Genomic DNA, 288,358 nt, shown 5'->3' with positions numbered 1-288,358 from the left:
GTGACACCAAGTTCTGCTATCGAAAACATTAAATGTTTGGTCACAAAGAATAATGCGTCTGGCATAGAGTTGTACTGCTTTGTGAAATATTTTAATTTGAAAAGGATGAGTCAAAGGCTTGATTTAGTCACTTGTCACAAATTCAACACTGACTTACAATTTTAAATTGCTGAGCTGCCTTTTTTTTTTTTTTTTTTTTCATATCTCGAAGCCCTCTGCTATTTGATTTTCCTGGAATACATTATCAATTGTTTTCTTACTATCACAATGCCTTTGTGGTTTGTGTAACCCTTTTAGCCTCTCATTAATGGATGCTCTGGAAAGCCCCACGGGGTCCCAAATCAGAGGATGGGAGGAAAAATTACATTAGGAGGATGAATTCTCTTAATACAAATAATCAAAGCTCTGTTGACATAGAATCTTCAGGCCTAGATAGTTCCGCCATTGAGTTCAACAGTTAGGTAGTGACAGTGTTATCAGGATCCTAAACAATACTTGGAATTATTACTTCCGTTGGCTCTGAATTGCAATATACTCAACCACACAGACAGAGTTTAAGTCCAGAAATGATGGTGATGTCATTCTTAAGTTGTGTAAACATAAAAGTAACAGTAATATGATCACAGAAGTCTATAATCCAACTAAAAAGTATTGGTTCTTATAAAACAGTAAACACAGTGCAGTTGGCAATTAGATTTATATTTTATAGAACATGGCTGCCCAGAGTGTGTACCAGCTTTTAACCTGGGAATGATAGTGACCTGGCCTGGTGTGTTCTTGTTCCATATATCCAGGCATCTCAGAAAGCTCTTTCCTGGCCCTGCCTGTTTAGGAATCAAGTCTGGACAAAGGAGATGGGTCAGAAAGGAGAAAAAAGGGGAAGACTAACACAGCAGGACTGACCTAGGTGGGTCTATGTACCCACTCTTGGACCAAGTGACATTGTTGTGTTGGGAAAATCCAACGGCAGTGCCTAGCATGTGAACTCTGGACAAAAATAAATAATTGAGATACAAAACAGAAAAAAGGCCTGGAAAACATCTTCTGGATCATGTGGTTTATCAAGCTCATTCTCAATTTCTCATTGGATTGCCACACTTTGTAATGCAGAATTTTTGTTGTCCTTTTTTGGGAAGTAAGGAAACTGAGATTTGGTTTAAAATGCAGATCATTTGATTCCACATTTCAGGAAGCTTTAGTTTGTTAGACAGGAAGTGAAACCATGTTTTATAGGTGAATGATGAGGGGCAGAGGACCCTCATTTAATATGTGTGAACCACTAAGATTAGGAGTTATGAGAGTCTTACAACATGGGCCTTGTGGCCTGAGCACACAGTTTTTCATTCAGGGAGTGATGGTATCCCTGTGACTCTACACACTACTCTTGGTGAGGCCCATCTAATGCAGAGTGAGCTATATCATCTTGTATAGCATGACACATATTTTGTGGAAGAATTTTAACACATTGCTTACCAGATAACAATTGGGAAGCACTCTGTCATAGCTAAATTAAGAAAACCTAAGCATTAGTGGATTGAGAGCATCATCTGTGAGACCCAATGTCCACCATGTAGCAGGTGGACAGAGGAACCAGCCACATAAGCAAGAATGGAAATGTGGTGAACTTGAGTCAGACAGCCCAGAAGTATGCAAGAAAGTTGCATGGGTACAGTGACCAAGAGAGGACTTTCAGAGACACAGCACTTTTCAAATGAGTTTGCAATACTTGATTGGAACAATCATCTTCAAAATTCCTTCCCAGCTATAAGAAGGTGGGAAGGCTAACTCTACATGTTCCAAGCCAGACCTATAACAAACACCACAGGGACCACTGTTAGTCAGCTTAGAGTAGAAACTTGAACTACAATCTGGGTGAAGAGAGGCTCTTTCAATGACCCATTGCAGGAGTTTTAACATTTTGTTGTTTTTGTTCTACAAACAGAGAACTACAGAGCCGTATAAAAATCCAAAAACTATTGCCAAGGATAACTCACCTGAAATCAGGTTAGCAATACCTATTGTTAGATTCTATTGCAAGCTCTTTGGAGGCTCTATGTTTCTTTGTGTGTAGCCCTTGACATGCAAGTGACTGGTGATTGTTGAGAGATGCATTAGGGGCTTTATGCATCATTGCAAATGTTCTATAGCTGACTAGCAACCTGGTACTAGTGTGGGTAAATAAGTAAGAGACTCAATCTTTTACCATACTACTGGTTAAACCTTCTGAGGTATCTTCTATAGGTATGCATGGTGCAGCTCCAAACGTAGGTAGAACAGATCAAGATATCACCATTCAGGAATCATCAGAAACGTTCAGTGGCACACTAAGCTGTTCAGGCTGCCATAACAAAATACCGTAACCTGAGTGGCTTAAACAACAGACACTTATTCTTCAGTACTGCAGGCTGAAAGTCCAAGATTAAGGTGTTGGCAGGTTTGGTTTCTCCTGAGGTCTCTCAGCTTGCAGATGTCTGCCTTCTTGTTGTGTCCTCATGTGGCCTTTTCTCGTGCACATAAATTTCTATTGCTTTTCATTCTTCTTTTACAAGGACACCAGTAATATTGGATGAGGGCCCCACCCTTATGATCTCATCTAACTGTAATCACCTCTTTAAAAAACCTGTCTCTGAATACAGTCCCACTGGGGGTTAAGACTTCAATGAATAAATTTAGGGAGGACATGATTAGGTTCATAACAAGGGGCAAGGTCTCTAGTAGCTGATTTTTTTTTTTTTTTTTTCTGGACCTGTACACATAGAAAAGCATTCTTTGGAGAACATTGGCATGTTTTTGTTTTTTTTTTTCCCTGAGAATTGGCATCAGGATTGACCATGGCTTAAATTTAAGGGGGACACATTTTCTTGTCTTTATGGCCAAAACATGAAACACTGCCTTGAGAAAGAATTCCTTGAGTGCATGTGCCTGTGGCTGATACAGGAAAGACCCTTCTCATCAGTGCAGTCAAGTCTACTTCCTCTCATTTCAAAGGTAAGTTTGGGATATTTTTTAAAAATTGTGTGGATTTCACCACTTCTATAACATATTTCTATTAGTTATTTCCCTGAATTTATTATTCTATAAACCTAGCAAGTGATGACAATTTCTATTAATAAAAATGGCAAGGCTTTTTAGTGTACTTCTAGTTCCTTCCTGCCAAATTAAGGTAACAATAACTTTCTTTGCAACTGCACACTTTCAATTTATGCAGCTGGAAGCTGCTGTATAAGAGGGAACATGAATAGACTGGTGTGTACAGTAAGTAAAATCTCTCAAAGGGTCTGAAACCCAGCACACATTAGCAATCATTGGAACAACTGTGGAAGCTGAGCCTGCCAATGTAAAGATGCTGGGTGATGTCACATTGCTTCCTATACTGAATGCATCTCTTACATCAATCTCAGATAAACATACCAAAAAAAAAAAAAAAAAAAACAGCAACCATATAAAGAATGAGGCCAACCCCCAGGAAGGTTCCCTTTTAGAAAGCCCTGAGTTACCTAGATAGCTGACCATCTGAGTGACCTCGTCTGTCCTTTATCATACCCTAGTTCTCACTTTTATGTTCTTAAATGTATCAATAAAAAGTGAATCCAGGAACCTTAAGTCCCTATCTTTGACTCCATAAGGGCAGAGCCCAGGTTCTTGCTTTATCTATCTATCTATCTATCTATCTATCTATCTATCTGTCTATCTATCTATCTATCTATCCATCATCTATCTTTCTCTCCCCACAACCTTTCTCTGTGGCCTCAGGTATTGAATGTACCCTCCAGGATCTGTGAGTAATAAATCTTACTCTTCGAAGTTCCCGGATGTTTTTTGCTGAAGTCATAAGAACCACAGGGAAAACCCAGCACAGTATTGGCTCTGATTGGGAAAATGCCTGTGGGGCTTTGCTAAAAGTAATTCAGGTCTGGGTGAGTGCCCCAGAAGTTCCAAGCCAAGAACATCACTATTAATAGGCTGAGACTAAAACAACACCTCATCCAAATTCATATGCTGAAGCTACAGCTCCCAATGTGATGATGTTTGGAAACAGTGCCCTTGGGAGGTGATTAGGGCTAGATGAGGCCGTGAGGGTCGCCCACCAGAGAGCTTGACCTCCCTCTTCCCGCGCTCACACTCAGGAGAATGGACATATGAGCATACAACAAGAAGACAGATATCTATAAGTCAGGAGCACGACTATCAGAGAACCCAACCTGATCTTGGATTGCCAGCCTCCAACACTATGAGAAATAAATTTCTGTTATAGCTGCCAGTCTGCATATTTTGTTACGGAAGCTTCAGCAAGCAAAGACACTCACTCATAGTATTGAATATTTCCTCTCTTATTGCTCTTTTTTTCCATAGTCTACAAAACAGGAAAAACACATTATTTGTAGCTATAATTATTTTATTATATATTTATATATTAAGAAATGTCACCCACAACATCTCCAAGGGAGTGAAAGGGATATATCAATGGTGACATTCTTGACAGAAATGAGATCACCACCATCTTCTAGTTGACAGTATGCTTCAAGATGATAAATGTGGAAGACATGGACTTGCTAAGCAAGAAAAAAATGTCAAGTTTGACTTTCGTTATAACAATTGGTCTAAGTATTTTAGTATTCGATGAAATGAAAAAATGCATAAATGGGGAAGAGTTTAAGGACTTCCAAAAGACCTTTGGCATCCTAAACTGATATAAGAAAATAATCCAGAATTTTTGCTGATCCCAGAATTCTTGGGACTGTTTTTGCTACATCTGGGGCACATTCTAAACAGCTTATAGAAATAAAGTTATTCTCCCAAAGACCTAGGTGGCCTCATTCAAATGAAAACCATTAACTGAACATGAGAGACTTCTAAACAATGCAGTGACTGAAATCATTGGTGATACATGTTTCTAAAATGTCTTTGAATCCCTGCCTTAATTACAATGTATATCTAAACTTTGTTTTCTGTGTTTAAGAACCATTAAAGACTCCTTTGGACTTGAAGACTTATTAAGGTGACAAACTTGCCCTTTACTTTGTGATGTTTTAATCTTAACTATTTTGGTGACCAGACAATGTTTGATCACTTCACCTCCACTAAATTTTAATAATTTTTTTAAAATTTGGTGCAAATTTCCATCATTTCCTGAAATGATGTCAAAGTAATGCAGTTTACTTGATGTGAACAAGTATGATATTAAAAAGAGAAAACATTTTCACATGCATTCTTTGGTCAAAAATGTTTGGGAAACACTAAGTTAAGTAAAGTTCTCTTTCCCCTTTTTGTTCAAGTCCAGAATTTCTAGAACCTATTGGTATGGTGATATTTCTTGTGCATCTGCAGAGAATAAGGAGTTTAATATTACTCCAGCATCCTCTCAGCCGTGGGTTGGGCAATAACTGTGATTAGAAGCTGCAGGTGAACTCTTCCTGACCTTGGGCTTCATGAATAACAGAAGCATAAGGCACTCAACTACATGTTATAACTCACTTGGAAGGTGAAATAATGCTACACCTGCAATAATGGCAGAAAAAGTCAAGGTTCTTTGGATTAGAGATTTAAAAATAAATGTATTAGGGACAAGCAAGCAAAGATAGGAGTTTTAATTTAAAAAAAGAAAAACTTGAACAGTGAATTTCATGTATAAATATTACCCTTAGGATTAATGATGCAAAAAACATCGACAATTTATAAATCAAATGATTCAAAAGATGCAGAGCCAAGAAAAGAAAAATGCTAGTTGGCACATTGAGGTGACTGACAATAATAGTGCTGGTACTAATTAGAAGAACTTCCTGTTAAATAATTTTATATACCAGCAGTGTTAGTCAAAATAAAATTTCACATTTCAAAGGTCAGAAAACAAGAAAAGAAGGTTTATACTTCAATGAGGTGTTCATAGGAATTTCTGGAAAACTCTTCTATTTTATTACATTCTACTTGATAGTGAATATACAAATATATAGTCATTTTATTATCTACTTAAAGGGCTTTTAAATGGTTTTTAATATTAAAATAAAGTAAGGGTTTGTTTTCAGATTTTCTTATTCATCTATCTTATAACCATTAATGTAATTATAAATCCAATGTATGTCTAATACTCATATTTTGTCACAGCAACACAATACTTGAAAATACATTTTTGTGAGTGATTTTTTTTTGGTCCCATTTTATGTCACAGACACCATGATAACTTCTGAACTCAGAATTTACACAAAACAGCATCCTTCCAAACATACAAACACTGAAGACAGATAGAACCAGAAAGATTTCTAAATCATGTGCTTGGTTGTCATTGTCATTGTGTGTTGAATTTAAGTTTTTACCAATGGATGCAGCTATTCTTGAGGAGAGAAAACAGGGCTATTCTGTTTATGCCACAGGTATGATGGGTGCTGGGCCCTGAAGACCCATTCTGAGTAATGAAGTTAACTATACACGTCAATCCCCTCTAGCAGGGTATTCAGTCAGTTCCTCCACACCTTTCTATGCTGTCTATGTGTGCAAATAGAACTGTGCCCAGATTTTATATATATGCGATTCTACTTTGGAAAGACATCCACGGAGTATGTATAACTACTACTCAAATTCAGATGTCATTTTAATTAGAAATCACATTATTGTTAAAATGCTTCCTTAGATATAGGCTTAAAGAACAAAATGTACAAAATGAGTCATAAAATTGGGGTCAGTCTAAATCCTAAAAACAAATTCTCAAGTGAAAAACAAAATAAATCAGTACCAGAATTTTAAAATGTCTTGGACAAGTATTTCTCTTTTCAAATTTAATGGACTTCTATTCAGAGAGAGAGAGAAGGAGAGAGAGAAAGCAGGAAAATGGATGGCACTAACCCATGCACTAATATGAATATGTGTGTTATCATGGGGAGAATGGTACTCTCCTGGAGACATGAACTGCCTATTCAGATGGAGGCATTTGCTTTTAGTTTTTAAAATTATTCCAAAACTCATCTGCAATTCCTCAGCACTTTAAGAGTAAAACACTGATACACTAATAGCCCTGATGGGTCCATTTTATTTGATTAATCAAGCTGCTTGATATGATTCAAATTGTTTGGATTCACAAGGGAGATTGGATTGCATGATGCACTATCTTTCATGCTGATTCCTCTAATTACCAAACTTTAATACAGTTTTTGGTCAAAAATCACAAATGTATTTATTTAACAAATTCTTCTTTCACCACAAAGCCCTGGAGGTATGCTTTTAGAGGTGGAGATGATTTTCTTCTTTGGCATTACCTAATCTGATAAAGTATAGCCAGATGATTCAAAGTGAAAATCCAGATGCAGAAAAGTGCTTAAAAGTTTCAGAGCACTTTGTAAAATTCCTACTGACTATCCTATCAGGTTGTATCATGGCAAGTTATCCATATGCAATTTAACACAAATGGATAATAGGGTTAATAGAATTAATGTAGGTAGCTCCAATGTCCAAGGGTGAAAGTTTTATTTGCTGAAAATACAGGGCATTTAAAAACAGAATTTGCTTAACAGCATATCTTGAAACACAGATGTAATTGTGCTGTGTGAATAGTACATTATGGAGACAAAATCTTTTGGGAACCAGGTGAAAGGAGGTGCCCAAGGAAAATCCTGAATTAGCTCTTAGGGAAGAATACACACATGGAAACATTAGTAGAAAGAGAAGGTGACTCAGAGATGTTCATAAGCAAGTGGAGTTTCCTATCTTTCTCAGGGGTTCAGGATTGATGACCTTGAGCACCAGAAGTGACCTCAAAGAATGTGGGGTCCCAAAAGAAACAAAGAAATCTCTTCTTTGTGAGCAAACCAAGGAATCTTTTTATCCATGCTCTGGGTATAGAGAGGTATCTTCTTCAGTAAAAATGACTCTGTCATGGAGTTGAGAGGCAGAGAAAGCCTGTATGAACTATTGTTCCCTGAAAACATAGGCATTTGGACACAACTATGGTGAAAACTGAGTCCTTTTATGTCAACTAAGTCAAGAAGGCCTCCATGGATGAAACTGTTTCTCACTATGTATAATCGTATCCTCATGCAGCCTACATACTTAACAGTTGATTATGTGTGGACTCCATCATTTTTGTTAGTTACACTTTTTCCTATATCTCTGCAGTAACATCACTGACCTGATATATCTAGAAAAGGAGAATGCAATGGAGTTAGAGATCTTTCAAAGCAAAAATTGTACTGGACAAAGTTAAACAGGCAAAGAAGACTATATTTAAGGCTTTTGTGAAGGAGGGCAGAGACCAAAACTCAATGTTAACTCAACTGTGCCGAAGTATAGGATGATAGGGGTTTATTTAATCAGTTGAAGTGAACCAGTGGAAAAGTACTGAAGGATGTCAGGGAAGAGGCTGACCAATGGGGTGTGTCCAGCACACTGAGTTACTTCTGCTTCTGAAAATGTTTCTGTCTGTGATTAGGACATTCATGTGAGCTAATTTTTCAAAGTTAGGCTCCCACCCTCCCAGATATGGGCCCTATCTTCCTTCATGATCATATTTTAAAGAAATGGCTCCCAGGTTCTTGAGAAAGACATTGCTGGGTTGAAAAAGTGGTAAGAGGTTCTTAGAAAGAAAAGAGAGTTGCACATATACCAAAGGTGCAGAAAATATTTGCAGTTTCAAGTTTTCTAAAGAAAATGCTCAAATAAAGGGGAGATCAGGCCCAAAAAAGACAGAAATATGCCTAAAGTGTAATCAAGATGAAGAAATATTGAGGCCTTTTTGAACAAGTCTATGAACTAGATATTTGAGCAATTATTTAAAATTGCATGAAAAATAGTTTATTTAAAATACATGTTTTACAAAAAGAGAGAAAACAAAACCACCATCACATTAAATAAAGTAGGATTCAGGGCATGACAAATCAGCTCCTCCTGAAAAATTCCTCATGGAAAAGTCTGACACAGCTCCACAAGTTCACCTGCAAGCTATGGATGAGCTCCTTGGATCATCAGGTTCCATAAGAGCTTATTGCTGATCCTGCTTATTTATTTTCCCACTGTCAATATTATAAGGTGAACTCTTCAGTTAAGATCAACAGCTAGCTTGAAGGGCTTCTCAGCTGAAACAGGTTAAGTTTTCATGTAAGCCAGGTAGCTAGGCAGGTTACCTATAGTTACCCACTTGGGATACCTCTAACACAGATCTCTTGCACAGATTGTTAGGTGCAGCATGCCCACTCTTTAGTAAGGATGTCTTCAAAGGTGGCAGCCATGGTTTACCAAGCCACTCCAGGGACCTCCACCCGTGAATCTCTGGCAGAATAGACTTGAGATTCAGAGAATTAGACTAGAGGAAAATAGAAAAAAGAAAAAATAGACTCTGTAAAGGGTTTACTTCACAAAGTGCTACCCCAAGCTCAGTTAGGGTCTGATGATCTGAATAAACATCCTTTTCTCTCCAGTAGGGGACTTGGAGAGCACTAACTGTCCACGATGGAGTGTTTTTTCAAACAATATCCATCCTGGAAGTAGCCTAGCAGAGAAGTCCATCATCCAATTAGGTACATAAATTTAGAGATTAGAAGAGCATCTGAATACATATAAAGAAAAATGAATGAAGAAGAGTGAAGGAAAATGAGACTAGATGTGGTATCTCAATAAACACAGGTCAGATTGTCCAGGAAAAGGCTGAGACATGAGAAGAGAGTCAAGGGGCTAAAAGACAATCAGGACTTGAGGGGTGGTATAAATAACTGTTCAAAGAGGATTGAAAAGGAGACAGTAGAGAAGCAGCAAGAACCTGGAGAAACACACATTTTAAAAAATAAAGAAATGAAGGCTGAAGGGTATAGCTAGGTCAATAATGTGAAATTTGTGATGCTACCAGCAAAGATGAAATGGGCCCATTTGATCAGTTCACTGTTTGCACACTGTAACCCTGCTGAGAAGACTTTTAGTAGTGTGGAGCACAAGACAGACTACCATGCCTAGAGGTGCATTGAATCAAAGGTGAAGCAGCAGGAACAAGAAGTATAGGCCTGCATTTGTAGAAAGAAGTACAACCATGAAAAACAGAAGAATTTTCAGGCAGCATTTGAAAAAGTAACCTAAAATTAAGAGAAGGTTTGGGATGTTTATATGTTGTTAGTTGTTTATAATGTAGGTTTGTGTCTCTATGGAGGAGAAAGCAATGGAGAAGTGCCATTTGAAGAAAAGAGAAAGGGAGTCAACATGATGGACATGAAAATAGCAGGAGTCTGTAGAACAGCCTCTGAGAGTGAGAGGAGAGAAAGCAGTGGGAAGAGCACAGAGTAATCAGTTGCTGGAAGGGGAGAGTGACTCCGGGCTTTGGCCCTGGGTGACTTTGCCTTCTCCATAGAGATGGAAGGTCCTATCTGGGGGACATCGGAAGCTAACAAACTAGTAAATATTGATAATGTTTATTAGAGCAATGGGAGAAGGCACATGGAGGATACACGTTGAAGAAGTTAATGATTAGTTTTGAGGATATAACAGGCTAGATACAGAAAGATGCACCAGCCCGAAGGTTGCAAATGTGTACTATTTCTCCAAAGACATCACTACTTTGTGTGAGTGTGTGGCCAAGCCAGATGGCCAAAATGTTAACTGTTAAGTTGTTTTCACCCTTGCCATGAGGAATGGGCCACAAAGAAGGCTACTGATTTTCTGCTATCAGGGGGCTTGTTGAACATTTGTGTCATGAAGTCTTATCTGGAGCATGAGAGATGGACAGCACAACAAGGAAAAACAGGATGTTGGAATTAGCAGGGAGACAGTTGTCACCTGTTCCGCATCTCCTCCAGTGCACATGCTCCAGTACCAAGAAGAATATTTCCAGTCCCTGATGGCCAGCTCTCACTCGCTCACTTTTTTCCAAAAAGAGACTTAGCTGTTAGGTAAAGATCACTGGGATGAAGCTGAACTTGGAATCCCTTGGCTTGCAGCACCCTTTCCAGGATTTGCTTATCCTCAAGGAAGCCCTTCCCCTCTCTGCTTCCTCCTCCAGGCAGTCAGTAGAGCGACGAAGGGCTTTCTGTCTCACTCAGCATCCCTCCATGAGAGGCCAGCATAGCATTCTGACCAAGGAAGTTGGGTTCAGAGTAGAACACTCAGACTTCAATACAAACACTCTTCTCCAAGGCACTGGTACTATTGAAAAGCTGCCGTTTTAATCTTCTTTTGTGATAATCAGTACTTCACGTGCTACTCCACTGGCTCATAATTCTGAAGGGCAGCAGAATAAGGGATGACGTTGATGCCAAGGTCTGCTAGCACTTCCAAAACTGGCAAAAGTCTTCTCAGAAATACCAATAAGTAAGCACTTGACTAAATAACCAGCAGATGGGAATCTTGGAAGGAAATCTTTAGAATTCTTTCTACCACACCCAAAATGCTCTCTTTCTTAAAGCAGACATCAACATAACAATTCTAAATGGTATGGCCCTAGCATCAGTTTGCAAAAATGTGTGAGATAAAACTTGATGGTACAAGTAGGAGAAATAAACAAACAGATTATAGTAGTTGCAGATTTAAAAACCCTCTGTCAATAACTGTGAAATTAAGCAGGCATAAGAAGATAGTTGACCTAAGCAGCTCTATCAATCATCTTCATCTAATAGACTTTTTTATTCCATCCACTAACAGAAGAATACACATTCTCCTTAAGCTCACATGGGACATTCAGCAAGATAGATCACCCTTTTTACTATAAAGTGTACCTTAAATTTAAAAAGTCAAAATTATGCAAAGTATCTTCTCAGACAACAATAGTGTTGAAGTAGAAATCGATAACTGAAAGATAGCTAGAAATTTACCTAATATGTTTAGTTTGAAAACTAAACAATACCCTTCTGAAATAATACATAGGTCAAAGATAAAGTCCTAGATAAATTTTAAAAATATTTTGAACTAAATGGCAATAAAAATAAAACACCAAAAATTTCAGGACATAACAAAATCAGTGCTTAGAATGACATTTATAGCATCAAATGCACATATTGGGGGGGGGGAAGATATGAAGTCAAGATTATAAGTTTCCACCTTAGAAAACTAGACAAGAAAGATCATTTTAAGCCTAAACAGAAAATATAAGAAATAAAAACTAGAGCAGAAAACAATAAAAATGAAATTATATAAACAAGAGAAAAATATCAATAAAACCAAATTTTAGATAAAATGACAAAAAATAGATGACAGAAATGAAATTCATTTATTACTAATCCTATAAAAAGTAAATGGGTAATTAAAGTATGATAACAACTCTATGTCCAGAAATTTTATACTTTAGCTAAAATAAATAACTTGAAAGACAAAAACATTAAAAAATCAATAACAATTGGTTGCTAAGGGTGCACACTAACAGGAATTTTTATTTATTGCTGGCAGGAATGCAAAATGGCACGGCCACTGTGAAAAACAACATGGCAATTACTTATAAGACTAAACATTTTCTTTATCATACAAATCAGAAATCATATTCATAGGTACTTATTCAATTGATTTAAAAACTTACACTCACAGAAATACTTATACATAAATGCTTAGAGCAACTTTATTCATTATTATCCCAAACTGGAAACAGCCAATATGTCCTTTAATAGATGAATGAATAAACAAAATGTAGTACATCCTTACAACGGCTGTCAGGGGATCCCCAGATAGATGCATATCATGACAGAACAATCTAACTCAATTGCAAAAATATCAAACAATCTTACTAAACTGAATTAGGGAGAAAGTTTTGTCCTAAACAACTTTAGTTATTAGTGGAATTGGTAAAAATAAAGGCAAAAGTACCAAAGTTTATAAAGTTATTTTGCATGGGAGTACATATTAACAACTATGCTGTTGTTCTACATGTGTTCTGAAATTGAATGATTAGGTAAATGGATGGCAGATAGTGAAAGGCAATTTTCTCATTTAAGTGGAAAGATATATAAGCAAGGGGAGGATACTAGAATGATCCATAAGATAATGGATTTGAATCTAAAATATTTGTATAAATTCACATTTAGTATAATATGGAAACAGTTATATAGAGAAATAGTTATAGATATTTATACACACAAGGGTAAAAATATATACATACTTTTTGTCGCTCTATCAGCTGAGAAGGTTGAGAAGTAACAATACTCTAGTAGCAATAATTCTGGCTTCTAGATTTTTAGTTCCTAAATTCACTCTCTGACAAAAAAAATCAGGGCTTCTTGGAAAATGACTGTTTTTAGACTCTGACTAACAATATAAAATGTGCTTTTAGAGCATTTTATAGCACCAGAAAGTAAGAAGTTGCTCAAAACAAACCAAAATTGTATGTCAAAGGAATTCAGAGCCAACTGAAAGTGTTCCCTATAGCCAAAGCTTGAAGAATCTACACAACAAATTAAATACAGTAGCATTGGATTATGATTTGAAATATAAAATAAATATCCATGAGTCCATATTTACAAAAATATGTATGATTAAATAAATGGAGAAGAGACAAATCTCCTATGCAGATAAACTCAATATCACTTGGGTAGATACTTGCTATAGAATGAATGTTTAGGTTCCTCTAAAATTCATGTTGAAACCTAACTTTCAATGCAATGATATCAGGAGGTGGGGCCTTTGAGCAGTGATTAGGTCACAAGATTGGAGTGTTCAGAATGGTATCAATGCCCTGTTAAGAGACCCAAGAGAGCTCCCTTCACCCTTTTGCCATGTAAAGTTACAGCAAGAAGATGGCCATTTATGAACCAGAAAGCAGGATCTCAACAAACATTGAATGTGCCAATGCCTTGATCTCAGATTCCCAGTCTTCAGAACTGTGAGAAGTAAAGTTCTATTGTTTATAAACCATGTAGTCTGTGATATTTTGTTGTAGCAGACTGAACAGACTAAGACAATAATCCACTCTTAAAGCATAACACCTTACTCTGTGTATGTTTTACATAGTGACTTCCTTCCAAAAAGAACAGCAAATTTACAGTGAAAAAATCTGACAAACATTCCCTCACCATGAAAATCAAGGTTAACACCAACAGTGATTAGTCAGTCATATTGATAGTATGTACCTTGATATGATGGAATGAAAATGACACTTCATCTCCAGGACCTTGCTCCCAAAATCCTGTAATTTTAGACTGATCATGAGAAAAATGTCAGGCGAATCCCACTTACTGGACATTCTAAAAGTGCTTGACCAAAATACCTCAAAACTGCCATCAAAGACAAGGAAAGTTTTTGAAACTGTCACAGTAAAAAGGAAGTCAAGGAGACATGACTATTAAATACAATGTGGTATCTAAAATGGGATCCTTGAATATAAAATGGACATTGGGTAAAAGCTAAAACAATCTGACTGCAGAATGCACTTTAGTTAATAATACATCAATATTGGTTTATTCAATGTAACAAAAATATCGTAGTGACATAAGTTGGTTCTTGATGAGAGGGGAAATTAGGTGTCAGGTATGTGGGAACTCTCTGTAGTGCCTTCATATTTTTTTCTGTAAATCTGGAACTGGTATAAAATAAAATACGTATTTAAAAAAATAAAGAGAATACCTTTGAAAGACAGGACAATTACCCCAAAGAGACTGAGGTAACATAAAAGATTTCTCTAGACAGGACGAAAATACTGTTACTTTGAATATTTAATCCTCTGAGTAGAAAGAGACTCATGGAAAATTTGGGTTTAATCATTAGAAATAAAGTTTTATATTTGTATGACTGAATCATAGCATTTAGCTTTTAACCAAACTAAAGTAAGTTAAATTTATAAAATATTTTCTTCCAATATGAAGTAACAAGAGAAAGATATATTTTATATTTCTTAGTTTATCCCAACCCTTTAAATATATGCAGTTCTCTATATTGAAGTAAATAAATCATAGTTAAATAATAACTATTAATTTATAATAGCCTTTACCCTTTGTGTTAATTCTGGTGAACTATAATCAATGGATCTGTTTGTTAAGGGTTTTCTACCTAATCTAATTATTACCATCAACTCCGTCTTCACCATCATCATCACCATCATCATCATCATCATCATCATCATCACTACCATGATCAGAGCAAACACTTCTATGATGTTTCCATGGGCCAGGCATTGCTGTCAGTGTTTATGTGATTAATTCCATTAATCTCTTCAAACAGAATTCCTTCAAACACCTTAAGAGGTATATTCCATGTGGAAACTGAGACACAGATGGGCTGGATGACTTTTCAGGAAGAATAATTAGTGGTGGAGCCAGGATTCCTCTTCAGCTCTTGTGTTTCAGAGTACGTACTTATATCCACCATGCAATCCCTCCTTTTATGAATAGCCTGACCCAAATAACAGGATGTTCACCCTTAGAAAAGCAAAGTATCTGTCACTAGGTAGTTACATTATGGGCCAGTCTAGAAAGGGCACCGTTTACTTCTGTGCTGTAGTAAATAACTGGGATTTATTGAACTGGATCAATAACTAGAGCATAGGAGGACTTTTGTTACATATGGGCAGTGTCAGAGCATAATCTCATCTACTTAGCACTAAAGTGTTGGGCATGGAAATGGTAGAAAATCGTGCTGGGTCTGCTCCTCCCAATGACTCCCTCACCCGAAAAACATGTGTTTGGCAGCTGGGGAAATGTGTCAGTTCAAAGGAAATAATAAAAGTCAGAGAAAAAGAAGGCAAATATGCATTCTTCATTTATTTACTAATAACATATGTAAAATAGTTGTGATCTGCTTGTTTTCATGTTTTGTTACTAGGAACTTATATGTTATCTCCAAAGAACAGAAGACAGCCAAGTCACAACATGTATTGCCTCTTTCTAAATAAGTCATTTATGAGCAGCCTGTGTAATGCTGACTCTTACTGTATTAGCAGCAAATCCTGGCTACTTAAAAACTGAGAAAATAGCTTCCAGACAGTTAATAACTAGCAGACTGGTTCTATTTGAAATGACTTTGTAAGCAATACCTGTTACTCAGCTTGTCAGGGCATTGCAATGTGGACAGACCATCCTCCTGGATTGATGATTAGACACTCCGAACAAGGTTTATCTCCTCATTCAATTTTTGAAAGGCTGTTTGCCAATATTTTTTTAAAAAACAATCTCTACATCAACCCGAGGAGGCAGTCAAAAAATGCACTTATGTTCCTCTTAAAGTTAGGACAGTACAAGGGAAAGGTTTTGGACTTTGAAGTAAAGATGTGACTGTAAACACTTGCTGAGTGACCGGGGACTAATCATTTCATCTTCATGAGTCTCAACAATCTCATCTAAAAAATTAGTATTATAAACTACAGTCCAGGAGTGAATTGAGATGGAAAATAAACAAGTGTTGAAATATTTAGCCATGATAATAAACATTAATTTTATTTATTTATTTTGCTCTCTACACTATACCCTCACATGATTACGATGGAATTAGATCTAGTTGAATCTTAACAGTAAGTTGACCTCACAGTACTACTTAGAAAGAACAGTTGTGGAAGAAGAGTTGCTGGCATGTGACAGAGAAATAAGTGAATGCATTAACCAGTTTGAGATCTTTCATACTCTAATAGATGCACAACTTCATGCCTGTTGGTTGAAATCCAAAAAGAAGCAAGTAGATAGGCAGGAATAGCTATGGAGAGAGGGAATACAGTTTGTTGAACTAGTCAGTAAAAAAAGTGTCCAAGATAATTGTCCAAGATAATTCAGAGCCAGACTAAAGAGTGTCTTAAATGTATATTATTCTATGTAAAGTGGATGATAGTGTCAGAACCAGTCTATTACCTACTCTCAGGGGGTAGTTCATTCTTTGCTTGCTTTCTCACATAAAATCTCACAACTATGCAACCATGGTTTCTACTTGGTAGATGAGTAAACTAGAGAAAAATAAAATAAACCACCTGTCTAAGTTCATACATCAGTGGAGATGACAGCCCTGTCCTTCCAGAGCAAATTCTGAACTCCTAACCAAGGTGGCCTCTGCCACCAGTATTCCCTAGGCTCTGAGCATTGTGAGGACAGTACAAATGGCTTATTCAGACTTTCTTTGTTGTAGCCCAGCAGCCCAGGCTGCCAAATCATAAATATTTGTTAGATGAACGCTGTCTAGGTTATAACTATTTAACTCAGGCAATGTCATGATGAAATGGGTGCTCGGGGAACATTAGTCTGACAGACTGCAGGTTGGTTGGACCAAAATGTGGGAGTGGAGATGAAAACCAGAAAGATGTCTTAGGAGACTATTGCTGTAGATGAGTATTATGACATCTGGGGCAGCCAGAGAGCTTAGCTATCCTTTTTCTTTTTCATATAACACAGCTTGAGGAAGTCACAGAGCCTACTGTATGAGACCAGTTTGTATAACCTTCACCCATTTTCCACACCTTATTGTTTTTCTCTGTGAAGTTGGAGACCCTTCCACCTCAATATCAGGCTCCTCAGTGGTGGTCTTTTATTCTAGCTGCTCTGCAAAATGTCATAGGAAGATGCCACTATTGACTAAAGAGCACCACATTCATGTGACATATCCTAAAACTTAAATATATATCTAAGTTAGTTATGAGGTTAGTTCTTATATAGTTGTGTATGTGTTTTTTCTTTTTTATGGTTTTGCACATCTGATTACTTACATTGTGTTTCAGAATCCACAAAATGTCTTCACTCTAATAGTTCTTTGCACTTGAGGCTTTAAAAAATACATACTCATTAATTTATTTAACATATATTTGTTGTGTGCCTACTACTATATGCTTGCATTATCTTTGATTCCAGGAGCAAAACAAGGTACCTGCTCTTCAGAAACCTACATTTTAGAGGGTTAAACAAACCAGAAAAGAGCAATCCACTCATGTCTCTCCTCGTATTAAATCTCCCAGTCATTTGTCATTTTGCTTAGAAGTAAATCAGACTATTCAACACAGCCTGAAGTTTTCAGCAATATCTCTCTTGTCCCCCTCTGCAGCCTTCTCTTTGTTTGAATTTTATTTTCAAGTCATCTTGAAAGATGCATATTCTAAGGATTTTTTATTCTTTTCTAAAATTTTCTGTGCTTCTGCCTGCTTCTAGACCTCTTTTTTATTGTTTGCCAGCTGCTCATCTTTTTAATTCTCAGTTTAGATGACAAATGCTCACCGAGGAAGTCTTTCTTGAAGTCCCCAAACCCATCCCTAATGGATAGTTCCCTTTTATGCTGACAGTGTTTTATCAAAACCTCCTTTGAGGATGAGGATTTTACTGTATAAGTTTGTAAATTCAGTGACTGAAATATAGTGATATGTGCTCAGTATATGTCTGAAAAGGAAAGATGGAATAAAGGAAGGAAGGAAAAAGAAGGAAGAGAACCAAGAAAGAAGGAAGAGAAAGAGAAAGGAGCGGGGAAAGATAAAGGGAGTAAGTTAGGTCTTACATCCATCTTTTGCCACTAATTTTCACTCTATCAAATTCTCCTCTTCCCTGAAGGTCAGTTTGTCCTTATTTCAATGACAGCCAGATATGAGGTGGTGAGTGCCTGACCTAGAGTGATTGTATCAGAAAGAGAGAAATATGGAAGAAATTAAAGGAAGAATCAATGGTTGGTGACAAGTCCAACTATGAAGTAAAAGGAAAAGAGTTTCTCTTGTCTTACAAATAAAAAAAGGTTACTTTTAAAATAACATTTAAGCCATATATTTTCACAGATAATTATTATTCTCCACTGGGTGAATGTTGGTTACTGGAGTTTTCTTATTTAAATCAACATATTCATAAGAAAATAAAATATGCATTAACATTGAGCCAAGCATGAAAGTCTTAACATAAACACAGAAGTAATCACTGCACTAAATTTATTTATAAATGTATAAGCTATACAAAATATTTCCTACCAAGTTTTCACCCAGCAAGCAGTGAATACGGATCATATCTTGTCCACATGGTCAGCTCCTTGTCTGCAACTCTTCTTCTCTCAGCAGAGACCCCTTGAGACACATCTTCATATTTTCTCCAGTTCAAAGTCTGTATTTTCTTTTGAAGCACTTACAAGGGCTTGAGCAATCCATAAAATTGTGATAAGATTAAAAATGAAACCAGAGGAAACAAATATGCAATGAACAAATCACTAAGCATTTAGCTGACTGAGTGATCTGTTCTGTGAGAACCAGTACAGGGTTGATAAAGCTGGAATGATTAATGTCTAAAGGTATAAAATAAGAGCCACAGAAGACCTGAAACTTTGGTGGGTGGCAGGCTTATTGAAAATTTCCTTGAGGAAAAAGCTAGCAGCCAATCAAGAAGCAATCTTCAGAGAAACTGCAACACCCATTTCTTTCCAAGGAACTAGACACCAAGGTAGTGACTGCTTAAGAAAAAGTGAGAAATTTCACAAGGAGCAAAACTGCACACCTGGGAGCCTTGGAAGATCACTCTGAGGTGAATTTTCTTTTAGATTTGGATTTTGATAATTGCCAAAAGTAGGGGACTTATAGACAGAATAATTCTAGGATTCAATCAAGATTTTAATTTTGAAAAACTCTGTTCAAAATTCAGTCCCCAGAACACTCCAAAGGGCTTCCTGAGAAGGGAGAATGGAACTCTATCCAAAAATTCTCCTCTGTATGAGGCAATAATTCTTATTAACTTCTACCACCTATATATACCTACAATATCCCCACCAACCCCCATTCAGTCAGCATATATTTCCAACACTTACATTGATTTGAAATTGGTGCCTTAACTAGAAAAATTTCAGAGAGTCTCAGAACCTCCCTCCTTTTACCATTTTTTTCTGGACTAGTTGTATTTTCTTCCACTATTTGTAATAATTTGTATTATTTGTGTGATCTTGAATTTACAATACTTTCAAATACATATCTTATCTAGCATAAGGACCTGACATAGATATTAGGCATAAGTAACCATCTGGGGAGGTCTAATTTACAAGTTTATCACTAATTCAAGAACAAAGAGAGATGAAGCAGCTACGGTAGGCTGGTCACTACAACGAGTATGGTATGACCTGGGGAAAGTGGAAGAAGAAAAAAACAACATCATGATAACATGAACTGAAAGAAATTTCAAGTTGGAGGAAAAAAACAAGTATCTATGAATAATCAAGTCTTAAAAAAAATAGTAATGTTTTCTGAAAGTCTGTCTTTAACTATTATCTGTTGTTTTCCTACACATTCTATCCAGTAAGCTGGCTAATCTTTTCCTCTCATTTCCAGCTTCAACTTTAAAATAATGGCATTGACATTTTATAGCTCATCTCTCTCGAAGACTAACAAAACCTCCTTCCTGAATGTCCTTCTGGTTCTTCAAACTCAGCCTGTCAAATTGTAGATTAATTATTTTTCTCCAGACCTATCCCTTATTCTAGATTCTCTTTCTAGGTACTGGTTCTCAGTTAATTGCCAGAAACCATTTATTCCTCCCACTTCTTTTTTTTAACTAATCATCAAATCCTTTTGGTTTAATTTTGAAATATGTTTCATATCATTTCTGTTTCTGTTAAACCAGTACTTGATGTATACTTGAGAGAGTATAGAACTTATTACATCAATTAGTTGTTACTTGTTTATATGTTCCTTGTTCATGTAATAGTGTGAACTCATAAGCTCACGAGAGTTGCGCTTTATGGTCAGGATGTGGTCAGTATGTGGAAGATAATCAGTAAATATGTGCTAAATAAAAGAACTGATGAGTCTGCAAATTATGTGGGCATTTTTCTTTCTGTGGTAGGCAGAATTCTGACACATCCCCTAAAATTTCATTCCCTGACATTTGCACACCTTTATCCAGTCATTAAAACACAAATATGAGTACTGCTGTAGGAAAACTTTTATGCAATTAAGTTCCTAAATAAGTTGACTTTAAAGAAAAGATTACTTTTGTTGAGATGGACATTATCAGGTAAACATTTAAAAGGAACTGAACTCTTCCTGGTAGGAGAGACTTCAAGGAATGAAAGGTCTTCCAATTTTGTCTTTAAGCTGGATGAGGCCATGTGGTGAGAAGTGGGAATAGCTTCTAGGAACAGAGAATGGGTCTGAAGTGACAGCCAAAAAGGAAATAGAAACCTCAGTACTACAACCATATTGAACAAAATTCTGCTAACAATCTGAGCAAGCTTGGACATGAATTCTTCCCCAGAGATTCCATAAAGGAACATGGTGCAGTTACTTCCTCAACTTCAGCCACATAGAACCCCGAAGAGAGAATCAGCCACACCATGCCCAGACTGCTGCCCTAGACAATTCTGAGCTGATAAATGGCAGTTTTTTAAGATATTACGTTTCTGATCATTTGTTATGGAGAAACAAAGTGAACATGGTTTTCTTCTAATTGTGCCATGCTTCATAAAGATAATGTATGTCCTTGAAAACTCAAGGCATGCCATAGAATTAAAGGTAGTTTGTAGATACCCAATCTTCCACTTCCTCAGGAAGGACGCCTGAAATGATTGCAAGAAATGGTTTGAGTTACCAAAAATTCATGTTATTAAGAACAGTTGAAGAATGTTAAAATGTATATGGTCAAAAGTTATGACATTCTACCCAATTCTACTAAAAAGGATATGTAATGTTCCATTAGAAGCTTTAAACTGGATATTTGGGAATTTGGGTTTTTGCCACCCATATAGCCGCATAAAGTAATAATTTTCCATTCTGACTACAAGGTTATTGACAGCTCTTCCATCAATGTCGGCTTTAAAAATCTGTCAACCTCAGCCAATTTTTTTTCATTATAGAAACTGCATTTGCATCAAGAGTTATAGGCCAGAGAAAAACATGTCTTTAGCCTTTTTATTCTAGAAATCACCTAAAATTCATGACTCCACTTTAAGGTTATTTCAACTTCGTCATATTAAACTACTTTAGTAAGACTGTTTATTTAACCCATAGTTGCCATAAATTGCTAGTAAATATTAAAAAGAAAACAACAATAAGAGATACCCAGGAAAAAGAAGTTGTAAAATGTCAGGAAAATATCCCAGTAAACAGCAACTAAATTAGAGGTGTATTTTTAATTTTTATCCTCTCAGAGTCTATAGTTTACTTTAAGGACTAAAGTTTAACTGCTTTTTGAAGTGTGCCTTATATACTAATGAGGGGAATTATATCTAGGCATTGAGCTTGTATCACTTGCATGGGAAATTGTTCCTGCCTTCATATTAAATGACAAGATTTTCTTGTCATCCTAAGTTCCCAATCAAAAGTGACCCCCTGATTTGTGATGCCACTAGAATAAAACCAATGGGTCTCACTAGAGTGCTTTATTGTGGATACTCTGCTTATGAAGCTGTGAACTGAGGCAAGCATTTCAACTCTCTGAGAATACTTCAGATGAGCTTGCTACCTATATCTATGCCTAAACCTAAAGCTATACTTATATGTATAGCTATCCCAATGCCCATGCCTATGCTATACCCACACCTATTCCTATGTCTTTAACTACATCTATCTCAAAGGGTTGTTTTGGAGATGAAATGGGAAGTAATCTCATGTGTATGGCACCAGACACCTAGTAGTATGTCCAAAAATGTTGTTCCTGAAAAGGTTCCCTGCTCAAATTACAGTAGATGCATTTCATCCCCTGTGGGGTGATTGTTGTTGGCCTTTGTGGAGAATGGGCCAACAAAGTGGAATTTGCAATGATTGTTTCCTGGTCCCAAACTATCTGAGTTTTTAAAAACCAAATATTTGATTATTTGGCTTTATTTTGGTTAACTGAACATATGACCCTGAGATCAGATAACCTTGTTTACTCCTATCTCAGCACACCCTTGTCAAGAACAACAGCCATTTCTTCTCCCAGTCCATGGCTCACCTCTAGTGGCCTGGATGAAGAGCAACACAATCCCATGGAAAAGGGGCATGGCTAGAAGCCTTATGTCCAAAAAGGACCATTCCCGGCACAGCAGCCAGGACACACCTAAAAACTGCTAAGCTAGGTAGAAAATAGTCTAACCTTTGAACATTTCATTCTCTTCAGGGAGATATACAAGATATCCCTATAACATCAGCCATAGGGAGAAGGCCAGATAAAACTTGTCCCTCAACACCCAGAGACATAGCTTCTGCTTACATTTAGACACATTTCAACTCCACTCTGTATATTGTAGGGTTTATTCACATGAGGTTATTCCAACAAGTACATTCTGAAGAACTTCAGTTACTTAATTGCTTATAATTATCATTCCTGAACAAATTTCTTATTTGGAATTAAGAAATGGTGCAGTCAAAAAAAGTTTTTTTAAGCTGCACATAAAATTTATGAGATTAATGAAGTACAGTTGAAGGCTTAATAACTTCTCCTGCTTTGCACCAAAAGAAGTAGAGATTTCTTCTTCTGAACCAATCTGATATTGACAAGAGCAATTACAGGTATTTTTTTTATAAGATCTCTTATTTATATATACAGATCCCCAATAATCCCAGTTTTATCTTCAGTCCAGGTCTTTCACATAAATGAATTAATCAAAATGTGTTCACCTCTACTTCTTTTTATTGTTTTATGCACTAGTTCAAATGAGGTTTGAATAAACAGCACATTTCTAATACTAAGGATTAAATGTTTCCATTTTCTTAAATGTCCTTGGCTTGGACTCATTCTGCACAACTGCACTTGGTTCAGAACTTAGTTATGCTCCCTTAGTACCAATAAACCTGAGTAAAAAATATCAGTCTAATTGGAACCTTCTTTAGGATTTAAGAGTGTATAGTTTCCATACCAAATAGAGAACAGGCTGTTCAATGTACCACAGCATGTTCCTCATCCACGGAAAGCAAGGCCCAGTTTCCCCTCTGCCATAGCTCTCTAAACACAGTCTATAATGTTTAAGGCAAACTGGAGGATGTATGCGGTGGTGTTCCTCACAACAGGACTCATAAGGGTTTCAGCGGCTTGCCCATGTCCTGATGATGAGACCACCATCTTGTTAATATGTTTGAAGGACTGGTCTTGTCACTTAAACTCTTTGAATGCTCTTCTGTGAGGCTTAAAGATCAACAGTCCCAGAATGTGTGGACTATCATCTGTACCATTAAAACTAGAAAAGCAAACAAGAAGAAATGCACATCAAAAGAGACATATAAAGAAATGATGAGTGGATTCATGAATGGTTGGATGAATGAAGGAATAAATAATTCAGGCAAGGTAACTGCCTGAGTTTGGACCAGGCCACATCCTGGAATTCTAAGTAGATGAGCTATTTGTTCTCTCTCATCATTTTTCCTTTTCATAAAGGAGTAAACATAGACTAAGAATTCTGGTGTAGCTTGCAAGCTAATTCCTCAGAGGTAAAATATGGGATGATGATTGTGTTTATTATCATCAGCTACTAAATTATACCAAGTTTAATAAAATAATGTTATCATTACTACTTCATATTTTTCAAAATGTTTTACAAGTGTTACCTCACTTTATAAAGAGAGAGGAAGAAAGTTTCATGTCTTCTTGAAATAATCTTTAAGTTTTCATATATTACATTTCCCTTCTATTACAGTTTTTGTGTTATCCAGAAAATACTGCCGTTTATTTTTTTGTGGAAGCAATTTAAAAACCACAAATGATAATATAAACTTTCTTTGTTAATTGTCCATAGACATTTTCATCAAGTTTTCAGAACCCATCCTAATTCAGAAGCTGGATGTGGAACAAGCATTACTTCAGCATCCGAAGTGCTGCCATAGGAAACAAATCAAAGCAAGAAGAGAAAGGCATAATGAAACCAAAGTTTCATTAAAACCTGACAGTAAGCTCATTATCACCACCTAGCTCTTCCTGCACTGGCAGCAAATGTGAATGGAAAACACCACAGACAAGATGCTGTGTTGCTGGATGGTCTCTGGAAAGAGTTAGACTTTGGGTACAAAACTCACAGAAACAGACTTGACACTGGACTTGGGCATCTCTCATTTCCTCCAAGTTAGACTCTGCTGAGTAGAATAGCGAGTGTGTGTGTGTGTGTGTGTGTGTGTGTGTGTGTGTGTGTGTGTGTGTTGGGGAGACCCTGGAGCACCTGCCCAGCGTGGCTTCCCACTCATCCTCCTGTCCTTCATTGCAAGCATTCCCTGAGGGCACAGAGGTCAGAAGCCACGCTGCTCTACTGTCCTCGGAAGTCAAAACACTAACAATTCTATAAATGTACTCAGATTCTGTGAGCTTTAATCTGGAACAGATACAAAATGTGATTGCTGGCAAGTTTGTGAACAACTACCCATAAATTCTAGAAGCTTCTAAATTTACATTGTCCAGATACATTTCATTCTGCTTTCTTGGTTCCAGTTCCCTTGTTTTGAATAATTCTGAAGCTCAATTCTGTCTTCTGCTATATCAACTATCCCTCCCAGGTTAATGTCATGTGAAAATCCTACATGCAAGCTTGTGTGTGTGCGCCTTGATCCAAACCACTGAATAGAAGTCAACACATGATGAAGCACAGGACACAATTGTATGTGTTTTAAGGATTTCTCTTTTGATTGAAACAGATTAATTAGAAGCTGTCTTTGAGTAGTTTGTTAAGGCAGTTCTGACTTCCTGAATTATAGTTTCATCAAGTGCAAAAGGATATCAAAAGGAAAGCCATGTGTGGAACTAAAGTAGGAAGTTCAAATCCTAAGACATTTTCTGATGCACTGATGGAATGGCTCCTTAGGTTTAAGTATCGTTCTTTGCTAGTCTTTATGGAACCCATACCCAGCAAGGCAAATTTACTAAACACAAAGGGAAAACATGCTATTTCTTTGGAAACTAATTGAGCCAGACCTTATTACTGCTGCTCCTTTTTAAGTACTCATCAGCCTGTTAATAATTACTTATTTAATGTTGTCCCTAATCAATATTGAACTGATAGGCCCATTGTCTCTGGAGTTCTTTCTTTTTCCAGTTTTGAAACTGGAAAAATATTTGCCTCTTCCACTAATCTGGGTCTTCTCCTACAATCCAGTATTTTTTCATAGAAGAATAGTTTCTCTATCATATATTTACCTACTCTGCACACACTCTGGAACACTGAGTTGTAATTTTTGTGGAGTTGAAGTCTTGTACTTTCCAAGAGCATCCAGTCACTTTCTTTCCTGCTATCTATCTTGGGGTACAAAGCCTTTTTTGCTGATACTTCTGTGCTGTCCAGCCTGAATGCCGTCTTCTTGTCAAAGATGATGAAAATCAAAAAGTGGTCAAGATGCCCTGTGCTCTTGTGGTCCTCTCTTAATAATATTAATTTCCTCAAGAGTAGGTCCATTCTTTATTTTCTCTATTTGACCTGCAGATATCAAGTGATTTTATCTGATGCTTGACAATAAAGTGGAGGGTTTCTCAGAAAATAAAAAGTGGGAAGAACTTTATAAAAAGGTATCTCCCTCACTTTCATTTTCTAAAGAATAAAAGTGAAGAAATAAATACAAAGCACTAAACAGTGTGGGTTTTTCATAACTTGTATAAATAGACCTTGGAACAAGCAATGATGAGTATATAAATTATATCTTCAAAATCCAAATCTATAAAAAGGATCTATAAAAAATTAAATGTCAGATTTGTGTAAATATTTCATTTGCATGAATCACATTATCCAGAACCTATAAAAATAACCAAGTAATTTTAATTATAATAATCATTATTAGTTGAAATGTAAATCATTACTTAAAAGTGAATTGCAATGTTGTAAAAGAAAATATCAAAATATGTAAGAAAAATAATATGTGCAGCCTGGCTGGGTAGTTCAGTTGGTTAGGATGTTGTCCTGAAATGCCAAAGTTGTGAGTTTGATTCCAGTCAGGGCACATACAAGAATCAACCAATGAATGCATAACTAAGTGGAACAACAAACTGATGTCTCTTGTTCTCAAAACAATAAATAAATATTTAAAATAACATGCACATATTCCTTTTTATGTGAACATGAATCTCTCTGAAGAACCTGAGCTAAAATAATTTCCTATGCCAGCTATTTTTTCAACACCCTGACTTGTTTGAAATACTTTTTTGGTAATTGGTTCCTATTCTTCTGGCAAGCCACCTGTAAGCTAACGGCAGAAGCTAAGGAGGGGTGAAATGGGTGGAGCTGATTATGCTGTTTAACATTACTTCATTACATTGCAATGCAGGCTCTGAGCTCCTGAATCCACACATTTTTTAATAGGGTGTGTGGTTGATTTATTAATGCCATTTAGGTCAAGCTATCTCAGTTTTATTTTAATTTAAAATTTGAGATAGAGTCTTTTAAAGAAATCTTAAATTTGGACTATTTATCAGTAATTTCAAATAGCAATACAAGTCAATTTAAAGTTGGCCATATCAGTGAGAGACTTGTTTGGTTAAGGGATATATCAGTGCCCATAGATAAATATTAATTTTGCTTCTATTTTATCAGTGTAATCTAGGTAAAACCCAAAACATTCATTTTATTTTGTTTCAAATGTTTAAATTTAACTAAAAGAAAAAGAATTGTTTTTTATTTTAATGCTTTGGTGCTCTTCAATACCTATTCTATGTTTCTCATTGAAGTATGAGAAAAATATGATGGGAGGTAATCCATGTGGCACACTGGGCTCTGATTATGTGACAGACAATGGAGGGGATAGCCCCTATCAGACCTCACTAGTAACGCAGTTCACAGACAGTGGAAGAAGTTCTACATCAGTGCATCTCAATGGCACTTAAACAGCCTCCATACTGGAGTTTTAGGACCACTGAATTTGGTCACACTCTTAAGTGCAAAGTGGCCTGAACCATTTTTTTCTGGAAGAAACTTAATAAAAGACCAACTCAAAAAACATGTATATGAATATGTTAAGAAAAATAGGAGTAGTGGAATCTGACTTTTATATACCAAGAATAAAGATTAGCTCCAACGCTTTCAATATTTGTTCAAGTCCAGAAGAAAAAAAAATTGTTAAAAACCATAGTTCTGGATTGAAAAGAACTAAGCATAATTGTGGAAGGTTGAGAGTGCATCCAGTGGTTCATGGTCTTTGAGGTGACCATCCATTACAAAGAGCTTCAGACATTTGTCAAGGATGTGTTAGGCTCTTATCTTAGCATCAGTCGACAACTTATTATAGCTAACATTACATTCCAAATGCTTGGAGTAAATAGGAAAGACAGTGCAGTCAGTAAGGGATAATAGACAGGCTTGTGGTTTCTCTAGCACAGTGGAAGGATAAGTTAGTACAGGAGAGATGTGCCCTCTTCACAGCATTCTTGCCTTTCAAATGTCTGTATTCAGACTGGCAATCAGACCTATGAAGCCATTCTCTAAGGTAATAGATAAATGCAGAAATAGTCTATTTTCAAAGTTAGCAATTTTACCAAACCAAAGTATATACCAAATTGCACATGGCCACTTTAGGTCCATGCTGTTCTGTAGGCAACGCGTGTTCTATAAGTTAGAGGGTTTGTCTATATATGCTTTGGGGTATCATCTTCCTTCTACTCTCAAAAGTTTATTAGGGACAATTTGTAATGTAAGGTTCAAGATTACTCAAATTAATTTACAAAATTCCTTTCAAATATTTCAGTGTTCAAGAAATAGACTTTCAGGGAGTAAATGAAGTCAGTGATAGAAAAGAGCCCCCTCAACCCCCAGAAACCTCACATCCTATCTCTAATGTCTTGTCCAAAATAACCCAGGGGGTAACTAGTACCCTGGTCCTTGAACTCTTAAGCTAGTTAACTGTCTTGTTCTTTTGTTTTCCTCTTTCAGAAATTTCTATTGAGAAGGTAGAAGAAAGTAATATTAACATCAATACTGTGATTCCATCAACAATAGTAACAAATGTCTCCTGTGTTCCAACAGCTCTGGGCTGTTCTACAAACTCTCCCACAATGTCTTCTACTTTTCCTTCACAGCATTGTATGATAATGGTAATAATAATTAAGTATTTGTATTCTTATATATCTTTTTCTTCAGATTTCATGGTTTGAAAATCAAAGATCATATATCTTATACTTTATACACTATTGCTCACACTGTGAGTGTATCTGGCATATTGTAGGTACTCTACATATTTCTCCCAAAGTAATGAAAGAATAAGTAATAATGAAGCATATATTAATATTATAGCATATATTACATTGTAGTTCTTCACATTAAGTTTCATGCCTGGATCTTTTCTGGACTGCATCAGATTTTTTTCCTCACCCTCATATCTAGTGCAATGTTTGGTTCCTAGGGGCTATCATACTGTTTGATTTTTTTTAAATAATTTATTTATTTGTTTGTTTATTTATTTTATTTTTAGAGAGAGGTGAAAGGAGAAAAAGAGGGAGAGAAACATCACTGTGTGGTTGCCTCTCACCCGCACCCCCAACTGGGGACCTGCCATGCAACCTAGTCATGTGCCCTGACTGGGAATCGAACCAGCGACACTTGGCTCGCAGGCCAACGCTCAATCCACTGAGCCACAGCAGCCAGGGCATACTGTTTGATTATTAAATCAATAACTCTTATGATCTAGTAATGAGTAAATATGGCTTTTATTTTCACTTTTATTACTGACCAGGGATTTTTAAGTAAAAGATTAGATCTTCCAGTTTTCTTATCCACAACGGACATGATTATATTTGTTTCCCTGGGACACTGTAAAGTCATATGAGAAAAATGCTGATGTAACACAATGACCCTTAAAACCAAAGGTGATATGTAATTCTGTGATAGCACTTGTTATCACTCCAAATTTCTTTTCTCTTTGATCATTGTACTCTGTATCTTTTCACTGTAGTAAATTGCAACTGCCTATAAAAGCTTTTGAGTTCTATGAGTCCTTTTAGTGAATCACAGAGTTTGAGGGACCCCCAACTCAAAGAAGAAGAATTTGCAGATGCAGGAATCAATTTAAGGGAAGAAAACAGAGAGAAAAAGAAGTCATAAAACCCCGGGATAGCAGGAAAGAACAATGGGTTCCCACTGTATGAAAGTTAAGCTTTTTTTTTTTCAAAGTAAAATGATGGGTAACACCTCTACAATTGAAGTAATCTTACGTATTCTGTCTTCATTTTTTGTTTGTGTAGTTTCCCAGTTATCAATTTTAAGTGTTATTTTATATTATCTAATTGAAAGTATTTTGTTAGCTTATTAAATCATTTTTATGAAAAGGTTGGTAATAAGCTGATTAATCAATTTATCAAATAAATATCTCACCAATGGCTCTCTTCACCCAAATAAGATAAATGTGACAACAGAACAGGTGACCGACTTTGTTGTATATGACCACCATGGTCGGCTTCCAGGACTCCAGAAAATTCCACTCTGTTAGGAAGATAGCAACTCAAACTCTCTTCATTATCTCCTTTTCCATTTTGAAAGTGAATTGGAGTTATTTCCCACACAAGTTGATTTACCCACACCATGTTTTCATGACTACATATTCTGTAGCCAGTCTGAAGCATTCTGGTCTATCTCCTAAAATCTAAATGTGAGTAGGTTTGCTGACTCTGGAGGGCACTCTCTCTGATGCACCCAGATATCCTTGATTGAAGGAGGTTTTTTGTGGATCTACAACCTTTCTTTAAATGACAGGCAAATATAGAGCCAGTCACATAAAGATTCAGTAAAACTGATGGTTCTTGAGTGACTTTTTAAAATTTGTGACATATTTAAACATGGTAGTGTTTTATGAATTATTTATTTAAAATCACCTTATTATTTTGTTTCCTTCTTTTATAAATTGGTGACCATACACTGGTATTTGTAATATTTAATAAATCTGTTCTGTCTGTGTTTATTTCCTTTGTTTGTTGAGCACACTGTTTAGTCTGAGGATTCACAAGCACAAACTGTTAAAAAGGTGGAAGATTTCTTATAACCTGGCATGTTGATGGAAAATGCTTCGTAAAGCCTAACTGGTTAACAAAGTCTATAAAAGATAATCAAAAGTTGATAAATGGTGCCTATTTTCACCAACATCCCTTTCACTTTCTAGATACACTAACTCATCGTCGTCGTCGGCAGCCGTCCGTCTCGAGAGACGATGGTGTAGCTTCTTAAGAGTCTATCTGCACCGCCGAGAATGGCTGTGCAGTCCAACTCGGGAGTGACACGGTATCTGTCTCCTCCCGTGTTGAATCGACATCTTGTGATGATGCTGGAGTGTCCTCTCCAGTGAAGCTGAAGCTACAGAGCCTGGGCAGGGTGATATGGAGGGTCTGCTGTTGCCCATGCAGCAGACCCCCCCTCTCTTCGCAGCTGAAGGGTCCAAGGGAAAGACGGAGTCAATACAGCTTGGCTTCAGGTGCGCCGCAGGAGTTGCCGGTGTTGACTACAACGTCAAACCGCCTTAGGGACTCCGGCTCCGGATTTTCTGTCGGGGTTTACTCCCTTAGCCTTTCCCCTGAAGAGGTATGCCGCAAGGCAGCGGAGGTTTTTTGGAGTCAGAGTTTTCCTTCTCTGATGTACCCTGACTGGAAGATCGAACCAGCGACACTTAGCTCGCAGGCCGACGCTCAATCCACTGAGCTAAACCAGCCAGGGCCAATACACTAACTAAAGCTAACATATTATTTCTTATCAGCTGAGCAAAATATTTTGGTTGGTTCCAGGTAAGAAGGCAGCGACTGATTCAGTGTAGGCCCTTATATATCAAAGACAGATCCTCTGAACACATGACTTGTGTGCAAAAGCCCCAGAAAACTGAGGCAGGTATCACAGAAAAAAAATTATTTACAAATACATTGTATAGAAATATGGGCTTGGCTGGCATATATATATGTTTTCAGAATTTCATCAGGTCTCTCAGACATCCATCCAGTCAACAATGTCAAATCAAATACCAAATACAGGACTTGCCATGCAACCCTGTTATAAAAATTAAAATCTTGCTTCACTTTTCTCTCCTTTAATTGCAGAAATCATTTTTTCAAAAATAAATTATGTAAATTTGTCATAATTATTTATGTTTGGGAACCAGCACCCTACATGTCTTTCAGTAATCAGTTATTGAACTTGGTTTATTTAGCACTGAACGTTGGAGTTAAAGGAGACCTAATGAGTGTCAGCCAGCCCATGTCTCTGAATATATAACTAAAGAAAACAAAAACAGACTGAGTGTTTTGCTCAAGATCACACTATTTGTTATGATGAGGGAAGAATGAAGCCAACTGGCAGACAAATTAACTGTTCACTTAATCCATGTCATTTTCTTCCTGAGTACACAGTGGGGTGGCATTTTATAGGGTCCTTAGAAGTTAGATGTGGCTACATAATTGATGTAGTTTAAGCCAATGAAAATGAGTAAATGTGAGGTATAGGACCCAATAATATGTTAAGTCCTAGTCTGCAAGAATCCATACCCAAGACTCTCCAGGCTTTTCCTTCATCCACTCACTTAATGTAGACAGGCATGCTCCCTTGGAGAGGATGAGTCATTCCAAGAGAGGAGAAACAGGTATCCTTGAGTCATTGGTTGGAGAAGAGCTATGCACTTACCAGAAAACTATTTTGGAATTAAATGAGAGAATAAGAAATAAGCTTCTACTTACTGGATTTATGATGCCTTTAACATTATCTTCACTACTGTCAGGTTTCCTGAGTGTGTGTGTGCATGTGTATGTTTGTGTTTGTGTCTCTGTCCTACCAGCCTCTCAAAAAAACAACTGAATCTATATAAATTCCAAAGACAACAACTGTAACCAACAGAATGTAATAAATTAGCTATATAGAAAAAGCAAAACACAAAAAGCAAATATTGGCTATAACTGTTGATTATGCTCGAAAGTTTATTGTGATAGTTTTTGGATCTTAGTCTTAGTTGTTACCTGGAGGGTGGTATTAAAAATTATTGTTTCCATACCTTATGGTCTACAAAAAAGCCAGCTGGATATAATATACAAAAATATATATAGTTTTTCATTCAATAATCCACGTTTCCAACAGTCGTGAGAAGTGGACCTGATATACTTGGAAGCATGAAAACATAACTACAGTTTGCTTTCCAAGGAGCATCTGTATTAAGCACAGTCCTAATAGTTGCTAGAACTGAAGGGCCTTATCAGGAGTTTTTGCAGGCACAGGTGCATCTTTTGGGTAACAGATGTGCCTGCAAAGATGAGCAGTCCCTCTTGTTTTGCAATACTTCTGCAGAAAAGTTGATTCTAAGGTGCCTAAGACCATTTCTTTCAGTAAAAGTTATTATTATTATTATTGTTGTTGTTGTTGTTGTTGTTGTTGTTGTTAAATGCAAAAAATCTTTAAAACAGATTTTCTTAATGCCTGGACCACTCATAAAAATATTTTGCATTTATGATAGCAACAATGCATCCTGATGTTTACGTGGGTCTATCCAGGAGAATGTTCTGTGTGTGTTTGAGAAGAATGTGTATTCTATTTTGGGGGGGAAAGTTCTCTACAAACATTTGTTAGATACAATTACTTTATAATGCTGTTAAAGTCTTTTAATACTGTGTTGCTCTTCTGACTAGTTGTTATTTTCTATTATTTAAGTTATTACTGAACTCTTCAGCTATTGTTAAATTTTCTATTTCTCCATCAGTTATGCAAGATTTTGATCCATGTACTTTTTTCTTAAAAATTTTTACTTATTTACTTTTAGAGAGAGGGCAAGGGAGGGAGGAAGAGAGGAAGAGAAACATCAATGTGAGGGAGAAACATCGATCAGTTGCCTCTCATATATCCCCTGGCCAGAGACCAAACTCACAACTCAGTCATGTGCCCTGACCAGGAATAGAACCAGTGACCTTTTGCTTTGTGGAATGGTGTCCAACCAACTGAGCCACATCAGTCAAGGCTGATCCATGTACTTTTATAATTTGCTTATTGTTATGTTCATAGGTTTAAATTTTTTATATTGTTAAATTGTCCTAATGAATTAATCTTTTTGTTATTTTGAAATACTCCTTTTTGTCTCTGACAAAAATGGAGAGTAATATGCTAAGTAAAATAAGCCAGGTGGTGAAAGAAAAATACCATATGATTCATCTATAAGTGGAATCTAATGAACAAAACAAGCAAACAGTCAAAATAGAACCAGAGACATGGAAATAAGGAACAAATTGACAATGACCAGAGGGGAGGGGGGAAGGGATAATGGGGGAAAGAAAAGAAAGGGTTTAGTCAAGGAACAGACATAAAGGACCTATGGACATGAACAAAAAGGTGGGGAGTGACTGTGGGAGCAGGGTTGGGTAGGGAGCAGGGGAGAGCAACAAGAGAAAACCTGGGACAATACTAATTCATCAACAATAAAATAAAATAATTTTTTAAGTTACAAGAGAAAAACCAAACAAAATTTACAATATTAGTCTAATATTAATATAAATATAAATATATATATATATATACATATTTGCATGGTATATATGTTTCCATCATATTCCTGTCAACTTATTTGTGTCTTTGAATCTAACATGTGTCTTCTGTACATAGCATATATTTCCATCATGTTTAGTTTAGTTTTGTTTTTACTCATTCTTCCAGTCTCTCTCCTTTAATATTTTTATCAGCATATAAGGAAATGATGTCAAATTTAACAGAGAAATTTATTATATATATTTTAAGTATATTTTATTCATTATGATGTTACAGAAATCTCAATTATTTTCCCTTTGCTCCCCTCTACCCAGTATTCCCCTTCCCTCCAACAATCCCACCCCCCTTAGTTAATGTCCATGGGTTGTGCATGTAAGTTCTTTGGCTTCAGCCTTTCTTATATTATTTTTAACTATCTCCTCTCTATTTTGTACCAACCAATTATGCTTCTTAATCCCTGCACCATTTTCCCATTTCTCCCACTTCCCACTTCCAGCTGATAACTCTTTAAATGATCACCATACCTATGATTCTGTTCCTATTCTGATTTACTTAGTTGGGTTTTGTTTTTATTTTTTAGATTCAGTTGTTGATAGTTGTGAGTTTGTTGTCATTTTAATGTTCATAATTTTGATCTTCTATTTCTTAAGTAAGTCCCTTTGACATTTCATATAATAATGGCTTAGTGATGATGAACTCATTTAGCTTTATCTTCTCTGGGAAGCACTTCATCTCCTGTTCCATTCTAAATGATAGCTTTGCTGGATAGAGTAATTTTGGTTGTGGGTCCTTGCTTTTCATCCTATTGAATACTTCTTGCCTGTCCTTTCTTGCTGCAAAATTTCTTTTGAGAAATCAACTGATAGTCTTATAGGCACCGCTCTATAGGTAACTTTCTGCTTTTCTCTTGCTGCTTTTAAGATTCCCTCTTTATGTTTAATCTTTGACATTTTAATTATGATGTGTCTTGGTGTGGTCCTCCTTGGGTCTAGCTTGTTTGGGACTCTCTGTGATTCCTGGACTTGTATGTCTATTTCTTTCACCAAATTTGGGAAGTGTTCCTTCATTATTTTTTCATATAAGCTTTCAATTTGTTGCTCTTCCTCTTCTCCTTCTAGAACCCCTATCATTCGGATGTTGGCATGTTTAAAGTTGTCCAAGAGGTTCCTAAGCCTCTCCTCATTTTTTTTCAATTCCTGTTTCCTCCTCCTGTACTGGTTGACTGTTTTTTTCTTCCTTAGGTTACAAATCATTGATTTGAACCCCAGTTTCCTTCCCTTCACCATTGGTTTTGTGTGGATTTTCCTTTGTTTAATTTAGCATAGCCTTCACTTCTTCCCTTATGCATTTGATGTACTTAAGTATATCTGTCAAGCCTGTGAGCATCTTAATCACCAGTGTTTTGAACTCTGCATCTGTTAGATTGACTATCTCCTCATTTGTGAGGTTGGCTATCTCCTAGTTGCTTAGTTCTCCCACTGGAACCTTGATCTGTTCCCTCTTTTGTGCCATACTTCTCTGTCTCCTCATCTTGGCAGGCTCCTGTGTTTGTTTGCCTCTGTGTCTTAGGTAGAGCTGTCACGCCTATTACATTGTAAGGGGCAGAGTCTTAGGTATTCAGTCAGTAACAGGCAACCTGTTTCACCAAGTTGTGGCACTGTATGTGGGGGAGGGGTCTGAGAGGGAACAATGCCTCTTGCCTAGCACTCACCTTTTTTCCAGGGACTTCTCCCACTTTCGTATGGGACTGCGCCTCTCTAGCTATTGCCCTGGCCATCATTTCCAGAGTAGGTGGGTCTGCAGACATTCTAGGACTTTGGGAGCCCTTTAAAGAAGTGGACTCTACTGAGAGACCAGCAGTTTCTTCCTCCACCCCCACCCCCACTGGTTTTCAAAGTCAGAGACAATGAGGCTTTATTATCCCTGGCGCTGGGACTGTGAGCTTTGCAGTCTGGTCTGGTGCTGGGAGTGCTCCCCAGGTGTCCCTCCGTAGTTTTTAAAATGTGTGACCCTCTTTCTTCTGGCTTGCAGCTGCTGCCACTGCTGCCACCACCACACCAACTCCTCTCCACCCTGACTCCACCCCTCCTACCTGTCTGGATGAGTATTTCTTTATTTCTTTGTTTGTTGAACTTCCATGCAGCTCAGTTTTCTGGACCTTTTGATTGTCTCTAGTTTTGAGGTAGTTGTATTCCTTCTTAGTTGTGGAGGGAGATGCAGTGTGTCTGTCTAGGCCTCCTCCTTGGATGGATGTTCCCATTATATTTTTATGTGGAGTTCTTCTTTTTGGCTAATTTGTACTCCTGGTCTCTCTTTTCTTCCTCCTAACTCTTCCAAATAGACACCATGAATGATGTGATTAGCAATCATAGCAGAGGAAATAAGACCTATTCTGTTTGCCCCTTTGCTCTCTGTCTTGTTTGGAAATTGGTCCAAAATCAGCATTCACTCTCTGACCATCTATGTCACAAGTTTTCAAGAACAGGGGGAGGCTGACATTGGCAGCTCAACAAATAACTGGCTGGGTTTAACTCCAGGCTGCTGAACAGGAGACCCATGTTTGCAGAGATGAGACCTATTCTGTACAAACAGCCTAATTAACATAAAACCAGCTTTTTTATTCTTCATGTTTTCAACCCCTTGCTCTACCTCTTAATCCATGCCAAATGTGAAGATAAGAAAGATGTTTATTAGCTCTTTCTAAACCTTATCATCAATAGACAGCAAGACCTCAATTTACATTTTTACCAGCCCATGTTTAATTCTCCCAGGCCAGACTTCCCACATCCCTTATTGGTAATATCAAACAAATGAGACCTAAATGCTCTAATAATTTCCAAAAGAAAAAAAAATGACCTTTCTTTTTTCTTTTTCTTTTTTGGTCATGTACTTTTCAAACATCTCACAATAATATCAAATTTAAAAGAAATACCTATAGAAGAAAGGCACACTATCATTTTATTCAAATAGGTGTTATTCCCACAACACAAACTGATACTGAGTCATTATCCTGTTCAAGTTTTGAAAGGGAAGGCACAGTGATCCCCCGCATCCACTCTCGGTTCCTAAAGATTGTGTGGTTGGCATCACAGAGTCAAAGTATTCCCCCAATGGCCAGAAGTTTTCACTTTTCTTTTGTATGTTTTTATCTTAGAGAAGAGATGGCTGGGTGAGCCACTGCGCTGGCATAGCTTCTGCTCCAGCTGCTGGAAGCCCATTGGGGGAGGAAGAGGTAAGCTGGGGAAAGGTAAGTGTTTGGATGGTAGTTACTGGTTAAGGACGATTCAGAACCTTGAATAGTATTTTCACTCATTAGTTATCCAGCCCAAATACTTCATAGTTGGAGGAAAAAATATATAGTAAAATGCATAGGATGTTACAGAACATGCTGACCCACCCACGCCTAGGATAAATTGATGCCAGTTCTCACCCTGTCAAATAGGAGATTCTTGCCAGTGCCCAGCTGTTGTATCTAGAAAACAGTACCTAGATCCTGACATTTTAGGTGAGATCATAAATTCACATACAAGTCTCAAAGATAAATCCAATAGTAACAATTCTATTTTACATTGTAAAAATTATCTTGGCATTCTGTGGTTTTCTAAAAGGAAAATTATTAAACTGTGAAAGGCTTTAAAATGTTCCCCTTCCCCATGCTAAAGACACCAGCTCCTAATCCCTGATACTTGTAAATGTTAACCTAAATGGCACCAAAAAAAAAAAAAAAAAAAAAGTTGGGGTGCATTTTTGAAGATGTAATTAAGAAGGTTTCAATGGGAAGATTATTCACGATTATCTGGATGGGTGCTAAATCCAATCATGTGTATCTTTAAGAAGGGCTACTCAAGTCACACAGAGAACAGAAAGCAGTATGACCCTAGAGGCAGAGATTGGACCGATGTGGCCACTAGCTTGAGAATGCAACAGCCACCAGAAGTTAAATGAGGCAAGAAACCAATTCTTCCGAAGCCTACAAAAGGAGCGTGGTCCTTGATTTTGGTCCAGTGAAACTGATTTCAGACTTCTTTCTGGCCTTCAGAATGGTGAGAAAATAAATTTCAGGTTCTTTAAAGCCACCAAGTTTATAGCAATTTATTTCAGCACAATAAGAAACTAATACATAAACCATTGACCCTTACCTGCATTCTGATTGGACATTCAGGACCCAATGAGATGACCCAAGTTGTTAATAAGGCAACTGCATACACAGCCCACACTTATTGCATAGAGTGGATTGTCTAAAATAATGGATTCAACTTGCTTAAAACATGTACTTAAAAAAAAAGAAACTTAATTTTGAGCGACTTTGAAATGTATTACATTCATTAATGTGAGGATGGTAAAAGTTATATTATTTTAAAAACTGCTTCTTATTTCAAAAAAGAAAAACAAACCCTAAATCTTGCAGATCATGATATATTTTCCATGTGTGTTTGAGAGTATGTCGGTCGGCAGCCGTCCGTCTCGAGAGACGATGGTGTAGCTTCTTAAGAGTCTATCTGCACCGCCGAGAATGGCTGTGCAGTCCGACTCGGGAGTGACACGGTATCTGTCTCCTCCCGTGTTGAATCGACATCTTGCGATGACGCTGGAGTGTCCTCTCCAGTGAAGCTGAAGCTACAGAGCCTGGGCAGGGTGATATGGAGGGTCTGCTGTTGCCCATGCAGCAGACCCCCCCTCTCTTCGCATCTGAAGGGCCCAAGGGAAAGACGGAGTCAATACAGCTTGGCTTCAGGTGCGCCGCAGGAGTTGCCGGTGTTGACTACAACGTCAAACCGCCTTAGGGACTCCGACTCCGGATTTTCTGTCGGGGTTTACTCCCTTAGCCTTTCCCCTGAAGAGGTATGCCGCAAGGCAGCGGAGGTTTTTTTGGAGTCAGAGTTTTCCTTCTCTGTATGGCAAAGATAAACCTTTTATTAAAACATAAGCATGCCTGGGGCATGACAACCCATTATGACTTGTCCAGTTAGAAATTTAGGGTCAGCATCACCTGGTGAAGTTACTTTCCATAGAGCGACCCTGCTCCCGCCCCCCACACACTACTACACCTGTTGGTTTTGTTTCGTTTTTTTTTTTTTGTTTGTTTGTTTTTGTTCACAGGACTGAAATCTATCATCACTTACAGAATTTCAAGCAGGACTCAGGTAGCGGAAAACTTGATGTATTTTATTTTGGGGGTGAAACTTGGCATGAGGGTGCTGCTGACCCCCTGTGTGAAGTGCACAGGACTCACGGTGACAGCTGGAGGAGCAGGCCTGGGAAAGAAGAGGAAGAAAAAGGCAGCAGTCAGGTCATGGAGCATTCAACCAGTAGCCCCACCCTGCTATTCTTCTTTTTAGGGCTTCTTAAAATTCCACTCCTTTGTTATTTTGTCTTAGTTTTAGCTCATATTTTTAGGTCGAATTGTGGTTTGTGTAATGCAGTGAAGCCGAGAGTGAAATCCATGGAAGGGAGATGCATGCCAACATTAAAGAGTAATGGGTATCTTTGAGATAGGATGGTTCCTTTCACAACTTGGGGAAAGGGCAGGCAAGGAGAATTTCCAGAATGCCCAGCCAAGAGGACACCCTGCATTTCTCTCCTGGGCCCTGCCAGGCCCCCCCACCCCCCGCCAGAGGAGCCCTTCTGGAGGAGGAGAGAACCCAGATCATGCATTTTCAGAACAGAGTTCTGTTCACTCATACCACAGCTGAGTGGCTTAGACTGCTTAGAAATCCAGCCATTGCTCATTCCGCTTCTCATCCCCTCTTCTCATTCTAGAATGTTCTTCCCACCAACAAAGCAGGAGTGATAGGTATTGATATTTTCTTCCCCCTTACATATGTAAAGACCCTTATTGGATCATAAAACCTACGAGTGGAAATGGTAAATGCCTTTTCTGGTAGAGCCTAACTGACTTGGTGATTATTGTTGTTAATAATAACAGTAAAAATGATAAATGTATTTGCAGGTTGACATATTATCTGGCTTTGGGAGACAGTGCCTTAATCAGTGAAATCAGACAGTGCTTTAATTTTCTTCACCTCCCAATATCCTCACTCAGACCCATGCAAAAATTAGAGATGAAAAGTTTTGTTTGTTCATATTTTTCCCATTTTATTATATTGTGGCATTCTTTTCTATCCATACCTTCTGAAATATTTATTTCAGGTTTAAATACAGTAAAGGGCTTTTCTCAAGGGTTGTGAAAGGTGTTACATCTCTTTTTTTATTGATTTATTACACTTGAAAATGTATGACCTATATAACAAAGCATCAAATTATATACAGAAAAAGCAGTAGAAAAATAATAAGTTACAAAGCTGAAAAGTAGAGAAACTAAAATCAATTAAAAATCACAACTGCTGATCATGTAATTTTGTACTTTGGAAAAAAACTAATGAACAAGAGAATCAACTGAGAACTATTATAATCAATGAAAATATTCAGTGAGGTGAACCCACACAAAATCAATTTTAAAAATATTTTTGTATATCAGTTACAACCAATTAGGAAATTTTTTTTTAATATTATATCACAATATCAACCAAAATATAAATTACAGTGAATTAACTTTGTCAATAAATTTATAAATCTTTCTTCAGAAACTACTATGAAAAGTGAGAATTTCAATTTGCTTAGAAATTTTGGCACTGGTAACATTTTTTAAGCTATAATTTGGTCTGATCCACATGCTTGTCATATAGAAAACAGACAAATGTTTGCTTTCTCATATAGCCTCAGGATATTCCCTGAAATAAAATGTCACTAACTTGTGCAAATCACTGTCTAATGGGTTAAATCATCCTTGTAACTGAGGGGAACATAAGAATTTCTAGTCTTTAAAATGAAAACAAATAGTCTCTCCTTGATTTTTTTCCCTCCAGAAAATGTTAGGTTCTTTTATGGTTTGTGCTGTACAATATTAGTGTTTACATCTCTGGTGATCCTGACCTGAGTCCCTGTTTATCTTTTTAGCATTCAACATAATCCTGTCATTCAGATGTTTGGAGGTTTAAAAGTAACTGCTCCTAGCCTTTTCACTGCATGTAATTTGGCATCCTGCTTCCCATAAATGCCATGTCCGTGTTTTATGGGATTTTAAACAGGTTTAGGGATGGATCTTGGATGGAGGTCAGCCTACTGACTGAAAACAAAGTGGCTGAAGCCAGGAGAAAGTCCAGGAATAATTCATGGTGCATTTGCACCATGTGGAGCTGGCAAGTTGGGGGAGACTGCTCTGTGCTAGCAGACTGGAATGAAATTCTTCGACATTCCTGAGCTGCCAAAAATGGTCATTGCGGAGTTTCCAGAGAAGCCGTGAGTTGCATGTCAGCGTCTCTCCACTAGAGTTTTTGACAGACCACAGAAGGTTTCCTTAGACATATTTTTCTAAATCTACTCTCTTCTCTTTCCTTGACAAAGAAAAGCATTGACTGCAAGGATACTGAGTAAAGACTTCAAGATAAGCAGGATTCCAAGTGGGTAGTTTTACTGGGTTCAGATGGAGATTTACTCCATCTACCAGGTTGATACTGCTGCCCCACATTGTCAGGGAACTCTGCCACCTGTCAGAATTCCTGCATTTCTCTTCTCCTCATTGTCTATTCTGTGTGGACTACTGTCACACTGACCCCTACTCATGATTATTAGTTATGGAAAGTCATATTCCCTGTCCTGCACCTATTTTGTCCTGTAACCATTTCATTTCCAAGCTGAACACCTGCTACTCTACCATACACTGCGACAATCATCCTCAATCCCACTTCATTAACATCAAATCTGTCTATGCCATTAAGATACAAAAAATAAATTCTGTCATATAAGTGTCATTTAAATCTAATGGAAATCAATTTTATACCTTCAGTACTGAGGGAAAGTAGCTAGATTAATCTTGAATCATAGGCAAATCTAGAACTTTCTTTACTTGTCACATACTATATCTCCAGTTTCTTTATTTCATTTTTATTATTTTTAATTCAGTAGCAGAGCACAAACACCAGATACCATTCTAACATTTTTTTTTCAGGATAATTTTAAATCAGTTGATTACCATGAATTTGCATCAATTTAAAAAAAATATATAAGAGGTCTTCAGTAACTAAAACACTTTAAGCACTTCTGACATGTTACAAAAAGGTAGGCATATAAAAACTCAGTTTAAATTTACTTTATAATTCGAAGAAAAGCACCGCCCATGTTAAAGAAAGGGTTGCTGAGAGAAAAAGGACACCTACATGTCCTATTTCTCTTAATCCTCTCAGCACTTGTGTGACAACATTATGTCATTATCCCATTTTGAAGGTGAGTCACCACAGTGTAACAACACTGAGTAAATTTTCCTACATCCCAGAGAGGGGAAAAAAGGTTAGGATATAACTGCAGGGTTTTCCAACTCCTGAACCTCAATCTCTTCTACTATACTCAATAGATGATAGATAGATACATGATAGGTAGGTAAGTGGGTAGAGAGAGAGACAGAGATAGAGAGAGAGAAACTCTAAAATGGAGCCAGAATTGTCATCCCAGAGCACCTGCCTTGCACATCTTATGCCTCAAATCTTTGAAATGTTCAAACAGGACAAAATAGCCTTTGGACTGGGCCTAATGCAGTCTTGTGCCTCAGAGAACTGTTTGTAAGGATAACAGGAAAGTGGATATTTTGACTAACAGACTGGTAACTATTAAACTAAAAATTAATAACATTGTCTAGAATTAACATCACTATGTTAGCTTATCTGCACCAATAGAAATACCTTCTATTGATGTAATTATTCCCCTTCCCTTTCTCATAAATACCTCTTGCCTTTGTCTCCTAATCAGAATTTTATTTGAGCTTCTGCCTGTATCAGTGATCCCCGAACAGCTGTTCTTTTTTTATAACAAATGAATGCTTGTTGCCTCTCACTTTGGTTTTTTATTTTTAGGTTGCCAACACTATAAAAATGTTTAAACTCTCCTGGTAGTCATCAAGACATTTTGTCATCCACTTACACATTTATTAAATAGAGAACTAAATACTTCCCAGGTGCCTGTAACACGAGACACGCTGCTAAGCATTAGAGAAGATCTTGTCACATATCTGTTCATAGAACTCATAGTCAGCAAGCATTGATTATGCACTTCAGTTGTGCCCAGGACTGGAACTGATGCTGAGAATACAGAATTCTTACCCTTAAGTAGCCCGTACTCTGTGGGTGCAGGGGTAGTCAGTAGGAGACATGAAAAACTCAATATAATTATGTCGAGTAGACATAATGTTACCAAAAATAGTGAAGCAGGCTCAGTAAGATGACTGTGAGTGGGAATGAGGGGCCAGAGGTGGCTTGGGCTGTGTGAGAAGCTAACCTGTGAACAGGACAGCATTGGTTTCTACCTATATAGACCAAAACTTCAATTAAAGGAATCAATAGACAAAGTAATCATGAACTGTGAGAAATAATCAGGAGGAAAGTTAGGAGGTTGGGAATAAGGATGATGATGGAAGGGTTGCCCCCAAAAAGGGTGTTGTGTGGGCCTGTGCTGAGTCGGTGACTACAACTCAGTGAGTAGGCAGTGTGCAAAAAGTGGAACAAGAACGGCTAAAGATGGGGCTGAACCCTCCAAACATGAGAAATAAACACCATGTCCTTGTTCTTAGTTTCTCTGAACAGCTGAATGGCTGTCACCGCTTTTACCTTCCCTCTCCCAGCCTATCCCTGGCCACTCATCCTGGCCATGGTTCTCGATTGTGTGTTGTCTGTCTAATACTCACCCAATGAGGCCAGAGGGACCATAAGGAAAGGCCTTCACTCCTTTCTCCCTAGATGCTCAAAGTCTGTGAATCCAACTGAGTGTCCCTGCAGGTGGCACCCAGATTACAATGAGGACTCACCCTGATCCTAGTCAGCTAATCCCTTTTCTCTCCACACATATCTTTGTAAGCCAGGGCTCTGCAACTCTGCTTAGGAGCAGTAGGTTTTAGACCCCAGATCACCTCCTCCATGACTGGATGCTCTGTCTGGCAGCTGACACTGTGACTGCATTCCTGGCACTGTTTTGTTGGTGACAAGAACAGAATGGAAACTCAGCTTTCAGAGCTGGGCCCACAGTTTGAGCCACACTCTGGGTAGACAGTCTCCACTGAACCTGCAGAAGCAGGGTCCTTGCTCAGGAGCTTTGTGAAAAGGGGCTCCAGGCAGGATGCTGAGCATGGCTGTGGGCAAGTTTGAGCAGGAAGAGTGAGATCCTTCTGGTCACTCCTTGAGTGAAGCAGGACTCCACAGGTAGGTTCCGTTGTCTTAGCCCAAATATGCTGAGTTTTAATTACTGGCTGGAAACATCAGAGCTTTATTCTGCAGGACTGGGAAGACATGTACCAAAGGATTAAAGAAGAATTTGGAAGAGTTAACTAGTGGAAAGGTTGAGGATGAACTGAAGATAATTCAATTTAGTTACTTATTTAATTTTAAATCCCAGAAAGTAGTCAATTTTGAGTAACCTTTGAGTTAGGTCATGGGTACAGTGAGAATTATAATTATGATATGTGTTCGGTAAAAAACGAATCACTAGTTTTGTACAATAGCACTTTTGTGTTTTTCTAAAAGAAACATCCAGTTCAAGGAGTGAGTGAAAGAGTTTTGCACAAATATTATTCTTTCTCAACATGAATGGCAGGGAAAAAGGTGAGGTGGCTTTGGTAATATGTGTAGAATGAGCATGATACAGGATGGTAGTAAAATTATGAGAGCATGGTATTTTGTAACAAATGTCATTTTGCTAACTGTTCAATATGTAATATATTCACATGCTTCAAAACCTGTCCCTCTCCTCCCTGGGCCCACCTGATCAATTCCTATCAGCCCCTTTGACCAACAGTTTTTTTGATTCTTCTGAATCTTTCCAGTACTTCTTTGTAGCAAGCGGTCTTGCTGCTGCCTTCTCTGCTGTATTAGTTTTCTAGAGCTTCCAGACTGGGCAGCATAAATATGGAAATGTATTTTGTCATGGTTCTGGAGGCTGGAAGTCCGAGACCAAGTTTTCAGCAGGGCTGGTTTCTGCTGAGGCCTCTCTCAACCTACAGATGGCCATTTCTCCCTGTGTCCTCACATGGTCTTCCCTTTGTGCATTTCTGTGTCCTGATCTCTTCTTGCGAGGACATGGCTCATATTGACTTAGAGCCCCATCCATATAACCTTATTTTACCCCAACCACCCCTTTAAAAACCTTGTCTCCAAATACTGTCACATTCTGAGGTCCTGGGTTTTAGGACTTCAAAATATAAATTTTATGGGGTGGGCATGCAGTGCAGGACACCTGCTCTCAGTTTCTTGAATTCTAGGAAATGAGCCAACTAAATAGGACAGGCTGGAGGCAAACACAGACCAAGGAAGGCACTACAATGTCTTTGCTGGGGAAATGAGTCCATGAGGACAACAGTTACATGTGATCAGTAGTCAGACACACCATCCTTATGCCTGCGTAGTACCTCCAGTTTAAACCGTGTAACTATTACACTGGGGAATACGATTTTCATTGAGTTAGATCTGACACTTGTTTTTGACTAACTTTTGACATCTGAATCCAAAAATGACCTAGTTTTTCTCTTTCACATCAACTTTTTAAAGTAGAGGATACCTTCCCCTTGTCCCAAAAATCATACAAAATGTACATACAAAGGAAAATAAAGAAAAAAATTACCTGAATATACTGCTTATTTAGAGTTATTTTATTCATATAAAGGCTATATATTGTTACTGTAAGTCAAATTGTGTACAAGTAGTAAAATTCTGTTGCCAAACATACATATTAAGGTATTTTATCTTTTCAAACGACAGGCTAAGAAATGCCAAAATGAGATACTTGAAACAGTCTCCTTCAATTGGCAAAGCTTTAACAAATTGCTTCATGAGACCCAGTTTTATGTGCAGAGGTGGGAATGGAATGTTCTTTCTGTCAACAAGTGACTCATGTAGAATGTTTGGATCACTAGGTTTGAGGTCATATCTCAGAGGTCAATTTGACTCCACCCAATGCTTCTCATGAGCTCTGCTGTCCCACATACACAGAAAACAGGGATACTTGATGTATCCGCATTGCTGAACAAGAAGAAAGCAGACCATTTGAAAGTCAACACAGATGATCCAATTGTGCTTGTGATATTGCAACAGATCAATGACTCTATGTCTTCAAATTCTTCATGAAAACAAACTAAATGGCCAACTAGGACTGCACCAAATAAATTGCCATTGTGGAGGAGGACACACTTTAAGCTCAGCTTTCAGCTATCAGTGAACAGTCACCATTCAGTTGTGTTCTATATTGGAATTCCCAATTCCTCCATTAAATCATGTATGTTATGGCAATACATAAAGCCACCGTCACTTTGAAAGTACTGTAGAAAAGTATTTTGAAAGTACTACTTTCTCTTGATCAAAAGTAGGATGCCTTAGCTTCTTTTTCAAGCAAGTTTTTCTTGTACAATCTTGAATCTAGGAGTTCTGAAGCCTTTTTGGATAGTCCCAAATCTCATTCCAAATCATTCAACTCATGCTGATCAAATCCCTTACAAACTGAATAACCTTCGACTTCAAAATCTTCATCATTGCTGTCACTTAGTTCTTCACCATACTTCTGTTTTTCAAAAGAGAGTAGTTCAATGGAAACTGGCACTGGGATTTCAGCTGCATTAGGCACTGGGGATTTAGCTGATGATAGACTAGGATTCTTTATTTTACATTTATTTTTCTTGTTATATCCTGATGTTTTCACTATACAAAAGTAGTTACTTAAATGATCTCTGGGCTCTCACCAAACCATAGATATACCAAACGACAATTTATCACGTATTCCCTTTGTCCACATCCCTAAACTCTCAACACACTGCTTGCACACCTTGTGAGGGGCCCAAGACTTATCTTGATCACCAAGTTTTACTTTAAAATATGCAAAATTGGCTTGCCTGGCAAATGAGCTGACTGGCAATGGCAAAACTGCCACAGAAATAAGAAAATGAATCAGAGTTGTTTAAGCACTTAAGACAAGAAATAGCAGAGGCAGACACAATCTGAAGGAAAGGAAATAAGCACATATGTAAATTTAAAAAGATTCTGCTAACTTCTTGTCGTCGTCGGCAGCCGTCCGTCTCGAGAGACAATGGTGTAGCTTCTTAAGAGTCTATCTGCACCGCCGAGAATGGCTGTGCAGTCTGACTCGGGAGTGACACGGTATCTGTCTCCTCCCGTGTTGAATCGACATCTTGCGATGACGCTGGAGTGTCCTCTCCAGTAAAGCTGAAGCTACAGAGCCTGGGCAGGGTGATATGGAGGGTCTGCTGTTGCCCATGCAGCAGACCCCCCCTCTCTTCGCAGCTGAAGGGTCCAAGGGAAAGACGGAGTCAATACAGCTTGGCTTCAGGTGCGCCGCAGGAGTTGCCGGTGTTGACTACAACGTCAAACCGCCTTAGGGACTCCGGCTCCGGATTTTCTGTCGGGGTTTACTCCCTTAACCTTTCCCCTGAAGAGGTATGCCGCAAGGCAGCGGAGGTTTTTTGGAGTCAGAGTTTTCCTTCTCTGATGTGCCCTGACTGGAAGATCGAACCAGCGACACTTAGCTCGCAGGCCGACGCTCAATCCACTGAACCAAACCAGCCAGGGTCTAACTTCTTGTATACAGACAAGAACTCAGACTACACTTCAGAATACGATTCACTATATAGAGCGGCATACAACCTCTCACCACACTCATGTGTAACTGAATAGCCTAGATGAGTATGAACTTGTCACTGGAATCCAAGGTCATCCCCCACACCTCCTCACTCAAGGGAGGTTTGCTCTCAGCTGATAGGAGAGCACTAGTGCTTCCCTTGATCCAGTCTCAATCCAGCCTAGAGTGGTCTCATTAAGATAAACTGTAGAGAAAAACTTGATGTGATAGAGGAAAACTAACTGCAGTTTTGAAATCAGCATGCCTATTTAAGTCTAAAACAGCTGAAAAATCAAACACAACAGGAATTATGTTACAAATTGTTCCCCTGTGTTATTGTTATATACATAACATTATATTTGAGGTTTACCCCAAGAACTGAGTTCAGTTCTTCTTTAACAGACTTGTCTAACAAAGTTCCAAGATAAAAGAACATGTGTAGAAAGAGTTGGGAGACATGCTTGATACAGATACATCAGACAGATGTTTCTAGAAAACCAGCTTTTGTCTGTCTTATGTAGTGAGGTAGGCAGCAACATTGCAGGGACTTGGATATGTGGATTGGTTATTCCTCATTTGTCGTTTCATGGAGGATACTGACTTTCAGTGTTCCTAGCAAGCTCATTATGTAAGTTTGTGTTGTTTTGTAATTATAAATGGATACCGGCACATTAAATTTAGAAAATAGAAAGATTTTAGGAGTCTATAGGCCCACCAATGTTAGATACAGGGATACTCTCAAAGTAGCACTCCTTATTTTAAAGGATTATTTGAAAAAAATCATTGCAGTTAAGATCTCAACTTAAATATAAAAATATTAGAATCATGGAGTAGCCGAATCTTAGAATGGCAAAGGTGTCATGAAGATAGTATGTGTTCAGAATCGTCAGGCCTGGAGAAGAAAAACTATAACAGTAGAGAGCAGAAGCCAACCCTCCAAAGACATCACCCTGTAAGGTGGATTGGAGACCTTGACAAGGCTGGTCAGAGGGGCCATAGCTGCTGTTTCAAAGCTCTATGGCATGTGCTCACAAACCTATAGGCTTCTTCAGGTTCCTCCTGAAGGGGGACACTAGACAAAATTGAACCAAAGGGCCACAGAAATGCACTTTCCTTGGAACTCTATATCATTTAAAGACCTTCTTGATTACTAATACAACTGCTTTGTTTTGCTAGAGGAAGAGTGAAAGATAACAGAGGCATAAGTATTGCTCAGTGCCCAAGAAAGGACTCAGGATGCCAGGTAGGCTGCATCCAACAGTAGCTTGCAACTCAAGGATGGGGGCAGAGGAGCTCCAGGAGGTGCTAGTTGGCCTTGTCAGCTGCAAGATCACATGCATAACTGCATTGTTCCCTGGGCAAGACCCCAAGGATAGAAAATATGCAGGTTGCAGACATGTACAATTTGTCAAACCATTGCTTATATTAATACTGGATCCAAATGAGCTTTTGAGCATAATGTTTATTTAGTTTGCAAATATTCTATATTTATTATATATACAAAAAAAGCAAAATTTGTATATGCCTACCTTACAAAAGCAATGTTCCTTTTTTCTTTTTTTTTTTTTTTGATATTTTTTGTTTGCTTTTTCATTAAATCATGAAGAAATAAAGTAAGTCACATGTCTGAATTCCCTGCCTTCTTGTTTGGTCACATAATCTCCTAAACCTGGGATCAGGGTACATTCCATTTTATGAGAACAAACTGTTTCCTCCAATGTTTCCAAACTCAAAATATTAATTTGAATTAGCATCTTAAAATGCATCCCCAAGGAAAGATGTTAAAGTATACACTGTTTTATTACATTTTTAATCATCAATTTGTCTGACCTACTCGTTATGGAACTGATAATATATATTTACAATATGATCCTTTCAGTAAAAATACATTTTGCTACTTCTATGATCCTTTCATATAAAAAAAAGAAGTTGTGCTTGTGGGCCTCAGATATTTAAAATACTGAAGTCCTAGATTATTATTCTAACCATGCCATTTATTTAAGCCAAAATTCTATGAAATTCCTCTGACACCCATAAAATGACCACATGTATAAAAGAACTATCTGTTTAAATGTATAAAAATCTTTTCAGATACAGAAAATTTTTGAGTAAATTAAGAATGTAATATATTATTTAGTAAAAGATCAATATGTTAAAAACATTGCTTCCTTTCTAGTAACTATGTAAAATAGGGACAATTTTAATATAAATTACAATAATTTTTAGAAGTACATATAGATTACTTAATAAGTAGTTTTAAAAGTAACTTCAATCTTTTATTAAGGTATGATTGACTTATAATTTTGTGTAAGTTTAAGGTGTACACTGTGCTGATTTAATACATTTATATATTATAATATGATGACCACCATAGCTTAGCTAACACCTCTACCATGTCACGCAATTACAATTTCTGGCTTTTTTGGTGAGAACACTTAAGACATAGTCACTTAGCAACTTTGAAGTCGTCGGCAGCCGTCCGTCTCGAGAGACGATGGTGTAGCTTCTTAAGAGTCCATCTGCACCGCCGAGAATGGCTGTGCAGTCCGACTCGGGAGTGACACGGTATCTGTCTCCCCCCGTGTTGAATCGACATCTTGCGATGACGCTGGAGTGTCCTCTCCAGCGAAGCTGAAGCTACAGAACCTGGGCAGGGTGATATGGAGGGTCTGCTGTTGCCCATGCAGCAGACCCCCCCTCTCTTCGCAGCTGAAGGGTCCAAGGGAAAGACGGAGTCAATACAGCTTGGCTTCAGGTGCGCCGCAGGAGTTGCCGGTGTTGACTACAATGTCAAACCGCCTTAGGGACTCCGGCTCCGGATTTTCTGTCGGGGTTTACTCCCTTAACCTTTCCCCTGAAGAGGTATGCCGCAAGGCAGCGGAGGTTTTTTGGAGTCAGAGTTTTCCTTCTTTGAAGTATAGAATACAATATTGTTGACTATAATAATTATGCTTGGCCCTGGCTGGTTTAGCTCAGTGGATTGAGCGTCGGCCTGCGAGCTAAGTGTCGCTGGTTCGATCTTCCAGTCAGGGTACATCAGAGAAGGAAAACTCTGACTCCAAAAAACCTCCGCTGCCTTGCGGCATACCTCTTCAGGGGAAAGGCTAAGGGAGTAAACCCCGACAGAAAATCCGGAGCCGGAGTCCCTAAGGCGGTTTGACGTTGTAGTCAACACCGGCAACTCCTGCGGCGCACCTGAAGCCAAGCTGTATTGACTCCGTCTTTCCCTTGGACCCTTCAGCTGCGAAGAGAGGGGGGGGTCTGCTGCATGGGCAACAGCAGACCCTCCATATCACCCTGCCCAGGCTCTGTAGCTTCAGCTTCACTGGAGAGGACACTCCAACATCATCACAAGATGTCGATTCAACACGGGAGGAGACAGATACGATGTCACTCCCGAGTCAGACTGCACAGCCATTCTCGGCGGTGCAGATAGACTCGTAAGAAGCTACACCATCGTCTCTCGAGACGGACGGCTGCCGACGAATAATTATGCTGTACATTATATCCTCAGAACTTACCTACCAGTTGCAAGTCTGTGCACTTGAGCGGCCTCTCCTCATTGTCCCTCCCTCACCATATGCCCTGGAAACCACCATTACACCCTCTGCTTCTACAGACTTGTCTCTTCTAACTCCCAGGGAGAGCATACAGTGTTTGTCTTTCTTTGTGTGGCTTATCTCACTAAGCACAATGCCCTCAAAGTCAACCAATATTGTTGCAATAATAATAATAATAACCAACTAGAGAAAAGATAATGTGTTAAAATTTTACCATGACTCTAACTGGTGTAGCTCAATGGATTGAGTGCCAACTGATGAACTGAAAGACCTATACAATATTCCCTCATTTATTGTGGGTATTACATTCTAGACCCCCCCGCGATAGGTGAAAATCCGTGAAGTAGGAACCTTACATTTATTTTAGTATTTATATATATTTTAAGGCTTTATAAACCCTTCCCACACACTTATAAACCATTCCCAGTCCCTTATTAACCGTTCCCACTCTATTATTAACTTTTCCACAGTTTCACAAACACTACTTATGTTCTTAAACATATTCTACACTCTTAAACCTACGTAACTTTAACAACATACGTATACAGTGCCACAAAATCCCATGATATAGCGAAAAATCCGCAATAAATAATTAAATATAACATTTTTTAAAATCCCACGACACAGTGAGGCCGCAATAAGTGAACCGCGATACAGAGAGGGACTACTATATTTACAAGCAAACTATAGTAAGTGAATAATTGATTAAAGGAACAGGTTAGTGAATATTTCTTAGACTACTTTCTTGAAAGAAAATGAGAAAGATATTTAAAGTTTTCTTAAAACTTTAAAATCCAATTTCTGTTTTTGTAGTGGAGAGAAAAAGAAGGTTAAAAGTAAACTACATAAATGTTACCAATTTAATTTCAAGCATACAACTGTACAAGTTTAGACATCTGATCTCAACGGTGTTTAAAAATTATTGGTATACTATGCATTTAGGAGGGTACCAAAGGGTTCAAATTTCATATATAAAGATAGCACAGATAAATAACGTTACCTTATCTTTCATCTTATTTATTATATATTTTTTAACTTTTATGTGTTATTTTTAATTTTTATAAGTGTTATACCTAGTGATTAGTTTAAGGAATCATCATGATTACTCTTAACCATTTGAAAATTGCAGAAAAACATAAGAAAAAATAACAATAACTTATAATGCTGCTCAGTGGTTAATTTCAATATTTTATATTATTCTATTCTATAAAATGTGTACCATGTTATTTTAAAATTGTGTTAAAAAATAATGTGAACATTTTCCATGCAATTAAATATTTTCTAAAAATTATTTTAATGGCTCTGTAGCATCACACTATGTAGATATCATGATTTATTTGTCCAGTTCTTTATTATTGGATACTTGGTTTGTTTTTAAGTTTTAATAATGCTATACCAACCAGGTTTGGGATACAAGAATATAAAATTTATGTTTTCCATTCATTTTCTACCTGCTGACCTTCCCCACCAAAAAATATTTTTGTATGTGTTATGTTTACCTCTAAACTGAGCATTCTTAAAGATTTCCATAGTTTTAATCTTTTCTAATTTGATAAAAAAGATTTTACATTTAAATTTTAATTTAATCAACACTGATATAGAACACATTTCATCTCATGAAATAGCATCACTTATCACCTACCCTCTATTTTTCAGGATGACACCATATCATTGCAGGGAATCTATCATGTGTGGGCTGACACCTCAAATACCTCTTCATGGGCTATCTCATCCTTCTGCACACTGGCAGTTTCTACTGTTGTGCTATGTGATGGGACCAGGGTCATGGTCATATGTACCCTGTCATTACTGTCTTTCCAAGGGCAGGTCACTTGAAAATACTCCTACACAAACATTAATTATTGCTATATTAGTGTGGATACCTAAATATAAGTTGGTCTTTTTTTCAAATTATATCACATTTTTATGTAGTCTTCATAATGCTAATTATCATTTTTTCTTACAGTTTAGCTGTTTGTTTGTTTATTTATTTATTTATTTATGTAGAAAAAAGGAATTTTAATGGGAGGCGAATAGGGTACATAGACAAATTATGGAGGTAACTTGACCCTAAAATGCCCTGATCTTTTTTTTCCCTCATTACCTCTTTTTATTGTCGTTCCATCACAGCTGTCCCATTTCTGCCCACCCACCTCACCCACCCCCACCCTACTGACTATGTCCATGGGTCATTTATATTAGCTCCTTGACTAGACCCCTCCCCTTCTTTCCCCCCTTCTCCCCCACCCTCTTCCCCTCCATTACCTCAGTAAATGAAATCATTCATTAAACCATTTTTTCTAAAATGTATGGGTTTATTTTCACTCAGAAATAAAGAATATGAGCCTGCCAGGACTGCGCCAGAGAATACACTTAAAGAGCCTATTCCGGAGAAGTTAAATTTACCTGATATTATGGGAGAAGTATGCAATTCAGGCATTGTTTAGATGCTCTACTTGTTCCGTGCAGATCTAGTTAGACAATCAGTGACTATGTATCTGAGCTACACCGTTTTAACTCTCCCATTGCTCAGACTAGAAGTCGAATGCTATCTCTAAGTTTCAAGTGATAGATGTTACATGGGGTAAAGCTATGAGAGCTATTATTAAATTTTCAATAAAATTGTGCTGTAAAGATGTTTTGCGAGCCTCAGTTAGTGCACTGGCTAATGTCAGTCTGGAACGGATTGTAAATTTTGAAACTGCATATTCCTGTTACACCAACACCTCCATAAACAGAGTGTAAGCACCCCTCTCAGGTGACAAGGTGACTGACATAGTAAGCTTGGGCCCTGATACAGATTCCCTGGGAGCACCTTTAGATTGTGTGCTCCAACCTGACCTTCCTGAAGGCACTTGCCCACTGGTCTCACTTTCTCTGGACTCCCACCTGTGCGTATTCTTCCCTTGTGGCCTCCCACATGACTGCCATGCCTCTCTCTCTAGGACCTGTGTGTGCAATAAATCTCTTCACTTTTACACGCCTCTCTGTGGTGTTATCCCATGTCTGTGCCTGACAATCATATATATATATGCACATTTTAAGTAACACAATTATTCCTTATTACACAATGTAAAACTTCTATATAAGAATATTCATTTGAAATTTAGGAGTAAGAAAACTCTTTGTGTCACTTAGAAGGTCATATGTTGTCTCTTTTCTCATAGCTAAAATTCTTTACATATTTTTATTTTCCTTCTTACCTAAGGTGTCAGTAGGCTCCTGTGCCCTGTCTAAAATTTATCCACAGAAATTACGTCAACTCTTGTAGCTGCATTATTATATGATTTTTCCTTGCTGTGTTTTATTTTTTAGTTGAATACATAGTTTAGTTTTTTAATAAATATTTGTTAAAAGTGTTCTTTAATATTCTATAGAATGAGGTGTGACATAAATAATTATAAACAAACCAACTTAAGATTTTTCCTCTAACATTAGCTTTTTAGGATATTTAAAATTACTTGTTATCATTGGTAATGCTGTTGAGGTGAGTGGTGTATGAAATCTGAGCAAATAGTTCCATTGTACAAATTCTTAAGAGATTTTTGGAGCAGTTCAAAGTCTTTAGATATCTTTAGAGATTTTCCCATATGTTTCCATACTGATTTCCAAAGGTCATGGATTCATTATGAAGCCCGCAAGAAACAGCTGTCCTTGTTTCTTCTTATATCAGCATGTTTCTAATTTAAATCATATCAAATACTATAAATTATTCATTTTATAAATGACATTTTGATGATTTCTCCTAACTCTAATACAATTTCCTTTATTATCAATAATATTCTCTTATCTACACTAGGTGAAACAAGTGTTTCCAAATCTAATTGGCCATCTCATTTTATTTTACTTCTTGAGATTTGTCTGCTTCTTTTCCTTAAAGTTGGCACAGCTACCATGACTCCTGAGAGCTGTTTTTTATCTTACTTTATTGTTAAATATTTTTCTCTAATACAATTTTAATAGTTAACTTTTTTAATTCATAAATTCTTTGATGTCTGCTTTATTATGTTTTAAGATAATCTCATGCACAATAGACTATTTTCCATGTTTTCCTTTAGTTAACTACTTTAATAAATTTATTATTTTAGTTTTTAGCTGACTCATTCAGCTAAAATCTGAAAATAATTATAACTCTAGTTTCCTCATTCCAGTGTTATTAGAAATAAAAAACATACTTTATATTCACTAAAAAAGTGAAACTTGGCTTATAGAGGCATGTTATATAATCACACAGCCACTAGTAACCTAATTAATTATCAAGGAATTACATTTACAGATTATTAAGAATTAGAGTTTATGTCATAAAACTAACTATACACAAAGAAAAAGTGCTTATTTCTCAATCTTTAACTATTCTCTGTTTGATTCACACCAGTGCTAGAAGAATCAGAGGTGGGAAAATTTTTTAATGTAGGCTAAATCAGTAAAGTGGGGCTAATTTAAGAGATAGACTAGATGATGTCAAACCATGGCCATTGGCACTAATTCAACACTAAAAGAAATCCCCAATTTTGGTGCTGTGAGAAAAGAAACTTTATTCAGTGCAAACAAATCAACTGTGATACAGCGGGGCTATAAGAACAGCATGACTATGGAACGGCTCAGTGGTGTTACAAAGCAGTTATGATGCAGCACAGCTGTAGAACAACATTGGCCGTGAGGAGCCCTAAGGAAAGGCAGCTCTAGAAAGAGATTGCCTTGGAGTGAGGAGGCCCTGGGGTGAGGCACCTCTGCAGCTAGACAGCTCTGCTCTGCTCCACCTGCTTCAGTCTGATCCATTACACTTTACCCTGAAGGGGTGTGCTTCACTTTGCTCCTGTAAGGCCTGTCCAGTGTTTCAGCTAAAGCGGGGGAAACACAGTCCTAGTAGGAAGGGAAGTGCCCTCCCAGAGCCAGAGGGGAGCTGACTTACATAACAAGAAGTCCGTGTCCCTTGTCTCTGATTGGTTCATTCTCATGCAGTTAAGGACTCCAAATGCTTGCAGTTTCATTGCTCTAAAAGGCACTGTCCTGATCAGTCAGAATGGAGACGCTCTGACTGGTCGGTGGAATGCTGATGGAGATATAGTTGCAGAACTCCAATTGGACTGGGAAAGCCTCAGTTCTATTGGTTGAAATATGATTCCAGGAACTCCTTTATAAGGGCTGGCTCAGATGGCAGGAACACAGTGCAGAGAGGCAGGCAGTTCAGCTCAGCCTTCTCGCTCAAGTGTGTTTTGCTTGAGAGGCTCCTGTGAAATGGCTGCTAGGCTCTGTTTTTTTTTTTTTTATTTGAGCCCAATTATCCACCAAGAGCCCTTCTTAGTAAGCATCTTCTTTTTCAGGGTACACCATGTAAACTTTGAAACAAATAAGATAAGAAAGAGGAAAAATGGTTTTCCATTTTGTGGATACTTAATTTTCCTTGTGCGGAATCAACCAGCCCTTCCTCTGCACCACTGGAAGCATGGCTGCATGGAGGGTGGGGCTGGTGCTCGTGATGCAGCAGGAGAGCTGACAGTGCTCAGGGTAGGAGCAGAAGGACCTGAGTTAACCACGCTGCTCTGCGGGAATTTTCAGCTTCATCTGTTATTCCAATAATATGTCAATGATTTCATGGGAATGTGAGGAAAAAATCATTAAAAACTTTGTATTTTTTTACTGTCAAGAAACAAAATTAATCCTAGTGAATCATAAATAATAATATTCAATGAGTATATGCTGAGTAAATTTTAAAAGAGATCTGTAATAGAAGGAAAAGACACTGTGATTTTTTACAACTCCTCCTCCTCCTCCTTCTTTTCATAGTTAAGTCCTTTGGAGTCTGTCTATAAAAATTCCAGGTTCTGCTCATCATACTCCACTGCCATGGAGCTATCATGTCTTCCAATAATGCAGTCATTTTGCCTTCAGCTATTGGTAACCTTCCACCAAATCCTGATCTCTGCCTCCAGACTTATCTTCCAAAACTGTAACTCAACTTATGTCAGACTCTTGCTTAAGAATCTCTTTGACCTTAAGGATAAACTCCTAATTCTTAATCACCATGTAAAAAATAATTTTGTCACAATAAGTATTTTTAGCCTCTTTCTTCCCCTATGCCATCCATGTTTTTACTAAGACCAATGAAATGAGTTTAGCAAATAGAAGATGAGCACTGAAATTACAGCATAGTGTAAGGCGATGCTTTTCAATTTAATGTGATATCTGAAATTTAGTTCTAGCCTAGAATAAATCCTCCTCCTGGAGAAGAGGAAAAAAATGATTATAGGTGTGGAGAGGGAAAAGAACAATTTTTGGAACTCTTCTTTAGCCGTGTTTTGGAAAGAAAAATTATTATACATGTTCCCATGGTCATCATAAATTGTATTAACATTTGTACTGTTTTTTTTCCCTAAGTGAATTTGTGCCCTTGTAAAAATAACCAAAGAAATATATAAGCCAAATTAAATTATAACTTTATTTGTGTTTATTAAACTCTGTTCAAAAATTAATAAACTGTCCTGATAGATCATATTTTAGATCTAATAAAATGGGGCTTTTTTGAAATATGGAGAAATGACACCCATCCTACCCTTCACCCTGACTTTGTCTAGGTCACACATTTTTTCTTGCTTTTTTGTTTCTCTAACTTTGACTAAAAGTATTTGTTTCAAGAACCAAAGAATTTATCCATTTTCTAATAGGTCCCATGATAGTTTTTAACCTTCTTATGAGCAATGAGGAATATGTTTTCTGTTCTTAGGATCTTTGTAGTTCAAATGGAGCTTATGTGGCAAATGTTTCATGAAAATTTTGATTCAATAGTTCGATAGCACACTTTTTCCATACTATTCAGCACTCAGTTTTAACACTCTTCTTTGTATCTCTGGCTTATCAACCACACCAGAATTTAATGGAAAACAAGAGTTTGTTTACTCATCTATGTATCTTTTGACACATCAATGTATCTCAAAGCAGGCATTGATAAATTGTCTTGTATTAATTTGTAATAATTTTAAAGAACATTTAAAATGTTTGCTGTTCATTACTTTATGTTGTGTTTTGATTTATTAGTATTTGTACCCTTTGAAAGATAATATTGAGATTCAAATGCATTATCTCAATTTGTAAAAATGGAATTTAAAGATAAACTTGAAATAATATGGTTCAAATACTTTTGACTTAAATATTATAACTGTATAATTGTCTTCAGGAAATTAGTTCCAGGACCCTGTTCTTGCCTTGCAGATATCAAAATTCATGGCTGCTCATGTCCTTTGAATAAAATGGCACAAATGACACGCATTCTTCCATATATTTTAAAGCATCTCCAGGTTAGTTATAATATTCAATACAATGTAAATGCTATATAAACTAACTACATAGTACACATCAGCAACGACATAGCATTTTTAAAAATATTTTTATGCTGTTGTTGGTTGAATCTGTGGATGTGGAATCCATGGATACAGAGGGCTGACTGTATAAAAAAATGAGCTTTGCATACTAGCAAGTAGCTTATGATGCTTTTTAGAAAAGAATGCTGTCCAACATACAAAGTATTACTGACTTTTTTTTCTTTCTCAGTGCATGTGACTGGAAATTATTATGACTTGTTCACACATCTGCAAGCCTAGACAGCATCTCAGTGCTGACCCCCACCGGTACTGCAGATGAACAGTGTTCTGAATCCATGAAGACACCAGACACTTGCTGAAACAGTGGGCCCTTCTGTTTCCCTTGGCTAAGGTTCTCCACGTTCAATGGACTATGTCAGCAGGGCTCTTAGCTCTGGGGTGGCTCTTAGCCTGAGAGTGGCCTATATGAGGGGGAAAGCCTGCTTCATTCCTTATAAAATGCAGTGGGGAGTGAGGATGGAGCCAGAGATGAGTAGTATTCATACACTTTACACTCAAATATATGAAAAGTTTTCTTTATTGCCTTTTATTTGTGTTCAAAAATACCAGCTCATTTTATGGTTCAGAAGACTTCCACTGTATAGATGCCCTGAACATATTTTTATTTCTTTTTGCTTGTTTTGAGGATGGAGGAAAGGTGCCATGAGTCAAGAGTTACGGTCCAGTTTTAGAAGGTAGAAAAAGCAAGGAAACTAATTCTCCTTTGGAGACTAGAGAATGGAGTCAGACACCTTGATTTTAGTCCAGTGAAACATATCAGACCCACAGAACTATATTATAATAAAATTGTGCTGTTTTAAGCCACTAAATCTGTTATAATTTGTAATGGCAGCAATAGAAAATAAATGTAGCATAGTTTACTTTTCTTGGGTTTTAAAAAATATTCTTATTTCTTTAAAAAAATGTTACTGCCATGATCTTTTTTTCTAAGATTTGCACTGTCTCTTGCTGCTACCCTAGCTGAGTATATAGGAATTGATGGAAACCCACAAAGAGATAGTTTTCAGTGGATAGACCAGTTGGAAGAAAATGTTTAGCATCAGCAAGAGGATTTGAAGTGAGTTGATTGCAGGGCTCTCAACAGGAAGACGTTTGTGTGATGTTTGGGTCTAATATGTGCCTATCTGTCTGAAGTGCTATACCATGGAGGGCAAGAGGCTTGCCTGTCATATTCCTCCAGACACTCAATTCTCAGAGAAATACAGAAATTTTGCCAAAATGCTTAGAGCAGGTCTCAGGATACCTGACTCTCAGGATTAGAATTCTCTGGGTTCAATTTCCAGTTTAGCAGCTTCCTGACTGTGTGACTTTGAGTAAGTTAAAATATGTAGTGTGCCTCAATTTCCTCATCTACAAAATGGGTCTAACAGCAGTGCATTTGCAAAGGATGGTTGGGAGGATTAAATAAGTTAATATAATGGTCATTTATTCAACAATAATGTACATGATAAAATCTACCGTTGTGGGGTGTTGGAGAGTAAGGGTCATGCACTTGATACTAATATTGAATATTAAATTAATTTTCTCACCTCACTTAAAAGCTATGGGAACTTTAAACCCAGAAGTGAGTGATCTCTGAACTGTCTTCATGTATTCTCACTCAGACCTCAGCTGAGTTCACAAACAGAAGCTTGGGAAGTGGATTTCTAAGAAGCTATTATAGAATTCCACTTTGGGGATGGAAAACTGGATAATCCAGAGTTCTCAGCTTCAACTTCAAACATTCTTGAGGAAAGTGGCCAGTCTATAAAAGAATATAATTATAAATTCCCATACTTCAATGGAAACATGCCCACTGGGAAAGTTCAATGAAGACCATTTTGTTTCCTATAATGACCTTAAGTTTACAAATGCATTCTAAATTTGTCTATCACCCAGAGATTCTTGTAACCCAAGATAGCAAAACAGCAGGATGCATCTGCTTTTGAGACAACCGTGATCCCTTCACCCTTCCTTGAAACGCTGCCAAGCAGGGTTTTAGAAGTAGCATTTATGACAAAGGGGCTGGCTCTGAATCCTAGCATGGATTTGTACTGCTTCTGTACATCCCAAGTGCAAAAACTTTATACACACACACACACACACACACACACACACACACACACACACACACACCTGTATGTTTGATAGATATGTATGTAGCTATTGATAACTTTGTGTATGAGATAAATTTTAAAAGAAACATTTTTAACTTAAGATAGTTCAAATAGTGAAGATTAGCTAAGAATTTGAAATATGGTTGATACCTACTTTGCAGTCTGCTAAAAATATATTTATTTTTCAGATGGCAACATTTTATTTTACTATATCAGTGTCTAGAGTACTCTGTAGTTGATTTGTATCTGGCTGCATGCCCCTTGTAAAGTATGAGCAACTTGAGAGATACATAAGAATGTTGTTGGTATATTTTAGTAGCTTCACTATCCTTCCTGAACATAATTCAATGACCCTGTATTCAGGGCTTTATTCTATCAATGGATTTAGAATTTAGATAAATAGGTGCAACATAGTTATAACAAAGTCTTTCATCTCTTAAAGTACATAGAAAAATGCATAACTTACATACTGATATTGCCAAAATTTAAATGAATTTCCAGTTTCATGGTGAGGTTCTATGTACAAAGGAATGATTATGTATAAATTTATCAATCAGTCCTTGACCACCCATCTAAGCAGGTCAAGCTAAGGTGCAAGACTGAAGAATGTGTGTCTATATGATTGTATGTGCATAACACACTTATATACACATATGAGTATATTTTTGTATGTATACATAAATTTGTGTGTGCATACATGTTAGTAGACAAGCATTTCTGTCTTTCACCATCTGTCTTATCACCCACCATTTCTTTTGTCTGAGAATCATAGGATAAAACTATCAAGAACTGCTCAAAATTTTGAGTTATGCACAACCACATAGTTGTTCAACATCAGGAAGATCAACAGGGCCCTGCACCAATGGACCCAGGTCACCTCTGCATGAAGGCCACCAGGGATCACTTTGCTGTGTGACACAGAGCATGGCAGAGATGGCAGGGAATGCAACTAACATTACAGAGCAGCTGCCACTTTCCATGCATGTAGTTTAATCCTCACTAAATCCACAGTTAGAAGGCGAGCTCTAGTATACTCTGAGCCTGGGTTTCCTGTCTATGAACTAGCAGTAGCAATCTTTCTCTTGCAAGAATAAGACAGAGGGTGAACCTGAACTAATAAATGCAGAGGACTTTCTTAGGACTATAATGGATCTGGTGATGCTTGTTATTAATCAATAGTTGCCTACTCTACCTGAAACCCTCTCCTCTTTGCAGTGGTACTTCAGATCTCCTAAGAGTGAGCAGGAGAGGGATCTCTCAGGCTTTGAATCAGAAAAAATCCCCAAGGTATCCTATTGGGATCAGAGGTGACTGCAATCAGGGAACAGAGCTGAGGCTCAGGAGCTAGACAGAGCCTGGGTGGACTCAGGGATCACCAAACACAAGGCTGTGCTGGTCTTTCCCCATTGGAAACCAGGATTGGATGCATCAAACAAACTTAAAGAAACCAAGTCAAGGGGAAGATTTTCCCCCAATAATAATGACACTGGAACCTCACTATGGAGTTCCATGTCCCCTGTCTACACTATCTGTTCTTATGCATCCAGAATGGGGTAAGAATTTCAACCCAGAATGTGGGGGTTCAAGGTTGAGCTGACCCAGTACTGAAAACTTTGCTGTTTGGTCTGAAGACACTCATCCTTCCTTTCAGATATCATGCCCTGACTGAAACTCTATACTTTTCTGTCTTTCAGGGAGTCTAGATTCATATGTGGGGACCTATCAATCTATCCTTAGCTGGTCCCTGCCCTTGGGGTCATGCTATAGAACATTTAGAACAAAAATATCTCAGAAGTTTCTAACAACATGCCTGCTCACTTATTTATCCCCTGCTTTCGTTAAAATCAATTACTTCTTTTTGCTCTTTAAAAAATGACTATAAGCCATATTTTTTTTTAAATCTTTTAATGTGAATATTCTAATGTTACCATTTAGATTCTTTGCTCCCATGCTTATCTTGCTTTCATACACAGAAACATTTTAAGTCTCTAAAACTGGGCATGCAAAGTCATCAGTGAGAGATGACAAATGTAATAGCTGACCTTGAGGGAAGACCTCTTTGCAGATCTGAGTACCACCCTACCTGGACCCAATGTCAACTTTGCTTCTCTACTCTGTCCTTGCCCCTGATATCAGGAGATAAGCCTCTTGAAGCTGAAGGCCACATGTAGATGACACAGGGGTTTTGGTCAAATGCTACAGAAAATTCATGTTATTCAACAATCAAATTTTACCTTGGCTTTAGTCTTGGAGATGCTACATGGCCTCAATCAGTACCATCTGCCTTTATCTTTATCATTTTGGTCTACAGGCAGCTCATGCCTCAGACAGGAACATTCAGGTGATGCTTCTCAGTCAATTGGTTGTAGATAGTGAATCAAGACAGGTTGGACCTTAACAATATTGATGGGCTTGTTCAAGGGCCTTGACCAAAAGAAGTACTTCTGAAGGAACCCAAAACACTAATTTGAAAGAACACAAGCACTCCTATGTTCACTGCAGCTTTATTTACCATCATTAAGATATGGAAGCAGCCCATGCATCTATCAGTAGATGAGTGGATAAAATAGTTATGGGACATTTACACAATGGAATACTGCTCAGCTATAAAAAAGAAGAAAGTCTTACCCTTTGCAACAGTATGGATGGACCTGGAGAACATTATGCTAAGTGAAATAAGCCAGTCTGAAAGGACAAATACCATATTATTTCACTCATATGTAGCATCTAATGAACAAGCTGAACCAATAAGCAAAATAGAGACAGACTCATAGACAGAGAGCAAGATGACAACAAAGTAGAGGAGGAGGATACGGGGTGGAGGGACTGAGCAAAAAGGAAAATGTACTCATTGACATAGACAACAGTGTGGGGATTGCAGGGGGTGGGGAGAGAGAGTGATATAAAGGGACTAAATGGTAATGGAAAAATGCAATTAAAATTTTGAAAAAGAAAAAAATACTTTTAGTGAAGAGCTTTTCTCTCATGCTTAAGGTTGCAAATAGCATTCTCAGAAGCAGTTCTTAGGTCAGTTTTGGAAGTAATGATGAGCCAGCTGCTCGTAATTTTTAGGACAAGAAGTCAGCTTCATAGGACAATTGAGCTCCAGCCATGAGCTAGGTACTGCCTACATTGCTCAGCTAGCTGCAGTCATTGTCAGTTCCTACTCCAAATTTTAGTTTAAAAGATTACCCTGAATGAAACGTGAACTGCCTATATTTTAATGAGTTTTTTTCTCATTCCTGACTAAGGGATAAGTAGGTAATTTTCCTATGATTTTTACATGGGAGCTGTAACAACGAAGGGTCATTTGTTTGGGTTTCAGGTGTGGAGAAGAGCTGAGAACTACTAACCTGGGTATATATTCTTGGTATAATTGTGTCTTGCTTTATTTTTTTGAAATACACTCTTTTTATTTTACTGAAAAGCTATCTTTTCAATCACCCTGGTTTGTTTCTGAAAATCTTCATGGCCTGAGAACATAAAGAGAGTTGATTCAAAGGTTTTGGAAAACTTTGCAAAGAGGCTATCATTCCACTGGGTTCCTTTGTCAGGTGCCTGAATCTGATCCTGCTCCATGAAAAGAGCATGCAGGAGGCTATATATGCCTCTGACCCAGATCCTTTTCAGCCCTGCCTGGAAGGCATTATTGAGAAAACAATCCTGAAATCCATAATTGTTTTTGGAGAGTATTTTTTTTCCTAAAGCTTCTCATAAATCCTTTGTAGGTGAGTCTCCCTCACCTGCCAAGGAACTGTCCAATTTCCATGAGGTTAAGTGATTTCCCCAAAGACTATTAAATCTTAATCCAATTACAAAAGAATCAGATTCTACTGAATTCACTTCAAAAATGTTTTTAAGTTTATATTGTATAGTTTTATGTTCATCAAGCTGAAATGAAACTTTTTAAATTCCAAAATACTAGGGAACATTCAAACCTCTCATTCCAAGCTTAAATATATATACAATTTGGATATGCCTGGTAGCTGAAAATATTATTAAACTAGATCAATGCATTCTGAGACTTGAACTCCCCTAAATAGGAAAAGCATAAAAATCTATTTTGTAGATTTAGAAAACAGATGATGTTTGTAAAAAAAAAAAAAAAAAAAAAAAAAAATTTAAAGGAAGATATTTATTAGTCCTACCAGGAAAGACAATCAGGCTCTGGAAGCTGTATGTCCACATCCATGTCAAACAAAGAGATTTCTCCTATAGGAATTGTAAGGATAAGAAAGGTTTATAGAAGAGGAAAACTAAGAGCTCCACACTCCTACGCAAGACCCCTCCTCTTCATATTTGAGCAGCAGCCCTCAATATCTGTTTCACAGTCAGGAGGTATATTTCACATTCAGGTTAGTTGAGTATACATCACATCTTTTAAACACTTTTTTCTATCCAAGTAGAAAGTGGCCAGTTAAGAGCTTTATAGTACATATCACTAGTCCTCAAAAAGAAATGACAGATGACCACAAGGCATAACAAGTATCCAAACATGGCTTTGAGGAAAGACCTCTTCAAAGAGAAGAAAAAGGAAAGATTCCACAGTGTGTTGTGTGTGTTAAGCTTAGTTCCTCCAAAGTGAGGTTGCCTTTGCTTAATACAAGCATTTACGTGTCATCCCTGGGGATGCTGACTGATGCAAACAGCAAGTCCAGCTCTGTGTACCACAATCCCACAAAACATTGCCCCCCTGCACAATGTCAATTCTGCACCCATTGAAGAACATGGAATCCATCCTATTAGTTGCTTCCCCCAACTTTCCTCTATGTCAGTTATCACCATTTCCCCAAATCACTTGGCTTGAAGTGTTACATCATATTTTGATCATTCCTTCCACTAATCATCAATCAGAACCAAAGAAGACCGTCTATTTTTTCCAAAAGATGTTTTATGTCCCCTCCAGCTTTTCCATGCCCATCAGCCTTGCCCAAGTCTAAGCCCAACTGTTCATATTCAGTGCTGCTCATTCCAAACTTAATATAATGTTTAAAGTAATGACACGTTTTTTCACACTGAGTATAAATTATGTCTCCTCTGTCCATCATATTCTTCCTGTTCTTCCAAGCAGATTGAAGGCCATGTCTACACATTCCTGCTAGATGAGTGATCCCTGGGGGATGGTCATTATTAGATGTGTTTTGCAAATCACAACACTGACCCATGTTGATATATAATCTTCAACCAACTATTTAAACTCCCCAGCACATTAAAAAAAAATCCACATGACACACAGTAATCATTCTTCCTAACCCAAAAAGGATGCCTTTCCAAGACCACAGCTCCTGTTCCTGATAGCTGAGTCTTGGGCTTCTGTCACCTCACCTGAAAGCCGCATCCTGGCAGCTGGTAAACCTCTCTTCTTGCATAGCTTATACCAACCACACTGTTTCTTGAGGATCTCTCATTGCCTAGAATCACACACTCCAATATAAAATTAAGTGAGACATTTTAGATTTTATTTTTGCATATCAATGTAATCTAGTGTGTTTTTCACCAATAGAACATTTTGACTCAGACTAGTGCCCAGTAGGAACACACAGCCAGTGATGGTCATACTGAAAATGTTATCCTAGAAAATCTCAAGGGTGCCTGTCTGCCTGCTGGCACACAGTCTCTCTAGTGTCATGTTTTATGTTTAGATCCTAGGGTACCATAATACCATCTAAAACTTTTCAATACCTTTCACCCACTGCCAAACTAATGAAATGGATATTTCCTAGATATATTAGACTGCTAGGGCTGCCATAAAATACTACAGACTGGGCAACTTTTAAAACAGGAATTTATTTTCTCACAGTTTTAGAGAATGAAAGTCCAAGATCAAGGTGTCACCAGAATTGGTTTCTTCTGAGGTCTCTCTCCTTGGCTTGCAGATGGCTGTCTTCTGCATCCTTACATGGTCATCCCTTAGTCTGTGTGCTGTCCATGTCCTAATCTCTTCTTATAATGACACCAGTCATATTGAGTGAGGTCTCACAGTATGGCCTCATTTTACCTAATCATTTCTTTAAAGATCCTGTCTCCAAAGACAGTTACATTCTGACATATCGAGGACTAGTATTAATAATTCAAGGTGAATTTGGTTGGGGACCACCATTCATCCCATAACCCTAAATTGTCATGGAAGTCCCACAATAATATTAGCAGACATATTTCTTCGTTTCTTCTGTCTTGTTGTTTAATCTCTAGATCAAAATTTAATCCCAAATCACCTTAGAACACCCCATTGTTTGTTAACTTTCATACCTTCTGTTAGTATCCCAGAAAGAAATGTATCATTTTCTTCCTGTCAAATCTTCAAATTCTCTTTCAAGGTCCCTCCTCCAATGGACCACTCTCATCCCTGCATTAAAGGTAATGTACTCTTCATCTGCATCCTTAAAGATGACATGAGCAGTACATTGTCTCAAGTTGCAATAATTTATCTGAAATACAATAGCACCGCTGTGAGGTAAGCTATATGAGACCCTATATTAGGAGAGGGATTGAGACAAAGTGTATCCTCAATTAAAATGCTTTCATTTATGTCATAAAATGCATCCTAGCTTTTCAGTTATACAATCACATAATGAAAGTTTGTTGAACTGAATTAGGGCAAACAGGAAGACCATGAGAATGTGTAGTGATGGACAATTTGGTGGCTTGTATTAGCATTTGAGTTTGCTGAGGTTACCTTAAGGGACCATATCCAACTGAAAGTGTCATTGTACGTATATATCTAATGAATGGGCAAGTCTATGCTGAACCTATGCTCAGGCACATTGAGCTGTCTTATCAAAGACCTACAGACTTTAGGCAGCAAACATGGCTTCCTTACACCTCTTCGGTTACTTCTGGCTTCTCAAAGCAATGAAATGCATCCCATTTAATCACTGAAAAGCCCAAATCACTGTTCTAAAATTGCTTGTAAGTTTTCAGTCAACTTGATGATTGTTGTTTGTTTTTCAGTATAAATTTATAATATCCTCTTTAATAATAAAAGTCCAGATGAGAGAGGGCTAAGCAAGCAAGTGGCACAGAAGTGTTTCTTAAGCTAAATATACCTGAAAGAACCTACACCTCTGTCTTGGCCTGTCGAACATCTCGGCTTTGTGATGGAGACATGTGGACCACTGCCTTCCTTCATCCAACAGCAGCCTTCCAAATGCAGGCTGTTGTCACCAGTCTTACCCACCCAAGAATTTTCTATCTAGACCAAATTTCTCTTGCAACTTGACCTACCCTCAGAATGAGAAATAATGGGGTTCCATAGAAGGATCACCATCTCCAACCTCACACTAAATCAGAAATCCAAAAAAAAAAAAAAATAATGTCACTTTTCTCCAACTTCCAAGGTGGAATAGTAATAAACTGGGATTCGATCTTACCAAAGCACTCAGTTTATGTTTGTCTTAAGTCATTCAAGAAAATCCCCATTTTTGTCCTTTTGAAACCCAGTGTCAAAGTCAAGTTTTATTTAACTGACTGATTGATTTATAGTTAATCATAATGATCTTAGGGTAGTTTCCTGCCATCAGGATAACCTGTGGAAGGTAGACAGTGGTCTGGAAATTCAGAGCCACCATAATTTCCTGGCACACGTTCAGCAGGTTTATTCTGATCCTGTTCAGAGGCTGTGTAGTCCTTGACAAGACAGAACTGAGCTGACATTGCACTCTCTGCACTCCTTCCCCACAGGGAAGCTTGGTCCTGGGCACTTTGTGGTCAGGCCCCCAGGCATGTGCTTCTTCCCCCAGGAGGTAACATCTGACTTGTGAGCCCTGCACCCTCAGTCCAATGCTTCATTAGTCTCAGTAGGATATTGAGGAGAAGCACCTGGTTTCTAGAAGCTGATGATGGCTACTGGCAAGCAAATCTGCAGCTCTCCAGAGAAGCAGTCAATGATCATAACAGAGCACTTAATGCTTAGAGGTGGGGGCATGACATTATTCCAGTGAACTCCACAACCTCAGCAGAGTTAACACAGCCAGTCCTGTGTTAGTGGTTTGACTATGAAAAGAAATAACACTAGCTCCAAGCCTTCCCCCAACACAGTCATAACGTGTGGGCAAGGGCTTCCCCTTACTTTGGCAGTGTGCCAAGGTTTTTGAGTGCATTATCTGGTTTACTCCCCACAGCAACTCTATTAAAGCAGATGCTATTAACCCAGTTACAAATGAGGAAACTGAAGCTTCTAATGGTTACATGACTTATTAAATGTCTGCCAATCAAAGGAAGAACTGGGTTTGAGCCCATGTTTCTGCTTCTCTCTGCTGCTTATGTGAGGACTTGGCACCACATACTTTCTCATATATGCCCGCATTTTTCTTTCTTAAAGCTTCAATTCAGACTCAATCTTCTCTGTAATGTTTCTTTTATTTATGAAGAGGTCTTATAGTTTATCTCTTCCTGTATCACACCTGCCTTGATGAAGCAATGAGCTCTGCTATGGTTAGAATTTGTCCCTAACTTTGCTAGTCTGGAGAATCCAAAGACATAGAAGACAGGGATGATACGCTTTATGAGGAATGCCAACACCTAGCACAGTAGACAGCATATGTTTGGCAAGGGAGGAAAAAAAGAGAAAGGAAGAATAGAGGAAGGAAGGGAGGGAGGGAGGGAGGGAGACAGGGAGAGAGGAAGGGAGGAAGAGGGGATGGGGAAAAAGAGAAAAGCAAACTTTTTGTGTGACTTAATCACAGCCATCTATCAAAAAATATATGTATGTATGTGTATTGATTACTCCTAGTGTATGTGTGTCTATGTGTGTGTGTGTGTGTGTGTGTATTACTTCTAGTGAATGAATTGCAAAATACAAAGACAGTTCAATGTGTTCTGAATTTCTCCATTGCAGTATAATTTTGGGGACAGGCATGACCATGTGACCCACAGGAAAAATAAAAACACATTATATGTCTGCCCACAGGCAGTAAGACATCAGAAAGAAATGGCTGTGTTTTTTATCAGGAGTCAATTTCTTAAATTTTAACTCAAAGTTTTTTGAGTGACAGCCCAAGACAAAGATTACTAATGACCACATTTTCTTACCTTGAACTAAGACAATAAAAATATTTAAGTAAAGAAAAATTGGTCCATTTTTTGACCTTATAAAAATGTGGAATAGTCACCCCTAACACAGAGTATGGCACCAATAGATACGCAATAAATTCTTTTTGAAAACATGCACAGGCAGACCACAGCTCAGAGGTGCCTAGAGACACAGGGAAGACTGGACAAGATCAGGGGGTCCTAAGTCCACACTGAGATGGAGCCAGAGGCAAAGTAGCCAAGTTGTTTCTGGATGTGGCAGTAAGGACTTGCAAATGAATAACACTTTGCCAGGCTGTGTATTAGATGATAGTTAATGAGGGGAGAGAGTAAGCTGCAAACCACAGTAACAATGGATTCAAGCTGTGCAGTTCACATAAAATTGGTATTTTTAGAGCTGCAAAAGCCCTTACAGATGATTTAGATGAAAACTTTCTAATTTCAGAATTAAAATGAATGGCCGCTTGGACTGATAAAGTCTAGTCAAGGTCACCCAGCTGAGAAGGCAGAATTAAGACTGAATATTCTCCCACCCCTCCCCAAGAGACCCAGATCTCTCACATCTCATTCTGATTCTGGAAAGGAAATTCTTTCTTCCATCCATCTTGAGAAGTAACTGAGAAAGTTTTATTATAACTTCTATACAGACTGCTAAATAGAACCCAAGAAAAGTAAAATCAAGGCATGAGTAAACATGGAAAATGCTCTCTATTTTGACATTTTCCATCTATTCCTACTTGTGATGAAGGGGTGCTCAGAAAAATAAACATGTATTTTCAGTAGGAAAAACTGAGTTTATTAAAACAAATTGTGAGTATCAGACATGGATTTTAGCAGTCAGCAATTTTGCTGGGTTGAATTGGCCACATTTCAAGCTATGCATATTTTGAAGAAAAAAAAAAGAGCCCTTAAATGCATTCATGAAATAATTTATACTCTTTCCCACTAATATACAGCTGACTCCACAGTACAAGGCTCCTGGTTTAACAAAACCTCTTGTTGGGGAAGTGGGGGTGATACAAAAGGGAGTCCTGGCTCTCCCTCCCTTGCAGTTCCTGTCCTGGAAGTGAGCCATGGGAAGACCTTCTGACATGGCCATAGCTTGGGGGTTTATACATTATGCCTGCAGATAAGCCCAATGAGTTTTGATTTAGAATAAGTATTCAGTTTAAGGAAAGTCAACAGACAAGGTAAACCATCTTTATGTAAACATAGGAAAGGCAGGTGGACCCAGCTGCAGTCCCCAAGTCAGGTTCTCTGCAATACCGTATTTGGTGACCAGAATAGACTAAAGGGTCAGCAGCTTTATTATTAAAACTAAATCATCAATATACCACACAAATGCAAGTGGTTAATAATAATAGGGGAAACTCTGTGGGAGTAAAAGATGTATAGGGGAACTTTCTGTACTTCTTGTGTAATTTTTCTATAAACTTCAAACTTATTTTAAAATAGTCTATTAATTAAAAATCCAAAGCAGTAAATAATCTATGCTGAGTGAATAGTACATAAAATGTATGCATCATCTACCCACTTCTTTAAATGTGATGACCTTCATTGAAGATCTTTTCTTCATTTTGAATTCTTTTTTCACTCCCTCCAAACTTAGTCATTTTATCTTAGACCTCACTGCAATTTTTCTTGCACTGTATTAAACACAGACAATAGTTCTTGTATGGAAACCCAGACAACCATCCCCACCAAATGCCACAAAGCACAGTTCTCACTTCTCTTTCTCTTTCTTCTCCTTCCCCTTTATTTTCTCCTCCTCCCTTTCTCCCCCTTCCCCTTTGCTCCCTACTCCCCCTCCTCCTCCTTCTCCTCCTCCTCCTTTTTCTTCTTCTCCTCCTTTCTTCTTCTTCTTCTTCTTCTTCTTCTTCTTCTTCTTCTTCTTCTTCTTCTTCTTCTTCTTCTTCCTCTTCCTCTTCCTCTTCTTCTTCTTCTTCTTCTTCTTCTTCTTCTTCTTCTTCTTCTTCTTCTTCTTCTTATTCTTCTTTGTCTCTCTTTCTCTCTCCCCCTTCCTTGCATGCTCACACACACACATATATAAGTCAATTACAGGGAAATCTCAATGTCAGATACAGGTGGAGATCTAGGAGATATACTACAAAACTAATATTAAAGTTGTGTATTTGGTAATTCAACAGATCAGACAACTAACATAGAATGTGAACAAGCACATTAACTGAATATATTTTCAGCCTATTTAGATAGAGTTATAAGAAAGAATTCCAAAAGGGTAATGACATCTATCCTTTTTTAAAACTAACAGAATGGATATTTGATTTAAATTCCTAGGTTCCATATTTCAAACTTGAGTGTAGTCTCTGTAGACCCTGCCCTTTCTCTCCAAAATGGATTTTTTTTCCTCTGGTCAGCTTGTCATTCATTGTTTTTGCAATTGGTGCACAGAGAAGGTGACATCTCTGAAATCTCCTCCCAGAGTGGATCTTCCTAGATCCATCCCTCAGAGATGCTCTGCTGCTTCTAGAACTCAGTCCTAGGACCCCCAAATCAAAGTGGAGTTTTTGTTCTGTGGCACAGAGGCATGAAGAGGAGGTTTCAGAGAGTCATTCTGTGAGTTCAGTGTATCATGGGTATCAGAAATAGCTAGAATATTAGCTGGGAGAATAAACAATAATCTTAGAGAATAGAGATCAAAGTTAAAATGCTGGGTAGAGATGGCAGCTGATGTCCTGTAGAAGTAAAGTCAGAAAGTCAGGCTGAAGTGGACTTGAAAACAAAGAAGGCCATGAGCTATTTAAAGAGTAGCTCCTAGTGTTTTCAGAACCAGAGGAAAGCTTGCAAGCAATCTTCAGGAACAGGGGAGAGAATGTGGAGCCTATCAACCTGTTTCACAATTATCTTGTGTATTTCATGTCACTTGAGAGTATAACCATTTGTTTATTGTTGACTGTTCTGATAAGGCTCAATGTAGCCAAAAACCCATTGCCTATGGGAAAGGTTTACTTCAACAATAGGACAGGGAAAGAGAAAAGTTTCCTTGAGAATAGTGGCATTTCAGAAAGAAAAGAATTCCACCAGAGGCAAAGGAAACCCCCTTTAGCTACAGACTGGAGCTCAGCATCCCCTGAGTCTATTTGTGAAAGCCTGGCTGCACAATGGCTTGCATTATAGTCCTGTTTTCAGACACATTTTTCTGAGAGCCTAAACTTTGCTGGCTAGGATTGTATAAACCCAAAGGGATTTTTTTTCTTTTCCTTGGAAGGCATTTGTCTCCCAGTATCTCAGAACTTAGCAGTCTGCTCTTCATTGTAACAGCGTGACCTTCTCATGTTCTCGTGTCCCAACCCTTAGTGTGTATGTGTGCAGTGAATAATTTCCCTTTCTTTTCCCAATTTCTCCTCTTTCCATCCACCATCAGGCTAAGTGGACATTCTTGTCTCATTTTGCTCCTTATCTTCTCCAGCCATGTAGTAATTTTGCTTCTAGATTGCTACTTGGCCTCATTTCATCATTGCCATTTTAATTTGAGCATAAAGTTTAGATTTATGAGCAGCACAGGGAAAGGTGAGATAATTGGCTACTCACCTGCCCAGAACTCCAATACTTGGTGTCTGCTGTTATAAGGATTTGCTATTGGATAAAACCCTAAACCCTTCACCTGAAAGCAAGTGCCCCAGGGAAACAAGGCGGCCAGGGAGAAACAAGAAACCAGGAGGTATTATTAAACAGAAGTGTTCTCTCAGCCCTGAGATCTTTGGGAAGATATGTAGATATCTAAATGATATGCCCCACTCAGCAGTCATATTACTTTATTGCACTGCGAGGGGGAGCATTGGAAAGGCACAGTGTTTCACATCAGAGTTGCCAGCATTGTCTTACACTATCAAGTTTAATCATGTGTCCTCTTCATGGGCTCCTGTTCTCTCTTGCTGACCTCACCCTGGTACCCTCGATTCTCCACCCTGCTCTTCAGGACCCTTCCACCAACATGTGGAAATAATGTTTTCTTCTGGGTGCCCCTTAATATTTGACCAAATTCTCTACAGTGGAGGTCATCAAACTAGGAATTATTCATCGCCTCACGCCTTTTATCCTGAACAACTGGGTGAAATTGTGTTTGGTTAGTGCACTATTCTGACTGTACCCTGGCACATCATGCCTAGATGACTACAACCCTGTGACCCACCCCTCACTTTCCTTTCTCCTTTCTCCCTCTTGCTCTATGGTCTTTCTAAAGATTCTATCTGATTCCATTTATTGCAAAGGCAGTGCAAAATGGGGGCATGCTAAAAGGAAATTTGGTTTAAAGTGGTAATATAAGAAATCAAATTATGTTCACATGCACTTATAATTTTTACAATAGGAAATCTAGAAGAATTAAGTCACAAGCCAAAACTAATGTTAAATTCCAATTTTTAGCTGTTTATTATTTTCTTGTCATAAGCTACAAACTATGTCTGTCTTACCACTGCCAGACAAATGTGCACCCCAAATATATATGTCACTGTATGTATAATTATCACAATGAGTTGCCAGATTTGATGCCTGTTTGCAGAAATCTCTTCTAGCTGGCATGTGCATAGAACTCTAGGTTGCAAAGAAAAAAAAAACACACCCTGACCCAAAGAGCAATATGAAAGGACTTGTTCAAAGGTAAGCTCTGTGGGTGCCAGGGACTTGACTAATTAACACTTTCACTACATGCTTGGAATTTTTCAGGTGTAAACACATGATGTGTTCATTTACCTCATTTTCTCTTTTGCCTTAGATACATGAAACATTGAAAGCAAAATACATAACAATTTGCCTTTACAATCCTAAACCTAGCATGTCATTTCCCAAATGTTATCTTAATGAATACTAGTCCTTTCAGTGGCCTTCAATAAAGCTGTTCTCTGTGCAGGGGGAGGTTCGATTCCTTTTCAGGGGATCAGAGGGCCCCTGGTGAGGTCAAAGGTGTGGCAGTTCTGCCACAAAGGCACCCTACCAACTAGGTTCCACCTTGAGTTTCTGAACTTCATCTGATCACAGATTCCTTCAACTGAGAAACAACTGACTTTTCCCAGGAAAAGTCATTGGGAGGGGTGAGGCTGGTAGAGTTATTTGTGAAGAGTAGAAGCTGGCCACTGTTCGCATTGATTAAAAGCACCAAAATGTTTTTGTTTGTTTGTTTTTTAATCTGAGATAAATGTAAATGGGCATAGAATACACAAGGAAATAATGGACATGATAAAGCATGACCACTGAGGCACTCAAAAGCTAACCACAAGGCCAGCAAGGGACTAAATCAGCATTTCTATAATGCACAGTTCTGTGACTTGGGTTACAGAGTACCTAAAATCACAGATACGCACTTGTCATGTTACCCCCAAGACAGAAGAGAGCTGTGACTGAAATGGCAGAAGCAAGATAGGGTGTTTTTTTAAAAGAAAATGTACAAACATGAAACAAGTATATGTTGACCATTGATGTTCAGATTGACAAACTCAATTTTATTCTTTATTGCATTGAAAGGAACCCATACTGCCATGTGGTGATTGCCTTACATTTCCTCATTCTTGAATTGTGGGGGAAAAGCTCAAATCATGTGGTTAGCATAACAATTAATTGTTAGGGACCTTCTTAATACCAGAAAAAATATGCATGATCATTTCCCTTGAGGAGCTTAGGACACTCATTCTTGGAAAGCTAGTTTTAGACTCAGAAAGTCTAGCAGAATTGAAGGGATGAATAATCATCATAAACACAACAGATTTGTAAATCCTGACCAAATCACTGTTTTCAGGATGGTTATTTCTTGATGCACAGTGGCCTGGGAGTATCAACAGCAGCAGTGTCTTCCACATCCAGGGCCAGCAAAACCAGTGTAGTCCTTTAGACCACAGAATTTTGAGGACCTGCAGGGGTGGCCAGGGAGCCCCAGGGAAAGAATGCTGTTTATGGACAGACACTGAGGACAGGATGGCCAAGTCAAATCTCTACCTGAACCATGGTTGGTCCTTTCCACCTCTGGAACCCATTGAGGATAAAGGATCCTTATCCATCTCATCTCCCCCAAAGAGTGATGATGCTGAATAAAGAAACTAATAAACAGAGCCTCTAGCACATAGTAGGTATCCTAGCACTGTCAGCTTTCACCTGGAAATTTGTAATGAAAATGGATAATGTTGCTTCCTGGCATTCATAGTGGCCATGTGGCCAGCTATGAGCATCTACTGTTTATTAGATTGTTCTTTACCTGCCTGGAGCAACCCCACAGGGATCAGAAAACACAGAAGCCACATGGGAGGCCTTTGTAGAAAAAAGGAGAGCTTGAAATTATCAGGGATTCTACCACTCAGGAAGACCAGCCTTGCTCTTGGTGTTGCCACCAATGAGTTGGCTTTGCAGCATCACATTTGCTGGACCATGTCTCCCCAAATATGGGCAAATACATGCAATGAAAATCCAGGAGCCTGACTGAAGCCAAATCTCAAACAGGAAAGCTGCTGGTGTTCAAAGGCCTCGGGGTTCCTGGTTTTAGAGTTCATGGACAAGACGCAGATGCTGGAGCCCAATCTGGGGCCTAGGGGCCTGGCAACAGGCATCTCTGCCCACATGACCAGCAGAAAAGTGGGCACCACCACCAAACAGGACAGGCAGTGCTGGGACCACGTCTAGCCCTCCTGTTTAAGTTTCAGTATGCATTTAAAGGTTGGCTTTAAACGAGATAACTTAGCATTTTCACCTTGGAACAGCTAAATACTTTAGAAAATTATATTCAGAAGCCAGAGTCAGCAGCGCCCCCAGAGGGGATGGGAGGCATTTCCTCTGTCTCCCTGCATGGTGTGCGTTGGTGTGGGTTCATGTGGGAAACACCACACCTACTCAGACAGAATTGCATCACCTCAGTTATGCCACTTTCAGAACCAGGATGAGCAGGTTGTCCGAAAGGCTTACCGAACCTCCTTAGTGCTTCACTGCCCTCCTTGGGGTTAAAGAGTCCGCTCTGCATAAAACATTAATCTTTTGACTCAAGAGAAATTGATTTTCAACATGATATATGGCACAGAGACCTAAGAAAGAAGCATTCAGAGGGGCTGTGGCAATGTGTTTTGTTTACCCCCAGTTACTCAGTGACAAGGGTGGTCACTGGAACACCTGAAATACCACTGGGGTCAGGAATAAGTTATGTGAAAAGTGAACTATTAACCGAGGTGGGGAGTTCTGGGTAATGCAGACTTCCCTGGTGTTAGCATGTTCTCCAGCAGAAAAAGGCAGCCCTGGTTCTGCTGCAAGCTGTTGAACAAGATCTATTGCTGCCCATCAGGTAAAAGGGAATGACAATTAGCTTGGCTGCATACGCAGGTCTTATACCCTCAGGGCCTCTTCTGCATGCCCACATGCTTGATGGAGACACTGTACAGAAAATAATCATGGGCAGATGAAATTGGACACTGAACTGTGCAGGCTGAGCTCACACAGTCTTGCCCCATGCCCCAGGAAGAGTGATGGTAACACATATACTAAAGCCAAACAAAGTAACAATTGCTCAAACCAGCTATGTGATTATGGCCACAAACAGTAAGAAACACCACAATGAATGAAACAGGAGGGGCTTACATACAAACACTAACAGAAATGAAGAAAAAGTTATATACTGTTATTTCAGCCATTAACTTGGGTTTAAATGGTGAATGTGAATTCCTGGTTATATAATTTAAAAATATTATTGTTTCCTGAAATATCTGCTCTCCCTCATTCTCATCTTTCTTATAGATAACCATGAGTCATTCTGGAAATGAAGAGCCTCCTAACCTGGAAGTGATCTATAAAATAGTGGGTTATTATCTCTGTCGCTGGAAGAAGTACCTTTGGCCAAAAAGAGGGATGTGTATTCCTCCCCCCACCCCCATCAGAGAGAAGTACAGGCAAGCAGTGGAGGGCACAGGATGGGCTTTACAGGTTTTAGAGGCTCTTGCCATATGACTGTAGCCGTTCTTTAACACAGCACACAGTGTCACCTCAGTGTCTAAGACTGCGGCTGGAGCTCCAGCCATTGCATCCACTTTCCAGCCAGCAGGAAGGAGGTAGGAAATAGCATACCCATCCTTCACGACTTCACCTCAGAGCAGAACATGACACTTCTGCTGACATTCTATAGCCAGAACTACTCTCCTGACCTTGCCAAGTGTCTGTGAAAACTGGAATATATAGTCTTTATTTGAGGTAACCCTATGCCCGAATGATATTAAAATAATGGAGGTCAGGTTACTCAGGAAGAAGGAAGAACAGCCACTAGGAGATAATTTGCTGGTTCAGCCATGTCCACTTTTATTACAATATGAGATTATCCAAGTGATCAGAGTGGTGACGTTTACCATGCAGTACAAGTTTATGTTTCTGGGCCACGTGAAACCAGGACTCCATATTTCCTTCCTGTTTTTCTGACTCCTGAACTGCCCCTAAGAACACCACACCTTAGCACACAGTGAAGTCTACCCTTCCACCAGTGGGGCTACATTCAAAGGCATTTTGAAAGGCAACCAAAACTTTTATCTAAATGAGAGCTGCCATTTCCTATCTCAAACCTGCCTAGCCATCTATTAGGAATTCTACTTGGGGAATAGGCTTCCTGACCAACTCATGAGGAATACCAGAATCAAAATCCCAAGCCTTCACATTTTAGGTCATCCCCAGAAGGTGGCAGACTCCAGATACTGCTATGTGGTTTGATGAACAGAATGACCACCCGTATGGCCAGCAGGCCTCTGCTGGAGATCCTAAAGTGTTCTCTGCAGTCTGTGCTTTTAACTTTCAGCACTGTGACAGGTGTGTACTAAGGAGTTTTCATCTTAGAGATCTTTGTTTTTCCTTGAGGACCTAGAAATAAGTAGAATTATTATCCCACCCTCTTTTTTATAGATGAGGAAATTGAGACTTAGAGAAGCTGAGTGACGTGCCCTGGTTTACGCAGATTGTGAGGGAGCTGATAGTACAATGTCGGCAGGGTGACCTCAGAATCACGGTCCTCACCACCATTGCAAACATAGTCAACTCCAGTGCCTGTTCAGGCCAGACAGAGGCTCACACTCTATCCTTGAAACCTGGTTAAGCTAGAATGTAATTTTAGATAAGACAACAGCAAGATGCTGCAAACTTTGTGCAAAATTTCCAATAAGTGTATCCACGCCAATTTACCATGGCTTCAAACCACCTTTCTCTTCATGAGTATTGTTTCAAAGCCAATGCATGCATTTGTTAATATGATTTTTACATGCCTAGCTTCTTGCCAACTTTCTCCCTAGAGATGGAATTTTATGTAGGGAGTTTTAGTATTCCCCTGTGTCTTTTACTATAAGTGGTACTAACCAACACCTGCTGACTTCCTACTTATGGGCCCTAGTACTTTGGTCTAGGAGTTGCCCCCAGAAGCAGCATGACCCTCTCTGCTGTGATTCATCTTTGGGGGCTAAAAACTATCATAATCAACTGCTTTTAAAAAGAGCAGTTGAGCTCGGGACTGAAGATAGCTAGTGGATGAGAGGCCAACATTGTGAGCTGGTCCCTTTCTTGCCCCTCTGGCTCTTCCTTTTACCCTCTCCTACCCTAATTTTCCTGCCATCCTTTTTTCCATCACTGATTAAGGTCTCATCTATATTGATACGCATCTATATGCTTATGAAAATCCACAGTAGGTCTAGAATTATAACTATCAATTATAAATAGCATCATGTTAAATTACTTAATGGTTTGTGGTGTTATGCAGTGTGATCTATACTATCTCATGGAATTTTCAAGGTCAGCAATGTCAAATGAGCAAGGAAAATTGTTCTCAGCTACAGATTAGGACTGTTACAACCATGGTCCATGTTTTAGATGGCTCTAGTAAGCTCTGTGCCTATCACACATGGCTGGGTCACCAGCACTAAGTTTGTGTTGAAAGTGTCATATATAAGACTGACTGGTTGCTGACATGAGAAGCACACCCAGCAGACTGAAGGGCCCATTCGCTGGACCTCTCGGTGTCTCGGTGCTGCATCCGATGACACTTGGCACCCATGCCATCCAAGGTCTTGCACCCAAAAGGTTTCCATGACCCCATGTGGAAAACCTCACTGTGATTTCATGAGTGAGAGCGTAGTGCTGGTCCTCAGGGCAGTTGGAACATGCAGACTTTGTAGAGGGCCTGGGTATGTTGAAAGAAATTCTCTAGGCAGCAGCTATATATTTTCTATTGTTTCCAACAAGAATTTCTTACAAATTGTCCTTTTGGTGGCTATAATCTCCAAGAAAACCTTGAAACATAAATAAACCTTCAACCCTAGCCATCTTAATCCTGGGCTTAATGTGTGGATACATGTATAAACTCATTTTCCCTTTTTTAAATTTTGCTTCCTTTTCCAAAAAAATTCTCCATAAAATCTATTTTTATACATCAAAAATTCTTAATGGATGCATTAATTTTGAGCCAAATTTTACATTTATTACTTTGTATTGTAGGTGTTTTACATGCTTTTCTACATTAAAAACTTGCCAAAAAACAATGTTGGAATTTAATTCTCCAGGGGGGGGGGGGGCAGAGAGCTTGGACCTGACTGTCAAGTAGCCATGTGCCAACATGAACTAAGAGCCCATTTTCCTAGCTCTGATCCCCACAGATCAGTCAGTCCAGCCACTCACGGACTTCTCACCTGGGATTTTGCCCAATACTTTGTACCTCAGAGAGATTTCCCTGACAATTTAGTCTCTTACACACACACAAGATTTCTGCTTCCAAGGAAAATGTCTCCATTACCTAACTTTGATCTACTTGTGGGTAAATTAAAATGTAAAAGATCCTGGTAAATCTTCTCCTGCTCAGGTACTTTCCTAAAAAATAATAATTCTTAAAGTAGAGGAATTGTAATAATAATAATAATATTTAATAATAGTACTTAAGAATAATAAATTATTTTTCAAATAATTCTTAGTTATGTGGGAAATTCTGGGTATAAGAGTAGAGCACAGACCTCCTTGTGTGTCCCCAGAGAAGGTTGGGAACTGAGCTGTTTACCCACCAAAAGAAGACAGTCATTGGTGAAGGGCAGGTGTTCACTCAGCATTTCCATCTCCCATGTGCACTGAATGAGCACCCCAAGGGGCAAACCCAGACCTGAGGCCAAAAGAAGCCTGTGCCTGGTAGCTGCTGTACATTGTGGTGATGAAGCAGAGAAGATATGGGTGGGGCAGCAATGTCATCTGCTGCCTCCAGGTGTCATTATGAAATCCTCTCAACCTTGTGTTCCTAGTGCTGACTCTATTTTTAAGAGGGTGGTTAAACCTGTTCTCTTCCTGAGAGAGTCAATGGTCCTATATTTCTAAGTGATACTAAGTAGGTGAACATTATTTTTTATTGTGAGTGAGTTTGACCATAAATTTACCACTACTTTAACCACTTATATTTCTCTTGTGTATATGAAGTTCTTGTTAATATCTTTTGCCAAATTTTCTATAACATTCTCCTTTTTTATGAATTTATAAGAAACTTTAGTAATTAAGAGTCAATCATTAGGCCTTCATGAAATGTCTTTTGGGAGGAGGTAAGCTTGTAATTTGCCTTTTGAATTATTTATTGTTTTACTCTGGTCTTAGCCCTTAGTATCCCCCCACCTGCAACAGCAGTTTGTGCTCTTTGAGGACACTTTGCCTGTTGGTTGTCACCTTAACCAAGATGGGCCTTCAGTCTGTCCTGCACAGTCTCTTCAAAGTTTTCTCTCTGTGGATGGTAGCTCTGTTTCGATTTCCTATTTTGTTGTTTACAGTAACAATCCATCTCCCTAAAACTTGAATAGAGAGAATGGAACTCAATACAGGTGATTAGAAGTACATTTTGTTCCCTTGGGTGGGAGGGTAGGAAAAAGATAAAAGTTTTCATCACAAGGAAAGTGAAAGAGAGGACAGAACCAGAGGTCCAACAATGCTCCTGAAATACTAAGGCCACCTGTAGTGTATTGTCTCAGATTTTAATGAGAGAGTCACCTGATCCCCTCTAGGACCAGCCCACAGTGCAATCTGGCACAGGACAGATAGCTGCCCTCCAAAAAGCAGGATGTGTACCTTTGCAGGTATCTTCTGCCCACGGAGTTTTATCTCTTTATTTTCCATCTCTTCCTTTCTATTACCACTAAGATTCAAATACTTTCTGCTACTTGTTGTCAAGAAATGTCCAAACCTATAAAAAAAATTATAATAGTTTATTTGAGCCAAACTGATAACTGCCAGGAAGCAAGATCTCAAATGCTTTGGAGAATGACAGCTTTGCAGCTTCTTTTATGCAGTTGAAATTAAGGAGGGAATGTAAGGAAGATTACAGAGAGGTGCAAGAAGGCAAGGCAGGGATTGGCTTACATGATATTTAACAAGACTATGGGCTCTCTTGACAGTGATTAAGTTTATTTCAAAGGTGTGCACAGAAACAATGGACAGGGTTTACTTAAGGCAAAGATAAACTCTTTACTTTCCCCGGCTGGTGTGGATCAGTGGATTAAGCTCTAGCCTGCGAACCAAAGGACTGCCAGTTTGATTCCCAGTCAGAGCATATGCGTGGGTTGTGGGCCAGGTCCCCAGCTGGGGACTTTTGAGAGGCAGCCACACATTGATGTTTCTCTCCCTCTCTCTCTCCCTCCCTCCCCCTCTCTCTAAAAATAAATAAATAAAGACTTTTAAAAAAATAAAGAAGTCATGTGTCTGGGGCACATGACTACCCACCATGACCTGCCCAGTTAGGAAACTATAATCAGGTAACCTTGTGTAGGTTATTTACCAGAGAACTCCTTTTTCACCCACACACTAAATCGTGATAAAATGAAATTCGACTCAGAAAATCTGAGTGCAGGTGCTGTATTTGCTACTCCCCTAAACAGTCAATTAATATTCTCTGATTCAGAGTTTAAGGTTTCACTCTATGAGAAATGGGACATAATACCCGCCCCCATCAAGATTGATGTGTGACTGTGACATACAGGATACAGGTGAGTCCCAGCAAGTGCCAGTCAATGGAGAATCCAGAGTAAGAGAGCAAGGGAGGAAATTCTCGCCAAGAGCACAGGTGGAAGAAATGACATTGACAAAGAGAAGTGCTTGTCCATTAAGACATGAGAGGAGCTTAGAACTGATGACACCATGGGCAGCACCTCAGTGGCTCTATCACTGACAGGTGAATGCACCATGAAATTTATCTGTGCAGAGACATTTATATACAATTCATTGTGTGCATCAGCAAAGCAAGAGGACCAGCCCAGTAAATGTGTATGTGAAAACGACTCATCTGACCTCATTAGCCCTGAATTCTGAACAGTTGCACAGAAAGCTTATGCTGTACTTATTCATGAGGCCCTGTGCCTAAAAAGCAAAGTTTAAAGACACCCCTCTGGGTTATGCCCCAAATGAGAGCATAGACAACCAGTTTCCAAAGGCAGTTTGTTGTCAAGGCTCAGCTTTAAAATTGCCCGGCAAGCTTCATGCCTCACTTGGAAGCATTAATGAGTGTCTTGTGTTAATGATGCTTTGAAGTTGTCAAGTGGAAATAGATCATTAGATTAACACATACTGTACAAATATTCCATTATTCCCCAGATTCCCCACTGAGTAAAAGAAGCATCTGCAAATCTAATTTGAAAGATTGGTCTGAAGTGAAGCTTTGGCAAATTTCCCAGAGTCTTTGGTTTTCTGGGTCCCTACCCCTGCGTTTGTCTCCTGGAATCATCTCAGCGGTGTGAGCACGGCCACCAAGCCTAGGTCATTCCTCAAACAACCAAAAAACAAATACATAAACTTAGTAAGAATTCATACTCATGCTCACAATAAACATGTATTTAATATGCAAAATACGTAATAGAAGTCTCACATGCTATTATTGTAATCAGGTTAATATTGGATTTTCAAGGGGTCTAAAAATGATGACATAAAAATAAGTACCAGGTGAAAGAAAAATAGGAGCTGTCAAAAAAAATTTATCCTTCAGCTCTTTTATGAATTACTAGCATGTTTGCATTTTGTAAGGTTTTTTTTAGAGATTCGGTACAGTCCAACTGTTACCAATCCATGTAGACGTCAAAGGCTGAGTCTTGCAGACAAATTATGCATGTTCTATTTAAATTTATTTATTGGTCCCTCTATGCCTGCAACACTTTATAACTGGCCTCATATCTCTGCTACTCTGTCCTCCCTTTGCCACATTTCAAGTAAAATTTCTCCTGTGTTGCCTTTAGGCAACCAAGTACCTTTTGAATGTTTACAATTAGCATTTAACACTAGTAGGTGTTGCAAAATAAAGTTTTAACAAGAAAACATCCCTTTATTACGGTGGTTACTAAATAAGTTACATAAGTTAAAAAAATAAGGATACATGGCAGGACATATTTGCCAAGGGAAAAAAAAAGTTTATTGATGTCTTTTATTTTCTGTATCGTTGAATCTCTGACATCTGGACACTGTTAACCCTGGAAAGGGAGCACCTCACAGGGCTCACCTGCAAGTGCACCTTTCATATGAAACCAGTCAATCCAGAGCCTGTGCCGCAACCACCCTCTTTATCTGGCACTTACACATGGGCTGCTATTTCCCTGCCTTAGTCACTCCAAGTACCAGACAACTAAGAATCGCCCCTATACCCAGAGCCCTCTGCACTTTTCAAACTAGCCAACCCTAAGGCTTCCTGCACTGCCTGGCCTGTCTCTTCTTACAGAAACCACAACAATAAAGGTTCTTCCAACTTTTTCCAGCTCTCCCTCCACCTCCTGATCCTGACACTTCCTCGTGTGCCATAATGGGATGTGCCGGATCTCTTGGGATCTGTCAGTAACAAACTATAGTTAAAGTGACAGTCATTTCATGCTCTCACCATACTAAAATAATAGTAATAGAGTCTGTATTTCTAAAGAGAGGGAGAGATGATAAATAAATGGAGTGACCAAGTAAGCAAGTAAGGCTTCACGGAGGATTTAGAACCAATCCAGTCTATAAAACATGGGAAGGCTTTGACAAGCAGAGAGGGAAGGTGCTGTGGCCAAAGAATCAGCACCCAAAGAGAAACCAATAGAAGAAATAGTGCTGGATCAGCAAAATGTTCAGTGGGCTAGAGTTAGATGCAGCTTTCTGTCGGTGAGCAATAGGTGGTGCAGATTAATTCCACAGGGTGGCCTGGAGAAGACTGAACCTGGGTTTTCTCTGAAAGTCACTCTGGCCCCTGAAATAAATCAACCTTGTTTGATAGGTTGGTAGGTAGTTAGGTGGGCTGAAGGATTTCTGAGTGCCATGTGCCATTACATAAATTATCATCAGTTAAGATTTGCTTAGGGGAGTTAAAGAAGACGTGAATGGAGTGCAAAGAGAGATAAGTCAGGGCAAGGCCTGGACTGCGGAGGCCAAGTCAGATGCTGGATCACAGTCAGGAATCATGGGAACGAGCTAAAAGACATGGTAACAACTGAGTTAAGGCAAGTGACTTAGAATTGAGCATGGGGTCATATGGAGGTTAGAATCTTGGTATTTTGGGTAGTGGCCATGTGTGCAAGGCCTGGCAGGCAGTGACAGGGTCTGTTAGCACTTTGTTTCTCAGACTTTCCTTACAACCATCTAACAGTTGGCATAATTTAGGTCAGCCTAGTAAGTTCTCCCCCAGTGAAAATTGTCTATATCCTTTTTACTGTTTTTCTCCTAACCCAATGCCCTTCACACACACACTTCTTTCATTTTTAGGACCAAAATAAGGATGTGCTGAACCTCCCAGTTCCTATTTTCCTTGGGCTCCTCAGGAAACAGGTCAATCTGAATCTAGGAAAGTGCTATCAAGTCAGCTTCTCGACCCTTATAAACATAGTATGCTGACAGAACTGGGCAAGAACTCTTGCTGACTGCATCCATCCCATTATGTGCCCCTTGACTTGCTGCCACATTTGTGGGCAGATTTAGGGAGGGAGATTGTATTATGAAACTGCAAACTTACTTTACTGTAGGTGTCATATTGCATGTCCTATGCTTCAAATCTTTGACATGTTAAAACAAGGCAAAACAACCTTTGGAGTGGGCCTAACCCAACCTTATGTACTAAAGAACTGTTTACAAAGAAAACAAGAAAACAAATTTTTGACTACTGGAATGATGACTACCAGACTGAAAATAAAAAATATGGTTTACAATTAGCATTACCATATTATGTTATTTGCACCAATAGAAATGTCTTCCCTCTGTTGATGTAATTGTTCCCCTTCCCTTTCTCATAAATACCCCTTGCCTTTGTCTCCTACTGTCTCAGAACAGTATTACAGTATTTGGGCTTCTGCCTGAATCAGTGCGTCAGGAATAGCTATTCTTCTTGATCTCAAAAAAACGCTTGTTGCCTCTTACTTTGAAAGGACTGTTTTTTAGGTTAGCATAGGGCTATCAGCCCCAAACAGGTAGGGACTTATATCAAAGATCACCCGTGGTGCTCAGAAGTTGCTGACCAATTGTAGCAGCAAGTCTCACTGTTAGTTCTTCAAAATCACACAGCATCTCAAAGAGCACACACTCACCCCTTCTTAGCTGTCATCTCTGCCAGACAACAGGCTCTCATTGGTTAAATCTGCCCTTTGTTCTGATGTTCTGATGGGCCTTCGCTCTTAGCATCTGCTTCTGGGCCTGAACCACCACCCTGTCCTGGAGCCATTTTATGCCTCTTGGCTCTGCCCCATCACTCTGCATCGGTGTGTTATTCATGTGGTCCTGCTCTGAGCACCAGAGTCCCCTTGCCAGGTGCCCACTGGGGTCTAGCACCTACCCGGGCCTCCCTGGTTTAGATCCTTTCCTGGAATCTGATCAACTCTTCTTCCCTGCTAGTAAGTTTCCACTCTCAAGCATGACAAAGGAGAAGCCCAGATAATGTAAAATGTGTGGACAGATTTTGAACTGAAAGTCTTAAACCCAGTTCATGTTCTACAAAATCAAGTTTTGAATTCTTACCTCCTTTGTGGTGACTTCTGGAAGGTATGGTTGAGATAAAAGGGGTGCAGATTAAATGTCCACAAATAACAAGCATTCTGCCTGAAAAGACAACATCTCCCATGCCAGCCTCTCTGCCCCCGGGCAGAAAAAATAACATCATTCTTCCAATTTGCACGCTAAAATGCAAGCTAAGGGCTCATACCTTCCGCCTCTCATTAAGGCAGTTTGGAGGTTTTCAGGACAGGCTGGAAGGTGTCTGCTCTCCTATTACTGCTCAATCATGCAACAACCATGGATTTTTCTGAGTATCATAAAAGGCAAGGGGACCTTGAATGCAGCCCTGTTCCATCATCCAGGCAACCAGAGGCTGACCCCCACCACATGCTGGGCCCCTGAGTGCAAGAGATGCAGCTGTGAGCAAGACAGTCCAGTGAAATAAAGGCAATAAATAGGCACCTGACAAATACATAATATGATTCCAGGTAGAGGAAGAGGAAGAAACAGAATAAACCCTGGTAAGCAGATAGGTTGTAATTATCTGTTCTGAGAAAGGCATTTTTGATCAGACCTTCTCACATGAAAGGAAAAGAAAACAAGGATGACAGTATCCAGGTCTAGCTGATCAACAGTGCTATTCTCCAGAAAAAGACTTCTCAATGTCTAAATTAGTACTTCGCAATCAGTATCTGTCCCTGCTAAGAGGGACCTACTCAGTGTTTGAGGCAAAAAGAATTTAGAAAAGCATAATCTATATTGCATTAATTTAATTTGTTAGTTATTGTATATTTAGTTTATTTTCAAATTCCAAATGGTTCCAAATTATGCTATCAGACTTGTACCCTTGCCAAACTGAATTTGGGATAAAGATCAGCCAAATTCATCAGTTCTTTTAAGGGAACAGGTAAAGAAAGCTAGAAAGTGAGAAGCTTTTATTTGAATTATAAGTAAGTAAAAATTGAGAATTCAAATTTTCCAAAAGAAATAATTGCATAGTTATCAGGAATCGATGGATACTTTTGTATCTTAATGATTTTGCAGATCCACAATTACTTCCTTCATAAAAGAAACAATAATATGATGACAAATATGCTTGTCTTAATCTGTAAATGCTATCATGTGGTTACTGATTGGGAGTTTTGTAATTTGGGAGCTTGGATTTTTCCATCTCATGAAGATAGAATAAGACAGCTGAGCTAAAATTGCTCAGTAATGGAGTCATAGTAATTAGTTGTACATGGTGGGGTTTTTCATTTGAATCTGTCCCAGAGCATTAAGCAGCACACACACTGTGGTGTTTGCAGCATTGTAGATTAGATTCTTTATCTTTGAAAATCATCCAATGCTTTCCAGATGCTTTTGTAAATAGTAAGATTGGTTCTCTTCTCCCAGGATTTGTTTGAGTCTGATGGGCAAGTTTGTCCAGTTAGTCAAGGTATTCACACATGAGATACTATTTGGGAAAATGAATTGGATTTGTCACGACAGATTTGCCATGCAGTTTTTGGTCTCCAGTCAGCAGAAATGCTAAATTCTGTTCAAGAGATGAAATCTTTATTCTGGAAGGATCGCTGGAACCATTTCCCATGCAAATCAACTGGATATGGAAGCAAAATTTAGAAGAAAGGAAATGTTGATATTCATGTTTAATTTGGTCTGTTACTGATCTGATACTGTCAACTATTTCATTTGTTTTATTTTTTAAAGTAATATGTATTATTTTGATAAATGCATTCAATTTCGTTTACATTAAAGTTTTATTAAACTTATATAGCAATTTCTACATTTCAGGCATTGTCTAAGTTCTTCATAAATATTAGCTCATTCTCTCTGGCCAAGTGGCTCAATTAATTTGAAACATCATCTCATACACCAAAGAGCTGGGGTTCAAAGCTCAGTCAGGGCACACATCTAGGTTGTGCCCAGTCGGGGCACATATGACAGGCAACCGATCAATGTTTCTCTCTCCCTTTCTCGTTCTCTCTCACCTGCCCCTTTCCCCTCTTTCTCTAAAATTAATAAACATATCCTTGGGCAAAGATTAAAAAATATATTAACTTATTCCATCCTCATTTCAACCTTCTTGGAGGAGGTTCTATTTTTATCATGCCCTTCACACAGAGGGGAAAATGAAGTCCCTGGGGGTTAGGAAACATGCCCAGATGATATTCTGGCAGTCTCAATTTTATTATATTTCCTTGGCAAATATTTACTTCAATATTGATTGACAAATTTAATATTTCAGGTTTTTTTTTGTAGTGTCTGTATACTTTTAAGAGTATATGATTGAATTTTACTGCCATAAAAAAATCCAAGACTTTGTTGTATAGTAAACAAATTTAATCCATTGTACATATTGTTATAATTTTTTACATCTTCTGCTGTCACATTTATATCTTTTAGTTTTCATTTCCTGTTGTCATTTTGTTTTTTATATATTCAATATATTTTTCTTTCTATTCTCATATACTCTTCTTATGTTAACCAAGAGTATTAACTTTTAACTTTTAAGAGGATCTTAGCTTACTTTTCTGATATTCGAAACTACAAATAAAGCATATATGTTGACTCCTTAATCTGCAGGACAGATTTTAGTAGAATTTCACTTTGCTTTTCTGTGCTTTCTCTTCTTTCTGTTCCTTGAAAATATTTTGTAAAATATTAAACATACTATTTTTATTGACTTCATTTAGTTATACATACATGTAGATATACTTTCTTATTCAGTAATTATCTTTGTCATTTAATGTCAGCAGTTATCTAAACTGTCTATTTTAATACTAAAAACTACTTACTGAATATCCTATCTCCCAAATAATAAGCAGATATCTATATCTTCCCAAATCTGAAAAAATGCATATGATATTTCAAGGAAAATAAATGACAAAATGCACAGCTAAACACATTCTAAAAAGAAAAGAAACCTAAAGACACAAACAAGTAGGGATTCTATGTGGATCCAATCTGAAGAGCAAAACAGTCTTCCAAAAAAAATAATAAAACCAAACCTGCCTCCAAACTTCTCTGTAAACATAAATGCTGGATACAACAGTGATCTGTTTGGGAGAAAAATGCTGTTGTTTATGCATGCTATTTCACGTTGACTTTGTTGTGATGCAGGAAACAGGAATACATTGTCAAATGTGCTCTATTGCCCCTGGAGTCCCTCCTCAGTGATAGTCTGATTTGGGTCAAACTCTTCCATCCTCCTTGGAGACACTTCATTCCACGTTGACCTCCACTCCTCCTGGTAGCTGAAGAACAAGAAGGAGAGCAGGGCTGAACTCTTTCCTGCTACATGTTTAGATTACTGTACCGCGCTGCACCTAATCCTAACATCTGCAAGCCACTGCTGTCATTCTTGTTGTGAAGATAGGAAAGAAAACTGAGTCCCAGGGAAAGTAGAATAGATGGAGAGAGCCTGATGGAACATTTGGCCCCATTGGTAAGGACAGAGGCAATCCTAAATTTGGAAGTGGGAAGTAGAAGCAACCCCCTCTCAGGGCTGCCATTTAGAAATTCACCTAAGAATTCACTACATGGTTCTTCTCCAGGCAAACAGTCTACATCCTGAGGTGTAAAGTCCTTCATTAGCATAAGAAAAGACACATTTAATGGTCTAGTCACTTGAGAAATTCCAAGGGTTTTAGGAGCCCTGTGCCACAAATAAAAGACCACACACATTTATCTTATTATAAGTCACAAATCACATTATTGCACTATGTTCTTGGTGTTTCTTACACCCAGTGTACCAGTTTCAATCATCTCAGCTCCCAACCAGACCCCTTCCCTACAGTTTGCCTTTGGTTTGTGTGATCTAGATAGACATTCAGGGTCTAGGATGAACATTGAAGTCAGTCAACAGCTAAAGGAAATAGAAAAATGTTCATCATTGTAAAGAATATTCTTTCTTTTCTCACAATGGAGACTCATTTGGTATTACTGAAACTGCGTACATATAGATCTTCCCCATAGTCCATGGTTTGGGGGGTGGGGGAAGGAGACAACAGATCTTTTAAGGCATTTTGCATATTGTGGCAAGCTGATAGCTAGATGATAGCTGTGTTAATGCCCCAGGGCAAAAGGTTTACCTGACTTCCAGGATTTAAAAGGAAGAGCAGGCAGCCTTGAGAGGGAGAAGCATAATGGAGGGGTGCCATGATGTGAGAGGAGCATGTTGGAAGAGCAAGTTGCAGCAGCCATGATATAGGAGCCGGTTGTAGCAGCCATGTGGGAAGCAGCAAGCGGTTCCGCAGCTTGTAGTCAGGATACAGCCATGCGGTCTGGGCTAGTAAGAAAGCAGGCATGCTGCTGCTTTGATCCTGCCTGTTCTAGCTGACTCCAAAGCCACCCAGGACTCCCTGCCTTGCAAACCTGGACTCTATCCTGGCTCTTAAAACTCAGGACATATGGAGAGGACACTATTAGGACTTGTGCTTTTCCTGGACTTTACCATCATCCAGTATAATATGGCACATGCTTTCTTGGACTATTATACGGATGCTGAGGACAACATACCACAGATCCTGAAGGAAAGAGCTGACAGATAAGGGATGGGGAACCATTGGGCTTGCATTGGGTCTCATGGAAGAATAGGGCTCTGAGCTGAAGTGCTCCCACCCCCACCCCCAGCCCCAAGGTCAGAATATTATAAACAAAGACCTGTTTTTCTCAACACTAATTGTTGGGTCATACACCAAGGCACCACGTGAACAAGCCCCACTTTGCTCTGTAAGATTACTAAAAAAACAAAATCTTAAAGGGGACTTTTTATACCAGCCATTCTTTTTTCATTGCATCTGTTTGAACTTTTAAAAGAAGATCGCCTGGGTGTCTTCTTGTGGTTGTAGCTAGACCTGGAGAATCGGATTCCCTTGCAGGCTACATTTGACCCAATTAGAGATGATTAGAGATCCCTACTTATCAAGCATGCAGTGCCTTGTACTAAGGTCAAAGGGAGACTGCCTCCTGCACAACCTTCGTGAAACCCTGATGATCTGCCCTAACTCAGCCTCCAGTTTCCTCCAGATTAAGCTCCCTGACCTGCACACATAGGCAGACCCTTGACAAGAACTGCGGAGGGGGAGAGTGGCAGTTTTTTTTTTTTTTTAAAGCTATCCCTAATGTGGGCCTTTATGTAGAAAATATTCACATTTTCAATAATTTTAAATAAATGACTATGAGATAGACCGAGAAATGAGATAGAAAGGAAGATGTGGAACAGGAACTAGCCCCTGAGTAGCAAGGAGGCTCTGCTGTCAGTGCCCAGAATGTCTGGCACTTCAGGGCTGCCCAAGGCAAGAGGCATCTGCAGGCTCTGGGCTAGCTGGGCAACTGAGTCCAGAAACCACTTCCACCACTTCCTTTTCATCCTTCTCTACAAAATGTGCAACAGATGAAAACCTTGGCTAAACTGAATATGAGGGACACAGACCAGAGACCTGCAGGAGGTAACTGATCAGGAAGGTGAAGAGCAACCAGTGGAGCAGAGTGGTGACAGGCACTAACAGGTGGGTGCACTTATGCTCAAGGACATGCATGTGCACAAACACGTGCACACACAAGTGCATGTACTCAAGCGTTCACCATGAAACACACACACACCTGTGTATAAAACTGGAGAGATGCAGAACTAGGGCTGGAACTGTTCCCAGGCCTGTGGCCACACTCCTGCTGTTCCCTTGGCCCCCTGGCGCCGCTGGCACTGCAGCCCACCCCTTCCCATTCAAAGGCTGCACGGAGGCCCCTAGAAACCCCAGTACAGGCTCTTGAAGCAAGGTCGGTCAAGGGCAGCAGAGACCCCCAGGTCCCAGAACAACGCACGCACACTCAGATGCGCGTGTTCCCCAGAATGTCCGAGTGCCCAGTCCGCACCCCATCACCTCAACTGGACAGGAGGGTGGACCGAGCAGGGCCCAGGCGAGTCCAGTCGCACTCCAGCCGGCGGCAGGTGTCCGAGCCTTTGGATGGGCAGGCAGGGGATCCGTATGAGCAAGGCACAGCGCAGCTAGGTGCGGCAGCATCGATAGCCAGACAGTACGTTTGTAGAGTGACTGGTGGGCCGTCCAACTCGCTCACAGTCCTGCGCCCCTGGCCCCCTCTCCACCCTCCTGCCCACCGGGAGTCCTGTGAGACGCCAGCTGTGGCTAGGAGAGCGTCTGGGTCCTTCCCTGTCCTCCTGCCCTCGTTCTCCACCCAGCTTCCTCTTCTGCTTTTTTCTTCCCCTTCTTTTCCCCCCTCCTGCCCTACTCCTCCGCTTCCCTCCTCTCCGGCTCCCCTTTCTCCTTCCTCTGCTCCCTCCTCCGTCCGCTTCGCCTCTCCTACCTTCTCCCTCCCCTCTCCTGCCCTCTACCTCCTGCCTTTCAGCCCCTCCCCCCATTCTCCCACGGTGCGGGCGGGTGTTCTGCCGCCCCCGCCGGGGCGGCCGCCACTCCGCCCCCCGCGCAGTGTGCAGCCACACTGATAACCCCCGCGCGGGAGGCACAGTCACGGAGGGGAAGCCTCCTGCGCTCCAATCGTATCGGGTCCTGGGTGCCCACTTGCACGTCGCCTGGCTGGGGACCATCCCGCAGGCCCTGGACCCTTCTTGAGCACCCCAAAATGAAGCCCTGCGTTTTCCCCGCAGGGGCGCTGCTTGGGCGGCGGGCGCGGGGCGCGTGGGGCAGCGGGGCAATGCGGGGCCACGGCTGCGCGGCGCTCTGGGTGCTGCTGCTGGCGCAGGTGGGTGTGCAGGTGAGTCTCCGCCAGCGGAGTCAGGGTCCCCCGCGGCTCCCCTCGCGCAGCCACAAGTCTCACCGAGGTGTCGCCGCTGTTTTCCAGCAGGCACCTGCATGCTCCATGGGACCCGCAGCGGCCTCGCCAGGGAGCCCGAGCGTCCGGCGTCCTCCCGGTCCCGCGGAGTGGCTCGCCTGGGTGGAAAACGGCGGTAAGTCGCGAGCAGGTTTCTAATCCTTGCAAGGTAACAGCTGGTGAACCCCTAAAGCTGGTTTATAAGGTGCTGTGAATGTTCATCACTCCAGGAACTCTCCTGAGATACTGCCCTGCTTCTTTTGAGGGAGCACCTGAGTCCACTTTCACCAGTATTTACATTATATTTCCGTGTGAAACAGCGAGGGTTCGCCAGCGTTATTACCACAAACACACACTAGGGGAAAAGGCAAGGGGGTGTATGTTATTGGATTGGAAAAACACGAAAGCCGGGGAAGAATCTTGAGGCTGTATCAATGCATGCATCGAAGCAATTACAAAAAAGCAGCCCCCTTCCTTCCCCCTCCTCCCGCTTTTTAAGCTGAGCTCTCTCTAACCTTGACTCCGGAGTCAGAGGCGGACCTTCTTGCTCAGTACTTACCATCCGAGTATCAGAGTTGATGCTCTTCAAGAATCGGAGTAGTTAGCGTATTGTGACATCATAAGAAATGTCCATATCCTGTGCCATAATTTGTCATCAAAACAAACCTGATTCTTTTGCAATGTGTGATTTTTCTTCGGCTGCTCACAAGCGGCATTCGTGCATTTCACCTTTCCTGGAAATGGATTCTTGTGTCCTGAGCGGCATTAGGGTGAATGGGAAAACAGGTATGGAGCATGGTTCCAATCTGAACCCTATACATTGGCAATTGCCCAATATTTGCATCATTTCCAACAATAAATGGTCATCTTAAGTGTGAATAATGACTTTTAGAGGAAGAATAAGATTTGATTATCGCAGCATAACTTCAAAAAATCTTGAAAATTAAAGTTGATAATTCAAAATACCCGATATGGTGTCTTCACCTGGATAAAATTAAGATTTTATCAAGGCAACAATTTATGTCTGCATTAACTATTGAAATTATCTCCTTTCGAGTGACTATATAAATAGATGAAGCGATAAATCAGATGAGTGCAGAAACAGAGGACCTTTTTAGGGACCATCAGAGGGCGCTAGCTGTAAACGATATAAAATCCTAAAAATTACTTTTCACTGTGTACTTAAAGCTCACCTTCCTGGGATTGCCTGGTCTTTATTATTTCTCTTATAATGCAGTCTACAATATAATTATCCACATTAGACTTTAATTTATTCCTCACACTTAAAAAAAATTTTGTAAAAACTTTAATTCTTTAGAATTATGAAAATTCCTGAAAGTCTCAGGAGATTTTTCAAAGTACTTTATGAAGTTTCCTTTAAGATAAGAGTGTTATAGACAGAGAGCCATTTATTTCCAGGAGGAGCAGCCAAGACTTCCTGCCTATGTGTGCTTTTCCAAACCCTGGGAGAATAGACCCCTATGGGCTGGACTCCAGCCTGGCTGGCATGGGGCTCCAGTCACTGGGCACCTCAGCAGGTGTCACTGCCCAGATTCTTCATGACAGCCAACTTACCCTGAGTGGTCAGAACCTGAAGGGGAAGGTGCAATCCATCATCAGTAAAGGTCTAGCTGGGTGGAAAAACTGCTCTCATTCCACATCTCCATTTGTGTTAGGTCTTTAAAGATAACAGGCTAAGCTGAGGGAGTGGATATCTGGGGACAACTTTCACATGACCAGAGAAGGACTTTCTACTCAGCAGCATTGCCTGTTTCCAGCTAACAAAGAAGAGCTAGAGTGAACTGTGTGTGGTGCTGGGGTCAGTTTACTGTTTGCGAGTACACCATTATACATGAATATGTTAAAATAAGGTAACTCTTTTGGCCATAATGTTTGTTTAAAATATATTAAAAACTATACTGCAAATTTTACTGGGTATCTGAAGTAATTATACAACAAGAAAGAGAAAGGACTCCATATACCCTTTGAGACGACAAAGGATAACTAAATTGAGAAGTTCTATTTTGGGACATTTAGTAAACCCATTACATTTTGGCTGATTTTGCATTGATTTTTCTTAATAGGAGACTTGATTTTTTTTTCCTCCTAATTTGCCATTGTAATGAAAATTGGGGCCCCTGTTAAGAGCAGAGGCATATCACAGATTTGTTATCTTTTTCATTCTAGAGTAAGTTAAGCTTCCAGGAAGGTTTACAAGTTCCTGAGAACTTTGTTTTGTTGGACATAATAGATCTGTGTTTGTGCTCTGGAATTATATATTAATTTACATTCAAATAGTCACATCATATAAGGCAGGGCAGTCTTTCAGGTTGACCCAGTGGTGTAAATGTTTAACAAGAGACTTTTTGGAGCTTTACATTGTAATATTTATTTGTTGTCATGGGGTCATTACTCCCACCCCTGGCAGATTTCAAGATATCAGTGTGATAGCACTAAACACAAAATGAGGATGCAGTATGCAAAATTGGCTCTCCGTAGCTGGTCAAGTCAGCCAGCCAAGTATACATACAGATGGTCTGCACCTCATGCTCTCAGTTTGAATCCAGAGTTTTCCTAGGTCTGATACTGTGGTAAAAAATACCTTTTGCAATCAAGCAGTCCAGGGTACTGACTGAAGCAGCCATGTGTATTTTTTCTCCTTAAAAAAACAAAAATCTACATAAGACCAAAGTATTATTTAAAAGATTCTCAAAATTCAGGAATCACATTAAGTTTTTTCTCAAAATCAAAAACCAATAGTTTTGGGAATTATAATCTTAAAACATAAGATCAAAAGGTTGTTTAAAATGTTCAGTTTACTGTAATTATACACTGACTGCTCTCCAGATAGTATGATGAGATGCTAGACTTACTTTGTTCATTCACTGAATTCTTTAGCTGTGACCTTTTCACATTGATCCATAAGTAACTGAGAGTGTATTTGATTTTAAGGACTATTCTTTTTATTACGGCAGCATTTCTCCCTCTTTGCACTGTTGATATGTTGTTGGTGGTGTCTGTCCTGTGCATTGAAGACCACACAGCAGCTTCCTTATATTTGATCTATTCCACCCACTAGATTGCAAGAACACCGCTGTCCACTTCTGCTTTGAGACAACTAAACATGTCTTCATACATTTGTCCTCTTAGGTGGGGAGGGCAGTACCACCTGTTTGAGAACCACTGGAATAAATTGAAACCCAAGTCTTCCGCCATCACACATTGCCACACCTCACTGTTGGGAAGGCATTGTTATTGGTTACAATGAGTAAGGTTGGAGTCAGGGTGCTGGGGCCAGCACCTGCCAGTCCTTCCTTTTCAGGAATTTTGCAAACTGGTTATTGAAAATTAAAATGTATAAGCCTACAGTGTAAGTAATCATGGCAAAAACAAAACTGAAATATTCAAACCTCATCAGCACGTCCCAATTCCTTTCGTATGTTTTACTATCATCTGTGCTGGTGACGTTATTCGCTGGATAGCATCTGTATGGTGGAAATACTGTAATAGTGTGCTACTGTGAGCCTCTTCTGAAGTTCATGTTCAGTAATGTCACACATTGGTGATTGAAATCAACCATGGTGGGAGTATTTACACCAGAGAAACTGGAAATGCTCTAAACCAGCCTGTTTTCTTTCCCCCCAGATAGCTGGTTGTCACACATTTATCAGCACAACACTGCATGTGTTTATGTAAAAGGGGCTTATTAGTCATTGTTTTAAAAAGTAGATATTATCTGCCATCCAAAATAGAGGTCCTAAGACTATGGATTATATCATCTGGAAACAATTTGATTTTTTTAATGGTAATAATCTTTTCACGTGCAATTAATGTGTGGGTTAGCCAGTGTTTGGAGCCATCCACATGCTTCTGTCCTTACTCCAGGGCCTGGGTTGGAATGGAGACAGGCTAGTGGTGATTGGGGAGTACTCCCTGAGAGCCCTGGGGAAGGGGTGGGGGGCAGGATGACAGATGATAACACAGCCCTGTCGTACCATCCTATCCCTTAGTTCCAGAAAGCTGGGGATGAGGAGGGCGGTTTGGCCATGCACTTTCCACTTTTGTCTTTCGGAATGGCTCAGGACAGACTGTGGTCAAATACACATGCCAGACAGACTAATCTTGTCTTGCTTTCCCTTTCTTCTGTCACTGTACACCACCTAACTGGATTTGTTTCGCTGTCTCATTTTCCTAAAAATTATGAAATAATTTCATATAGTTTTCCCTATGTGACACAGTGCCCTGTTTTGACATATATTTCAATGGTCGATTGTCAGGGTGTCTGCTAGAACCTGCTGTCTGTCTAATTTGCATATAGCCCACCTCACCAGTTACCTTCAAAGTGCCTATTTATTCATACCTGTGTGGCAGGTCCATGCCTGTGGGCCCAGCAGTGAACCCAGAGGTCAAAGCTCTTGAGCAGAGGGAACAGGAAGCCTAGGGTCACAGAGGCCTTAGCCGGGGCCCTCAGTTATTCTACCTCTCGCTCCGATTGTCCCTCTGGCCTTGGATCCTCCCCTGCCATGGGCTCCAGCAAGGGGCCTCCAAGCAGTGCCTTATTATCCTTGGCCTTCTCTGCCTCTCCTAAACCTGAAACGTGCCTTTTTCTGACCATTCTCTGGATGCTACCTACTCTGTTCCAGTGTAACCACAGCTGTCTGCCAGTACAGTACAGGGACATGTAGACAGGTACCTGTTACAAAGTAGTTTTGTTTGTGAATAAAACCTTATTTTTTCCATTAAAAAAAAAAAATTACTCAAGCACCGTTTACTTCTGACCAAATGTCACTTCTGTAGGACAATGTTTTATTTTAAGACTCCAAAAACTGTGTCACACAAAGGCTGAGAGGGCCCAGTTTTAAGCAACAGCCTCCTAACAGCTAATAAAAGAAGAATATATATACATTCTTAGGACATTAGAGCTGGGATAAGAATTTTAGTATCAGGATCTCATTAGGCATGTAAGAGGAATTAGCATTTAGCGTCTTTAAAGACTGTTTACTCATTGCAGAGGGAGAGCTTTCTCACCCTCTCTGTGCTTCAGCTTGACATCTGTTTCAAAGACACCTTGGGAAGAAGGCTGTATCCTTATGATTATAAAAATGCAAGATAGGAAGCAGGCCCTCTTGGAAGATGTGCAGGCTCATCACTAGCATGCAAATAGAGACAGTAGACCCTACATTTAATTATCTGAAAGGTATAAACCAAGCTAACACATCGTTAACTAAGAAGTTTTTTAACCCCAGCCTTGACAAGTTCAGCTTCACATGGTCTGAAAGTCCAGGTTAGAGTGTAGAAGATGACCACATGGGGACAGCTGCCCCTGGCATGAAGCCACCCCTTGCCAAAGTTCTGTCCTGCTTGGGACAAAGTTCTGTCCTGCTTGGGACAGAAAAACCTTTCCCTGACCCGTGGAGAGCAGAGATGATACCATTAATGATGGTACTGCAAAAACAAACCTGGTTATAAAATGAAAATAAGTAATTTTCTCTAAGGGAGAAACCTCTTTGGAGAAGAAAACTACAGTATTTCCAGGAAAGCAGTGGAGGCCACTGCCCAGGATTCAGATGCAGTTTCTCTCCGTACTTTTCACCGAGAGGAAATGGCTCAGATGTACACAGAATGCAAACGGTGTGAGTGTCTGTGATTGAAGCTCTGCAGACCAGTATGGGTGCCCAGAAATCTGATAACTCCTTGGGGTGTTCTTGACTTTTTAAATAGAAATCATCTATTTGAATACATTTTAGGCTAGCATACTGTAAATTAGTGTTGGAAGAAGAGTGTGGTACTCGGCTTTTAAAGGCCCTGGAGTGTGAAATATGATCAAGCGTTAAGAGCCCAGGCCCATTGGAGGGTCAACAGTGGCTTTCATTGGGAGCAAATGCACATATGAACATTTCCAAATGTTAACATTTGGGACACCTGGAATGTGTGTGCATTCCGCCTTTTCTCCTATGTAGTCAATGATATAATAACTGATTATCAAAAAATAAGCAGCAAAGAATCCCCATCATATTCATATTTTTAAGTGTTTTCTGAAAAATTGTCAGCATTTTAAATCTAAAATTCCTTAGTGATGAAGATGTATGTAAAAGACAAAAAACTATGACTATAGGAATGTTTGCAACTATAAAAATTACTCTAAAGTAAAATTATGAAGTATAATCATTAAAGTCCAATTTTTAGTTTTACTTGGTCTCTCGTCTGTTTTTCCTTTGACGTGTTATAGAATTAGTTGGATTGGCTATAACACATAAGAACAGCAGTGACTTCCCTTTTAAAGAGAAACCTTTTCCTTCTTGTCTCTGATTTAGTGCATTGTACAGTTTGGACTTACGAATGGGCTGATGTTGAGAACTTCTCCATTTTATACTGAGTGAAAGTTTCATCTAGCAATGAATTATATTTAAAAACTTTTGTACTCTTTAAAAAATTCTGAATTTACTTAGTCACACCGCCTCTTACACTTTCAGAATATGACCTGGTGTCTCCCTATGAGGTTGACCACAATGGCAACTACGTGTCCCACGAAATCACACACCCTCAGAGGAGGAAAAGAGCACTGGCCCAGCTCAGAGAGGACTCTCTTCACCTTCGGCTGCAAGGTTCCAGGCATGACTTCCACATGGAGTTGAAAACTTCCAGCAGTCTGGTGGCTCCCGGATTTGTCATACAGACATTGGGAAAGGAAGGCATTAAATCACTGCAGGCTTTCCCACCTGAGGCTTTCTGTTTTTATCAAGGCTCCTTACGATCCCACAAAAATTCCTCAGTGGCTCTTTCAACCTGCAAAGGTTTGGTGAGTACAGCTCTGGCTACCTGCAGTGACTTGGCGGGGACAGTGTTGTGTGAAAGAGGAAAGATGACCGATTTCCCTTGAAGTATTTTAGCTTGATTTTTTATTATCGTAGTGCAGCCTTCTTTGATCTTAAAAGCAGGAGACAATTGCCAAGTAATCATTCTAAAGTATGCCATGCCTCCTTCTTTATTTAGTGCATTTGAAAATAGCACACATGCCCAGCCTTTGTTGTTCTAGAACACTTGTAAGAAAGAGCTGCAGCTTGAAAACCATGGGTAAGAATTTATGGGCACCTGTGCAGGCATTGACTTCTTAGAGGATGGTTGTACTCTAACTACTAGTCCATTACTAACACTAGAGAAGCGTTCTCATTATGAATAGAATGCAGTACTCAGTTGGCCATGGTAATTATTTGATCAGAGGCTTAAAAGCACTTTACTTCTGTCATTCTGATAAGAATTACACACTTGCCAATTAGAGAGTTAATTCCAAAAGGGGTGATGAATTCATGGCAGGACAGTACTGATCTTATTGGACTCATGATTCTATTTGTGCATCCTCCATTTTCTTAATATCAAATTGAGACATTAAACATCACTTAGATGCTTCATGTGGTCCCCTTTGCTGGGACCCCTAGAGTGAAGAGTATCTGGCCCAGTTAACAGGATACTGTATCCCTCAGACTGACCCAAGCTGAAATCTGAATGACTTATCTTTTATATTTTTAAAATATTCTTTAGGAAAGAGAAGCTTATTAGATTCTTGAGTACAAGTTAATCAGTCACACATAGAGAAACATAACTTAGAGAGCAAAGTGAAAATGGGTGCTCCAAACATCTTAAGGTCTTGACTGTGTTAAAGGTTTGGCACACAGGTTTCTGAACATTTATTACATTTCTAGAAAATGCTTTAAGTCTGCCTTAAATTTATTTTCCTTTTGAAAGAGAGATGTCAGATTCTACGTATCAGAAGGGTTTTGTGTATATGTATGTGAATAGTGGGTGCAAAAGGAGCATTCATAACCAACTTCTTAAAATACTAAATACTTGCAAATGCTAAATCCTGTTAATATTTTTTCAATATTAACTTATGCTTTTTAGGGGAATTTGTATGAGTTGGTCTCATGTCTGTTCTTATTTGTAGAAGAGTTTTGGTCTGAGAATGATGCAGCAGGGAGTTGCCAAGGATAGGGTGGTGGTTATTTGGCAAACTTGTTAAGCATGAAGACAGTATGGCTGATGTTTTCCATGCTTTCCCAAGAAAAATAGATCTTCCTTAATTACAGAGCTAAACTCTTCATGTAATGCACTAAAGGAAGATAGCTCTTCCTTGGCTTTCTTCAGCAAAGGTTCAGACTAGAAATGAAAGCCAATTGTGTGGTAGGGAAATGGGCCATGCCCTTCAGAGCCCAGTATCCTTGGATGTGTTTGCAGAAATTGGGTGAGGTGCTTCCCATTAACCCAGCAGGGGTTCAGGCTCATTGCCCCTAGGGACTCTGTGAGCCAATGCTTTCCCAGATTTCTGGCTCACTTTGAACTCAAAAGAATTAGTTTAAGTTGTAAATGGCAACTTTGTGAAAATAAAAAGTGTGAAAAAGAACATAAAAAGGGGGCTCTTCTGGTTAATAAACACTGAAATTTAATATTGTGGTCACTACAATAGAAATCTATATGCTTTCAGCATTAATCTTCCAAATACATTAATTTCAGCATCACTGACACTTTTTCTATAAACAGTCATTACAAATCTGATCTCAATTAGATGTATGGGTGTGAGGTTCAGAGTATTTTGCCATATGATAAGACAAATCAAAGTCATTTTAAGGAAGAAAAAGAAAGGATAAAGAAATCCTCTCTCTTTAGCCAGATAATAAAAATTGTTGAATGGGAATGTCCCTTCTGTGGCTGCCAAGTCTGTCATTTCTTTCTTGATTGATGGTTACCACAGCCCTCATCTTCCCAATCTGTTAACATATACAGAAAATTAGCATGTCTTTTAAGTTAGCTGATGAGTCTTTTTTTGTTAGTGTTGTTGTTCTTGATTCTTTCACATTCTAATTAAGTTCCAGGTAGGTCACAGTTAATTTTTTTTATTTTTTCCAGGATTTCTAATTAACCCAGTTACCTGATGGGAGGAGGAGTCAGTAGAATTTTTTTGTTATTTGCCCTGTTGTCATTCACACACCTTGGCAGATCCTATTGGGGAGCACTTTGAAAACAAGATCCCTAGTTACGAGAAATAACCAATATTCTATTCTTCTGATTTCACTTATAGTACAAAATTAATACCTTTAAGTGAAAATATGTTGCTTAATTAAGAGTTTAATATGTTGTATCATTCAACTAAGGAATGTCATTTACAATGGCAAGACATTGCAATTTCCAAACTGATAAATAGATTTTTTTCCCTGGTTCTCAGATCTTGAGTTCAGGAATATTTGCTATAGTCCTCTGTGGAATATATTTGAATGTTGTGAGTAATGCCACTATGAACATTTGTGTACAAATTTTTGGGCAGAAATGTGTTTCATTTTTCTTGGGTTTATACATAGGGTTATAATTACTGGGTCATATGGAAATTCTATGCTTAAAATTTTGAGGAACTTCTAAACTGGTTTACACTGTAGTTTTACCATTTTGCAACTTCCACACCCCACATAGAGCAATGTACAAGGGTTCTAATTTTTCCACATTGTGGAAAACACTTGCTCATCTTTTTTAATTTTTTTTTTTTTATCATAGTCATCCTAGAGAATATAAAGTGGTATCTCATTGTGGTTTTGATTTACTGGACAGGGCATATTGGTTGACAGTTTATTGTTATTTTTTTTTCTTCAACACTTTGAATATATCATCTTACTGCCTTCTGGATTCCATTGTTTCTGATTAGAAGTCAGTTTTTCATCTTGCTAGTTTACTGTATATAGGAGTTGTTTTTCTATTGCTGTTTTCAAGATTTTGCCTTTGTATTTCAACGTTTTTACTATGGTATGTATTGGTATGGGTATCTATTGATGTGGGTTACATATGCATATTCCCATCATGCATATCCTAGTATGCTAGTGGTTCTCACATTTCTCCGAGGCTCCATTTATTTAACTTCATTATTTTTTCTCTATGGCCTTCAGATTGCATAATCTCTATAGGTTTATCTTCAAGTTGACTCATTTCTTTTGACATTTCAAATATATTGCTAAGTTTCTGTAGTTTCCAATTCCATAATTTCCATTTGGTTCTTTTTTATAATTTCTCTTATTCTGTATTTTATGAGACATTGCCTGTAGACTTTGTTTTAATTCTTTAACCATAGTTGCCTTTGATTTTTGGAACATATTTATATAATAGTTCTTTTAAAGTCTTTGTCTACTAAGTCTGATAATTGGATCCCCTCAGAAGAAATTGCTATTGGTTGTTTCTTTTCCTGTGTATGGATGACATTCTTTTTTTGTATGTCTTATAATTTGTTGGTGAAAACTGAATATTATAGGTAATACATTGTAGCAACTCTAGATAAAGACCACCCTCTGCCACTCCAGGGCTTGTTATGGTTGTTTTCTTTCTAATTGTCGATTTGGTGACTAAGCAAGACCAATCTTCTTGAAAGCCTGTGCTAGTCTGCATCTATTGGTATTACACTCAGCTTTTAGCCTACACTTACTACTAGCTGACTGCTCTTTTTCTTTTTTTTTCTTTTTTTTTTTTTTTACAACACCCGGTGACATAAATTGCTCCACAGTCTGATTCAATTAAAGAGAACATCCTTTACAAAATGAAGATGCTGCCTGCTTTTGAGAAAACGCCAACACAACAGGGAATCCTTTTTGATGTCTTTTCCCCTGAGTCTGCTGAACTGCTAGTCTGTATCCTGTATTGCTTATTTCTATGTGTATCATGGAGCGAACAGCTTCTCCTTAATTGTTTGCAACCAACAGCTCCATGATTTTTGTTTTTGTTTTTGTTTTGTTTTGTTGGATTTTTTCCCATTTCAGCCTTTTAAGATTAAGTTAAGAGAATATTGCCCATACTCTCTGGGAAATGTTTTCTTTGTTTCTTGACACAGTGAATGTAGTGAATTAACCAAGCAACAGAGCCTCACCTTTTTAATAAGAAACATATTACCACAGGCCCAATGTTTTTAGAAATTAGGCTCTAAACAAGATTTTCTATAAAATTATAATTTTTGACAACTTTTAGTTTAGTTGGTGTTTTCCCTTCAGTTTAAAGTTTTTGAGCTCTTAAAATATATGTAAAGTATCTGGGTGTTATGCTTTCAAGTGCTCACCAGTTTTTGGTGCAGGTAATTGAATAATTTGAAACTCAAAGTACTTCAAATCCATAGCTACTGTGCTTATACGTAATATCAAGATGTTCTTTGAGTGAAATTGAATAAGGGAATAAGCAAATAGTGTTTGATAAACTGGTATCAAACTGGTAATGGGTATTTTTTCCAAGTCATGTTCCCAAATATTCACAGCCTTTCATATTTCAATAACCACATGAAAATTCTTTAAAGAATAGTAGAAACTGCCCTGGACTTGGAGATTTCCTGACTAAAAGTGTTCAAAAATGCTTTGTCTCCCCAAATTTCTGTTTCAGTGGCTCTCACTCACAATGACCTTCTGCAGATGTCTGTATCAATGTTGTCCTATATGGTATCCACCAGCCCCTTGTGACTACTAAGCACTTGAAATGTTGATTTTTAAAAATTATCTATCCTATAAGTATAAAAATACAAAATACTCCATTAGTAATTTTTATATTGATTTCAGGTTGAAACAACATTTTGGGTATTACATAGGGTTAAAAAACATTACTAAAATTATTTTCAACCTTGCTTTTCATTTTTTTGAAAAGTAACTATAAGAAAAATTTAAATTACATATGTGGTTTACATTCAATTTCTTTTTTAATTGAATTTATTGATTGGGTGACTTTAGTTAAAAAAAATATACAGGTTTCAGGTGTACAAATCTATAATACATCATCTGTATATTGCATTGCACATCCACCATTCAAAGTCAAATCCCCTTCCATTAGTATTTATCCCCCCTTTACCTGCTCTCTGCTCTCTACCTGCTCTCACCTCCTTTTTCCTTTGGCAATCACCATTCTGTTGTCTGTGTCTGCTTTTTTTTTTTTGCTTAATGTCATCACCGTTTTCACCCAGTCACTCAACCCCCTACAATCTGACAGCTATCAGTCTGTTCTCTGTATATATGAGTCTGTTTCTATTTTATTAGTTTATTTTGTTCATTATATTCCACAGAGTAGTGAAATCACACTGTACTTGTCTTTGACTTACTTATTTCCTTTTTTAATTTTTAAAATATATTTCATTGATTATGCTATTACAGTTGTCCCAATATTTTGCTCTATACCCCCATCCTCTCCAGTAATCTCCTCCCTTAGTTCATGTCCATGGGTCATCCATATAAATTCTTTGGCTTCTCCATTTCCTATACTGTTCTTAATATCCTCCTGTCTATTTTGTACCTACCAATTTGTACTTTTTAACCCCTGCACCTTTTCTTCCATTCCCCCTCCCTTCCCCTTCCCTGCTGATGACCGTCAAAATGATCTTTGTATCTATGATTCTGTTCCTGTTATGTTTGTCTGCCTAGTTTGTTTTTTAGATTCAGTCATTGATAGTTGTTGCACATTTGTTGCTATTTTAATGTTCATAGTTTTGATCTTCTTTTTCTTACATAGTTCCCTTTAATGTTTCATATAATAATGGCTTGGTGAGCATGAGCTCCTTTAGTTTTACCTTTTCTGGGATACACTTTATCAGCCCTTCAATTCTAAATCATAGTTTTGCTGGAAAGAGTAATCTTGGTTGCAGGTCCTTGCTTTTCATCACTTTGAATACTTCTTGCCAGTCCCTTCTTGTCTGTAAGGTATCTTGAGAAATCAGCTGAGAGTCTTATGGGAACTCCTCTGTAGGTAACTCTGTTCTTTTCTCTTGCTGCTTTTAAGATTCTTTCTTTATCTTTAACCTTTGGAATTTTAATTATGATGTGCCTTAGTGTGATCCTCTTTGTGTCCAACTTGTTTGTGACTCTGTGCATCTTGGACTTGTACAGCTATTTCCTTCATCAGATTAGGAAGATTTTCCTTCATTATTTTTTCAAATAAGTTTTCAATTTCTTGCTCTTCCTCTTCTCCTTCTGGCACCCCTATGATTTGGATTTTGGTACATTTAGAGATGTCCCAGTGGTTCCTTATTCTGTTCTCATTGTTTTGAATTCTTTTTTCTTCTTGTGGTTCTGACTGAATGCTTTTTTCTCCTTATGTTCCAAATTGTTTATTTGAATCTCGGCTTCATCCATTTCACTGTTCATACCCTGTGGATTTTTCTTTATTTTACTTAATGCAACTTTCATTTCTGTGTGGGTCTTTTTTATCCTGTTGCAGTACCCATTGACTTCTTTAAGCATCCTTATCACCAGTGTTTTGAATTCTGCATCTGATAGATTGCTTATCTTCATTTTGTTTAGCTCTTTTTCTTGGGTTTTGTTCTGTTCTTTCATTTGGGCCATTATTTCTTTGTCTCCTCAATTTGGCAACCTCTCTATGTTTGTTTTTGTATAGTAGGTAGAGCTGCTTTGATTCCCTGTCTTAGGAGCATGGCCTATTGTAGAAAAGGCAGCTGTAAATTGTGTGGAAAAGCCTTAAGTAGTTGCCAGCATGGGGCAACCCATTTAACCACTTTATGGCTCTATGTGGGGAAGGATTCAGAGAGGGACCAATGCCACTGCCAAGTCTCTGGAGATTGCCCAAGAGGAAGCTGTCTCCCCAGCACTCATCCCCTTGCCAGTCACTTCACTTTCTCCCCTTCTCCCTGTATGCCATATGCTCCATTCTAGCTTCCTCCCTGGTGCTGAATTCCAAAGGGCATTGGTCTGCATGAGTCCTAAGTTTGTTGTGGGCCCTTTAAAAGAAGTCTCTTAAGAATCCTGCAGTTTCTTCTGCCACCCCAACTCCACTGGTTTTTGCAGTCAGAAGTTATGGAGACTTATCTTCCTGGTGCTGGAACCCTGGGCTGAGTGGTCTGGTCTGGGGCTGGGATCTCTGGGTCCTGAGGTATTCCTCCTGGTTTTTATCCTCCACATATGAATGTGGGATCACCCATTCCACTGCCTTTCCATGCCTCACTGCACCTCTCCGCACCTCTGCATCTCCCACCTTCCTATCCATCTGGATGAATGTGGTCTCTTTAAATCCTTGGTTGTTGGACTTCCATACAGCTCAATTTTTTATGAATCTGGGTGAAATTTGTTTTGTATTCTAGATGTAATTTTTGATGTAGTGTGTGCAGAGGTGAAGCATGTTTACCTACACTTCCATCTTGGCCAGAAGTTTCTCTCTCTCTCTGATTTATTACACTTAGCCTGGTCTTCCTCCTGAGCCTTCCAAAAACAGACTGTAGAGTGGTGTCTGGTTGGCTGCAACCTACACACCCTTCCACAAAACACAAGCTTGATAGGGCTGGGCAACCAGAACCAAGTGAGTGGGTCTCCTTCTTGGAGGTAGTCCTGTTAGACACTTACTGGGTGGAAAGTGGCCCTTACTCCATAGATATACCACTCAGTCTCTGCCAGAGTCTCTAACCCTAGCTTCCCCAGGGAGGAACACACCTTGGGCTCAGATTGGTGCAACCAACCACCACCACTGCAGGAGAAAGCTCAGCAAGGTGGAGCCCCTGGGGATTTGAAAGGTAGGTCAAAATATCCTCCTGTTAAGGGCAGGGCTGGCTGAGCCTGCAAGGGCAAGAATGCCCCTTCCTTACAATGCTGTAGCCACACAACTCACTGCCCATCTAAGTCCTGAATAAGTCTTTCCTTTGAGGGAAATTCACTCTGAAGATCCCAGGGCTGAGCAGCACTCCCTTTCCCCCATGGAATTGAGCTCAGCGGGGTGGGCCACTGCAACTGAGGAAGAAAGAGCGAAAGAGTCTCCCATCAGGGGTGGCTTTATCTGAGCCTGCAGGAGTGGGGTGCAAGAACATCCCCTAACCCCAGCACCACAACAACTTCATGATTTTTAACAATGCCCTTAGGCATGAACATTTACACAATCTATTCCAAATAAAGTCAGCCCCTTTGGGTAAGCTCCTTCTTTTAGCCCACCTCTCCTCCAGGGCAATATGTGGGCTGGTACTGTCTTGCTTGTCCTGGATGGTTTGGCTCAGTGGATTGAGCGTCGGCCTGCGAGCTAAGTGTCGCTGGTTCGATCTTCTAGTCAGGGCACATCAGAGAAGGAAAACTCTGACTCCAAAAAACCTCCACTGCCTTGCGGCATACCTCTTCAGGGGAAAGGCTAAGGGAGTAAACCCCGACAGAAAATCCGGAGCCGGAGTCCCTAAGGCGGTTTGACGTTGTAGTCAACACCGGCAACTCCTGCGGTGCACCTGAAGCCAAGCTGTATTGACTCCGTCTTTCCCTTGGACCCTTCAGCTGAGAAGAGAGGGGGGGTCTGCTGCATGGGCAACAGCAGACCCTCCATATCACCCTGCCCAGGCTCTGTAGCTTCAGCTTCACTGGAGAGGACACTCCAGCGTCATCGCAAGATGTCGATTCAACACGGGAGGAGACAGATACCGTGTCACTCCCGAGTCGGACTGCACAGCCATTCTCAGCGGTGCAGATAGACTCTTAAGAAGCTACACCATCGTCTCTCGAGACGGACGGCTGCCGACGACGACTGTCTTGCTTATCCCCAGAGTAATACTCCTGTTCTACAAGTGGAGCTCTGGGTGGCAATGGTATCACCTGGTTTTCCCAACTTTTGCTTCCTGGGCTGACAACTTTTGCTTCTCTGCCTTACAAGAGAACTGGGATGGGGATATTCTGGGTTCTGTTTTTCTCTGTTTGCTGAGTCTAGAACAGAGCATCCTCTCTATGAGTAAAGGCTGTGTAGTAGAAGGGAAATTAGTGTTTTTGGTCATGCCTGCCTAGAACAGAACTTCTGAAATACAGAACTGTGAAGATGGAAGATACTGGTGGCGTAGTCATCCTGACATGAAAATATACCTCTAGAATGGGAATTCGGAGAAAGGAGCCTTGTCTCCTTGGTTGCACATGTCTGGAGTAAAAGCTCTGTTACATTAAACAGAGAACAGCGTGACTACGTGATAAGATCATGGCTTAAATGCTACCAGATTTAACCATTTTTCTCAGATTACTAAATTTAATTCAATAAATCATTCTCCACTGTTTATGGCTTTAGAACAATTTACAGACATTTTAAATGTTTGTGTGTTATGTGTGGTGTGTGTATAATTTTAGCAGTAAAGTGGTTGTCTCAGTTAAATGGAGAGGCTGTCTGCCACACTCACACTGCTGTCAGTGTCTGCTAGGTGCTTTTGTTAATACATTTTAGAGATTATTTATCCCCAAACCATTTTATCATCCCCATTTTACAAATAATTCCCAAGATAGTTCTTAAAATAGTGGGATTTGGACCTAGGTAGCTGATTCCAGAACCAGCACCTAAACCACAGTACTGCGTTGCTTACCTTGATCATGAGACCATTGCTACCTAATAGAGACCTGAAAAATCATTCACGTTAATTTTCATTACATCGCCATTCATTCTCCATAACGTGTAATGACAAACAAAAATACTATATCTTCTCAACCACTACTTGAGATATGAATAAATGTAATTAATTTTATAATCCAATTATCTGATATCTTTACATGACTAATGAAAAAAAAAACACTTAATTTTCTTTTGAAACATGTAGTTTATTTAGAAATGGCTAGTTGACAAGGTTTCTGACATTTTTTAAAACTCACATTATCAATACTTTTAAATGAGGTTTCTATTGAATATTGACTGTATCATATGATAGGATTTGCTTTTTTAAGAATTTCATGCAATTTCTGCTCAGATTAGCAATTTAGCAATAATAATAATAATAAATCAAGTCTTTGGCACAAAATCTGAATGGACTTTAGCTCCTCTTGCATAAAACATGATATTTGTAATGTCATTAATACATAGGATACATATCACTTCTAAAATCTAATTATTCACATTTTTAACAATGTTGGAAAACTTGTAAATGTCACAGTTCTCAGGTCTTTTTAACAATTTCCTCACTTGGTTGGAGACTTACTCTGGACCCTGGTTTGAATTATACAAGGTTTTATTTCTAGCCAAAAACTCCAGGGATTCTCTGGAAACTTTAGTCATTGAGAGTTTCTCTAAAGCACCCAATAAATCCTAGAAAACTATCTGAAATGTTGCCAAAGTTTCAATGATGTTGAAAAATGTTCATGAGCTAGAAAAATAAAACAGAAGTATAAAGGAAGAATCAACATAGAGATTGCCAGAAAAGATCATATGAGTTTTAAAAGAAAACTGTCACTATCTGAAAAGGCTGGTGACGGTATACCCAGTTGAGAGTATGTCAGTCTTGGGAGGCATATGGGAGAGCTGTAGAAAAATTAAGGTTTTTAAATAAAGTATGACCAAAATTTGTGGATATTAGGACATTTAAAAAGTGAGTGTGGAGAACTGACTGAAAGTACTCAATAATTACTCAAATATAGTAAGAAGTTTGAAATTGACAAAAAAGAAATCAAAAGAACATTTTATAAGATAATATTTTATACTTAAAGGGGACACATATTATTCTATTAGCTTACCATTAGTTGTGAACAAAAATTAGATAGAGAAAATTACTTATAAACTTATGTTTTGTTCCATTTTCCTTATTTTTCAAGTGAGGAACCTGCGATATAAAGGGATAGACTGACTTGGCCAATATTACAAAGCCAGGTGGAGGTTAGACAGGTCTAAGAGGCATGTCTTCATATTCTCTATTTCTTTTTCATTATGAAGAATAGCCAGTTAAGGGAATTTGTGTGTTGGCATGTATGTCAGAGAATTTAAAAATAAGCCAAGAACTTTGTGGTCTAGAGATCTGGGCCAGGTACCAGTGGGGAGAAAGCAGACTAGTGAGTGGTCAGTGTTTCTGATATCCCTGTGTTAGTTAATGCTGCTTTTCTCTTACCACCAAGGACAACCCTCATACTGACTCACATCATGGTTAGTAGAATATTTTGCCATAGGGATAATTGGAATATTGGTCCACAATCAGTAGACCAGGATTTTCTTCATGGCAAATGTCAGCCTCAAAATAGCAAAATCCCCTTGGAAGAACAGGAATGTGATCCCTGTGGTCATTCCCTCTGAAAGATGATCCAAATCTGGGATTCTCCAAAGGAGAGTGACTATTTAGAGAACATCCAGCCCAGACTGACATTCAACAAGAATAGGCTAATTGGAGCTCTTCAACAATATATAAAATTTTTATTTTTAAATGTCACTTTTTATGAAGACTTCCCTGCCCCACCCATCTAAAATTACCTATTCTTTCTGTTGCCACGCATACTTCCTCTTTTTTTCCCTGTTTTACTTTCTTACTTAGTTATTATCATTATCTGTATCAATCATAGTGGAAATAGAAATTAAATGAAAAGAGAATTAATGTATAAGGTAGATATTAAGTAACTAAAAAATTAAAAAGAGAATACTATGGCATCACAAGATAACAAATATAGACCCTACAAGTGCTACTGACAATACTAGAGCTGAGAGAACTGGGGTAAAATGTTGGCATTATTAAAATTTAGATGCTTGGAGCTAGGCTGAAACCCCTGAGTAGGAGGAGCTGGCGAGCTGGTGCTGGGACTCTAAGAGGGAAAGTTGCTGCTGGTTTTCCAAGTAAACTGGAAGCGGCAATAATCTGGAACAAACTGCCACTGTCAGGGGGAAGCAAGGCAGAAAGGAACAGAAGGAAGACGGGAATTTTACAGAGGCCCAACAAGAAGTCTGTATGAGCACACAGGAAGTACATAGGGAGCAGACAGAAAATCTATAAGGAAAAGACAGAAAGTCCACAGGGGCTGATGGGATGTCCACAGGTAACCAAAAGGAAATCCACAGGAAAGAGGGAGCAGGTAGAAAGTAGATACAGATTAGATAGGAAGTTCACTGTGTGCAGACAAGAAACCCACAGGAGCAGGTAGGAAAATTATAGGCAACAGACAGGAAGTTCATGGGTGCAGACAGGAAGTCCAGAGACAACCAGGAGCAGACAGGAAGTCTGTAGGGAGCTAACAGGAAGTCCAAGGGAATCAGACAGGAAGAGTATAGGACAACAGTGTGGTGACTGTGGGGGGCAAAGGGTGGAGGTGGAAGAGGGTATAGGGAGTATAAATGGTGATGGAAATAAATTAAATTAAATGTAAATTTAAAAAAAGACTTTAGAGAGCCAAGAGGAAATCCACAGGGAGCTGACAAAGTCTAAAAGGAGCTGATAGGAAGTAAACGGTGAGCAGATAGGAAATCCACAGCTAGCAAAGAGGAAGTCTTTGGGGAGCAAACAGGAAGACCTCAAGGAATAGAGAGGAAGGAACTATTTTTTTCACTTTCCTCAATAAGCTGGCCCTTCACTGTGTGGCCTATTGACAGAGGTGAACGAAGGGCAGGTGGCAGAGCAGAAATAAGATTTATAGAGTTTCAAGCTCAATATCACAAAGCAGAGTTTAAAAGGACATTTTGGAGTTAATGGTAATCTCTTAATGCTAAGCAATCTACCTACAATAATAAATATTGAGATTATAGCAGGAATTTACATTTGACTTTTTCTTGCTTTATCCCAGCACTAAGTAATGCCATTAATAATTTTTTTTTTTTTTTTAATAGCGAGACAAGTATTCTGGTGCTTTACAAAAATTAATTATTTCCACAGCACTTGTCTAGGGGGAGGAAACAAGAAACCAAAAAAAAACAAACAAACAAACAAACAAACAAACAAAAACTAAAGTAGTATGGACATCCCAACCTAGGGAAAGGACGACCTCCAGTATTAGACCTCACCAAGCCTCTTCCTGTGTGAGGATGGAGCTCTCAGACCCAGTTCCTGCAGACATCCCTCTTCTGCAGAGGGCTGTACTTGCTATTGTTACTGATTTGGTTAAAGTTAAGTCTCCTTTATAGCTTACCCGGAGGGAGAAGAAGAACATTTCCTCGATATACTTGGAAGTTGTATTTTATCACTTACTCTAAAGAATTAAATTGATACTCAGGAGCTTGTGTGTGCAAGTCTGTGTTTGTCTTGCCAGTGTCTGTGAGCTTGGTTACTCCAAATGACTCCTGACGGAGAAATTAAGGTATCATCATCTGTAGGCTTGAAGCCAGCATCTGTATTGAAGTGAATTTATACATGCAGTGGAGTCCTGTCCTTGCTCATTTTGGACAACAGTCTCTCTGAGTAATCTCATTCCAACTGTCAGGTTCCCTGAGGCTCTAACCTGAACCAGAAGCCATTGTTACATTTGTTCTTCTGCTGATACTTCATGACTCAGTTCTTCCAGGTATGTATCATCTTTACTGCTTTTGATTTTTTTGTCTATTAACAGTCATCATTAGTCATTTATTGCATATATTTTTCACTATGTTTTAAAGTTGTTTTTTAAAGAGCATCACGTGTTTTAGCACACTAAGTCTAGTAAGCCTGGCATTTTAAATTAATGACAAAATCAGTGCTACTTTTTTACTTTAAATAAAATACATCATTGAAAAATTACAATCTAAAGAAATGTAGGCAGGATTCTTATTGGTCTGGTATAGTTAATTGGCAGTAAGTGGATGTATCAGATATGGCATTCACTGTCAATACATAAAAAATGTTACCAGTTTTGAAAAAAAAATTAAATTAAACTAAGACAAAACTTAAAAGTTTAAACCCATATAGTGTTACAAGATTTAAAGTAAGGCTAAAATGGTTGATTGCCTTTAGTTTACCAATTGTACTAACATAATAGGAGACTTTAGTAAGAAATTCCATGATATATCCAATTATTCCATTTTTTTTGTTATTGAATAATTAGATCTATATTCCATTAAGACATTTTAAAAATTGGAGCAAAACATACAAAGCAAAATATATTTTAAGCAATTGGTGGTTTCTTTCAGTATGAGAAGTCTGCGAAAAATATTTGCCCTGATGACTTTAAGGTCATTTAATCCCATAATAATTTAAAATTTTATGTGAGTGCATTGTATCTTTTTCTCTTAGGTGAAAAGGTAGTGGCTCTCCCTTAAATTTGATAAGCCCCCATTTCAGTCCACAGTTTTTGGAAACATTATTTTTAAGATTCGTAGTCTTGGTTGGGCTTGCAGATACCAGGGCCTCCGTGTAAGGTAGTTCAGGTTGGGCCTTGGGAATGTTTCTAAACATTGGAAAGGATGAGTTCTTAGATTGTTCCATGAAAGTTAAGGCAACTTGCTCTCATCCTTACCCTTTTCCTACCTCCCTCCTGTGAGCCACCTTAGTAAAAGTTGAAAAGCTGAGTTCTGATCATGTCATATCCTACTCAAAATGTTCCCATTGTACTCTGAGTAAACCCCACATTCTCATTATGGCCAACCATGCCCTGGGGGTCTTCTCTTACCTATAACTCCAACTTAATAAAGGAAAATCTCTAGACTGAAACAGCACCAACTTATTTCTTTCAAAATAAGGCTGAGCTCCTCACCCTCTCTGGGCCTCAGCAAATGATGTTCCCTCCCCTCTGTCTTGAGCACAATTCCCATCCATCTGCAACTGGTTTAATGTCACTTATTCTTTATGTCTCAATTGGAAATTTACCACCAATCATCATACTTCTCTGATGTTCCAAGCCAGGGTACATTCCCTTGGAATACATTCATGACTCACCTTGTTTTTCTCCTTGAAAGGAATTATTGCAATTTAATTCTTATTTTGGTTAATAGATCAGTATTTACCCCTCCCTCATAATATATAGTGAGCATCCTAAGAGCAGTACTATAGTTGTCACAATCCCTTTGGGACCACCAGCACATAGTAATAGTCCTTGCCCATGGAAGTAATGGGATGGATGGGTAGGGGGAAGAGTTGGTGGATGGATTTATAACTGGAGAAATGGATGGATGAAAGATTGTAGTTTCAGTTACTAGTTCTATCAATGCTGGAGAGAGTCCTTATATCCAGACAGAGGGTGCAGTGATTATAAGTAACCATGTCTAGAAATGATGCTAAGTTGAGTTTGAAAAGCAAGCATTTCCTAGACAACCACCACACAGATCCAAGCCTGTTTGTGGAGGCCCTGGGAGCATACTTCCACATCCCAAGTGCTGTTGACATTAACATGGTCTCAGGAAAGGTTAGTGAGTAGTTTTCCAGTTATAACCCTGTATTTAATGTTTTCTAATGACAGATAGAATCTCTAAACAAATTCTAAGTAGCAAATGTTGCAATCACAGGATATGATGCAATTTGTCCATTTTTAGCCTTTTATACCTTAGTGTGAGTGCACAGAGACATTGTAATTGCCATGTCTCTGTTTCTAGGATGTATGTCTTTCTTAATTAACAAGCTTATGACAAGGGTGGTTGCTCATTACACATTCAGATTTCTGAGAAACTGTATTCTTACCACCCTGAATCTTTCACAAAAAGTGATAAAGCAAACTTATTCTATGCTAACTTTTAGAAATAAAATACTGTCACTTATAAAATAAGAAAAATAATACATATTTATTTTTTAGTCAAGATAAATATATATTGCACAATTGTTTTCTCAAAATCCAGAACCAAGCCATTCAACAAGCATTTTGGAGCACCTACAGTTTAAGGTCTTTGGTAGTTACCCTCATAAAGAAATGAACGGAAACACATAACTTTCTTTGTGCAAAGAAATATCTAGACAGCCATTCGAACAAGAAACAGAATAAAATGACTTAAGGTAAACAAATGGTAAATATAATGGAAAAAAATGGCCTTTGGAGTCAGACTAGTCTTGTTCAAATTGAATTGCTCTGACTAGCCAGGTGGCTCACCACTATGCACTTCAGTTTCCTTAATTTGTAAGTAACACTGGCCTCATATGGTTGCATGAGGATTAAGTGAGACTATAAATATATAAAATAAATCTCTTAGCATGGGGCTTGATGCATACCAAGAGCTGAGCAAGTATTTGTTCTCTTCCTCCTACCCCCTATTACTAAACTATGTAATTTGAATAAAAATCTAATTAGAAAATAACTGTGCATGCTGTAACGCAATCAAGTTCAAGTGAAGTTAAAGACCCAAGAGGTAGAGTTATACTGACCTTTAGAAAAGCCCCACAGATGAGGTGGAGATAAGATTAGAATATATTTTAGTTACATTGGAACTTTTTAGGGGATTTTTTTAAAGCACTTTAAGATGATAAAAAGATATCATTTGAATATGCAATTTAAAATTCAAGATTTTCACTTACGCAATTCTTAGAACCATTGCTTATGCCCATACATTTGATAGAAAGTTGTCTCTTCCCAACACCTGTGAGATTACTCTGTGCTTAGAAAGGTATCATAAATGAGGGAAGTGCCCAGAACAGCTGACATTTTGACTTTCTGTTCCCCCTGCAGCAGTCAAAGGAGCTATAAACCTTGTTTTATGTGTAGAGATTATCTCTAACTGAAGCTTGGGAGTTTTGACTATTCCCTTTGCAGGTCATCATTAGGTAATAAAAAAAAAAGAAGTGATGGATTACAGAGTAATAAGCCAGAAAAGAAGCTAGGATGTTTTATATCAAAGTCCTCTTTCTGGTTGAGATGTACAAGTGTGTGTAGAAGACTCGGGAGATTAAATACTAGATGTTGCAATATGTAAGGGCTGTGCTGTGTAAGTGTGCCATATGTAGAAACAAACGTCATTATGTGTTCCTTAAGAAGTGAAATAAGCCAGGCAAAGAAAGAAAAATACCATATGATATCACCTAATACAGGAAACTAAAGAACAACATAAACAAATGAACTAAATAGGACAAGGAGCAGAATAGCATTCAATAGGGGGGAGGGGGGAGGGAGAGAAGGGGGATAAGTAAGGGAAGGGTTTAGTCAAGGAATGTGTATGGAGGACTCATGAACATGGACAACAGGGAGGGATATGATTGTGGGAGAAGGGGTGGGCTGGGTGGGGGGAGCAATGGGGGGAAAATGGGACAACTGTAATTGAAAAACCAAAAAATTAAATTAAAAATAAAAGGTCAATGATATGAGGCAGACTTTTCTTCACCATTCAATATCATTACTATGAATTTCTAATTTTGCTTTAATACATAATGTAATTGTATGTTTATTACTTGAAATCTTTTGGGGATCCTGTATCAATCATAATTTCCTACCTCTGCCTCTAATAATCCAATATGTGGTCTTTTAGAAACAGCTTATGTTCCTAAGCTTTCAGATGAAATTGAGCTTACTGATCCCAAACACTTTCAAGTTCCCCATTATTAATACTTTGAAAAGATATTATACTACATGAGTTGTACCCTCCTCTACTAGAGGAAGGACTAGAGCCACTTGGTTTATGAAATTTTTAGAAAAATTACTTACAACCACGTATTTGAAGTGGGAATAAGTCTGAGGTCTCAGAACGACTGCAACCAACACTGGGGTCAATGCAGGGATTTATGGGAGACAACAATCTTTTCTTAATTTGGGTTCCAAATATTGATTGGATCATGCAAAAATTTACACTTAAAGTAATGGAAGTACTCCTTACATTGAAGTAAAGCTTTAAAAACTTAAAACAAAACAAAACCCAGCTTCACCTCAGTCCTGAGTTACATGAATCCAGCTTTTAGCTTCATCAGAATGGCTGACTAAGAGCTCCTGGGATGCCTGTGTTCCTGTTTGTATAAGGAGACACACAGTATATATAATGATTTGTGCACTTATGTCTTAAAATGTAAATTAGTGAAAATAATTTTACAGTCTCACAGATTGCAATTTAAATTTAAAAGTGTCTTTAAAGCCCATAACTTAAAATTAGATTATTGAGTGGTAGTCCTTGGTTACCCATAAATTGCATATCTTGTTGTGTGTGAATACTATAACAAAAGTATTATGTACACTATAATCAGACATTAACATCCATTCTAGCCAATATCCTTACCCAACTATGAAGGCCAAGCATATTAATTACATTTTGACATTGTATCATGTTCCATTTTATAGTTTGTAAGTTAATCCTCTCGTTTGGCAATTATTCACAGTTTGGGTTTCACCCTCATCTCATGCAATTTAAAATGGATTCGATTTGGAAACTTCCAAGATGTCATTTTTGTTTGATCTTAGTTTCAAAGTCAACCCCAACCAACTTCTCCTTTCTCTGATTTCAGCCCTTTCATCTCCCCTTGGTCAAAGATGCGGCCGGCTCCAAGCTCTGACTTGTGCTGGAGTGGCTATGACACAGCTGGTGTAGATACAATGCACATGTGTGTAAAGTTGTAGAGTCCACAGGAATAATAGATAATTTATTCTTATATTTGGCTAAACATAGAAAGATGCTTGAGAAGAGTCTGGTTGCCATTGCAATCATGTTTAGTTGGATCCTGTATGGAGACTTTCTTTTATGATGACCTAACTGTCCAATTTCCTGTAGTGTTTTGATTCACTTTCCATTTACATGTTGCTTCTACTATTTTTTATGTCAGTAATCTTTTCACAGCACACATTTACAGCTCTTACCAAGAAGGGTAGCCTGTCATCCTATTTTTCTGTCATAGGAAAAGGAAACACTTCCTCAAGCTTTAATGTGTTTCAGTTATGTTGGTTCTTTGGAAATGGTGGTTCTTCTGTTCACTGTAAGCAGAAAATGATGGTTTTAGGCAAAGGTTGGTTATCTCACTTTCCCCTTCTTCCAGCCTACCCATTGCTTTTCTCAAACTCTTAAACCATAGCTTTGGGAAAAATTCTTAACCTAAAATTGTTCTAATGCTTAATGTACCCAACTAACAATGTATCATCATTTTGAAAAGACCTAGTTTCAACCTATTCCATGTGTAGTTGTGACAAAAATAAATATATGTGAATTCTGATTCTTTATCATAGGCTCATGTATGGTAAAGTATGTGTCAATGATGCAGTTTGAATCATTTCAAATAAAATATGAAAATGCACCCATTATGAATAGCAATGAACATTGATATTAAAATGAGCACTTACTGTATGCCAGGCCAGGTGATTTTGTAAGCAGATTAATTGCATGCATTACTATTACACTTCATCCTTTTAACAATGCAAGAAGAGATTCTGTTCCTACTTTGTATAAAAGGAGTCGGAGGATCAGACAGATTATGTAGCCTGCCAAATGATGCCATCTAACAGGGGACAGAGCCCAGATTCCAAGACAGACTTATTGGATCTCAGAACAAATGATAAGCTTCCCATCAAGCATCTATGTCTCCTACAGACATTCTCCACCCATATCCTTGGAGTCAAATTAATTGGTTGGATGACACTGGATCTTGTCAGCAAAAGAAAAACTTAGATGTACAAAGCCTGTGCTCTTAATCACTTTGATGACTGCATGGGGGACAACTGTGCAGTAATTCTGTACCACCTCACCTAGAAAACTATGATTCCTTTAGAAAATTCTATGGTTATGCTTCTAATGGTTACCAGTTCACATGATTATATAATTTAGTGTTAAAAGATCAGAAAGAAAGACAGACAGATAATATATATTTAACACCTTTTTTAATCTAAAACTAATCAAGGAAAGCTACAGAAATTTCCCATTAAAGTAGTGGGTGGGCCTGCTAATTCAGCCCAATTCTCATCTAACAGACACTGTACCTTCCTTATGGACATGACAACAGTGTTTATAAACAGCATTATTTCCTTTCATATGGCTGAGTTAAAAATGTACATGACAATTGGCAGAAAGAGCAGTAACTTCAGAGAATATTGTGATCTTAGCCATCATTGGCTGACCAATAGAAATGAATATCTCACTTGGAAATCACTAGAAAACTGGTTTCAGGACATTCTCTTTTTTACTTATTTGTGAAGAAAATATAAATCCTGTTAGGAGTTATCATTGCCAATGAAATGTACATACATATACATATATACCAGAAGCTTTCCCATCTACTGGATTCTTTGAGGGGGTGGGTGGAATAACCTGAGAGTAAATAACTTCACTGACTTGAGAGCTGTCCTACGAATACCAGGTCTATGATCTGACCAAGGACATAGAGTTCTTATTTATTGATCATTTGCTGTCTTTCAAGAATTGGCCTATATTTTACACATAATATTTGAGCAATATCTTACACTTTGCAGGATTGACATGTGGATTTTGAATGTTCACATGAGGACCATGGTCATGGGCTCCAGCATGTTGATAGTAACATATAGAAGAGTGGGGTCTTAGGGGGCCATGCCTTAGTTTATAAGAGTCATTGTTTATGTGTATAAATTGTAGTGAATACACCAGGGATAAATGAGTCAATGGATATCATGATGTCACTGGATAATATAGTGTCTAAAGCAGTTAGGTGTTCTCTTCCCTCCACCTAAGGTTTAGTTTTATTGTCCTAAGTAGACAGTAAAAAATAATCTATCTGAGAAACTCTTAGAGGATAAAACCTATCCTAAAAATATACAAAAAATTTGCCAGTATGTGAAGGTCGAACTGAACCATGATACCCTCCTCTGAACTCTTACAGGAGGTACTGAGTCCTGAAAGATTAGAACCAAAATCAACAGAAATTCACTGAGCACAGTTATGTGAGAGATAATGTAGGTGTTCCTCATCTATCTTTTGGGATATTCTGTAGTTGAAAGAATTGAAATTATGTCATAGAGGAATCTAAATTAGCAATAGCATCCAGTTTATATGGAACAATGTATTTGCATGATTCAGGATGGCCCTTTGCCTCTGCTGGAGCCATACACTCAGTCCATATTACTGGGCTCTTTTTATGGCCACAGAAGAGGATGATGAAGCTCAAGCTTAATCAGAGTTGCTCTTCCTGAGCCACAGTGAGAATCAAATTCTTTCCTCATGGAGGGCAAAGGTAACAGGTGACCTCCACATGATGATTTAGACAAACCAGCTGTGAATAACACTGAAGAACCAACTTAGCCTATTTATTTTCATTATTTGTTCTGTTTTTGTTTTTGTCCTCTGGAGGCGATGGACCTGCCCAAGCTTTCCAATAGTGAGCTGTCCCCTCTGAAGATGCTGTTTGGAAGACCTCCACATTCTCCATGGACTAATTATGCCATAATGTTTGCCAGTGTTTTATTTCAAAAAAAAAGAAAAAAAAAATGTTATTTGCCTGATAGGTTCTTGAGCACAGCTTAAACATGGAGCAGACTGAAAGTGACCAGAGGGGAGAGTGGTGGGGGATAATGGTGGAAAGAAGTGAAAGGGACTAGACAAAGAACATGTATGAATGAATGACCCACGGACATGGGTAACAGTGTGGGAATTGATTGTAGGAATGGGGGATGCAATGGGTAGAGGGAAAAATTGAGACAACTTAATAGAATAACAAAAAGAATTTAATAAAAAGAAGATAATCTAAAATATAACATTTTGAATATACATTGCCACATTGTATAATAATTATGCAATTTGAGCTGATGGCCTGGAAATAAGACTGGTCATAACTTTTATAATCTCCTTGGGACTCTTGACATGTGTGTGTGAGTATATGCAGTCATATATATAGCTGAGGCTGGAATTTGTGAATGGTCAAATTTGGTATCCAGAGTAACAGATGTTTAAAGGAACTGCCTGGAATGTTATATGCCTAACAAGTCATGTAGGGAACATACAGTGTTGGTATAAATGACCATCGCCAAGCATTATGTTACAAAAGCCATTATTTGGCCATATTTTAAGTCTGTTACAGTGAACTTACTGGAGAGTTGTTGTACTTGATATTGCTTTTGATATTTATTAATATACCATCAGAAAATATTGGTGTCTAAAATCACTACTTCACATCACTCCTGTGCCTGACCGCAGTCACTCTGCTCTCAGCCCCAGACAATGCAGGGTCTTTTGCACTGGCTTATTTCACTCATCATGATGTTTTTGGATTCAGCCATATTCATTAGTACTTAATTGCTAAATGATATTCCATTGTAAGAATGTACCACATTTTCTTTATTCATCCACCAGTTGGTGGGCATTTGGATGGTTCTAGCCTCAATTTCTTTACCTACAAAAATGTAGCTGCTAATCCCTGCCTTGCAGATCTGTTCTTAGGATTATTGATAATTACAGGGTATCCAGCCCCTGGGACAGAGGCAGGGACATAGTAGATTATCAATATATAAATGTCATTGATATTAATATGATTAACAGAATATTATGTGACCATCCTGGAACCTTCAGCTTAAAGAGCCCTAGATATCAACACCAAAGAGACTAGATATCAACACCAAAACTAGTGGGGAAGAGAAATATCTCCAGAGGCAGAACTAAATAGAGAAAACAGCTGATTCATGAGCTAAGTGTCAACTTGATGAGCTCATAACAGAATTTGCCTCAAGCCAGCAGCCTGCCACTGCCAGAGGGAAGGATGCCATGGGATTGCACACTGGGATGGATTGAGTGTGTGTGGAAAAACATGATGATTTCAGCAATGGCTTGTAGGTCCAGGTGACAACACCCTGGGGTCCCATGGCCTCTAATGAGAAACATGTGTGCCTGCCCACCTCATGACTGTGGCCTACTTCTTTGCCATGAGGACCTGGCAATGGCTGTCCCACTTCGCTGTGACTCTCTCTGAGATAACAAAGTGATAGTGGCTGTCCAGCCCTGTTCTGATTCTCCCACTGCCTTTGGCCTTTTTGTCTCTATTTCCCAACCTGCACAGAGTCTTGTGCGTACTTGATCTCCTTATTTTCTTCAGCTTCCTATATGCTGCCCTCATTTTTAAAAAAATATGTACTGCATTCTTGATTTCCATTGTTAATATATATAATTGTTAATATATAATTGTTAATATACAGTATTCCCTCACTTATCACGAGTATTATATTCTAGATGCCCCCACAAAGTAGGTACCTTACATTTATTCTGCACTCTTAAACCTGCGTAACTTTAACAACATACGTATACACTACTGCAAAATCCCACGATATAGCAAAAAAATTCACAATAAATAATTAAATATAATAGTTTTAAAAGTCCCGCGATGCAGAGAGTCTGCAATAAGTGAACCATGATATAGAGAGGGACTACTGTATATAACTATTAATAAATATTATATATTATATATCTCACCACCTTTGAACTGTGTATATATGTAATCTGCACAGTCACCCTGGCAAACAGCTGTAGATGTATCCTCTGCTTGCAAATATAGGAACTAGGTCACAGGACACACACACACAGGAGCTCACCACATGAAGGGAGGCAGTCTTTTGCCACAGGAGTCACTACTTAGCATTATACTACCGCAGCACATGCTACAAGACCAAGTCTAACATCGGATGCACATTAAGAACAACATGATGGCAAGCAAGTCCCCACACCTTATGCTGTCACTCCAAACTGAATGGTGAGAAAGACCCAGGCCAGTGGAAGTCTGGTGGAGGTGTGTACAAGGAATCAGGATGAGTGAGTGTGAAGGCTCAGAGGCCAAGGGGAGCCTGCGTGTTTTGGGAACAGGAGCAGTGGCTGGCATAGCAGAAGTGTCCTGAGCCCCAGGTAGGGTGGCAGGAGCAAGCCAGATGGGAGCCTGGCCACAGAGGTGATGGACTGTGTTCTCATGTCAGGGCATGCCTGCAAGGTTGTAAGTAGGAAGTGATCAAGTTTAAGTTTTTTGTTCCCCTTCAAAACAATAAAGAAAAATTGGAAGAAGGGCTGGAGTAGAATGAGCAGATAGTAGGTGTGGCCCTCTGAGGGAAACGATGGAGGTGGCTTTCAGGGATAAGCCCAGAGTTCCCCATGTCCCCTTTATCTGAAGGTCTGGCACCATATATAGTTATTATAATATTATTGATTATATAGTCATGAGGGTGTAAAGTACCCCATCGGAAATATAGTCTTTTTTTAATAGACTACTTTTTAGAGCAGTTCTAATGAACAGAAAAATTGAACAGAGGGTACAGAGATTTCCCATTTACACCCTGCCCCCACATGTACAGCCTCCTCTGCTATCAGCGTCCCCTACAAGAGTGATTCATTTGTTACAACTGGTGAACCCATATCAACACATCATAATCACCCAAAGTCCATAGATTACATTAGGGCTCACTTTTGGTATTGTGCATTGTGCAGGTTTAGACAAATGTGTAATGACATGTACCCATCATTATAATATTGTACAGAGTATTTTCACTGCCTCCAAAATCGTCTGTGTTCTGTCTATTCATCCTTCCTTCCACACTAAACTCTGGCAACCACTGTTCTGCTCTTTTCATTGTCTGTATCGTTTTGCCTGTTCCAGAATATCATATAGTTGAAATCATAAAGGACGTAAACTTTCCAGACTGATTTCTTTCACTTAGTAACATTAATTTAAGGTGCCTCCATGTCATCTTTTTATGGTTTGATAGCTCATTTTTTACTGCAAAATAATATTTCATTGTCTGGATATACCATAGTTTATTTATCTGTTCACTTACTGGAGAACATCTAGGTTTCTTCCAAGTCTTGAAAATTATGAAGCCATTATAAATATCCATGTGCAGGTTTTTGTGGGAATATAAGTTTTTAAATTCTTTTGCAGAAATACAAAGGAGTGTGATTACAGGACCTTATAATAAGAGTTGTTTTTATAAGAAACAGCCAAACTGTCTACCAAAATGGGTGTACGATTTTCTATTCCCACCAACAATAAATAAGAGTTCCTGTAACTCCGCATCCTCACCAGAATTTGATGTTGGCAATTTGGCTCTTCTAATAGGTGTATAGTGGTAGTTCCTCATTTTTATTTACATTTCCCTGATAGCACATGATGTGGAGTATCTTTTCATGTGCTTATTTTCTCTGTGTATTTTTTTAGTAACCTGTCTGCTAAGATCTTTGGACCATTTTTAAAAAGTAGTTGTTTGCTTTCTTATTGTTGAGATTCAAGGGTCCTTTATATATTTAAGAAAACTCCTTTATCTGATACGTATTTTGCAAATGTTTTCTCCCAGTTTGTGGTTTAACTGTTTGTTTTCTTGACAGTGTCTTTTGCAGAGCAGTAATTTTAATTTTTAACAAAGTCCAGTTTATCAATTTTCTCTCATGGATTGTGCCTTTGCTACTATATCTAAAAGATCAAGGAAATTCAATGTACAACACAGGAGATACAGAAAATAATGATATAATAACTTGTAAGGTGATAGATGGTTAATAGACATTGCAGTGATCACATTGCAAGTTATTTAAATGTAAAATCACTATTTTGTACACCTGAAACTAATATAACGCTGCAAATCAATTATACATTAATAATTTTTAATTAAAAATTGCCAAACCCAAATTCATGTAGATTTTCTCCTATGATATCTTCTAGGAGTTTTATAATTTTGCATTTTACAGTTAAATCTGTGATCCATTCTAAATTAATTTTTGTGAAGAATATAAACTGTGCATCTAGATTCCTTTTTTTTGCATGTGATGTCCAGTTGTTCCAGCACTATTTATTGGAAAGACTCTTTGCTCCATTGTATTATCATTACTCCTTTGTCAAATGTCAGTTGATTATATTTATGTGGATCCATTTCTGGGCTGACTTTTCTTTTCCACTGACCTCTTTGTTCATGATTCAGCACCACACTGTCTTCCTTACTCTAGCTTTTTTAATCATTATTTTTTGTCATTTTGATAAGGGTGAAGCGATGTCACATTATAGTTTCAATTGTTAATGATGCCAAATATTTTTAAAGATTTTATTTATTTATTTTTAGAGAGAGGGAAGGGAGGGAGGAAGAACAGGAAAGAAACATCAATGTGTGGTTGTCTCTAGCATGCCCCTAACTGGGGACCTAGCTCACCACCCAGGCATGTGTCCTGACTTGGAATCAAACCCATAACCCTTGGGTTCACAGGCTGGTGCTCAATCCACTGGGTCATGTGTTTATTTGCTGTTTATATATCAGAGAAGGAAAAGTCTGACTCCAAAAAACCTCCGCTGCCTTGCGGCATACCTCTTCAGGGGAAAGGCTAAGGGAGTAAACCCCGACAGAAAATCCGGAGCCGGAGTCCCTAAGGCGGTTTGATGTTGTAGTCAACACCGGCAACTCCTGCGGCGCACCTGAAGCCAAGCTGTATTGACTCCGTCTTTCCCTTGGACCCTTCAGCTGCGAAGAGAGGGGGGGTCTGCTGCATGGGCAACAGCAGACCCTCCATATCACCCTGCCCAGGCTCTGTAGCTTCAGCTTCACTGGAGAGGACACTCCAGCGTCATCGTAAGATGTCGATTCAACACGGGAGGAGACAGATACCGTGTCACTCCCGAGTTGGACTGCACAGCCATTCTCGGCGGTGCAGATAGACTCTTGGGAAGCTACACCATCGTCTCTCGAGACGGACGGCTGCCGACGACGACGATATATCCTCTTTAGTGAAATGTGTCTTCACATTTTTGGACATTTTTTAAATTAATGAATTTTTACTGTTGAGTTTAAGAGTTCTTTACATATTATGTATACTAGTTGTTTGTCAGATGTGTGGTTTGCAAATATTTTCTCCTCTATTTGTCTTGCTGTAGCTGTATAGTAAGTCTTGGAGTTGTGTGGTGCCAGTCCTAAGGTTTTGTTCTTCTCTTTCAATATTGAGTGGGCTGTTCTGGCTCACTTGCCTCTCCATTCAAACTTCAGAATCAATTCATTGATATCCACAAAATAATTGGTTGTAATTTTGATTGGGATTGCATAGAATCCATAGATCAAGTTGGTAAGAAAAAACACATTGCATTTTAACTTCTTATGTATGCTTTATTATGTCTATCATTTATTATTTGTCTTCACTCCCCTAACCACAGTGGAATTTAAACTTCAAGATGACAGCTGTATTTGTCTATTTTGTTCATTGTTGTATCTGGATTGCCTAGAACAGTGCCTGATTCTTAACAGGCAGTTAGTGAATATTTGTTGGATTAATGAATGAGTGAATGAATGAATGAAAGTCCTATACACTGCTTGGATGAGGACTATGAATTTCTCTTATTAGGGAAGTAATTAAAGTGTAAATGTTATACAGTTCTGTAAAGGTATTTTGGTTACATGAAGTAGCAGCAATATATTCAATGCCTTGACTAGATTACTGTTTGCTTAATATTTTACCTTGTGTCTTGGAAATGTACAGATATAGGACCTGAGAATTCAGCTTCTGCTGTTCTTAGTTCAGATATATTTGTGTTGATCAAAATCAATCTTAATAAGCAATCAATTGAGGATAACACATTTTTGTAATAAATTTTATTTACTTATTTTGTTTCTTTTTTTTTTTTTCAATTACAGTTTAGAGTCAACATTATTCTGTGTTGATTTCATGTGTACTAGGATAACATGTTTTGAATATTTCATATGGGGCAATGTTATAAATATGCTAGTGGATATGATTATATGATTGTTCTTAACTGTGTTATATATACTACTTATTATAGAGAAATATTATACCAACCTCTCATTTATCTAGCAAACTAGTCTTAAGAAGTAATATCCCAAAGATTTGTTAATTACCAGTTGTTCTAGAGAAAGTGCTCTTCAATAAAACGTTGTGCCATGATAGAAATATCTGTGTTGTCCATTATAGTAACCCCTAGTCACTTGTGTCTATTGAGGAATTGAAAGACTAAATTTTTAAGTTTATTTTATTTTTATTTTATATAAACTTGGTTTGAAGATCCATCTTTTTAGTCAGGCATGCTACTAGGAGTCACAAGTATTATTTTTATCTATTCAACTGTTAGAGGATTGAATTTTTAATTTTCTTAAATTTTAATTAAAATTTAGTGGACACTACATTGCACAGCATGCATCTATAAAAATTTCCTTTCACAGAGAGTTAACTCCTTATAATGGCTTGGCCTGAAAAATATCATAAAATTGAAAACCATAAAAACTAAAACAAAAAAATTTATTAATGGAAAAGTGAAATAAACACTACAATGATATTTAATCTCCAAGATAAATTTGATTTCCCATTATATATATCTGCCATGCCCCATTATATCATCTGTGTCTTTGACATTTTGCATATCCATTGCATTTCCATGGCTTGTTTTGGCCTGAAAACCAGATATTGGATTTACTAGACTTCTTTGGTTTAATAAGCACATTATTTTATTATTTACTGGTTTACTTATTCTGAATCTATTTTTTAACACGTGCTTTTTGATTTACAAGTGGTCATTAATTACATTTAATTTTTTTTAAATAATTGCTTATTTGGTTGATTTTCTTTGTTTTTATTAAGGGAAGCATTCAGGACTTCAACTTCCTCTAAATACAGTATGAGTGCATCTCACCATCTTTTAAAGAACTGGTTTTTGGATTCTGTGATTTTCTTTTTTGATTTCCCATTTGCAATGTCATTGATTTCTGCTCTCATTCTTATTTCTTTTCATCTACTTATTCTGTATTTAATGTGATCTTTTAATAATTTCCTAAGGTGGAAACTTAAAGCATTAATTTTAGATCTCTCTTTTTTTTCCAATATATAGGCATTTACGTAATACTATAAATTCCCCTCTAAGTGCTACTTTCATTGCACTCCACAAAGTTTTTTGAGATTTCTTCTTTGATCTATGTGTTATTTAGAAGTGTTGTTTTTATCCTCTACATATCTGAGGATTTTCCAGTTATCTTTTGTTAATTTCTAGTTTAAGTACACTATCTGAGAGTACACTGTCTGAGAGCAGATTGTTGTGTGATTTCTATTCTTTTAAATATATTAAGGTGTGTTTTAAGGCCCAGAAGGTGGTCTATCTTGATGAATGTTCCACATGAACTTGAAAAAAATGTCTCTTCTGCTGTTGTTGAATAAAGTGGTCTACTACAGATGTCAATTATATCCAGTTGATGGATGTATGGTGGTGTTGAGTTCAACTACATCCTAACTGACTTCTTGCCTGCTGGGTCTGTCCATCTCTGAAAAAATGAGTGTTGAAGTCTCCAACTATGATAATGGATTCAATTGTTTCTCCTTGCAGTTCTATCAGTTCTTGTGACACTAGTTTGATGCTCTGTTATTAGGTACATACTTGTTAAGATTGTTATGTATTCTTAGAGAATTGACCCTTTTGTCATTATGTACTGTCTTTCTTTATCCCTGATAACTTTCCTTACTTTGAAGATTGATTTTGTCTGAAATTAAAATAGCTTCTCCTATTATTTTTTGATTAGTATTAGCTTGCTATATTTTTTCCATTCATTGCCTTTTCATCTATCTGTGTCTATATTTAAAGTAGGTTTCGTATAGACAGCATATTGTTCGGTCTGGTGTTTGGACCTCCTCTGACATTCTCTGTCTTTTTATTGGTTCACTTAGACCACTGACATTCAAAGAGATTGTTGAGATAGTTGGATTAATAATCTATTGTATTTGTTAGTTTTTTTCTATCAATTGCTTTTGTTTTTTGTTCCTATTTCTGCCTTCTCTTTTTGCTGCCTTTTGTGTTTTTAACTGAAAATTTTATATGATTTTATTTTCTGTCCTTTTTCAGCATATCAGTTATACTTTTTTTCCCTTTCCTTAGCAGTTGTCCAAGAATTTGCAATACACATTTACAATTAATTCCAATATACTCTCAACCAACACCATCATTGTTGTTATTCTTCAGGCATGCATGGCCCCTGGAGAATAACAGTGAAGGTGTTAGAGAAGCAACATGGTGTGCTGGCAAAAGCATATGTATTGGAGTCATTCAGACTGAATTTTAATCTTATCTAGCCCACTTAGATAGCTCTACAAAATTGGGCAAGTATCTGCATTTACTTATTTTTATTCTTTTTAATAATTCATTTTTATTGTATTTTCTTTCATTACTATTTATCTCCCCTATACCTTCTTCCACCTCCAACCTCCCAGTCACCACACTGTTGTCTGTGTCCATTAGTTCTTTTTCTTTTTTGCTCAATTCCTCTATCCCCCCGCTTTATATCTTTGTTATTGGAATAGGAATAATAAATAGAGCAAATCACCTAGCACATTACCTGCCCAAGACAAAGTAACTGTTGTTTTTATTAATTTCCATATACATAATAGTATATGTAATAAATATTTTATTAGTTAATAAACCACCCAAGAGCAAATAAAGAGTGTTGCATTTTGAGATGGCCTTATACAGAGCTTCCCTTTTTTTACATGTTTCTTTCCCTTTTCCTTTGCCATACATTCTGTTTTCTTAAAAATTATAAAATGCAAATGAAAAGAATAACTCAGATGATAGACTTATTTATTCCTTAAAAAAAACATCTTTGGCAAAAGTGGAATATTTCTCAGATGAGTGGCTTTCCTAAAATGGGCCCCAATTTAGACCTATGCATTGAATTTCAGACGCGCTAGGTCCCTGGAAGTGACCCACCCGGGACAGCAGCGCACAGGTGCTGCCTATCTAGCAGCTAACCTTCTCCTAAGATCATGAGTCAGTGAGTATAAGAGCTTCCTCTGGGGATACTGTTCATGAGTGGAAAGGGCTGTACTATGCATACAGATAAGGCATTTTCTCCCTGGAAAGGAAGCAGTGAGAGGCAAGGAGTGCCATTCTCCTGGGTCCTGACATGCTAAAGAAACAATAAAGTGAGTGAGAAGTGTTTACCCCAAATGGAGGGTCATCTTTCACTCTAGTTTCATTCTTCAGCCAGGCATGCTACTGGGAGTCACACATATTTATGTTTTTCTAAGCTCTAATCTAAGTTATGTCACTGCTAAAATTAGATCATAAGTTAAGGCAAGAAATTCTGATAATTTAATTCTCAAGTGAATTAAATGAGTGTAACAAACAAAAATATGAGAGCTCTTCATATTTTAAGGACCAGTGTGGAAAGGTGAGCATTCACTGTTGCACCCTTGAAGCTTCAATTATGAGGCTTTAAGACAAAAGACACTAAAACAGCAGATGAAAGAAACAGATTCCAGAATAGTCTTGAATAAATTCACTTTCACTAAGTATTTGGAACAGCCAGGGATAATTCTAGTGCAATGATTAACTGTACTCTAAAATTACAGCTCTGCTTCCTTCTTCCATAAAATTATTCAAAGCTCGATTGGCTAAAGGCTCAGGTGTGCTCAGCTGAGCAGCATCTGTCCTATGATGGTGTGTGTGGGGGTGGGTAGGGGAGTGTAGATATGGAAACTTCACCCAAGTCATACTTGTCTATCCTCTGCTGGCGATGACACTGGCTCAATATGACCAGGTCACAAAGTCCAGATAGAATTTAACAAAGTGAATGAATTTTTTGCGTCATGCAAATGGTGAAAGGCATAGAAGAATTCTCCCCCTTGGAAGACACACCCTCTGTGCCAACTCTCCAGTGGACCACCAGCTGATCCCTTCTGCAGTTCTGCTTCTCCCTTTCTTCCTCCCAGGTGCCAGCAAGTGCTCAGGTGTGACATATGTGTCCTGATAGCCCTGGAGTAGGAATTGATATTTGTGGGAAACTTGGGCTCAGGCGTTTTGCTGGATAGTGATGACTTAAATGATGTCATAACTAACAAAATTTACAGCATTTAATTTTAACCAGATAATGTTATTCAAGTGTCAAAATGGTAACATTTTTGAAATTGTAGATGAGCAATAAGAACATGATCAGTGACCAAATTTAGAGCTGTGTAAATGACTGAATTTTGAAGACTGGACTGATTTTGGTTTGTGATGATGGGTGTGATTCCTGTGACCAGTATACCAGCCTCATTGTCCTTGAAGGCAAGAGGGTTAAGGAAGGCCAGTGCCCAAGCCAGGTGCAGTAGGGATAGGAATAATAGAAGTCGCTTGCAAATTCTCCTGGGAAAAGAGAATATTTTGGTTTTTTAGCTTCTTAAAAGATTTTGGCTGAATTTTGATTTTCAAAGAATCACAAATAATCATGCAACAAGACTTACTGTGGTCTTGTGCCCTTGGCAAGTGAGGGGCTGGCCTTAGGCCAGGTTCGTGTGTGACCCTGAGGTTATAAGAAAATAAAAAAACAGAGTTTGGCTTATATAAAAGTTCTATAAATGTTAAGATTGTCTTGTGTTTCTGAGACATCGCTGAGAAGACTAGAATAAGTAGAATAGTCTCAAAACAAATAACACATGGAAGAAAAACAAAGGAGAGTAAAAATGAAATTAGTAGGGAATTAAAATGTTTGTTTCTCTCAATGAGACCGGTTGTGTTTTCACTGTGTTTATTGACAGCTAGCTGTCCTGAGAAGAGCTTATGGTGTCATCTGAGACAGTTTTAGAAATGATTCAGTGAGGACCTCTCACATTGTAGGAAAAACACTTAGTGGCTGAACACTTATTCATTTCTTCCTAATTTCCATTTTATTTCTTGCTTTATGCAACTTTCATGGACAGTGTTTATAAATAGATATATATTAATAAACCTCTATCAACTTTTGATTGTGGATAACAGCACATAAAACACAGTAAATATCTTACATTAAAGTTTCAACATTTTCTTTACTTACATTACTCAAAAGCAGCATTTTCTCAGTACTAACATGACACACATTTTTTTCCTTCCTTATAAATTCAGCATGAGTGTTTGGTAGGCTTCCCAATGTAAAATGATTTACAGAATTGGCCATGAGAAATGCAGGCCCTGGGAGAGCTCTTTTGCAAAGCCTACAGGACACTGGCCTTTTCTGAAGCCTGGTTAATAAGCCACCCAGCTGACATCTCAGTTGTTATTGTAGGTAAGTGTACTCTAGACATTTTATAAGTTTTCAAATAAATATTTTTAAGCAAAGGAAACCTTTGATAAAGAGAAAACATTAATCTTTTATGATTTGCCAAATTTTTAAATAAACTTGCAAACTAATAATGCAGCAAAATAGGTAAGGAAGTCAGAAAGAGTATAAAAATAAGCGATCCAGCCAGAAGCAAAGATGTGTTTGGGGCAACTGTGGTCATGAGGTGTACCAACACTTGGGCTTCAGAGAGATCTCATATTGTACAGTGAAAAGCCCTCCCAAGCCTCCTGCATTATCAGGGTGAAGTATAATATTTTACATTCTTTGTTTCATTAATTCACAAATTTTGTTTGCACATCTACTGCAGGTTATATGTTTAAAATACATTATTATTAAGTCTTACAAACTCATCGCAAGTAGCTATTCTTATGTCCACTGCCTAGATGACAAAATGGCACAGAGAGTCTAAGTAAGACCTCCAAGTTCACACAGGTGATCATGTAAAATTGGATAATAATTCTACCTGGTGTCTGCCTTATCTGGTTGATTTCTATGCGTCCGCTAGGGCTTGCACAAGAGACACCAAACAGTGTCTACTCTAGAGAACCTAGAGGAGCTGATGGTCTTCTAAGGGCTGATTTGAAAAGCAAGGAATTCCCACACTGTGGGAGCAGGATGTGGGAAGGGCAGAGGAGGGCAAAGGGGGAGAATCTGGGGCAACTATAATAGAATAATAAAAAATGATTAAAAAAACTGAATATGAAAAACAAAGAATTGCTTGTATATCAGAAAAGTTTATTTTAAGCAAAAAATGATTTTTTTTTAGTTTAACACATAAACTAGTTATGTTCAATGGAGTGCAAAACCTCTCTGTGTAGTGTTATTACACAAACTCAGACACATCCATGATGGCTCTGCTACTCCTTGGTTAGCTTAAATGCAAATAGGATGAAACCCAACTGGCTTTGGCTATTATTTAATTTCATACTTGTCTGTTTCTTGATAGAACTGCAAACTTTAAAACATTATTGTATCCTTGTTCAGTTGGTAGAGTTTCAGAAGGCAAGAGAGATTCCCAAGTCACTCACGTGGAACACGGCGTGAGAGGCTGCCTCCTCTTCTGTGATCCAGAGCATAAATTCCAAGTATTTCACTTCCCACTGTGAGGTGGCATTTGGGCCCCAGGAGGTCTACCCCCCATGGTGCTGATAACTTCGTTGTTAATTTACCAAGTTTACCTTTACCCACCAGCAGGAACACTAGGGCCAATGTTTAATCTCTGAATGTACCATAAACCTGGTCTCCCCTTCTTTTGTACATCCAAACCCTGACTCTACTGCCCCCAGAGTTGTATTTGACCCTTCCCAAGACCTAAAAGGTGCTTCCCCATTCCTACCAATATTCAGATTCATGCAGAACAGTGCAGAGCAACACAGAACTTCACTTGGTGGGAAGAATGCACAATAAGTACTCCCCAAATGAGAATCAGGCTGTGGTTCCTCAATCCGAGGCCCACTTAGAACAGGCACCTATGCATCAATGTCTCTGAGCACCTGATAAGTGTACATATGCTAAATTATCATAATAACTTGGAAGAAAATCAGCACAATTATAATTCTGGGAGTTCAGTATTGGAGAGTTATAAATGCTACCTGATAGTTTATTAGAAGTAATTAATTGTATTTTGAATGTTTGGCCATGTTTATTCATATTTTGTAAGGATGTTAAAAATTCATCTGTAATTCTGTAATCCAGCAATGCCATTGACTTTTTATAGTGATACACACAGACAGAAAGATATAAAAATGTAAGTGAAATTCCCCTCTTGGACCCCTCCTACTCAGCTTTCTTTCCCTGAAATAACCGCCATCCAATGACAAGTTCTCATCAGTTCTTCCAGGAAAAGTCCCAAGTAAAGATGCATGCTCTTCAAAATAAGCACAACTGGGTTCAACTATGTTCATTATTATATACTTTTTTTAAAAGTTTAATATCTTTTGGAGGCCTTGTAAACCTAAAACTTATAGGTTATGAACTTATTCTGACTTTGTTCAAATCCCTACACTATATATCCTAGTCAGATGACCTTGAACATGTTAATCACTCTACCTCTCCATCATGCACAAGAGGAGGATAATAATGATGCCAACATCACAGAATCACTGTGAGTGACAAATAAGGTATTACATAGGATATAATATATTGGCCAGTCTCAGGAACTCAAGGAAAAATGTTTAATTATGATTATCATAAGTATATAATTACATCATCTTTTTAGTGGTATGTATTCTACAAATAAATGTACATTGAAAATCACCCTGAATTAATTGGTAAACATTTGAATTATTAATTGTTTTTCTATTTTTTGTTTTGTTTGTACATTTTTGCTATTAAAATGTTGCAATATACATTCGTAAATATTTATCAGTATTGGAGACATGTCTACAGGAAGTATTTGGCAAGATTTTTAAAAGATAAACTCCTAGAATTGGGTGGTATATTTTCAATACTGATAGCAGTGGTGGGTCTGGCCCCAGTCTGACCTTTCCCATAGTGTCACATGGCCTGTTCATTCCCATGTTCTTCAGCAATTGTTATTATCAAACTTTAAAACTATTTTTCACTCTAAAAGGTACAAAGTCTCTCAGTTTTGTCTTTAAGACATTATTAGTTTTGTTTATACTGCTTTAGTTTTGTGTTATTCTGTACAGACGTTTCTGGTGGTTTTATAATGCCAGTTCTTTCCTATTGCATTAATATTTTGCTTAGGAAGAAAGATCTTCCTGATTCCCTATGAAATTCTTTTATTCTTTCTTCTGGACTAGTTTTATGTTACAATTTTATGAAGAATAATCACATTAATTCAAGTTTAAATAATTATGCAAATTACTCTGTTAGGATTGTAACTTTATTTTTTACATGGGAACCCCTCTACGCACAGAGGCCCATACTGATATCTAATTGTGTGTATGTGTGCTTTCTCCTCCATTATTTGGTTAAAATTAACTGACATTGGTATGTTGTGTGCTCTCTCTCTTGCTGGAGTGAGCCATGAAACATCTCCACACATACCTTTCTGAAAGGCTGCATATGGTAAGAAGGCAGAAATGGGCCTTTCCCATTTGTAAATCTCAATCCAAGTGTGTGAACCCTTGAACATATGTTCGAGGAAGAGAATGTTGGAACAGCATGCTTATAAAGAATAAGAAAGGAATGCATACAGAGCTGGCTATGTATTCAATTGGAAATATAATGGTGTTGTTTTTTTCTTCCTTCCTATTTTCCAGTCAGGCATGATAAGAACACAAGAAGCAGATTACTTCTTAAAGCCAATTCCTTCCCACCTAGAAGGGAGACTCAATGACTCTGCCGGGGGTGGACCTCCCTCCCACATTCTGTATAAGAGATCCACTGAGCCACGGACTCAGAGAGGTCGCCAGGTAATGATGGTCCAGAGGCAGAGAGAGCTGGAAAATCGCCACCTCTTCTACCATGAAAATCAACATGTGCATGGGCACTTTAACTTCAGGCACCCACAAAAGCAGCATTTCTGTGGAAGACGCAAGAAATGTATGTAAGGGCGATTTTCTTTGTGTATTTAATGATTTTAACATTTACATAAGCTGATGGAATATTTTAAGTTTTTATCAAAGTATGTCTGTTCCCAAGGTGCCATTTATTAACTGTTTTTACTAACTTAAGTGATGATTCCAAAGACAGCCCATTACCTATATGTTTAGTGTAAAAACTCTCTATGGTAGATGGATAGATAATGGTAAATGTTTTCTTTTTTTTTTTTTTAAGCTGTTTACTGGACAGGTTAAATGACACACTGCTGAGGAATACAGAATCCACCAGACATCTTCAAAGGAACCTGACATGTCTACTTAGTAATTCTATATTTTTGAGCTCTAGACTTATTAAAACCCACATAGTTTTCCTGCTGAGGTAATTTATCGCTATACATATTTATGTACTTGACCCATCACATCAAAAGATAGCGTATGCAGGAAATAATTTACCTACAATTTATCACCAAGACTTTATCGAAGTCTTTTTTGTAATGAACATTTAGGAAGTGATATGTTGTTTACATTTTATGTGGGGACCTCTTACAAAATCAAGAATAGGAGTTCAGTGTTTTCTGGAACATCCCTCACTTCCTTCAGCTTTCCCTTCCAGTATCACTTCATCAAGTTTTCCTCCCATAAGCCCATCATCCCCCAGCCCCATCTTTCTCTGCTGTTTGGTTTCCTGGGCTGCTATACACAACACCCTAAAACAGAGGTGGACATGTGCACGCATGTCCATAAATATTATGGAATAGAGTAAATGACCTATAACTAGTTGGCACCTACAATGAAAGAAGAAGTACCATAGCGCCTGTGTGTCATCTGAACTCATATCCTCCAATAAATGAAAGTCGTAAGCTACATTCAAATGGACTTGAAAACTGCAACCTGAACTGACTTAGTCAGTGGGCTCAGTTCTGTCTTAACAGAGACAGCCAGAAGAATAGAGTTGAGAACAAAGACAGATAAATAGGAGCCTGAGAAAGTCAGGTAACAGAGAGAGGTGCAGTGGGTAATACAATACAACAGGGTATACTTATCAGCAATAGCTGCCTAGGAATACACGGGTAGGAGAGGCAGAGGATGGAGCCAGGCAGAGTTGAGACAAGATCAGGAGGTAAGGCATCCACAAGGTCAGAGTCAGGATGCATTTGGCAGAACTAGTGGAGTGGGTATATGGTCAGTGCAAGACAAATTTCATGTCTCAGGGAATAAAAGTTGATCTGGGCAGGAGAGATAAGTAGGGTTGTCTTCACCTCTTTGATAGGTCATGCCCGGATCTGAAACAAATATTGTCATAGACCCTGAGAAAACCCAACAGTACTGACCATTCTGAAATAAATATGACCCTTTCATTCTTACCTGGAGGCAACTTGAGTCACTCAGGCCAGTAGCAGCTAAGGCACAGCTGTGCACGTAGATCAATAAAATTATTCTGTTTGGTGTGCCGTGTGTGCAGGTGTGCATACATGTGTGTGAATATGTGTATGTGCATGTTGCCTTAACAGGTATTTTAGAATCTCAGTATTAGTGGACTGTTGGCAGTTATTTGAGAAAGACTGTTAAAGTGTACAATGAGTTTTCTATTTAGAATATGAAAAAACAGCTATTGTTTCATAATAAAACTAGAAAAGGAAATGGCCACAGAAAGACATGCTGTCAATGAAGACATTAGGGATCGTGGTGATGTGTTATGGTGCAGTCTAACTTGCCAACCATTCTGTCGCCTTCCTGCTGAGCATGTGCAGTTATGTACTCCGAGGCCCCTGAGTGGTTGTGAGCTTTGTGACTATTAGAACTGACACACATTGACCACGGGCTGATGCATTTAATTCTCAGGATCCCCTTTATCTGTGCATGGATTTTTCCATGTTCTCCATGAGGCTTCAGACTTCCCTGGGATCATCCTGGTCTTCTGGTTCAGTGGGGTTCACACTTGAAAGATTCATCCCTATTAGAGTCTCTACTCATAAAATGAGAGATTTTTCTATATATTCAGGCATCTATCTTTGGAAAAGGGCAAACAAAGGCAGACTGATTTGCTTAAAGTCAGTCAAGACCCTGAACCTCAGGCTCATGGACCAGTTTGCTGCTTCTGGCTGCAGGCACTGTGTGTTGGGTTTTGAGATGGGACTTGTGTTTTGGGGGAAATGCTGCAATTGCCACACTGAGGAGCAAGTGATTTGCTGTGAGGGGCTTGTCAGAGCCCTGGTCAGTAAGATCACCTTTCCCCTCCTTTCCCAGTGCTTCTGCCCCTATTCCCATTTCCAGGGACCTGTAAACTGCAGTGCTCCTATGCTGTGTCTGTTTTCCTCCTGCAAGCATTTTCCACCAGTGAAATTTAAGACTAAAGGCTCTGGGACTATGCTGACAAATCTGAAACCCATTTTCAACACTTTCTAAGAAGGGACAGTGAGCAAGTTATGTTCATTCCCTGAGCCTTTGTGTCTCAACCCTACCTGAGGCTGCTGTAGAGACTGAATTAGTTACACACAGATCGTTATTCAGGTGGAGTTCACATCTATATAAATTATATCAATGTTAATAGTGAATGATGAGTGTTAGCTGGTATAATTATTATCCTCTGAAAGGTTTATTTAGGTTTGGAAGTCTTTTAGCAAAGAGAGATAAAATGCATTTGATGTGGGTACCAGTAAAACAAAAAAGCATTTTCTAGCAGTATGGTCCATAAATAGAGTTGGAGTAGTTTTTGGATGCTAAATATGTAGGTATTTTGAAATCTACTTTCACATGAAACAGTTTTAACCATGTTTTCTAATGCATCCACTAAACCAAATTGTTTTTAATCTAGGGTTAACTTACTGATTATAAATGCCAGAATTATTTTTAAGTGGTTTACTTCAAGAAGATGGAGTATATTTTGTCTTCTAATTACGTTAGGTAAATATATATGGTGCTTTCTAGGAAAGTCAACTCTGAAGTGAGGTTGATCTGTCTCAAGTAGTTTAGAACCTGTTTGAAATACTACAGATAAATCAGTCATAAAGCCTTCAGATAAGAAAACAGTGTAAGACACTAGTCTTTCTTGTAATTGTAAGTTGTATTGCTTTGCCAATAACTTTTTTGCATAGCCCATTCCATAAATTCTTAAGCTAATAGGCTTTGAGCACTGTGCTTCTAGATGCTATACTTCGGAGCAAAATTGACCCTCTCTTGTTTGAAATCAGGACACAATTATACAAAGGTAAATAAAGCAATGATTTCCATGACATCTAGACTCTGTGGACTTTAGTTGAATTGAGTGTTCCACTTTAACACAGGTTTTGCTTCATAAAGTGTTAAGGGTTATATGGTTCATATTGTTATGGAGCATTAGCGAGTAAAGAGGACACGAGGCAATTTAGAAATAAAGTTATGGCGTTTATTTACCTGGCCAGGGACGGGTCTTCCCACTTTCAGAAGCAGAAGATGGGAGAGCCGCCCCGCCTTACAGACTAAAAGGTTTTTTAAAGGCAACAGAACTATTCCTATGTCCTTGAGGTAACTAGATAACAACAAAAGAAAAAAACTACACAGGCGTGAGAAACTACATATATACATATTTTCTAATTTAGAAGGAACTTCAGCTGATAAATACTTGGCCCAACACTATTCTCATGTCCTTGGGGTGGCCAGATAACAGCTAGAGTCAGCTAGCAAAAAGGGGGGCTCAAGGTTGCTAGGATATGTGAGCAAAAAAAAAAAATAAATAAAATAACTTGCCACTGAGGTAAAATGCAAAAGATGGCAAAGAGTAAAAATAACCCATTACAATATCATGAGCATTCACTTTTTTAATTTTTTTATTTTTTATTCTTGTTTATTCTATTACAGTTGTCCCAGTTTTTCCCCCTTCGCCCTCCTCTGTCCAGCCTCCCCACCCCCACCACTCCATAGTCCACCCCCACACTATTGTCCGTGTCTGTGAGTCATTCACACATGTCCTCCGACTAATGCCTTCCCCTGCATTCTACCTTCCCTCCCACCCTGCTTTCCTCTGTCAACTGAACACTCACTTTTTAAAGTTAATTTCTGCATAACAAGTTCCACCACTCATTTTGTATGTTGAATTTGCTTTATTTTGCTCTCCATACATCCCTTGCAGACATGCCCAAGCCTCCCGAGGAAGACCTTTTCATCTTGCCTGACGAGTATAAGTCCTGCTCACGGCACAAGCGCTCTCTTCTGAAGTCCCATAGGAATAAAGAATTGAATGTGGAGACGTTGGTAGTGGTTGACAAAAAGATGATGCAAAACCACGGTCATGAAAATATCACCACCTATGTGCTGACGATACTCAACATGGTAAGAACGTTTATCTTGTTGAGGCTGAGTGCATAGTTACACCGGATGGGGTGTGTGAGTGTGCGTATGTGTTTTACATTCTGCTTGTTACTTATGGATTTATGTCTCGTACATACAAATGTTTTATCTGTGATAACTCCTTCAGTTTTATTATGCTCCCTTCAAAAGAGCCATTTTTAGACTTTCAGAGAATAAATTAAGGAGAATGAATAATCTGATCCTCTCTGTAAGCTGGTAACCTGTTTTGACATACTGGTATCTTCAGTTACCAAAAATCTGAGAGTATGCTGAGACATTTTACTGCAATAATCTATTTATTACCACTATATGTATGATTTTTAGATGGTATATAGAAATACTTATTTTAGAAATGTTAATGTCCAAATATTGAGTATATATTATTTTATCTAGAAAAAGAACAAAAAAACAGTACAACCTTTTAGAGCAGCAGTTCTCAACCTGTGGGTTGCCACCCCTTTGGGGGTCAATCGACCCTTTTCAGGGGTTGCCTAAGACCCTCTGAAAACATGTATATAATTACATGTTGTTTTTGTGATTAATCACTATGCTTTAATTATGCTCAATTTGTAACAATGAAAATACATCCTGCATATCAGATACTTAGATTACGATTCATAACAGTAGCAAAATTACAGTTACGAAGTAGCAAAAAAAATAATTTTATGGTTGAGGGTCACCACAACATGAGGAACTGTATTAAAGGGTCACGGCATTAGGAGGGTTGAGAACCACTGCTTTAGAGTGTCATCTCAGATATAAAGTATCTTTCCCAGATTGGCAGCCGTAGTAATTATGGAAAAGCAGTAAGAGTTATCTAAGACTTATGCCACCTAAGTAGCATCTAGATAACAGAAGACAACATTTTGGGTTACCAAAATGTGTTTTAAAAAATAGTTGTGATAGCAATATTTTAAAAACCTATTTTATGTTCTACCTCAATAAACAGAGTACCCCTAAATGTGTTTTATATTTCCATGATGCCACATGGCTGTGATTGCTAGTGTCATTTTGGGGAGTTTTGACCCACATGGTTTATAACCTCCTAGGAAACCAAGGAAGACGGTAACACTGAGGTATTTACCTCTGCACATGCATGGGCCGAGGACAGCAGGGCCCAGGCTGCTCTGATTTGTGCAAGTGTCATCCCTATTCTCTAGAGTTTTTCTAATTTTTCTACACCTCAGGTGTAGAGTGGTGAGGGGTATCTCCATGCAAACTCGCCTCCCTATTGCATCCCATACTGTGCACTATCATAACTCATCACCCCAAATGCTACTTCAATATTCACTTCTACATCTTTGATCATCATCTCTAATGTTTGCCTCTTTCTTTGATCATTTTTCTATTTTTCCTCTTTTTCATGTCCTCTTAGTCTTTACCTAGCACTTTTTTATGTTTCTGGAATCCCTTGCCAGGAGAACCTGGGAAATACTTAACCTATGTAGTATCACTGTAAGTAAAAAGTTCTCTATTCTATTCACTTGAGGACACTTAGCAATTCAGAGACCTTGTATTCCCTACACTGGTATTTGAAAAGAGGCAGAACTTCCCTCCCCTAACTTCAGTTTTTTACTCCCAGGCACCAATGAAAAGGATACAATTGGTCTTTCTGGCTGGCAGTATCAGAAATGTAGTGTTGCCGTGTCACTAAAGACAGAAATTGGCTTTCAGTGTCAGGATATCATGCATACTGAGGCCTGGGGGGTGGGGAGGGGATGCTGTCACATATGCAGACTGACATGGACTACCTGTCTTTTCCAGGTGTCTGCTTTATTCAAAGATGGAACAATAGGAGGAAACATCAACATTGCAATTGTAGGTCTGATTCTTCTAGAAGAAGAACAGGTATTCTGTCATTGAAACCAGCAACTTTTCTCCCCAAAAAATAAATGTAAAATAATGCTTTGTTTTCCTTAACATGGATTCTTCACTTCTCTTTCCCTTGGGGGCAAAAAGTTTTAAATACTTTGTATCTAATGAAATGAGTTGCTTGTCAGTTTCTTTAATGATTATTTGACATTTTGTGTTTTGTTCAGAGGTAGTAAGGAATACTCATGCAATTGGCTTATGAGAAAAATAGGTGGGAAACACACTGGAAGACAAAATACGAAATGTGTCTTCAGCCACTGTGAGCTTTCAGGATGCCAAGTGGGACTGAGCCTTTTCTGCCTTTTGCTAGAAGACTGAATATGTCCAGTAGCATAGAAGTTAAATTGTACTGTGTGGCATTGCATTACAGTATTGCACTGCTTTGCCCTATTGTCTCCCAACTCCTAAGGTTGGTCCCACCAATCCTTACCACCTTTAGTCCCAGGATTTTATTTTCCTAGATATTCTGCAATGTTGAGCACATTTCTCTTATTGTATACAAAAACCCAAATCATGCTATATCTTAGTAGCATTTGGTAAAAGTGTTTCCTTTGCCCCCATTCCATAGTCCCTGTCTAAATGCCCAGACACACACTGCAGTTCAAAAAGAAGATGTATATGAACATTTAGTGGCATAAGTAATAGGGAGCATCTCAGCCATCGAAGACTCTCACTTTTATTTTGACTCAAGCTGATCTTTGACTGGTCATGGGAGACTGAGCCCGGGACCCGAGTCAGGCACCCTGCATACAGTTCAACCCTTGCTGCTATCTTGGCAGAACCTCCTGTGAGCCATAGCTTTCTTATTTATAAAAACAAAGGGTTTTTAGATGAAATCTAAGATTATAAGGTCTAAGATGGTTGCAGACTTTAATATTCCTGGGCTTTGCTTTTTTGCTGGGCAGGGTAGGGCTAGCTAGCTGGACAAGCCTATTTCTGGCCTGAATAGTCAAGAAGATACAACTTCATTGTCTGTTGTGTGAGTGTGTGTCTGGGAGGGCGGGTGCTGAGCCAGCAGGGTTTCTCAGGTGACAGGTTAATTATTCCTTGTATTAAGTCGTTTTCACCTTGGAATTCTTCCAAGCTGCAAAGAATAGGTGAGGTTATCTTGTGATCATACACCTGTGTTAACTTTAATTAATGAAGTTTTTCCTGGAAATCACCAGCTGAAGAATGGAAAGCATGTCCCAGTTTTGATGTACAACATCTAGCTCAGGTATATTTGACTTTCTGGAAAGGCAAAAACTTGTACAGAGAAAATGTATTGTGTAGTCGGGGGACAAAAATTCCAACACAACACTCTAGTCATGCAAGCCTGAAAACTAGTTCTCCTAAAATTGAGGTACTTAATCAGATTTTCTCTTCCCATCAGAGGAAAATATAACATTCCTATAAATAAGGTTCAAACACTTCATTGCAGCCTGCTCTGCTGGATGTTCCTTCCACCCTCAAATTCTCCATTTCCCAAGAGTTCATATGTTTTTCTGATATTTCACTGTTGCTTTATAAGAACTTGGTACATGTGAATTAGGTTGAATGTTTTCTACATAGTTTCCTTCTAGTTCCAGTCTATTTTCTAGAAATAAAGCTATCCAAATTGACCCGCCTCTTCTCATAAAAATGTTGCCTCTGTAGTGACTTAATTTAACACTACAATAATTAATACTGAAAGGGCTATAAGTTGTAAATCCCACTTGCTCAATTTGATAATGAAATAAACATTCAATGACTAGATGTTGCTTTTTGTATGTGTTTAGTCACATACAATGATCTTATTATATGATTTTGCAAATTGTTTTACAAAGATTTTAAATGCAAACATTTTATACACAGAAATAATCTTTCTTGGGTCACTGAAATTGTATTCAGGGTCAGCAAAATACATCCCAACTGCTTTAGCACACAACTAGAGAAATGAACATAAGTGTCCACACTGAATCTGTATTGTTTTATGTAAGACACTTTTTGTATTTTAATGCATAAAATGGATAAATTGACATGAGCCATTTGTAACCATCTATGTGTTTGCAATACAAGCTAATTAGAGTTTTCTGTGATGCTAATGCTGGTAACAATTGCATTATACCATGTTTTCTTTATGTTATTGTGGCGGTCTTGGTCTCTCTTGCATAGCCAGGGCTTGTGATTAGCCATCACGCGGACCACACTTTAAGTAGCTTCTGCCAGTGGCAGTCTGGACTGATGGGGAAAGATGGAACTCGCCATGACCACGCCATCTTACTAACTGGTCTGGACATATGTTCCTGGAAGAATGAGCCCTGTGATACTTTGGGTAAGATCATCTAACAGAGTTTTAAGGAACACTTATGTGCTATGTGCCTTCCGTGCTCATATACATTGAGTGTTTTTGCCCTCATTCCAAATCTATAAGTGGTAGGCGCTGCTGAGTACAATTGCAAAGCAGAAAATTTCATCCTTGTATGAACTTTGACCAAACATAAAAGTATGTATTTATTCATCAAAACTGATTACCTCACAAGGGAACATTCCTCACAAGTTCAAGAGTTCCTGTCTCTTCTAACTTAAGAAATGGTTTCTTTCATTTCTTCTTCCTGGGAGAATGGAGTCAGTAGAGTCAAGGGTTTCTCAGTATGTGGCAGAAATGGTACATTTATGAATTTTATAGAGATTATACAACTGTATCATATTCCTGATTTTTATAATTTCTTTGTTAATGTCTCAATTATAGCATTTTTTTTTTGCATGTTTATAGGGCTGAGTAGATTTTAGAGGCAGCACTTTGATATGTTTTCCAAATACTTATTATAAAGCATAGTGTGCTACTGACCAGGGCTCTCCTGGACAGTTTTTCCCTAACTCTCCATTTTTCCCCAGAATATGATGGAGGAAGATTTTTTATTATAAAAATATTTAGAGAGGGCTCAGTTTAATACAGGGTAACCTGACTGCTTGTACTTAGGAAGACCTGCTTACGAGATTGGCCCTTAGCAGGTCCCTGAGAACTTAGATTTCAAGAAGGTTCCCACCATCTTACCTGATAAGTGTGGCTTACTGGGCTGAAACTCTTTGTACAAAGAATGCAATTTACGTGGAACATCTGCTTTTCTCCTGGGAGTCTGGTTCCATGCCAGGCAGAGGGTGCGTGTATGATCAGCCACCAATAAAACCCCTGGGCCCTGAGTCTCTAATGAGCTTCCCTGGTAGACAACAGTCTACATATGTTGTCAATACATGTTGCTGGGGGAATTAAGCATGTCCTATGTGGCTTTACTAGAAGAGGGCTCTGAAAGTTCATGCCTGGCTCCCCCAAACTTCTTCCCATGTAGAGTACTTGTTCCCTTTACTAATTGTTCTCCCTATCCTTTTGCTATACTAATGTATACTCATGAATATAAAAAATTCTGAGTCTATGAGTCCTGCAGGTAAGTTCTTGAACCTGGGAGGGCCCTGGGACTTCCTGACACACCCATTCCCAACAGCACTTTTTTACTCTGTCTTTTGAGAACACAGCTGTTTATAGAAAAAAAAAAAAAAAAAAAAAAGAGCATAAATTTTGCATTGCAGTGAAACCCCTCTTCAGATTGTGTCCAAGTCATAACTTGTGACATGAACATTTCATAGAGCCCTGAATAGTTTCCATGCTGAGAGAAAAGATGCTCTACTCCCACATGGTTAACAACCCTGTGATTGTCCAAGAGTCTCAGCAGCACGGTGAAGACGAAAACCAAATTTTTCTAAAGGATGGAGGGTAAATAGGCCTATGTAATACACCGTGTTTCTTTATTTCATTACAAACTGCTGTATATTCTTTTGGCGTTTATGCCCATAGGGTTTGCACCTATAAGCGGAATGTGTAGTAAATACCGCAGCTGTACGATTAATGAAGATACAGGCCTTGGACTGGCCTTCACCATCGCCCATGAGTCTGGACACAAGTAAGTGCATGTCCATAGGTGGGTGGAGCCCAGGGTCCTTTCTGTCCTGGTTGGTTGCCACAGAGGTACTGATTCATTAGGTCAAGTCTGTAAGGGTAATTAACATATACCTAAAGAGAATTTCATTGACGAATAGTAAATATTATCACTCAAGCACTTCTTTTGTTTTTAGTTTAGCTCCTCACTCTGCGCATTCAATGCATGTATTTACACTTTCCTCACCCAGTTCTTCCCTTTCATGCCTGCTCACACATGCACATACAATTGTGGACACTTGTATCAGTCCTGCTCCTCTGTCCCATCATTCCATGGTCACCTCCTGTTGGGGGACTCCAGATGACTGAGGGTAGTAACAAGCCCTCCTATTGTTAACTTCCTAAAGTTTGTGCCCTAATATGCCTTTAGAATTTGTATTGCTATTTTTTTATTGGTGTACTGAGCAGAGTTTGGGGAGCACATTACTACGGGAGATTCGGCCTAGTAGAGCTGATTTGCTTCCCAGTGTTGCTGGTTTTGAAATGGGGCAGCATCAGGGTGAGCAATGAGCTGGCGGTTTAGCACAGACAGATGTTTGTGCTGGACTAGCAGCTGTCAGCAACAGGTGGCTTACCATTGGTGGTATCTTTTTATGTGAAAAGCTTCTATTTGTTCCTGTAGAATAAAAATTTTCTATCAATTACTTATAAAAACTTATTCTTAGATAAGGTTTCTTGGGCTAATAATGCTGTCAGCTGCCTTGCCTTGAAGCACATATTTTCTTTTTTTTCTTAATGGGCCCACTTGCTAACTTCCTACAATTGCCCTGATTAATATGAACACCAACAGTGATCAGGCAGGGATTTTCCTGCTATATGGCAGCTGTACTTGAAATTTCTCCTAGAAAATGCACAACCAGGAATTAAAATGTCTCAACCTTTTACTTAAACCCCAATTTTACTTGCAAGAGGCAGTGTTCGTGATTTGGTCTCCATCTCCTATGTATAAAGTGGACTGAGGTCATTCATGTCACCCCAACCAAAGCATATGTATGTGCATGTCTATGTGTGTATGTTCACATGTCTGTGCCTTTGTGTGTAATGGAACCAACCTCATGGAGGCCCTGCAGACTTGGGCTGTGTGTGAACTGATGACCTGAAAGTGAAACTGTATATCCTATTACTGTTCCCTCATCATTACAGGTAATGATTGACTTTTTCAGTGCCCAGAAAATTGCACCTACACTTCATAAAGCTTTCAGTTACATCATAATTGTATTTTTAATAGACTACTAGATTTAAAACTTCAAAAACTCTCATTATTTTAACGACATGGTGCTCTTGCTGTCCTCTGAACCATACCTGAATTTAATTAAACAATCAAGGTAAGAAATATTTAAGTCACTGAGGGCTGAGTAAATGGGCACTAGATAAGCAGTTGAGATACGGGCATTGGCAGTGCTAGCAGTTGCAGGTGGTGAAGTTAACTGAAGTTAAACTCCGTACATCCAAAACCGGGCTCTTGGTATTCAATATCAACAACTATCATTGTTTTATTTTCTCTTGAAATCAACCAGTAATATTTCCTTTTATCACTTGGGCTGGGTCTAGATGGAAAAATAATTTCTTCTAAACAAAAGATAACTATTTGCACTTTTAATTGAGGATATAGATGGGAACAAAAAAAGGACCTCTAGATTTGAATGAAGGGGAATACCACTCCTTATAGAATTAAGCTCCAGAAAATTATCAACTCCTTATGAGCACCTGATGTTTAGAGAACATTGTACAAGAGATGGAAGAAATGGGAGCTCTGAAGAATCAATTTGCCAATGAAATAGCTTCTGATCCTATCAAAATAAGAAGTATATATAAGAGATTTTCAAGTGAATTGCACATGCTAAATCCCAAAATGAGGGATAATAATCGTAGTAACAATAATGACAGAAATTTTAATATCTTCTCTTTATGGAACACTTTTTATAAATGTCAAGAGCAATTTCTCATGTATCTTAAATCATAGAAACCACTCAGAACAATCTCCCATTTTCCTTCACTGGCTTAGCTAGTAGACCAGACTGATTATTCAGCAAATGTGAATAAATGGAATGGGGGGAGTAAGCTGGGGAGTGAGCAAGCGAACAAATGAAGAGTATATCAGGTAAGAGGCTATGGCATAGGGGACTCAGTAATCAAACTATGAATTTTACTTGAATTGAAGACAGACACATTTATTCAGTTTGTTTATTTAATAACTATTATTCTTGAAGAAGAAGTATAGTTATTAAATAACTGTAGGTTTGATACATAGGTTAAAAATTATAATACAGTATGTTTTTATCTTATCTTGTCAATGAGCTCCAAGCAGAGTCAATTTTAGAGTTTGGTACTTAAGAAATAAAAGACAATTTTAGATTAATTAGGTCTTTATAAAACATCATATTCACAAGTGACTTCTACCTCTTCAGTTTGTTTGCATTCAGAGGACATTGTTTGGGGTGGAGAAGTGCTTCCCCATGCCTTCAGCCATAGGTTTTCTAACCTTTAACCCAAAAGAAGATTTCAATTAATGTCCAGCCAATTTTTTCTACTAAGTTTAGTTGTTTTCATCTCAAAAACATCTTGTGGTTTAATACTGGGGAATATGACCTAAAAATAGAAATTGTTAAGGACCAGCATTTAGATTTGTGTTGGAAAAGGGAGGAAGAAAGACTAGAACCAAAAATGAGGATGTATATTCTCCATTTATATGTGGGATTGAGTCAGGATTGTTCTTCAACTGGTGGGGCAGGGAGAATTTCCTGGTTATATTAAATCACATGACATGAAATATGAAGTTTGCTACATGCAAGTTTTGAAGAATTGGCATAGACACATCGAGGGCTAAATTACACATTTTGGTGAATATGTCATCAATTTGAAAATTGCCACTTGCAAGGGGAAGTCATGCCATTTAATGGGTAATGCCAAGGGACTTGTATACATTATGGTTCTTCCACAGCCTGTGGGTGACCAGGGTAAATTGCCTGGTCTTACCTAGTTTTCCATCTGCAAAACGAGTGGAGCCTGTGAGATCCTTAGCAGGTGTGCGTAGGCACAATTACAGTGGTATTATTTGAGCTGAATATCCCTATTATATACAGTATGCTAAAATATTTAATTTGCATTATCATTGCAGACCCTTAAGACCAGATTAAAACACATTTACTGTGTTTTAAGGTGTGCATGATCTATCATTTTGTTTCATGTCTTTTCCAGAATTCTGGCAGCAAAACATTGTGTAGGATTCTATAAAAGGACTAGTGATCCATGCCCTCCCAATGTCTAACAGAAAGAAAAAATAAACTTGGCACAAAAGGGAACAAGAGTGAGGGCTGTAAGTATTGCAGAAGACACAGTCAGAGAAGGTCAGGGAAGTATTCTTGAAAGAAGCAGAATTGGCTTGCTAATACCACTCACCTCAAGCTGATAATGTTAGTTGCCTTTTGAGCATTTAATGGTGATATGTACACTCCACCAGTTTGTGGCTGTGCTCTGTCATTAACCTAGGCCCCTCCAACTTGGTCAGGGAGGCACTGAGTAATCTGAAGTATTTTTAAAATACCAGGGTAACCCTGCACCATAGAGATCATTGGTCTGGTGATTGTCATAATGCTCTCCAAGGAACTCCAGCAATTAGAGGGTCACTTCTTACCAATTTATTTATTGTCTTTCCTGATAAAATTATTTTGTTTGTTTCTGTGTCCAAAAAGTATTTGAAACCAATTGACCTTTGACCAAACCCACACACTTATATATATATACAAACAGCATCTAGGTGTTAAGTGATGATTTGATCAAGACCAATTTGAATAAAAGAAGTGCTAGAAGTTTTATAATTAATGAGGAAAGTTTTGTTATCCCATTTTATAAGTGATGAAACTGAGACTCAGAGACTTAAATAATTCATCCAAAGTCAAGCCATTTATGAAATGGTTTTTCTGAAAAACCTGCATCAGAGCTCTAGACAACTGGGTCCTACCATTGGTTACTGTAATCAGGCCAAGGGTCTGATTTTTTATCCATATTACGTTGACCCATGGTTTCCTTAGAGAGTTTCTCATTTCTTAACCCCTGCTATCTAAACAGCCTGAAATAATTGACACATAAACATACATGGCTGTTCATCTGGGTATGTCATTAATAATGAAGAAATACTTGTTGATATAATTAAACCAGTCAAGTACTATAGAGCTCATTAAAAGCATCTTAAATTGAACATATTTCTTCAGTCCAATTTATTCTGAAGTTATGTTTATATTTGAATTTTTGAGTTGGTATTATAGCTGGAAGGTTGTTTTTATTTATTCAACAAACTAGAATGGAGAACCTGCTGTGGGCTAGGGAGTCCACTGAATCAGCAGTTTGAGCACAGATAACAAATTTGTTAGATAGTAGGTAAGAAAGAAAAAAAAGTATATATATTGCATTAACATATGGGTTGATAGTCACTTTGAAAAGAGTGCTATGGTTCATGGAAGCAAGAAAATATTATCTAGCACATATAACTTGAATATTAATTATACTTCTGGATTGCCAAATACCAACCTTATCTTCAGAATGTGTTCTATTCATTCTTCCATGACTATATTAATGTTAATATCAAATGTGATCATTGTGGCACTTTCATGCGAATGTGCAGGCATCCATTACTGTACAATTTATAGGTCTTGTACTTCTTGAAACACAATGCTTGAAATTGTGATACTGAGATTTGGGTGGATATCAGAATCACCTTACTGCGTTAGAGTACAACCAGATGCCAGACAGAGCCTAACCCCCAACCTACTAAATCAGAAACCTACCAGGGTGGGCTTTGCATAGCCACATTTTACAGTGCATTTCTCAGATATTCGAATGCACAGCAAAGTTTGAAATTAATGCTAGAAAGAATAATTGAAAATACCTTAGATGAAAAGTTTAACACCATGTTCCTAGGCCTGGTTTGTTGTGACTTTCAATTTCTTAGAAGTGCAGGCAAAGGTGGTAACAAATTTATGTAGGGCTCTTGATGGCCCATAACGTGTCTTCTCCATATCAGGCCAAGGGCCAGTAGGTTGGTGTTTCATTTTGGCCGCTTTCTCCCCAAGGCAGCCACCCATATGTGATTACAGTCTGAATCTTTTTCATAGTCATAACACATTTTCTCTGCCATATGGTTTCTCTGGCCTTGATGGATTGTTTGTAATAAAACTTCAGAGAATGGGTGGAGGCTGAAATGACTACATGTACATCATCCTTGGTATTGAGTAGGAATTTTGCAGCAATTGGACAATGTTTGCATACCAGAATTTCTTGGCTACACCCTTCAATCATGCTTGGCTTACTCTATTGCATGAGTCCCACTTGGACCCTGACATTAGAGTGTCAGGTTCTATTCCTGACTCTGAGACCCTGGACACCCTCTCTCAGGTCCTCAGTCTTGCTGTCTTTATATTATACCTACCTTATAGGCTTGTAGTGTAGTTTTAATTTAAAAACCTAGGTAGTATGCTTAATATTCTGTCTGTAAAATGGTTAGTGCTTATAAATATCAGTTGTTATTTTTACTGGTATTATTTTACAGCTCTAAGCAAGATAGTAAAGTAGGAAAATGTGTCTTTAGCCTTGGTAGCAAGTACAGATTCTCCGGTTTCCTTTTGGAGGCCACTCACCCTGTATTGGTGTCTTCCGTCCCTGTCCATGTCTCTCCCTGCACTAATCCTGGGGTCCTTGGATGCAGAATGTCTCCAAACCCAAGTAACCACTCTTTCCATCTTTTTTCTTTCCCTTGCCTTTCTCTTTTCCTCTGTGGATCCATATTACCATTGGATGGGTATCAAACATTAACGACCACAATGGGCTGACTCTCCAAAAATATTTACCCTAACAAGAAGTCTTCAGGGCCATATAAAGTGCCCACCAACGCCCCATGCTTTCTTCCCAAGGGAGTAAGTTGTGCTCCTCTGGGGCAAGTGAAGATGGCAAAATCTTTAGAAAGTTAAGAATCACTTAGTGGGAGGAGATAGCAACATAGTCAATGTGATTCTCCCGAGAGCACAGCTACACAGGAGACAGTAAGGGGATGCTGGTTGACATTGTGAGACTTGAACACCTGCAAAGAAACATATTAAGAGTTTCCACAGCCACTATAGCTTGAGATGTTCCCATTTACTGAGCTATAATCGAAGCCCCAAAGTCGTATTTTTTTTAAATCAAGAGTAACAGGTTCACCTTCAAACAAGGCCCACAGATAAATGTAATCATAGCAACCCATTGAGGTTCCATGGAGCCACTTCCTCAAAAGGGCTGTAGGGAATAGTCTGGTCAAGTACTGTCCATCTGTCACAGCCTCTGGCAGTGCAGACCTAGACTGACATGGAGCAGTACCGGGTGAGTGCAGAGACAAAATGTCAGCACCGCCAAGAGTTATAGCAGCTGGCTAGTAGTCCTCAAATTGTGTTAGATATCAAATACACCTGGGAAGTCTGTCATCTATATTTCTGACAAACACCAGAAATTCTGACAATCCCTGCTGAGCAGAAGAAATTATAGTGGGAATGAAGCAATATAGCACAGTTATAGCTCTAGCAAGATCAAGTGAACCACCCTCCCTGTGCCATTTGAAATGCTTTTTTATAATGAAAGCATCTGCCCTTAGCAGACATCCGTACAGTGCTATGTATTGATATATGTGTGTACTTTCAAATAACTCAGTGAATGGTAGTTCTCCAGGAAAGGTATATGATATGTGACTAGTATCCACAATTTGACTATTAGTAGTATAATATCTGCATGACCACACAGAATTAGAAGAGCCTCCAGCATTAACATGCATTTGTTAGAGTGTATTAGACAATTTAAATTCTTCTTTGTTTTGAAAGAACCATTTATTTCTCTTGTAGCTTTGGCATGGTCCATGATGGAGAAGGGAACATGTGCAAAAAGTCTGAGGGCAACATAATGTCCCCTACATTAGCCGGACGCAATGGGGTCTTCTCTTGGTCACCGTGCAGCCGCCAGTACCTGCACAAATTTTTAAGGTATGAACTTTTGGAGCTGGTTGTGTATCTCTTGGTGCTTTTGATGTTTCAGTGCTCGGTCAGCCTGATCCTATCCAAGCAGCCCCAGGCTTGGATGTGACTTCCCAGGATGGTTCCCATTTGAAGGCATCTTAAGACATTCATTTGACTAAGGAGTTTGCCAAACATTTCCTTAGAGCATGGAGGCTTGTAGGCTTAATCCAACATCATTTCACCTTTAATCTCAAAGGAAGTTCATATGGTACTTACCAAGCCAAAATTTTGTGCCTGCATTTAGTTTTTCTTAATCCCCCTGTCCATAACTAGCCATTTCAGTTCATGAATAGGAAGATGTAGCATGTATACATCTGTACACACAATGATAAAGCATATTTAATTTTTTGTTTATTTTTAACAAAATGTATTTCTTAATAGGAAAAAACTTGAATATATAAACCTTAACCTGGCTATAAAATACTATAATTTTAGAAACTATTTTTAGGAAACTTGATTATAGTACTAATTTATTTAGGGTATAGAACATTGGGAAAGTAGGATTTGACCCCCTGAAAAATAGTTAGTATATTTTAAAATTTTAGAGAAAGAAGAGACTTTAACAAACATTCCTAGACCTACTAGTAAGGTAGATTATTGCCCAAATCTCAATGGCTTTGAGTTTATAGTTTTGCTTAGGCTTTAAACCATAACTATTTCTGACTTGCACCACATGCCAGCACAAATTGCTGATATTTTTGCTCTATGCAGCCATATAGAGACCCCAGGTCCTTCTACCCTATGGCTCTTTCCTCTTCTAGTAACTTGTCATCCACTGCCTCCAGCAGGTGGCTGGGGAAAGAGGGCACTGGAAGGGGTACGATAAAGGGGCTATATGTTTGGAAGTGAGAACTCAGCTTATGGCCTTCCACAGTGAAGTGAGACTAAGAGATGTCTAACTTTTTGCTCTGTCAGAAAAGTACAAGAGGTTTGGTATAGAGAGGGACATGTGCTTCATCATCAACCATCAGATCACGTTACAGGTGAATTTACTGAGACCTGCTGGGACCAGCTAGCTGGTGGCAGAATTGAGAATAGAACCCAGGTATCTGCACCCTAGACCTGACTTTTCTCCTCTGATCCCAAGAACCATAGATGCAAAGAGCCGAGGGAAAGCAATTCTGTTGAAATTAAAGCATTTATTTATTTATTTTTCTATATATGTAGTTCTTAACAAAATTGCTTGGCTCAAATTTTATAAAGATGAAGGAGATTTTTATTTGTTTAGAAAGTAGCTCTTAACTCTTTGAAGATTACTTATTTTGATAATCAACATAGAAAACTGAATACACAGGCATACGAATTTAGGTGCTGAATCCACTTAAACTGTTCAATATCCCTTTTCCTCCCTTCTGAACACATTCTTCTGGGGCCAGATGATGGTTCCTGGAACAGACTGCGGTTTGATATCTTTGTTCCTTGTGGAAGACACACCTGAAATGGGAACATTATGGCCCCAGGAAGGAGAACTGCTCTTATCCAGGATGAAAGACTTATTTATTCATTAGAAATGTATTTTAGCAGACACAAAAGAATTGTGTTTGTTTGCTAACAACTCACTAATTTACAATAATCTACTGATTCTAGCAGTTCTCAATGAAACACATTCACATTTCTGATATTTGTCAAAGTATGAGAATTAGCACTTTCATTTTAGTTGGATATTCTTAGAAAAAGCTAACAGAAGAAACCACTTTACCTTAAGAAATTGAAATGGATTATCACAAAAAAAGTAGAATTCAAAGTCAAGTGAAGAAAAAATTTAAATGAAATTTTAAAAATGTAAATTAAAAAAATACACAATTATATAGATTCTAAAGGAAAATCTTTTGAAGCTTGAACTTGGCCTAGGATGTTTCTAGAAACCAAATCAACAAAAAGGAGAAATAAAATGTTCATATTAACAAAAAATAAGGCAAATACCAATATTTCACAAAAGCAAAGCTCTTACCAGCACAGAATTTTAAAAAGAAATAGAACTGCATATGTTTATATATGCATATAAACATAACTACAGATTTATATATGTGCATGCATTTATAAAAATGTTTTTATACACTTTTCATCCTGGGCCAGTCTACACAGGCACCAGGAACACTTTTACTGGTTTTGCCACAGCTTGGTGCCAGCAATTGAACAGACAGCACAGCATGGAGAGGCAGCTGCAGGGCTCATGGCCTACACCGGCTCAACCAGAGTTGATGACAAAAAAAGAAAAAAAGAAAAGAAGGGAAAAAAAAAAAAAAAAACAAATGGGCAACACCCAAGAAGTGCAAACTTAGCAGCCAGGTAGCTGCCTTCCAAGTCTTTGTAATTTATATGCTCTTGTGGCCAAAACTAAGAAGTAGTTACTTCATTCTAAAAATTAAGTACAAAAGTATGCCATTCCTGTTATCTCCTGTAGATACCATTCAGGGTTCCCTGTCCTATCTGGCTATTTTCACTGAGGTCCTTACTTTGGGTTTCAGGTTTTTCTTTCTCTTTTTCTCTCTTTTTTTATTTTTTTAGTAGATCTCCTCTTCTTTCTTTCTTTTCTTTTTTCTTTTTTTCTGTTGCACAAGTTACATTGTCTTGTTTCTAGAACACCGCCTGGGCAGGGTCAGTTTTACTCTCATTTGTTGTCCATCATCTTATGGACTGCTACCCCAGGCCCACCTGTACCAGTGAGTCCATGCTGGCTTACCTTGATTGATGCCTCTTTCTTCAGTTCTCCTCGTAACACATTTTCCAAGCCTGCATCCTGCCCACCAGCCTGCAGGGACTCCAACCTTTGGCTTGTGGTCCGTTCCTCATAATCGTACTCTGAGACCTCAGGCAAAATACTGACTGATAACAGCTTTTCATATTTTATGCTACCCAGGAAGAGTGAAAACTTTGTGGACAGTATCTGTATCCTAGTAATATAAGCCTATACACTGGGACTATACACTTGATATTTTTTCTATATCTGTTATCAAAAAAGGCGATATTAATATTATTCTACAACTGACATGACATGTAGGGTCCTTTTAACAGTTGGTTGTTCCCTGTACTCGTGAAGTCAAATTGGAGATCGTTAGCGTTTTTTAGCTGTTTCTTGCAGCTGTTCAGTGTGTATGTGTGTGTGTGTGTGTGTGTGTGTGTGTATGAGGAATTCTGCATTCTGTAATAAAGAACATTTACGCTGAGTAAGGCTCACAGTGTTCTTATTTGTATTAACAAAAATTTGGAATTTTTTTATATCTCTAATCTTTTCTATAATTTCTAGATTCTTAAAAAAATTATATTGCTTTTACATCTTCACAGCTATGATGAAGGTATATAAACATTTTCAATTTTTTAAAAAGTTGTTTTACTATTTTTTAATTTTATTTATTTTTTAAAGTATATTTTATTATGTTGTTACAGTTTTCCCAATTATTTTCCCTTTGCTCCCTTCTGCCCAGTATCCCGCTCCCCTCCAGCAATCCCAACCCCCTTAGTTCATGTCCATGGGTCACGCATATAAGTTCTTTGGCTTCACCCTTTCCTATAATATTCTTAACTTCCCCCTGTCTATTTTGTACCAACCAATTATGCTTCTTAATCCCTGAACCATTTTCCCATTTCTCCACCTTCCTCCTCCCAGCTGATAATCCTCCAAGTGATCCCCGTACCTATGATTCTGTTCCTATTCTGGTTTGCTTAGTTGGATTTTTGTTCTTTTTAGATTCAGTTGTTGGTAGTTGTAAGTTTGTTGTCATTTTAATGTTCATAGTTTTTATCTTCTTTATCTTAAATAAGTCCTATTAACATTTCATATAATAATGGCTTGTGATGATGAACTCCTTTAGCTTTACCTTGTCTGGAAAGCACTTCATCTGCCCTTCCATTCTAAGTGATAGCTTTGCAGAATAGAGTAATCTCAGTTGTAGGTCCTTGCTTTTCATTACATTGAATACTTCTGCCAGTCCCTTCTTGCCTGCCTAGTTTCTTTTGAGAAACCAGCTGATGGTCTTATAGGTACCCCTTTGTAGGTAACTCTCTTCTTTTCTCTTGTTGCTTTTAAGATTCTCTCTTTATCGTTAACCTTTGGCATTTTAATTATGATGTGTCTAGTGTGGTCCTCTTTGGGCCTAGCTTCTTTGGTGCTCTCTGTGCTTCCTTCACCAAATTTGGGAAGTTTTCCTTTATTATTTTTTCACATAAGCTTTCCATTTCTTGCCCTTCCTCTTCTCCTTCTGGCACCCCTATGATTCAGATGCTGGCACCATTTAAAGTTGACCCAGAGGTTCCTAAGCCTCTTCTCATTTTTTTTAATTCTTGTTTCTTCATTCTGTACTGGTTGACTGTTTTTTTCTTCCTTATGTTCCAAATCATTTATTTGAACCCCAGTATCCTTCCTTTCACCATTGGTTTTGTGTGGATTTTCCTTTGTTTCATTTAGCATAGCCTTTACTCCTTCCTTTATGCATTTGCTGTACTTAAGTATATCTGTCAAGTCTGTATCTTTATCACCAGTGTTTTGAACTCTATGTTTGTTAGGTTGGTTCCCTCCTCGTCGCTTAGTTCTCCCACTGGAACCTTGATCCGTTCCCTCTTTTGACCCATACTTCTCTGTCTCCTCACTTGACAGGCTCCTGTGTTTGTTCGCCTCTGTGTCTTAGGTAGAGCTGTCACACCTGTTACGTTGTAAGGGGTGGAGCTTTAGGTATTAATCAGTGTAGGGTGACCCATTTCACTATGTCTTGGTGCTGTACATTGGGGAGGGGACTGAGAGGGACCAATGCTGCTTTCTCAGCACTCACTCCTTTTCCAGGCACTTCTCCCACTTCCTGTATGGGACTGGCACCCCTCTAGCTGTTGCCCTGGTCATCCTTCCAGAGTGGGTGGTACTGCAGACATTCTAGGACCATGGGGGTCCTTTAAACAAGCAGATTCTGCTGAGAGACTGGCAGTTTCTTCCTCCACCCCAGCTTCCACTGGTTTGCACAGTCAGATACAATGAGACTTTATTTTCCCTGGTGCTGGAACCATGAGCTGTGTGTTCTGGTCTGGTGCTGGGAGCACTCTGCAGGCATCCCTCTCTACCTTGTAATATATGTGACTGTATTTTCCACCAGCCTGCCACTGCCATGGCTGCTGCCACCACCACACCATGTCTTCTCCACCCCTCCTACCTGTCTGAATGAGTATTTCTTCTTTATATCTTTGTTTGTTTGACTTCCATCCAGCTCAGTTTTCAGGAACTTCTAGTTGTATCTATTTCTGAGATAGTTGTATTTCTTCTTAGTTGTGGAGGGAGATGCAGTGTGTCTATCTAGGCCTCCATCTTGGCCAAAAGTTCTCAATTTTTTAAATGTACTCTGACAACTTGGGAAACAGGGGATGCAAAGTTCAGGTGTGTAGTGAAAATCAGCATCATAAAAGTGTCCAGAGAAAGTGTTTTAACTGACAAGAAATATAGAAAAACTCATGGAAAAAATGTACATGCTTAGATAATAATTATTCTGATGACGCTAAGTATGGGTGTAATCTTCAAATCAGAATATGATTATCAGAATGATTATTAAGTTTCTGGCATTCAAAGCCATTTTTTGTTCTGTGCTATTAGGACACTTAAATGCACTCTGAAGTATGTTCATTTGTTTTTGTACCAGTCAGTAAAACCTCTCTGTCACAATTCAGTAATAAGCCTTTATTTTCAAGGACTTTACTAGGTTCTTTGGACCACATGGTTTTAAATAAATATGCAAAATTTTACATGCTCACGAATTTGTTCACTTGGAATAATAAATTTTCCAAAAATGACTTTCATTGTCAAATTCACTATAAAGGTTTATTTTACTTGAGATGACCAGTTGTGGATTGGACATGTCTACAGTGTATTAACTGTGACTTTTCATCAGCTTGATGAATCTGAGACTGTCTTCTTTGTTGTTTACTGGCTTCCTGATTTCCAAGGAATCAAAACACTGTTATATTCTCCACCAGTTTAGGTGGCTGTTTGGACATGATCCCAAGAATGAGTAAGGGTAAATGGCGAACTCTTAATAATGATGAATCTGATTTCCTTTATTAGCACTCCAGCATTTGGTACATGGGAAAAAATGTATAATAAGGCAGTCAATTGGCCTGAAGTTGTCAGCACAACTTTTCTCCATACTTGGTAGAGTCAAGAAGGACAGATATATGTTTGGAGTAAATTCATCAACCTAGTCAATAAAGTAATGTGTCATTTCCTATGAACAGACACAAACCTCATCACATTTGCTCATGTCTGCATCCTAGAGGCCTAGGACTTAGGGAAAATTTAGCTCATTATTTTAAGCTTAATGACAACATGGACTCATCTTCAATTTATTTTTTAAAAAATTAAGTCATGTACTACTGATCATTGAACATACCTCCCCTCTGACTATAGAAGTCTACATCAATATATAAGAAAAGTGACCATCACATAACTGTAAGTTTGAGGGCTGCATGGATCGCCTGCCATACCCTATTCCACCTCTGCCATTGAGGAAATTTGATTTGACAAGAGAGCTCATTAAGCTTTGCTTTGGGGTATAATGGCAATAGTATATTTCAGTTCACATTTTGTTCTGCTGTATAAATGTTCATCTTAAGAAAAGCAAACCAATGAATCACAGCAGATTGCAGTTTCTACAGAGCCCATGTGACATTAAGATTGGAAAACAGGTACTATCATGTGATAGAAAGAACAGTGGAAGGAAACAGAGCTGACATGCTGATCAGGTCTTTATCGCTTATGTCTGGGAAAGTCCTGACCTTGACAAGTGATGTAACTTTTTGTGGGGCCCCTTGAATTTTTATTTGGAAAAGGAAGAAATACAACTAAAAGTCTCTCAAGCTCTTTAATATTTTATGGTTCATGAAGGATTTTGAAATATTGTGGTGTTACCTTTGACCTTGACTTATTTTCTTTAATACAAGTTTTAAAATTTTTAATGAAGTTCAAATCATCCATATTTTCCTTTAGTGTGAGAATTTTTGTGCACTGCTGAAAAAACACTCTGCTTATCCAAAAATCATTCAGATAGTCTTCCCCATGATCTCCTATAATGTTTGTTGTTTTGCTTGTCACATGTAAGCCACTGATTTTAGTGCAAGACATGCAAGAGTCAAAACTTATATTTTCTTGGTGGATATTGTGATAGATTGTTTATCAAATGTCTGCCATGCTTTTCCTTCTTGCACTTATAACCATCTCATTTATTCTAGGCTTAGCTATATGACCTGATTTCGCCAATAGGGTAGAGCAACAGCCCTAAGCATGAGCCTAGCCAGACTTAAAAAGGATGAGATCACCACATGAAGTTTCATTTCTTTGTATGTGATGCTAATCAGAGCTGACTGTCTCATCCTGGCATTGATATGTGTGTTCCTGCATCTTCTCCATCTGTGGGATTCTTCCAGGCTCCCAGTCTGTGCACTGTGCATTTATTGTCTAGGCAGAAACCTCAGCCTCACTGCCAAGTGCTTTTCTGTGTGGCTTTGTTGACCAACATAATTACCCTTACATTGCTCTTTACTACTTCTTGCATTTCCATTTTCCATCTGAGAACATTTCCTTTGTGTCTGAACAAGTCCCATTAGGATCTTGTTTGTTTTATTGTGGGCTTCCTAGTGGCATATTTTATGTGTCTTTATTTTACTCTTCTTTGTAAAGGGTATTTTGGTTTTGAATAGAGTCCTTGTTCAGCAGTTATCTTTCTCCAGTAATTTGAAGCTCTCATTTCATTGTTTCCTGGCTCCTGTCATTTCTGTTAACAAGACAGCTGTCAGTCTTGTTGGTTTTTTGAAAGTTATGTATATGTCTCTTGATATTTCCCTGTGACTTTTTATTTTCTATAGAATTCCTATAATGCACTCATGTGTGTTTTTCTGCTTGGGATTTTAAGACTGCATAAATCTATGATTTGCTGTGCTCTATCAGTTTTTGAACACTCTTGGCCATTTTATTTATAAATACTGATTATGCCTCATCTTTTCTATCCTCTCTTTTTTGGATTCCAATTTTGTAAATATTAGAACTTTTCACAATACACCATAGGCATATTTTTGTATATATTAATTAGTTCTTTGGTGAAATCCATTATTCTCTATTTTCTTGAATCTATTAATTACACTAATTTCAAATTATATTTTTAATTACACCAGTATCTGAATTTCTCATGAGTCTGCCTCTATTACATATATATATATATATATATATATATATATATATATATATATATATATATATATACACACACATATTCTCTTGGATTCTGATTATTTGATCTTATCTCCTAATACACATAATAATTTTGAACAAATGAAGACATCGTTTATGAAAAATTTAAAGACAAAATATCTTTTACTTCTAAACAGATAGGGTGGTTAGTTTATCTTCATTGTCTTTGGGATTGAGTTGATGCCAATCTGGCATCCGGTCTTTCTAAAGTGGCCTTTTCAGGTTGCTCTTAGACCTATTGTGGTGTCAGAGAAAATCCTGGGATGTTCCCAGGGCCCTTCCTTACAGCAGACCCTCAGTTCCAGTGTTCACGTCCCAGTCCCATCAGACCGCTAAAAACTACTCAGCTTCTTAGTCCCTTGATTTTCACTTTCCACTCTGCCACTTGGCTTCTTGGCAGCTGCTTATGACTCATTAAATTCCTTTTATGAGCAGAAAAATAGCACTGGGTGTTTGATTCAGTTCTGTGCCTCCATTTGCTCTGGAAACTTTCATCCCTGTGTCTTTTTTTACTTTAACAGTTTTCTGATGGCCACAGAAACTCTAAGAGTTCCTCAAGTTGTGAATCTCTTTGTAATTTTTCAGTCTCTCATGTGGATGAGTCAGTGTAGCTGATTTTTCCTACTTTCCTGTCCATAGGTGGGGAATAATATTGCCAAACCTGATGTAAACTTTGGGAGATAATAGAAGACATCTAACTAGTATATAGAAAGCATTTGAGATCCATTAGAAAGAGGTGCTATGAAATATGAAATTTTCCAAATCACTCTTGCTTTGGACTGTTAATTATGTTTTTATTCATTTTTCTTTGCTTATAGATGTGCTCTTGCATCGTAATTGGAGTAAAAGTAAAAACCAAATCATTTATTGAGCACTTACAGTGAGCCAATCACTACTCTTAGCCCTTTCCTATCAGTTGACTTATCTCTACTTCTTACTTTGCTCTGAAAAACCTTCTGACCTCCTTGGATTAATGTCTTGTGCACGGTGTCTGGTACCATCCCTCACATTTTGTATACATGGATATTAATTTAAGTCGTGGATCAATGGGTTCCAAGGCAGAGAAATCTGGGACTGGTATCCTAGAGACTGGGACCAGAAAGATTCCAATAAAGGTGGACAATCACACAAAGAAAAGTTTGGAGATGCATAAGCAGATCTGTTGTTGATCAGTTTACTGTGATTGCAGAGGATTTTTTGTGTTTTTTCCTTTTCTCTTATTAAAATTTATAAGTAGGATTTAGTTGCTATTTGCAAATACGTGTCCCTCCTCCCTGCAAATGCAAAAATTATACCTAAGTACATCCCTGGTAGGGGAGGGGATACTATATTTTTGGAGGAAGGAATTATGAGTTGGTCTTTAGCCATCTGCTAGTAAAGTAGAGCAGAGTTATTTTCTTCCTTGACGTGGAAGTCTAACAAGAAATTAGCCTGAGTATAAAGCATCTCTAGTGGAAATTGTTGCAATGTTCAATGCAGAACCTCTGGAAGGTATAAGCTGTTGTGAGGGATCCCTAGCCTGGGAGTTGAAGGAAGAAAGAACAGGAGACAGGCAGGGAGAGAGAGAGAGAAAGAAATTTTAATCTTTGAAATTGACAGATTCTGCCTTTTACAATACCCATTTCCACCTTTTGATTATTCCCGGCAAGAAGTATATATAAAAGAGGTCTGTAATAGGAGCTTCTCACATTGAACATCTGGTTGCATTATTCACTCATCCCTGTGAAACATTTGAGTAATCTAAGGAAAAACAAATTGCCCTTCCTGGAAAAAGCAAAATGAACAGTTTTAGAAATGTGGCCCCTATATTTAAATATAATTAAGGTCATTGTTATATTGGATGTTTGGGGGGGAAATATCCTCTCCTTTATATGGTGTATATAGTAAACTGTATGTGAAGAAATGGCACAATCGAATATACATCTTTGACAGTATTTTGGTATCACAAGCAGCCATCTCCTCTTTGTTTTAGTACTGCCCAAGCAACATGCCTTGCTGATCAGCCAAAGCCTGTGAAAGAATACAAGTATCCTGAGAAATTGCCGGGACAGTTATATGATGCAAACACACAGTGCAAGTGGCAATTTGGAGAGAAAGCCAAACTCTGCATGCTGGATTTTAAAAAGGCAAGTGATTATTGGCCAATGCTCAGTGCACTATTATTCATAAAACCGTTTCATTCAGTGTAACTGACATTGATGTATTCTGCACTTATTGGGTACCTACCAAATGTCAAATCTTGTATGTTAGAGCTGGTCCCGTATAACAGGAAACACATGTTTTACTGGCAAAGAAAATGATGACTGATACTGTTGTGGGTATCAGTTTTCATTTAAGAACAACTTGGCCTGTTAGATCACTTCTTTCTGATTTATCATGTGGGAGCTCGGCAATCGCTTTCAGTTGGTGTAAGCTGGCAAATTAATACTCTACATTTTTTCAAATGGTAATAAAAAACAAGGTCTACCATTACCTTCCTCCTGTATAAACATAATTTCCTCTAAAGTAGCAGCTTATCAGAGGCTTCTGATTATTAAAGTCTCCAAATAAAGTATTTATAGACCAGTTTCTCATAGAAGATGTTATCTATTGCATCGACCCCAGGGATATCACTGATGTGTCCTCCTAATATAAATTCCTCTTATAACCCAGAGACATGTGTTCTTGCTGGACAGGGAAATTAAAATTTAGGAACTTGCTCTACTGAACCACAGGAGACCTACTCATAAATTAAATGAAAATATCTCTTTTTGAGGTTTCCTTTATTCTAGTTTATAATAGAATTAAGAGGAAGATAGACAAAAGTATATAGTCCTCCAAAAATCTCCAAACATTTCAGAGTGCACTGGGAATGTTCCCAATTTAAATCTCATGTGATCTTCTTTCTTCTAAACTCAAGCAGAGCTCCCACACAGATCAATTATAGCCATATGCCAGAACTGGGTTCTCAGCTCCTCAGCTGAGTCATCTCAGCCTGGACCAAGAATAATAAATAAGCTGGCATCAGCATATATTCCATGGGCACAATGTTACTTTTCTAAGAATGTTTGAATGTTACTCTTCTGTGTATTAAAAACAAATAAAAAAACAAAAAAAAAACAAGACATAAGACGAATGTTTCCTTTTAAACCAGAGACATGCTTCTGGTTTCCACATTACTTTGCTCTGTGACCATGGACTGTCATCTATGATACCCTAGTGCCAGTTGGAAAATACAGAAATAATAAGTTAATGTGCACTTTTTTTATTAACTGAGGAAATATTTGCATGCAACTAAATACGTTCATTTAAGGTGTACAACTGAAATTTTAACAACTGTATTCACCGATGTTACAAGCATCTCAGACAAGATATGTTTTATTTCCGTAAAGCCAGAAGGTTGTCTTTTGTCCCCATTTATTCATTCCTTTCTCTATCCCAGTGAACAATCATTGATCTGATTTTTATCACCTTAGTTACAAATCATTGCAATAGATTGTATACCCTATTATAACATCATCTCAGGACATTTTGGAGAGTCTAATACAGACAGTTTGAGAAAATAAACCTGGTGACACTCTATTCGTGATATTGAAACACAACAATAAATTATCAACACAGATATCTGAAAACTATTTTATTTGGGGTGTTAGGTTGCTATGTTAAAATTAACCAAGTCACACTACTTAAATTATAAGCTAGAATAGCAAGTGAGAGCATTAATTAAGATAGTATTTCTTAGCTGCAAAGATAAAAGCAAAAGTGGACTCTCTACTTGGGCTTCAACTTGTTTTCTTCTTGAATTAAATGTTGGCTATTATATACATTGTCTTTATCAAGTACCTATTCTGTTCCCTCAGCATTACTTGGAAGGCTGACTCTGTGGGCTAAAATACAAGTTGTCAGAATTACTTTGAAATTTGATCACCTTAGTGTCCTGGTTACTGTTGTTAAATTGCAGTCTCCTCGTGTCCTGCATGCCTTACATTCCAATTCCCTGGGATGTTTTTATTACTAATTCCAATTATCAATATATAAGTCATCAATAACAGAGAAAACCATGGCCATATAAGTGTGGGAGTTTATGTATGAGTATGTAAACATACATATACACCAAATGCATATCCATCTACTTAAGAGAAGGATACATTTGCATTTGCACTTTATATTACTTTTGAAACTAAATACTTTGTGGTATCTAAAAGAGGTTCATCCCTTTCTAAAGTATCATTCATCCATCTATCACTTTGCTCAGCAAATTTAAGTGGTTCTTATGTGACAGGTGTTGGTCTAGACACTGCATAATTTGTTTTTTATTTATTCTTTTATATTCTCCCATCAAAAAACTTACTAGTCTTTACATTTCAACCTAGCAAAATAGAACCATTTTCATAAAATGTAAAATGTCCTAAGGTGATTCAGTCTGCACAGAGATTTTTTACAAATTTCTAATTGTCATACAATATCTAATTCTGAGATTCAATGTATTCAGAGATTCTGGCCACAAAAATAGACTTTAACTTATAAAAGCAAAATACATCACGCTTCTTTGTATTGAGGAAGAATTTTACATGATAGACAATGTAAAAACATTAATTGTATTTAAAGTTATCAATTTAAGCAACATTATTAATTATATTGTGAAAAATTTTTACATATGGAGTTTTTAATATTTTCTTTGAAAGTTATGCCCTTTCTTCCTGACAAAGCCCTAGAGCTCAAGAGTTGGCTCAGACTTCACATCTCCTCTGACTCTTCCCCTGAGTCCTCTAGACAAAGCCTTTTCTACTTTGGACAAGTTCACCTTCTATGCAGTTCTCCCCTCTGTAGGGCATCTCTTCTTGTATGCACCATATGGTGATGCACAGCAAATTTACCCCTCCCTGTAAGACCAAGCTTGAAAGAGTAGGTCTGAGTCATATTCCTTATAGAACCTCCTGCCTACCTGGCACATTGCAGGCCTTCATCAAAGGTTTGGAATGGATAGATCAGTGGATGGGTGGATGGATCAACAGACAAGCGAGCAGGTGTCATAATCATCTTTAATTTGAAAACTGGAGAGTCAGACTTGGAGAAGTTAGTGAAAGATAGGGTCAATAATAAATTTTAATAAGTTTCATTGTTTTGTTAATTTTAATTTTTTGCAGTTGTCTGCAATGTCTAGATTAAGCACATTTTATTTATTAATTTAGAAAATATAATTTTGCTAAATTTGTAATAAAACAAAAAAGTTTCAAGATGGAATTAAGCTGAACCAAGTCTAGAGCATGAGTCTTCAGGGTTCTCTCTTTCTATGCACCTGCTACTAAGTAGATGCCAGATTTGATTTGACTCAGTTATTTTCTCTTAAATTTTTCAATGGTAAGTTATAATGGACCATTTATAATACTGATGACCTTTTTTTCCCTTTTAGGATATCTGTAAAGCCCTATGGTGCCATCGGGTTGGAAGGAAATGTGAAACAAAATTTATGCCAGCAGCAGAAGGCACCATATGTGGGCATGACATGGTAAGATAGTCATCTTAGGTACATGCATCATATTTAGATGTCAGTCTTTCAACATTCTCATCTCTCCTTCTCTTGCATTGTTATTTTTAAGCCTTTCTTTTTCACATATATGTGCAGACCTATACTCATGTCAAAAGATTGTGTTTATATTGATATTATGAAGAGAACTCCTTTTATCACTTTTTTCAATGGTATAATTGATGAGCTATCTGGAATTAAGAGACATAAATGTTCAGGCAAAGGTGACAGCTGAATCTGTTTAGTAAGAGGAAACATTGAACCCTTAACAACCACTGAACCATGTAGAGGACCAGCACTAAGCAGTAATGTTAAAGTCACAGAGTATACATGGACTTGGAGATCTCTTCCCAGCTACATGCCCCTCACTGAGCTGAGAGGGGATGGGGCTGTGACTTCATTTTGTCACCTGGGGTGAGGGAAGGCAGTGATGAAAGAGATTTTTTTGTTTTTGTTTTGGCTTGTAGGAAAAAAACCAAAGAATTTAATGCCTAAGATTTTAGTCCTTAGACTTACATTTTTTAAATTAAATTTTTCTTTCTTAAATAATATTAACTTGAAACTTTTGAAATTGCCACACCTATGTGCCAACAATGATCAAAACATCAACAATTTGATATATATTTTAACCTAGTACATTCATTAATAATTAAAGTATTATTAATTTCCTCTTATAAAAGCAGCATTTTTTTTTCTCAGAACAGATCAGATAGCCCTAAAATGCCCCACCCCCTACCCCCAGCCCACATGCCAGGCTCTGCCAGAGACAAGGGACAGATAGCCCTAGGTCTATATTTAAGCACCGCGAGGTCCATGCCAAGCCATAGGTAGAAAAACCAACACTACTGAACACAATGCAAGATCTTGTGTAACCTTTACGTGGGGTGGACGTGAAGAAACCATGGAGATGTTAGCATGAATCAGCATTGATGGGCACTTCTCTTCAGAAAGGGGGGCTGATAGTATCTCCAGAGACAGACGAGCTCTGTGTGGATTATCTCCTCAGAAAGCTGCGTGACCTCTGACGTGCATCAGTTATGACCTCCCGGCTCCGAGTCCAGGTGCTTTAGAGCAAAGTCAGCACCCACCCGACAGAAATGACAAGGTGTTGAGTCATGTGGAACCTCCAGCTGGATTTCTCCACCTGAGATTCAGTCTGTGCTGAAAATGAGATGTGAAAAGCACATTGTTTTCAGGAGAGGCCAGCTTCCCCTCACTTGAGAGCTGAGCATCCATATAGTGCTACTTAATTAAATGTGTTAAGTTCCAGCAGCTCAGGCAGGTTTTTTTCTATGTATCTTCCCTTGACATGAGTTTGTGGAACAATGCTAGGTTTGGAAAGACAAAAGAAACATCATGAACTGTATCTGTATGATGTGCTACTAGAGGTTAGGGATGTTAATGTCTGCATATGGTACCAGATTCCCCATCACTGAGCATGATAAGAGTGATGAACCACATATTTATACATGAGTCATATCTACTCTTTTTTTTTTTTTTTTTTATTTTAGTGGTGCCGTGGAGGGCAGTGTGTGAAATATGGTGATGAAGGCCCCAAGCCTACCCATGGTCATTGGTCAGACTGGTCTCCCTGGTCACCATGCTCCAGGACCTGCGGAGGAGGGGTGTCCCACAGAGACCGCCTCTGCACTAATCCCAAGTAAGCAAGTCTTGACTTTCCAGCCCACAAGTGAGCATCTCTCTTCTATTAGCCTTCCCAAAAGTGCCTATCTCTGAGGAGAGCTGTACTCATTCTGCACTTCACATATTATTGTAAGAAACACTAAGTAGAAAAGCCTTTTTCTTCAAACATTTCTGAAACAAGGGAATTTCTCTGATATTAGATGCTTCTCACTACCTGACCATAGTGAAAAATAACAAATCTGAAAGTGATGTTCCAGAATTGATTTTAACCATATTTAGTTAAGATACCAAAGACCTTCCTAAAACAAAGAAATCATAAGAAAAGTATAAAGAACACCTATGAATAAGAATCAATAAGAATAATTATTTTATGTAAAAAATTAAAATTCTAGTTTTTTTTTAATCAAATACATTTACCTTTCCAACATGTTCTTTAATTGTCGCCTGATGTTATATGACAAGAATGTTAAATGGAGTCACCATTGTAGTATATTGATTGGATTTCTAAATCCTCTTTTCACACTTATTTGTTTAAGGCATGAGTCATATTGTCATTATTTCTAATGTGTTTGACCCAATAGGTTTCCTTTGTGGACAGGATACTCTCATCCTGATGGTCCATGTGAATTCTGGGGGGTGGGGCGTGGGGGTGAGAATTGTGAGCAATGAGCATTTGCTGTCACTGCCAACCAGTGAGAGGTGACTGGTGCTTCTGACCCCGTATGATGTCCTGGCCTCGTCACGGAAAGCTGGTAGTGGGAAAAAGTGCTGTGGTCAGTTTCATTCTCAGTTCTGCTTTCTGTCGATTGTATAATTCCAGGACAGCCTCTGCCCTCCATTGTTGTCCCTCCTTTATAGAATTTGGAGGGACAGTGATGGAGCTTACCCTGCCTCCTTCAGAGGGAGCCTGGGAGGAAACCATAAGCAAATATTTACATACAAACCTGCTTTCCACCGTCTAACCTCTTCTGCCAATGTTGTAAACAGTATGCTCAATAGAAAAGGAAACACTGCCCATGTCGTTAGTATGTAAGAAAATGCCAGTGACTACTTAGAATGCACCTTTTTTATTTGGCCCCTGTATGTAATTTAACATTATCCAATAAATCCCATTTGAAGGAAGAGGTAAGTATCTATTAAAATGTAAGGCTTCTAATAGCAGAATATGTGTTCCAGACCATCACATGGCGGGAAGTTTTGTGAGGGCTCCACTCGCACTCTGAAGCTTTGCGACAGTCAGAAGTGTCCCCACGATAGTGTTGACTTCCGCGCCATGCAGTGTGCGGAATACAACAGCAAACGGTTCCGAGGGTGGCACTACAAGTGGAAGCCTTACACGCAAGTGGAAGGTAACTCCCAAAACCCACTCTCTAGTGATAGCCTCCCACTTTGTTATCTTTCCTCTCCAAAGAACTACATAATTGATTGATGGTGTGGTGTTCAGATAGGCCAGATACTGATACTGCTGTATAAGGTCAGTGTCACAGATTCTGTGCTGGGAGTAGTTTGATACATGGCCACTGGCATTTTAATCTAAGTTTAACCAGCTGTGTGATCAGAAATTAACAAGCCAGATAGAGAATAAGTGCCTAATACCAGGAAATCTTCAGAGAAGTAATAAAAATTAAAAATTATGTTTTTATTGATGATGCAGCCATGTTTATTTTAAATTACAAAGCCCAGTAGTTGATGGTGAGATTGCTATAAGTGTGTCACTCATTAAACATTCATAATTTCCAAAGAATAAAAGAAAAAAATTAGTACCTTTTGGAAACTCAGGTAATTTTCAAGTGTACAATATTCAGAAAGACTTAATCTATAACTATAAACCCAGATGTTTATCTGTACCATATGTAAGATTTTACTCTACAGTTGGAGAGAAATATGCACTATTTTATGATTATAACAACTTCACTTAATAGCTGAAGTGGCATAATTTAAGAATATATTCAAAAAAATCTAATTATCTTATTTGAAACTGGAAATATTGTCCAAGCAGCACTCAAGAAATGCATAAGTTAGATTTTCTTTTGTGACATGGACGTTCTCCATCCCATTATATGTAATATTTTCATGATGAGAGGTTTATTAAATTAGTAAGATATGGAAGAAAAACTGTTAGCAATTTCACAAAAAAATATTGTTGGTGGTGCTTTCACTCTTAAACTCAGTGAAAAATTAAGCCAATGATAAACAAGTAGGCAGGAGAACAAGGTGGAAAGAACTTTGAAATGGGGTCAAAATATATGTGTGCTATTCTTGATTTTGTTAGTCTTCAGTAAATAAATTTATTAATCATGGAAGCACATACTAAATTTGATTCTTAAAATTATTCAGTTGGGTCTCATCTCACACAATAAAGAAAATATTTTTAGATAAGTCTCCAGCCTAGAAAAGTTCTTAAGGCAGACTAATTTTTCATCATAAACTGTTCCCTTCTTATCAAGAAGAAAACAAAGAGAAATGGTTTTTACAAAAGTTTATATTTAACTATATAAATTATAAACACTTGAAATGGCTTATTGAGAGAAGTGAACTTCATCTACCAGTCTTAAGTATGTGATGATACTCATATTCTCCATGTATCAGTATTTTTTGACAACCCATTATATTTATAGAAAACACTGTTTTCTGGAGATTTTTATCAAAAACCTATTTCATTTATCAATTAAAAATTTTTATGTATTTCTTCCATTGCATTAACTATTAAAAAATTAAGTAATTACTTTAATTCTTGTATTACATTTTATTTGTGAGAATTATGCATATTGTTTCAAAATGGCAATGACTTTTTTCATTTCTACAAGAGAATAGTTAATTATACTAGTAGAATAGTGAATAATAATGTTGTAGTTCAAGTCAACAAATGTTTATTGAATGCCTACTATGTGCCAACCACTGTGTAAAGAACTAAGGACAGCGCAGAGTAAAAATTAATAATGAACATTTAAATAATAATTAATTAAAGGGAAAAAAACAAACCTAATAAAGCTACCATATAAAAATGTCTTTGCAATGTATTATTGTGTGGGAGTTATTTTATGGGCAAAAAAACTATCTAAAATTTAGAACAAAAATGATCAGAGCTTAAGTATTTTTCTTATTTGTGTTTGTGTGTGTATTTCTTTTTAAGATCAGGACTTATGCAAACTCTACTGTATCGCAGAAGGATTTGATTTCTTCTTTTCTTTGTCAAATAAAGTCAAAGATGGGACTCCATGCTCGGAGGATAGCCGTAATATTTGTATAGATGGGATATGTGAGGTAATAATGATCATTCATTCATTCAACAAACATCTCCAGACAGTCTGCTTTGTGCTAGGATCCTGTGAGAAGCTAGAGAGAACATAAAAAGCAAGCCTTTTTCCTCCAAATCACAGACGCGTGGGAGAGAAGCCAGATTGCACATAATGAGACATGCAGTGGCTTGTTGCAATGAAGGTGTGTACAGAGCACAGGGAAAAGGGAAGAGCTGATACTCTCTTAGATGTGGATCTGGGAAATTTGCGAGGCTCCTTGGAGAAGAGAACTTCCAAGCAAAATCAGAAAGGGGGAGTTGGAAAGGGAATGTTGGGTAGTCAGGCAGAGGAACATGGGGGTATAAGAAAGCATGGGTTGGTAAGACCCAACTCAGCCATCAGAGTAGCCAGAAAGCAGGCAGGGGTTGGGATGCTGGGGGAGGTGAGAGGAGTTGAACAGGCTCTCATGAGAACAGTGGCTGCCAGAATGAGGAGTTGGGTTTTGATCTTTGTGTCCATGTAGGTCAGGCACTGGGATTGGGAACGAGTGGAGTCATGGGATCAGATGAAGTGGCTGGACAGTAGTGTGGAGAGTAATGAAGGTAGGGACAACTCAGAGCCAAGAGGCCACTTTACAGCTATTGCAGGGGTCTCCAGAAGACCTGGCAGTCTCAACATTCATTGGAGAGGGACTTAGGAGACAGGTTGGGAGAGACTGAGCAACTAAGTGAACATTACCCTTGGAGCTTGTTGCCATGTGCAGAAGTAAGTTATGGGAAGAATTTCATTATAAACAAAGTGAAGATGTGACCAGATCAAATACATTGCATGAAGAATTTACTCAATATTCCTATTCACTCGAGTCCAATGACCTCAGTCCTAGTTCTAGTTTTCTCTAAGTTGTATGACAGTGGTAAAGTGGAAGCACCCACTAAAAAATTGGTGAAATCCTCTTTAATGCATAAAGATGAGGCTAGATAATTCTATTAAGATCATTTTCAGCTTTAAAATGCTCAAGTCTCTACCTCTTTTGTTTAATTACTAGTTCATTTGTTAAATATGTCATTACTTTCAGGTACTCTATGATACAGTGTTGCAATCCCTTATTTGTAATTCTGAAATCTAAAAGCTATGAAGTAGAAAGTTTGTTTGACTAGAAAATATAAGATGACCTGAATTTGTTTGGTGGCAAAAACCCACCCTGAATTGATGTGAGACTATTCATCAGTTTTCTTTTTTCCACTTTAGTATGAGGATGCCTGCGTTTTGTTACAGAAATAGCATTGCTTTCCTAGGTCCATCTGGGACTTTCACATTATATGCATAATATGTCATTTACTTTCCTAAGATCCAAAAATCTCTGAAATGCCTCCATCCTTAAGGGATTATATGCAAAGAATTGTGGGTTAGTTATTCCATTTCTGAACAGATTTTTCTTAGACTATATACTTTTTGTTAGGATTTGTAAAACTAGTAAACATTGTAAAAATTATCAAGAGTTCCTAAGATTGTAAGAGGGTGAACAAATATGACCTTGACATAATTTACTGCTGTGGATTACTTCCACATGGCATGTGCTACTTTGCCAGTGAATAAGGGGTTCAAAAGCACCATAACATCTTCTGGTGGACCCTTGTGAGGACACATTGCTTGTCATTTGTACTAAGTACTTTATGTCAATCTGAAATTGACTCATATCCCTGGTGTGACAGCCTGATAGATGTAATTTAGGACTCAGGAAACAGCTGTGTAGCAGTACTGAAGAATTCAGGTTATGTTTAATATTCTTACTTTGGACCTGAAGAGTAAAATCGCAGTCTTTCTGTGCACATATTGGGTATCCAATAAATATTTGTTAATTTCCCTGTGTTGGTGAAATTGCAGCCCTAGCAGGGAGGAGGTTTCCTGCTTGAGGTTTGTGACCTTGCTCGTGTTATCTTTTCTTTCATGAATAACATGTGACCTCATGAATGTCCCAGAGAGTTGGATGTGACAACATCCTTGGGTCCAATGCCGTTGAAGACTCTTGTGGTGTGTGCCAGGGGAATAACTCAGACTGCACAACACACAAGGGCCTCTATGCCAAGTACCACCGCACCAACCGTGAGTATGCCACAGCTGCCTGCAGAGGTTGCGAGACAGGATTGGAATGGGAACTTCTTTGTGGGAAGAACTTGATGTGCAATGACTATAGCAGGACTTAAGACTCCCAACGGGTCTCACAACTGTCTCCTTTCCTGCTTGCTCTCAAGCCTTTGTTTTGATTGAAAGTGGTTGCTAGATTATTTGAATTAAAGTGACCTTTAGGAATAGTGGAAATTATGATAGCTCTGCATCCATATTTTTAAAATGTCATTTATAGGACTAATATAACCAATTAACAAAACAGACCTTCTCCCATTTCTAAATGTAGATTCTCATTGTTGCTATGGATAACCCAAGGTTCTGAGAGGTTTGGCCTAGGTGTATTAAATGAAATACCCCACCCCCACCCCTTCCTGTTTGCTTCAATCTAGAGTATTATCAGATGGTTACCATTCCTTCTGGAGCCCGGAGTATTCGCATCTATGAAATGAACGTATCTACCTCCTACATTGCTGTTCGCAATGCCCACAAAACGTACTACCTGAATGGACACTGGACCGTGGACTGGCCTGGCCACTACAAGTTTTCAGGCACTGAGTTTGACTACCGACGGTCATATAGAGAGCCGGAGAGCTTGACCTCTGCAGGGCCAACCAACGAAACACTGATCATTGAGGTAGACTCCAGCCTCATGGCTTTGGGACTTTGATTTGAGGGTCTTCTGGAATTTCTGTAGGTCCAAGGCTGTTGGTATGATTTTAAGTGTACAGAAGCATGTTTACAATCAAATAATGTATTAGAAATAAGACTAATCAATGCATAGGCTGAATAGATCAGTGAACTTGTTTTTAATCATATTTTACTTCTTGGTGCATTATTAAATTTGTATTTATGCACATCCTTCAGTTCTCATGTTGAGGTCTTTATCCATCAATTTTTACAAATCTCTGCTTCTCTCCTGGAAGCTCTATGGCTGTGAGAAGCAGTCATACTTGGGGGCTTTGTTTGAGCCTGTGTTTCTGGTGAGATAAGTGTTCCACCAAGTCCTGGTGGGAGATGAGAACCCAGCACTACAGCCCCAGCGGTGCCATCACATGGGCCCCAATGTGCAGTGAGGGCAGTGCACAACCACCTCCTGACCTCCTGTTTTTTATCCATAACTACAGAGGCTCACATGATACAGTCAGGCTTCTTCAGACAACATAATTTGTCCCCATGGGACTGAGGCAGGCAGTCCATGCAGTAACTTCCAAATTTTCACTAAAGAAAGGTACTTGGTTCAAAAGTTGCCCATCAGCCCACAACTAGATGTTCAGATATGAGCCACCCAGATGTCCCCATCTGCTGTCTGCACCTGGCAGCCCCCTTCCATCTGGGACAGCTGCTGCATCTCCAGATGTCCCACTCTCATCTCCCTTCCCGAGCCCAAGCTGCTTCCTTCACCCTGTTATAAAGTGATTCACCCTGCATTCTTATCTTAATTATTTCTCCCCCACTGTCTCAGGCTGTTAGCTTTAATAGTCATAGAGAAAGAGAGGTGGGGCTTGAAAATGTGTTCAGCTTATCAGGAATTATTCCTGTGGAAGAAGAGTCACAGAGGATCAGGGTGTCAGAAGGGGAGCCTCTCAATGGCCTTGCAGAGCAGTCGCCTCTCCAGGGCACCATCAACCTGCCCTCCAGCAACTGGGACTTGAGCTGCATTGTCAGGGAGGGGACTCTGGTGCCAGGGAAGGGACAGTGTCATTATCCACTGGACATCACATCAAGACAAGTAAAGGCTCCAAGGCTCAGAGATGGGGATGTCTAACAATAACAACAGGTTAATCATGATGTTTCTTTAAAAAAAGAAAACAAAAAAAACTTTCTGGTCTGTGTGTTTAGGTTTCAAACTAGAAGGTGAAGAGTTCAAATGCAATTTTGTGTGCTAAACCATGGCTCACAGCCATGCCAGGCCTGAGAGATCATCTTGACTAGTAAGATAAGTTTCTTCTGGAGCTCCAGGGTACATGCCAACAGTCATGTGGAAAGTACTCTGACTTATCTTTGACAGTGGGGTAGATGACACTCACTTCAGTGTCCTGGGTTGTTAACTAGGAAGTGTGATGGTGGTTTTTAGGTGTCACTTTCTGATTCGCTCACATTGAGAGAATTTGCAGAGGATCCAAAGAAACACCGAGAGAAAGCAAGAAATAACCAAATACGCTCGTTAGGTTAGAAGGCATCTGAAGCCTTGTATAGAGAAGACACTCAGTGTAAGGCAAACAAGTCAGATATTATCTATACAGTCCCTAGGTGCACTGGAGTCTAGTTTGGCGTTTATTCCTGTTCAGGAAGTTAATGTAGATTTTGGAGAATGCATAGTATTTATTTTACCATTGTAACCAATTTTTTGTTGACATTGTTATTGTTTTAAGTAGTTTAAAACAAATCATCATATACTTATTGTTTCCACTTTAGCTATATTTTCCCCCTTTCTTATTTTGTAGCTCCTGCTTCAGGGAAGGAACCCGGGCTTTGCCTGGGAATACTCAGTGCCTTGGCTGTGGGGCGAGAAGAAGTCCAGTGCCCAGCCCAACTACACGTGGGCCATCGTCCGCTCTGAGTGCTCTGTCTCATGTGGAGGGGGTAGGTCACTTCTCTTGTCTCTCCTGGGGGTGGGCACAGAGGTGTCCAGAGTGTAGCTTTGCTGTGACATGTACTACACTGGTTCTCATTACATCCTAATGAGTAACCTAGGGTGTGTGCCTGAAGGTAGCAGCAACAGGGCGTCAGAGTGTCACTTAAAAGCCACCACTGCCTTCTGCAGTTCGTCTGTGTTCATGTGTAGTTTTGAGGAAGGCCTTTGGTGAATTGGTTTATGACTTTTATCTAACTTAAAAGTTTTTATGCATAGTTTTGTTATGAGATTATTCAAATGAAAGTCACTCAGTTTATTATATACATATATCATAGTGGTTATGAGAAACAGAAGCATGTATGAAAAAAATATACTGACATAGAGTGAGTTTTTAAGTCAAATGGTCTTCAGAAAATTCAGTGGGAAGAAATTTGCCATAAAGTTGTATTCTGAAACTCATGGGGAAACCATAAGAATTTTATTAAAACTACAGTGGAAGTGACAAGAAATAACATGTCAAAAGAATTTCACATGACAAAGAATTTTCACCTTAATACTCTAAGAATTTTAAACCATGTTTAGATTGCTGAAGCTAGTTTACTAGAAGAAAGTTTTCTAGCTAGAGTCAGTAGGTACTATCTGATAAAGAATGGCAAGTAAATATTTGCAAATTTAAAAATGAAATGATAAATGCTGTCTGATATTTTAAAAGCAGACATATTAAATTTCAACTTTGTGCATCCCAAGTTTTAATAATTAAGAAATTAATTCAGATAGTACTACATTTAAATGTAGAAATAGTACACAAATGACAGCTTGCATAAAGTAAGAATCTAATGAATGGGTAAAGAAGAACAATGAACTCATACATTCTTAATAAAGGGAAGAAGAAAATAAGGAAAACTGAAAGATTAGCAAAAATATTATGGTCTGAAAAGTTAATACTATGTACTTGACATATGTTAATTCTTCCTATTTTAAACTAAGAATAAAATATTCAAATTATATTTAAATTCTGACATTAAGAACTTTCTAAGTAAAAATGTGATTTCCTCAGCACAGGAGAGCAAGCTAGTGGTTTTAATGGCAACTGAAAAACTCCCCATCTCTTGTTTCAGTCAAGAAATATTATCAGTGGAGGAGAAATAATTCCTTTTGATTTAAAGAGATCTCATTTCATTACTAGCTCTAATAGACCCATCTCTCTATGGAAAATAGGATTTCCTGACAGATGAAATTCACGTAGTGCCTTTTATCTGCTGCTCTGACAAGCTTCCTCTGCTCCTTTTTCCTTTCACTCACTTTCATGATATGACCACATTTTCTTATTTTAACAATCCTGTTCAGTTGTGCCTTGACTGGATTATCAGGCAGTGTCTGGGGTACTGGCGATGGGGTAAGGACTTACACAGAGCAGCACAGAGCCAAGATATTGTGAGGCAACAGCTTAGCTGATTGTGTCTGACTCCAAGATGGCGACTTCGTAACATGGTAATAACTTCACTAGACTCTCATTTACATGTAAAGACATCAGCCATTTCATAAAATTGCATATGCTGTAGTCTTTAAAAATCAACTTTTGTGATTCAGTTGGTTCGGTGCATTCCAAATAACTCATTGCAAACCTCTGATTTACTTCCAAATGAAAATGCATATTAAAATTTGGCTTATCATTATGTTATGAACTCCAAAATGCACCATGCAATGTCTTGGATGATTTTTTTTTCAAATAAAAACATTCATCTGATTCACAGTTAAACTTCCTCAGACAAACCTTAAAACTGACTTATAAACCAACCTCTCTTCTACTATCCAATAATATTCCCTTCACCATCGACAGATATTTTTAGGGCCTAACTAAGCTTCAATTAGTTTAGCAATTAGGTTTAGAAATGGAGTGGAATCATTAGCAGCCTTGCCCTTGTTTGTTGATGTCAACGCATTCATTCATTCATTCATTCACTCACTTGTTCAGTCAGCAGATGTTTATGGGTACTGATCTGAATATCAAACTGCTTAAATTCAGATGGAGAACATACAGAGACCTTTACTCAATTCCCCCTGCCTGTGAACTGAACAATGAAATACCAACATAAATGTTACTTTACACGAAAAGAATTTAGTGTTTCTTTTTAGCATTGTAACTAATTGAAATATGGTATATTTGTATATCTCAACCAAGGAATGGAGTATTTCAATCCAGCCATTCTTCCTCAGACATTCTGCTGAGTTCTGAGACTATATAGAAAAATATGTGCTGGCCTGTCCACAAAAACATATGTAATCCAGAGAGAGGAGTTACCATATATGCATACATAACAACTCCAGCTTATAAGTTGTGTCCTGTGAGAACTGAGAGAGAACTCTAGCACCATGGCACAGAGGTGGTTTAGCTGTACCTGGAATCTCTGTCTTAGTTAGAGCTGGAGAGCCGGGACAGCTTCTGGCTAGCAACAGTAACACATTCATATTACTTGTCTAATTGACTAACATATCTAGATATTTTTCACAGGAACTGCTTAAAATTAGATCTTTCACATCCTTACTTTGTGTGATAGAATGTTCATAATCAGAGAGTAAGTGCACAGTTGTCTCCTGCCCATTTCTTCAAGCATGCTCAAAGGTCAAGGGTAAAAAGAGAGTGCCCACCTCTTCCCAAGAAAGAAGAATCATGTCCTATAACTGAGTCCTGCTGGTTCCCACAAACCTCCCCTCATCAGGAACATTGTGTTCTAGTGTCATTCTTAGGTCCAGCCCCTCCCCCATTTCTATCACATGGTCATGACCAGCTCCACTCCAGTGTCCTGCTGTGGGTGAGTGTGTGCATATGTAGGTTTTCAGTCCTGCTGCCTGTTTCTCTGTTAACCAAACTGGAATCTTAATGAAGAGGCTGTAACTACCTGCAAGATGAGCAGTCGCTCTCCCTGTCATTTTGACAGATCAGTGACGTCATGAAAATCAGTAAGCAGATCAAATGCATAGAGATGTCCTATGTCCTCCATAAATGACCACAGTCACTGCCCTCCAAGCTCTGGTGCACGTTAGGGAGCCATATGCTCAGTGTGATCACACCGTGCAAAACTGTCACTTAAACAGCCTGGAATCCTTTAGAATCTGAACTGTTCCCAGGAATTACCACACTCTGGTATCCTGGAATATTGTCCCTTTTCCGATTTCAGGGATTTCATGGTCATGTATCACAGGCCCACAATGTATCTAGCACTCGCTGTAGTAATGATGCACATTCCTCATGGGACCATGTGCGTTCATTTGTGGAATATTTCCCAGTATTCTGTGTCGTTTTGTTAGAATGGTTGTTTACTAAGGCTTTTGGCAATAGCTGGAATTAATTCTAAACTTAGAATTATTAAAAACTTGGAGATTATTTGATAAAATCATGGTCTTTAAGACTGAATATTCCTCTTCCAGATACTTTGGCAAAATGTGAAGATTTTAAAGTGCTTTTCAAAGAACTGGCCAGAGCTGGTTTCCATGAAGATAGTGGCAGAGCCTGGTCACATTGATCATAACACTCACCACATCCCATGGCCTGGATTCACCTCTGCGCTTTCTAGTTAAAGGATGTTTTTTCTAACTTTCTTACTCGAGCCTTTGAATTGTATACTCTTCCCTCTTATCTATTAATATGGATCATTTTAGAAAATTGGCTTGATTCTGGTGTTCCCACAGACTATGTGATATTTCTTTCTGACAAATAGTTGAGTGCTTGTAAGTGCTGTTCAGAAATTGTTTCACAGATCTGCCCGTAGTCAGAGACATAATACCTGAGTGTCTGTACATGTTTAGCTATATGGCTGAGCAGACCCCATTCCATCACAGGAAACTCATCCGAAAACATAGTCATCTACCACCTCGTGTGAAAATAGAACTTGGAAATCCTAAGTACCATTGGGCATATGACTGTCTATGTATATTTTTATTTTCTCAGAATATTTAGATATTTGAATACCGTCAAAGGAAGAAATATTTAAATTCACTTTTATGTCCTTTATTGTTTATATGGGCTGGGAAAATGAATTTTAAACTAAAATATCAAGCATCCTTACCACTTACAAATGGATTTGTCCTCCAACATTTATTCATCATGCACTGCCAAATGTTTATATCCCCAACCATTTCAGTAGGGCATTAAACAGTGACAGGTGTCATGAGGCTATATCCCTGTGAAAAAATCATGTCTTTTGGAAAATGCTGACTAGCTTAGACATCCAAAGCAAGAAGTGTTCCCAGGAGTCCTTGCGTCGATAGACCAGTACTCCCCAACCTGGTCAGGAGTGCTTAGCTGCCTAAGGGCACTCACCCTGGCACGGTGGGCACTAGTGTGTGTTCCCTCCTCTTTGCTTTTTAAGTGCTGCAAAGGATGCCTTCAATTAAGAGAAGGTGTGGTTGATCCTCATCATCTCAGTTTTAATTTCTAGGATTTGGACATCCCTTGTCCATCCAGTAGCACCTGGTGTGTCATATTATATTCACCTGTGTGTGTTCGTGTGGACAGTGAACACCCATGGCCTGGGGAGCCTGGCCTGTGGGCTTGCAGTATATAGCTAACAAGATTGCCTAGCCAACGACCCCCCCCCACCCTGCCATCACTCACCCCTTTATTCACAACCTTACTTAATCACAATAAAAGTGAAGCGATGTGTTGGGTACAACGCTCATTTTGAAAGAGAGGTAAATGGCTATAGTATGACTGAAAGGATATTTCTTATGTAAGTCCCCACGTCACTCTCTGCAGGATGCCCAGGACCTGGACACACTTACTGCATAAAAGTGAAAAAGTGTCCTGCAGATAACGGAATTTAACATTCCCATTCCACCATTCTAACGACTATTGTACTGAGCACTGCTTTGATTGTTTTATTATTCTGTATTTGGTTTTGATTCTTTTCTGTACTGGCATTATATTTGCCAGCTTTCTCATTGCTTTGAACTTTCTCAGGTCAAAGGAAGAGACTTCTGTCACTGAATGTCAGTGTTTCCTTCACCTTCAGCTTACCTTTGCTGTGCTGTGCTCACCTATTACAAGCTTGAGGAAGCCTTTTGGCAGCAAGAAGTGGTCCCTCGCCATCCCAAGCAGTGACACCCTTGATTCCCTTGACCTCTTGAGATGTTTGTCTTTGTGGCCTTATCACACCTGATGTGTACTCAGGCCTGTTTTTGCTATTTGCTGTATTCTTCCTGGCTTGGGTTCTGTGATGGAGATGGGGTGGTTTCGGGTGGAGGTTGGTTCATGGCATTTTCTGTTTGCCATTAGCTGCTGTGTCCTCAGGGTCTTAGCACAGCATCCTGCGTATACCAGTAGCAAAGTATATACTTGTTGAATAAATGAACGCAAGCTCTTAACCACTTAAATCATAAGTATGCAAGGACCCTGTGTAGGAATGATGATGTGTGTGGCATCAGCCTGCTGTCACCCTTCCATGGTGGTGGCTCCCCCTCATGCCTCTCTTCTTCCTGCTCCTGGATGTGACTTTCATTATTTAGAATTTGAGCCGCCTTTAGTCCATTGAAACATAGTTTAAGAAATTATTCTTAGTCTATGAAGACTTCTGAAACAGAAAATGTTGTGAATCTCTTTCTGTTTCAAATAAGAAGCACAAAAATTTCTGCATGTGTATGTTACATTGGATAGAAAGAAAGCGAGCTATAATGTATAGTGTGGTGTTTTGGACCATGAAGCCAAGGGGCACATCCTGGCCCCATATCTTAAAAGCTAATAATATTACTAGCTACTTAAGCCTTTTACACTTTAGTAAGCCCATCTATAAAATGTGGATAATAATGTGACCTACTGTATAGGGTTCCTCTAAGGATTGGAAGAGAGAATAGCTGTAAAGCTCTTTGCACTTTGTCTAATCAAATAAATGTCAGTTTCTATTCTGTTAATGTTACAGCTTTGCCTAAGAAATTAGTTTAGGTTATGAAACTCTTGAAGCAAGAGGGAATTCATAATGATCTTGTTATTCTTGTGGTCCAAGGGCAGGGATGATGAACACATATCTCCCTGTTTTGGATTGTGCTATTATCTTAAGAGGTGTTTGTAGTTTTGAACACACATGTACAAAGACATGTGTGCATGCACTTGGATGTATGAATGTGTGTCTGTGTGTACATGAGAATACTGGCTTGTAGCCTCCGTGGCTGAGTGGTCAAAGCATGGCTTGCTTTTTTCCTGCTGGAATGTGACAAAAGCCAACAAGCAAGCAGACACCTTAAGATCTAGGTAAGTCTAAAACCAAGATCTTGAGTATGCAAATCACAGACATATGGTGAGCAAAAGTCTCTGATTAAGGACCAACAAAAAAGCCTTGGAAAAAACTGACATAAACATTGCACATGAACATGAGAGTAACTTCTCTCCCTTACTTGTTAGTTCTTGCCATTTTCCCCACAAGTGAGGTTATTGGATGGTTGAATCATAGGTAAGAACAATGTGGTGAATAGGCAGTAGGAAAACAGGAGTTTGGGAGAGGATTTAGAAGGACATCCTAAGGGAGAATTGATCTGCTACGAACCATACAGAAACTAAGGGCCGAAGTCAGGGATGTGAAAGAGAAATGGGAATGCTCTTGGCCAAGCCTGTGGGCTCATATTTTCAGGTCCTGTAGCAAAGCAAAGACTATCTGATCTAATGGAATTCTTCATAGCTCTGAATTATCTGTGAAAAAGGATTTCTTAAAGCAGAACCAAAACCTGTTTTCATGGAGCCTGACTATGTGACAGCTGGGTGCTCCCTTAGAGTTCAAGTGTGAATGTCCTAGCACAGCCCATAAAGCAGTCTTATCTGGGGGCTGTCTTCCATGCTGCTTCTGCTGAAGAGGGAATTGAATCTGTCTGATCACTCCTTCCTGTTTCCTGTGTGTGAGTGTGTGCACATGCTCTTGTGTCCCACATGAGTCACCAACCCCATCTTTGATTTTCCTAAACCTATATATTAGAGAAGACATTGGGTCTGCAAACTTACCAGAGTGCTTGAAACATTCGTTTTCATTATCATTCTTTTGCCTTGTGAGATTGAGGTTCTTCTTCAGTGAACACCACCCTGACCTTGACAGTAGTGTTTCGGGTCATTCATTATGTGTGATTTAGATTTTGTTCCTTCATGGAAATACCTCCTTCCAGATTCTCAAGAAGTATAAGTAAATTTTCTGATATCACTGCAAATTATTCCATGATCTTTATCAAAGTCATTTTTAATTTAATCTTTATTGTATTTTTTCCATTACCAGTTGGTCCCCTTACGCCTCCCATGCCCCAGCAATAAACACACTGTTGTCCATGTCCATGGGTCCTTTTTCCTTTTTGCTCAATTCCCCAAACCCCTAAGCACCCCTGCCACTAGCTGTCATCTGCTCTCTGTCTATGAGTCTGTCTCTGCTTTGCTTGTTAGATCAGTTTGTTCACTAGATTCCACATATGACTGAAATCATATGGTATTTTTCTTTCTCTGACTGGCTTATTTCACTTAGCATAATGTTCTGCAAGTCCATCCATACCATTGCAAAGGGTAAAGTTTTGTTCTTTTTTACAGCTGAGTAAAATTCCTTTGTGTAAATGCCCCATAGCTGTTTCATCCACTCATCTGTTGATGGACACTTGGGCTGCTTCCTTAACTTGGCAATTGTAAATAATGCTGCAATGAACACAGGGGTGCTCATGTTCTTTCAAATTACTGTTTTGGATTCCTTCAGATACATTCCCAGAAGTAGGGTCGCTGGGTCAAAAGGTAGATCCATTTTTAATTTTTGAGGTAGTTCCATACTGCTTTCCATGGTGGCTGCACCTGTCTGCATTCTTCACCAGCAGTTCACTAGGGTTCCCTTTCTCCACATCCTCAGCAGAATTTGTTGCTTGTTGATTTATTGATGATAGGCATTCTTACAGGTGTGAGATGGTATCTCATTGTGGTTTTAATTTATATTTCTCTGATTAGTGATGTTGAGCATCTTTTCATATGTCTATTGGCTCTCTGTATGTCCTCTTTGGAGAAATGTCTATTCAGGTCCTTTGCCCATTTTTTAATTGGGTTGTTTGTTTGTTTGTTTTGGTGTTGAGCTTTGTAAGTACTTTCAAAGTCATTTTTGATAAGCCATTCTTGATCATTAAAATCAGGAAGAAATATTTACAGCATTCACATTGGGGAATACACACACCAAAAAAACCTTCTAAAATATGATTTTATCAAATTAGCAGAGAGTTGAATAACTGTACAAAACTGCAAATGTCCCATGTAACCACCCTTCATTGCTCTTGCAGGGTTAAACTCCAGGCAGTTATGGTTTGAGGCCCAGACCCATGAGCTTCACCTGCTCATGGGTCTGCTTTAGACCCCTGGAGGCCTTTCCTCTTCTAGAGATTGTCACTTTCCCCATTGACTTACCTTATTCTTTTGACAAAGGAGAGCCAAAATGTCAAAATTATTTCCATTGTGCATTTTAGAGAATTTTGCTTTTCCTTAAGTGAAGAAAGATTTGGTTTCAAATGGAACCAAGAGTTCAAGATTGTTGTGCCTGGAGTCCATAACTGCAGTTTGGCGCTCCTGAACCATCTCTGGGCTTTTCCTTTACAAGCAAATTTAGTATCTGCCTGAGTAGGGAGTCAGCGTGGGTGCAGTACATCATTCTGTCATTCCCCAGCTTAGGCTTCAGGAAACAAAAGACAAGATGGGCCATGTGAACAATACAACTCCATCAATTTTTTCTAAGCAGAGTGATAAAACTATTTTAGATCATAATACATTTTAATTTTGTTAATTTTAAATCAGCACATTTGGTTCTTTTTATTAATTATTTTCTCTCCATTAAGTGAACTATTTAATAACATCCGTCAAAGTGAATATCTAATTAGAGTCCCTTTCTTATTGCTTTAAAATACACATAACATAAAATTTACTGTCTTAACTACTTTTAAGTGCAGAGTTCTGTGGCATTAAGCACATTATACTGTTGTACAGTCAACTCCATCCCGTCTCCAGATCTTTTTGATTTTCTCAAACTGAAACTCTGTCCCCATGAAACACTAACTCCCTGCCCCACTCTCCCAGACCCTGGCACCCACCATTCTACTTTTCATCTATGAATTTGACTGCTCTAGATACCTCATATAAGTAACAGTGCTTATTTGGGTAAATTAATAAACTGAAATATTGAAAAAAGGTAGGGATGTTCACAGAGTCCTAACTAGCACTGAAGATGGAAATGGAAGCAGAACTCAAACCAACTTTTATTTCCACTGACCTCATTCCATACAACAACTAAGTCATTATTGTGAAAAGTCTGCCAGCTGGCTTGAAACTATGGCAATATTTAGCTCTGTGAATTCTCTAATGATCAACTTCCTATTGTTATTTCTTTGTCTGTATTTCTTTCTGGTTTATTACCGATTGTTTCTTATTGCAACCTCTCACATGAACACACAAGTCAAGCATAGTTAGTATTGTGTTAGTTTTGAGAAACAATAGATATTTCAACAATGGAAACAAAAAAGAACTAGCATGTTTCATCAAAGGTATGTTTGTATCAACTTCAGTATCCATGTTGATTTTAAAGAAGTTAAAATGTAGGAGGAAAAGGCGTGTACCTTACAACTGATGAAATTCACTAATAAAAACTACGAAGACCAGTCAGGAAAGTATAATATCCACAGTTGGCCAATTGGTTGGTAACACAGAGACCTGCAGATATGGTAAAGTTTTTTTTTTTTTTTCAATGAGACTTCATTAACTCTTTATTTGCCTTTTACCATGGAGCATGTCTCTGAGTCTTTGTCATGCATCTCAACTTTTCATATAGGGCAGATGACCACACGAGAAGTCTGCTACAGAGACCTGAGATTTCAAGTAAATACATCATTCTGCAGTCCCAACACCCGGCCTGTCACAGGGGTGGTGCCTTGCAAAGTATCTGCCTGTCCTCCCAGGTAAGACTGCCATGTGCATTGGAACTGGTTTGGTAGTTTTGCGAATATATTTGGGGAGTCCTAGGAGCCCCTGCGTCTAGAGGGTAGAAGCACAGAGTACTGTCACATAATCCCTACCAGCAAAGAGACAAAAGTCACAAGGACTGCCTGAACAAGTGAGCTTTAAGAAGTTGTCTGGAAAATCTAGTGACTGTCTGTGGAAGTTCTTATAGTAGCATCTTGTTAAATTTTTACTTCAGTCTGCATGCTGGCAGGTGGAGGGGGGCAGTATTTAAACATTATGTGGTGATAATGTTTTAGATCCCAGCCTCCTGTCTCCTTCCTACTATTTCTTTTTCTTTTAAAAAATTTATTGAATTTATTAGGGTGACATTGATTAATGAACATATATAGATTTCGAGGGTACAATTCTATAATATGTTATCTATATATTACATTGTATACTCATCACCCAAAGTCAAGTCCCCTTTTGTCACCATATATTTGACCCCCTTTACCTTTTCTCCCCACAACCTCCTTTCCCTCTGTAACCACCATACTGTTTGTATCTGTGAGTTTTTTATTCATTTGTTTGTCTTGTTAGTTTGTTGTTGCTTTCAGTTTTAAATCCCACATATGAGCGAAATCATATGGTTCTTGACTCTTTCCATCTGACTTATTTTACTTAGCACGATATTCACAAAACTCATCCATGTTGTTGCAAATGGAAGTATTTTATCTTTCCTATGGATTACTGAATGAAATCAACTAGAAACACCCATGCACAAGGCTTCCTGGTTTGTAAAGGGAGTGTGGATGACTTTAAAGACCCACATAGCTGGAATATGGATCCCAGGCTTGCTGAACTGAGGCTCCATTCATAAAATGGGTGCTTTTCCTGAAGACAGTAAATACACAAGGGTGAGAGGCACTGTCTGCCTTCTTCCCTGACCTGTGTGTCTCCTGGTCACTTGCTCATAATAGAGATGAGGCTCCTTATCAATATTTGAGGAGCTGGATCTTTCTTCCCACTAGGGTGCCAAGATGGTCCTCCCTGGAAAGATCTTGTACTCCCAGCCCACCTGTCCCCTCAGTGGCCGGGGACCCACCATCTCACAAAGTCACTGGTCCTGCCTCAGCCAGGGTACCCCATTCTTCCACCCAGCTCATCATCTGGCGGGCAGGATGCCAGCAGAAGAAGTGAGGCAGGTCATTCCATGTGCATCCTCCAAAGACTCTGCCTCCTTCTCGTCCTCTCACCACTCCATGGGCTGCAGCAGGCCTGGCCTTAGTGAGCCACCTCTAGTCAGGTGGGGAAGGGCAACCTGCAAGACATGTGGAGTCGCAGGATAGGGGGCATCAGAATCTCCAGTTATTGCATCCTTATCCTTCCCCGGAGACCCAACCTGTCTACACCCAACTGATCACCCACTCCACACGTGGAGCTCAGTAGTGACATACTGCCAGAAAATTTACAAGCCTCTATTCTCACTCAAAAACTGTGGACCCCATCTCACACAGCCACCCCAGGATGACAGCCAACCCTAACACCCTTGCCAGTCATTTACTCCCTCCCAGGACCAGGATTTGATATTCCCTCCAGCCTCCTCCAGCATTCCTCTTTCTCCCCATTCCGTACTCTGGGTCTACCACCTCAGACCTCAGAGATGGGAATCAGAAAATGACCACCCTTTTCTCCCACCAACAGCCCATTTGGGAACCCACCCTTCACTCTGCCTTTTCTTTTCCAATGTTCTGTTTCTTCCCAAAGGCCTTTATAAGGTATGTCTCTGGTTCCTCTTTGACTTCATGCTTACTGATTCCTTCAAAGAAAGATTTTTAAGTGGATATTGTATTTCCCTTATGCTCTGTTGTAAATATGTATATACATAGGGACATTCTGCCCATCACTTTTTCTCACTGGGCCTTCTCTGCTTCCCTGCAGTTTGTCCTTCTAGTTTTGAGAGATCTAGAGCCAAAGACATCTCTGTGTTCTTTCATGTGCTGTATTCTATATTTATCTCAGTCAGGCTCAATGTTATATACAAATTCTGGCAAGAGCTCTGTGTGCTGAAAGGAAAGGCATGATTTGGAACAAAAGGGTCTGGGGGAAGTTGAACCCATTGTATGGGAGCATCAGGTAGAAAACACACTGAGAGTACCCCAGATACACCTAAGAACAACCCAGAGGCCCCCATCTTAATTCTTTGATTTATATGTCTCACATTTTTTAATGTGTACTTTCCCCTAGACTAGAAAGCTTCACACGATAATACAAATCCTGGCCAGAAACCTAATGTCATGCTTTCCTGCTGGAAAAGTCCTTAGGAGGACAAAGGTGGTTCCTGCCATACCCCAGCCTGTAGCAGGAGCTAGAGGACAAGCAGGCCCCATAGGTTCCTACGGAACAGGTGGGGCAAAGATCCTGGCTCCCATCCCACACCTCTGTGTGGAGTGGACTTAGTGGGCCTGGGTGATGCCAGTGGGCCAAAGGCAGTATAGTTCACGCTGGGCAGGCTGCATGTGGTTAAAGGTGTGGTCTGTGCCAACCCCCCTTTGTCTGCCCATCCTGTATGTAATCAGGGGAATATAAGGGCTGGGTGCTGAGGGAATCCATGTAAATGCTCTTTGTACAGCACATGTGCTAAATACTCAATAAACCTTGGTTGGTTTAACTTCACTGTAAAGGAAGAAACAAACTCACAACAGTTACTTGTTTAGTCTGTGAAGCAAACTATCAATGACAAAGTACAGAAGAATGAACCTACATTATATATATTAATCCTTCTGGAGTTTTGTTTTAACAATTGAATTGGGAAAATAGATCTTATTTTAAAAAGTTGCTTTGTTTTCCTCTGAGATGTGAGATACATTTCTCTCTTGCTCAGAATACTGACAAATTTTTGTTCCTGATTTAAGTGGGCAGAAAGCCCCAGTTTTATTTTTCTGAACATGAGAGTGTGTTTTTCTTATTAAAGTCTGTCTCCAGTGAGGTGTGGGGCCCTCTCCAAGTCCCAGTGTCCTGTGGTGTCTGTCCCTCCAGTGGCCTCACAAAGCCAGAGTGACTGCAATAGCTCATTCTCTCACACCTTGCTCAGCCCACTGAATGGCAGGTTTCAACGGGGGTGCAGTTTGGTGTTTCATGTTCCATGTGTAGGAGGGTCCCAGAAGGATTGGGGAGTGGGATCTTTAAAACATCTTAATCCACAGCCTTCTCATTTGTAATTTAAGTGAAAAGGAAAAACTGCTCTGCTGGTTTGAACCCCTGACCTCCTGCACCAGCATCCAAATGGCATGCCTGGGCAGTGTCTGAGACTCACTCAGCTGGAGTACTGTCAAGCTCCGGGGTCATTAGGAGGACGGGGATCCCAGGTCATAAATATCTGCAGGGGGCAGAGTACTAGAAGTCCAGGGGTCTCCTTGCTGCAGGAAGAGGATCTTAAAAAGTCTGGTTGGCTCCGGCCAGCAGGAGCATCATGGCTAAATGACAGGGCTTAGGCAAGTCCCAGCTGCTCCTTGGGAAGGGAGCGGAGCTGACACACAGCCTCTGGTCTCTCTTCCTTGCACCAGGAAAGTCTGTCTCTGCGATGGCCTTGGAACTGACTAGCAGTACACAGTCACCCCCACCCATAGCTCAGCTGTCTTTGTCTTCATTTTAGCATGAATCAAGCATTTTTATCATTTGCTTTTGAAACACGAGCTATAAATCACACAGCTATTTATTTTCTTTCTATTTCTCAGTTTATCTAAGTGGAGTAGCTCTTCATGTCATTTATCTTAACTAGCTAGTTTTCAAAGCATAACCCATAGTATGTATGCTTTCCTGGACAATGGATCGAAGATTCAAGAGGAAATATTTTCCAGATGGTAAAAAGATACTTTTTCCCTCTCCGCATTATTCTTCTAGGCATGCAGAGGAAGAATTTAGATGAAATATGTTGTGATCAAATGCCTTATTTTTTCATCTTAGGAATCTGTACAAAAATAACCTCTCTGTATGTAATCCTCTGCACGTGATCTTTGGATGGTCCTATTATTGTTGCCTATACGTTGGTGACTCCTTACAAACCTGTTAGCAGATTAGTTTCTCTTACAACCAAGATAACTAGGTCAGTGACTACATTTATTGGGTTACACACTGTAGAAATAGAAGGTAAGAGTCAATACTTTTAATGACAGGAAAGGGGCAGTCATTTTGTGTGTGTCTCATTGCTTTTCATTATAAGCCATAAAAATATTAATCACCCAGTGATGTCTAAGTCACTGAAAAAATGAAAAGAACCCTGATTACTTAGGTGGTACCAATGTATGAAATGTTTTAAATATCAGTAATGAGAGCATTTCAGTTCATTTAATTATCTGAGTAACTGAAAATAAATTAGCCACAGGACTCGCCTGGAATCTGAACTACCCAGGGCCCTGCACACAGAAGGATCCCTGCTTGGTTTCATTCTCTGGTATCACCACCTTGAAATGTCTAATGATTTTTCATTATGCACTGGATTTTATAAGTTACATAGCTGTTCCTGCCCAGCAGCCCCTCTTGGATTTCAAGCTTGTTTTCTGAGATACTTGAGAATTGTATTAGACAGTTTCTTCTTTTAGTATATCAGTTCTATATTATTCTTGAGTTTAGAATGTCACTCTACAATGACTTCAAGACACAGATTTCTCTGTAACACCACAGTTGTAGCTATGAAAGAAGTAGGCTGTTTGGTGCAATTCTCTTCTTTTATATTCTTTTCACTATGGGATGAGTGCCAATGCTGCTGAATTTAAGCAAACTCACACATGAATGAAGACACTGGGAAAAGGGCTTTACAGAATCTGTGAGGATGTGTTCTCTAGGCCCCAACGCTCTTCTGTACTGTTCTTCTGGGAGAGAGGCCACCTGTGCCTCATGCCCAGAAAAATCACCTCCATTGGGTTAACCCTGCTGTTCTTAGATGTCTGTCCCCTCTCTGCTGTATCCCCATCAAAAGGCATTTAACCTCTGTTTAATCAAGGAAACCAGAAGACTTATGGCACCTCTGTAATTGATATTTTCTTTAAAGAGAGGTTCAGTGGAAGTCTAAGTCACCAATTCAGGTATGAGGATCATGACTTGAAACTATATGATCCCTAAGGTGTGACAGTATCTTGATACAAAGATGGTGTCTAACTGAGTCTCCCCTTGGAAATGTGTCACATAATACCAAAGCAATGAGTCTAAAATGCATTCAGGCTGGTAACGACATGTGTTAAAATACATTCTTTGTACAAGTCCAATTACAAGTATGGGCAAACAGAATTACCATAAGCAAGACTAATAGCACTTATCTCCTTGGTCATTCAAATACTAATATAGAAACTATTACATAATCAGTGGAGATATAAAAATTAACTAGCTTTCTAGATTGGAATTTGTTGTTTCACACCTAAAAATCTGCCCTGGGTAGTACTGTAAAATCTTTTGTACTTTGGAGGGTTTTATTTGTCTTTTTGTTTGTTATTAATTCATTTGGTTTGTTTTGGTGCATGAGTATGTGTTGTACAGGTTTTGTTTTTCTTTATTTGTTTATTTATGTATCTATATGAGCAATGGCAAAAAGATACCTTGAGAATACTACTGTTTTTCAGAGAACTTACCTAGTTATGTAGATTAAGTAATACCGAAATTGTTAATAAGGGTTTTATATTCTGTTTTCTAGGCCTTAGGAGGATTAACAGTAAAATTCAACAAGTCCCCTCCATACTCAGCATAACTGTCATCTAATAATATATACTATGGTATACACTTCAATTATTTTGAAATAAAAATAAAAAACAAATCTATAGATCAATAAAATATGTAGATGACAGATAGATAATAGATAATTAGATTATTAAAAGATAGATGGATGGATGGATGGATATATGATAGACAGATAGATGAAATAGATTTTGCTGCTAATAATCTATGCCTATGACAATATAGTCCCTGTAAGTATACTAATTAGTGCTTCTGTGTATATTTGCTGAAAATTGGAAGCTTTCTCAGAATCCAGACTTTGGGAAGAACACAAGATATTGTTTTAGGTACAATTAGGCAGAATTACCTTATTCTCAGATCTGTAAATTACTCAGAACTTGTATGTTTTTGCATTTCCAAATTTATGGAGGCATTGGGTAATGCTTTTGTTACTTGAGATGTTGGTACATTAAGATCAAAGAAAAAATGAATATTTTATCATTTAAAAGTTTTTAGAGACTTCCTTTATGGCTTAGGAGTGGGAGATTTTACAAATGTTTCCTATGAGAATGAAGGAATGTGTTTACTGTGTTGGAGTAGGGTTATTTTATATGACAATTAGAACAAGTTCTTTAGTTATTTATTCAAATATGTTCTGACTGGGAGAGGAGGCAGCCTTACTCATCATTTTCTTTTCCCCGTAACAGAAACAAAGTCACTTTTAATTATGAGAGGAAGGAGCAGTTGTGTTGAGGAGGAACTAAAAAGTGGGGGTGGGGAGCAGTGATCTGACCACAAAGCAGGAATTTCGTACTGTGGCAGGCTGCTTACAGGGTATCCAGTCTGGGCACAGAGTTCACTTCATGCTCCACCTGTCTAGAAGTACCTAGAAGCACATGGCTCTGCCCACAGAAAGTCTCCTAGGCCCATTACTACACTGAAGAACTTTGGATAAACTGTTGGGGGTACTGGGCGAGGAAGCACTTTGTCTGCATTAAAGGCCAAACCCTCCTAAGGACACATGTTTCAGGAAATACAACTTTAAAAACAGAAAACCAGTTGATTCATTCGGTAGACTGAAATATATCTGCAATGTGTCATTTCAGGCCAGTTTCCTTTGTTGGTTTTCATATTGTATGAAAAAGGGCAGGACAAAGGGAAGGGAAAAAAGTGGGTCAGGTACAGGGTTGCTGTTTGAACATTGATTGAATATTGAACAAGTGTTTTTAATCATTCTGTCACTTTGAAGTTGGCTATTTAAAACTCTTCTTTAGACGCCACCTTGAAATATGTTGATTTGCAAACATCTCTCCCATGTAGCCCTGCCTGTGATGCATCCATATTCGGTCATCTTTCCCACCAGAATCCTTCTCTTTTTTGCCTGCCTCCCCACCCCACCTCCGTAAAAGAGTTTCACTCAATGAAAAAAAATTCTCTGACCTTACAGGACTAGGGAGTTTGAGTAGATGAGTGCAGTGACTCATGTAACCTTGACAGAGCTTTAACTTGAGGGAAACCAAACTTGATACAGGAATTTAATAATTTATTTTACAATTCACCTTAGCATTTGCTTAATAACTGAGGTTAGTTTTGGTTGACATGTTGTGTTGTCATTCCAGCATCACCTGTAAAACATGATTTTGCCAAGCATGTCATCTTCACCAATTGTAGAGACTTGAGAATCTCCCCTTTGAGAGTTGATAAGGTCTAGAAGGAAACTAAGACTTAGGCATTAACTTTAGCATGTGGCTATGAGATTTTTTGACAGATCTGAATATGATTACTGCATCTTAGAATTTTCCTATTCTTCTTTTATTTTCCTTGTGTTTCTGCTTAAGCAGTCCTTATTTTATTAGTGACATTTCTAAAATTTGTTATATATCTTTCATTGCACTTTTATAGGCATGCATAGGTTTTTAAACAATATCCTCAAAACCAAAGATATCCTCAAGCTAACTTGTTTAGATGAATTCATTTTCAATTAAAACACTACTTTCAAGACAAGACCTCATTTCAATGAAGAAATAGTGTTGCAAGACAAAAAACATGACCACATGAGAATATAAAACATTTTTATATTTAACTAGGTTTGTTTTCCTATCAGTTCCCTGTAAGTTCAGGACAAAATGACCTGAAACAGAAAACAAATTCTTAATATACTTCTGACTGTGGTCACCAGGAATGCAATTGTCACAAAGAGAGAGCACACAGCCTTCTACAATATTTGCATTTGTCCGGATCCAATACCAGACAGGGATCCACACAAAAATTCCCCCTTCATCTCCAGCTGCCACCTTATTACAGTCATTACGTTTTCCTATCAAACAAAATTCTACTAATAAGGAATTTTTATTTTTAATACATTTATTGTGTTTTCTTAATTTAAATAAGTGCTAAAGAGAAGAATCCATTTAAATTCTCAAAATTCAACATTTAAACTAAATCTAGGTTTTTGCTTCTGACATGTTATTTAATTGATTTTTATTTAGTAATGACATGCAGATAGTTTTTAAAAGGCATATGGTACTTTAAAATTCACTATGAGAAATTATCATTTCTCCTTCACCCACTAACTCACCCCCATTTCCAATAACTAGGGGCAGCAATTTTAGTTACTTTATCTCTCTCTCTTCTGGTATTTATTCCAATATTTCTAAATAATATGCATAATTATAGCTTTTCTATTAATTGGTTTTAGAGATTATTCTCTAATCCATCATAGGGAAGGATGTAGCCCTTTTACATCACTTTTTATTACTCACATCACTCAGCTCTCTCTTAACATCAACTTCCTTGGCCTCCATTCTTCCAACATGGTGACATTTTATTATTATTCATTGTTCACGTAATTATTTATCAGTCCTTGCTAGCTTAGTAGAATATCCTGGTTCTATCCTTTTTCTTTAATTGCTTTTTTTTATTGTTGCTCTATTGCAGTTGTCCCATTTTTCCCCATTGCTATCCCCTGCCCCCATCCACTTGTGCCCCTCTCTCACAGTCAATCCCACCCTGCTGTCCATGTCCATGGGTCATTTATATTAGTTCCTTGACCAGACCTGTCCCCTTCTTTCCCCACTTCTCCCCCTTTCCCCTCATCCCTGGTCACTGTCAGTCTGTTTCTTGTTTCCATGCCTCTGGTTCTATTTTGCTCATTTGTTTTGTTCATTAGGTTCCTGTGTTAAGTGAGATCATATGGTATTTGTCTTTCGCTGCCTGACTTATTTCACTAAGCAAAATACTCTCTGGTTCCATTCATGCTGTTTCAAAAGGTAAGAGTTCCTTCTAAATATCACCAGCCACCAGAGAGATGTAAATTAAAATCACAATGAGAAACCACCTCACACTGGTCAGAATGGCCATTATTAGCAAATCAACAAACAATATGTGCTGGTGAGGATGTGGGGAAAAAGGATCCCTAGTGCACTGTTGGTGGGAATGCAGACTGGTGCAGCCACTGTGGAAAACAGTATGGAATTTCCTGAAAAAACTAAAAATGGAACTGCCTTTTGACCCAGTGATTCCACTGCTGGGGTTATACCCTAAGAATCCTGAATCACCAATTCAAAAGAACCTATGCACCCCTATGTTCATAGCAGCACTATTTACAATAGCCAACTGCTGGAAACAGCCTAAGTGCCCATCAGTGGATGAATGGATCAAAAAATTGTGATACACTTACACAATGGAAAGCAGAAAGACCTAATTGTATATAAAATTTTATTTTTCCAAATGTTAATTGCCTGAATTTTTTCTGCTTAGAATTTTTTTTTTACATAAAACCATACACACACACACATATGGCATAAATTAATTTAACCAATATAAGTTGAATGTCTACTGTGTGTCAGGCTCTTGGTATACATTAGTGAGTGAACAAAGGTCCCTGTCCTTGAGAAGCTTATTGGGAAAGAGCAATAAGCATAATGTATTTTTAAATTATGACATATTTTGGAAGGTGGTAAGAGCCATGGATTAAAAGACAAAAATAGAGCAAGGTAGAGAGGATGGGAGTGGTTAGAATAAGGGGTGCAGAATGTGGGGGCACCTCACAGAGGAAGTGCTGTTAGGACAGGACAACAAGGGTGTGAGAACATCACAGCCTTCTCACAGCACTCCCCACACTGTCAGATGTGTCAGAGAACCTGTCAGCTGATTTTTCCCCTGGCGACCTCATCCATGGGGCTGCCATCCTTATTTCAACCCCCTTGTTTCTCTATGCTATGGCTGGCATATTGTTACCTGATGCCAGGCCACAGACTCTCTTGGTTTACACCACATTTGGGGCACAACTTCTTTCCTCTGTCTGAGAAAGTTTCCGGGAGTTGAACTTCCCCAGCTTTACCGGTGACAGAGAGTCTGAGAACAGAGTTCAAGGGGAGAATTCACTCTGCCTTGGAGTTTTATGGGCATGACATCATTGTCTTCCATCTCCTATGGCTGCCAAGGAGTCTGCCGCTATTCTGATTATGTTTACCTACTCCTTTTTGGAAGCCTTAGGGTCTTTTATTTATTCCTGGGTTATGAATGTGCTTTAATCTCATTGTATCTTCATTTATTTCCTGAGTCCATATGGGAAAAATGGTTTTAATACTATTCCCCTTCATTCTTTATATTCTTGCCTCCTGAATTCTTAATACATTAGGTTCATGTTTTATATTCTTATATTTTCTTTTTCCTTTCAAATTTCATCCCGTTATCCTTTTGTTTGGGAGATATTTTTATTTTATCTTACAGATTTTCTTTTTTTTTTTTTAATACCTGTCACCAAATATTTTCTTACTTTTGTGGACTGTAATTGTAAGACTTCTTTTAAAGCATGCTAGTCCTTTCTTTCTTTCTGTCGGGGTCCTATTGTTCTCTCTCTCTCTCTCTCTCTCTCTCCCTCTTCTCTCTCCCTTTTCTTACTTTCCTACCTGCAGAGTCTATTCCCTCCATTTTCCTTTTGCTCCTAGTATTTTTGCTGGACTTTCCTGTTGCCTTTCATGCTGAGATCTCCTTCCAATACCCTGTTATCCCTGTCTATCCATTCATGTGGAGACTGAGGTTAAGATGCTGATTAGACATTTATGTGCTGAGACAGGCTTTTTCACCTTCTGTGTCATTTCCAAATTCTCTCCCCCAGGACCATCATTTCTCCAGAGAAGGGTCTGTCATGAGATGTGTGTGTTGTTATGGTGAGCCAGGATGTGTGCCCAGCCCTCTGGAGCACAGCAGGGAAGGTGGCTGGGGCTGGTGGAATCTCAGCTTCCTGTTCTTACACCTTTCCTGTCTCTAACACCTAGTTCTCCCCAGGAGGAAAAACTCCTTCCTGGCCTCTATTAAAATTGGGGAAAGTAACAGAAATAAAGACATATTCTCAGTCCACATGCTTTACTAAAGGCTTCTATTATGGTTGTTTAGAGAGTCAACTAACTGTTCATAAGATATTGAAAATGTGAGCAATGCTGAGGCATTTTTGTAATCATTAGCAGTAATAAATTGGAGTATCGAGAAAATTTATTGGAAATTTTTACAAAAGTCTTTGGTTAAATTTGCTTTGTACTGTAAAAAAAAAGAAAATAAGTTACTCCTAAGGTTATTAACTTATCCCAGATGACCTAGACTGTCCCAGTTTTTAAACCACAAGTCCCATGTCTAGGGAAACCTGTGAGTCATTCCAAATCAACCAGAAAAGTCAGTCACTCTTCCCTCTCTCTTCATGTATGACATGAAGACAAATGGAATTATGATGGAAAGTATTTATCTGCTATCTCTCTCATTGCCAGTGATATTCACCATCAGATCCTAAACAATTACTTTGAATGGAGAAGTAGAGATGTCCAGGGGATACATGTACAAAGTCAGCACAGTAACGTTAGTAATTAAGGAGGATTACATGGAGTCAGTGAAGCTGACTCAAGTTTCTTTGATTTTACTATTTTTAGAGGAGTTGTCCTAAATTATAAAAGTTCCACCCCAATTATACCGCTCACTCCCATGATGATGATGATAATAGTGGTAAATAGTAGGAACTAACATTAATCTAAAACTTGCCAAAATAAGGGATTAACTCATTTAATCCTAACCGTAACACACTAAGTCAATACTATTATATCTCTGTGGTATAGATGAGGAGACTAAAGTGTATGACCATTGGAGATTGCACAGAGAAAAAAATTATCAAGGAAATGTTTAAACCACCTATAAGGCAGTTGTGGAAATTGTGTATGTAAATGAATCAATATGAAAATATTTTTAGAGTTCATTTGTTCCTTTTATTTACACACACGTGTGCATGTGCATGTGTGTATGTGTATGTGAGGGAGGACCCAAAAACTCAACATTTACTTATAAAAAAATGTATATTTATTCTCACATCTTTAAACTTCAATCACCTTCAAAGTACTCCCCATTTAATGCAATATACATACAAGACATTTTTTCCACTGCTCAAAACAGTTTTTGAACTCGTTGGTTCTGATGCCTTTTAGTGCTTCCTCCATTTCTTGTTTCACCTCTTCCACATTAGCAAAATATTTCCCTTTGAGGACATTTTTATATCCAGGGAAACAAAAAATAGTTGTCTGGGGCAAGATTGGGTGAATGGGGAGGGTGGGGCATGGGAGTCATGCTGTTTTTGGTCAAAAAGTGCTGAACACTCAGCACAGTGTGATCAGGTGTGCTCATAGATCATCCATCATGTAACGGGCAAACAAATTAAAAGAGTCTTCAAAAAATAATTTACTGAAGCCAAACACAGTCTCTCACAACAGTGCCAGCTGGTACACTGATAAAGATGGATTTCTAGAACACTCATCTAGTAGGGGAAGCCTGTAATGCAAGGGGCCCTCTCTCCAGATAATTCCTTTTGTTCTTGAGGCTCTCCCTGGTATGTACATATGTATGTGTGTGTGTGCCTGTGTGTACACATCTATGCATGTGTATTAGGAAGTTATATACATGTAATAAATATCCAGAAAGCCCACATTACAATAATCTCAGGATATGGAGCTATAAAACTTCACTGAATATTATTTTAATGAAGAACATCAGTCTTGTCTAGACAGGTCTATGGGCTTTACAGGCAAAATATGAAAGTTTACAGGAGCCAAGTGGACTGAAGTTTTGTGTGTTTATGTGAGTGACATCATGTCAGCCTCTTAAGTCATTAGACACCTGAACCAGGACACATTTCTATCATTCAAAGAAGTGAGCATTTATGGCATTAAATTTGTGAAGAAAAGAAAAGCACATCTCATTCTGCATCCTAAGATGAGTACGACCTGGGATTTGTGATTAATCAAACCATCCTTGCATTCCTACTATGAACCCTAATTAATCACTGTGTATTCTTTAATGTGCTGGTAGCTTTAATTTTATAGCATTTTCTTTATGATTTGCATACATTTCTATAAGAGTAGTCTGTGATTTTATGTGCTATTTTTCAATAGATAAGTCTTATATTAACTATTCTTATCTAAGTTTGCCTGATATTTTTAGTTATTTAATATGTCTCTACTGTAACTTTCTAATTTTTTATTTATGTCCTTCTCTTTTTTTACCCCTCTGGTTATTTAGAAGAGATACAGTTTATTTCTATAGTTTGGTTACCTATACAATTTTGAATGATATGCTTAACCTAGTCTTTTATGATTTATCCACTTCATAAATTAAAGCTATAAAAACTAAATTGAACCCTGGTTATTGTAGCTCAATAAATTGAGCATTGGCCTGCTAACCAAAGGGTGGCTAGTTTGATTCCCAGCCAGGGAAAATGCCTGGGTTACAGGCCAGGTCCCCAGTTTGGGGGCATGAGAGAGGAAACCATACATTGATGTTTCTCTTCCTCTTTTTCTCCCACCTGCTCCCTCTCTCTAAAAATTATATATATATATAACCCTAAACCCTAACACCTAACTCTTAGGATTATATATATATATATATATATTCTTTCTAAAAACCCTGTTGAACAAAAGAGACAAAAAAGATATTTCTACTCCTTTAATTCTCTACTCCTCACACTTCAGTTGATTCCCCAATCTTTGTTATAAGTGCTTTCAGGTTTCTCATTTCAATTTAATTTAATAATATAATAATAGTATATTGTATACTTGTATTTCTTCAATAATGATAGTATGTTAATTCTGTGTTATAAACTTGACCATAGTTGTATAAGTGCAATTATCTATTTAAAGGGATCCAGGGACCTTGCCAGTATCTTCATACAATAGCTTTCTCATTCTTGAGTTCAACAGTTTACATCTTTTTTCCAGTCAGCAGGAGTATGTCTTGAGAAGATTTTTCAAGAAGGATATCCTAACTCCTTGCATATCTGGGAGTATCTTTCTGTTGCTTCTCTTCGCACTCCCTTTAATGTCATCTTGTCCTCTTATCTCAAACTTGATGTCTTACTTCTTGGAATTTTTACTTTCTTTTAAATTTCCTGACAGTGTAATTTATTTTGTAAAACTGTATTTGATAAAATAAGTCTTCTTCCAGAATATTTTATTATTTTCTTCATCTTTCTTTTGAGTGCTATATATCTTTTTTTACATGTGCCAGCGTGAGGGTTGCTCTATAATTTTCAATAGGTTCCATGTAAGTTTTCTTTTTCCCAACTCAGTTCTGACCAGGGCATTTGCATATAATCCTTTCATAAACCTAAATGAAGCTGGTCTTCTTCCTCGTGGTCTTGTTCCTGATGTGTACTTTTTCCAAGTGCTTCAGAGAGCAAATACAGATGATTTGTTATGTGAGTAGTTTTATTTTTTTTTATTATTTTGATATGTTCACAGTTTTTCAGCCATTTTGGGGAGGGGATCTCTGTATTTCCCCACTTGTACTATTTTTCCCAAAATCTCTACCTCAATTTTTAAATTTAAAATAAAAAATGAGCTTTAGAGAAATGTGTTTTCTCTATAAAGCTATTTAAAAGTAGCCCACACCCATCAATATTTGTGTGGCTTACCCATGGTTACCAAAGGCATTAACTTAGACTCTGGTCTGTTGATCATCAACAACATTGTTTATATCTGCAGATGATTCTGCTATCCTGCCTGCAGCAAAGGATGCTTATGAAGGCTTTCTCCAGAATTGGAAGTCAGCCACACTGTACTAGTGGCCATTGTGATTCATATTTATTTGTGTTGTATTCTCATTTGGCCTCTTGAGTGGTGGGTCTCAGGTGGTCCAGAGCTCAGGCAGCAGGCCAGGCCACCTGCACTGGAATCCTGTTTCCTCCAAGTACGCTTGCATATCCTTGTGCACATTACTTAGCATTTATATACCTCAGTTTCCATGTCTGAAATGGGTATAGTAATCATAAGTACCATATAGATGTATTGTGAGAATTAAAGAGCTAGTACAGATAGAGCACCTCATTAAGTACTAGCCATCATTACTAGTACTGTTGGAACTCAATAGAGTAGAGGGATTTAGGACTGAATTCATCATCCCAGATTGTCTGACTGTAGATTGTTCATGACCTGGAAGATAGATATATTGGTTTTTTGAGAACAATGAGACTTTACAGAGCCTGTCTAATATCAGCTAATGCCTATTAGGCTGTAAAACACAATGAGCCATACATACACAGGACACCTGTGTCCAGCCCTCCACTGGTCTCACCATTTTCATACATCTTTACTTGTTCTTCTTCAGGAAACCCTTTTATTTTGTTCAAAAAAATTGGATTTCCCACTGATTTTTTTCTCATGTCGTGAAGGCTAATGCAATTCTCTCATGGCTACTTGTACAAATGTAGACCTTACATCATAGGGTCAGTTAAAGAAAGACATCATAGTACTGTCTAAACTACCAGACATCGTTTTTATGTTCTGCATATGATATTTTGGCATAAATTATTATAAATGCTACACTGGTTGGCTGCTGTCCCAATTTGAGTCATTTAAAACAGCTGAGCTAGAGAATGAGCTCTTTAAATATGGGTCTTTTTTTTCTCTGTCCCAACTCATTGTAAGAATATTGAGCATATGTCAAACCATTTAAATATAAAAGAATAGTTTATTATGTCTATATACATAATATAAATACCATTGGATCATTAGGCTCTTTTGCAACATAGGCTAATAAATTATACCAATTGTAGTACAGCAAGTAATATTAATTAGATATCAGTATAGTACATTCCTTTTCATACCCCCTTTGTCTTCTTGCATCAGTGTTATGTAGAGTAGTAGATAAATGTGGAATTCACAATATGATCCACCTGATAAGCTTTGTGATATAATATTGAAGCTTTATTTACATTTGCGGAATTGATGTCAAAGAATATGATAGCATTAGCTAATTATTTAGTTGACTAACTATATGTAACTAGTTGTGTTATTTAAGTATTTTAAAAAGTGTCAGAACCTTTTAGTATTTACTAATACATAAGACCCACCAGATAGGGAAAAAATTCAATGAATGGGAACCTAAGACATAGTAAGAAAATAAAAAGTAACTAATCTGTGGATGTCTTGAAGAAGAATGAATGCGACTGTAAAAGGTAGTTTCGTAAAGATGGGAGCCGATGGTTACATAAATATTGTTTTACTTACTCTGTGTGTTCATTTTCTGGTTCTGATTAATCTCCTCAAAGTGCCATAGTGAGAACTCCTTCCTGCAGAGAATGGAATGTTCCACCCTCACCAAGAAAGATGACCCCAACATCAAATGTTAACTGTATATTTTTGGCAACCACCTGGCCTAATGGCATCTATTGGCCAGAAAAATCATCTACAGCATATGGTGCCTCCACACCTGGACCTCAGTTTGGAAGTCGTTTGGCAGTTTAAGAGAAAAAACTTAGAAATCATTGTAAAAGCCCAGGTTCTGCTGTCATTTTGTTGAAACTACAGTAAATTTTCACATGTCTTTGCCTAGGCTCGGCTACAGAGGTTTATACCTCATGTTCCCCATCATTTAGTTCTTGTTAGTGTTTTCATGAGCATAGGAGGAAAGCAAGGAAATGAGATTACCAATTTTGTTTGGCTTTCATGTGCTACCACTCAAAAGTGATGTGGCTAGCTCACAGATTCAGGTAGTGTAACAGCATGACCATGATGTTCTTATTTTCTCTATTTCTTAACAGCAAAGAACGGGCCTGGAACTCTGGTCAGGATACTGACCTTGATTCTCTCCATGGTGTCAATTTGCTTGCAGATCTGATTCTTTCATTTCTCTCTTAAAACCAATTAAATTTAAGGCAATTCCTGGAACCTCGTTATCTAAAATAAACCTTTTATTGATGGCCCTAAGTGACCAATCCCACTTGGCCCAAACCCAGGTAGTGCCCCCAACTGGTTGAGTGCATAACCCACAGGAACTGAGGGGCTGCGGTCTGGGCTTAAACTGTCCAGATTCACTGGACAAGGCCACCTGGAAAGCATTCTTAGAAAACTGACTCATGAGTCTGGAGAAGCTCATTTCAAAGTATTTATCTAAGAATGAACATCCAAGAAACCCTAAAGTGAAATGCCAGAAAAGCCTGAAACTGTAGGAGTAATGCCATCATTTTAAAATTCTTCTCATAAAAGGAAGCCATGGTGAGGAGAGTTCAACTTCTGTAATCGAGGAGGAAACTGACATTCCTTTCCAAAAAAAAATGAGGATTCAAAGACAGTAAGTTGGAACACAGTGGTTAGTGAATCTTCCATGACTTAAATTACACTTTGCACCTTGAGAGATGCTTATTTAACCATCTCCTATGGGAAGGTCATTTATTCTAAAAGAAAGAAAAATGAACCTCAGTTGTGAAATGTTTAAATTTATGTTAGGCACATAGGCTTTCCCTAGAGCATCACTAATAGGCTCTCTTGAGAGACAGGAAAAGATATTTCAGATGTTATAGAAACTCTGGACGTCATGATGACTAAGGGAAAATCATTTGGAAAGAGTATGGCCCTAAGTATTTTGACACTGATTCAATACTGAATCATTAAGGACTTTTTAAAACACTACTCTGTGTGGATATTTAGCCATAAATTAGAAACACACAACTTTTACCTATAGCAATAAATTCTACACTCGTGTGCATATGAAATAGAGATGCATAACAAAATTTGCTACTATTCAACTAAAATATGTAATGCCACAAAGTTCCTAAATATATATATTTATATTTCCTAAGACATTTTAGAGCTAAGCAATATTAGGTAACTACCTCACATTAGATTTTTCTCCAGCTAAAAATCTAGCCTTACAGAAGTCTTAATTTATTGAGTAGCACACGGCAGAGTGAGTTTTCTCCCTGGCCCTGCTGCTTACCAGCTATGTGACCTTGACCATAAAGAACCAGAGCGCCTGAAGCAAAGGCTCTCGCCATCTCTGGGCCTGTGTTTCTCATCCGTAAAATGAGAATTCTAATATTATAGTACCTGCCTCTGGGGTTGATAAGTGGGTTCATCTTCATGAATGGGATAATCAATGTAAGCACTTAGGAGAGTGCAGGGCATAGAGCAGGCACCAAGTGTGCCTGGAAAATGGACCCAAAAGCAGCAGTGAGATCTCAGGCCCCAAAGCTGAACTCAGTTGGTTCAAATCCCAGCCCACACATTTACATGACCTTTCTGCACCTCACTCTTGTCTTTGTCCTTTCTGTGTAACAAAGAATAGTATCCACCTCATAGGTTAGTGGGGAGAATTAGACAAGTTAATAGCTCTCAAAAACTTAGTGCTCCAGTTTGACTTTTACTAAATTGAATTTGCACTCTACCCATGAGGAGCTGGTTCCTTTCCCCTGGGCTCAGTATTTTAAGTCATCTTCTGTAGGCCTCATGCTGTCTCTTTAAGATTTGGAAAGATTCTGTTAGAACTTCAAGACTTAACGTGTGGGACTTGCTGCCTTTGTTGCTGTTGTTTTATTGTTAACATCTGTCTATGACACTAGGGCAATTTGTTCTTTTCTTCCTAATAATCTGCTTTGGCTGCACTCATAATAGGCCTAAAACTCCAATGTGCCTACCTCATAAAAGCATGCTGTGTGCTGCACACATGCCCATTGCTTTCTGGTTTCTGCATATCTCTTTAATCCTATTATTCCTAAGTGGAATTGGTGAAATCTGGGATTGGTAAACTGGCCTATGGTGATTCTGAAAATCAGTTTTATTGGAACACGGGTACACTCATTGGTTTCCGCATTGTCTCTGTCTGCTTTCTCTCTGCCATGGCAAGACTGAGTGGTTGCAGCAGAGAACACATGACCAACCAGCCTATAATATCTACTATCTGGCACTTTAGTAAAATGTTTGACAACTCCTGGGCTAGATTAAAACATTTACCTAGCAAAGTGAATGTCTCAATAGAAAATGTTGTCTCTGTTATCGTTCACCTTTTTCAGGGCAAAATAAGAATGGTAGTTGTTGCAGCAATATATTCCAAACAATTCTGAAAACCTGAACCTGGTTTAGGTCTACAGTCTTTCTTTAATTCACATGAAGTATCTTTTAGAGTTAAAGGGCTACATGATGATTAATATAGTCATCTCTGGGCAACATGTTTTATCTTTTCTTTATTAGGAAAATGGTATGTCTTCAATATAGGAAAGTTTTTCTAAATTAAAAAAGAATAGATTAGTAATCATTAAATCTATATAACATGCAAGCTTATGTTTATATGGCTAGTTTTTACTTAATGTGTATAATTTCCTAGCCAGCTCTCAGAATGTGTAAGTGTTGTGGGCAGCCTCTAAAATCTGTAGATGGGTCAGCAGACTAGATACTCAAGAAAGAGTTGATTCTGTAGATTAAGTTCAATGGCTGTTAGCAGAATTCCCTCTTCTTCTGGGAAAGTTCAGTCTTTTTCTATTAAGGCCTATAACTGATTGGACAAGGCCTACTCATGTTATGGAGGGCAAAGTGGTTTACTTAAAGTCTCCTGATTTAAATGTTAACCAGTTCTAAAAAATAATTTTACAGAAACATGTGGAGTAATGTTGAAGCAAATGTCTGGTAATGTGGCCCAGCCAAATTGATGCATAGAAGTAATTATCACAGACCTGGATGACACATATGTACAGGACAACGCAAATTTGTTGGAGAATCAGGAAGTGGAATCCATGACTTGGTGAAATATAGGATGGTCAGGGGAAAGGAATCCTGGAGTGTTACACTCCCTAAAATGGGCACACAGGGCACAAAGGTGGAGATGGGGACCGTTGGTTCCAGGTTCCCATCATATGTCAGAGGGACATGCTCTGTGAACAGGGGTTACACAGGTGAAGAGTTCAATGGGAAAAATTTGGAAATTCTCACCAGGTAGAAGAGAAACTCATTCAACACACTGATGAAAAGGGTAGATTAAGGGAAAAAGAAAAAACATTTTAAAATACACACATACTTTGAATCTTTGTTTTCACTTAAAACACATAAGTGTGCCTCCATTTGCTAATTTTTTAAATTGTGGGCCAAAACTTATTTTGAGTAGGGATCTGATCAATAAAAATCTAAGTGAATTATTTGCATAAAATATGCCCCATACATATGATGTCCATTTTGAGAGTCTTTAAAGAAGATTGAAACTGGTCCCATTCATTCATTCATTTATTAAAGTGTAAAATTACTCGAAGTTTTAAATTTTTCTCTATATTTAACTTTGGTCTTAGTCATGCCTAAGCTGACAGTAATTTTATTTAATGACTAGTCTTTACTGAGTCATTCCAAAGATCCAACTTAATTTTCATGGAAACAAGCTTCTTATTTTTCATGCTCGTATTTCATCAGGCTATACCAAATTTAATTATATTACATAATTCCAATAACAAACTCAGTTGGCAAAAGCAGATTAGCATGCAGACTCAGCTGGTTCTGTGTGCTCCTGCTTGTCAGTGGGTTGCAGCAAAAAAATATCACCAACCATGGACCAAGCTGGCCCTCATGTGGTGCTCAGTATGGTGTGGGCAAGTGGCTGGGTTATTTCACCAAGAGAATGGAGAGGTCCAGTGAGTCTGATGGGTCAGTTTAGATAAGTAAGGAACAGAGATATCCTTGTGGTAGGAAATGGGCCAATGGCAGAGAGGAGTGGCATGTCCAGTGGCCAGAGAAGAGCAGCATCAGATTTAGAGGGCCAACAGCACAGAAACTGATCTAGGGAGTGTTCCATTGCTTTGTCCTCCTGAGGGCAGGAAACCAAGGAGTCTCATATAGGAAGCTATGTTGGCCCTGCCAGTGGAAAAACCTCCTGTCTGCTTGCGTGGCAAGGTGATATTAGAGAGATCATTTTAACCTAGATGATATCACCCATTATGAATTAATGCATTATCACAACCTTCTGTGTCGAAGCAAAGCATAAGTTTACAAAGACTTTGCACCATGGAGCCACCCTTGGATAGGAATGTCTCCCTAGCTTTCAATTTAGGTGGTTTGGGAGGCTTAGAAGAGTGAGTGTCAGTATTGGACATAGTTACCTTTACTTCTCAGAGCTCTTCATTCCAAGGTTGGACCAATCAGTATACAGAGAAGCAGCTCTGGCCCATTCCAGCTTGTCAGTCACTTTGGTTCTGGGTTAGTCTTTCTTTGGGAAGGAAACTAAGCTTGCATGGCTTTGCACCTCCAGAAGCTCAGTCCCTGATGGGTCCAGGAGCTCATCCAGAGCAGCCTTAAAAACCAGGAAGGTCGCATTAAACCAGAACACTGATTCACCTGGATAGGCTTATCTGATTCACCAGTGACAGAGAATGAAGGTATCTGCCTTCCTCTAGAAAAATCTGTTCACCAGGTTTCCTACACCAAGTTTTATTGAACATTCTAGTTCTCATAATAGTTTAAAAAGCTAATATCAGTACAGACCTAACTGGTATAGCTCAGTTGGTTAGATGTCATTCCACAAACCAAAAGGTCACTGGTTTAACTCCTGGTTAAGTCACATTCCTGGCTTGCAGGTTTGGTCCCCTGTCCGGGCACATGCAAAAGGCAACCAATCGATGTTTCTCTCTCACATCCATGTTTCTCTCCCTCTGTTTCTCCCTCCCTTCCTTCTCTCTAAATAAACAAACAAACAAACAAATAAATATTTTAAAAATCATAATAATATCAGTAAAACTCAACAAGAGCGGGAAGGAAGACAGGGCTCATCTGTAGGGGCCAGTGTCCTGGGCTATCCTGAAGAACAGGATGTTGCATTCCTTAAGAGTTATGTTCCCAACACTGCTTGTTATCCTAATCATCAGGCTGAGAAAAGGAGAGGTCGTAAGCAGTAAGATTCTTGACCCCAACTCTAGATTTGTGATTTCTGTAGAATGAAGAAGAGACGAGAAATACCTAAGTGTGTGAGTCCTATCAGCCAGCTGTGGTTTGGGAACCACTGTCTTAGCGTCATCTGGGTCACAGGCAAATAAACTAGGGTCCTCTCAGCCCTCTATCCTTGAGCATGAAAATTTGGGATGTTAAATCTGTTCAAGTGTAGAGAGGTACCTCCTATTCACTCAATACTCAAGTTTCATTTGCAATCTGGTTTAGGTTGTTAATTTGTCTACTATGTATAGTTACCACCCCAGGCGTTTGCAACATAAACAGTTGATTCCGTGGTTTGTTGTTGAATGCGCATGCAAGAGGAATGCAAGAGGAGCAAGAGTGAGTTCCCCTCCCCACATTGGAATCCGATGATGGAAAATGATGCTCATTCTTTGGAGCAGAGTAGCATGAACACAGAGTGGCACTGTGGGCAGGGGGCAGGGGTCTCCTGACCCTTCACTATCTGCATCTTCTACTACTTCTGAGACTGTCCTTTCTTCTTGGGACTCAGTTGCTCAAATGTAAGGTGTAGCCTGTAAAGTTCATCATTTCTGAAGTTCTTCACAGCTTTAGCAATCCGCTTTCTCTCTTCCAGTGTTCTGTGGAAACTGGATAGAAGAGCAGCCTCACAAAGAACAGAACTACATTAGCATTTGAATCTCATGGTTTTCCTTTTACCTTTTATGAGCTGAAGTCTGTCCTTTGAGTTAATGGGATGCAAACACCCTCAGTGGACTACAGAAAGAAAAACCTTCAGAAAAAGGATTTTTGCTGAAACAGGGAATTGTTGAAGCTGTTTTGAACAGTGAGGTCAGATTCTTTGGTCTCTGTGTCCCTCATAATTTTGTTTTCTCTGTCTCCCCATGTAAATGAAAGCTCTGTAGATCTTACTGAGTCTTCCTAAGATAACATCTGATGACAGGATAGTGAAAAAAATCTAGTAAAAATAGCATGTTGGCCCCTGAATAATAAAAATTCACATACCTCTGGCTTCTCACAGTCCATAAAATTAACACCCACAGTGCTTCCTTTGGGGGAAGTTTTTGATGTCTCTCAATTTGGCTTGGTGTGATTCAGAGAAGAAATGCTGCGTTTAGGGATGAAAACAACTTGGTGCCTGACTGGCTCATTATAAATCACTCTGTCAGTCTCACAAGTACACAAAGTCGTTTAACTTTTGAGACTGAACAAATGAATTAACTGTCAAGTTGCAGCTTCCAAGTGCTGATGGCAAAGGCCTGCAATTCCCACACAGGTCTCTGGGTTTCTCAAGTCTGCCCCTGTTCTTGCCAACCAGTGGTCAGTAACAAACTCTCGGTTCTGAGGAGAAAATTAGGGCATGTCCCCAGCATTGTCCCTAGAAGGATGCATCCACTAGACAGTTGGAGGATCCTGTTTTGCCCAGATAGCATCCAGAACATCCTACAAGCAGACTGTGGTGGAGGGATGAGTGAGTGTTGTTACCCACTGTCATTTCTAATGTGCTTACTAGTGACCTTTAGATGGGTTTGGAGATACAGCACATTGTTTCAGTAGGTAGAGCCATCTGTTTGTCAAATAGCTCTGCCTATGTCGACACCATTCACTTACATATTTGGTTATTCAGATCATTGGCAGAGCTGGACTTCTGCCTCTAAATTTGCCTGGAGTGTAGCTGGCACCATTTGACACTGATGAAACATCCTCAGACACAGACCAATAACATGTTCCAAATCAGTAATAGGGAAGGCAGGCTGATGGCCTGTGACCATCTGCCACCTCCTCGTCCTCTCAAGTTCTCTGGCCTCCAGTGTTGTGCTTTCAGCTTACAATTCTGCTGACCCTCTTTAAGTTAACTTACTGTTTCCCAATGAAAAAGGCAGATATTTCAAACTAGCATCTGTTTATTGTTGGATGTGCATTGTTATCTTTAAAACATTTCATATAGAAGAAAATTGGGGTAGAATTCAAATTACTTTCACATGTGAAGGTGCTGTAGTGTCACACGAATAAATGGTTGTTCTGTCTTTAAAAATTACACAAACCGCATCCCCATCAGCCACAGAGGCAGCCGCCTTCCCCCTGGGCCACTGATAGCTCAGTGTGTGAGTATCTGTGTTTGCAGTCACAGAGGTCTTTAAAGATCATTTAGAAACATGAAAGTGGATGATTTGAAAAGAACAGCCTACTTGAAAGCTGCGATGAATACACTAACATGTGAAAGTCACATGTGCACAAGCCTGCTGATGTGGAGGAGGCGCAGGTGCTCCAAGCTGGATTTTAATGCCGTCATTTACTGCGTCCAGCACGCACCTCTCCTGAACTGAATCCAGCTGTGTGTACCTGATATTTATCATGACTCCTTGTAGGGTCATGTTGGGATATGGGTTCTGCCCCGTCATTGTTTCCTGGGTTTATTGAGTCACAAAAGACTTCCTAGAAGATCAAATTATTTGCAAAAATAGAATAACAGATGCTGTCTTGAAGATTCAAAGAGAATAAGCAGGAAAAAAAAAATGAAATTGAATCCTAAAATGAAATTAGCAGTATTTGCTCTCTGAGTGACTCACTGATGCTAAGTCTGTGACAGCCCCCAGATGGCTCTGGGTGGGGCACAGCCCTCAGCGGCAGGCGCTGGTCCATGCTGAGGGGGGAGCCCTCTGACCCAGCATGTGGCTGCCTGAGTGGTGCTTCATGACAAGGTATTTTACTAAATTCGAACACTCATGTTGGAAATTTGCATTTTCCAAAGGAAACTTTAAATAACCAAATTCAAAATGTTATTACTTTTTTAATATGGACGAGAATGTCATTTTCTTTAGAAACAACTAATGACTGTTGACAAAGAGGGGTATGGAATCTTGAACAAATGGTGCCAAGAGTCCTTGCCTAAAATGCTGAGTGACATCCATAATGTTCATCACCTCTCCCAGCAGCACTGACAGCCCTCCTTAAAGGTGTGCCCTGTGAGGGTAGCCCTGGGCCAGGGAAGCACAGGTGACAGCTGGATGGCTGAGTCTTCTTGGTCTGGCTAATCCCAGCTGCCTGCTTTGTTCCAATTGGCAAACAGGAAAAACAGAACAAAGCGGGACAAATGTGGCACCTGGTTCGCTACTGAACGTACCTCGCTTCTGCTCTTGGAACCCTCAGAAAGCATGGAAGCTCGTGTGGATTTTGACTCTACCATGAGCTACAATTAAGACATTTCCCCAGAGTCCTGCCTGTGAAAGAAAACAGACACTTGGCGACTCCAGATGCCATGTGAATGATCTTTGTTCAGGAGGATTTCTTAATGACGGGCAGTTAACAGAAGGGCAGAGAATGGATCAACCCAGTTGGAACAGCTTTAAGGTGGTGGAGACAAGAGGACTTAACAAGGGGGTGTGAAAAGCCTGAGTGCAGCCAAGACATCTTTGCAACCCCCGTGTGGACACACCAATTATAATTTATAAGGCTGCAGGGTTGAGAGAGCAAATACAAGAAATGGGAGAAAACATAAAAGCAATCGGAAGCAACTGAGAGCTCCAAAGGCAGAAGTATCACAGCCGAGAGGCCAAAAATGCAAGTTTCGTAATGAGGAGGCATAATTTACATGGTTTAACATGAAACAATAGACCGTAATTTTATGGACTCTGAAAAATGGAAGCATTTCCACAGTTGAGATGGAACAATTCCTATAAGCCCAATATTTTTTGTTTTTTATGTGAATAAAACTTTGTATTGCAGGGTTTGGGGGGAGGAGTTTGTTTTGTTTTGTTTTTGGAATTTTCTTAGACATATAATAGAATTGTTTCAACATAAACCTTGGTATAAATGTTCAAGACTTCTACAAGTGAAAGTAAGTAAAAATGTCATGGCTCAGCACAGCCTAAAGGCACACGGGACATAGCAGGGCTGCCTGCAGTACTGGGGTGAGGTCGCTCTTGTTTCCCATCCAAGAAGTGTCATCAGCTTTCCTCTCCTTCCACCACTGATTTGTACTGAGAATTTTCACAGGAGTCCAAATATGGCTCTGAAAATCGGACACCTTGGAGAACTTGAGGAATGGCACTGGTCATGGTCATTTTGCTCAGAAATCTTTGCAGAACACCACACCTGGAGCTGGTACAGCCTCAGGATGGTCATGGCCCTCCTGGAACATGGAGCCCAGTCCTTTTTGCCTGTTTCCTTATTTGGATGTGCATATACCTTGGTCCATGATGTGAAATTAGAGACTCCAAAAAGATGTTTACAAAGGCTTTGCAGTATGAGAAAAATGCTTGTTCTCAACATTGAATTGTCAACTTTCTGAATTTAAAGGTTGCATATACTATCTGTCGTGAATCATGTTATATTGAGGGACTAAGTACAATGGTTTCCTCTGAGTAGTTTCTGTCTTTCTCTTGATGCTTTTCTCTGTCTCACTTGGGTTCTTACACTTTGGTCCTCACAAAATTTTCCCTGGTGGTACACATGTCTCTGGCCAAGCATTGTACTGCTGCTTTGGCTCCTCAGCCCGAGGGTGGCTATTAGGGTTCCACATGGAGGGAGAGGATGCAGGGTCATGACACCCAAGGGTGAATGGGGGCGTCATCACAAATTCTCTCTTTTACCTCAAGACTCAGGAGAAAATCCATCCCTGTTATATTAATTCGTACTCAGAAATACTGAGGAACAGAAGACAGAACGTTTTTCTGTGCCTCTGCCCAAACCTCTGAACCCTTTCACAGACTTAGTCACAGCAGAGCCTCATACATGGCCTCCCTGGCTTCTGCTGTCCCTGAGGCCCCATGATGGCTCAGGATGACATGCTGGGGAAGCATTGCTGGCAATCCATGCTCCTGGATGTGCTAGTCATACTGCACTCTCTGAAGGAAGAAGATAATGGCTTCTTATTTCCCTTCATTGTTCTTTTTCCACAACCATTAAGGCAGAGATTCTAGCGCCCCAAAGTTGTCCACAGAATATTCAGTTTTTTCTTAAACAGCCTGAACAGGAAGACAAATATAAGTGCAAATCATCAAGTCATCTCAGAGTCCAAATGACTGTCTCCTGAAGGGATCCCAGGGCCTTCTAACCAAATGCATCCTTGTTCCTGTATCACAATCCTCCAGCTTTCTCCTGCCTCAATGTCCCCCAAATGTATGCCATTAGCCCTCCTGCATGTGGACTTGTACAACATCACCCAACGGCACATCTGAAACCCACCAGTGGTGCCAGTGGACTGAGCCTGGACCCAGCTCCATACCACCTCCATCACTTGCCAACATACATGCTGTAAAGGAAAATGTTTATAACAAGAAAAGAGAAAAGGTTGCTTTGAGAGACAACAAGTCTCAAGCATCCACAGTTGCTAACAAACTGAAGATGAGCAGACATTATGAGCCACCTATTGGAGTTATCACTTTTGGTGTCATCATACAAAAAATTACTGAACCTGAATCTGATCAAGCTCTAGCGCCAACCACTAAATTCTAGGAAGTGCAGAGGACAGAGGAACATGTTAAGTCACACTATAGAGATGTAAGTTGCAAAATCCTCTAATCAGAAAAAGAATAGGAAAAAAGCTACAGAGACTCAGTAAGCTGATCAATCCAGTTTCTGTAACAAGTAAAATGAATAGAAAATAATGAGATTAAGGATGAATCTATAGACTAAAAGAGAAGAAAGATATCAACCACTTGCAGAATGGGGGCTTCATTTGGAGTCTGAGTCAAACGGAAGATTAAATTAAACTATGACATTTATGACACAATCAGGAATGGAACAATAAATATATAGTGATATTAGATTACTGTCAATATTTTAGATGTCATAGCAGTTTTGTAGTTATGTTAAAAAAACAAGAATACTTACATTTTAGAGATGCATATTGACATATTTACAGGTTGGAATTAAGGGGTGGAGCGTAAGTTGATGATTGCTGAATTGGGTGGATGGGACATGAAGGGCCTTTATTTTCCTATGTTTGAAGTTTTCCATTAAAAAAAAAAAAAGCTAGAGGGAGAATAGATAAACTGTGTTAAAGGGAGTTATTTCCAAGTACAGGGGATCCTGAAAGTCAGGTCAGGGGGAAGAATGACCATCAGGAAAGCTAATAAGGAAGTGAAAGCAACTGGGGTCAGGGGGAGACCTCTGGGGAAAATTTTTTTAAAAAGCTCTGCACATCTCGACTGTCAATGGGAAACAATGTCGGCTGCTTCCTGGATAGATGTGGCCCTCTCCTTCCAGAGAGGTGGCATCATCGTTCACTGTATGTCCCTTTGTCCCCTCCCAGTTGGTCTGTGGGAAACTGGAGCACCTGCAGCAGGACGTGCGGTGGTGGAACACAGAGCCGGGTGGTCCAGTGCTTGCAGCGGGCCCACTACAGATCAGAGCTGGTCTCAGACAGCCTGTGCCCCCAGCCTGTCCCCTCCAGCCGACAGGCCTGCCAACCCCAGAGCTGCCCGCCTACTTGGAGCACCGGGCCCTGGGCAGAGGTAACTTGCACAGGGGTGATATAGGGGGAGGAAGTTGGACCCCTCATGTGAAACACAGAGCTGGGGTCTCACAAGGCCTTGCCGAGCCCTGGGCCTGGGTCCCCCAACAAGGTCTGATCCATTTCTTGCTGGGAGCTGATGCATACTCTCCCTGTGCAGTGCTCGCGAACCTGCGGGAAGGGATGGAAGAAGAGGTCCGTGGCCTGTAAAAGCACTAATCCCTCAGCCAGGGCGCAGCTGCTGCCTGATGCCCTCTGTAGCTCGGAGCCCAAGCCCAGGACTCATGAAGCCTGTCCACTTAAGCGCTGCCACAAGCACAGGAAGCTTCAGTGGCTCGTGTCTGCCTGGTCCCAGGTAGGTGTGCCTGGTCCAGACATAACTAGCTCAACCACTTCTCCCCTTGGGGCTGCATCTCCTCACCTGGTTTCTGTGCTTCCTTCTCCTCCTCTTCCTCCACTCCTTTTTCCTCTGCAACTGCCCACCATGCCCCATTCAGACCACTGTCCAGGCTTCAGCCCACCTCATGGCACTCCACTCCTATACATGTCTTTCAGCTTCCAGATCATGACCTCAAACAACTCACCCAATGGCATCCACAGTGTCATCACTGAGTTGGCACTGATATGAGGATGAATGGGTGAACAGAGTACAAGTGTGAGAGTAGGGGACATTCATCATGCTGACAGTGGCATCATGGGGAGCCACCTATCCCCAGAAGAGCTGTAGCCATTTGCCAGAAAGTGCTTATGTGGCACAAACCAGGAGGAGAATGCATTATCTTGGGGAAGTCAGAGGACAAGTTTCCTGATACCAGTGTTCATGGGCAGTTCTTATATTTGGGGAAGAAAGCGCTCATGTTGGGTTTGCTGGAATCAATGCTTTGTGCTGCCAAAGGCTGGAAAACCACCTTATTTGCATTATCTGGGACTGCCCTGGCCCTGCCACGCTAGAACTAACAGAAGTTTGTAGTGTTCAAGGTTTTATAACTAGCTTTGGCCCAACCAAGCACCGGTACGGTCTGCGAGGGTGCAGATGGAGCTGCTGGTTCTGCCCAGCACAGCCTCCCACCCCAGGGAGAGAACATTGGCTCCTGTACAGGGGCTGCCTGAGGCGCACGTCAGAAGCTCCTTCGTCATGCTGTGGTATGCATCAGCTTAGAGATGGAGGTGTCAGTAAAACCCAGAAGGACATCGGAAAACGAACATAGCACAAAATGACAATAGCACCCTAACAAGCGGAAACCCATGGGAACAGGCATTGAGAGTCCTCCTCCCTCATCCCTGTCTGTCTGTGTTTCCACAGCACCTGTGGAAAGCAAGACCCTAGCTTCCTGAGCCTGAGCTCCTCAGGGACAGACAGAGGGTTTCATCCCAGCCCACACCAAGAATGGTGCCTTGATCAGGATGGAACATCAATCAATCAATAAAGGGGTGGCTGTGCCAACCAGAGCATTTTAACTCCTTTTAGACACTGTTCCAGTTTGCTACTAAAATGTAAAAACATGGTCGCTCACTGAAGCAACCCTGCCAGGGCTGAGGAAAAACTCCAAGCCCTCTCACCTGGGGCATAGCAACGTCAATATCTCCTAGGACAAATCTCACCGCCCTTGGGAGGCTGAGTCCATAGGAGGGAAGTGACTTGGGCTCTATAATCTGTGGGCAGTGTCCAGGTGGGGAGCCCTTGCCTTAAATATTTAACACATGCACTTGCATATTACACACACAGGCCCAGCTTCTTTCTTAGGCGTGGCCGCAGCAAGCAACTAAGAGTAGAATCCCAGCTCTGTCTCTGTATTGGCATCAGGACACCCACAAAACACACCTATAAGCCACACCTAAGCATGAGCATGTGAGGCCAGAACATGGACAGGTGTGGCCACCCTGGCTCCTCTGGTTGTGCAACCTGTGGACACTGCAGAATAGATGGAATCACTCACTGGGCTCAGCATCACCCACTCCTCCAGCACAAGCTAACACCTTCAAACTCTGGGACCTCTCTTCTGAGACCCTCCAAGCCCACCAGCCCTCTGGTACAACAGTGTGCCTTGTCCTGTGTCCTCCCTGTGCGCCTATGCCTGGCCCTCTGGTGCACCCAGGGCCCATTCTACACATGCCAGGGTGTCCCCCAACAGTGACAGCTCTGGATAGCAGTGCACATTCCTCGTCATGTGTGCTTGCTCTCTTCATGGGGAGCGTGGGGCTTTCTGGGGAACATTTGTGAGGCCTGGGTTTCCTCTGCCCCTGCTTTAGGGTCCAGCTTCATCCAGTTGTTGGGTAGTATTAACCCATGGAGCTCTGGGGTTCACCTCATATCCTGTATATTAAATTTCACTGTATCCTAATCTCAGTTACACTCCAACATTTTGATTTCGCAGTGAAATTATAGCTTCAGTATGACTTACTTCATGGTTTTTTATTGCTTTGCCCCCATTTATTCCCCCAACTGCTAGGTCACTGTAGCTTCAAGATCCTCCTTTTTTTAATGAAAAAATCTGTAATGCCTTTGAAATACCAATAAAGTTCTTTGAATGTTTACACTTGTGTAAATGTTCAAGCTGATATAATCAGGAGACAGTTGGGCTCAACAATTTTTTCAAAGAGATGGCCTCTCCTGAAGAAATATTGTTCTCTCATGTCTTTTTTCTTTTGCTTTTAGTGTTCTGTTACATGTGAAAGGGGAACACAGAAAAGATTCTTAAAATGTGCTGAAAAGTACATTTCCGGGAAGTACCGAGAGCTGACCTCAAAGAAGTGTTTGCACTTGCCACAGCCCGACCTGGAGCTGGAACGCGCCTGCGCCCTGTTCCCCTGCCCCAAGCACCCCTTGTTTGCTGTTGCAGGCTCCCCACGGGCTAGATGGTTTACCTCGCCCTGGTCTCAGGTAAGGCCCCTGCTCCAGACCTTGGCAGCTGGCTCAGGAGCGGGGGTTTCTGGGAGGGTGTGAAAGCCGACTAAGCATTTCCTGACCCATCTCTCCAGAGTGCTTGCAAGTGTCTGTGTTTCTGGGTGTGCCTGTGGCTTTCTGAAGAGTGTAGTCTCCAAACGTTATGGAATCTTGTAGGGCACATGTGTTGTTTGTTCTTAATCGTCACCCAATTAAGCGTTGAAAAATATAATGTCTTTTGGTAAAAGCTGGGCAGAATGCCTCAGAGATGAGTGAATGGAGAAGAACTTAGGAATAAGTAGATGGCTGTGAGATTGTACTAGGTTTACTATGAACTAAGTGCAAGTAGGGGACGAGACACCCTGGGATTGTCATGTCCTGCCCAGGTCCTCAGACTAGGGCAGCCCAGGTCCAGAGAGGTCCTTAGGATTGGTCTTGGGGCCTTCGGTGTCCCCACCTCCCTCCTCCTTCCACACTTCCTTCAACTCTGAGGAGAATTTTGCCATTGCTATTGTTAACTCACCCTTCTTCTTTGCCCTGTTTTATGCCTTGGATTCCAAGCAGCCCTCACGCTCTGTGAGGGAGGTAACATTATTACTCCCATTTTACAGATGAAGAAACTGAAGCACAGAGAATCTAGTAAGAGTCAGAATTTGGACCTCTCAGTAGGTCTTTTACATGTCATATGATTTCAGCCTATAGTTGCTGTATACCTCTCCATGGTCCTAACAGCTCAACCTGACCCCCTCCCCAGGGGGGCTCTGCTCTGTCCCACACCCACTCTGGGCAGCAGCAGAACACAGACCAAGTCAGTGCCCATCATCATCATGGGCACATGGGTGGAATACAGCCTTTGAAAAGGCAAATTAAAAGGTTATACACAGCCACAACCTTCTGACTTCCCACCTTGTAAACACCTGGTCCGTGGCATCCTGAACTGTGGTAGTTGTTTGTGGTCATTTGTGAGAGAAGCTCCAGGAAACTAATACAGGGCATTGTTTGTGTCCTCATCCAGTTGTGTTTTATTTGGACTTTCCCCCAGACCATGAGATCCAGCAGGCAAGAGATGTGTCCTAATTAACTTCAGAGTCTTCATGGCCCTGGGCTGCAAGAACCACAGGCAGGTGCACAGCAGGAGCTGAATCTGACATTAGCATGGTGCCTGCCACCACCATGAATTCCATAGCAGAAAAAATATGGGGCTTGGAGGGGAGACCTCCCTGATGCCAAGAGTGGTCAAGAGGTAGCAGGGTGTTGGCCCTTCCACTCTTGCCTTTGCTGATTGCCAGCAGACAGGAATCATCCTGGCTCCCTATCTGCTGTCCTGCAGGAGTCCACCAACACATACCAACCAGCAATCTGCTCACATCAACCCAACTCTTGTCGGAAACTGAAATGAGCAAATGTGACAGACTGAAAATCACTCAGTTATTACCTTTAAGTCCAAAGGAAACAAACAAATATTTATCAGAACCAATGTAATACATCGTGGAATCTTTTTCAATATTAGCTAAACTTTTACTAGAATAAAATCAGTTCAAAATCCCCCCTATTTGATGCTGTTCCCCAATACCACAATCATTGTGTCAGAGATCTGGCCATATCTCTGTGAGCCCAGGGTTGGCTATTTATCAGCCAGCTTCTTAAAAAATTGTGACATCCCAGCCTGGCCACAGCCCTTTCTCTGGTTCCTCGACCATAATTCCTGGTTCCAGTCCCTGAGTCCTGCAGTAGGAACTATTCCCTCAGTCCTTGGGTAAGAAGAGCTACACCTTCCACAAACCTTCCATACTGACCTTGGCTTACATACCAGCTCCACTGTGATTCTGGTTGTCTACAACTATGCATAGCTTTTACATTCTGAAATATATGAACTCTTCCCCAAAAGATATTCAATTAGACATGGTTTAATTTAAATTATTGGAGCAAGGGACATTTAAATGATATCCTTTCAAGCATTTCCTAATTTAAATTGACAAAAAGTATCAATAGCTACAAATGTTTCCCTTTAATTTTCTTCTGAGTGCAGTCTGTCCAAAAAGATGAAACAATGAATGAGCTAAGAAGTGGAGCTGAGTTGTTTCTTGGGCAGGTGCTTTGCTCCCTCTGTCCCTAGAGAAGTGTGGCGGGAGGTAAATAGAGGTGATCCCCCAAGCCTGTTGTCTATCTGTCAGTAGGCAAACTGGCTCCTGAAACCAGTTCCCCACCCTCTAGCTGCCGGGACACTCTTCTCAATTCAGAGACTCCAGGCAAATTTACAAAGTGGAAAACAAGATTCATCAGTATTTAATTTAAACCAAAACAAAAAACCTAATACATGTCTGTATTAGCTTTTACCAGTCTGAAATACTCGATTCATTTGTCAAATAAGTCATTTTTATCACACACTGCCTGAAGCTTTTAATCCAGTGGGATTTATCTGTTGTGTTCTGAGATTTTAACTTTTAGGGAGTGATAACTCTTAGTTATCCCATAAGCACTATACCCAGGACTCCGAGCCCTCAGACTGTGGGAAATTGTCAGGCCATAATGCATGGCCAATGCATGGCTGAACTTTGCCCCCAGACAGGTTTATTCTTGTAACATTATATAGATTGTGGTTCTGTTGTTTGATCTGCAGGTTTTCTGTTCATTTAAGTGGCTTTGCTTATCATCAAATTTAATGGTTTGTCACCTGGTAGGACTGATTTACATGATATGGGTCATTTGGGCATAGGGGAGGGCTGTTCACATTCTAATCTGACCTGAGAATGGCTTAAGCGAGAACACCTGTTGGACTGTCTATCTGACTGAAGGACAGCAGCGACTGCCAGGGCAACACACAAAATATTTTAGTCCCTTGACAAGGTGTCTTTTTAAAATGTCGGTAGCCGTGACAGATATGGGCTCTATGTACCACTGGTCTTAAATCTAGATATAACTGAAGTTATTCCTGAAAGGAAAAATGGGCATTTGCTGATGCACTTTTGACATCCAGAGCAGTGGCCTGACCCACAGCACCATTAGCATCTTGGTTAGATATCCAGTAGCAACCAATGATTAGTCACATCAATTCAGCACCAACACAAATCCTCAATTTGAGGTGCAGTGAAGAAGGAAATTATTCAGTGCAAACAGCTCAGTTGCGATACAGCTCAATTATGAAGCAACATGGCTACGAGGTGGCCTTGGAGCCAGGCCCCTCTTCGGCTAGACAGTTCTGTCCTGCTCTGCTCCTCCTGCTGGTCTCTGTTTTGGTCCCATGAGAAATCTTCTGTGTTTCATCTTTAGTATTTCAGCTGCATCCAGGCAAACAGACTTCAGTCTGCAGCGAAAGGGAAACTACCCTCCCAGTCCAGAGAGAAGCTGAATTATAAGGCAGAAGTCCCTGCCCCCAGCCCCTGATTGGTCCATTCTCATGCAAATAAAGTCTCCAAGTCCTCACATTTTGATTGGTCAGAATGGAGCCACTCTGATTGATCAGTGAAGATGGTGGTGGGAATATATCTGCATAGCTCCAATTGGACAGGGAAAGCCTCGGTTCTGTTGGTTGAAATATGACTCTAGGAACTTCTTTCTAAGGGCTGGCTCAACTGGCAGGAACACAATGCAGGCAGGCAATTCAGTGCAGGCTTCTTTCTGAAATGCTCTTTGCATGAGAGATCTCTGTTTAGAAATAGCTGTTGTGCTCTTCTTTTAATATTGAGTCCAGTTAGCCACCAGGAGTCCTTTTTGGTAAGTGTCTTTTTTCATGGGGTCCACAGCAATTTCTCAGGTTCTAGCCCAAATATGCTGAAGCTTGAGATTTTGGGGTGGGTTCCATCATACTCTTCTAACAGGTCCTGCAAATGCCTTGAATGCATCTTTAAGTTTGCAAACCACTGATTTGGAGTTGAAGCCAACAGCAAGGGTGTCTGGACAGATGGCCTTAGCAGTTGTCACTGTATAGGTCCACACTAGATACAGGTGCCAGTCACAGTCACCGCACAGCACGCTGGCCTCCTCTGTGCTGCCCTCAGGGGTTGGAAGTCATTATACTTGTGTTACTAATGAACAAATTGCATATGTTTTCCTTCCTGAAAAGAAGAGTTAAGAAGCTTCTTCAAATTTCCTTTTTTTTGCTTCTCCTGGTCTATCACCAGCTCTGTATCAGTGCAAAGTATTTTCAAAATTTGTAGCTGAATAACTTAGGTGTTTTTTCAGTTTACACGAAGAGATAACAAAGTTTGCATAATTTGGAGACTTCTTTTTCCAAAATATTATATTTTTCATGAGGAATTTTAAAACTCTAGACCAATGCTTCTCACACTTGATGTGCAGAAGAATCATCTGGAGACTGCTCTGGGCAGAGCTGGGGTAGGCAGGGACCCTGGGAGTCAACACTGCTAACGAGCCCCATGCTGTTGCCTGTACTGTGGCCCACAAACCACACTCTGAGTAACACAGCTCTGTCTGTACCTGTGGAAGGGGCTTGTAGTCACCATGCAGAACCCAGTGCCCTAGAAGAGTGCCTGGTAAAAGGAGGCAAGTGATCTTTATTTGTAAATAAGTCGATTAATTACAGAAAGAACCAAACCACACATTAATGAGTTGGGCACTGTTTCTGTGGTGACAAATGATGACCAGGTCTCCCAGTTTCTAACAGAGGCTTTTTAAGGCACGATTTGCATAATCCAGGTTAAACTTTTAGTTGTTTTCTTCTGGACAGATGGTTTTCTGCAGTTTGGGGTTCATCTGTCTTCCTGATTGCTCCTCTCCCAATTTCTTATCTACAGTAGATCTCAGATGAGCCAGCCATATATTCAGTGTTTGTGCACCCGACCTCCATCTCAGAGAATAACATCCTTGGGAGGATACGAATGTCTTAACAAAATGAACCCAATAAACTGGTGCTGCCAATTCCAGGCACCCAGAGTCTGTGAACTTGGGGTCTAGAAGGGGCTTACTATTTTCAAGCCTCTATGGAAGTTGATCTGTCAAGAGCAACAGAAGAGATGGATTGGTGATGGCATCCATGAAGGGCACTGTTTCCTTCATGCCAGACCCCCAGCCTAGAGAGGTCCAGGGAACAATGCTGTATCTCCAGATGTGTGCGTGTTTCCTTGTGTCCATCAGCCTATGAATGACTCAAGAACATTCTAAACTTCTGGGTGCTTCTCCCATCTGTTCATTCCTGGGATTAATCCAGATTCTGGTTAGCCACCCACCACCACAGAGAGAGACCACCTTGAAAAGTCTTTGTGGAAGGGGACACTTGGAAGAGGGGAGTGCCCCGAGAACTGAGCAGCCCTGGGTGACAGTTATGCATGTGTTTCTTGCAGTGCACAGCCAGCTGTGGGGGCGGTGTGCAGACCAGGTCTGTGCAGTGCCTGGCAGGGGGCCGGCCAGCCATGGGCTGCTTCATTCACCAGAAACCCGAAGCCTCTCTGGCCTGCAACACTCATTTCTGCCCCGTCACAGAGAAGAGAGGTGAGTTCCAGGAGCCCCTAGGCTTGACTTAGGGATGTTGGGGTGGGGCTGCCAAGTTTCTGGAGCAGTTCCTTCAAGGGCCCACTGGTTATTAGAGAGCCCTAGAGTTCAGATGTTCAGGTCTTGCCTCTGCTACACCTCTTCTCTCTTTCTATCCCCTCCTGTTTTCCCATAAAACAGTCCTCATTTCTCATGCCGCCCCAGAAACGGCATTGATGGTGGTGAATTTTCCTTATTTCAATGCCATTCACTTTATTTAGAGATAAGTTAAACAAAGCCCAGCCTTCTCACCGAGTGCTCTTAAACATTATCGTGTGCCCCTGTGCATAGACCCTCAAATGCCTTTGCAGAGGTCAGTGACCTGTCTCGACAGGCTTCTCAGAGAGAAGATGGAGCTGGGGAGAGCATGTTGATTGGCTCAGTCAGAGAATTAGATGATCAAACTTCCGTTCTCAGAGGGCCCATTGTCTCGGGTGGGTGAGTGGCTGAGTGGGTGGGATTAGCACAAAAAGAAGGTTTTGGTTTTGCAGGGACCTTCTAAGAAGGGCCTTCTAAAAACAGCAGGTTACCCATGGCCCCATCTGACCTGAAGAGCTGCCCTCCCGTGGCAGCTTCAAGACAATGACAAATTTATCTTGATCTGCCAGCGGAGTTATTAGCTTTTGACATTGGACATGGCATTGGACATGGCATGGGGACATTTACTAATATGAAGTTTGCTCGTTTTCAGATGCCTTCTGCAAAGACCACCTGCACTGGTGCTCCCTGGTACCCCAGCATGGAATGTGTGGCCACCAGTTCTATGGCCAGCAGTGCTGTGAGACTTGCTCCAAATCCAACCTGTAAGTCAGTTGGGCCACCTCCCAGGGCCAAGAAAAATACCTGTTTTCAGCACCAATGCACTGTCCAGGCTGCATGGGAATGCGTCCAAGGAAGATGGAAGAAGAAAAACCGTTAGCAATTTGTGCGCATGTGGGCATGTGTGGGTGTGTGTGTGTACCTCGGTGCACACGAGCACATACTCTTATGCTGGGTTGAAGCCTGGAGGCAGGAAGCAGGGCCCGCTCTGCAGAACAGGAGCAGGGCCCACCAGCATTTGGATTTCAGCTACATCGAGTCAGAGACAGGTGGAGCTGAACTCGCCAAATGCCAAATACTGAATGTCTGGTGCTTTGTATAAAGAAGAAAGGCCACGAAATTAGGAATACGTACAGCATATCTGCTGCTAAGTATGCCGACATCACTCCCACCTCAGAGGCTTCCTGCCGGGAATAACCAGCCTCCCCAGAAGAAGCAGGAAGCCTGGACAGCTTCTGGCTGAGTTCCCAGGGCCCCCTCTTCCTGCCCCAGCAGCAGAGTTTTCCTTCCCAACGACTTGGTGCTGTGACAAGTGCTGGGTATTGTTTCTAATGGGCACCTGCCTACCCAGGAGAGGCTGGACTCTGTCCTGATTTAAGGCTTTGCCTCTGGAAACAGGAAACAGGAAATTCCTACTAAGGTGCTTTATTCCTCTCAGACTCATGCGCTGGAGGAGAGGATTTTATATTTTATGTTTTATCTTTCTCATTTATTTACAAGTGAGTGTTTCTATTTAAACCCATTTCTTAATGCTTTTCTGTTTTTTAATGACTGAGTTACAGGCCGTACCAGAATTAGAGAATCACTGCCCACACCAGAACCCTGCTGCCCAGGGAGGGGATGTGGATGGCCCTTCTGGGACAGACACGCCAACACAATAACCTTAGAACCTGTGTTTAATTTTTGTGCGTTGTGGGACTTTTCAATTTCTTTTCCATAAGTGTTGGCTGTTTTTGTAAGACCCATTCAGAGAGAAAGCACTGATTTCCCGGAAGAGCTGCCCGGCAGGCCTCCAGCACCCCCGTCTGCATGGTGCTGCTTTCGCTCTGCTTTCCCGCATGCAGCCCCATTCGGAACGGGCATCGGGATATTTATATTTGCTGAAGTTTTATAATAAATTTTATATTGTACAGTGTGATTCAGAATTGCTCCTGATTCTTCATGAGGTTCATATCTGGTATAGAGGTTGGGAAGCTGTCTCAGGGAAATGGGGCTCTAGAACCTAGGAGAAAATGCTGGAACTTGTCTGAAAGTACCACAAATAAGGAGGCTGCAGGAAAGATGGCTGGTGACCAGAGATGGTGGAAGCCAGTATTTGGGTGGGCAGTGCCCCTGGGGCCATCCAGAGTGACCACTTGTTTTGGGGCCTTTTTTTTTTTCTGCTTCCACTGCAACCTGTGAATTTCAGGTGAGGCCTATATGGATGGCACCATGATTGATTAAAAGGTGACCCCTGACCCTATGATCCCTCCTTTGTTTATTAGAGTGTTCTAGAGAAACAAAACTAATAAGCTATATATAGAAAGAGGAGGGAATTGACTCACATGACTAAGGGGCCTGACATGTCCAAAATCTATAAGGCAGGTGACAGTCGCCTGAGTGCACCAACCTGGGTGAAGTCTCCTGTCCAAGCTGCTCACTGCCCTGGAGCTCCAGGAGTGGCTCTCAGGCACATGGCCTGTGCAGTGACTGGAGTTGCCTGTTCCCAGGTCCAGAATGCTGCTGTGCCCACTCCCAGTGATCTGGAAATACCTGGCCAGTGGAGAATCTCTTTCCGTCAGGAGTGATAGGATTTGGGATTTTTCTCAACCTGAGTTAGTTTCTCTTAAAAATGTTTGCCCCTGATATAATATACACATGCACGTGTGTGCACGCACACTCTTGGGCCCTGACACTCATCAGCTAAACCAATTCTATACCCTCCAAGGGACAGCATATCCTCAGACCTCCCTACACCTGAGGAAGCCAGGCCACACAGGCAGGCAATGTGCTCCAGGTCCCATCTCGTAGGGTGGGTGGGGCCAGGACCTAATGCCAGCTGTTGGACTCTGGTGCCCCATACCCTGATTCCCTGTCATGGAAAGGATCAATTTCAGGGGCACTGGCTTAGGACAGGAAAGGGCACATCTGCAATCAAAGACAAGTGAGCAAAATAAACTAACAAACAAACTAGAACCACAGGTGTGGAAACATGGAACAGACTGAAAGTGACCAGGGGGTAGGGGATAATGGTGGAAAGAAGGGGAAGGGACTAGACAAAGAACATGTATGAATGACCCATGGACGCAGACAACAGTGCAGAGATTGATTGTGGGAGATGGGGGCTGGAATGGGAGAGGAGGACAAAGGAGGAAAAATTGGGATAAGTGTAATAGAATAATAATTTTAAAATGATTTTAAAAAGACAAATACACCTTCCTTACCTCCCCTGAGGCTACTTCAATGAGGTCATGAGGAAATCTCACATTGTATACAACTCCAGGGTGCAAGGGCTTCTCCTGAAGTTCCCTTGGCATCAAGCAAACTTGAGGGTCCGCACATCTGCAATGGGCCGCCACCACTTCCCTCTGTGACCCATACTTGGGAAAAAAGGAGCCTAGGTTATTGCAACTGCTGAAAGGGAAAGCAGATGACACTGCCCACATGTCTGGGCACCTCCTCTAGTCTCATCCCGACTCCTTTGTCATCGCTCTTTCCGTAAAAGAGACAAGACACAGAATGAGTGAATGACTGTTCCAATGTCCCCCAGTTAAATGATTGACTTCCAGGCCCCATCTGTGGGAAGAAGAGAGTGGTGTTGCTCTTTCCCTGCAGTTCTCTGATGTCCCATGTTGTCCTCAGGGATAACACATAGCAGTGTTTAAACAGTAAGAACGCAATCTAGTTTTTGAATCTAATGCAGTACAAAGCTGTATTTTTTCTACCTACCGCTAGAATTAGTCTTAGTGGTGGTGCTAAAGCCTCTCACTTTACAGTGGGCAACATATTGCATCCCTCAGACCTTCAGGGTCTGGTTTATAAAGGGAAGAGTCCCTGGAGGATGAGACAGCCCTTCACACTTCACCCCCATAATTTGAGACTGCTCTGAGTTTGCATTCCATCAGCAGCCTTACTTCTTTGATAGGGTTGGAGGCTACATAATGGGGATCCAAATGAACCCATGGCTGTTCAGTGACATCTGAAAGGCCAAGGTGTAGCTGGACAGTGACAAGCACAGCAGCTTCTCCTCCTTTTCCTTCCCATTGCCCCAGGCTTGGAATGGCCAGTCACTGAGGCTGCAGGGAAGAGGGCGCAGAGCCCCCCTGCCTTTCACCAACTAGTATCTCTGCTTCCACAGAGAGGCCCCATATGGCAAACAGCAGCATCAGGGTGTATACTGCACTTAACCAGGAAGGGAATGAATTATTCAGAACAGCAACACTATCTACCATACCTGGCATGTGCCAGGCATTGTGCTTGCTTCTGTTCCAAACTACTGTAAACAAGGCCCTTTCCCTGTGGCTCCTGCAGTCTGACTGTAAACTACTTGTGTGATCTTGACCAAGTCACTTTACCTCTCTGGTTATTGGATTTGTTATCTATAATATAATTAGGTCTTCCAAGCTCCTCAATAATTCTAAAATGCTAGTTTTTTCAATGTACTTGCTATTATTAAACTAATACTTTCCTAGAAGTCATGAGTCAACCCAGAAAACAGATCTAGCTAGGTGGAGAAACTTCTGTTCTGCATTAAAAACCAGACAAAGAAGGCTCGGGGTTTTAAGGATCATTTTGGTCTGTTGAAATCCTTACACTTATGCTCATACACTCACAGACTGCAGGCGGTGGCAGAGCAGAACCCACCTGTAATTCTCCAAGAGTCCAGGTGGGTAGATTCCAGGCCAGGCTGTCCAGTAGTCTCTAACAGGAGCTGTGCCCAGGCCCAGGTGACTACAGACTTGCCCTTACAGTGACCTGACTCCCTTCCATAGTCACGGGCCCCAGCAGAGTCTCCTGGGGCTCCCACTGTGTCAACATCCATCCCATGACTCACAGTGACAGATATTTCTTCTTTTGACCTTAGGGGTTTTTATGGCTAGCCCAGGCAGCTGGCACTCCAGTAGGAGACTGAAAACCACAGAGGGTCTGTGGTGGGATTACAAGTCATAAGAACTTTAATCTGAAGTCTGGACAGAGACTCAGCCACACCCGTGTGCTCTGGGACCAAGAGACAAGTGAGCTTTGTGCCGTGGCTGGAACCCAGGCCCCTTAATCCTACCAGATGGACAGCGCAGAGCCTGGGGAGGGCAGAGAAACTCATTTCTGCCTGCTTTGCTTGCTCATCTAGTAGTTGCCATCTTTTCAGGGGCCAAGGAGGGCAGGCCAGCCTCCCCAGGCAAATTGAGCCCAAGCTATCGTGATAGATGTGTGTGCCACGCTTTTCCCATAGGACTCTCCACTGTAATGAGCCACTAGCTCCCACATCTCCTTCAAGTGGAAAACCATGCCCCATGGGGGCTTTGAAGGTCATAAAGCTGTCCTTCCCCTGAGGATGCCTCCTACAGGTGCAGAACTGGGCCAGCTGATCCATTTGTGTTCTGTAGCTGGGGCACATCTAAATACCCCGTCATGACAATTGGGCCTTCCCCTGAGGCAAAATGGGCCAAATATCTGTTCGGCTTTAATTCTCTCCCTTTGTGCGTGAGTGAGTGTAATAGTTCTAGAATCTGTATTATTTTATCACACCTCTCCATCCTTCAAGATTACTCCCAGAACCTTGGATACCCTAACACACCCTCCTCTTGCACACTGCATGCCATGGACTGAATTGTGTTTTCTTACACTCAAAAGTTGAAGCCCTAACCTGCAATGTGACTGTATTTGGAGACAAGGCCTGTAAGGAGGGAATTAAGGTTAAATAACATCATATGGTGGGATCCTAGCTGCATAGAACTGGTGTCCTTAATAGAAAAGACACCAGAGATATCTCTCCACCAACACACACGTGCATTCATCTGTGTATGGTGGTTCTGGGTGGGAAGAAGAAAGTGCATTCCCCTGTGAGTCCTTCTCTAGATAACCAGACTCAATTTACAGACAGGCTGCCTGCTTGGTCTTCTGCCTCAGAAGCATTCTCATGTCAGACTCTTCTTTCCAATTGGTCTAATCTGAGTCACTTCAGACCGCCAGAATACTAGAAGACCATAGACAAGGTAGCTTCGACAACATTTGTTTCTCATAGTTCTGGACACTGGGAAGTCCAAAGTAAACATGCAAACTAATTGAAAACCTGGTGAGAGCTCTCTTCCTTGTTTGCAGATGGCCTCCTTCAAGCTGTATCCTCACATAGCAGAGAGAGTGGGATCTTGTCCCTTTCTTTTCTTACTAGGGAACTAAATCCATCATGGGAACCCCACGTTCAGAACCTCATCTATACAAAATGATTTTCCAAAGGCCCCAACCCCAAATACCACCATATTAAGGATTAGAACTTCAACATATGAATTTTGAGAAGGGGAGCACTAAAATTCAGTCCATAGCAGCCTCTGAGACACATTTCCTTGGGTGTCCTGGCAGAATCACCAACTCATCATGTCCACATACAAGTCTGGAACCTACTCCCAGCCCCTCCCTGAGCTCCACTGCTTCTCTCTGAGGCCAATTCCACACATCAGTCATCCATTCCTCCTACTTACAGTCACCATAGTATATCCAAGGGGTCCCCAAAATATATTCCCTCTTTTTCATTCACACTAGTAAAAGTTAGCTTAACCTTCAGTCTGAACATGCTTAGACCTGACTGACCTCAGAAATATACTCGTTTAACAGAAGAAGTGGTTTTAATGTGGACAAAGTCTCAGTAGAGGCTTGTTTTTTTTTGTTTTTTTTTTGCCAAAGAGTAAAAGGACAAGAAATCTCTCCACACTTTCCACAAACATTATAAATGAACAAAAAAGTACAGAATGGGAGAACAAGAGTTATCTTTTAAATAGATCTTAATTTTCTTGTGAGTTGAGTGGGAGAGGGGTGAAGCATTATCAAGGATAGAAGAAATGTGTAAGTTTGAATAATATTTCTTTGTCAATGTTATAACAAATGTAAACATAGCTACCAAATACTGAGTATTGAATAAAGATTAGCTGAAATTAAATGGAATCAGCAAAATTATATATCTGTGCACGCAAAACCACGCAAGGAGATGGTGAGAAGAAGGCAGAAGCTTTGGACACTGTGTGCTGGATCTGGCTTCCTCCTGAAAAATAAACACATGAAAGACACAAGAAAAGCTTTAAGACATTGAAGCCTATAAAATGTAAAACACTGTTATAGCAGTGTCATTAGGACCCAGGCATGATTAACTACCACTTTAGAAAGTAATCTCTATGCATACATCTCAGAACTCCTTCAATCACTCCCCAGTTACAATCTTCTGACAAAGGAAAACACAGCTAATCGTTAAAGACACCTTTCTTTTCTTCTCCTCAACCATGACCTCTTACTAACCACGGTGTCCGGGGCTGTGAGTATGACAGAAGACACTGAGTAAGCATTCTTTCTTAACACAGAGATAATTTCCTAGTAAAGGAAAAGCCTGCTCTCTCCCTACAGTTCACTTTCAGTCTCTGTGTGCCATGGCTCTCCATCCTGGAGGTTATGCTTTGGTTTGGGTCACATGCGGCATTCTTTGAAGATGTTCTCAGATTATGGCCCTCAGTCCTCAGGGGGATGTGCACACATTCCCCAGGAGCTCAGCCGTCACTCCTTAATGCCAGAAACAAAGTCTGTGGTTTCTAGGGTCACAAAGCCCAAGAAATGTGCCATTCTAGGAATCACCTCTGATTAACAAACTCTTTTACCCAGTTCTACCTAGCATAAGTCACATGAGACATTTAAGCTTTAAAATGTTTACTAATATTATGTGATTGCCAAGGCTAAACATATTTGAAGATTAGTGAGCATTTAGATAAATGTATTCAATCCAGTTCATCTATAACTCATGTGAGGGTCTACTGTGTTCACAATATAGTTCTGTCTTTTGAAGAAAAAGATTAAGTCTATGATTCACCCTTGTCCTGAGCTGCTTTCTAATTTTGTCATGGATGTATGTTTGACAAATGTGAGGCAATGCACATCTAACCTAATAACAGATATCAATAAACACTGAAATGACCACGTCGAAATTAAAACTGTGGTGTGCACATCACGTTTGGGGTGAGAATGACAAGGGGAGTCACTTATCAGATCAGATGAAACATAGAGGTGTCTGAGAGAAAAGGTAAAGGCCCTCCAGGCTGATGCAACAACACGGCAAAAGAAACAATATTTTCAGAAGTGTGCACAAACATGTGAGACAGGCACACCAGCTCTGTGCACGGTCAGCATGGGGGCAGGAAAGGGCTGGATAGGAAGGACAACTCACACAAGTCCTCTGTGAGTGGAGGCTGGGCTGGAACTAACTCCAGAAGAAAAACCTAGACCTTGTTAGTCATTAAGGAAGGACCAGACCAATCAGGACGCTGTCATGGGACTTGGAAAGAACAACAAAGGTAAAGCAAGGGGACCACATTTAATGATGTGGTGAAAAACTGAGGGAGGAATGGGACATCAGTAAGAGAATTAAGAAATAAATCACCTAAAGTAGAAAACATGAAGGTGACCACATGAGCCTCTAACTCCCTGAGCCCCTGGGGAATTGCTGCCAAAGGAACCACCCACGACCATAGGGGGCCAAGGGCTGCGCTGGAATGGCTGCAAATCTGACCATTTTTCCTCTGAAATTCTAAGTCTCCTGCATTGATTATATGACTTATGATTTCTCAAGAAGTATCAAATAAAATTTCCAAGGTTTTTCTTTAACTGATCATGTGTTTTCCTTTAGGAATCAGGGTTTCTCTAAGTTGGCACCTGCACTGGGAGCAGGATAATTCTGCACTATGAATGATGGTCTGCCATGTGGGATGGTTAGTTCTGTGTGCCCCTTGTTCCAAACAGAATGCCAGCCATACCTTCCATCAATCACGACAAACAAGAATACACCATACCTTCACAGTGTTCCTGGGCAGTAGGGGCTTTGTTCGACTATGGGAACATGTACACACTGATAACATAAGTTAGGCCTAAGCCCAGGTGCCCAGTTTAAGAGTCTCAATTTTAATCTGTTCAGAGGAAAAGGGGAGAAGAGAACTGAATTATAAATAAGTAATTACACTTCAGTAATGGACGCATATAACACATTGACTTTAGAAGCCCTAAGGATGTACAGAGAAGACCTCAGATGGCTATACCTATGAGGAGAGACTAGAATTGAGTCTTACATGGTAAAGAGGAGGCCAGAGTATTTTAGAGGTGGCACAGGGTTGTTGTAAAATATGTGTTTGCTTACAGAGATACATGAGTATGTTTTATATACATGACATTTGTGTCAATTTTCAAATCCTTTTGAACATGACAGTTAAAAATAACAAAAATAATTTTTTTAAATACTCTCCAGTGAAAACCACTCAGCCATGCAGAAATGACCTTAATGGAACTTTAAAATTAGGGGGCAAAAAGCAAGTTTAGATAGTATTTTAATTTTTATTTGTAATAAAACTTCAGTCAATACAATTCAATAAGAAAGAATAGTCTTTTTTAACAAACAGTTCTGGGACAAGTGGATATCCACATGTGAAAGAATGAAGCTGGATCCCTACCTCATACCAAATAAAACAATTAACTCAACATGAATCAAATACCTAAATGTAAGAACTAAACGCTATAGAACTGCTGGAAGATATAAATCAGAGAGGTCTTGGATTTGCCAATAGTTTCTTAGCTATGACACAGAAAACACAAGCAGCCAAAGGAAAAATAGATAAATTAGATGTCAACAAATTTATAAACATCTGTGTTTCAAAGAACACTAACAAGAAAGTGAAAAGACAATCCAAAGATTGAGAGAAACTATTTTTAGTCCATGCATTGATAAAGGTCTAATATTCAGAATAAAGAACTCTAAATGAGTTAAAAAAGAACTCTTAATAACTCAACTACTTAGCAATAAAAGACAGATAACCCGATTTAAAAATTGGCAAAGGATTTGAATAGACTCCAAAGAAAGTATACAAATGGCCAATAAGCACACACAAAAAATGTTAATCATCAGTAGTCATTAGGGAAATGAAAATCAAAACCACAATGAGCTAATACTTCACACTCACCAGGATGGCTATGATCAAAAAGCCACAGAATCACAAGTGAGGATGTGGAGAACCTTGCTGGTAGGAGTTTCAAGTGTTATAGCCACTGTGAAAAACAGTATGGGGTTCCTCAAAGTGTAAAGCATGGAATCACCATACAATCCAGCATCTCCATTTCTATGTATATACCCATACCCAAGAGAATTGATTACTTGTTAACACAAAAACTCGTATGCTGATGGTCATAGCATCAATATTCATTCTAGCCACACCCAGGCTGGAGGACCAACACAGTCGACTTTGGGAAAGGGCTTTGGAGTCATCTGCCACAATCTGGAGCCATCACACTGCCAGAGGCTGCCCCAGTTAGCTGGTGCCTGGCTGGATTCTGGACAGGTGCTCTACCTCCACCTCTCAGGGTTTCTGAGAGCCATGGGTCCCACCAGCATAGATCTCAGTAGCAGGACAAGCTCTTACCCAGCCTGGGGAGGGGGAAGTGGGGTGGTGCACCCATGTTTCCTCCTTAATGTGGCAAACCCAGGACCTGAAATCAACTGGTCGAAATTTCCCTTTCACTTTTCCTGGGACATTTTGGTAAACCACTTCCCAGAGTTGAGTTTAGAACTCAAGGACAAACCTATTACCGTGTATGTTTCTTTTATTCTCAAAGATATTAAACCACTTCTAGGGCATGGCCTTTTTTGTTGTTGAATAACTGTCTTTGTCCACCTTAGGTCTCTAAATAGTCAAAATGTATGAAACAATTTTCATTTTGCCTTTTTGATTTGTATTAATACAATTTGTAGTCAAGTTGATTAAGTTTCACAGCTTTATCGTGGGATATCCTTCTCCCCTTGAAGGATCTGAAGTCAGAAGAAAAATGCGTGCATCTCCAGGGAGTCAAATCCTTGGCTAGAAGGTGAGGGATATAGGGCAGGACTTTCAAGGCAGGTAACTGAGGAACGGGACTAATCTCCCAATCCACTGAAGCAAAATGTATTGTGATGCGACACTGAAGCGGATGTAATGAGTGATGAGGGAACACTGGGAAAGCTGATCTGAAACATTAGCACACTTTTACCAGACCTCCCACCTCATTGTGTCCCCCTGGGCCCTGGCTTGGCCTCCCCAAGTTCGTGGAAGCCCCCATACATTTGTTTCCTCTTAGCATTACTCATCTCACAATTACTCAGCTTTCACACGGCATGGGACTCCAACACATCCCTGGCCGGCTGACTGATCACCCTTGCCTTTCTTTCTCTCCTAATGGCTTCTGATTGACTTATTCTCAAGTATCTGAAAAATTGATTGCAGATGGAACTGTATGACACTGCATCTTTTTCCCTCTGTGTGGAGTTTCCTACAGTTTGTGTGAGATTTCGACAGATGCAGATGCCCATAAGGGGTCTTGCACGGTGGTCACAAACACAGGGCCCTCAATTCTTTATCAACATATTAGCCCTTCACACTCTCTAGGGAGTTGCTTTTGAGGAATGCTGGGCATTCTGCAGAACTGGAAATTGAGGTTTGACATGTCAGAGCAACATTATAAGTTGATGGACCACAGAGCCACCCTGAGATTCTACAGTGTTTGCAGTGAAAGGATGGCAGAATCATTCAGACACCCACCAACAAGATATACATTAAACTAGAGGATTCAAGCACAGTTGTACTGGGAGAAGATGGGAGCTTCTTCTCCTGCTTGAGGTTCGCCAGTTTGCTACTTGATGTGTCAAAGGCTGTGCCTGAACAGGACCCACCCTCGAAACACCGTGGGGCTGGACCTGAAACTCCAAGCTGGGTAATAGTCTCTGGGCCTTGAGCTCCTGGGACAGCTGGGCCAGGCCCATCCCTCACTCTGTGCCTTGAAGCAAGGAACGACTCATCCAGGAAGCCACTGGCAGGTGCTGGAATGGTTCAGCTAAGCCAAATGCGCGAACTCATAACCCATAACACTCCTCCCAAAATGTTTGTGTGTACACACACACACACACACACACACACACATTGAAATTTCTGGTGATCCAAAGCTTTGGTCTTTAAATATGACTCCCACTGTCTTATTTACAAATGGCTTATGCATGCACTATGCTTTCTTCCTCTTTGATTTTTTAAAATTAAGATGTAATTCACATATGATAAAATTCACCTTTTAAAGTGTGCATTTCAGTATTTTATGGTTTATTCACAAAGTTGTGCAACTATCACCACTATTTAATTCCACAACATATCTATCATTACTCTCCTTACCTCGCCAAAAAAAAAAAAAAGACTCCATAGCACTAGCAGTCGGGCTTTTAGCTCCTGGAAACCGCACATTTACTTTCTATCTTTATGATTTTGATGATTCTGGACCTCTTCTGTAAAAGAATCATAAGATACATAGCAATGTGACTGACTTCTTTTGTTTAGTGTACTGTTTTTAAGGTTCATCCTTGCTGTAGCAAGCATCTCTGTCTCATTTCTTTTTATTGCAGATAACGTAAGTACCACATTTTGTTTATCCATTCATCAGTTGATTGATATTTGGGCACCTTTTTGTTACTATGTATAGTGAATAACTGTGTACAAGTGTTTTTATTTCCCTTAGATTTATACTCTATGTTTAACATTTTAAGGCATTTATATAACTTACGAGGTAATTTCCCTGATAAGTCTGGTACCTCCACCTGACACCATTCACAGTCATTAAAAATATTATTGACTATATTCCCCACACTGTATTTCATGTCACTGTGACTGTTTTTATATCTGACAATTTGTAGCTTAATTGGTTATTTGTCTTTTTATTGATAGTGTCCTTGGAAGAACATAAGTTAGTTTTGATAAAGCCTAATTTATCAATTTTTTTCTTTTGTTGTTTATGCTTTCGGTGTCATATCTGAGAAACTAGCGTCTACTCCAAAGTCATGAAGATTTATGCCTATATTGTCTTCCAAGAATTTAATCTTCTTTTGCTTTTGATAACTCTAGTAATGATCTACACTTTTCAAGTAGGACAAGAGAAGAAGGGAAGTATTCCAGAAAAAAGTGAGTCAGTTCATTTTATTACTTTCTAAGTAATCCTAAGGGATTCATGCCTAACATAATAGAGAACATCAATACTTAAGGCAAAATGAAAAGAGTTTCATTGTATATTTTAGGGAGATGCTTGATATTTTCTGCAGTGTCTTTTCCTTACCTACCACCAATGTTCTTTGGGTTTGCATTTTGTGTATGTGATTTAGTTGAGTATCAACTGAGTTGTTAGCTGAGGCGGAGAGAGGCTTGAAGCCTCTTGATGATGCCAGTCTTCCTCCAATTATTCCTCTGCATCTAAACTTCCTCTTTCTCCTCTTTCCAGAAGCACCACTTGGTGCTGCATCCACTGTAACATGACCCTGATGACTGTCACTTTTCCAGTGTGTGCCTGTGCTGTGACATCAGTGCATCCTCCTTTAGGTCAAAGCAGGCTAAGGGCAGTCATTTTATGCTGCATGTTACACTATGAATTTGACATCACTTAAAAGGACTAATCAATCTTCCTCAAGTCCTCCTTAATTCACCCCACATCATACCTCAGCCCCTAAAGCTTCTTCCCTCCTGGCACGAGCTATGCAAATCTGAAAACTCTGGTTCTGTCATCCCTACAGAACAAGAGAACGTCCAGTGAAGGCCCAGCCCTGGCTGCAGAAAGAAGCATTTTCCAGCCACCTGAACATGGTGTGTCAATTATGTGAGATGCTCAGCATGGAACTGACCCATCCTTCCCTCTCTCCCAGACAGGGAGCCCAGCTCACTGGCACAAAGTGGGCTCCCTGAGTCCTTCCCTCTTCTCCATTCTGTAATTCTTTGGGTGGGCTGCTGCTGCTATATGACTGAAGATTGACCCTCACCCGAGGCCTTCAGAGCTCACAACTCTTGCCTACATATTCAGGAAATTAATTTAAAAATAAAATAAAAAGCCATTCAACCCACACATCCTGCCCTGGAAAAACCCAAGCATTGTTCTCTCCTACGCAACATTCTGAAAGCCCCACATTTTCACAGATTTTTATCACATCTGCCCCTGGAGGCTGGGGTTTCTCATTAATACACACTGATTCCTGGAGTGAGTTTGGTTTGGCTCTCTGTTGTCAAGCTGGGGGTAGTTAGCAGCTAAAGTCAAACCCTGGCATTTAATCACACTTTGCATTTCACGCATCCATCCTCCCCATCTCATTTGCCAACTATATTAGATTGGAAAGAGAAGAAACTGATTTTAATCACACACAGGCCACAGTGGTAGCAACAACTGAAATATATTCAGCAGTTGGCTCAGAAGTTATAGTTATTGATGCACGTTCATTTGCAATCACTGTAGGTTTCAAATTGCTTATCTCATGCCCCTCCCTCCACTGTCTCTCCGTGATGCTTCTTTCTGACCAGACTCTCATGCTTTGCTCAATAGATTTGAGATAACACAAACAATCAACCACTCCCTGGACACTAGTGGTATCTCGGTTCTCCAAATTTGACCCAAAATTATGACCAAAATCAATCAAATAATTTAAAAATAAAATGTATAGGTGAGCTTTGCACAAGGTAAATAGTAATTGCAATGCCTACTCAGAATTTGAGAAAAAAATGACAAAAGTCTCCAAAATATCTGAAGAAAAAGTTTTCCCAGTCCCTTTGGGAAATAGAGAAGTAAAAATTTATTATACAAATATCCCCTTGTTTAGACAATGACTTTATTTTGACTTCATATTAAGGGCACATAAATTATCAAAGACATATGAAATTGCTAATAATGTGTGTTCATAACAGACCTCTAAGTACGAGATAGGCAAAATTTTGTGTTTACAATCAAACAGGAATTCAAATTTATATAATAGCATTAGTATTTTAATTTATAATACAGTAAAATTAAATTTAAAAATGTTTAAGTAAGTGGCCCAAGGTCACACAAATGGTAAGTGAAAGGTCAAGGACATAGCAGGACCAAAGGACTCCAAAGTTGAGTTTGTAATACCAGAGCAGGTCCCAAGTCATAACTGGTGTGTCTATCTGATTATAACCCCTCCTGGAACAAAACAAAAAACAAACTGGAGCTGAACTGGTACAGACTATGTGCTGAATGAAGGCAGCATTAAAGTCACTCCAAGATAGATGTTAAAGGTAAACAAGTCAAAGGTACATAAACACAGATATAAATGAGTATACAGTTTATATTTTAAAAAGTAAAGTGTGAGTGTGTATGTGTATGTTACATACCGAGTGTGAATGTGAGTGCCCCCGTGGGTGTGTGAGAGTGCAGAGGTTGTATGAAAGTATGTGCACACATGTGGGTGTGTGTTTATGCATATATTTCTATTTGTGCATGTATGTCTGTGACTGCTTCGTGTGTGCTGTGTGTGAGAGTGTGTGTAAATGCATAATGAACTTAATGAAATAGAACGGCCACACTTCAGGCGTCTTCCAAGTATAACTTTGAGCTCTCTGCCACTCAAGGGCTTTTTAGAAGCTCAGTTGACAGAAATCATGTTCATGGAGGGTTATCCTTCATCAGCACAGTCCTCCATCCTCTCCATCCCGTCGTTCTTGCATTGGCCCAGTGGTGCCGAGAAGGAAAGAGCAAAGCTGTGGCCCTGTATGGGGTAAGCAGCTTCCTCCACCTTCACAGTGAATGTGCTCTGCCCATGCCCATGTGTGCTACAGGACATAGATCGGGGACCTATGCATTTACCTCAGGCTAATGTAGAAGCCAGGATGACATTGTGTCCCTATGTGTTTACTTCAGGTTGCTGTTGAAGCCAGCATTACACTGTGTCCTGTCCATGGGGACCCCGGGGTGAAATTTCTTCACATCTCAACTACTAGAACATTCCTATTCTTTCCGAAGATCTCATTTATTTTTTTCTTGTGGGAACTATAACCAGTAACCACTCCTGTTTCTGACCTAATTTTGTCCTAAACCAAAATTGAGGACTGATGTCCAGAAGAACCACTGTGCACTGTGCATTTCATCATCCTGGTTAACACGGCTTCTCTATGCTCATTGTTCTTTTTTCCTAATGCCTTTGGCTGCTGTTATTTTGTTACCTTGTATTTCTTTATTTTTTAAGTATATTTTACTGATTATGTTGTTACAGTAGTCCCAATTTTTTCCCCTTTGCTCCCCTCTGCCCAGTACCCTGCCTTCCCTCGAACAATCCCACCCCCTTTAGTTCATGTCCATGGGCCATGCATATAAGTTCCTTGGCTTCACCCTTTCCTATATTATTCTTAACTTGCCTCTGTCTGTTTTGTACCAAACAATTATGCTTCTTAATTCCTGCATCATTTCCCCATTTCTTCCCCTTCCCTCTCCCAGCTGATAAGCCTCCCAATGATCCCCATATTTATGATTCTGTTCCTATTTTGGTTTGCTTAGTTGCATTTTGTTTTATTTGGAGAGTTTTCCTTGATTATTTTCTTACATAATCTTTCAATTTCTTGTTCTTCCTCTTCTTCTGGGACCCCTATGGTTCAGATGTTGGCATGTTTTAAGTTGTCCAAGAGGTTCCTAAGCCTCTTCTCATTTTTTTTCAATTCTTGCTTCCTCATTCTGTACTGGTTGACTATTTTTTCTCCCTTATGTTCCAAATCATTGAGTTGAACACCGGTTTCCTTCCCTTAACCATTGGTTTTGTGTGGGTTTTTCTTCATTTCACTTAGCATAGCCTTCATTTCTTCCTTTCTGTGTTTGACGTACTTAAGCATATCTGTCAAACCTGTGAGCATCTTTGTCAGTGTTTTGAACTCTTCATCTGTTAGGTTGGCTACCTCCTCATCCATTAGGTTGGCTATCTCCTCGTCACTTAGTTCCCCCACTGGAACCTTGACCCATTCCCTATTTTGGGCCATATTTCTCTGTATCCTCATCTTGACAAGCTCCTGTATTTGTTTGCCTCTGTGTCTTAGGTAGATCTGTCGCTCCTATTACATTGTAAGGGGCGAATACTTAGGGATTCATCAGTACAAGGTGACCTGTTTCAATACGTTGTGGTGCTGTATGTGGGGGAGGGGTCTGAGAGGGAACAATGCCACTTGCTCAGCTCTCAGCCCTCTTCCAGGCTCTTCTCCCACTTCTATATGGGACTGGCACCTCTCTAGCTGTTGCTCTCGCCATCGTTCCCAGAGTGGGTGTGTCTTCAGATGTTCTAGAACCATGGGGGCACTTTAAACAAGTGGACTCTGCTGAGAGATCAGCAATTTCTGCCTCCACCTGAACCCCCACTGGTTTGCACAGTCAAAAACAATGAGGCTCTACTTTCCCTGGCACTGGGACCATGAGCTGCTGGGTCTGGTCTGATGCTGGGAGCGCTCCCCAAGTGTCCCTCTCTACTTTTTAAAACATCTGATTGCACTTTCTGGAGGCCTGCTGCTGCTGATGATGCTGCTGCCACCACACCGCATCTTCTCTGCCTAGGCTCTGCCCCTCATACCTGTCTGAATGAGTATTTCTTCTTTATATCATTGTTTGTTGGACTTCCATGCAGCTTGATTTTCTGGAACTTCTGATTATCTCTAGTTTTGAGGTAGTTGTATTCCTTCTTAGTTGTGGAGGGAGATGCGGTATATCTGAATAGGTCTCCATCATCTGTGCCTAACGTTCTGTCTTCTTGTATTTATTTTTATTAAGGTCCTCAGAGCCTTTGCTGATCTAAGAGGACCTACATAAGTAGACAGTTTTTTTAGTTTAGAAAGTAAAAGATTATTAATTTTTTCATGGCTTCTTAACATGAGTATGCACCCTGGAGATACTCTAGAAGAGTCCAAGTAGTACAGAACAAATTTTTTTTTGTTCAACTGAATCAATTTAAATATATGTGTGAATAAAATATAATATATAAAATACAATATTAAAGAGGTTTGAAGGGAGGCAGTAATCATGAAGGACTTGATGGCATGAGTTTAGGAAACATGAATAATGAATACTACAACACAACAAAAAGTTTATAGAACTAGACAGAAGTTGTCAGAGATCATTTTTAACTTGTAAAATCTATGATCTGTTGTTCCATGTGGCATGACTATTACATCAAAGTACATAAAAATTGAAAGCAGAAAATGGAAAAAGGCTGTACCAAGAAAATACCAATATACTTACAACAGGAACAACAGACTCAGCTGGTTCTAAGACAGAAAGCTTTCTGGATAAAGACGGAGCTACATAACAATGATGGGAGGATAGAATGATATGCAATATAAATTTGTGTATACCTAATCTGTTCCAGAACAGATTAAGCAAAAATTGCTCAAAGAACAAGGTAGACATCCATGCTGCAGTAAGGGACACTGTGGAGAGAGAGAAGAGCAACTTCAACCAGAGCCGGCAAGCAATACATGCCAGTCACTGGACGTAAGATAGCATTGCATGTTTGGGGAACTCAAAATTTTAATGTGGACCACAGATTGCTGCTTAAGGAGGTATTGAGGATCAGGCTGCACCTGGTGCCACGAAGGGCTTGGAAAGTAAGTAGGGCACCTTGAACTTCATCCCCAAGAGAGCAGAAGGACCACTGGTGTGCTCACATGGGGTGAGGGTATGATCTAACTGTTTTGGAAAGATTAGTCTGCAAATGCATGGTTAGTAAATGACCCACTGCCCGAAGTGGTTAAGCAGAAAGTGAACTGTGCCTAATGGTAAGAGTTATTGCGGAGTTATTGCAACTTAATGCATAGTGAGAATCAAAACAGATGTTCACTATAGCCCTGTCCCTCTCTCTGAGCCCATGATTTTGAGTTTACATTTTTGTTTCTTAGTTCAATTATTCTGCTGCTTTGCTGAGCAGCAGTGGACAGAGTTCAGCATCTCTCCACTTGTTTCTTAGTGACTATTTGATGTGCATCACCGTCTTCTGAGTCCAAATGTCTTCCTCTTGAAAAGACAGAAAGATGGGAAAGGCTAAGTATGACTCATGATGGTATCAGAGCTTAATCTTCAGAAACTTAGAATATTTATAAGGTAAAAGAGATTTTACAGATGTGATTGAGAATCTTAGATGGGAAGACTCCTGAATTAGTTGTACATGTCCTTCTAAGAGAGAGGCAAAGGGAGATTTGACCACAAGAGGAGGCAATGGTGGCAATGGGTTATTCAGGTGTCTTCCTCTCATGGCCAGTGACATTCTAAGTGACTGGCCTCTAATATCTGTTCCAGGAGAGGTAGGGATGCCTAACAGAGTCATTGAGAGCATAAGGTCACCCACATGCTGTCAGAGGGCACAGTGGTAACACAGATCCTTGCAGAAAATTAATGTCTTGGAACAGAAGAGCACCAGTATCTGCTGCACTCAAGGGCATGGGTTTGATTTCATTTCCAAGGTAACTTTAGCACCCCTGAGCTGAAAGACTTCACTTCAATCCTGTAGCCAAAAAAAAAAAAGGAAAAATATCTTCTCCTTTGTTAGCTCATATGACCTGAAAGAGCAAATTTCTTCACAAAATCTCTTCCTCACAGCCTCAGAAGGAACCAAACCTGCCAACACCTTGCTTGGACTTCAGCCTCCAGAATTGTAAGAGAATAAATTTCTGTTCTTTCAGTCTCCCAATTTATAGTGCTTTGATAGAGCAGCCCTAGAAAACTAAGACACATCCATGTACATGCACATGTACATGCACACACACACACTATGCCAAAAATTTTAAGTGCTTTGGAGAAAAATGAACGCCAGGTGCAGAGGAGTGCTGGAGGTGGGGTTAATGGAAGGAGGACTGTCACTGTTATGTAAGAAAGTCTCCCTCTTCAGGAACATTTGAGATCTGAAGGAAAGAAGGAAGGAGCTGAGCATGCATACAGAAAAGAGGTCAGAAGGTCAGCAGGTCTGGAAGAGGCAAGAAATGTCAAGGAGGCAGGGAGGCATGGGTGATGGGCCGCTGGGCCAGTCGTCAGAGGTGCCATATTGTAGGGAGCCTCCTGGACACGGTGTTGACATGTGACTGAGCAAGTAGGACTGGAAGGCAAGAGCATGGTGGTGGGTGAGTCATTCTGGCTGCTCTGAGCAAAGGAGGTGAGGAGGCATGAAAGGCAGTGGTGGAGAGATGGTTGAGAAGCAACCTCGGCCAGCCAGCTGGGAGGTGGCAGAGGCTATGAGAGAGAGGCCCAGGCTGGGTGCATTGTGCAGGTGGTACAGAAGACTTGCTGATGGAGAGGGTGTGGGTGTGAGCAGAGAGAGAGGCCAAGGATGACGCCAAGGTTTGGGGCCCACACAGCTGGAAGGGTGGGCTTGGGCTCACTTCAGTGACTGAACAGTGCCAGCCAGCTCAAAGCAGTGTGGCAGTGGGAAGACATAGCATTTGAAGAATACAGAGTTTTCATCTCTATTTCTTAATAATCAAACATTTTCTTCCTTAAACTCTACTGTTGGAACTTAAATAGCAACTCTTGAATGCCTGCTAGAAGATTTTGATGATAAACGCTCTAGCTTCCAGTACCCTGTCCGAGACCCTAAGCCTCTCTCATCCATGCCTAAAGGCTGGGAAGTTATCACAGCTAAATTGCCTGTCACTTGACAGGCAACAATCTGGGTACACACAACCTATCCTTCTCCCAGCTGCAACTTAGCCAATCTTTTCTGGGACAACTTAAGCAACAAGTAGGTGTCCACATGTGTAAATTAAAAGCCAGCTGTGTTGATAGCTGCCCATGGAACTGAGATGGCAACTGGATGAATACATGCCTGCCCCCCCCACACACACACATACACACAGATAATATATTTAGAAAATGAGGCCATGCAAATTGTGATGGCTTGGTAAATATCAAGTTATTTTATTAAAAGTTAAAATAAAATCATTGCGTTTGGAAGGAACCAGTGTTCTGTGAATGAATGCTACAAAGGAGAACAGATGGAAACCACTCCTCCCCCACTGTTTATCCTAATGATCATATAACTAAAAGCCCAGGATTGTAAGTGACTCTTCAAGGTCCCATGATGGGGATGGCAAAGGAGGTTGGACTCCCAACAGTCTTGGATCTCTGCCCCTTGTTCCAGAAAGCGACCTGTGTTTTCTTACCAAATGCTGTTTCTGTCCTCATGTAAAATTTTAGGGACCCCGTTCCTTTGTTGTCAGTAGCACATGGACACCTGAGCTGTCCTAAGAACTACCAAGAACCTTTCGGAGGAGAAGAGCTCGTGCAGCAAGATAAATTAAATCACAGGCTGGCAATGCAAGGAGCCTTTCCTTCAGCCACCCCCAGAGCTGACACTCCTGTCTCAGTGACTCTTATCCACAGAGACCCACACCTATGGTCAGTTCATGGTCAGTTCTCGATAGGTTCACAGGCAGCTTCAACCCTCTGAATAGTCAGCTGGAGAAAATGTAGTGAAAGACCTTTAGAAAGAAAAAAAAAATACATGGCAGGTCTGAAAAAAAATAGGTATGTGAAAGGGGAAAGCATCAGACAGAAAGGAGGAGGAGTGGACTAACAGTTTACTCAAAGTCTTTCCAGGGTCTCCAGGGACACCTTATGTTGGGTGAACTCTAGAGCTTCAGAACAAGGGTGAGAGGTAAGTAGGGGTGCAGGGTGTAGAGAATGCATGCTATCAGACTCCAGTGAATCCACGGAAGAGAGAGCCTAGGAGGTGTCCTGGCATCTAACAGGAATAGTTAATTTTTTCCAAGCTTTATTTGACCATGACCTTTTGAGTTTCCACAAAGTCACTGTACCAGAGCAGCCCACAATTGTCTACATGGTAAGGTTTGTTAATTTTTTTCTTTTCTTTTTTCTTTTTTTCTGTTTGTGCCCATGAGTCAATTCCCAGATCTTATAACCTTTCTCGGGCACTTTGTTCTAAGATCCTAGCAACAAGCTATGGCAATTGTCAAGATGAGTGATAAATGGATTTGCCAGACTGACATGATATTTATAAATCAGCACTAAATATCTCTGTCTGGGCTATAAACGTCTTAGAGCTCTTTCATCCTGCTGAGAGTAATGTAAACAGTATCTGTGGACTCGTCTGACTTCTTCAGCATTCTGCTGATTCCAGGCTGGCAAGTCCTTCCTGGGGAACGGGGGTGGGGGCCCCCGGGGCAATGGAATGCTTTGGTCACCAATCTTCTCTACTGCCCAATGTGACTCATCTCACACTGGAGCCAGCAGGGATCTTTCACCAGGATGGTGAACTCCTGTTCCCCTGGGGAGCATGCCCTCAGGCAGACAGAGACAGGGAGGGTCCCTCTGCTGGATTCCCCGGTGGAGGGCACCCACCCTGATGAATGTGGTCTGCACTCACTGACTGGTTCTATCACTCTTGGATCTCAGAGACATGCATTTTCACTCTGCTCCTAGGGGAGTCCCTATTAAGGAAATAAAATTCATTGGTGACTTTTTAATTTTTCTGTAAATTTTGACATTGTCTAAAAGGCCTTGAAAATAGAGCGTAGTGCTTTTTCAAAGTATCAGACTTTCCCTCTCTTGCTTTTCTTAAACACTAAAACCAGCTGCTCTTTGTCCTCACCTGACCTCTCCCACTTTTCTGTCTGTGGGGCCCCTTCCCACTGCTGCTGCTGCGCCCTGGACCTTCAGCACACCCCACCCAGCCAATTAATTCTCAAAGCTTAGTGAGCTCAGTCCTCTGTTTTCTCTGCCCCTGCTCTCTCTCATTTCTCCTCACCTCCATTTTTTAACCTTAATCGTGGAACATATCAAAAACATAGAAACTGACATAACAAGGACCCGTGTCCTCACATCCAGTGCACTGAAGAAAAAACCACCTACAGGATGCCTCCCGCCTGGGTCCCAGCCAGCGCCCCTTAAGGTGACCCCCATTCTGTTCCCTCTGAGGCCTCCAGGCAGGGCTGCTTCAAGAGCTGGGACAGGAAGGATGTTCCCCTACAGTGACCCGTGAGCTCCAGTCACAGCCACTGTGCACAGGAGCTGCTGCCTTCCATAGAGGACACTGTCTCAGAAGGGATGTTGGAGGGTGGAGAGAGAGGTGAGAGCTGTGACTTGTGCAACCAATGACCTACCCACACTACTCTGGCCACAGCTAAAATCCAAAGAAACAACAGATTAAGGCCCTTTTGACTGAAAGCCTATATTCCTTCTCTCAGGACTCAAATTCCTCCCTACATCCTCCCAGACCTCTCCCCTAGGTGGTGGGGGAGGGTGGGGTGAACTAGTCCACCTGGCACTCCCCCTCAAGCTACCATTCCTTCATTCAAAGTGCACCCTTAGAGCACCAGAAAGAACTATTGTGTTGAATCCAATTCTGCTTTTGGCTCACTCTATGTTTTGGTCACACATTTGCAAACCGTTCCTTAGTGTTTTCCATTTCTCTCCATTCTCTCCAAATGAAATCACTGATTATTTACCTTTCCCTGTAGAATCAACCTCCTGTTTTTCTCCCAATAGTGGTTAAGATTACTTTCTCTCCTGTAGCCACAACTTCCCATCCAACAAGCTCCACCTGTCCAGGCATGGTTGACTACTTTCAGTGCCTACAGTGGGCCCCCGCAGCCTCTCCCACCCTGCAGCAATTCACCCCTCAGGGCAGTCCTGGGAAATGAGGGCGAAACCTCCAGTAGCGCTTTTCAAATGCAGACACTGAGTCAAGCACTCTGGCTTATTCTTGAACAACCCAGTGACCTGGTGACAGGGATGTTTCTGACCATCAAAACCTACACAAGCTCTGATGTCACCCTTGGAAAGGGAGTCATTTCTCCAAATAAATATCAGACTTCATTTGCTATAAAAGGCAGGAAATAAATGCTGAAGGTAGAGGAGACACCAAAAATGATTTAGACTTCTGCCTTCAGAAATGCATAGTTTGGAAGAAATTATGATGGAAATATCCTTTATAATCTACTCCCCTTGCCAGAACAAGAAAAATTATTTTACCTATGTTGGCTTATCTTATTCTCAGAGAAACTAAGTAATATGGGCAGTCTAGGGTGTCATTCCTTCTTACAATAAGATTCAGGCTTAGGGAGTGCAGTGACCTGTCCTGTGGAACTCATGGTCAGAGGCAGTAAGATGAGCTCAGCCTCCTCACTCCACACCCAGGCTTGTTTGGAGGGCTGCTCCACTCAGGCCTTTTCACAAAAAGGCATCATCAGGTTGGAATGCAAAACACTCAGCTTTAATAGGTGTTTAACTGGTCTCTCTTCCTATTCGATAAACACACGCACACGCGAGCATGTGCACAACTACTTTAATAAATGTAAAAATAAAATCTTCTTAAGTAATAACTGTTACCAAAATATTTAAATTGTGTTACTGACATGTGAACATGAATAAGCATGGATGCAGAATCCACAACTTACTCAAAAGGAAAACAAAAGCTAAGGTCTTCTTTTTCCTTGTAGAAATTTTCATCAGTAACTGATTAGGACAATGACTCCTTGGAGAATTTCTAAGACAAAACTCTATTTGTTTGGAACAAAGCTGAACCACCACGAAAAACCACAGTCATGCAGGGAGGCCTCTCTCTCCAGAGGTTCTTGCCTGGTGTGGCCAAGCCTCTCCCCCTGGTCTCGCCCACACAAAGGACAGCCTGCCCAATAGTGCAGACCACTCTTCCACCTCCCTAATTATGAAATTATCACATACTCACTATAGGTGAATTTGGAAAGAACTGTGGGGGAAAAAAATATCTTTTAGTGCCTTACCAGCTGGAAATAACACCCTTGTGGATGTTAAGGCTCCCACTCTACCCTAAAAGTAAATTCACCAAGTTGGTATTGGATGTAGGAAATCTCCCAGTGGCTTCAGAAAGGTGTTCCCTTGCCCAGAAGCTGTCTGAGGAGGATTTAGGAACTGCTGCCTTCAGCCTAACCATTTATCTCTTCCACCTATTGGGGGGTCTGTGTACACTCATGTCTGGAAAAAAAGAATTTCAGTGCTTAAAATGTTTTTTTTTTTTTTTAATGCACTATAGTAGGATCATTTAAGATGCTATATGCTCTATAAGGGACAGAACTGCACTTTCCGGTGATATCTTCATCGTGTACCTACCACTGTCCAGTCCAACCCATTTCTGCCCATTTGTGAACTGGGCCTCAAGGTCAAGCATTTGACAGCATGCAAGAAAGGGACTTCCTAGCTTTCTAGTAACTTAATTTTGTGGAAGGAGTAATCTTTTTTGAATCTCAGATACTCTCAAGGGTGCCAATAAAGCATGGGAGTGAGTATGCAGGGAGCGTGAAATTTACACAATACAACTCAGATTTTAGTTGTGGCTTTTTGCTAAGACAGTAGATCTTAAAAGTTCTCATCACAAAAAAATGTATAACTATGTGTGATGATGGATGTTAACTAAACTTACTGTAGTCACCATTTCACAATATATACATATATCAAATTATTATAATATATGCCCAAAACTGATATAATGCCATATGTTAACTATATCTCAATTAAAAAAAAAATGTGGCTTATTTCTTTAGAGCTGAACTGGACTTCTTCAAATGCCCATCATACTGCTGACGGCAGAGAAGAGTTAAGTTGACTAGTTAACTGTAACTCAGACCTCCCTTACAGATACCTTTCTGAGGCATATATTTAGTTGTGTTAGGGTTCAGGCTATCAGACAAGGATAAACTCACCTCCAAAGACAACCTCCTTCCTAGCCTCCCAGCCCCCATGGCTTTGCTCCACCTGCATTCTCCTTACTGGTTCCCGCTGCCTCATTCTGCCACCGTGCCAGCCCTGAGTGTCGATGGCGAATGGGCCTCATGTCCTGAGGATGCATCATCTGAGCCATCCTAGTGGGAATGTATTAGCATCTAACCAAGGTTTTGATTGGCAGTTATCTGGTAACTGACAGTGTTGAGCTCTTTTCTGTGAGCTTATTTGTCATCTGCATATCTCCTTTGGTGAACTGTCTTTGCCCATCTTTTGCCCATTTTTACTCCATTGTTCGTTTTCTTAATTTTGAGTTTTGATTTTTTGGTAAAAAAATCTTTTGTCAGATATGGGTTTTGTAACTATTCCCTCCCTATCTCTAGCCTATCTTTTCATTCTCTTAATAGCATCATTTATAGAGCAGAACCTTGTCATTTTGATAAAGTCCAGTTAACCAATTTTTCATTTTATGAATTGTGACTTTGTGTTGTATGTGAGAGGTCTCTAATTTAGGATCACATATATTTTTTTCTTATGTTTACTTCTAGAAGTTTTATAGAAGTAGGTTTTCTATTTAGGTCTATGATTCACTCCGAGCACTTTTTATATAAGATGTGAGGTTCATTTTTTTGCATACAGATGTCCCAGGGTTCCAGCACCATTTGATAAAATAATTTTTATTTTTTCATAAGACATGTTACAGATATACAGCCCTTGAAAATGTGTTTCTGTGAACTTCCTCACTTAATTTTCAAAGCCATCATGTGAGCAAAATAGTGGGGTTATCAATCCTATTCCTCTGTGACAGACAGGGGACCCAAAGCAGAGAGTGTGTAAGTGCTCGCCTAGCATTGCCCAAGCCCTAAAGGCAGAGCTGAGACCTGAATGGTGGCTGACTGACCCCCAACCCTTGGCTCCCCTTTGGGTAGGAGAGAAATGTGGTCAGCTTAAGGCAGCCCTTTCCACCTTTGGACAGAAGATTCATCCCATAAGATCCAAGCCTTCTACAGGGCTACAAGCACCTCTTATTGCCAGCTCACTATGGGGTTGAACATGACTCAAGGTTTCAGCATATACTTAATCTATACACCCCAAGTCATCAGGCTGTCATAGAAGTCTCCTTACATCCATAAAGGCCACTCAGGCTGTGGAAAAGGTGGAGTGGGCAGGAGCACAGGCTCCCCCTAGAGGACAAGCAACATCTTAGCTGAAGAAAAAGGGATGATTGCTTCAGACCAAGTAAGAGATGGCCTCCTGTAGTCCCAAGGCTCTCCTTTCAAAAAAAAGGAAATGCAATCCCACCCTGGATAAACATCTTAATGTGACCCCACCTGGTATAAACATCTTAATGAAAAAGTCACAGGACTTGTATTTTGTTACATTTTTGGGTTTCCCTTATCCTATTCTAAACATTGGTTTTGGACAGCATGCTAAAGCCCCACTTCCATTTGATCTTATCCTTTGTAAAATCCTGATCATCCCAATGGTCTTGTGCTTCTTTTAAATTTTCAATAAATAAACACAGTCTGGCACAGTTGCCTCACTGTGGGATGACACATCAGAGCCCTGAACGCGTCTCATCAATCATAGGATGGTGAAGCGCCACTGACTGTAAAAGGTCTTATAATTGTACATGCTTCCGATATGTCTTTATTTAAAAAATTATGGACTCAGCTATTTAAAAATTACTTTTCATCTTAAATTACTCAAGAGAAATACTTGCGTTGTGAAGCACAGAAATATGTGAGGCCTTTAATTTTAGATCTTTGATTATTGAAAGGAACTGTAACCTCTCATTAACCACTAATATTATTCCCTGTAGGATTAAAGGGTGCATTGACATCAGATGTAGCCCAAAGACTGATTTTTTCTTTTTACTTAGGAAAATAAATTGCTTCATCTGATTGCTACGGTTTGGTTTTAATGTCAGTGGCACTAATTTTGCCAATCAGCCAATCTGTTATGCTATTGATCTCCATTCTGACTGCAACCATCACCAACAACATTTGGTACGTATAACTTCCTCAGATGCCCTTGCCATTGATAAGAATTGGTTCTTCCATGGCCAGTGCAAGCAGCAACACATGCACAAGCTGCTCTTTCTGACCCACCACAGACTCCATGGATTGAGAAATGGCCTTCAATACCCTGGGTGGTATGAGAAACGACCAGTCGTTCTGGCCAGACATGCATCTTCTTTCCAGATTGTGTTCTGACTCTAAGACTCAAACTGCTAATTAGCACTGCTTAGACAACTTGCTCAAGTACTCAAGCTGCTATAAATTACTATTAATTTTTCACAGTTCTAGAGGCTGGAAATAAGAGTTCAGGGTGCCAGCATGGTTGGGTCTGGTGAAGGCACCCTTCCTGGTTTACAGATGACCACAGTCTCACTGTGTCCTGACACAGCCCAGAGACCACTAGCTTGCTTTCTTCTTATACGGCACCAATTACAACCATGGGTTCCCACCCACGTGACCTCAACTAACCCTAATCACCTCCCAAGAGCTCCATCTCCAAATACTGTCACACTGGGATCTGGACTTCAACATAAATACTTGGAGGAGATAAAAAGATGCAGCTTATTGCACCTCTTATTTATACACCATTCTTAAACACTCTGATCATAGGCACAGTGATGGCTTCAGACAATCTCCACGGCTCCCACCATTCTTCTAATTCTATATTTCTTTCAAACTCCTCAAAGCAAATTAAATTTGACCTCACAGGAATAATGCAGTGAAGATGAATAAGGTATGTTTTATGCTACACAAGCCCCTGCATTATTTTCGACAATGCAAGGAGATGTCTACTCAGTAACTCTGAAAATAAATACGTGAAAAATGGATAAATGAATGGGTGAATGGATAACTTTATCCATAAAAGTTGATATTATTAGCAAATCAATTTTATTTTGTTTAATATGGCCAGAATATTTGGAACTTAAGGTCACAGAAGTTTAAATTACTCAATTACAAAAAATTTGAATCCAAAAATCATATTTTACTTTTGTGTGAAAATCATTCCACCAAATTTCATAATCATCCCTATAACGATAAATTACAGTTTGGTTTACTAAACTCTGGAGAATGTGTCATTTCTTATTCAGGCACTGTAGATTAATTATTAAGCCTTTGAATTAGGTGTGCATTTTTTAAATAAAAATCAGTTTTTCAACAATGAAGTAAAAATTATAGTTGTAAATATACTTGTGTATGTTTTTGTGCTTATATGTTTCTTTAGTTCTAGAAATAACTTACAATCACAATATTTAACATTTAACTCTTTGTAAAAACAAAGTACAATCAGCCATCTGTGGTCAAGGCCACAGACTTGAGGCATTCACCTTCAGAGAGATGTGATTGTTGTTGCCTTAAGTTTGTCACCTCCTAGGGTTGCCTACCAAAGAAGGCATTTGGTCTTTTCTGAAGCTGGGGGCCCATAAATATTATAAAGGACAAAGAAGATGGCATTTTTGAGAAACTGGAGTGTACTCTGTTCATTGAAATTCTTTAAAATGTAAACAGCCTACAATCATGAAATGGAGACTCGCTTTTGGACATGGACTATTCCCACACTTAAAAGGAAAATAAACCAGCCCAAAATACACAAACATAAAACACAGTGTCACCAAGGAGGCACTTAGAGACTTCTTATCTTGCTGCATATCATGAAAGAAATAGACATGTGAACCTAACCTTATCTGTAGATGGGCAGCCCCATGCAACCCCTGCAATTGAAGGATCCTGGAAGGCACCATCTTCTTGAAAAGACAGACACAGGCTTGGAGAATCAAGATATCCAGACAACACAACATATTCTGATTATCTTGACTTATGCAAAAATTCCTTTCAAGTCACATCAAGACGAAGTGTCCAAAGTATCTGACATTCCATAGAGAAAAAAAAATGAAGGACATGCAATGGAATGAAAATTTCAGATTTTTAATGTTTGGGCTGCCTGTTAAATAACTTTGATTTGATTCATTAGCTCAGTTATAGCAGTTAAACCACTGTATCATTAGACACAGCTTGGGCTAAGGTCCTTATACTAATAAAGAGCATGTTCACTGATGTACCACAGAGGAATTAAAATAATTGGTGGGAAGAAATTTTGTCACATTACTTTACCAAATGAATTCCCCCCTTTCCTCATACAAAATGCTTTTTTTTTTTCTTGCAAGTACCTATATCCCCAGAAGATAAACATGAAAAATATTCAACCCACATGTCTTATTTCTTTGGGACTACTCTAACAAAATACCATGAACTGTGTGGCTTATACATAAAAGAAATTTATTTTTTATAGTTCTGGAGGCTATAAGTCCAAGATTAAGGTGCCAGGAAATTTAGTGTCTGGTGAGGGCCTGCTTTCTGTTCAGACACCTGTCTTCTCACTGTGTCCCCAAAAGGTGCAAGAGAGGTTTTTGAGGTCTCTTTCATTAGGGCATTTATTTCATCATGGGGCTCCACCCTCATGACCTAAACAGCTTCCAAAAGTTCTCCCTCCTAATATTGTCATGTTGGGGTTAAGTGTTCAGTATGTGAATGGGGTGGGAGTGGAGGGCAAAAACATTCAATCTATAGCAACATGTAATTTCCCTAACCATACACTTTTTACACACAAGATTTACTGGGGGAAATGGTTATATTCTTCACAGCGTACAATGAAGTTTTAAGTTGTAAATTATAATTCATAGAATGTTAAAGCTGTGAGCCCACTCTGGAAGGCTGATTAGAGCCAGTTCTCTCATTTCACCTCCATTCTTCTCCCACCTCTCCTTGATTTGGGTGCATGGGTCTAGTTCCCCAGTGTCCTGGATTTACCAAGGCAGTAAAAATTCCCAACATGTATTTCTATTGGTGTTTGTCAGACCCTTGTGAGATCTCAGCCAAGAGTGGGGCAACCAGCAGTCCTTCTACTCTCCTTTAGAAACAACCTCCCAAACCAAAACCTGAAATCAAACCCAAAGGCAAAATTTTCTCCTTTCATGCCTTACACACCACTTGCTTCTCCTAAGATTTAATTTCAGTCTTTTGTTCTAAGTAATGGAAATCACTGAAGAAAGCAGGGAGGTTGGGAAAAAAATAGACTCGACAGTGTTTGCCAAGGAAAGCTCTTGTTTCAGCGGCCCCAGGGTAGGTTCACATTGTTTGTGTGCAGCAGCATCTCCAGACGTCACTGCTACACACTATTTGTGACATACACTGTTTATGCAGAAGAAGATGTTTTGTTATGCTGTGGCTTACTTGATACCAAAATACTTTTCAAGAACAATCGATAGGTTTTGCTCTGAAAGATGTTGTTGTTGTTTCCATTGTTGCCTTGTTTTTAACATTTTTGAGTAAAATCAATTATTTGGGAGACTCCATATATAAATTTTGGAAATACCAAAGTTTATGCCTGGAGACATCTGTCTAAATGTTCATATAATCAAACATATTACTAACAGTTAATCATTTACCAGGTGTTTAGTACCAAGTGTCACCAAGTAATTACACACACGCTCTCACCACAGGTTTAGGAGTAGGGCGTACTGTCCCCAATTTACAGATGAGGAAAGTTGTAAGTGAAAAAATTTTTCCAATACATTCCAGTGATTGAGTAGAGGATGGAGCCAGAATTCAAAACCAGGTACACCTGGTCAACCCAGCCAACCCTCTGTTTGCCACTGTAATTTTCAGTTACACTGATAAAGTTTTGCCTTCTGTTCTCATCCTGCATAATCCCGGACTGATCTGGGCAGGTTGGGGGAGCCAGGATGCAGTCAGAGAGCAGTTCTAGGAAGCATTTCTGCCAAATCCCTCAACCAGGTCTCAGAAAAGTGACCTGAACCATCAAGGCTCTCAGTTTTTTGCTTAGCTTTCTTTTCTTAATTTAAATAAGTGTCACTTTCATATCTTATTTGTATTCTTTTTCTTACAGAGGGTCCCCTCAAGTTGTAAATCTTCAAGCCTTACAAAATCTTGATCTGCCTCTATCAGTCATTATGTTCCAATCTTACAGTAAGTTTGGTTAGTAGATGATTTTGTGCAGAACAGATCCTAAAGCAATGAGACAGTGTGTTTGGATGGAGGGAATGGAGGCAGAAGTTCATACCTATGAAGACACATTCTGGGTCTGGGAGTGGATATATGTGCCAGAAAGAGGTGGGCAGGAAAAGCAAAGTGAGAGGAAGAGGGCGCAAAAGAAGCGGGAAGGGTCCCACCTCAGGGATGATGATGCCCCCAAGTGCTTTCACTGGGGGAACGAAAGGGGCTAGGTTTTGTAGTGGTAGCAGCCACACCCCAAATCAACAGTAAAAGGCTGTGGGGTGTGCTAGTGAGAGGCAGTGGGTGGGCTGAGAACAGTCTTACAGGAGAGAGATGGTTGTAGACCATAGCAGAGGGGCAGGCAACATGGTGGAGGGATGTTTTAATCACACCTATTCAGTTTGCTGTGCTTCAGTATTTTAGAGTTGACTAATTTAGTTGCACTAAGAGTTTTAAATCTTTTAATTTGACATATTCTTGCCTACTGAATCCTGCCCTCCTGAGCATGCCTTGTCTTCTGAAGGCTATCAAGAGAAGTGGGGTCAGCGGCTTTGCAGAGAGTTCTTGCCTCGTGTGTGATCATTATGGCCTTTTAAGAGTCGGGCTTAAGACCAGCTGTCATATTTGATGGAGAATGACCAATGGAATTAAAACCTGCCTGACAACCAACACACCCCACCCAAAATCTTTGTATGAGGTCTCTATAAAACATAATTTCTGGGTTTAAAAGTTTAAAACACAACCTCTTTATTTATTTATTTTTGCCTTTTTTTATTGTTGTTCTTTTACAGTTCTCCCAATTTCCCTCCTGTTGCTCTCCCTTGCCTCACCTACCCTACCCTATCCTGGCTCCCAGAGTCAATCTCCACCCCATTGTCCATGTCCATGGGTCATTTATACATGTCCCTTGACTAGACTCTTCCCTTTTTTCCCCCCTTTTCCCCCCTCTCCTCTCCCCTCTGGTTACTGTCAGTCTGTTCCCTGTTTTCACGCCTCTGTTTTTTTTGCTTATTTGTTTGTTTTGTTCATTAGGTTCCTCTTATAGGTGAGATCATATGGCATTTGTCTTTCATCATCTGGCTTCTTTCACTTAGCATAATAGTCTCCAACTCCATCCATGCAGTCATGAAAGGTAGGAGTTCCTTCTTTCTTTCTGCTGCATAGTATTTTATTGTGTAAATGTGCCACAGTTTTTTTGATCCGCTCACTTTAAATGAATAATTCTCATAGTTTTGCCTAAATAAAGGGATACATGTTTGATCAGATTCACAAAGCTTAAATGCAATAACTAAAAAGCAGTAAATGTTTTTTCCAATCTAAACTGAAGAAATGTGAGGTGTTTGTCAGACTGTGTTGGTCTCAGTGAACTCTGAAAATATGAGGCTTTTTTGGAGAATTGAGGTAACCAGTGGCCCAGGTTGTCCCTCCTCCTGTGGACATGTTTCTGTCACTGAGAGTACTTTTGTTTTGTGCAGGAAACAAAAGCATCACCAGGACACCAGACACATTTAGCAAACAGAGCTGGCTGGTTACAGAAAGTGTAGTCTCATAAATCTTCATTTCTCTTCATCTGCAAAGAAAGGTCAGAGTAAATGTCTGTGTTAGGGACGACCACCTGGAAAATGAAGGCAGAGTCAGGACTGGGTATCTAGGACCTGAGATGCTAATGCAGATCAGTACAGGATGTTAGCAGTGAAGGCAGTCTTAACTCCTGTTCTGTCCCTCTGTTCTCACCACGCCCATTATGGACACATGAGATTCTAGGACTCCTGGTGATTAAAAGTCCACCTTCAAGAAAGGATTCACTTACTATATTAGAATTTGAATTCAAAGAATGAGACCGGTCAAAGAAACTCAACAAAGGTGAGGTTGTTGATGCTCGGGGTTTCCAGACTTGATTTTGGTCCTTGCTACTTAGACCTTCCAAGGTCTTTTCATGATGCCTGCATCCAAGTTCCATAGGAATGCATGCCTGATCATGGATGTGGCAGAGAACTGAACAATTGGCATATGAGTGCCTGAAGATTGCATCCATCTATCCCACTTCACCGTGCTTCACTATCCTTATCTCGTTCTCTGATGGCTGTGACCTTGGAGAAAATGTAGTGTATCTACAGAAAGACCAGTAACTCTGAAAAATGCCTGTGGATATAGTTCTGGTTTATGGCTTAAGTTTAGCATAAATGTTGCTTTTCTCATGGAAGCAGGATAACGACCCTTTATCATTAGTGCACTGATTATTCATCACAGTATATTTACTGAGCATTTACTACACACTTGGCCATGAGATATAAACATTGCTCTGAGCCAGAGAACCCCTCTCTCCAAGTACAGGCCCCTTCAGACCCTGAGCAAGAAGACGGGACCTAGAGGATCCCTCACGTGTCAGTCTCTTCCCATGTGCCCTTCAACAAACAATCCTACGTGCTCCTTGAATCCTTGCCTATTGAGAGATCAATAGAGGAATAAATTCTGACATGCCACTTGGCAGCAAGGTTGAGAACCCCTTCAAATTAGATAAATCCAATTTGATGTAATTTTGAATAAACAAAATAACAAAAAAGGAAAAATTTTTAAAAAAAAAGTCTTCTGATCAGATTTCCTAAATTTACAATAAGTCCCAACAATTTGACTTGATCTCCCCAAGGTTATAGGGAGTGATAGAGCTGGATTAAAACCTTCCTCCTCAAACAATCGACATTCCAATGAAAATAAAAACTGTGAAATGAGATGAACCCCTGGCTCTCACATTGTAATGGATGTTGGGATCAGCCAAGGGCCTGGTGAAACACACTCAGAGCTCTGATTTGACAGGTCTGGTGGGTGTGTGATCATCTGCATTTCTCAATTCCAGGGTGATGCTGACACTGCTGGTTGGAGATCCCCCTCTGAGAACCAGTGATGTCCCTTTAGCTTGGTCATGTGGCAATTACATAGCCCTCTAAGCTCTACATGTCCCAGTGATGAAAGGAACGCATGCTGCAGCAGTGGCCAGTGAGTCTCTAGGAGTTCAAGGACTCCCAGATATATGTTGATCCTGTTATTGTTCACTTAGAAATGAGGATCACTGAAGTCTTGAATTTAAAAAACAATAACAATTCTTCTTCCTACATTTGGGGCTTTAGTCTTCAGCTGTGTTTTGTTTTTGTTTTTGTTTTCCAATTGATGTCAGCTAATATTGGGCAGTACTGCATCCTCTAAATCACTCTTAAGGGCCCATGAAATTTCAAACATCTTTTGTTTCCAACACCATGGAATATTTAACTAATCCTTTTCCATATCAAAGGCTATCCCCTGCATTTTGTTTATTTACAAATTTTCAAAGGCTGCAGTTCCAAAGCCAAGCCTTATTGTTGGCACACAGCTGGACTGTTTTCACCCTCTGCTACCTGGAGGTTAATTGAAGCAAACATCCTGGAAAGGAAATAGTCACCAAAGGCAAGAAAAGAATGAGCAGCCCAGCCTGCTGTGCCACTACTGAATTCAAATAGCAAAACCTGAAACTGAGACTGCCCTACCCGGGTGTGTCTGAGGGGCCTGCCACCCGCATATGTCTGGATTTCCTTTTGGGGGGATAGGCTGCACCATGCCTGCAGTGTTATTAACATTTTGTTTGTATATAATTTAAAAATAGAGAAAAAGTTTTTTAAAATAGAATAAGAACATTGTATACCCTTTACTCAGATTCCACTATTGTTACCTTTTTATCCATCAGCTTGGTCATTTGTTCTCTCTGTCTCTCTCTGTATATGTGTGTGCATATATATATAATATTTTGTGAACCACTTGAGAATAGCTTGCATACATCATGCCTCTGTACTCCTAAAAACAAATATGTTTTTACATAACCATAGTACAGTTACCCACTGCAGTGAATTTAAGTGACATGATCCTTTTATCTCGTCCACTGTCTGTTGTCCAGTTTTGACCACTGACCCAACAATGTCCTTTGTGGCATTTCCCCTCAAAAAATGTATGGGATTGTTTCTTTTATATTGAATTTATTGGGGTGACTGTGGCTCACAAAACCATACACATTTTAAGTGTACAACTCAACAAAACATCATCTGAACACTGCATTGCATGCCCATCGCCCAAAGAAAATCTCTTTCCATCCCCATTTATCCCCACTTTGCCCACCTCCACCCACGCAACCCCCATCCCCTCAACTACCACCCCACTGTTGTCTGTGTCTGTGTCTTTGTTTTTTATATACAATTTTTGCTTAATCTTTTTACGTTCTTTCATCCAACCCCCAAACCTCCTCCCCTCTGACAGCTGTCAGTCTGTCCCACATACCCATGCTTCTGTTTCCTTTTTGTTTATCAGTTTATTATGTTCATTAGATTCCACATACAAGTGGCAAGAATCAGAAACCTGACTTGAATGAGCATAAGCCAAACATCAATTAATTAGATGGCAGAATCCAAGGAAGGGTTGAACAACCATCTCCTGAAGAGGAGGGGTGCTTTTGGATTCCGGGGTACCTGAGCTCCAGATATAGATGCTATCAGGCTTTCTCATCTTTGCTTCTCTCCATGGAGCACTGTGACCCAAGACCCCTTTCTCCAAATGGAAGGAAACATGGCACCCACAATGTTCTTGGCTTAGATGGTTCCATTTGCACCGTTGGGGAATTCCTATTCAAAAACCCTGGGGAAGAGACTCAACATGTCCTGACATAAACCAGGTTTCCATTCTTAGATTAAGCAAGAGGGCCATGGAGGTAGGCTGACAAAAGAGCGAGACAAAAGAGTTGAGCTGGTGAGTGGAGATAAAGGATGAGGGGGTCAGGGGAGGGTTGGCAGATCATCTAGTACACATCTCCATAGATACAATATTGATCGGTTGATTTCCTGCCCACTATTCTCAGGTGCTGCAAAATGAGTCATGTTTTCTTCTAAGTGAGGCCAGAATGCAAAACTTCCAAAAAGTACAAAACCTGAGTGGGTTTCATGGGTAAAAGCAGTAAAGTATTTAGAGTAGAAACTAACATCACCTCCTTGTATAACATTTCATGTCTGCACTGTGACATTAAAAAATAGCGAAAAGGCCACTGGAAAGGAGGGCATGTTGCAGACTGGTCTAAAATTTTTGTGACTTGGGCAACTGCTCTGACCTTGTGAACTTTAAACTAGCTTTAAAGTCACTTCCTACTCTGACAACCCATGACTGTGTGGTCTGTGTTCAAGCAGTTATTATTTTGACAACTTTGGCCTTGCCTTCATGTCGTCCTCGGCCAACCGTGACTGTTGGTGAACACAGATGAACTGAGAGCCCAGTGTGGACTAGCCCTTTTTCCTCCCTATTACCTAATCCCCAACTCCCTTCTGGCATGCTTTTGACATTCTCCTGGTTTGGACCCAATCTATGGCTTCTGTTCCATCCACAATTTCAAATTAGGTGTGTCCAGTACTCCATAAAATGTGCCCAGCGTGAGATCAGAATGCCAGTCTCCTCCACCCCAAAGTAGCAGCCACTACCCTCATCATCACAAGAAAAGCCCCACTGCACACAGACAACCTTGTGTTCGCAGACCTTACCAAGACCAGCTATGGTAGTCTTAACAGCAGCCGCTCCTACTACCAGCAGGGAGGGTTTCTCAGTGAATCCAGAGTTCCCAGCAGGGTTATGGTACGTGCAGGAAGTGGGTGCTGAGTTAGAGGGCTAGGTGACTGGTGTTTTTTATGAATGTGTCATGTTCCTAAGAGTATGAACATGCCTGGAGAGAGGAACTGAGACTAAACTATCAGTTCCACCGTGAGGCACGGGCTTAGTGGTTCTGAGGCCCTGCCAGAAACACAGCTGTATAGACAAGCCGCAGTGACCTAATCTTTTCAAATATGAGCCGGCCTTGTCCAGCTGTGATGGGGGAGTTCTAGTTGAAGAATGTGAGAAGGAGCTTGACTGGAGGGGAAAGGTATGTGGATGTTGTGGACATGGGGTGGGGGAGGGAGAGGGAGATGACTGTGTTAAAGAGAAAGAGAAAGAAATATGCATTATGATTATAGCGGCAGGCTATGTGAGCTGATAGTGACCACTCCTAGAGTCAGGGAAAAGATAAAAAGAAACAGAGAAGACTATATGAATGCTAAACAAAATGAAAAGAAGGCAGTACCTTTGGAAGGAACAAGAAACAGCAGAGAAAGGGATGAACCACTTTTGTCCAAAGTCAGTGAGTCATGTTTTATTTTCAGAAAAGTGACTGATAAAAAGAAATAGTTGGTAAAGTAAGTATATTTTAAATACTTGGTTATTTTCAAGAAGGGATTAGTGAGATGTTGAGTCCTCATTGTGACAAGGTTTTTCCAGGGGATAAGTGTAGACAAGCTCATATTTCTTCTCCACCACATCACTTATTGAGACTTAATGAGTAGACAGTCTGGTAGGTATTCCTTCCATTCACTTAGTTGACCTACTATGTGCTAAGTTCAGTAGTAGATGCAGGGGCTACAATGATGGCAGAGCCATTGCAGCCCATCATGAAAGAAGAATAGAGACAGACATTAAACAGATAAAGACAGGGCAGCAAGGCACATGTTATACATGGCATGTGGGAAGAGTGGGCTGTGTCCATAGACTATGGGAGCCCAGGGAAAAGAAGCTAAATCACACTGGAAGACAGAGAATGTGTGAAATTAACTAGGACTATGGTATTGCTAAAGCATGTGCATGGGATGGTGGCATGTGGGGCTTGAGGAGATGGCTGGGCCAGCTAATTCCTAAATGGGTGGTTATGGACATCAGGCTCAATGCAAAGTGGACACAACCACGATGGAAGCCATTCCCTGGCCTGGGATGCTCATCTCAACCCTTTACCCTTATTGATTCCCTTATGCCTCTGCGACCAGTTCAAATACACCCCTCAGAGAAGAGGGACCTGACCTCAAACCAGCTCATTTGCCCACGTGCGCAGTCCAAGAACACCCACACCTCTTAAGCTCAGCTATTTCAATTCTAATTTCATTCATTGTGAAATCAGTTGATGATCTAGTGTTCTCTCCTCTCTTCTTTTCTTTATTCTCTCCCATTAGTTTTTTCAACTCTGGACAGATTTCCAGAATGAAGAGCAACTGAAAGCAAGAAGTGTCATCAACTCTTTAGTTCATTGTACCCATGTCTTCTATTTATTTTTGGACAGTTATAAAATCATTAAGGTATTGGGTTGACAAAATTTTATTTTAGTTCTTTCCATATAATAAAACACAAATTTTTTATTTTCACCAATAACTTTATTGATTTGGATATTTTGAGTATGTTGGCTATCTCCTGTGTGGTATAACATTGATTGTTAACAATTCATATCTTAACTTGATTGCTAGCAACTTCAGCTGGTCTACCCAACCATAGAACATTGTCCAGAAAGAAATCTTCAATATCAAACTTCACAAACCACTTTGGACATATTCAGTCAGTCACAGTACCATCTCCATGCACTGTACAAATCTTGTTTTGCATTTCAGTTGTGTTTTTACCTTTCTTTAAATAATTCACCGATTCTGATAAGTTTTTTAAATGCACAATACAACCTAATAAAACTGTTTCAAATGAAGTTCAAGACAACTACATGTTATTAGAGCCATCTTACAGAAAAAAACAAACAAACTTTTTGGCCAACCCAATATTATCAAAAGCATGTGTTTCCAGTACTTTTGAAGAAAAATTTAAGAACAATATCTCAAGAAAAATATATGACTGAAACTTTCATACAACAGAATTCAAACTTTTATATTTGTATATATTTCTTTATATCAAAAGTAAGCTGAATTATTTAAACCAAAATGATACTGCATGTAAATTACCTGACTTGGTTATCAATCATTCTAATATATATAATTGACTCAATAAAATGTGAATATTTTAGAATCAGATGAAATAAACTCTGATAATTTATGAATGACTCAAATCAACTTGCTTAGAACATCCAAAATTTAGTCCAAAAGCTGGAAAGAAACTCCTGTAAAATTGGACTCTTTCGTGCACTTCAATAAGTTCAGTAAATAACACAAGGTCTGTGTGTTCTCCCAAAGAATTCAACTTCTCTTTTTATCTTTGTTCTAATATTGCACCCATTGTGTTTTTGGGTGAGACATAGGAAAGCCACAGTGAATTTGGCTAGATGTGTGATCTCAACTTCCCCCTGGCCCTGCCCTTCATTTCAGTTTCCCTACAGGTGAGCAGATCGTGAAGAGGCGGGTCCTGGAGCAGACTTACTCAGAAGCAACTTGTTGCAAAAAGAAGGTGACAAACTGAGCTGTGCCCCTTTCTGAGGAATGATAATAGTCTCATAAAAAAAAAAAAAAAAAAAATCCCAGAGTGTAAAGCAGAATCCAGGACAACTTCTCCAAAGAACAAATCTTGTCATCTCTTGGTCAAAGATGCATTTAAAGGACACCTAAGTATGTACATAATTGAAGTGAATTTTTCTTCAAGAAGTGTTAAACCAATTACAATACAGGGAGATAAATTTCCATTATCAAGACTTACTTGTGACCTGGGGTTAGCAGTGTATCACTTTCTGTAGCTGTCCCACCCTGGGCTTGCTCCAAAGTTCCAGGGTTTTAATCAGTTTACATATAGTCTCCCAAAGTAAGTTATTTCTCATTTTACATTCAAATGAATAAGCTTTTACTATATATTTCCATCAAAACAAAATAAGCCATAATGAAAATTTCCCTTTGAGTCTAAATATTATGGGGTAATATCAGCTCATCCAAAAGTGAGTCATTTGGACTCTGTCTACAGGTTGTGGCTAACCCACATGTTTGATGAGAAATAACATTGTATTTTCTTGTGCCCACTAATCTGTTAACAATGCATACTATTTTGAAAACAAGGCATTTAGAAGTAGTAATATTCTATGTGGACAGTGGAAACACGGGCCTGAGGCTGTAATCTTCTGAGAACCCAAGAAAAGGGGAAGTGGGTGCTTAGGCTAATGAGAGGCTTTAGCTCAACAATAACCTCCACTCTTTACAACATATCATCGAGGCAGGCTTTCCTCTCCCCTGTTAACATACAGTGAAGTCACAAATACAACTGACAGGAAGAATTCCAAGGATTAGGAAAATGTACAATAAAGGTACAATAAAATTATTGTAAAAAAGCATTAAGTATTTCAATCTTAGTGAAATTTATTTGCGCATCTGAGCACCATCTCCAGTTACATTTTGTCCCCTTGCACGTTGGGTGCTGATACATAGACCGGTTCCCAGGAAGTCGCATTGAATGGAACTTCTGCTTAGCATTCAAATTCCGAGGAAGGAATGTGGGGTTGGGAGCATGCATAATTCTGTGGATACCATTCAGGAAAGGGATCAGGCTTACTCATTATGGCAGCCTGTGTCTCCTGACCTCCAGATTCACTGACTTTGAAATAAAATAAATACCTATCATTTCTTCCATTTTGGGGTTCTTGGTAAAGGTAATAAATGATTTCCTGGTTAAGTGTGCCAAAACCAGAACAATCTGAAGCTTTTTAATGAGTACAAATGGGGAAAATGTAGAGGGCCAAGTAAAAGTTGTATGAAGTAGAAGTGGCAGGAACAAACCCACTAGGACATATGATGACTTTAGTAACGTCAAGTGCTCTCTCCTGGGCAAGTGATAGCAGCTTGGAAAGACTTGACCTAGATATATGTCTGCCCATGGGTTTGCTCCATGAAAACTTGTCTCACAGGTAAACTTTTACAAAGCAAAAGGGCTGACTCAAGGAAACAAAAAGGTGAAACTGCTTGTCCAGAGCGAGATAAAACCTATAGCTGGATTCCATCCCATCAGTGTTATTAATTCACAGGACCCACTGGATCTCCGACTGGACTATCTCAGACAGCCCTCCTCCCATTGCCTGCTCTCTGAACAACAGCCCAGGGGCTTAAGAAAGAGCCAGCTGCAATAGGGACAGACATTTAAGTAGAAAAACCCATTTTATTTAAAACTTCACTTTATTAAAGTCAGGGAATTTGTGTCTAGGTTTAAGGAGAGTTGATCCGATGACTCAGATGTTTTGGGTTGGCCTCCTCTGAGGGCTCGGGGAAGTCTGTGTGCCCACAGAGGATGCAGCTGATAAAACAGAGGCAGCTGCTGACCTGACATCAATGGTACTTTCAGTTGACTCGGATGGAATAGAAATGTCCTGCTTGCATGGAATGCTCCATGCGCCCCAGGCTTCAACAGTGTCTGGTTCTTCAGCAGCAACATCCATCTCTGTTTTTAAATCTAAGAACATTTTCAAGCTGCCAGTGTGTGAAAATCTCATTCTATCCTATTTTCATGTGATGTCTACTCTGCAGGCAGATGTCACAAATGAGCAGAATGAATGACCAGCAAAGAGCAAGCTGCAGCAAAAGGTGATGCTTTAGGGCAGAAAAGAAGAGCTTTCTGCCCTGAGGCACCCCTACTACCCCCTACGCAATAAATTAGGAGGCGGAGTTGTTAGGCAGCTGAGTGTTAGTAATCACCAGGAGAAATAGGTTCCCTACGAAAAGCTCTGAGAACTGCCACGGATGCGTGGAACAATTGAGGACAGATGTTGACTCTTGTGCGAAATGTAGTACAATGGATTCAATTATTAAGGTTTCTCGTCATCCTTAATCACACAAGCCATCCTTGAAGAGCATGTATGCCTCTTTTCAGTCCAGAAATTGCTGAGTGATGTCTGGATTAGAGAAGTGGATGAGACCAGATGCCTCTGTATAATGGGGAAAAGAATATGGCTTTCTTCCTAAAATGACCCCACAGGAACAACTGGAGGTCACTTTATTAGAAAGTTTAGTGTGAAACAGGGCAAAACTGTTTTTGCCCAACACACCCAGAGCACACATACACATATCCTGTTCAAATATCCGTTTTTAATTATTATAATTAATTAGGAGAGTAGATTTCACTCTGAGGAGCTTAGTTGAGGCATTTAATTGTAATGAACATTTTCCCCTCTATGAAGCTAGAAATACTGTGAATGTGGTGATGAACAGCCCTTCTATCTCCAGCTCCCAAAGTGTTGACACAGATGTTTGGCCAATCATTCATAGCAAAGAGCTATTCCCATAAAGGCTCAGATTAGTTGGAATTGGCACGCATTTCTTTCTTCTGTGAGCCTCAGTTGATTATAGATGATGTTTTGTTAGAGTGTATCCATGCAACCTCATAAATGATGTAAAACCCAAGAAAAACAGAGACTCTGTGCCAAAACCAAATTAAGTATACATCAGAAAAATGCAAGCTTGATTTTGGTTCAGGTACCACGATGCTTGCCTTGGTCTATTGTTGTTAAAACCTTCACGAAAACTATAAAAAGCAACCTGACATTAATATCAATTCAAAGTTGGTGTGGTTGCCAACATTTATTCAACACGAAGCTCAGCTGGCTGTATCATCTCCAGCACAACCTATAGAGGCAGCAATTGCAGCCTCCAAAAGCAATGAAAAATGGCCAATGCAGACAAGGTGAGGAAGAGCCTTCTTATCTGTGTAAACGCCATGCAACTGCCACCATTTCTCTTGTGAGCCGCACAGACATGTTAGAAGTTGGATGCAGAGCTTGCTCTCTAGGTAAACAGTTTTCGAGTCTCTTACTGCCCCTTCTTCTTTTCTCCTTCCATCTATGGACCCAAAGATACATTCACTCCTCACACAGATCCCCGGAAACCCATGTCAAATTATATAAGGTTACTTCTGGAGCTTCTTGGAGAATCTGACATCCTCTGTCTTATTTCCCTGTTACCCGCAATCCTGGGAATGGGGTTCAGAAGAACCAGAGCAAGGCCAAAGCCCAGTTGAGCATTGAGTGTTCAAACAGGCAGGAGGTCATTTGTTTACCATTATATAAGGCATGCATCAACTTGTTAAATGCTTGTTACTTGGAAGGATCTTGCCAGGTGCTGGGGAGAAAGGAAGACCAGGATGTGAATTGGTCATATAAACTTTGCCCATAAACATGGATGCCAGGAAGCAAAGTCACAGCAGAAAAGCAGATGGATAGTTTGGGTAATTGAAACTACTGGTTATTAGTGAAGCTGACAACCGCTTACCGTGGCAAGATAATAATAGATATCAAGTGAGCAGAGAAAAGGCTGAATGTGCTTCCTCCATCAGGGAGGTTAATCCGGTAACATTGTGTGAGCATGGAGGACCCACATTTGTGGCCGGAACCCATTCTTTAGCTATGATCACTGTTCATCGCAAGGGTGCTTCTCTTGCAGAAGGTGTGGATGTCAACCACTCTCACGGTCTTACCTGGAGACTTATTCACATGACAATGTGGCACCTCCTACAATCTTATGCTAGCTCTTCTATATCACACATACTACTACAGATGTTTCCACACAGAATAACTTGGCCCACTACCCCCAACATTTTTACTGTGACATACCTCCATATATGTCACTCATACCAAGGAACAAGAGTGATGTGCTCTTTTCTTTTAAACAAAATGTGTAGGGAAGTGAAGAGAGGGGAATAAGCAAGCAAACATTTCGGGGTTTTATTTATTTCTGGATACATGTGGTCAACCTCCGATCGCCCACACTTTGCTTTACCTGAGGGCTCCTGTTCATCCTTGAAAACTGGGCTCAAAATTAGTAACTGTGGGGCCCAACCATGTCCTCTGTGCTTAGTCCTCAGCACCTGTGCACACATCCACCAGGACTAATTAAATGCTGTTTAACCATTTGTGCTTCCCCAATAGATTCTGAAGTTTTTAAGAGAGGATGACAGTGCCTTTCACACCACATTTCATAACAGGCTTGTGCAACTGAACTTTTGGCAGTGATGCAAATGTACCACAACTATACTATGTAATAGGCACTGTTATAGCTGAGGTTGCCTTGACAAAATACTTCACTGGGAGGCTCAACAACAGACATTCTTTCTCACAGCTCCACAGGTTAGGAAGTCCAAGATCAGGGTACCAATAGATTTGTTTTCTGATGAGGGCCCACTTCCTGGTTTGCAGATGACTGCCTTCTTCTGTGTCCTCACAAAGCACACAAGACACCTCGGGTGTCTCATCTTATAGGCACTAATCCCATCATGGAGGTCCCACCCTCATGACCTCATCTAACCCTAATCACCACCCAAAAGCTCATCTCCAAATACCATCACTTAGGGCTTCAACATGAATTTTAGGGAAACACAAATATTTAATGGACAACAGGCAACCACTAGCCACATGTGACTATGAGGCCCTTGAAATGTGCATAGTGTGGCAGAGGAACTGAATATTTTGTTGTATTTTATGTCAGTTTGAACTTATACTTCAATAGCCACATATGGTTAGTAGCTACCATATTTGGACAACACAGCTCCAGAAGCTTCCATATTGCTTGGGTATTGAAATGAACTGAAGTTATGAGTGAGAGCCTATCTTAGTTCTTGGCTTACATGGTTAAACCTTCTGAGATATCAGGGAAGTTAGTCATTTATTCATTAATTTTTCAAACATTTGAGGGACCACCTTGTATCAGCCCAGGTGCCTTTCTTGCCTTGGGGACTCCTGCCTATTCCCCATTATTCCACATTTATTGTCAAGGAGAGGGTACATTCGAACAGAGACCTATGCATCACAAGAGGCCCTAAAGGGGGCATGCTCTAGATGGGGGGGGGGGGGCGGTGAAAACCAGGGTCTGAGCAGACCTTTAGGTGGGAAAGGACATGGCGCAGTCCATGAACAGAAAGGAGAGGAGCACTCTTCATGGCCAGGAGTAGGAAGAGGCAGCATCTGCAAAAGCACGTCTACAGGCTATAACATTTGAATTTTATTTTAAGCAAGTTGGAAAGCTGTGGGAGGTCTTCCAGCAGAGGTATAGCATGATATTATTTAGGTTTTGAACTCATTCCTTGGGCACCTGTGAGCACACTAGATATGAGCGTGGCGGGGGCGGGGGGGAGCAGAAATGCTGGGGGTGGATCTTCTCCCAGGGACCTGGAGAGAAGAAGTGGTCTAGACAGAAAGGAGCCAGAGGAGGAGAAGCCACGATGACATTCTGCCATTAGATTTGAGCTCTGAGGAGATGGGAGACCCGCATCAGAGGAGGGCAGATCTACTGCTGAAGGGCAAGATTTCTAGAATGCTCAGGTAGATAAGGGAAAGAAATGGTTGTGACACTCACTGGACACTTCTGTGGGCATGTGGAAGGTTGAAACACACAAAGAAGTGTCCAAAATAACTGACCTCAGAGCCACCATCCTGCTCTCTGAAATCTGAAGTCTACCAAAAGGATAAGGCATGGGATTTGAGGCAGACCAGCCACACATCTGCTTTCTCTCAGAGAATACAGGAAGACTTCTGCAAGTTCTGGTCAACAATTGAGCTCAGGTCTCAACAGTCTGTCACAGGGCTGGCGCATTTACTGAAGGGTGAGGTGACCACTGAAACACCTTAATTTGCCCCCACATTCTATTTCCCAAACATTGATCACTCACATAAAGTTGTTGAGAAATACTGGAATGCCCACCCCCCACCCCCAAATATTCTAAAATCTTATTTCCCACAGTGGACTATCAGCAGTATGATAAATTTAGAGTCCCTGTTAACCAAGCCCCACCACTGTAATTGTACTAGTATGATGTTTTCAGTTACACATTTATGAGCTGGTGTTTCTCTTCCAACTTACAATTCTTCTCTCTCATCACTCTCCAGTTGTTCCTGATCTGCATCCCTTTCTCCTCTTCATAAGACAATCATTAAACTGCTCCAATCACCAGAAAATGGTGGAAAGAATGAATGAGTTTGGCTTTCAACACGCCTAAGTAGACAGTTGGGAAGTGGTTGAAAATTAAAACCAGGCAGATTAATGATATTATCCTGGTCTCCTTGAGAAATGAGCCTAGTCCCCAGTCTTGGGGCGTTGAATCTGTGACATCAGAGCTCAGAGGGAATAGTTGGGGACCAGTACCCTTGGTAACAGCTGTGACACAGAGGGAACCCTGCAGTGGGGCTTGTCTGCTTAGGCCCAGAAAAGCCCAGTTTGTTGCACGTTGACATAAGACATGGCAGCTTCCTCCAGTGAAGGGGAAAGCAGGTGGTTCCTGCACAGAGGAGTATGGCATGGAGGTAGAGCGGGATGGTCCTTTAGCATCTTCCCAGGGTCCCCCCTTTCCCATCAACATTGGCTGAACATGGGAGCTGCAACCAATCCATCACCAGGGAATCTGGTTTGACTAAATATTTTTACCTGGTAGATTTTGTTAAAACCTTTATAGAGTGACTTTTATAAACTCACAATCAGAAACTCAGAACGTGAGGTCAGATGTAGCTGGGAAAACTATGGCTTGGAGTACAACAATGTGGCAGTCATATTAAAAAGTCTCAGCCTGGGGGGTTTGGCATTGGTAGTTTTTTTTTTTTTTTTTCAATTTATCATTAAAGGCAAACAATGTATTTATATTAACATCTCATAAAGAATGTCAGTGCCATGATAGCTAATTATTGAATTGCCCCAAATATGAGCATTATATCAACCACAGATTCTTTTTAAAATATTCATTAAAAGGCAACCATGGAACCACCATACAGCTTCTTTCAATCACAGGCAGCAGCAAGGAAGGCAATTTTGCCAGACATGGGAAGAGCTTTGCCAGGTTGTCAGCATCAGCATCTTTGGAGCGTCTTTGGGTTCTCATGCATTTTACTAACTAACTAAGATCAAATCTCTTCTGACTTGTTTTTTATTTCCACAATCACACATGGACCATCTTAGCAGCACAGAAACTTCTAAAGCCAATCCACCCCAACAAGAGTGACTGTGGGAGGCAGAGTTCTAAGATAGCCCTCAGATTCCCACCACTCCCCCAACCCCACTGTGTACACAAATCATCCTCCAGTTATTCAATCACACTAACCTAAGTAGCACTGAGATTGAGTCTTACAGATGAAAATAGGCTCAAAATAAGTTGACTTCAAGACAGATTCTGGATGAGCCTGTAAAGGAATGGGAAACTTCCTGAAGATAGAGACTTGAAGTGTGAGGAAAGTTCAGCATGAGGAAGAGTCTCTGTTCCTGGCTTTGAGGATAGGTGAACCACATGGTAAGAAATGTGGACAACCTCTAGGACCTAAGGTCCTCTCTCTTACAACCATGAAAAGGATTAATTCCACCAACAACCTGGAAGCAGAGTCTTTTCTTGAGCCTCCAGAAGGAAAGAAAGGCTGGCCAACACCGACGTTTCACTGTGTGAGACCCTGAGCTGAGAATCCTGCCTCACTTCTGACCTCAAGGTCTGTGAGGTAATACGTAGCTGTGGGCTTACACCGCTAAGTTCTTGGTAACCTTTACACAGCAAAGGAAAGGGAACGCAATTTGTTGTGCAATCAACAGAGGCAGATTCCTGAGGAGGCTCCACCATCCAACAGCCCCAGACATCAACAATCTCAGCAAAAAGGGCCAATAATTCCAATTCTCTGTTCCTCATCTGGGAGTGGCGAGGGATGCTGAGAAAAATGCATAGAATTCACTTGGAAAAATAGAAAGTGCCATCCAAGGTAGAGTAGATCGTGTTCCAGTTGTCAATGATGATCTTTAATTACAGCTATCTTCATTTACACTGTGGGAGACTACTTGTCTTTTTCACGACTTTGCTTGAAAAATAATGGTATCAGCAAAATAGTCTTTCCTGGCTACAGAGATTAGGAAATCAGTATTCACTGGTTGTTAGTTGTTGTTTCTTGGAGAAGGGTGCCAAGGTCTAGTAACCATCACACTCTTGGAGAGTCGCAGGATATTAGCGAGTTAAAGACATTGAGAGGTTCTGCTGCAGAGAAACTTGTTCAACGTGGTTTAACCAGGTGTTTTCCAACATGTCTTCTCCAAAGAACACCTTCCTCCAACCACACTAATAAGTCTCGCAGGACTTGAAAAACCCAGTTTGAGAAAACTGGTTCAGAAGTTAATTTTTTTAAAAAAAATGAATAAAGATCTGTGACTCTTTGTTGCCTGCAATCTGGTCATGCAGAGTCATGAGCATATGAAAGTGAGCACCTACATGAATGTCCAGGTGCTTTCAGCCGACATTTGGACATTCCCCTTTGAGCTTGGGCCTAAACATTCCTAGACACTCTGGGCATAAGAAGAGGAGGTCTGGTAAGAATATTTAAGACAGGTGGCTTAACTACACCGAAGGAAATTTCATGCTTTCAAAATGCTCACTAAGAAAGGAAATATCTTTTTAATAGGAAATACTTGGCCTGATAAGAGATTGAAAAATCACTGCAAAAAAAAAAAAAAAGATTGCCTTTTCCCTTACCTAAATTCTACACGTAAATAGACACTCTTCCATTTGCAAATAAAGGTTGTGACTTTTAAAAATGAGACTCACTCTGCCAGATGAAGTGTATTACATATCAACAGTGATTTACATTTGATGGCCTGGGGCCAAGACAATAGGCAGATCAAGAGAATAGAATAGACAGTCCAGAAACACGCTCTCCTGTATAGGGACTTCACAACTGAGTCATAGAACTTACGGAGATGAATTATTCAACAAACAGAGTCAAGAAAGCTGGCTAGCTCTTTGGAAAGAAAATGTTATATTTTCAACTCTCCTCTTATTTTTAAATGAACATTGCATGAAATACAAATTTAAGTATGAAATAAAAACCTCTAAATATATTAGAAGAAAGCACAGATAAATATTTAATCCTGGGGTTAAGAAAGAATTTTCCAACATACTTGCAGAAGTAAAACCATAAAGAAAAATACTGATGGGCCTGATTATATATAAATTTTTATTATAAAGGAAAACTAAGTGAAAAGGTAAAAGAACCTTTAGGTAAATATATCTAACCTTTGTAAAAGACAAATGATTGTTATTCTAAATGGATAAGTAAATTACAAATGAATGAGAAAAAGTTGAATTACCTGAAAGGAAGATAGACAAAGGACATAAATTAGTAAACTAAATTGGAGCAGGAATGGTCAATAAATATGTGAGAACATATTTGACCTTATAGGCAGTGGAGTAAGTTAAAACCAAGTAACAAAATACCTGTCTGATAGGATATAGTAAAAAAGAATGAGAATCCCCCATGAGGGTTATGGTGAGGGAAGCTGTGTCAATTGAACAGCAAGTCAATTCTATAAAATTTCAGGAAAATAATGTTAAGAGAAAGAAAATTAAAACTTAGACAGAGGCAAAAGAAACCTCTATCTTTTCAAGGATGCTCTGGGTGTTGACCAACAGTCACCTGAGACCTATCTGATTCATTAGAAGTAACTACCTTTGATTTGACACACAGAAAACTGAGAAGAGTGCAAGTGATTCCTGTTGGTGTCGGTTTTCCACCGGTATCCTGTAGCCTTGGGAAAGCTTACTGCCCAAAGGCGAGAGCGCCCTTGTGGCCTGACTGAACTCCCTCTGTCCAGTGTTTTTGCAGCACTTCTGAGCCCTGTTTCTCTTCACTTCTTCCTGAACTAGCCCCTACCAGCCTCCTGGTTGTCTCACTCAGTGAGACAAAGAAACCTTGGACAGAGACTTGCTCTATATTGGCATGAGAGTTGTATTTTACCTTTTAGTAAATGACACTTTGACAGAAATTTGGCAAAATTATTTCCAAGTTCTCAAATGGATGCCTCTTCTCTGCAACAGTAATTAAACATCTAGGAATGTCCATGCTGGATGTACTTGGATGAAGGTGGGAAAGAAACTATAAGGAAGTTTGGGCAGCTTTGTTTATTGATAGTCAAAAAAGAAACAAATTTCATCACCAGTTCTCAACCTAGGGTGGTTCTGGCCTCAGGGGTCATTTGATTTGGCCTGTCTGGAGAGTTTTGATTGTCCTACTGGAAAGGGCTGCTGCTGCTGGCATCTAGTGGACAGAGGCCAGTAATGCTGCTCAGCCCCTACAGTGCACAGGACAGCCCCCCTGCCAGCGGACAATCCAGCCCCAAATGCCAATGGTGTGAGGTTGAGAAAGCCTGACTAAAATGTACAATTCCAGGGATTAGGTTGAATCAATTAAAGTGGAAAGTTTTGCAACCAGTAAAATAAAACTATGATCTTGCTGGCACAGATTCTTGCATATTTATGTTTAGAACTCATTGTTAAGTGAGAAAATGGATATAAAATTATATTTACAATGGTCATATGGATAGAAAAATAAAAATATATTAATAAAATAATACATATTTATAGAATATTATCTTCCATGTTGTCTATAGAAAGAATATATTCTTTATATATCTCTACAGAAAGTAGCATATGAATGAAATACATATTATATGCAGACATACTGTGGTATTTATTATTTATTTTTCTATACTTTTCTCAACTTATATATAATATAATATAATATAATATATAATATAATATAATATAATATAAAAATGCTGAGGGTCTACCATTAGTCTTGCATCTAAATAAAGACTGGTAAATCTGTAATAACAATTTTTCTTTGGGAGACAGCACATTGAACCCTTGGCTGTGTACCCTGTCTATGAAGTGGTTGACTGGATTGGCTTTCCTGCCTGTCACTCAGCTCTGTCCTGGGGAGCAGATAGCTTTGGTAAAGAGCTAGGGATGGTAACTCCATGTGGGGCTGCTTTTATAAGGGTCCGCTTCTGAGCAGCTCATGGGAGGAGTGAGGAAGGGCATCAGCAGGCCCTGCTGCTTTCTCTCAGGCCTGTCTTTCTACTCCCTGAATCAGACTCAGAGCAGAAGGCACAAGGACATGGGTAGGCACAGGACTGTCCATCCCCAGTCTGGCTTTATCCCTGGCTGTGTTGTGACCCCAGGTTCCTGGTCTGTGGAATGAGCATGTTGAATCAGCAGTCTTAGCAATGTTTAGGGTTTTGATCCTGTGAATTCCTCATCACATATCTATCCCATGATTTTGCAATCAATAAGCAGTTTCCATCCTCACCTCTGATGTGCCTGTTGAAATCACCCCCTTGGCTTGACAACTTCCTTATGTTACTTTCAAACAATCACAGGTTCCAGAGAGGAAAATTTAGGTAAACCTCTCTCCAAGTGCTGGGCCCCAAACATCCCAGGGGGTCAGCCAGCCTGCTGCTCCTGTGGGAAAGCAGCGGCAGAGGAGGATGGCTCTGTTTTGCGTTTTCTAATCTTTAATTCCAATCTGTCACTTGATAACGTAATTTTCCTTTTATTCCTTGAAGCTCAATAAATCATCTCTCATTCTCTAGGGCTTTATTCTGGAAGGAATATAATTTCTGCCTGATCTATTACTACATGGGAATGTCTACACAGATAGCTCTGTGATTTTTAAAAATGTGTTGAATTCTATAGATGCTTTGAAACCAGGGGACTTTTCACTCTTTATTTTTATTGGGTTGAGTAATGAGGGATGATTGCTCATACCTCACAGTGTCTTTAGCTTCACGTTCTTGTGTAAGAAGTGAGACCGGGGTCCTTAGTCTTGACACTGTTGATGTTTGGCACTGGACATTTCTGTGTGGTGAGGGACTGTCCTCTGTGTTGTAGCATGTTTCATACAGTCCCTAAGCTTTCCTTACTTGATGCCACTAGCACTATCACCACCCTGAACAGTGTGACAACTAGAAATTCAAAAATGTCACATCACAGAGCACATGGGGCTCTACTGGCCACTTGGCCAATGGCCACCACTATTAGGTAGAGAAGAGGTCCAGAAGCTTCTTTCTTGCCAGGGAAAATGGAAGCCTCCTCTCTGTGCCTTATAAGAATGTGGTTGGTCCCAGCTCATAGCTCTGAAGAGTCATCAGTCACATTGAGCAATAAATCATGACTAAAGGAGGCTATGTTGGTTCAAAGAACTGGGTGCAGCACATCTTTGCATATTCTACGTGATCATCTCATGATAGAAAGGGTAATGATTAGGAATGATTTTATTTTCTCCTTTGTATTCATTCATGTTCCTGAATTTTCTGCATTTATTTTTTCAATAATTTTTAAATGTTGAAGAAATGGAAGAATTTGTATAGGTGTTTAATACAGTCTTAGGTCATGTGGTAGACACATCCTAAGGTGAATTCAACCTTAGTGACTTATGCCCTGTATAATTCTCTCCCCTTGAGTGTGAGTGGGGTTTGTAACTCTGCTTCCACTGTAAAGAGAGATGTGGGGAATTGCGAGACCACAGCTGGAACTAGTGACTTCAGGAACACCCTGCCTTAGGTGATTTCTAGATACTAGGAAACATTCTCTGCAGTGCAGGTAATAAGGGCCTAGACAGTGGACCATGCTGCATAAAACCAACATCTCAGTCCTGCATGTCAGCTGAAATGATCAAGCAATTGGTAAGCATTGCCACCCTTCTGCCTGGCAACTTTCCTGTGAAAGTAACTCCTTCTCAGAAGTTAATTTACACCTAGAACCCCAGATGTAATTGAGTGAAAGAAACACTGTCCCATCCTGGACCTCTAGAAAGACACATGGGAAAGAGTTTGGAATGGGCATTGAGGGCCAAACTGCCACATGTGCCCCAGGAACCCATCCTAGCAACTCGCTGTCTATATACACCATTCCATGTTTAAACTGCCAGACCACCATAACAATACCAAATGCTCCTTCCCAACCTACTGAATTTAGTCTTCACATAAAGGAAAAGTAGCTCCATCTTCTCCACTAAAGGGGGTAGATGTAAAGTCTTGCCAGTCAGCATCTTATTGGATCTCATTCTTTCTGTGTGTGTGTGTGTGTGTGTGTGTGTGTGTGTGTGTGTGTGTGTGTGTGTGTGTGTGTGTGCAGCTGAAAAGATCAATTTATTATCTTACATTCTGCCCTGGCTGGTTTAGCTCAGTGGATTGAGCGTCGGCCTGAGAGCTAAGTGTCGCTGGTTCGATCTTCCAGTCAGGGTACATCAGAGAAGGAAAACTCTGATTCCAAAAAACCTCCGCTGCCTTGCGGCATACCTCTTCAGGGGAAAGGCTAAGGGAGTAAACCCCGACAGAAAATCCGGAGCCGGAGTCCCTAAGGCGGTTTGACGTTGTAGTCAACACCGGCAACTCCTGCGGCGCACCTGAACCCAAGCTGTATCGACTCCGTCTTTCCCTTGTACCCTTCAGCTGCGAAGAGAGGGGGGGTCTGCTGCATGGGCAACAGCAGACCCTCCATATTACCCTGCCCAGGCTCTGTAGCTTCAGCGTCATCACAAGATGTCGATTCAACACGGGAGGAGACAGATACCATGTCACTCCCGAGTCGGACTGCACAGCCATTCTCGGCGGTGCAGATAGACTCTTAAGAAGCTACACCATCGTCTCTCGAGACGGACGGCTGCCGACGATTATCTTACATTTCTGGAGGTTACAAGTCCAAAATGGAGCTAACTGAGCTATAAGACGAGCTGTGTTCTTCCTGGCAGCTCTAGGTAAAAATTCATTTCTTTGCCCTTTTCAGCTTCTAGAGTCTGCAAGCATTATATGGCTCATGATTCTCTTTCATCTTTAAAGCTAGCAATAACCAGTCAAATATTTTTCATGATTCCATGCTTGTGGTTTACACTCACAATCTCACCTTCTTCAGCCTAAAGACTAAATTAGGACATTAACCACTGTCAACACACCACGTGTAAAATAAAGAGAAAAGCAAAGAGTGAAAAAAAGAACTTGGTTTATCTACTTTTACAGAATAGGAAAGAAACTATAGGTAGTTACTACAACCCTTTTTTCTACAAGTAGTCACAAAGTCATAGATAATATTTGTATTTATATAATTATAATTATTTATAATTTACTTTCTATTTTCAGTTAAGAAAATACCTATGCTGTTTACCTGGAAACTCTAATCCTGGTACACTTGGGCCCTTTGGGTCCTGTCTATACGGACTGGTTGACTCTCCAATTAGTCTTTGCCACTGATTTGGCAGCTCTAAGAGATGACACTGAGAATGATCTGGGTTGCAGCATGTATCATTTGGGAACTAAGGCCTTTAAATAAGTAAATCACAAAGTTGGAGAAACAGAAAGCACAATTTTATATGTTGGGCACTAGGTATAATAACAAAAGGAGCCACTTCTACTTGCTGGAGTCCAGTGCTCATATATTTTGGCCATTGGGAAAACTGTTCCAATTTTGATCACTTTTTCAAGGCACATTCTGCCTTCTGTAGTATGTACCCCATTCTCACATGATACTTCCTGATGGTTGTCTCGTATGTGAATTCAATAGCCCATTCCACCATTTTTAAAGACCAGTGGCACCTGAATAATGGGGTAAAAAGAAAGAACACAGAATCTCATGGGAAGACACCCTTACCATAGTTCTGTTTCTATAAAATGGGTTATTTGGTCAGAAGCAAGAGGATATGGGATACCATGGTAATAAATAACACAGTCAATGGCAGTGAAGACAGAAGCATTTCATATCCAAAGTGTCTGTTCCAATAAGGCAAATCACGGTTCCTGTCACAATGGAAGGGTCTGATGTAATTACCTTCCCCTGGGTGTCTGTCTGAACTCCCATTCAAACATGGTACTTGACACTTGGTACTGTCACCACCTGACAAGATGAGAACATAGGTTTGACAGATTAGCTTTATGAAGACAAGCCAGTGCTGTTGGACACATCCTTCATCTTTATCCACAACACTATGGCCATGATGCTCCCAGGCCACTAGAAAAGCTCAACGTGACATGGGAAATGGCTAACTGGCCCTCACAGAATGGCTCATCTTGTCCACTTAGTGACTACAAAATTTCTCAGAGGTTGGTACCCTTTGGTGAGCTTTCCCTAGGACATAAATATCCTTATACCCTGGGCCTATACATTTGTTCCAGACTCCTTATAACCAGTTCCCCAGTCTTAGTCCTTCCAAGTCCTTGAGCATCCAAACTCCATTAACTTACCATGAATCATTTAAGGTCTATACTTCTGGTCTTATTTCCTTCCAATAATAATGAGACTCTGTATGAACTGCTCAGTTTATGCCCCTAGGAGAAACTTCCTTCCCTACTTGTCTCCAGAGACTAACCTGAGAGGAGCTGTGATGCTGCGGACATCTGGGGCTGTTCCTGGCATACCACACAGAACCTTCTGTTTATGAGCCTTAGTGTTTTTCTTCCTCTTACAACTGGGCATAGGACAAGGCTGTAGAAGCGGGTTGGTGAGCAGAAGTTTGGTGGAGCATTAGTGAGGACACTCTGTGGGAGAGTCTTCTGTTGTAGGAACACAGATCTCTGGGTATGGGCATTCTCATGCCCCTCCACCCAGGTGTCGTCCCATGACCCAGGAGATGATGAGTAACTCTTGTCTCCGCCTTCAGCTTTAGGCTGTTAAGGCCACTGGATCATGGAATCCTGGGAACAGCAAGTTGTGTTGTGTACTCCATCTGCCTCCTTGTTAATAAAGTCTTAAAATGGAGCTGGCATTGAGGATTAGTGGGTCTGCTTTGCTTCCCTGGTAGGTGTTAGCTAAACCAGGAGTTACCCTGGCTGTATTTTACATATTAATGATACTTTGCAAGAATTCTTTCACTTGTAAAATTCTCCTATTGTTGGTTGGAATGTCACACCCCCTGTTCTAGTAATTTTTGAAATCCTAATAAAAGGAGGATGAGGCTTCCTGCTCTCCGCTGTTGGTCAGAGCGAGCCACAGTCCTCCGTTTGTTACCGGCCAATCATCCTGCTTGCTGGATTTATCTCAGCATCCAAGATCATAATCAACACTTCAGTCTTCTGTTCCAACAATTGTACTGGCCTTCAGGGCCTGCTTACGGAACTACCCCATCATTCTTCTGACATTGTTTCCGTAAATGCTAACTGACTAGTATGTAGCTTGCAGATAAACAGTCTGTTTGTAAAGGAATTTTAGGAACTAACTTCAAAACAAGCAGACTCCAACCTTCAGGCATCCAACTAAGGGAGGTTTGCTGATCTTTAACAGCAATACCAGGATGATGCATACCAGACCATTACTTGCTTGACCAGTTTTGAGGATCTTATAGAATGGACTGTGCTGATCTGCATGTAGAGAACTTTTCAACCCCCTCCCCTTGATCTCCCTCTCCCTCCTTATAAAAATGTCTGCCTGCACTGAGACGTTAGGATGGGCTTTGGGACCAGAATCCCCCATCTTCTCAGGTGGCCAGCACTTGAGTAAACTGCTTTCCTTCTCACCAGCACCCATCTCATTAGTTTGGCTTTTCTTGCAGTAGGCATCTGAACCTGGATTCCTGTGCCCCTTATATTCATTTTCACATATGCCATTTCCTTTTGACCTGGTGCTGTTAAGGAAGTCAAACTTTATGACTCAATGAGTTAGATCATATAGTCACATCATGTCCCATGGTTAGGCATTTATTCTTTACCAGTGCCCCGTAGCAACCAAAAGCCATTTCAGAAAAAAATGGGGGGGGGGGCAAATGCTTAAGGGACATTACCTGTCACCTCTTAGAGCTGTAATAGGTTCCATGTGCCATGTGGTCTGTCCCACTGAGTGTGTTGGGAGACCAGATGGTAGAACTTCTTACCTGCTTGTGCTTTTTAAAAAGTCTGTAGACTTTCAAGTTACTGAATAAATAGTTCAGAGAAGAACACCCCAAAGTGATACATTCTGCCTTAAAAAGGAAGGAAGGAAGGAAGGAAGGAAGGAAGGAAGGGAGACCCAGCATCACAGCATTGAGCCTCTTTTTCAGTGTTGGGGTCTTAAAGAACTAGAAATTTTCCTTTCTTCTCCCATATTAGGACATACACGACCTGAAGAAACTTCACTAGTGATGGTAGTGCTTGCACATTTTTATAGGTTGTATCTTATCTGCTCTATCAGGCAGGTAATAGGGCAGTTCTGGTCCATCAAGTTCAATAAGCATGATGATACCAATATATTGAACCAATTGGTGCCCTACTGTAGGGTGGGAAAAGAATCAAATTTCTGGTAACCAAATTATGATAGAGAATAAAAATATTGATGTATATGAGAAGAGTCTGGAATATCAGATACATTTTGCCCAAAGTAAAATTATATTTATTTTATCCTAGTTTAGCATGTTTATAATCCATTCCAAAATGTAATATCCAAGCTTATTCTCATGGAATTAAATATAAACAAATTAGAATTATTTTGAAGAGTAAATCTTCCTTTCTTGGGTCAAATTCTGTACTTACCCTCTTAGGCATGTAGGGATTGGATTCTCTATGTCTAGAGGATATGGGGGAAGGGAGGAATGCACTCCAGGAGAACTAACATTCTTTTCCAGGTAAAAAGGTCAGAGGTGGATAGGACTGACCTCAGCAGACAGAGAAGAAGAAACTTCTGTTAACAAGGTAATCTCCTTATTCCAATTCCCCCATTCCCATTCTTAACTAAACCACTCACTGTATTTTGTAAAGGTGAGCTGGTGATGCTCTGAAATCAACTTATGCTGCTCTTCAGAAACAAGCATGAGTGGATTCCTATAATATTTTTTGGCTATGTCTGGCCTGCAGCCAATAGAACTAGGCAATAATTTTAGGACTAAGGAGGTCCTCCTCTGACTGTACCTAGAGCTGAGAATGCAAAGTCTCAGGCTTGACATTTCCTTTCTTTGCATGCTTCAATTCAATCATAAGCAGCCAGTGCACCTCCCTTCTTGTACTTCTTACTCTTGCCCCAATGCTATAGCAGTGACTTAGCCCATCAACATTTGCCTTCAGTTGGCTCTTTATTTCCAGTGACTTCAGGTGACACTTTAAGTAGCTCTTCTTCAATAGCATGACATCTATGCCATTTCTCATTTTCAAATGGTAATTAGATCTTCTTTGCCCTCAAGTTCAACCAAGACAGATACACAGTCTCATGGGTTCATCCTTGAGGGTCTGCTGACCACAACCACATTTGTTGCCAAATTTCATTTGAGTAAGTGCTACATCGTAAGAAATGAAAACAATTTCAACCATTTTAAGTAGAAAGATGTTTAAAATAGAGTCCATGGAACTGTTGGACCCTAGTTAGAAAAGTGGCTCCAGAATGGGCCTCCAGGGATGACTCCAGAACACGGCAGGACAAAGCAGATCAGGAGTGGTGACCTGTGCCAAGTCAGAAAGGCACTGTGTCAGAAGGACAGTGTCAACCTGTGACTTTCAGTGACCTTCTTTCTTAGCTGTCCAAAGAAGCTCTAGGCATCACGGCTGCAAAGGATTCTCAACGCCTAAAAAATCTAGTGATGGCACACCTGACCACCACTGGAAAAAAAGTCACATCAGCAGAAACATGACCCCCTTCTTCCAATATTCTTGTGAGTGCATCTAATGGCAGACGCTAATTCTTGCCCATCACTCTCTCTACAAAGACTTGAGTACAGTGGTGATAGCTTCCTGCACTGTCTTGTCTGTAAAAGATACACGAGAAAGTGAAGAAGGCTGCTGTTCACAATCATTTCTACCCACCACCCTAAGCCATGTTCAAACAATGGGAAACTACCTGTTTTATTTTTACTCAATTTGATCCATTGAATGTGATTTGAATTTATTTACCACATGCCTTTTTTTTTCCCCCTGAATACCGATAAAGGTTTGCAAATTCAGGACCACTGGAGAGGATAATTCTGTTGTTTCCATCTCTAATATTTTGTCTACACTTTGGTTTAATTGTGATGACTTAAGTTGTGATGTCCTGATTATAGCTACTTAATCCGAACAACTATCATTAGCTAGGCAGTTAAGTAGATGAGTGCTAAGCAAACATTCTTGCTCATTTCTTTAAAATAATTACTTGTGTAGGGCAAAACCCTTTGTTTTCATATGTTAATCACATAAAGCTCTTGAAATAAATATCCAGGTATAACTTAATCAATTTCCCAGTGATAACTGACCACTAGATGTTTTTAGGACTTCCTTCTTTCTCTTTTGTGACTTCAACAACAGATACTCTTAGCTGAGTTACTTGACTCAGAAGTGAGCTCCTGGTGACATGGTGAGCTTGTACCTCCATGTCCTAGCACAGAGCACAGGGACTGGACTGGCATGGAGAATAGTGGCCCATAAAATATGTCCCATGAATGAACGAATCAGAGAAATATGGCTTTAAAACCATTACCCCAATTCTGGTTTCATTTTACTCTTGAAGTCTCTAATACAGTCAGTCACCTTAGTCATGAAGCGAGTCATTAGCCACCAACAGCATTGCTCCTCTGAACTCTCCATAAAGTGAAAACCACAAGTGGGAGGGATAGTCACAGTGTTCACAGGAATTGCCACTTGGGTATGAGGGACACCCAGTACCCAGTCTTTTACCTTGAGTAGAAGTACCTGATTCCATTTAGGTACCTGCCCCTCACCCATAAAGCCTTTGGGTTGAGGCTATGCTGTCTGTGCTCCTGGCTGTTGGACAGGACATGTGACCCAGATCTAAGCTTCTCCCAACCGCAGAGGCTGGTTCAGGTACAAACACCTGACTGAAGTGAGGCAGGATTTTGTTTGCTAGGAGCAGGAACAGTAGCTCTCTTTGCTAATGCAATGAGACCTTACAGAAATGCAGAGCAAGGAGCTGCTATCATCCACCATGTGACAGTGCAGAGGGCCTTTCTGATCACTGAACCAGAGCTAAAATCAGATCCACTGAGCCCTGAATCCCACAAGTCACATGAGCCAACATGTTCCTTTAAAATTAAATGAGGTTGGATTCTCTGCTAATTACAATAAATCATTTCTAAGTGATATAACTACCTGGCATCAGCAGAACCCTGAACAATTTTATCTACTCAAAAGCACCCCCAATGCTTAAATTCTTGCAAAGAAAAAGAAAGCATTGTCATTATTTTCTCACCCCTCTTCCCTTCCACATACCCTTTGAATTTTTTAGTTCTTGAAAACAAGGATAGACTTGACAAGCTGCAACTCATACCTTCAGAACTTGACTGGGATGTGATCTGTTTCACAAAAGTCCTTCTCAGATCTTACTGCTGAATTTTCAAAGAGATTTCAGCCTATGCTTAAACAGATATTTGAATTTCTTTTCTCAACATCTATAAAGTTTCTCACTGGATAAAACAGTTCTTCTTTGAGTAGAAATTCAGAATTAACAACCATTCAACAGAATACATCCAAGAGATGTTTGCAGTCATACTTTCCCAACATTTTCTTTTCTAAATGAAAAACATTACGCTAAGCTATTTTTTAACTCTAGTATTTGTTGAATGACTGTCTACAAATCTTGGAGTTTCCACCATGTATCTGGAATGCACTGTTAGAATTGTGCACCATTTTTCTTTATGTCAGAACTTGAGAATGAGGCCAAAGGAATATTTCTGGCCAAAGATGTTTGGTATCACTTTATCTAAAATTCAAATAATTGCTAGACATTTCTTTTAAATGAAAAACATTTTTTTTCCTCCTTGACAACCATTTTTGTCTGGATAAATTATTAAACGAGCTGTAGCCTCATGATCTTAGAATAAAACCATCCCAAGTCATAATCTGAACCTTCAGTTTCAGAAATAGGGAAGTTTTGAGAATCATGTCTACTTTTTTTTTTTGATTATATTGTTACAACAGTTCCAATTTTCTCCCCCTTGCTCCCCTCCACCCAGCACCCCCCTCCCCCAGCAATCCCCCCAAGTCCATACCCCTGGTTCGTAAAAATTAACTACCCCCCCCCCTCAAATATTAGGACCCTTTGTAATCTTGTAATGGACAATGGGCGAAGGTCTCAAGCTCCTCTAGCTGCTTCAAGCTGGACATGGTTGTCGTCCTACCTACCCTTGGGTCCAGAAAACCCTAATAAGAGTGGGAGTGTGGAGGGGAGGGTGGCCTTCCCACATGGGGAAGGATCGTGCAGACTCCAGGTCAGTTGGCTGTCTCCAGTCAACTGGCGTGCTTGGTTTAACAGGCTGGTGTCCTTGTTGTGTTCTGGGGGCAACAGATTTGGCGAAAAGGGTTAAAAGACATCATTCACTCCATAACTACTAGATGACAAAAGGCAGGGATTAATTTTTCAATGTTCCATATTAGGAGAAAAAAAAAAAAAAAAAGGGCTTCTTTGTAAGAAGGTGTGCTAGGCACATCTCACCTGTCCAAAACCCTTTTGCCCATTATACTTAGTTTGGGCTGAGGTAAATAGTTTATGTTTCCCCCCTCTCAGACCTCTGGGCCCTTTCTGTCCAAGCCATTAGGATAGAAAAGAGAAACCAGTTTTAAAGTGAAGCCCACAGACCACCCCATTCTTCCCCAACCCAGCCATTTAGTTCAGCCAAACCGTTGAGTCTCAGGAGGCAGCAATGCAGACAGGATTAAGTGAGGCTTATGCATACAGACAATCACTCAGGTAATGCGATCATAGGCTTATGTCCTTTGAAAACAGAAAACACGTGTTAATTTATGTAACATAACCCACAAACAAGTCTCTAAATCTGTAAGACTGTCTTATTGGGAAGACATCCAGTTGCAAGGCACTTGAAATTCTATTTGCCTACAACTTCAATATCTTTGATGATATCACAGACATGGTTTAATTTTCAAGTGAAACCATATTTTAAATGAGAAGAAACTTTTAAGATGGTTAGTTGCCCTATTTTATAGTCTACTACTGATCATTGTGATTTTCCTTGAATAATAATTTTTCTCCCTAAGGTTACCCTCCCTGTCTTTAAAGGGACTACATTAAGTCCATTTTTAATTTATCCTGTTCGTTTGCATAAACATAACAAGAGCAGCAAATGATCACTTATGATCTTTAGTTCTGCTTTGCTGGAACGTACCCAAGGATTATTTGGGGTGACCCTCAGTCTGTTCTTCAGGGCACAGAAGCTGAGCCACATATCTGGCATTCATCCTTGCCTGTACACACCTGTTATTTCCAAGTCTTTCTGGTTTTTCATTGTGTCTTAAGGTCCCTTCTAGCCATCTTTCAGGAAAACAACCTTCGTTCCTTCCCTGGAAAGATTGCTGTGGACCGCAAAACCAACCATGGTACCAGGCCTTTTATCTCATGGGCTTTTATTACCTTTGAAAGTCATTCCCAGTTCCTCAGGGTTTTTGGTAACATTCTGAGCCCAAGTATGTTTCCTTTAGGTTTGGAATCATGTCTACTTTTCCAGGTAATTGTATTGTGTGATTTTTCCTTGTTAAATACATAAAGGAAGAAAATGCCCTTTTTAACTTATACACATCTTTGAAGCAACACATCCTTGATTTCCTTCCTCAAGCTGATTTCTTCTTTCCCAACTCAGGAAACGAAACCCAGTCTCCCAGGCTATTTCCAGATGACAGCAGTAATGAAATCAGATAATGCCACTCAATTCATAAAACTATTTAATGACTTCCTCTTGCACTTAACACTCTAAAACATTTCCACCCTGGCTTACAAGCTCCTGTATGATCTGGTCTGTGCTCAGCCTCTCACCTCAATTAGTAGTGCTCTCCAGACCCTGAGCTGGTGATGTTTTACCATGCCATATTACTCCTGAAGTGAAGACTTGCTGCTATTATTCCCACTGCCTGCAACTTTTTGTTCTCAGTGGGATTGTTGTCGTTGTTGTTGTTAATAGATATTATTTTTTAGAACATTTTTAGGTTCACAGAAAATTAGAGTGGAAAATACAGAGATTTCCTATTTGCGTCCTGTTTCCATAAAGGCACAGTCTTCCCCTACTATCAACATCCCTCACCAGGTTGTATATTTGTTACAACTGATGAGCCTGAGTTGATACATCCTAATCACTTCCAGTCTATAGTTTACATTGTGGTTCCCTCTTGGTGCTGCACATTCTCTAGGTTTGGACATGTATATACAATTACAGTATCACAATTGTTTCACTGTCCTAAAAATATCCTCTGTGCTTCCTCTATTTATCCATCCCTCAGCCCTAGCCCCTGGCAACCACTAACTTTTTATTGTCTCCATAGTTTTGTCTTTTCCAGAATGTCATATAGTTGGAATCATATAGTAAATAACCCTTTCAGATTGGCTTCTTTCATTTAGTAACATACATTTAAGTTTCCTCCTTGTCTACTTGTGGCTTGAAAGCTCGTTCTTTTTTAGTGCTGAGTAATATTCCATTGTCTGGATGTACCACTATTAATTTTTTCACCTACTGAAGGACATCCTGGTTCCTTTTAAGTTTTGGCAATTTTGAATAAAGTTGTTACACATGTGTGTGCAGGCTTTCACGTGGACATAAGTTTTCCACTCATTTGGGTAAATACGAACAAGTTAGATTGCTGGAGCTCTTGGTTTTTAATCTCACTGGGTTAAGCTTTTATCCAGATAAATACTCATTTATTCATTCTTTTATTGAATTTCTTCAACAACCATTTGTTGAATAATTGTCATATGCAAGGGGCAGAACCTAGGTACTGCGGACACAGAAGAAACAAAATGTGGGTCTCTCCAACATGTAGCATTTATTCTGTGGACAGAGGCCATCGATAAGCAAATGAGTAACTTCAAGTGAGAGCTTGGAAGATAAGGAAACAGGGAAAGAAACAGAGATTGATCAAAATTGCTGCTCTGGACAGATTTGTCAGGCAAGCCCCTATGGCTGGGTGACATTGGAGCAGAGACATGAGTGAGGTGAACAGAAAGGCCAGCAGATCTTGAGGAAAAGAGTATGTTTGGAAAGGAAAAGCACCGCAAAGACCTGGAGGCAGTGGTGCCAACCCCATATAGCTGCCTCTTGTTCTGACCGTCTTTCTTTGACCAAACTCCTCGGAACTCTTTTCAATTACGCTCTCTCTCCTGGCAGGACTTGTTCATCTCTGCGCTGCCCAGTATAAGCAAGGATCCTGGTAAGTTAGTTTAACCAGAATCCCCCATCCTCAGTATCTGATTACCCTTAAAATCTGATCAGGTTCCTCATCCTCCATTTCCAGATGATCACTGATCACCTTGCATGCCTTCAGCAAGAATCCTGTTAGGTTGGTTTAGCCAGAACCCCTGACCCCTGAGGTTTCACCTTAGAAATGTTCCAGCCACTGACCCCACCCTGCTCCTCAGCTATAAACTCCCACTTTTTCTCATTATATTTGACATTGAGCCAACCTCTCTGTCCACCATTGCAAAACCCCACTGCAGTAGTGTCTGCACCTAGCACCCTTACCATTCTCTATCAAATATCATAATTTCTTTTTTTCTTTTACAGTTAGAATAATACTT

The 288,358-nt window shown here is 39.7% G+C and overlaps 1 protein-coding gene across 1 annotated transcript; it reads left to right on the top strand.

Moving 5' to 3' along the window:
• Positions 1–93,408: 93,408 nt before the first annotated feature.
• Positions 93,409–224,718, top strand: ADAMTS16 (ADAM metallopeptidase with thrombospondin type 1 motif 16). Its single transcript, XM_090278921.1, has 23 exons — positions 93,409–93,540; positions 93,628–93,733; positions 100,071–100,396; positions 136,352–136,634; positions 140,742–140,941; positions 142,724–142,807; positions 144,965–145,124; positions 146,643–146,748; positions 153,647–153,784; positions 164,008–164,161; positions 167,428–167,523; positions 169,053–169,201; positions 170,362–170,534; positions 172,319–172,449; positions 174,404–174,527; positions 174,941–175,185; positions 176,996–177,134; positions 186,939–187,065; positions 215,201–215,402; positions 215,562–215,756; positions 218,058–218,282; positions 223,586–223,733; positions 224,464–224,718. The coding sequence occupies exons 1-23, from the start codon at positions 93,409–93,411 to the stop codon at positions 224,577–224,579; spliced, it is 3,759 nt and encodes a 1,252-aa protein (XP_090135047.1). The 3' UTR covers positions 224,580–224,718.
• The last annotated feature ends 63,640 nt before the right edge of the window (positions 224,719–288,358 follow it).

The sequence above is a fragment of the Furipterus horrens genome, unplaced genomic scaffold (assembly GCF_987537825.1).
Source record: "Furipterus horrens unplaced genomic scaffold, mFurHor1.1.pri manual_scaffold_5, whole genome shotgun sequence".
Classification (NCBI taxonomy): domain Eukaryota; kingdom Metazoa; phylum Chordata; class Mammalia; order Chiroptera; family Furipteridae; genus Furipterus; species Furipterus horrens.
The sequence above is the reverse complement of the archived record's forward strand: the minus strand, read 5'-3'. Positions and strand labels throughout refer to the sequence as shown.

Excerpts from the sequence above, each read along its gene's own strand:
- ADAMTS16 (XM_090278921.1), top strand. The coding sequence starts at position 93,409 with ATGAAGCCCTGCGTTTTCCCCGCAGGGGCGCTGCTTGGGCGGCGGGCG. Across the intron at positions 140,942-142,723 it reads TGCTGACGATACTCAACATG|GTGTCTGCTTTATTCAAAGA; the intron begins GTAAGAACGTTT and ends TGTCTTTTCCAG. Across the intron at positions 145,125-146,642 it reads TGAGCCCTGTGATACTTTGG|GGTTTGCACCTATAAGCGGA; the intron begins GTAAGATCATCT and ends TTATGCCCATAG.